General features: G+C 44.0%; 2 protein-coding genes and 1 long non-coding RNA gene across 6 annotated transcripts; 2 read left to right on the top strand and 1 right to left on the bottom strand.

Moving 5' to 3' along the window:
• The first annotated feature begins 7,460 nt into the window (after positions 1 to 7,460).
• Positions 7,461 to 82,352, top strand: RFX4 (regulatory factor X4). Its single transcript, XM_028150164.2, has 15 exons — positions 7,461 to 7,668; positions 21,745 to 21,806; positions 25,653 to 25,866; positions 27,291 to 27,368; positions 31,019 to 31,182; positions 40,921 to 41,021; positions 43,011 to 43,069; positions 46,563 to 46,707; positions 48,636 to 48,730; positions 49,048 to 49,165; positions 58,504 to 58,623; positions 58,961 to 59,122; positions 71,422 to 71,584; positions 73,531 to 73,669; positions 82,080 to 82,352. Exons 1-15 carry the CDS (start codon positions 7,603 to 7,605, stop codon positions 82,350 to 82,352), a joined length of 1,959 nt encoding a protein of 652 aa, XP_028005965.1. The 5' UTR covers positions 7,461 to 7,602.
• A 12,022-nt stretch (positions 82,353 to 94,374) lies between these two features.
• RIC8B (RIC8 guanine nucleotide exchange factor B) lies at positions 94,375 to 209,760 on the top strand. Of its 3 annotated transcripts, XM_054719447.1 has the most exons (10): positions 94,375 to 94,561; positions 103,173 to 103,220; positions 128,377 to 128,985; positions 139,224 to 139,318; positions 156,896 to 157,121; positions 157,873 to 157,968; positions 165,806 to 165,950; positions 180,891 to 181,035; positions 192,612 to 192,731; positions 206,498 to 209,760. In XM_054719447.1, the coding sequence occupies exons 1-10, from the start codon at positions 94,478 to 94,480 to the stop codon at positions 206,607 to 206,609; spliced, it is 1,680 nt and encodes a 559-aa protein (XP_054575422.1). In that variant the 5' UTR covers positions 94,375 to 94,477; the 3' UTR covers positions 206,610 to 209,760. The 3 variants fall into 3 exon arrangements, with proteins under 3 accessions (XP_054575422.1, XP_054575424.1, XP_054575423.1); XM_054719449.1 differs by lacking the exon at positions 192,612 to 192,731; XM_054719448.1 differs by lacking the exon at positions 157,873 to 157,968.
• On the bottom strand, positions 193,366 to 213,146 carry LOC129149844 (uncharacterized). Of its 2 annotated transcripts, none has more exons than XR_008556666.1 (3): positions 212,911 to 213,146; positions 206,072 to 206,166; positions 193,366 to 193,532 (listed from the first exon to the last, which is right to left on the bottom strand). It is a non-coding gene; the product is annotated as an uncharacterized LOC129149844 (long non-coding RNA). The 2 variants fall into 2 exon arrangements; XR_008556667.1 differs by lacking the exon at positions 193,366 to 193,532 and adding an exon at positions 204,382 to 204,481.
• Positions 213,147 to 226,731: the final 13,585 nt, after the last annotated feature.

The following is a 226,731-nucleotide window of genomic DNA, read 5'->3' on the forward strand; positions in this document are numbered from 1 at the left end:
TCGATGGCTTTGCCATTTTATATCTTCACTCGCAGAATAAAGTGCTTTTTGTGAAAACGGGAACCAGGCTCCACAGCGTGGCCTCTCATTCTCTGAGGCGTTTACATACTTCATGGCGTCCCCTCTCTCCAGTGGCCTTGGGCAGCCCGGCGGGATGCTAAGGAAACAGAGGCCTCACTGCCCAGGTGGCTGCCACCTACCCGATAGTGCCACACTTTCCCGGGACGCTTGGCTTGTTTTTGGAATTGGATGGGAGCTATTTGCCTCACCACCTTCCCCCTATCTTGTCATGAGCCTCTTCCCATCTCCCTAGACACCACCCCCGCTCTGTGAACAAATAACCCAGCAGCCAAGCAGCCTGGAATCCTCGAGGCCACGTGATCGGGGAGGCAGCTCCCAGCAGAAAACAGACAAATATTGTCCAGTGCCTCCTGCCACACACTTCCCAGCATCCTCGGTCACGAGGGTTAGTAAAGCCTAGCTCGCTGGGGAGGCGAGCCCTACTGGAGTCCTGGCCGCACAATAACCTCTATTCACAGGAGGATTTGGGAAGGGAAAGCCGCCTGTCCCACCTCCTGGCCTCCTGGCTGCCAGCACGGGTCCTCTCCTGGCCCCGCCCTCTCACACCTCCCCGTTGGGGGTCTCGGGGTCACTCCCAGCTCCTTGTCACTCTCTGGTGGACCCACTTTCCCTTCGGGAATTTTCAGAGGAAGTCAGGCCCTTCTCCTAAGAAGAAGGACACAAGACCAAATTGTCACGCCCTTGGGGGTGGGGGTGGGGGCGGGGGCATTTTCCTTTCTTTTGAAAAAATAAAAGTGAAGCCTTGGGTGGTTGATGGGCTTTCAGTATTCAAACTAATATGAAACGAAGTAAATTCGTGTTTCTCTTTCAAATGTTTCTGGAGGCCCGAGATAGAGGATCAGGCCGGATACTGTTCCAAAGAAGCTCGGTGAAGTTTTAGACTGGCCAAGCTCCTAGGCCAGACTCATTCATTGGCTGTGACCAATGCCTGATGTTTTGCACCCATTTCTGACCTGAGTCTTTATTCAACGGTGACATCACATCATTTACTTTCATAATGCGAGTTTCAGAAAGGAAAGCTGAACATTTCTAGCTCTGAAAGCAGCCAGAGGTGCTAGATAAGACGAAGGTGTGGGTGTGTCCTGTTAGAAGCCATAGCTACAGGTGGAGAAAGGATGGTTAAGCAGATCAACACGAAGGGTGGAAATGTCTCGGAGAATGAGATGCTATGTTGTGGGGCTCAGTTCCTATTTTTTAAAAAGGGGCTTTTTGTGCTGTTGTCAAGGTATAAGATAATTAAACTATTATTTTTAGTTTTTATTGATTTTAGAGAGAGAGAGGAAGGGGGCAGGAGAGAGAAATATCGATTTGTTCTACTTACGCATTAATTGGTTGATTCTTTTTTAAAATATATTTTTTATTGTTGATAGTATTATAGATATCTCCCATTCCCCCCATTTCTCTAAGTCCCTACCCACTCCCCCAGGTCTTCACTACCCTATTGCTCATGTCCATGGGCTCTGCATATCTATAATAATAAAAGTGTTATATGCTAATTAGACCAGATAGCCGAACAGCATTCCGGATGTCCTTCCGGACAACCTTCTGGACAAAGCTGTGGCGGCGGGGGCAAGGCAGAGGCTGCTGCCACGTGGGCGGGGGCCAAGGCAGAGGTGGTTAGGGGCGGTCAGGCAGGCAGATGAGCAGTTAGGGGCGATCAGGTAGACAGGCAGAGTGGTTAGGGGCAATCAGGCAATCAGGCGAGTGGTTGGGGCAATCAGGCAAGCAGGAAGAGATGGTTAGGGGCGATCAGGCAGGCATTCAAGTAGTTAGGGGTGATCAGGCAGGCAGAGGGGTTTGGGGCAATGAGGCAGGTAGGCAGAGTGGTTGGGGCAATCAGGCAGGCAGGCAGGTGAGTGGTTAGGAGGCAGCAGTCCCAGATTGCAAGAGGGATGCCTGACTGCCGGTTTAGGTCCTGCGGGATCGGGCCTGTGGGATCGGGCCTAAACTGGTAGTCGGACATCCCCCGAGGGGTCCCAGATTGTGAGAGGGTGCAATCTAGGCTGAGGCCCCCTCCTTCCGTGCACAAATTTCGTGCACCGGGCCTCTAGTAAGTATATAAGTTCTTTGGTTTATCTCTTCTCATCCTCCTAACCCCAGTGGAAGGGAGGGGGAGAGACAGTGAGAGAAACATCGATGTGAGAGAGACACATGATTGGTTGCCTCCCACACGCACCCAGACCAGGGCAAACCAGGTATGCGCCCTTGACCAGAATCAAACCTGGGACCCTTCAGTCCAAGGACTAATGCTCTACCCATTGAGCAAAACTGGCTAGGGCTTCGTTGGTTGATTCTTGTACGTGCCCTGAGGGGATCAAACCCTCAACGTTGGTGTATATCAGGATGATGCTCTAACCAACTGAGCTACCCATGAAGATGTCCTTAGGGCCCTGTTTGTAATGTACAGACAGGGGATAGATGGAAAGGGATGGTTTATGACCGTGAATAGTGTCTCTGACAACCTCAATTATAAGCTATGACATTTAGCAATTTTTTTTTAAATCCTATTGTCGTTTCTTTTGGTTAAATACAGGAAAAAATTATGTTTTAGATATGTGTGCAAGGACGGGAGAAGTGGAGCCTTTGAGCTGAAAGCCCATGTGCACATGTAAGAAAACAGGTTTAAAATGAGAACCGAGGGGACAAGTATGCCAGGTGCTCTTTGCTCTTCATTAGCAAGTACTAATGCAAAGCTTCCCCCATGTGCCCTCGGACGCCACATGCTGAAACCTTGCAAGGAGGTCTTTTAAAAATGTACACCGCGGTTAATGACTCATGCTGGCTAGTAGATGGAGTTCATTATCTCCATAATAGGATCGACTCAATTCAAATATGACCAAGTCATTGAATAGAAGATCAGAAAATGGAAGACGTGGGAAATTGTTTTGTGATCATTAAAAATACCCAGGTATAATGGAGTATTGTTCACCAGGTCAGACTAATGATGTCCTCTAGAAGTGATGGGGAAAGCGGGAAATTTCATCAGATAAGAAGAGAAATAATGAACTGCCTTTCTTTCTGTCATGCCTTGGCCGGGAAGCGGGCATTCCAGTTAGCGACGTCAGCACCCCCCCGGGCCCTCTGGACTCTGTGAGGAGGTTTGGGGTAAGGTGTCATGATGATATTCCTGGTAGCAGCAACTCATCAGATATCAACGCTGCCCTTAATGCCAATTACATCTGTGTCTTCATAGAGCTTATTAAAATGCTTCACCCCGATACCTGGAGGCGGAGAAGCTCTGTGAGAGGAATGAAACAGGTAGAAATGTAGTTATTTAGAAGGTGCTGGCCTTGGGCAGGTAACTGCTTAATTAACTCAGCCTGTGATCTCTGACTTACATCTGACTCAAATAGTTGGTTGCTGCTATGGGTTCATTTAATGAGATGTGTTTTAATCTTGATCTTATATTTTACCCCTGATCTCTTGGCCAGATCTAATGAGCAAACAGGCCACAAGAACAACCAGACACTGAGCACAGGGGCCTTAGGTAAAGTAATGAATGGGGGGCCGCGAATGTACCGGGAGCCTGTGCTAACACCGCGTATGGGAGCACCATTCCCCCTAACTCAGCACTCCTGCACGTTTTAATCTTGGGGAGTGAAGCCCCCATTCATCCATTCAGCCCAGTTAGGAGCTGAAGAACCTGCCCTGGTTGCTCCCACCCTTCACACATCTGACGACAGGAGACACACACCCTAAATGTTCTCTCTGCCCCCGAGACCACTCCTTTAGTTCATGTTCCATCGTTTCTTGCCTGGACTGTTGTAATAGCTCCCAGTTGGTCTCAGTTGTTCGTCCGTTCATTCATTCAACAAATACTAAGTAGTCAGCCACTCTGTGGACTAGGCCTCACTAGTCCACCTCGTTCACCCACCATAGAGGTGCCAGAGTGAACTTTCCAAAACAAATTTGATTGTGCTACTCCCATGCTTAAAAATCTTAACTGCTCCCCCCGCCCCCATCATTTTAAAGGCTCAGATGCTTTTTTATAATATGAATTCTGAGTAGTTTGAAATGCATGTTTGTTGAATGTGCCTATGGAATTTTCTGGCCAAAATTAATTTTAGGAACTCATTAGCAAAAACAAGCAAAAATGGGATACTTCTCCCCTCCCCGCAGCTGCTTGTGCACAAAGTTCTTGATGCCCAGTTCGTGTGTGTGCTTTCAACCAGAAAATGCCCCACTGCCGTCTGAAGAGCTGAAGTCAATGCTTTTCAAAGGGAAGAAACCTATGACATGGATTTTGTTTACATTTTTCTATATTCAAGACATTGCTGGCAAAAAGAATATACTGAGCTTTAAATTAATGTTAGTTACTGTTGTTATTGATGACATTATTATTATTCCTACAGCGTCCCGGAAACTCTCAGGTCTTCCTGCCTCTGAGTCTTTATTGTTTTGATTTTCTGGGTATCCCTTCATTGCCTTCTGAAAATAATACTTTCATAGCAGCTCTTCAACTCCAGGGTTGCTAACTCTTTAAGCCAGGCCATATTCTTTTGTGGGCATTGAAAGTTTCTCCACACCCCCTCTGCCATGGTTCTCTCCCTTTAGATACTCCTTCACGAGCCGCCTTCTCCACTCAGACCAGTAGCTCTATCACCCAAAGCACATGCCATGTTTGTCTTGCATCCTTGCTGGTTCTCTTGCCTTCGACCCCCTCCCTCTACCTTGGCGAATACCGCAGTGGTATAGAGTGAGACAAACTCTCCCATTTACTAGCTAGCTGCATGATCCTGGGCAAATGAGTTCCACTCTTACAACCTCAGTTTCCTCATCTAAAACATAGGTATCATAATACCTACTAGACAGGGTTATTGTGAGGATCAAATGAGATCCTGATACTCAGAGCCCCCGCCTAATAAGAGTGAACCAGATGCTGGCTGCTGCTGTTACAAAATTGCAATCCCAATTCATCCATGAAACCTTTATTAGCTGCTCTCATCTAACACTAATCTGTTTTCCCACCTTCCACTGCACCTGTGGTCAGCAGGTTGTAGTACTTAAATATTCTTAGTTCTGTGCATTATTCTCCCAGTTAAACTGCACCGTGAACTAGGGCATAGGTCCTGTCTTACGTCAACACCGGAGCCAACAGAAGCCAGACCAGGCACAGAAAATAGAGTGGGTGTAAGAAAAACAGGAGTGAGGCCTCTGGCCAGTCTGAGGGCACATGTAACTCGGGCCCATTGTTGTCATGCGGGAATATGGGCCCAGTGTTGCCAGACCTCAGCCTTTTCAAGAGAAGCCAGAAATCCAGATTCCAGTGTGAAACGTCCTGCGTTTTCAAAGTTGGGCCAACACTGTTCAGGCCAAACAAAGCGTGTCTGTGAGACCCCAGCTTGTGAGCGCTGTCTTACTTAGATGGCCCCTGCGAGTTTGTGCGTACGCTTGTTATTTAGACCTCTGACCTCCCTTTTACAGAGAAGCAGCACTGTGAGTGGCATTTGGGGTCCAAACTAAGCTAGAGGGCTGACTCCCTTCCCTAGCAGACCTGGAGCTCAGGTAGTCCTAAGGAACCTAATCTCTGCATGAAACCACTTTCCCACAAAAAAACACATTTAGGGTTTCGAGTTACGGTGCTGGGGACACATATACTAGAATGGAACCCTCTCGGGACAGGGCCTTTGTTTTATTCACTGCCATTTCCTTAATGTTTAGGATGCTTCCCGCATTCAGTAAATATTGTTAAAGGTTACCTGTGTCTCTGTCCATCTGCCCACCATCAACCTGTTCTCTGTGTGCAAACAAGGACCATGTTGCTCACCGTGGTGTCCCCAGCACCTGCCGGGTGATAGGAGACCGACCGGTATTTGTTGAATGACTATATGACTGACACCGTCTATTCATCAGACACTTACTGAGCACCTGCTTGGTGCCAAGGAATATGCTGGGCTTCAAGGATGCAGAAGTGACTCAGTCTCAAGGAATTGGTTGCCCAGAAAGGAATACATAAAGTATTTCCTGAAACATTTTAAAAACTGTCAGGAGTTACTCAATGTCCCCTTCCCAGAAAAGGAGGCTGGATGGATGAGGTGACCAGGGACCCTTCAGCACCGGCTTCCTCATTTATCTGAGCATCCTAGGGCTGTGTGCACCCATGGGGTTTGACTACGAAAGACTGATCTTCTTTCAACACGTCAGAGTGAGCCAATGAGCGCTGCCTTTCAAGTGGGCACCTCGGGAGGCCGTGCCCTCATTCCACTCCGGTTACGACAGTGCCGGACCACTTCTGGGCAAGTGCCTCAGGGAAAGTTAGGAGCCAGTTGAGGACGTTTGTGTCATTGCTTTAGAATTATGCTGTATTTTCGACCCCCCGCCCCTCAAAAAGTGTTTTGTTCCTCAAACTTAATTCCAAATGACTTTGGGTTGTTTCCTAAAATCCAACTCGTGATCCGAGGAGGACTGTTTTCTGTTGGTGAGTTTGTTGAACCTGTGTGCCCGGGCTCTGAAGGTGGCAGGGCCTGTGCCCCGGCAGCTCTGCTGGGAGAAGTGGTTAACCTTCCCGTGTGTGCGTGGGAAAGGAGGCAGGAGTCGTCTGATGCCTGCATTCTGGTGTGTGGGTTAAAGAGGAAAGAGTCTAGTTTGTTTTCATGTTCCCAATATCTAGCACACTTCCTTGACCTAGAGGAGCCCACAGAGGTTTTACGAAGAGAAAAGTGGATGGTGATGATGAGGTCCAACATCTAAGTACATACCGGGTGCCAGGCAGCATGCTGGTACATGACACAAATTACCTGGTCGTCACAACAACCTGGTGAGGTGGTTATCACATCACCTCCCAAAGGAAACTGAGGCCCGAGGCTGAGTAACTTGCCCAAGGTCACCAAGCCCACAGGTGACAAGGCTGGAATTTGACCCAAGTTGAAAGTCCCTGACCTGTGCTCATGAAGAAGGTAACGGGATAGAATCATAGACTAGTGATCCTAGCACAGCCCAGAAGGCGATCCTAGCGGACCAGGCGGTGCAGCTCCCTGCCGTAGCGGTCAGTGACTGTCCAGCTGCCCAGTCTCTCCCGGGCGCTTGTTTCCCAGGCCGTCCCCACCCACTGCTACGTGTCAGCCAAACACACTCTGATTGTGACACCATTAGAAATGCTGTACAGTAAGTGTGTGGTTCAAAGCTGGCTGAATGGGGCACCTGCAAGACCCTATATCATTTCTGGAATTTCGGGGAACTCAGTCCACCCAGAATGTAGCCACGCCAAAGATAGTACCGAGGAGAAGGACTGGGAATTTGGTTTGAAAACGTGACCAGCAGGCATTCCCACAGGGGCCAGGAGTCCGCTAACCTCCTCACTCCATCTTGACCGTGGGCAGGTTGCTTTGTCCTCCTGGGCCTCGGTTTCCCCATCTGTAGGAAGTTAGTTATTTCTGAGGTCTGCCCAGCTCTGGAGGAGGACTAGAAAGACCATCCCTGTCTGGCTTGGGGTTTGCTCACGGGGCGTGTGTTCATCTCCCCAGGCTGGAGGAGAACTATGAGATTGCAGAAGGGGTCTGCATTCCTCGCAGCGCCCTCTACATGCACTACCTGGACTTCTGCGAGAAGAACGACACCCAGCCGGTCAACGCTGCCAGCTTTGGAAAGGTGAGTCCTGCCTTTTCAGTGATTTGTGCGTAGTTCTTCATCCTGTGACTTGGATCTTCGTAAGTTACCAAACTTTGGTAACTTCGCTGTAATACTTCACTGCAAAAAGTTTAAACACCTGTTGAATACAAAACCACATACCCAAACCAAGTAATTCCAAAGTATTAAAAACTTCAAATAATTCAGGCAGGTTATAAAGGAAAAAGTGGACATCTAACTTGAATGTCCTCTGTCTTTAATTGGCAGAAAGTAGCTTCTTTCCTCTGCGAGGCTAATACTGAATTCCCAAGCATGTTGTACGTGGGTCAGTGAGCCTGGGATGGGCAAACTGCTTGGCTTTGTAATGGGAATGCCCTGGAGACCCTGGGAAATGGCCTTGTCTCATTAACTTGGATGTCTGGGAGGCGTCCGCTGGGGGGAGGGGGGTGGTGTTTGTCATGTCACTGCAGGTCGAGCTGTTCTCTATCCATCTTATGATAAAAATATAATCCACACTTACTGCTGTGTCTACAAAAAAAAAAAAAAAAAGTTATCCCTGGTCATTCATATTTACCAAGGAAAGCTGTTGGAGCAATTGATGACTGATTGTGTGATAGATCTACATTTTTACCCTTCCAAAATACCCAATATAGCTTGAGTCAATACATCCAAATTCTTTCTTCTTTTATTAGCGTCTTTTCTCTATGTCTGGTTTTTACTGCATCCTTACCAGTTTTCTGAGCGCAGGCATAGCCAGGACTGGAATGGAGAAAGAGGTCAGTGTGTAAGTGTCAGGAGTTCCCTCCACAGCTCCCCAACAGACAAATCCAATAGGAGAGGAAAAAAGAGAGGTGTCAGACCTCAGCCAGCTTCCCTGGAGAATCCACAACGGAGTGGCTGAGAACTGGCTCCACTCAATAAATGGGAAGATGCTCTGGTGACTTAAGGAGGGGAAATATTTTTATGATGCTCTGATGCTATTTCTCCAAAGTGAAAAGAATTTTTTTAAAAGTCAGTGGAGAAACCACCTTTGCCATTTCATTCACTCATTTCTCTAGTCCCTCGGTATTAGCGGAGATGGGCGGTGTGGCAGGCACTGTTAGACCACAGAGGCCCAGCCGCGAACCTGCGTGGGGCCTCACGTGGAGGGGCTCACAGACCGGAGGGAGACCTCGGCAGGTGGGAGAAGGAAAAGCACACCAGGAATGCGTGGGACCCTGGAGCTTGGTCACGTGTCTGTGGTCCTGAAAACATTCATTTGCATCCGCACAGTCCCAAGCAGTGTCCACAATAGAAAGTCCAGCTCAGGCCTCTTAGATGGAGGGGCAGGTTGGGAGAAATGAAAGACCAAGAATCGTGCCTCTCCTGGACTTACCTGAACCTCTCTGAGCCGCAGCCCTCTAGGCTGTGCGTGGGAATGTTGTTAGATTTGAGTGAGAGGGTGTCAGTGGATGATTCAAGGCACTGTCAGCCATCGAGGGGCTCAGATATTTGCTAACACCTACCATGTACCATTACAACTGTTGTTTTTTTGTGTGAATTCTCCAGATGGTTGTGTGCAAAAAAATAGCCATTCGTTAGCTTAGATTCTGGAACAAAAACAAGCAAAAAACAAACAAATAACAAAAAAAAACCCTCCCCATTTCTAGAAACTCTAATTTGCCTGTGTGAGGACCTTCTATTGCTTTTTCTCAAATAATTTTGTCACTCTGTTGTCAGCTTAGGGTTTCTTTGACCTCATGAATGGTCCAGATAAAATTGATTTAATTCTGCCCCTCCTCCCAGAACCCCAGTTCCATTCCTATTTTAAGTCTCAAGCCTGCCACCAAGATTTCAGCAAATCCTGGAGCACTTGAGTTGGGCAAAAACTGAGTTGGGACTCTTCCTTCTACCTATTCCTCCTCTCTACACCTGTGCTGCTCAGTACGGTAGCCACTCGCCATGTACGGCTGGTAACTTACAGTGAAATACAATCAAGTTCTTCGGTCACACGAGCCATATTTCAAGTGCTCAGTGGCCACGTGTAACTCGAGGCTGCCATATTGGGTCCACAGATAGGCCTTCCCATCATCACAGGACGTTCGCTTACACAGCCTTGCTCTGAACATCGTGAGCCAGGAGTGAATTCAGGGCCCTCTGCACTGTGCACAAGACAGCCCTAGTGATCCTAGTAGACGGGAGTTTGTAGGGGGCTTTACACCCCAGACTGTCGTATGGAACAGACGTCACCATCTCAAAACAGTTACCCGCTGCCCCCCACACAGGAGGCTCGCTGGTCCTCCACCTGCCAGTTCCCCTCTCGCTCAGCCCTCTCTATTCTGCTGTCTCCTCCTTCCTCCTCTGCCTCCTCCTCCTGCTCCCCTCTCTCCTCCTTCCATCAGGTTCCCTCTGTTCCCTGATCTTTGGTTTCTGCTGATATCCATGCCCACAAGTCTCATTTACCCAAAACGGCTACTCAAATATTGTTTCCTCCCAAGAATATAAGTGCAGTGCCAGCCACTTCCAAAATAGTAATTAAAATAAATACCCAACCATCCAGATAAACATCTGCCTTCCTTTCAGTCCAAAAGCAAGGACCTGCTCTAATGGATCAACAGCGCCAATGCAAAGGTTCTGCAGCTGTTTGCCATCGATTGCAAATGCCCTGGGACCTGGGACTTCCTTGCAGGTGGACACGGCAGGTGCCTGCTGAGGGCCGGCTCCACGTGAGCTTCTTGAATTGAAATCCCAGACAGCTGCCCTTCCTGAGGCTCCCAGCACGCCACAGCTGCCACCTCCTTGCAACCTTGGAGTGTCACTTTGAACGGGTCCCTCCGAACTTAGGATTCATCTATGAACTTTTAACTCAGAGCAAGTGAGGTTCAACCTTTTAAATTAGTTTAGAGGGAAAGATTAGATTGGTGGTGGTCTCCCCACTCAGCTTGCACTGGGGCTGAAGTGAAATAGACATCAGGGCTGAACACCCCACCCCCACCCGTGTCCTCCCGCTGGGGTACTGCCTTGACAGAGTGGGCAGAAGCAATTGTTCTGCTGCAAGTAAGAGCTGAAGCAGAGTTCCTCTTCCCAGCCTTGGCCAAGCTCCGTCAGCACCGGCTTCCAGTAATGGTTATTGACTTTAGGTCACGGAATTAGCGTAGGGTCCACAGAGCATTCTGAGGCTCCTAGCCCAACGGGCTTTGCCCGCTCCTCCTGCCGGCTCAGGTCAGGGAAGGTCCCCCGACTGGACTCACTTAACTTTTCTGAGCGCCCGTTTCCTTATCTTTAGACCAGAATAATCCCTCACCAAATTACTCTAGGGAGAAAATGGGACAGAGCTTAGGAGAGCATTTTTAAAAATGCAAAGCGCTCTATCAACGGAAGAAATCACTATTATCTAGAATTGGCCCCACTCCATCCTAGCTCCTCTATTTCCTCACCATGCTTTATGTCTCTTTACAGCACTTATCACTGTCTGAAGATATATATATATATAATCACTAATATATAGTATATATAATTATCTATATTATATCATATATTGAAGTGATATATATGATATAATTAATATATAGTATATATAGCTACCTATATTATATAATACTAGAGGCCCGGTGCATGCATTCGTGCATGGGTGGGGTCCCTCGGCCTGGCCAGGGATTGGGACCGTCTTGCCCAGTCCTGATCAGGGCTGATCAGGCTGGCCGGCCTGGGGGAGGGACCACGAGAGGTTGGCTGGCCACAGGAGGTTAGCTGTGGGAGCGCACTGACCACCAGGAGGCAGTTCCTACATTGAGCGTCTGTCCCCTGGTGGTTAATATGCATCATAGCGACCGGTCATTTACTTGTTCAGTCGCTTAGGCTTTTATATACATAGATAACCTATATATATATAGGTATGTGTGTGTGTGTGTGTGTGTGTGTGTGTATAGATAGATAGATAGATAGAGAGAGAGAGAGATAATATGCAAATTAGGCCGGGACTCCATAATGGGTCACAACCAGACAGGAGGAGGTTGCGCGTGCAGGTGAGGCCCGGAGTGGAGGAGACAGAGACAGAGGCAGGGGGCCTGCCTGAGCCAGTGCAACGGCTCGGGAGGCCCCGGAGCAGACACAGGCAGGGGATCCAGGGGACGCTGCGAGTCAGGAGTGGGTCCTGGCCCCCTGTGCCGCCGGTCCGGCCTCCCGTGGCGCCAGTCTGGCCTGATTCCTGCGGCGGCCAGTGCTGCATGAGTCAGGCGTGGGTCCCGGCCCCCCGTGGGGTGCCTCCTCACACGGTGGGAGGCGGGGCGCCTCCTCGTGTGATTTCAATTGCTCGCTGGGCCTCTAGTATATTATAATGTATTATACTATATTATATATCTATATATTATATATTATTATATATATTGCATATATTACAATTATCTGTAACTATCATATATATGACTAACATATATTATATATTATATATATACTAGTTAATGTGTTTTGTCTGCCTCCTTCTATAGAACGGGAGCTGCATGAGGACTGTTTTATTCACAATGAGTACCTCGCTCCCAGAATAGTGCCTGGCACATAACAGACCCTCAGATATTTGTTAAAAGTTGAATGACTTTTATTAGTAGTATTTGCCAGGGGCCACATGAATCATTTGAACATGTGAATTTGTTTACCTCATACCGTAACGATATGAAGTTGGCATTGTGCCCATTTTCCATGAGCCCGTTTGCTGAGTAGGGGTGAACTTGTTAATGTACCAGTGGCAACTGGCTGTATTTTTACTTACTTTGAAGAGCCCACCTTCAAAGTCCCGTGTCCGACCTTCCTGCCCTGACTTCTGACGACAACGCAGGGAAATCCCACAGCATCCGACCATGCTCAGCCATCACACCAGTCTCAGTTACATAATTTAGAGTCACTCTCAGCTATGAAAAAGTCCAGTTTGGTCCAAATTAAAACTTCCATCTCACATCAAAGTCAGAGCCCTCCCATCCGGGTGGCTCAGAATTTGCTTTGTGAAAGGTGGGGCTGACTCTTTCTCTCTCCTCTTCTGGCTCCTCACTCCCTGACCGAGAGTCACATGCACACCATGGAAGCCACAGTAGAGGACAAAGGAGCATCTTTAGGCTCCTTCGGGGATGGTCTTTTTCCAGTTTTCAAGGAAAAAAATTAGTACATGGAATGTACTTATAGCATTCTTGTATATGTTATTTAAACATTTTAAATTGATTTTTAGAGAGAGAAGGAGAGGGAGTGAGAGAGAGAGAAACATTGATCAGCTGCCTCCTGCATGCTTCCTAGCAGGGATTGAGCCCAAAACCCAGGCACGTGCGCTGACCAGAAAAAGAATTGGCAGCCTTTTGGTGCACAGGATGATGCCCAACCAACTGAGCCACACTGACCAGGCCTGTGTATGGCTTGCATATGTTATCCTTAACCTTCAGTATCTACTGTGGAGTGTCCTTGTGAGGATGTCTGATTTCACACTGGACTCCACATTTTGTTATTTCAGGTGCCCTTAGTGCCATGCACTGTAAAAACTAAAACTCTGATATCAAATTGTTCGGGTTTGACTCGCCTCTCCACTACTTACCAGCCATGTGAGTTTAGGTGATATAATAGCTCTGGGCCTCAGTTTCCTCATCTGTAAAATGGGAAAATGATAGCAACCACATGAAGAATTGAGATAAGAACTGTTAAAAGGACGTCCTTAGCACAGTACCTGGTAAATATAAACACTCAGTGCACGTTAGCTGTAATTACGCCTTCAGTTTATCATAGCAACATTTCCTGACTTTAAAACCTGATGCTTTTAATATATCATCACTAACATCAATTTTCAACTCTTCTAGCTGCTCTTTCTTCTGAACAATTGTGAGAACAATTGTTCTAAAAATGTCCTACATCACACACACGTTGCCATCACCACCATCACCCTCTCTTATTACCATCTTCAGAATTATTCCATTTTTGACTTAACCTGTATCTTATGTAACTCACCTCATTCTAGCTAAATCGGTGAGTGATAACTGTCTTTTCTCAGACTCGTACATGTGACCATCATCCAGTCACCTTAAGGACAATCCTAGGCTCACATACGGGCTTTAGGACTTCGTGGAATTGTCATCCGTGGTACCCTTCAAGGGACAGCAGATTAACCGTTACCTTCCTAGCCAGCGGGTTTTCATCCTTTACCAATCCATGTGCATGATTTGAAATCCATTTCTGTCTCAATGCACTAGATACAGATTTCTTGTAAATTTTGGAGATTTCTCTTGGGGAATTTCCTATGGAACCTGCAGCATTTTACCCTGTGGACCACGAGTGCCTGGCACCCAGTGGGTGCTATCGAGAAAAGAGATTATCTATTGGCCCTGGCCAGGTGACTCAGTTGGTTGGAGTATCATCCCGTACACAAAAGGGTTGCAGGTTTGATCCCCAGTGAGGGAGCATATGGGAGGCAACCAATCAATCTTTTTTGCTCTCTCTCAAAAAAAAAATCAATAAATATATCGAGTGAGGGTACAAAAACATTATCCAATGGATAGAGTTACATCAGCATATTAAGATTATTTTTGCAAATACCTATCTCAGGATGGTAGCAGCAAGGTGTTTTTAAAATCCTTATTCATACCACAGGCTTCATTATTTTTTCTTCTCTGGAAAAGGGGCTGTAGGTCTGTTGTCAACAAAAAAAGAGAGAATGCCACATTCAGACTGAAAGTTGTGACCGTTAGAATCCCTTTAACCAACCTCTCTCCCTAATAATTTCTCTCTCTTGTTCTGAAAATTTTGTGTTTTTCAAGAGCAGGCACAAGACTTCTGCAGTCATTGTTGCAAAACAGTAACTTGTCATTGTACAAGTTTCTTGCTGTTTGAAAAGCCCATCTTCTTTCCCGCCACCTGAATGGCCTGGGAAATAATGGCCGCAGCTCTCCTGTTTAAACTGGGAGAAGCAGAGGTGGCTTCTCATCTATACCGGCGTTTGTCTCCTTCGAAGGATGGGGGAGCTGCACTTACCCTGTTTCTTTGGAACTCCTTTGGGATCAGTTCTTGTTGGTGACAAATCTTTGCCTGCTGAGGTTGGGTTGAATTTTTGGAAGTAGCCAAAAGCCTTTGTTCAGAGCCGTTCTGATGACTACGTTTACAGACCAAGCTGGACCAAGATCATACGATTTGGGTCCAAATTAAAACAAGGCCTGTCTGTAGAGTCATGAGACTGAGTGGCTTTCCTGTGTGGCTCTGAAGGTGTCTCTAGAGGCGACACCTGGAGAGGACACCCAGGGTTTCATGCACAGGTAGTGGGCACGTCGCTGGCTCCCCTGGGTGTGGGCTACAGTGAAGAGCGGGGAGAGAGTGGAACAGAGTCCCGCTTCTCCCGCCGGCCGGCCGGAGTCTGTGACTGAGCAGCCTCGAATCAGTCACTGGATCCCATCCTATTCCCTCTCCTCCAGGCTTGTTAGGATAAAGCACCTGGTTAGCGCCCAGTGGTGCCCAGTGGGCGTCCGTTCCTCCTCTCCCTCGTTCCCTTTCTTATCTTAAAAGAAGATGGTGGTTCGAATATGCTGTTTCAGGAATGTTTACCTAAAACTCACTCGTGTTTTCTGAAAACTGAATCCCCAAATTATGTCAGGAAAGCCGGCGTGCTGAGTCTCCTTCAGCCTGGAGCAGTGGACTGGGGAGATGGCTACGTGACCACCACCACCTGGAAAAGAATCCCCACAGCTCCAGAGAGCAGTTCTCCTGGGATTCCCCAGCTCCCACCCCGGCCTGGAGCCCCCAGCCCCGCTGCCCGGCCGGCTGAAAGGGAGAAGGGTGGAATTCCCGAGTAATTAAGGGGAATTTGGAAGGCTGGGTGTTGCGGAATGTTAGATCACTAGCGAGAACAGCATGTGGCGTTCTTTAGGCAGGCTTCATTGAATCCACACAAAAAGAGAAAGAGGGGCTGCCTGCCGTCTGCTCATTTATCAAACAGTGAAGCTCGGCTCTCACCGCTCCACAAAAGTGTCGGGCTGTTTGCTGAGTCTTGCTCCAGAAATTAAAAGCCGAACAGCCTTCTCGGGGCTGGACCGACCCTGCATTTTGCAACTGAAACGAAATGGTGCTGGGCTTTCAGATTCGGGGACCAGTTGATTATTTGGTGAAAGGAGAGGAGAATAATTTGTGATGTGCGGCCCATCAGAAACAGTTAGAAAGGAAAAAAAAAAAAAAAGGCAGCCCCCTTCCCACTGGGTTTTGTTGGGGCGGGAAGGAGGAGGCCTGGTGCAGCGGCCTTTCTTTGCTCGAGTGGGAAAAGTCCTGACCTCCATTTGGGCAGAATGGGATATGGTTCAGCAGAGCCTCCCTTCCCCCACCCCCAGCCCTTCCCACAATTCCTCTCCTCTGAGCCCTTCATGCGAAATCACCTTTTCTCTTTTGCGGGCAGGAGGGGAGGAGTTAGCCATCCTATATGTTCAGATCAAAACATTTTCACAAGCGGAACTGAGTATTGCAGCCGCACACATATATTGCTCAGGACACCAGGCTCTACCGCAACGGCCTGAGAACTGGTTTGCATGAGGATCCTCTGAAAGTCCATCAAAGGACTGAAGTACCGAGCGCTGGGTCTGTCGGTGGGAGGCGGGGCTAGAAAAGGATGGTGACTAGTGGAAGGCTTAGTGAGGGAGGCAGAGAGGTGTTAACAGACGTGGACCCCTTGCTCCAGCCCCTCCCTGGCAGCTGGCCACCCTCCCCACCCCCACATCCAGGGACAAGCCAAAGAAAGCCCCACTGAGGCGGAACTTCTCCCCGCCACCCTTCTCCTACGTCCACTAATAAAGCCCAGGAGACAAACCAGGGTCTACTCCCTACTCCCTTGACCCTGCTACAAGCCTATAAGCTGAGCGAGTGTTATCCCTGTTTTATACATCAAGAAACCTGATGTTCAAATGGAAGAGAAAAGGATCTTTTTTGATGTGTTGTGGGGGGCACTTTTCAGTTTAGCACACTTTCAGAATTGATAATACCCATCTACACGTCATAGAAAGCAATTGACAGTATGTTTTAGGAACCTTGACAGGTTTCTTTCCTTTAATTAAGCTCCTACCCCAGGGCCTTTGCACTGCTGTTGTCCCTGCTTGCAGTTTTCTTCCCCGAGATATCCACTAGTTTTATTCCCTCACTGCCTTCAGCTCACCACTCAAATGCCACATTTGATCACTGAGTCCTTATCATCCTAAATAAAAACACCCCCACCTCCACATTCCCTACTCCCCCCACCCTGCTCTTTTCGTTCTTTTCTGTAGCACCTGTCTGATAGAAGACATGTTGACTTTTTGTTTATTTTTGGTCTTTTCCCACTAGAATGTTAGCTTCCTAAACAAAGGCTGTTTCTGTTTTGCTCAGTGTTTGATTCCTCAGTGCCTGGCAAAATGTCTGGCATATAGTAGAGTTCAATAAATATTTGCTATTGATGAATCCAGGCTGTGTCCCATTAGGCAACCCATGTGGTTACTTGAAGCTGCTGCTTCTCAAACATAGGGAAGAGCCGTAGAAAATGAGGCTGGAGATCCAGTTCCTGTAGAGCAAGAGTGCCCACCCCTGGTGTAGAGTCTCGTAGGCCTAGGCAAGGACTTTCTAGGGCTGAGTAGACTACTGACTGGTTATAAGGGTAGTACGGACTACATTACTATCTCTGGACATGTAAACAAGTGGCCCAGGGAAGATTTTTGGAAAGAAAATAAGGTACGAGCTAAGACTTTAAGGATGAATAGACATTATGCAGACAAAGGGCATGGAGCAAGGGTTGCAGAAAATGAGAACAGCCTGTGGGAAAGGCCAGGGGGAGTTAGAACACAAATTTGAAAGACATTCCACGTGGCTGGAGCATGGAGACTGGGAGAGGAGGACTGGGAGAGGTGAGCTGGAATGAAGGCAGGACCGATCCAGCAGCTTCAGGTGGGTTTGAACTTTGTCTAGAGGCTTCATGGAGAACTGATTGTGTTGGGGCATGACTGGACCAGAGGCAGTGAGGAGACCCTTGTAGCAACCCAGGTGCGAGAGCATGACCCTGGGACTGGCGGAGATGGGAGTGTGGGTAGAGTTAGGATACATCCAACATAGAGGGAGGGTGGAACTTGGTCACAGACGGGAAGTAGCAGGTGCCATCGTGGTTTAGAGCAGGAAGAGCTCTTGCCTGGTCAGGGAATCAGGAAGGCTATTCATGGAGAAGTGGTACATGCTGGGTGGCTGGGGTGATGTCACAGTCCAGCTTGAAGGCACAAGTGATGAGGAGGTGGAGATGGTAGTAGGAGGCAGAGAGAGTTGGCGGGTAGAAGGTGCAGAGCGTGGAGCCTGACTGGGATCGAACTCACAACTGACGTATGTGTCCTTGCCTGGGAGTCAAACCTGAGATCCTTCAGTCTGAGGGCTGATGCTCTAACCAGTGAATCAAAACAGCCAGGCTTATGGCATATTTTTGGTGCTTCTTTCAAAATTAGCTTGAACAGCCTTTGCCAATTAGGAATATTTGTAATAAGAAAATCCTTTCTGTTTGCTAAAAAGTTGATTTCTTGCACAAATGTTATACAAAAACCTTTTTGTTCTATCCTAACAAACATCTAGTTTTATTTTTCCATATTCCCTTTCCATTCCTATATTTGTACAAACATAAATTATGTAACAACAGCATAAATTTAGTTTGAGTTCTGCCCTTTCATTTAACATGATATCATAAGCATTTTCTGTGTTGTGACAGTTGTTACCATCATTTTTAATGCCTTTATATTTTATTGAGTACATATCTAATCATTTAGCCAGTTATCACTGGACATTTGTTTTGTTTGCTGTTTTTCTTTCGCACTATGCATAGCTTTTTCTTACTTTAGGTTATTTTCTTGGAATTCATAGGTCAAAAAGTATGAATATTTTTAATTATAAAAATGCTCTGGGGCCCTAACTGGTTTGGCTCAGTGGATAGAGTGTCGGCCTGCAGACTCAAGGGTCCCAGGTTCAATTCTGGTCAGGGGCATGTGCCTTGGTTGCGGGCACATACCCATTAGGGAGTGTACAGGAGGCAGCTGATCGATGTCTCTCTCTCATCGATGTTTCTAACTCTCTATCCTTCTCCCTTTCTCTCTGTAAAAAATTAATAAAATATATATTTTTAAAAATGCTCTGGGGAAGGGACGTACTAATAACGTTATCAGCCACATGTAAGCTTTTCAGATCTCCTACGCCTAGACAGCACTCAATATTATCATTTTCAAACTGTCAGCTAGTATCAGAGCATTGAACGCGGTGCCTTGTTGTCCCCATTTGCATAGGAGAAATTTCCCAGACTGAACTACAGGAAAGTCTCTGCTTTTCCTCAGCAACTGGTATGCATCTATCTTATAGATACATGGACTCTTGTAACTTTATTGTATTCTCTTCCTTGCTTGGATTAGGAGGAGACTTAGAACCCAAATCATAACCCACTTTTAACCAACGAGAAGAATGCCCTGGCCCCCTGTTTATATGTTTCCAGTATTTACCCTCTGTCTCTGTTGGCATTTCTCTATCTGTCCATCATTATAGCTTTGTGAACAGCTGCAAATCTCAGCTCTGGAACCAGTCATGTGATGCGAGTCTGGAGGGCGTACTTGGCCAGAGGTTCATAGTGACCCTCGGTGCTGCGGCCACGAGATCCTGTGGCCTTAGACTGCCTAACGCAAGCATGTCAAACTCAAAGGCTAACACGGGCCAAATAAACAAGGTTTAGGTTTATGTGGGCCGCAAAAAACAAAAGCTTCAATTTTCATAGAAACGTAGGTTTATTTCGATAGAGACATGCTGAATACAAAGGGCTGAAATAAATGAGTCATCGTTAACATAAAATAATAGAACATTTTTATAAAAATTAATCTTTTTTCTTGAACATTAACTTACCAGACACCAAATAGCTGCACAAATTAATAAGCGTAACACAAATAAACCTATTTTTCTTGTTCTTTGAAAGTGAAATATTTCCTGTTGCGCACACCAAACAAGTCAGTCCAAGACTAATGACGTGGCAATAGGCTGCTAAAATATTCGCTGCTAGTATTAGTGGAGAGAAATGGTGCGCCTGCGTGTGAGGTGCAAAAGGGAAATGAATGCAACACGATCACAGTAATCAGTCATTAGCTAACATTGTAATTTGTTATTAATAATTACGTATAACAGGATATTGTAAAAATTAAGTTACAGAATTTTTATTAAAACATTTCTTACATACCGTTATATTGACTGGGCTGCAATAATATTCGTTGTGGGTTGCATGTGGCCTGCGCGTGAGTTTGACATGCTTGGCCTAACGGGATGGAGTGCCGGAGAGCCCTGCCACTGGCTCCGGTCAGACCCTGTTCTCAATACACTGCACTTTCCTCAGGTCCCAGCAATGAGAGGGGCATAGACAACGTGAGAAGCCCAGGTCCTTAGCTTACAGAGGTTAGGGTTGAAGAAGCTTGCCTACAAAACTGACACCATTAAAAAATTCAGAGAACCATCGCATCATTTTCTTAGTATCCTCACTGTGAGATAACAGTTTTGAACCCCTTTTTACCTTCAAAAGTGGTCGATGTGATCTTATTAGATTCACTAACCCAATGGTCGGCAAACTCATTAGTCAACAGAGTGGTAAACTGCGGCTCGCGAGCCACATGTGGCTCGCGAACCGCAGTTTGCCGACCACTGCACTAACCTTTCCTATGGGGAATGCAGATTTTTTCACCCATTATTGAGACATTCTTAAGTTCTAGGTACTGTTGCAAATTATTATTATTATTTATTTTTAAATATATTTTATTGATTTTTTTTACAGAGAGAGGAAGGGAGAGAGATAGAGAGCTAGAACCACCGATGAGAGAGAAACATCGATCAGCTGCCTCCTGCACACCGCCTACTGGGGATGTGCCCGCAACCCAGGTACATGCCCTTGACCGGAATCGAACCTGGGACCCTTCAGTCCGCAGGCCGACACTCTATCCACTGAGCCACGCCGGCTAGGGCTGTTACAAATTATTTACATACATTTATTTATTCAGTTTTCACAAAAATTCTCTAAGATTGGGGTTATTATTCCCATTTTACAAACGAGGAAACTGAGCCATTTGCGTATTAAATAACTTGCCCCAGGGGCGTCCTGCTAACAAAAGGCTGAGCTGGGATCTGATCCAGGTGGCCCAGCCCAGCACCCTCTCTCAGGACCTGCACCATCCTGCCTGCCCACAGACACCGGGGCTGGGAACCCAAAGGAGGCCAAGGCCCTTATGGGTGTTTTCACCTTGCCCAACGGCCCCTCCTCCCAGGCTTCTGGCAGATCTGTGTGGCTGTCCTGGCAGCAGCAGTTCCCTTCCTCCACTCTGCAGATGACAAATGACGTCCTCCAGCAGCAAATAAGAACCGAGCTCTTTGCATGTGCTAAGCCCTGCACCAGGTCCCTACTCTCATGGAGCTACTGAGGATAGGGTGGGTGAGAGAACAAAGCAGGGCTGTGTGACGGCCAGGGGCTGCTGGGCCACTCTGCATGGCTGGTGGGAGAAGGCCACTGGGCCGAGGGCCCTCACCCAGAGGCCGGCGTAGTATAAGAGAAGGAGCCCATCTGAGATGGACAATTGCGAGAGATAACAATGTGGGCACGGGGAACTGTGGTGCCAAGGCCCCCTGTGGGGGGCAAGCCAAGTTGTGTTTCGGGAATAGGGGGCAAAAAAGCCAGTGTGGCTGGGCCCTGGTGACTCAGGGTGAGAGTGGGAGGAACAAGGGCCAGGAGGTGAGCAGGGACCAGGTTACAGAGGCCGGGGTGGGCTTTAGTTCCAGGTGGATGGAAGCCATTGGGGTGCTTTAAGCAGGGGAGTGACAAGTTCTGGGTCCACGGTTCTCTCCCTACATTGTGAGTAGGAGGGGTGAAGCACGGGGTGCCAAGTGAGACCCTCCAGAGCCAGAGCCCCACCATCATTCAAGTGCTCCCCCCTCCCCGACCCTGGTCGCCTTCTCGGGACCCAGGGGGCTCCTCATAAGTCACTGCAGCCAGCGGTACCTGCGATGCCTGTTTTCCTCCCTTCCTGAGATTGCCGATTGTGAAACCCAGTCCCTGTGCTCCCAGCTCTTCCCACGGTAACTGATTCTTGTGTTGACTTACAGATCATAAGGCAGCAGTTTCCCCAGTTAACCACCAGAAGACTCGGGACCCGCGGACAGTCCAAGTAAGCACCGGAGACCCCCACCCCAGGCTGAGCGAGCTCTGTCTGCAGGCCTGGCGGGAAGCCTATGTCTGGCCGTGGCACAGGGCAAGGGCAGGGGGTGGGGGGTGTTTAAGACAGCAGGACCCTCTCTCCCAGCACCCCTGAGAGAGGCTGTCCAAAGCCCAGGACCATCTGGGCCTCCTAAGGAATCCATCTTTTTGCCACCCTCCCTGTAGGCCTTTGTGTAAGATCGTCTGGAGCGTTATTTACAGGAGCACCTTGTAGCTTCTTGGTCAACCTCCAGGTTTACCTAGGTCCTAGATGTTTCACTGAGCGAACTCTCTGCTCTCATAGCATCCAGCCGGCCAGAGGAGCAGCCTGCCCCAATAAAACTGAGGGGGAGAAGGGGGACAGGTGCACCCACACTGTAGTGCACAGGGCATACGGCTTCCCGTTCAACAGTCTGTCAGCCAACCAGCCTGTTTGCTTCTCACTTCCTGTGTCAGATAGAGGGCGCTGCGCGCCGGGAGCACATGAGCAGACAGGCACTGCCTTTATGGAGCACATGTTCCCGTAGGGGAGACAGACAGGAAAAAGACAATTTGGTGGCAAAAACAGGGTTGTCATAGCGAATAACAACGGGGGAGTGGCCCAGGACAGCCTTTCTAGGGAGATGCCCTGAGGAGTGAGAGGGATGGGTGGACACCTGCCTACCAGCTGTGAGCCAATGGGAAGGGAATCTCTACCTATACTGCGCAGGCTTCACGAAAGTCTGCATTTATAAAACTTGCCTCAAAGGGTGTTCAAAAATTGCTGCACTTCGATAACTGGTCCACGTAAAGGGTGTGACGGCCATGTAAGTTTGGTAAGCGCTGAGTTTTGAACAGATTCCTCGAGGCAGGACTTCGCAGAACCTTTATTACGCTAATGCGCAAGGTGACTCCACTAGAGGGTGCTTATTATGCAACATTTCTCAACATTTTGACATGTTAAGTAGCAGGTCAGCACACAGTGACTTACAAAATACTGAAATTTTTTTCCATAAAAACCACCACGGAAGACTCATAAGACTTGTGACCAAGGGTGATCCAAAAGCAGCGTGTCCAGTACTGCCCCCCTCCCCACTCCCGCCAATCCCAGCAGCAGGTTCCCATCCTCCCTGTGTGGGCTTAGCTTCGGGGCCAAGTTAAAGAAAGTGGATGGTCAAACTGGGAAAACCCGTTTTTGGCTAAAGTCCTGAAAATACTGAGACTGATTTATTTGTGGGGCTCAGAAGCTCTGGGGGTGATGTCCAAGGAGATGTACAGAACAGTTTTTAGCCAGGGACATTTTGGAATAAATTGCGCATAATCTTCCATGGTGACTACTCTGGAGAACAAAACTTGCTTATAGTGAGAAATTCCAGGGTCTGTTTTAGAAGAAGCCTTCAGCCTTGGTAAGGGTATAGAGTACAAGAGCCACATTCTCCCTTCCTTGTTTGTCGGGCGGCACCCAAAGGGCAGTGCCCAGCGTTGGTTGAACAGATAGACAGTGGATGGGTGGAAGGCAGCTGTGGGTGGAAATGATTCTTTTTCTTCTGCTCCTGGTCTGTAGCCACTGGCTCCAATACACTGTTGCCCATTTCTAAGAGAAGAAGTGGACAGTGAAGCTAGAACAGAAAGGTTTCCCGTCTACATACACTTGGAGGAAGTTCCCTCTGTCTACCTGTGAGAGCCTGGGTGTTTTTTATTTGTTTGTTTGTTTTTCTTTAACCTCAAGGTTGGCAAATTGGGCAACACTTCTTTTAAAATTCCACGTGATTTATTTCATGGTTTCCCCTCCATAAGGATCCTCCAAGGTTGGTCACACTTCCAACCATTTGAAAGGTAATAAGAAGCTCTAGTCTCCAACCTGCTGCTTAGTCTTATTAAAACAAACAAACAAACAAGCAGAATCCCTCAGTAAATGTACCTGGGCAGAATAAAGGGGCTGGGGCTGCGGTGGGGATGGCCAGTGGAGGGTTTTAGACCTGCCCTACAAAACTGAAATATATAGGAAAATTTAGAAGCGATCAGAGCAATAACTTCCTGTAGTTGTGGCTTTTAGCAGTACACACTCTGAAAAAGCAAGAAATGGTCTGATCCGAATTGTTGCTGCTCTCTCGGTCTTAAGACGTTATGGAGAGGAGCTTTGTAGCCTTGGGGAGGCTGGTCATAACTGCCTTCCCCCTGAAGGGTGTGTCCAGGGCACTCGGAATGGAACGGCCCCTCCCCCTCCCGCTGGGGGGGGGGGGGTGTGGGGAGCAGGAAGGGCAGTTATGACAGTTGGGAAGTAGAAGGCGCAGGAGGCAGATCGGCTCCACACAGAGAGAGCTTTCTGGGAACTATCCGGACCTAAAATGAACTGGGCTCCCTTGGGAGGGCCTGGGTACCTCATCCCAGGAGGCATTCAGATAGAGGCGAGATGCCCGCTAAGCAGAAATATGACAGAATGGTACCTAGAGGAGCGGGGGTTTGGGGGCGGGGGCGGGGGAGAGGTTACGTGTGCTTGTCTCCTCCCTGTGACGCCTGGGCCATAACTCAGAATGCTTTCTCGTTTGTGTTGTGTTGTGGGTGGAAAAGAATGGTTACTGTGTGGCCGTGTTTCTGAAAGCTAGATGGGCATTGCTGTGTGATTGTGAAAATCTCCTCTGACCTACTCAGAGTCTTTGGGGTGGGGCCCAGGAGTCTGTACTTTAATATGTTGTGTCGGGGATTCTTGCTGTCAGTGAAGTTAGAGAACCGCTGGCGTGGTGGTTAAAAGCCCTTTGGAGGTTCAAATCCTGCCTCTCATGCTTACTCACGGGGTGATCTTGGTGTGTTATTTAAATTCTCTGGACCTCTGGTCCCTCGTCTGTATAGTGGGATGGTCATTAGTTCCAGCCTCACGGGGTTTTGTGAGGTTAAAAGGGTTACCTGTGACGCTTGTGTCAGTGCTGGCCGTGGGCCCCATCCCATGCTTCGAATCCGTCGGTCTGGGAAGGGGCCCAGGACGCTGTACTTGGATTACGCTCCATGAATGGCTCTGACAAACATCCAGGTTTATAATACCCCGCGCAGTGGGCCTAGCGAGGGCTTCGTGGTGGGACAGACCTGTGTGCAAGACCCGGTTACAGCTGTGTAACCTTGAGTAGATTAAGCTTTCTTGCCTCCATTTTCCCATCTGTAAAAAGAATGTAATAATCCCCACTTTAAGTATTGTTTTTACAAATTAAGTACAGAGAGCACTTACCAACGTGCCTAGCACAGAGCAAGTGCTCAACAGGTTGTAGCTAAAATCTGAAAAGCTTCCCTCCATTAGGCTTAATGGGAAAGGTTGCTGTCAGTAAACCCATTTTTAGTTAATAAAAAGTTCTGGTCTTTGCTTTACATTCAGTGTCAACAGAAGCACTGAATTTATCTGTTTAAAGATAGAGTTCTTTATGACCACCATCTATTAAGGAAAACGGGCCCAGTGAGTTTCTGTTGGTGGTTTGCAGCCATAAAGCCACCTTCTTCGTGGGTCTTCATAGAGGGGGAGACCCAGATGCCCTGTCCCTGGGTCACACTCGGCTCGATAGGAGCGGTTAAGTACAAATGGAAATATTTTTCACCCCCCTCTCTGCTTTGCAAAGTATTTGACTTAACATTTTCTGTGGGAGGCAATTTTGGTTATTTTTACCTGCGTGATTGATGGCTGGCAACATGGAACTCTGGTTTAATTCCAGACTTCAGAGATGTCAAGCCTCAGCAGAGAGTTAGCGCTTCTCGCCCAGGGAGGACGGGCCCAGTCGCCCGTGGCCTTGGGCAGCCCTGCTCAGGAAACGCCACCCGATAACGTGCCTGGGCTTTCTCTCTCCCTGTGGCCCAGGTACCATTACTACGGCATTGCTGTGAAGGAGAGCTCCCAATATTATGATGTGATGTATTCCAAGAAAGGAGCCGCCTGGGTGAGCGAGACGGGCAAGAAAGAAGTGAGCAAGCAGACGGTGGCATATTCACCCCGGTCCAAACTTGGGACGTTGCTGCCGGAGTTTCCAAATGTCAAAGATCTCAATCTGCCAGCCAGTCTGCCCGAGGAGAAGGTGACCATGTCCGAAGGGTTGGGGGGAGGGTGGTTTATCTCTCTCTCTTTCACACAAAACTCTCTCTCTCTCTCTCTCTCTCTCTCTCTCTCTCTCTCTCTCTCTCACTCTCTCACTCTCACTCTCTCTCTTACTCTCTCTCTCTCTCTCTCTCTCTCTAACTGCAAAATGGTGAGTTTAAAAATACAAAGCTAGAAATCTGAATCAAGCATGGACTTTCATTAATAGTAATGTATCAGTCTATTAGTTAGGACAAATGTCCCATACTAATGTGAGATGTTAACAATAGAGATAATTGGGTGTGGGGTTATATGGGAACTCCCTGCACTATCTTCAAAACTTTACTACGGATCTATTATGATTCTAAAATAAAAAGTTTAACTACCTACAACCAACCTACCCACCCACCTGTGAGTTTCACTGCCTCCTGTCACACAGGAAGGGCCCCTCTCCTCTGATGGCTTTGTTATAAAGCTTATTTTCCTGTGTGCTGCCCAGGATAAGGGGAAATCATAGTCCCGTAGGTAAGATTTTCTCGGTATAGCAGTTCAATTTGGGCCATAGGGTACCTGGAGGAAATTAGTGGAAACACCAATCTGGGGACTTCCCCGGGTCGTCACGTGTCTCACACACCTGTCCTGGTGCAACCACTGCGCCGATAGGTGTGGAGCTCCTCCCGTCCCCACGTGACGCTGTGAGCTGGGGGGGTGGTGGAGGAGGCAGGAGGCCTGCTCACAGTCGAGCAGGGAGCCAGATGGTTGCAAAGCAAGCTACGTTTATATTAAGCACATGTCTGCAACAAAAAAGAATGCAAAGAGTACTTTCAATCTAAGAACTAGATGAATCCTTGTTGTTTCTCAGATGTGCTTTTTTTCTCCACAGACTTCTTACACCATAGCTTTGAAATTTTTGGATAAGAGGAGATGGGAGAGAACATTCTTTTGCTAAGCAGATCCAGAGGATTGCCAATGTCTCTCTGATTGTGGCAAAAGCACCTCTTATACACACTGGGTTTTAACTTTTCACTATCTCAACCGATGAGGAGAGTTTAATTCATAAGCCCTGCTGAGCTCTACTATGTGCCAGGCGCTGTGCTAAATGCTGGATTAAAAAGCACAAATAATGTGCCATTTCATTCTCCCGGAGCCCACAGTTTCATGGGGTGGAGAATGGGGACAGAGAGTGCACCCTGTGTTTCCATACCAAAAGTCAGTATTCTGATAGAGAAACACTCTCAGGGGCTGCGTGAGGGTCAGCGAGCATCACCCAAGGAAAGCGAGTCTCAGTGGGGTCTTCAGGATGAGGAAGAGTTAGGTGAATGTCATCCCCTCAACAGGGAATAAATGAGTTGAAAATTGAAATTCCAAGGGCAGCAGTAACATGTACTAATGCATCCCTTTCTTATTGATCCCTCACCTCCACAGGTTTCTACCTTTATTATGATGTACAGAACACACTGTCAGAGAATACTGGACACTGTAATAAGAGCCAACTTTGATGAGGTAGGTCAACAAGCGCCTGTGTTAAAATATAATAAAACGACTCCTGTCTCATGAGCTGCTACTCGGTGCCTGACCTGGAAGCCCCGATGCACATTGTTAGCTCACTTAATCCTCACAGTGATCCTAGGAACCGGGCACCGTTGCTGTCCTCACTTCATAGACCTTCTGTGTGGCTAGCAGGTGGCGTGGCCTTTCCCCAGTCTAACCAGTGAGCTGCATCCTGCCTGATTGGCCTGCGAGGAAGACAGTTTTGTCAGGGTAGCATTACATCCAGAATTACAGACTCAGGAAAGCATTTCTGTATTTGGGATTTAATTTCTCCTCAGGCTCGTCCACTGTGGTGCATTTGGAGCTGGCTACCGGTCCCCTCCATTCTCAATATGGTCCATATATGTATCAAAGCCCGCCAGTAAGGGACTGAAAGGGTTAATTCAGGAAACTAACTTTATAGATTTTTTAAAATATACTTTTATTGATTTCAGAGAGGAAGGGAGAGGAGAGAGAGAGAGAGAAACATCCATGATGAGAGAGAACCATCGATCAGCTGCCTCCTGCACGCCCCCCACTGGGGATTGAGCCGGCAACCTGGGCATGTGCCCTTGATCGGAATCAAACCTGAGACCCCTCAGCCCGCAGGCTGATGCTCTATCCACTGAGCCAAACCAGATAGGGCAGGAAACTAAATAACCACTTTCAATTATTTGCCTCTGATTACTTCACCTCTTATGCTTGCAAAGAGTCAGAACTTCTTCCTTCTGTCTAATAATAAGTTTCCACTTGTTAAATGCCTACATGATCCAGGCATTTTATAGAAGGGATGTGATTTCATCCTAACAATAGGTAGACACTATTATCTCCATTTTATAAAAGCTGGTAACTCTCATCTCATATACTCAGTCCTGAGCTCCAGATTCAATTGACATCTAAGTTAACGGCCAAACCAGAGTACTAATTTTCTGCCCCAAATCTGCTTTCCAAGTCTTAGCTTACCACCACCATCCAATCATTCAGGCCACAAACCTCGATTCTTCTCTTTCCCTCACTCTTCATGTCCAGTCTGTCGGGAAGTCCTGTCGGCTCTACCTCCAGATACAAACACTGTCTGTCCATTTCACATCCAACTTCCACGTATCAGCTCCTAAGCTTTGCACTGTTCCCTCTCCCTCCTTTTTCCTCTCATTCCGAGGAACCGGTACCTTTGGACATTAAATGGTCTAACGTGCACAGAGAGGAAGGGAGGTCTGGGTAAAACACCCCCTACAAAGGCGGCTCCAGAGAAGGCGTGCTGCTCAGGGCTCCCGTGCCTCTCGAACAGATGCCGGTACAGACATTGGTTTCCCACAGATTGGTTTGACACACACAGCCACTGGTCTTTCCAGGATTTCCGCTGGAAATGGACTGCTCATAGACTAAAAGAGTAGGGCTGCATGCAAGGAACACGTGGAAAGGCAAATGAATTCAGAATGTACCAGATCTTAGGAATCAACTGGGCAGAGCTTCCTCCTTGGAGTTGGAAGGGCAGGCAGAGGCTCAGGACCCAGCCTGAGACCAGTGCCCAGGGATCAGGGGACAGCAGGGGGTACTCTGGAGGGCGAGCACCTTTGTGCATGCAATGTGGCCATCTCTCAGGCCCAGCCAGACCAACCACCAGCCGCCAGGTGTCCCAATGACAGGTGAGCAGAGCCACAGTGAGGATTCTGGCTGGCTGACATTCAGATTTAGGCAAGGGTGTGCCAAATGCTTAGGATGGAACACTGATTTCTTGGGCTTATTAGTGCCTCCATGATATAACAGTAATAGCTAACCTTTATTAAGCATCTACGACATGCCAAGCATTATAATAAGTACTTGTAAGGAATCATTACCAAAACCTATGCGGTAAATACTACTTCTGTTCCCATTTTCCATGTGAGGAAACTGAGGTGTAGAGATATCACACCCCTGGGTGGTAGTGGTGCTAGGATTGGAACCCCGACAGGCAATCTTCCCTCATCTGGATTGTCGTAGTTTTAATGTTCAGTCTGGATGAAAACTGCCGTATTTTCACTGTCATGGAATTAACAGAACTGTGACTTGAGTTTCACAATTTACAAAGCTGACTGCATCCACCACTTGGATCATGTTTTTGGCAACTACCATTTTCCCTTTAGGAAGTCAGGGACCTGCTTTTCTTCCCATTCCTCGCCTCCGAAGCCTCCCACACAGTGTCGACACTGGGAAGTCCAGGCAGGCCAGGGAGGTCGAAGAAGTGAGAGCAGGTCGCCAGGCTGGGGTCGGGGGAGCGTGGTGAAGGGAAAGCAAGACCTACTCCTCGGAGGGGCCTGAAGGACACTGCAGGTCGCCAGGGCAGGGGCAGGAAGCGGGGAAGCGGGCAGTCTCAGGAATGGGGTAGAAGCCCAGTTACCATGTGAAGAACAAGGCAGCCACAGGGGACAGGCAGACAGGGCTCTATGTCACCATTGCCTGGCTTGCTGTCTGGCTTTGGACAAGTAGGCGAATGTCTCTGCAAAATGGGTGATGAGTCTCGCTGGAATAGTATTAGGAGTATTAAATGAGAGAACCTATGCAGAGTATCTGGCATATCGTAGGCACTCAATAAAGCTAACGCCAGTAAGAGTACCACCTCCAAAGTATTGGGCTGGGGCACTGACTTTTCCCCTGCATTGGCTCAGGACGGATAGGGGAGCCAGGGATGTGGATAATGCCGTGGGTGGGAGAGCGCCACCTGTGGAGGAAGGAAGGATACAATAGTCCAGGAGCCAAGTGGAACCCATGAGATCACAAAAGTTCAGTTATTCCCCAACTTCAAGATGAGCCATTCCCCAATGTTGGCTAAAGTCTATACATTTTTACATGTTAATATATGTACAGGTTAACCATCTTCTATCACTTTCCTTCACTTCCCTTATCTTGTTCCACCCCTCTTCCCCCTACCCTGCTCTCCCCCTGACCTCCAAGACACACTCTAAAAGACAGGTGTCAGGGCCATTGGGGGTTCTCTGCTTTGGAACTTCATTCAGCCATTTGTTACCAGCAATTCAGCTTGTGTTCCTGCTGTCATATTAATAATACCCCCACATTTGAGTGCTTACTATATTCCTGATCTGTGCAATGCAGCTTACTGCCAGATATCAGCATCTAGGATCCTATAATGGCACCACCCGGCAGGGCTCTTGGGGAAAAGGGAGGCATTTGGATATGAAGAAAGCCTTGCACTTTACCTAGTTTGGGGCACACAGGTTTGAATCAGGAGATTTTTGTTTGTAGCACCTATTCCCTTCCCTTCCAGACTTATTCCTCTTACTAGCCACTCATGACCCCGGGGTACAAATAAGTCCCTAGAATAGTAAATTCTAATAATCTGAGCTTTTAAAAAACAATACCCTCCTTCCCTTCCTTAAATTCTCCCCAGACCACAGTAAGCACGAAGAAGGTGAGGGGTTACGGTGCTAATCCTCTCCCTGGGCAGAACAGACCCAGGCTGCCAGGCCACATGGTTCTCCAGCAGTGGGCATGCCACACACGGGGCACGGAGGACCTTCCAGGCCTCCTGAGCCACACCAGGCTGGGGTGGCCTTGGCTGAGTCCCAGGCCTCTGTTGGGAGGGCCCCGTGTGACCTCATGGTTCTTCTCTCTGTGGGTCGATACAGGTTCAAAGTTTCCTTCTGCACTTTTGGCAAGGGATGCCGCCCCACATGCTGCCCGTGCTGGGCTCCTCCACGGTGGTGAACATCGTCGGCGTGTGTGACTCCATCCTCTACAAAGCGATCTCGGGAGTGCTGATGCCCACCGTGCTGCAGGCATTACCCGACAGGTGGGCACACTTCTCATCTCCCCTCAGGGCTGGTCCCCAGCATTTACTGCTCCTGCTTCTCTCTATGGGTTCTAATCATGCACTGTCTGGGGCCTCCCTTGTTTAGAAAGTCTCTAACAAAGCAATAAAAGGAAAAACCCAATGGTAATGGTAAGCACCATTAACATTGGTTTGTCTTTTTTAATTAAAATTTAAAAATGGTTAAAAATTCAAAATGTATAATAGTGGTGTACAGTGAAGAGCCCCTCTCCCCTCCCCACTCCTCTTTTTCTCCAGACACCAGGTCCCCTGCCCAGAGCATCATTATTTTCTTTCATGTGTTGCAGGATTTATTTGTTAATGTTTTATTTAGGTTTTCTGCATCAAAAGTCATAAATAAGATTGGTCTGCATTTTCTTTTTGTGTTTTTTTTTTAAATATATTTTATTGATTTTTTACAGAGAGGAAGAGAGAGGGATAGAGAGTTAGAAACATCGATGAGAGAGAAACATCAATCAGCTGCCTCTTGCACACCCCCTACTGGGGATGTGCCCGCAACCAAGGTACATGCCCTTGACCGGAATCGAACCTGGGACCCTTGAGTCCGCAGGCCGACGCTCTATCCACTGAGCCAAACCGGTTTCGGCTCTTTTTGTGTTTAATCTTTGTCAGTTGTTGGTATCATTGTTTTTTGGTTTTTTGTTTTGTTTTGTTTTGTTTTTTCATTTTTGTTTTTGCTTCATAAATGGAGTCTGGAAGCTCCCTGCCCTTTTTTTCCTAAGGTCTAAACCAGTTTTAATTGTATTGAAATTACTTGCTCTTGAAGATTGCATGGAATTAGTTCCCTTTTGAAGCCATCCGGGCCTGGTGTTTTATGGGGGTAAATCTTCAAAAACTTTTTTTCTTTTTTTCATATAATAAGTGCTCAGTTAGATTTTCTATTTTCTCTGAGGAAAGTTTTGGTAAATTATATTGTCCTAGAAAATGATCCATTTCTTCCAGATCTTTAAATTAATTTGCTTAGGGTTGAGCAAAGTGGGTTTGTGCACTCACTGAATTTCCTCCATGTCTGGTTATTTCTGCTTTATTATATTTTAGTTTGTGTGGTTGTGCTTTCTGCCATTTCTTTGTAGTTAGCTTACCTAATTTTTATATTTTCAAGAAAAAGCCTTTTGGATATACTTACTGGTGCTATTATTTTTTCTAATATATTAATATCTGCTTTTACTAACTCGTTCCTTTTCTTAAGTTTACTGTTACTCTTACTCAACAAATACTTATTGAGTGCTTCCTATGTGCCTGTTCCAATTCTAGGAGCTTCAGTTATATCAGTCACACACACACCCAAAAATAACCAAAAAATAGATGCCTGATTTATTTACACTTTTTACCCTTGTTTTATAGCATAAGTATTTCAGGCTTAAATTTTTCTTTGAGCACTGTTTTAACTGTATGCCATAGGTTTTGATATGTAATATTTTAATAATTGTTCTTTTTCTAAATATATTGGTTTGGAGTTCTTCTGTGTCCTAAGAATTTAAAAAGAGCATTTAAAATGTTCCAATTGTTAGGAGCTAGTGTTTTCTGGTTATGTTATTTTCCCTTTTACTGCTTTGTGATTAGAGACTTTCTAAACTACAGTATTTCTTTGAGACTTAATTTAGGTTTCCCCTGTTGTCTAACATACGGTCATTTTGTTACACTTGGAAAGAAGGAGCACTGTGTCTTCAATGTGCCACTTCCACATTTATGAATTTGGACCAAGTTTGTTGTAGTTTAGTTCTGAGACGTCTTCCCACTTAGAAGTTGAATAAAAGTGGCAACAGTGGGCACCCTTGCCTTCTTTCTGATCTTAGAGGAAAAGCTTTCAGCTTTTCACCATTGAGTGTGATGTTTGCTGTGGGTTTGTTATAAATGTCCTTTATTATGGTGAGATATGTTCCCTCTATATCCACTTTGTTGAGAGTTCTTAGGGATATTGAGTTTTTTCAAATGCTTTTTCTCCATCTCTTCAAATGATCATGTGATTTTTATCCCTCGTTTTGTTGATGTGGTATATCATGTTGATTGATATGGAGGTATTGAGCCCCATCCTTGCATCCCTGGCACTTGATCATGGTATATGATTCTTTTAGTGTACTGTTGAATTCGGTGGGCTAATACTTTGTTGAGAAATTTTGCATCATGCTCATCAGGAATATTGGCCTATAATTTTCCTTTTTTGCAGTGTCTTTGTCTATTTTAGGTATCAGAGTAATGTTGGCCTTGTAGAATGAGTTTGGAAGCATTCCTTTGTTTTCAGTTTTTTGGAATAATTAGAAAAGGATAAGTATTAATTTTCCTTTAAATGTTTGGTAGGATTTGCCTGTGAAGCCATCTGGTTCTGGGGCTTTTGTTTTATTTAGTTCCTTCCTTCTACTAACTTTGGGCTTTATTTGTTCTTTTTTGTATTTCTTTAGGCACAATCATGGTTATTTTAAATTCCCTGTTTGATAGTCTGGTTCCATAGATTGCTTTATCTCTTGGGAGTGCGTTCTTCTTAGTTTTTTGTGTATCTTACAATTTTATATTGACTGCCAAACAGTATGTGGAGCAGTAAAAACTGAGGTAAGTAGTATTTATGCCTGGAAATGAGCATGCCTTTTCTTCTCCTAGGCTCTTAATGTGAGGAAGTGAGCCAGGTTATTCAGGAGTTCATTGGGGTTGGGTTTTACTGTTGCTATGGTTACCTTTCGTATCCCAGCAGATTTAAATTCTTTTGGAGTGCCTGTGCTTAGGTTGGAAGTTTGTTTGTTGAGGGGGTTTTTCAGTGTTACTGCTACATCCTCAGCATTAGGTCTCCTGTGTACCACTACTACACTTGTTAGCCTGTTTGGGGATGGGGTGAGGGCGGGGTTCTCTCTTATCCTGACTCAGTCTTAAGTAAGCCTGTGGTTTTGGCAGTCAGTGTTGGGCATTTTCAGTGATCATATCCCACTTCAGAGATAAATCTCTAGTAGTTTGAGCCCATGATGGTTTCTGCCAAGGTTAGAAAGCTTTTCCTTTTCACCCTCCCCTCCCCTGGCCACCTGCAATGAGTCTCACCCCGCGCCCAGGCCAACAGTATTTCCCACCCTTCCCCTAGCCACTAGAGGCTTTTGTTCATAGGGAGGATGGTCTGAGTAGGACCGCATGCTTCTCTATAGCAGTGGCTGCTCCCCTCCTCCGAGGTGCTCCTCAGAGGTGGGCTTTCTCCTTCTCCTCTCCTGCCCCAGTCCTTTTCGTGAGCATATGGCTGGGCCCATGGAGAAGACCTTGTGAATAGATGCGAATGTCCTCTGCCTCTGTGGCTCCCAGAGCTCCATGTACTTACGCTACTTCACACTCGGCCTTTACCAATTTAAGCTGAATTCTTCCTTGGCTGTGGGATGTCCCGCTTTCCTCCCTCTAACACAGATGAGCCAGCTCCCAAGTCCTGTCTTTCCACAAATTCCAGGCTAGGTGCTTGTGACCTCAGCTCTTTGATGGGTTAACAAAAAATATGATTTTATAGATTATCTGTTTTTTTCTTATTATGGTGGGAGTGATGCTCTTTCCCATTTTCCACATTCTTGGTAGAACAGAAACACACCTAATTAGGCCAATAAAGGTTGCCTCCAGATGGGATTGTGGTCCAATTTCAGTGTCGCGCTTTTATGCATTTTTCAAGTGTTCTACCTTAAGACTGAATTATTTTTATAATCATATGTCTAAGCGTATGCATGTACCAAATTATATGTGTGTGTGTGTGAATGAATGAATGAATGAATGAATGAATGAATATTTGAGTCTTGTGTGCATGTACGCACGCGCACACACGGACCCCTTTAGATTCTGAGTTATTAAGTTCTTGTACATTGATCAAGTGAATGAGATAATAACTAAATCTCTATCTCCATTTTACTAAGAAGGGACCTCCTGTAGGATCAATACAAGTATACACATCTTTATAAGAGAGCTTCACATGCTGCTAATATTGCTTCTTAGGTGCTACACACACAAGGCATTATAGTTTATTATAAAGCAGTGCATGGGGTACAAACAAAATACTAACCCCTGCCGCCTCCTCTGTAATTGTCTTGTTTTTATAGAAGTGAAAGTTGAAGCTTAAGAGCTGAAATCACTTGTCCATCTTCATCTGCAAATAAATGAAACAGCCAGAACTCAATATTTATTCATTCATTAAACAAATGTGTATTGATTACTATACTGTGCTAGGTCCTGGAATGCAGCATTAAAGAAGATAAACGTGCACCCTGCCCTCACTGAGCTTACAGTCTGCCAGAGGAGACAGTTCTTTAAAATTACATAGTTAATTACCAAAATGACCTTTGGCTTATAAATCCAGTGCCTTTTCCATTAAATCAGGAAAAGACCAGCTGACTTTTCAGTTGTTTATATTCATTTGTCCCTCACTTCTTTGCATGCCTTCTGTGTGCCCGGCCCTGTGCCAGGCCAGAGGTGGAATGAGAATCGGGTCTAGCAGTTCTCACAGCCCTCCTGGCCCAGGCTGGGGCGCGGCTGCCAGACCACCCGCCCCTTCCTTCCCTGCTCTGCAAAGCATATTGAAATATGCTTTCTGGTGAATAAGTGACAACATAATAGAGAGAACCATGAATCATGCACTCTTATTTGCAAGATAGATAGATCATTCTCAAACTTGGGCTGTTCACCTCTGTGACCTTTCAAGGGGTGCTGGCACAGCGGTTGTTAATAACCATTGGTCTAGCAGATATAAGGAAACATGTTTGGGTGTAGGGGGTTGGGGATGGATGGGCAAGAAGGATAAGGTATTAGTGAAGCGAAGAGAAGACTGAAGTTCTAAGCAATAGCCAGGCCTGTGGCCGAAAAGCAGCAGGAGGCCCTGGTCTGGACGGGAGGAATCCCGCATCTCAGGTGTGTGAGCAGTGTGGGTGTTTCCATCACCTAGCCTGCAGCCATGCCACACTGGGCTTAAATCTTGGCTCTTGCACTTATTGCTGCATCTCCTTGGCAAATAAAGTAACTTCTCTGAGCCTCAGTTTCTCACCTCCCTGCTGGGAATAACAATAGCACCTACTTGTTGGTGAGGGATAAGTAAGAAAATATGTGTGAAGTGTTTAGTGCTTGTCACCTTGCACTCATTAAAAAGTGGCTGCTATTATCACCGCTTTGCTGTTGTACCAGCATCACTGCTGGAGGTCATTCTGGCAGTTTCAAGTGTGGAGCTCAGATGCAGGGGAAGGGCAGAAGGTGTGGGAGCATCTGCAGGAAAGGGAGGGGAAGGAAAGGGATTATGCACCCCCGTGCCTGTGCCTAGCAGAGTGCCTGATTCAGAGGAAGTGCTGAAGAAATGTTGAAGACTGAGTGAACCCAAAGCCCTGCAGGTGCAGGGCGGGCCCTGGGAGAGCCAGCCTGGGGAGAGGGAAAGGGGAGGGAGAGCCCAGGAGGGAGGCAGGATAAGTCAGCAGAGGAAAAAGTCAGGCTGCAGCGAGTGTACTGTGGGAGGAGATATGTCGAGAAGGGGTGTGGTCCCCATCCCCTGATGCTACAGGAAGGAGGAGTGGGCATGGAGGCATCTCTCAGACCAGGTGATAAGGGGAGGCCAGCTCCTTGGACCCCTGAGCAGGGCAGCCTGAATATTGAGGTTACTCAAAGTCCCGCAGCCCCATGTCTGCGTCCCAAAATAGAATCTTTTCCAGGCAGAACCCCCCTTGCCTTTCTTCAGCTTAAGCCAACCAATTGCACCAAGTGAAAGGCCTCATCAGCAATCCTGCTGCTTGCTTGCTGCTCCCAGACAAAGGCCAGCTCCCCACTCCAGCCACGAGTAATCCTCCTGGATGTGTGTCATGGACGGAGAATGGCAAGGCCCTGTCCCCGTCGGTCCAGAGGCCGCAGGAGGGTCACACTGGACACTTCTCTAGATTCTGACCTCTGTTAAGAGCAGCAAATGTTTTTGAGATTTAACCTCAGAAGTCAGATCCAATGTGCTACTAACTGATACTGGTTTAGAAGCTTTGCTTTGTTACAGGTGCAGGGCTTTGGGTCCACTCAGTCTTCAACATTGATTGAGCACTTCCTCAGTGCCAGGCACTCTGCTAGGCACAGGCACAGGCGTGCATACTCCCTTTCCTTTCAGGAAGACACACTTGACTTCCTTCTTCCCTCACACACCCAGATCCACTCACCGGAAATCCTGTTGGCTCTGCCTTCAAAATATTTTAATCTGTCCATATCGCATTATTTCCACTGGTACCACCCTCGTCCTCCCTCTTGCCGGGACTCTTGCAGTAACTCTGCACAGATCTCCCTGTTCTGTCCTCACCCACCTACACTTGATTTTCATCACAGAAGCCAAAAGAGTCTTTAAAACATATGGCAGGATTGAGAGTGTTGAGATAGTGGGGAGAGCTGGGAAGCTGGGAAGGAAGGGAGCCAGGCTGTTATCTGGGGCAGCAGCTTTCCAGGCAGAGGGAGAGGGAGCAGCAAGTGCAAAGGGCCTGGTGAGGCTGGCAGGGGCTTGGAGACACAGAAAGGGGGCTTGTGCCCGTGGGAATCAGGTGAGCTGGGGGGAGGGGCTGAAATCAGAGAGATAAAGGGGAGCATTTGGGTAGGTCCTCGTGGGGAATACATCTGAACTTGGTGCACCGGGGGTTGGGAACCATTAATCCATTTGTTTCACTGAACAAACATTTCTTACGTGCCTACTAGGTGCCTGGCACTCTGTCAGGTGCTGAGGCTACATGGTGCACACAGTCTAGTGGGAAGATGGACGTTAATCAGATAATCGCACAAGTTAGTGCATGATGACCAACTGTCACAGCTGCAGGGCCCGTCCAGAGGAATCCTTGGGGGCTCAGGGAAGGCTTTCCTGTGGAAGTAACGCCTGGTCTGAGATCGGATGGAGGAGAGGGAGTCGAATGGGTAAAGAAGGGTGGGATGAAAGGTTGCCAAAGGCACAGGCCCTGAGGTGGCAAAGACTGGGCAGAGGCCAATGGGGCTGAAATGTGGATGAGGCTGGAGAGGGAAACAAGGCTAGAGTGTGAGCTTTGGGGGTCCGGGTGAGGAGGTTGGTTTTCAACCAGAGGTGAAACAGGTCAGGATTGCAAGTGCTTTGGCAAAATCCCTCTGACCCTGAAAGATGGGGTGGAAGTGGGAAGGTGAGCAGGGCAGGGAGGCTCCACGGAAGCTGTTACAGGGGCCCTGGTGAAGGATGAGGACAGCTTGAAGTGGGAGAAAACTGGAGGGGGCTGAGAGGTAACGAAGATAAAATCTGTAATGCCTGCAGTGGGAAGAGAGACTATTTGAGTCTCACACTAGTTGCACTAAAAGAGGAACAACCAGATAATATAAGCTTCATAATGTGATGCGATGGGCAGCCACCTATAAAACTTTTTATGCCTAAAAGAAAAAAAAATCATAACTGAACTTAAGTCTTTAGACCTAATTGCCACTTTATAGAAAGCACACAGGATAGGTGAACAGTTTAAATGCACCACGAGGAAGAAATCAGAATGTGGGGCATTCCAGGGAATAAATAAAAAATGGCATGAAATAAACTTTTAAAGAGATTTAAGAAATAGAACAAGGCAATATATGTTTTATCCAATGTGTGGACTTTGTTTGGATCCAGATACTAACAAAATAGAAGATTTCTTTAAGAGAAATTTGAGTACAGACTGGACTTTAGATAATATTAAAGAATTACTGTTCATTCTGTTTAGGTATTCTAATAGCATGGTGATAAATTAAAATGGCAAACTGTTTGCTAATTATTGAAGCTAGGTGATAGATATTTGGAGGTTTATTATGCTATTCTCTTTATCCCGGGGTATATTTGAAATTTTTGATAATAAATAACGTTAAAAACAAAAGTTCATGGAAAGTAGAATCTCCGCGAAGTAGGGAATACAAGAAAAGAACTAGCTCTGACAGGGAAATGATGAGTTCAGTTTGCACACGTTGAGTTTGATGTGCCTTTGGGACTTGCAAATGGAGGGGTCCTGAGTCCTGCAGACCTCTGCTCTGGAGATATCACAGTGAGTGTAGATGGTGACATGCAGTGGGCATGGAGAAACTACCCAGCGCAGGAATCCAGAGGGATGAGAGAGGGCCCAGGTCTAGTCCTGAAAGAACTGGAAGACATAATGGCCGGGTAGAGGGGGCTGAGCTTTGTGACTGAGGAGCAGGAGCCAGAAGACAGACGGTCACAAATGTCAAGGTAAGCAAATGTTTCCAATAGGAGGAAGGGCTGACAGAGCCGAATGCTGCTAAGATGTCAAGCAAGATGAGAACCAAAATGAGTCCACTGGGTTTGTGTCAGGGATGGAGGCTGCTTTCTGGGTTAGGGACCGGAGTGAACAGGAGGTGAAAAGAGGGAGACAAGAGTCTAGATAACTTAGAAGAAATATGTCTGTGAAGAAGAAAGAGGGTCGTAGCTTGAGGAGTGAAGAAATGAGAGGGTTTTTTGTTTTGAAGACGAGTCAATGTTGGAGCACTAAAATGTAGAGAAGAATGACCCAGGACCGTGGTCGGCAAACTGCGGCTCATGAGCCACATGCGGCTCTTTGGCCCCTTGGGTGTGGCTCTTCCATAAAATACCACGTGTGGGCGCGCATGTACAGTGTGATTGAAACTTCGTGGCCCATGCACAGAAGTCAGTTTTCAGCCAGGGTGAGTTTATTTTGAAGAAGTGGTTCTAACGCCAAGCCATACTCAAGGGGCCAAAGAGCCGCATGTGGCTCTCAAGCCGCGGTTTGCCGACCACTGAGATAGGAGATTGGCTCTTTGATTCTATCCGGAAATAGGAGGGGATGAGACCTGCTGGTAGAGAGAGAGAAGTAGGCGGATTGGAGGTGTGAGAGTCTTGGGAGAAGGTAGGACTTGGTCATGGAAAAGGAAAGAATGTATGAGCAGAAAAACATGGTAGGACTGCCCAGTAGTGGGGAGGAGGTTGGTGATCATGGTGAGACAGGAGAGGCGATGGGAGACTGAACAGGGTAGTGTTGGTGGAAGGCAAGGATGGTTGGATGTCAGTGTGGGGAGAGCCCTGTGGCCCGAATGACTAAGGAGGACTACATGGAGGACACTGGAGTTGGGGCTATGAGCAGGTGGGATCCTGAAAATGGTGCTCAATGTCTTTTCAACTCCAAATTTCCATCTCACATTGTAATCGACTGCCACCCCCCCCACCTTTCACCCCTCCAGCCCCCTCCTACCTCCTGCTCCAAAATAGTCCTTGACTTTCCAAATCTGATATGAGTTCAAGGTCCATGTCAGGGTTGTTTGCAAGTTAAAAATACGCTGTTGCTTCCCAGTCCTTTCCAAGCAGCAAGCAGTTCGGTAAGCCTGGGCCCACGCCTTTGGCAGGCATGGCCATATGCTGCCAGGGTTCCTGTCCGACTAGGGGGCTGGGACAAGTTGGGCAGCATGAGGAGGAGGGGCTAATTGCAAATGGGCGCTTAGAGGCCCACTGTCTTCACCCCTTATACCAGGCTCTACAGAAACACGGAGGATGTTTTGCTCACAGTAAGTTCTGATGGCTGCCCAGCCTTGCACTGTGCCTGCCGGGTCTCCCCGCCCACCAGCACTGGCACAGAGCACATTCTGCTCGTGCCCTTCTCAGACCCACCAGTTCTGCGGAGCTGGGGCTGCCAGCCTCGCCTCTCGAGTTACTGCTATGAGTGGCACCTATTGGTTGCCGTCTGGTGGAAGGCCTGGGCCACACACGAGGCACTTAAAATGTCTCCTTTCTCTTCCTAGCTTAACTCAGGTGATCCGGAAGTTTGCCAAGCAGCTGGATGAGTGGCTAAAAGTGGCTCTTCATGACCTCCCAGAGAACCTGCGAAACATCAAGTTTGAACGTAAGTGCTGAGTTTGGGAGTGGAGGGGTAGAGGGAAAACAGTTTTGTGCCCAACATCTTACATAAAATAATAACAACAATAGCTACCATTTACTGCGTGTTACTACAAAGCACCAAGTATTATGCTTAGCACTTTCCATACATTAACTTGTTTAATCCTCACAAAATGTTAATTACTGGTGGTACACCTGCTTTCATAGAAAAGGGAACAGGCTTAGGGAGGTAGTAAGTAGCAGAGGCAGGATTGCTCCCAGATCTGCCTCCCAGAGCAGAAACGCCAGAGTTTCTGCTCATCACCTCCATGTTCCTTCTCTCACCTATCCTTATGCCACCACTGTGGTGTAGGACACAGTGTTGCTGTTCACAGATGGGGCTCCAAGACGCAGTGAAAGGTCCCCAAAGCCACATAGCCAGTCACTAGGGGCCCGGAGTCCAACTCCCGTCTGTCCAACCCCCAGACTCAGAGATTCCCCTGAGCTCCTGCCCACAAATGGAACTGGTCGCAGGAGACAGAAAACAGCGTGGGTCTCACATATTTAATGCCCTGCCTAATGAGCAAGCCAAATTAATATTTCTCATAAGGGGTTGGGACTGCGAATCTTCTCTCTGCTGAGCGGCACCCTCACTCCCCAGCGTTGTTTTTGCCTGAGGAAACTGGTCCAATTCCTGTCTCGATGTGTCTGTACTAGTGGGAAGACTCACTATTAAACAAAGACAAAATGATTTCAAGCAAATCCAAGTTATATGTTTCTTAAAACCCCATTTGAATACAGCCTGCCTTTCTTGCCCTAAATCGGTGCCCCCAGTAAAATGAAGGAGATCAAATTACCTCTCTCCGCAGGCGGAGGGGCCCTTTCAGCGGCTCTGAGGCCGCCTGCGGTGCCCATCACCTACTGATAAAGCCCACTTTATTTCACGGCTCTCAGTTCTTTTCTTTCCCCCAGCACTAAATTCCACATCACAAAGTTAAAGAAAAAGTAATTAAGGAGAAGGATTAACGATTGATCAGCCTGGAAAATTAGAAGTTCTTCTGTCCCCTTCCCCCTGCCCCCATTCCTCCACCCCATGCCTTATTTTTCAAACCAAGCTGGCTCCAAGTCCAAATTACAATAATCCCAGGACCACTTCTGATTGTTTCTTGACCAGTTCAGAAATTAATGAGAAGAATGCCCGTGCCGTTTTAATTATGCTGACAAAACAAACCTGTTGAAAGTTGGCAGCGAGGAGCTTTTGGGACCTTCTACCTGTGGGTGCCTGGGGACACCCATTCTTCCCAGGGAGACTTGGGGTGCACCTGGAAAATGGGCAAGGAGTGGAAACACACACCACTCCAAATGATTGTAAGAATGAAGACCCCAGGCAGGCACAAGCCTTGTCTGCTTCAGGATTCACGGACCAACCAGGACCACTTCACATCATCAGCCCACTGTGTCACCATAGGAAACAGAGCCATCAGAACACGCAGTGGGTCATGGAGCTCATTCGCTAAAAGGGACAGATGACGAATGCAAAGCCATGTTCAAGGAGCAGCTCGGGGTTCCATCGTGGAGCCCCCCCTAGCAGCTCACACCCCTGAGGCTCATTCAGGGCTTCCTATTAGACAGACTGCATTGTAAAGGACCTTCTTCAAAGCTCCCACTTGATTCTTGCAATTATTTATGGGGAGTAGGGATTGAGCCTGCAATTAGCTAAATGAAAGACAAGTAAATAATTGCTTTTACTCATGGTTGGTTGACACCACGATTTCTCACACCTGCTAGTGTGACTTTGAAACATATGCCCCAGATATCAACATTTTAGGAAATAGTTGTCCAAATGGGAAAACAAAAACTCAAATCCTGGGTTTTGCCAGTGGGCTTCTAAAATGAGTTGGACAGTGAGACAACTTTAGGTAAATAAGAAAATTACTTTTTGAAATCTGCCCCTGGAAAATCTGAAGCAGGACCATAAATCCTGCAAATATTTCAAACTACCTTATTCTTCTTTCAGTGTCCAGAAGGTTTTCCCAAATTCTGAGACGGCAAACATCACTAAATCATCTCTGCCAGGTATGTGTCCTGCGCTGTGTTCTAACTACTGCTAAGTCATTACAAATAAGGGCAGATCCACAGACCAGCTGCCCATGGGATGTCGGGTGTAGCTGTTACCTTGAATTTCTACAGATAAGGAACAAAAACATTAGCCGATCACTAAATAGCTTCAACTAACAAAATAATTTCTGACAATAGTTGCCCCTTCACCTGTTCTAGGCTATCAAGTTTGTTTCCCTTCTGTAAATTGGGGTTTCTCTGACACTGTTGACATTTTCAGCTGGATAATTCTTTGCTGTGAGAAGTTGTTTTGTGCATTGTAGGTATTTAGTAGCACCCCTGCCTTCTACCCACCTGATGCCAGTCAGTAGCACCCCTTCCCCAGCCCCAAGTCCCACCTGGATGTGACAATCAATCAGGAATGTCCCCCGACCCTGCAGTGTAGCCTGGGCAGGGTATGCCTGGTGGTGAGCCACTGAAATGAGTGATTCAAACAGATATGGAGGATGACTTATTTGTTGTTTTTGTGTCACCCAAAAGAGTTCAAAGCCATGAGGCATGTTAAATATTTAGCCAATTTTATTTATTCTTCTAGATTTCTGTTCTTTGGAGCATAAAAGTGACATATGCTTACCATTTACTAAGTTCAAAACTAGCAAAAGTGTAGCACAGTAAAAAGTGGAAGATTCTACTGTAACTCCATACTTATAACTGGATGGCATAAAGCTTTGCATTTCTATTAATCCTGCACCTTAAGGAAGGGACTGTGAGTCGGCCTGTTACCATTCATTAGCACATTAATGATCTAAAAGCAGAGGGAGCAAGCTGGTGGCTGCAGGTCAAATCAGCCCTCAGATGTGTGGGGTTATTTTTGTTTGATTTGCATGTATTCAAAGACATTTTATCACTCAGCCACCAATAACGGAAACTTGTAGATGACAGCTGAACACCCAAATTTTTTGTAGAAAAATGTTAAGAGGTGGCACCCTCAGTGCTACACCAACCCAGGGCAGTGATCAGCTGGGTGGGCTGAGTGCCTCTCCAGCGGCACTGTCCTCGTCTCCCCATCTCCCCACCTTCTCGTACACTGGCCCCTCACTCATGTGTCACCTGCCTGCCTGCTTTCTGTGTTTGTGTTTGCAGCCCCTCCCTTATAGTGTTGGTTCTGGGTTGGTGCCAGCTATTGAAGGTCAAGGTGGGAGGGAGGGCTTTCTAGTTAGAGTGCCTGAGGCAGGCTCCAGGCTGGGAACCAGAACGTGTAAAACTGCACCCACACACCTCACTTTTCCTGCTCTGCCCCTGGCATAAACAGCACAGGGCGGGATTTGGAGACCGGAGGGAAACCCTTCCACGTTCCTGTAGGCAGGTACAGAGGCCTGACAGATGAATGGGATTCAGTGCAGAAAATAATATTGGCACACTGCCACGTTTCCCAGGAATCATGCCTCGGGTCATATCAGGGGACTAGACATGGTCTTGGTGCATACCTCGGGGTTCAAAAAGTTTAGGAAAGCCTTTGGCCCTTTCTACTGCTCAGGTAGGTAAAAGCATCTACAGATATGTGTAAGGGTGCGTGTTTGTGCGCGCGCCCACACACACGTGCACTCACACACTTCCTCTCTACTTTCCACGCTGACATATGTAATTTAATCAGCAAATGCTACCTTTCCATCTCACTGGACAGCTGTCAAACACGTTCCTGGATCAGCCAGAGGACTGGGGTTGGTGCTAAGAACATTTCGTGGAACGTCTTAGTATCCAACGAGCTTTCCTAAACACACGGCAAGTCAGACTACACAGCACCCGACCAAGAACACCCCCGCCCCCCGAGTACTTACACCTGAGATCTAAACATCCAGACCCTTCTGGATACACTAAGCAAGCCAATTGGCATTCATATCTCAGCTGTTCACTCCACAAAATCTTTGAGTGCCTACTGTGTGCCAGGCATTATGTATGCTCAGTGGTATTTGCCCTCAGCAGAAAAAAAAGTAAATGAAAGAATAATCCAAAGTGGTTAAGTGCATGAAGGAAACCTCACAGAAAGAGAGAATGATGGGTCATTGAGGTTCTCCTTAGATAAAGTGATTAGAGAAAGCCTCTTCATGGAGTGACATCTAAGTTGGAGTGTACGCAATGGAAGGGTTGCTGGGACGGGCAGGGTGAGAGAAGAAAGTTCCAGACGTAACACAGACCCTGTGCAAAGGCCCTGAGGTGTCATGGCAATCAAGAGAACCTGAATAACAGTCGCCTCTTTCACTGAGCTCTTACTCCTTAAGCTATATCCTCTTCAAACATAACCTTAATAAATCCTTGACAGCATTCCTCCATGCGAGGCAGGCCCTATGACACATCCAGTTTATAGACCAGGAAACTGAGGCTGTTCCACATACCTGCCCCAAGTCCCTCAGCTGGTCAGCAGCGAGGCCAGGATTTGAACTAAGAATATTTGAATGCGGAATCCCAGACCTTCACATTAGGTTGTTTTCATTACCATTAGAGACTGACCCAGTTCACATACTCATATATTCAGGCCTCTGTGATCTTCAAAGTTCACGATGATCTAAGCTAGGTTTTACTTGAGTTCAGACAGTCCGGGTGTAAAGGTTATTGTCAGTATTTACCTTTGCCTGGAAATTCACAAGCATAAGGAGACATATAATGTCCATGTGTATTTGAAATCTTTTTTTTTTTCCATTTTACTAAAGACTTCTTTGAAAACATGCAAGTAAAGGAAATTATTCTGGAAATGTTTTTCTTTGCGTTTATCAATATTGTTCCGACTTCATGGTTCCAAGTATTAGTGATCCAAGTGTTGTTGCAACTTGCAGATTTAAGTTCTACCAATGAGGGTTTGCTGAGACGGCTACAACTTGCGCGCGCGCGCGCGCGCGCACACACACACACACACACACACACACACACCCAAGTCTTAAGGTCTAATTTCCCTTTTACTCCATCTTAAGTATATTTGTTTTAATCATTACAGTTACATGAAAAACAGAAAGCTAGACTGCCAACTGCGTCAGAATGCACTCACATGTAGACTACACGCTGAAAGGTTCCTGGGTCAAGGCTGTGGTGGGCCCGGGCAGCAGGACCGTTCCTGGTCTGGGACTGGCACTTCTTGGGCGCAGGAGACATAGAGGTCATTCAGCGCAGAGCTCCTGCCCCGCAGGCTTGCATCAGAGAGCTGGCCGGTCTCTGGGCCCCGTCCCATTGTTCCACGGGGTCAAGACCAAGGGGCTGGGAACAGCATGGTTGGGTCTGGCCTAGGCCACCATGAGGTCGTTTTTTAGCGAGAAAGGGAGATCGAGAGAGCCTCAGAGAAAAAGGGTATGGATCTTGAGTTATAGACTCACCTACTTATTTGTTAAAACTATTTTCCTGAATTTCAAAGTAGTTTGCAAAATACCCTTGGCAGATTCATTTAAAAGGCTTAAAGGAAATAAAGTGAAGGGGTTCTCCCCTGACAACCCTGAGCTAAGGAGCTGGCTGGATTGGATTACAGGCCTCTCGAACGGTGATCCACAGCACGGACATCACATTCCAGATGCTGGAAGACTGGAGGAACGTGGACCTCAACAGCATCACCAAGCAAACCCTGTACACCATGGAGGACTCCCACGAGGAGCACCGCAAACTCATCATCCAGCGTAAGACGGGCTACCAGGGTTATGCCATTTTGTTTTTTGTGTGTGTTTTTTAAAGAGAAAGTATCTTGGGAGAAAATATCTTGGGAGATAGTCATGCCTGGGAACGCTCTGCTTACTTTAAATTAAAAAGTACACGCTGGGACTTGAGTGTGCTGGTGGGAATGAGTAAGTGCTGCTCTGGTAAGAGCATGGGCTTGGGGTGCCCAACAGACTTTGATTCAACCCCTGGCTCTCGTGCACGGTGACTGGCTTCCGAATCTGTAAAATGGGGGTAATGCAGAGGGATTAAATGGGACAATGTGTGCCCTGTGCCTGGTGCACAATGTAGTGCTGGTAGATGAGGTGGTTAGAGAGCAAGCACTCGAGTCAGGCCGTGTTTTAAACTTGCCTCTGCCATTCATTATCTCTGAAACCTTGGGAAAGTTACGTATTCCATAGTGCCTCAGTCTCCTCATTGTAAAGTAGGATAATCAGTACCTAACTCCTTGGGCTGCTCATTCATTCGTATTCAACAAACACTTGAGCACAAAAGGCACTTGAGCAATTGCTACGTACCATGTACTGTTCTAGGCTCTGACATTCACATTCTAGGGATGGTCTAAGGTTAAACGTGTCCGCGTACAGCACTTAGAGGAGTGCCTGGCACGTGGCAAGCACTGGATAACCATTAGCAGTTAGCACTCACTGCCACCACCAGTCGCTCAGATGCACAGAGAGTGGGACAAAGGGCAAAACACCACAACCAACGAGAAGCTCAGAGACTTGGTTCCAGTCGCTGCTCTGTCCCTAACTTGCCCTCTGACTTCCAGTGGATCATGTCACCTCATTAAGACCTAGCTTCCTCATCTGTAAAAAGAGGCGGGTCAACCAAAAGGACTTTTAAAGCCCCTTCTCATTCTGCAATGCTAGGACCTTCCGGTAATCCTGGAAGCTGACCTCAGTGGTGGCTATCAACTAAGTAAAGTGGGACAACCAGCCATTCCAGAGAAATGGGGAACTAAAACCGCACAGACGAGTGAAAACTACAGACGTGTGTGGATCTTGAATTGTGGTTTGATTTACACACACACACACACACACACACACACAAGTCATGATGTTTCAGATCAGAGACCACTGCAGAGATGGTTCTGTTTTCTCAGTGCTCCTCTGCTTGCAGAGTACTTCCCGACCCATGATCTGACTTGGAGCTGAAGCCAGGGGGGAAGTGGTACGATTATCCAACTTTTCCTAATGCAGAACTGAGGGCACAGCAATTGCTTCCTTCAATCCAAAAATATTTATCAAGCATCTACTATTTAGGTAGCAGAAGCTGATCAGGCTACTGCCCAGTACAGTTGTGGTTTAAAAACATTTGAATGATCAAATGTGCCCTATCATGGGGCATAGAGCAAGAGAGCAACAGCGCTGCTGTCCACTCAGGCCAGCCAGCACCCACGGGTAACAGCTGCATCACAGGTCATGCCCCAGCTAACGAAGACAGCGGACAAAAATGCACGCATGCACACACACACTCACCGCATCACAGGATTATGAGTGATATACTGAAGGCAAAATACAGAAAGTAAAATGCTATGAATGTATAGAAGGACATGGTCAGTGCTGGTAAGGGGCACAGAGTGGGTAGAAAGGATTTCAAGGAGGGACATGTCCCCTGGGCCATTAGGAACCAAGCAGTGCAAGTAGAGGGAAGTGCCTGAGAAAAGCAGGACTTGGGGGAATGGCGAGGATGACGGGGTGGCTGGGTAAAGCACTCACAGGCATGGGGATGAGCCGGGAAGGGTAAGTTGGGGCGTATTTTCCAAAGCCTTGAATGCCCTGCTAAGACTGGGGATTTCATTTCTTCAGTTGTATGCCTTTGTTCTTCTTAAGATGCGTCTCTGCTTAAACCCAGTGTGGTGATGTGTGGGCTCTCCTCTGTTTGACAGTGTATCAGGAGTTCGACCACCTGCTGGAGGAGCAGTCGCCCATCGAGTCGTACATCGAGTGGCTGGACACCATGGTGGACCGCTGTGTTGTGAAGGTTGGTGGACGGGAGTGGGAGGTGCAGCCCTGGGCCCTGCAGCCCTGCAGCGAGCCACCTGGAGGTTCCTCAGCGGCCACGGGGCCCCGGTCTCCCTCCTCTGCTTCAGCCAGGCCAGCACCTGTTATGCACGTTGGGCCTTGATGAGAGAGCTCATTTTTTCACAAGTATTTTTGCTGATAGAAACAAAAAGTTGAAAATCATTGCTCCATACTTTGAACTTGGAGACCTTACATAAGCCTTCCCTGTCAATTTCTAAAGACAGTGCTAAATGAAGGGTCAAGTCCAGCATGTTAAAGTCATTCGCTCTCTCGTAGGTGGCCGCCAAGAGACAAGGGTCCCTGAGGAAAGTGGCCCAGCAGTTCCTCCTGATGTGGTCCTGCTTCGGCACCAGGGTGATCCGGGACATGACCTTGCACAGTGCCCCCAGCTTTGGTAAGGCCCCAGCACTGCCCGCCGCCAAACACTGCTTTCTCTGGGCCCTGCGCCGCCCCCTCCAGGTCACCTCTTGGAGTCAGCCACGGTGTTACTGGCTGTCTCTGAGGCCACAGGACATTGCCCTGAAATGTACCTGTTCTGGGGGACACCATTTTCTTAGAGCTTTCAGGGAGAAAGGCGAATTGTGAGTAGTCAAGGTGAAGAGTGCAAATCTGAAAGTGGGAGGTTGGCCCAGACAGTATCTGAGTTTAGAGAGGAATGGATGGCAGTGGCTGGGCTCCCAGTTTGCCAGATGTGCCGAGATTGTGCTTCCGCGGGGCGACGTTGCCGGGTTCCACCGTGTGCACTTCCCAAGCCGGCCCGTGAGGAAGCCCCGGAGATTGAGCATTTTCAGGGGCTTGATTGGCACTCCAGCGATGGGTAGACTGTCTAATCCCTAGAAGAGGACTTCCCATTCATTTCCTTTTGTCTTACCGACCCTTCGGGTTCTCCTTACTTCAGGAGACATCCCTACTCCCAGTCCTCAGCTACTGTTTTCCTGGGAGGGGGGCTGGTGGCGGGGAGCTTGAAATCTGCCCTGGGGTGTTTATAACAGCCTCTTCGGGCAGAAGCCCAACCGCCGCTGGGGGTGGGTGCTGTGCTCCCTTGTGGGACCCCGTTTTCTGTTTTCCCTCGGAAAGAATGGAATATACATTGAGTCCAGGTCATCATTAGCAAAGTGAGGTGCGACTTTAAGGCATTATCAGACATTGGAAATCTCAAAACATTTTGGCCTCAATTTTCTAGGCATTTCAGCAAAGGGCTGTTGGTAAATTTTCTGGGTAATTGCTTCAGCTCTCTATTTTACTTTGCAAGTAGCAATGTGGTTTCGTTTCTCATTATCTCCAATTAAGCCAATCAGCTCTGGGCTTTGCTCGGGGTTTAATTTGACAAGTTTCCATCCAGCTTTTTATGGTCTTGTCACCGTTTTCCAGTTGTGCTATACAACCAAGTGACTATGTGGTGAAACAAAGAAGGCGCTATTTTTTCTGAACAGCTCCGTCCATGAAAGACTGTGTTTACCCAATTGGAGAGGCGTTTGTGGTGGATTTCTTTCATCTCCGCCTCGGGAGGGTCTCCGGCCCTGCCTGCACCCATTCGTTCTGGGCTGTGTGTGCAGGGGCAATGGTGGCGGCGACCTGGGCAGGGCCATCAGGCGTGGCGTTTGATGGCTTCCAGTTCAGCGCAGTTAGTGTTAGCACATGTTACCTCTGGCTCTGGGAAAATCACCCGTGGAGAACTGCTTTCAGTTAAGCGGGTGGTTGGAAAATACTTGAGATTTTTTAAATTGTTTCAAAATCAAAGAATCAACAATATCACACACATATACACATCCACAAAGCATGCCTCTTTTCCTTTATCTTTTATTCTTCAATTTGCTGCTGCTTAAACTGACTATGTATCTTATCAAGTACCCTTCTTTAGACAGGGAAAGTAATTCACTTTACACTATTCTTTGAAATTCATTTGTTTTTACTAAGTTCACAGTCAATGTGATAAAGGCAGTTTGGACAGTAGAACAATTAGGGTTTATGAATGAGTTGAATTTATGGCTAAGAAATATTGTTCCTTAAAATGTGTTTATTTCTTTTTGAAGCACACACAATTTTAGGATATATTGGCAACTCGGGCAAATGGCAAAAACGGTCACAAATCTTTTAGAAAATGAAAGAAAGAGATAGTAACCCAATATCACTTTTGCAGTATCTTTCGACCCTAAACAAGATTGAAATACCTGCTTCCAAGGCCATTTCGCAAACTATCTGAAACGGTCCCGCTCCTCGGACTCATTGTGGAGTTTTGCGCTTGGGGTGACATGCAAGTTGAAAGAATTTGTGGCCGACAAAAGCCCAGCTCCCCCTTTCTCCTGTCTATGTCAAAGACACAGTTGGTGGTTGTATTTGGGTCATGTGTCCCCTGTATAAAAACAGCTAATTAGGAAAAAGAGCCCTCTGTTCCCTGGCCCCACCCCCAGCCCAGGGGCCAGCTCCATCTATCTGATAGCCTCACACACTCCTGTCGCTGTGAATGTGCGAGGCTGTGTGTCAGGTAGCAGGCTGCCCAGCACAGGGATCGTGTGGAATCTGACAGTGATCCCACGGGGGACTCGATCACCTCTTCCCAGAACAGCCTCTTTCAAAGGTGGTTGACTCCTTTCTTCTCCTTAATTCCTTCTCACTCTTTTCTCCCTAATTCCTTTTCATTGAGAAAGCCTATGAACTAAAGTAGCTGTGAACTAAAGTGCCAGACTTTCTTTCTTGCAGCAAGCAGCGGTTTCTAACCAAGTTAGTTGCACAGGTAGGCTAGCAGGCAATGAGCTTTGAGCCGTTGCAGAGCTGAGGAAATGAGAGTTTTTATTTAAAAAACCAACCAACCATGTTTTCAGGTGCCTGCCCTGACTTCAGTTCTTAGGATACCTGGGTCTCGGTCGGCACAGGTGCCTTTGCCCGTTCACTCTGGGCTTTCACCAGCTGCCCCTGATCTCACGGGAACATCAGGAAGGCCACACGAGTTCCAGAAGTACTCGGCACAACACGGCTTGAAATCAGCCTGGGTTTGATGGCTAAGGGAGCAGCATCGCATATCATCCCCCAGGTTTTCGCGTTTTTACACACTTGTTTTCTGCTCGCTTCAAAGTTCACTCACTTGGCGGGCAGGGCCGGGAGGCCACATGGGAGTGGTTCTGTCAGGGATGGGCCGCCAGACCAGCAGCCACGCCGAGCCTTCCAAATGGCTGCGCTGTGCGTGAAAGTCCTGGCCTGGCTCTCTTCCCCAGAACCTGCTAAACTATAGAATCTTGATGTTGGAGGTGTCACCCGGGCCTCCACCGAGCACTAGGAGGCAGGAATCACTTCCCCGTATGCAGGAGAAGGAAACAGGGATCCAGAGATGAGAGGGAACTTGCCCACGGGCACACAGCAAGTTGAGTGGAGCTCCCCCTGGCATCTCTTGCTATGATGGATCTTGTGTTCTCTCTGCTAAGCCACACTGCCACTTGCCTCTTCGAACTTTCTCCAGTGATATACTACTAATAAAAACAAAGTAACATTTGTTGAGGGCCTCGTATATATGACCCCTGATATTGGGTGCTTTCTGACTTAATTCTCACAGCCACCTGAGAGGTCCCTTATTCGTGCCCTCGATGTGACAGATGAGGAACCTGAAGTAGACATGCAGCAAAGGCAGGACAATGATAATCATGGTAACAAATGCGTAGGAAGCACATACTGCCCTTGATGCTCATGTTAACTCCGCAGGGCAGATAATAACAGGTACCTTTTCCCAGAGGGGGAAGAGAGCTTGCAGGCTTTCTTGCCCAAGATTAATGTGGTGGGGCTCTGTTTCACAGTCAAACCTGCCCGACCACAAATCCCATGCTTTTCCAATGACCACAGTTAAGACAAATACCCTGGGCTCAGATGCATGTACAAAAAGACTAAACAAATTTATTTAATCCTTATGGTTTTTTAAAGCTATGAGAGAAAAGAACAATAATTAGACTATCATGAGTCTTAAGAGGTACCAGAAGACAATGGAATAATATCTTTAAATACTGAGAACAAGAACTGTCAACCATTATTCAAGACTGAAGGCAAAGTAGAGACATATTCAGTTATACCAAGACTGAGAGACTTTGCCACCTATAGAACATCACTTAAAAAAAAACACAAAAAACATGATGAAAGGATGCTTTTCAGCAAGAAGAAAAACAAAGCCATGGTGAAGGTCTGGAGTACAACAAATAACAATGTTCCAGTTATTTTTGCTGTATAACAAATTACCCCAAAGCTTAAGTGGCTTAAAGCAATCATTTTATTATTCTTATGAGTTCTGTGGGTCAGGAATCTGGGCAGGACACAGCAGGGATGGCTCTTCTCTGCTTTGAGATGTCTGGGACCTTAAATGGGAAGGCCCAAAGCTAGTGGTGAGTCGACAGCTTGAGGCATCTTCCCTCATGTGTCTGGTGCCTGGGCTGGGATGACTTTCGGACCAGGACTGCAGACCAAGATGCCTGCAGGTGGCCCTTCTATGTGGCTTGGTTTCCTCACAGCATGGTAGCTTCTGAACAGTTCGGCTTCTCACATGGTGAGCTCGGGGCTCCAGGTGCGAGCGTTCTAAGGAGCAAGGCACATTGCCTTTTATGACCCAATCTCACCAGTTAAACAGAGTCACTTCCTCCACACCTTGTTATCCAAAACAGTCACAAGCCTACTGAGACTGAAGGGGTGTGTAGACCCCAAATTCTCCCTGAAAGAAATGTCAAAGAATTTGAGGGCCCCATTTTAAGGTGAGAGAAAATTTAAAATATATAAGTTCAACTAGCTATTGCTTCTAATTTGAAAATGAATTTTTGTATGTTTATAAAAGGTAAAACCAAATTCTAGGAAATAATAGATCATGGGGTGGTGGTAAGAGAAGCTTCAAGGAATAGTTAAAGCATGCTAAGGTCTTGGACTACTAAATACAGCCAGGTGGTGAGTATACCAGTGGGTTTTTTGTGGGGGTTTTTAAAGTATTTTGTATTGATATTTAAGAGAGAGAGGAAGGGAGAGAGAGATAGAAACATCGATGAAAGAGAAACATCAATTGGCTGCCTTATGCACGCCCCCCCCCCCCCCCCAGGGACCTAGCCCGCCACCTGGGCATGTGCCCTGACTGGGAATTGAACTGGTGACCTCTTGGTTCCTGGGTCAACGCTCAGTCACGGAGCCACTCCAGCCAGGCTACCAGTGTTCATGTTTATTTTTTGATAGTATTTATTGCTTTTGAGAGAGAGAGGAAGGGAGAGGGGGAGAAAGAGAGAAAAACATTGATGTGAGAGAGAAACATTGATCTGCTGCCTCCAGGATGTACCCTGACTGGGGATCGAGCCCAGAACCTGAGCATGTGCCCTGACAGGGATTCAAACCGGTGACCTTTCAGTGCACAAGACCACACTCAAGCAACCGTGCCACACTGGTCATGGCCCAATAATCTTAATGAATGATTTCTGCTTACTGAGGACACTGTAGCTTTTGTGGAGTCAGGGACTATTGAGCTTTAAGTTTCCGTTCCACTTGGAGCACTTAGCACAATAGTAGACAGGTAGCAGTAGCTCCACAAACTCGTATTGTTTGAAAGATGATAGAAAATTATCAAACTGTCTGGGTAACAACTTAGAGCCATTAAAGAAGAGAGCTTGAAGCCCCAAATGAACACTTCCCCTGGAAAAGCTGATGACCAAGTCCAGCTCTGATGTTTTCTAGCGGTGTGGTCGTAGGCAAATTTCTTCTCCTCAGATCTTTGTCTCCTTGTCTTATAAAATAGGAAGGTTGTTTCTTTCCATCCTGTTGACTTAGAGCAACAACTCAGCAAATATTTCTTCATTTTGGAGATAGTTTCCTTTTAAGCATTTGATGCTACCTTTTGACTTCTTTTACTCTGTGAACAAGAGAGTTATAGGATCTTAGAATATTAGAAACAAAAGGGACCTTAGTGATAATAACAATAGTTAGCATTTATTAAGCATCTAGTGCAGTGGTTCTCAACCTTTCTAATGCCGCGACCCTTTAATACAGTTCCTATGGTTTCCGATGGTTATAGGTGACCCTGCTAGCCAAAGTTCCCTCTCCTATGACCATCGGAAAACACAGATATTTACATTACGATTCATAACAGTAGCAAAACTACAGTTATGAAGTAGCAACGAAAATAATTTTATGGTTGGGGGTCACCACAACACGAGGAACTGTATTAAAGGGTCGCGGCATTAGAAAGGTTGAGAACCACTGATCTAGTGTGTACTTGTCCTCATTATGGTACTTCGGTAACATAGGTTTACTGTTCCCCCCTTTTAGAGGGCCATGTTGCAGGATGATTGAATCAGACAGTCATGGGTTCAATTCCCAGGTCTGCCACTTAATAACTGTGTGACATTGGACAACTACTTTACTACTCTAACATTCTAAGCTTCAGTTTCCTCCTTTAGAGAAGTAGAGTAACACTCATCTCATACAGTTGTGATGAGGATTAATTGCAACAATAAATCTACAGTGGTTAAACATAGTGGTTGCCATGAGCAAGGGCTCAGTGAATGACTTAATTTGTTTTCAACATTTACAAAGTTTAACTCATCTAAGATTCCAGTTACTAAATGGCAGAGCTGGATCTCACCTGGGCAGTTTGATCCAGTGCCCATGCAATTACCCTCCCCAGTGGTTCACAAGACCCATTTTGGGGAAGTGGATGGAAAGTTTAGTCTTGGAGACTGCATCTCACAGTAACTCGGTAAAACCTGAATCTTGCTGATTTCCAAGTGGGGTCAAAAAACAGACACAGCCCCCTGGGTTGGAGGAGGAATGTGGAGAAAGTACAGGATGGGAGACTTTGGCCTGGAGCCTTGTGGGCACAAGGATGGGAGGCTGTGGCAGGCTCCCTAGAGAAGGGCTAAAGGAGTAGATGTGCATGACCTGCTGGGCACCCACTTGGTCTCAGAGTTCAGGCAGAGATTTTCCTCTATAGCTTTCCTAAGCCAAAATAATTTATCTGAGATGAATGGGGTGGGGTGGGGGGTGGGATATGCAGAAGCCAGGTACCACTAAGGGGAAAATTGATAAATTCCACCAAAGAGGAGTTACCCCAAAGCCCCCAACTGGCCCCATCACTTTCTTCTGAGATTTGAAAGGGCGTATAGCTCACAACTCAAATGGCCCTTCCAGAGACCCAGTCCTTTATGCCACCTGGGTCTTACAGCTATGAGGAGATGGACTAGGTCAGTGGTCGGCAAACTCATTAGTCAACAGAGCCAAATATCAACAGTATAAGGATTGAAATTTCTTTTGAGAGCCAATTTTTTTAAACTTCTTCTAACGCCACTTCTTCAAAATAGACTCGCCCAGGCCATGGCATTTTGTGGAAGAGCCACACTCAAGGGGCCAAAAAGCCGCATGTGGCTCGCGAGCCACAGTTTGCCAACCACGGGACTAGGTGATCTATAGGGGAATTGGAGCAGATTTCAGAGCCAGTCCAAACAGGCGAATCCCTACTGGATTACTGATGGGAGACTCATTTCCTCACCTGTAACAGAGGATAATACCACCCATCTCACAGTTTGTTGTAAGGCTGAGACCTGTGTTAATTACTCAGCATAGTCTCGGCAGAGTAAGCACTCAATATAAGGTAAGTGAAGATGATTATGACAGCAGTGATGACAATGATAATGGTGGTGGTGACGATAACAGAATCACAAGAAAAATAAAGCCAGAGAGTCTCAGAAGGCCTCTAAATAAGTAAACTAGATCTTCTGGATGGTCTAATAATCGAATTGACATGAGACAGATTAAGAGGAGAAAATAACAAAATGCAATTATGTATGTACAAACAGGGTTCCATATGAATATGAGACACAAGGACAAATCAGGAGAAGGGAGGCTGTGGTTTGGAACTTCAAAGGGCTGGAAGGCAATCATATGGAGTTGAAAAAGCAAATGTTTGGGAAAGAAGTGTTTGCTGAGCCATCTTTAACAAGGGGTTCCAGACTTATTTCATTTTGCATAATACCCTCCAGGTCCATCCATGTGTTGCAAATAGTTAGATTTCATTTTTTTATGGTTGAATATACATAACACAATTTTTTAATCCACTGGTCTATTGGTGTGGAATCTAAATAACAAAATACATGAACAAACAAAACAGAAACAAACTCATACATACAGAGAACAGATTGATGGTTGCCAGAGGGAAGGGGGTTTGGGGGGAGTGAGTAAAAAGGTGAAGGGATTAAGGAATACAAATTGGTAGTTAAAAAATAGTCATGGGGATGTAAAGATCAGCCTAGGGAATATAGTCAATAATATTGTAATAACTATGTATGGTGCCAGGTGGTACTTGAATTATCAGAAGGATCACTTTGTAAATTATATATGACTAGAAGCACAGTGCACAAAATTCGTGCACTTGGGGGGCGTCCCTCAGCCTGGATTGTGAGAGGGCGCAGGCCAGGCCAAGGGACCCTACTGGTTCGGGGCCCGGGAGGGATGCAGGAGATTGGCCAGCCTGGGAAGGACCGCAGGAGGGCTCTAAGGCGTGTCCGGCCTGTCTCGCTTAGTCCTGACCCCAGCAGCAAGCTAACCTGGTGGTCAGTGCACATCATAGCGACTGGTCAACAGGTTGACTGTCTGCCCCCTAGTGGTCAGTGCATGTCATAGGGAGCGGTTGAGCAGCCTTAGCATATCATTAGCATATTATGCTTTGATTGGTTGAATGGCCGACCAGACACTTAGCATCAGGCTTTTATTATATAGGATTGTCCAGCCATTATGCTGTACACCTGAAACTAATATAAAATAATATTAAATGTCAACTGTAATTGGAAAATAAAATTTTAGCCCTAGCTGGTTTGGCTCAGTGGATAGAGTGTTGGCCTGCGGATCAAAAGGTCCCGGGTCCGTTTCTGGTCAAGGGCACGTACCTTGGTTGCAGGCTCCTCAGGCCCTGGCCCTGGCCGGAGGCAACCAATCAATGTGTTTCTCTCACATCGATGTTTCCCTTTGTCTTTCCCTCTCTCTTCCACTCACCCTAAAAATCAATGGAAAAATATCCTTGGATGAGGATTAACAACAACAAAAAAATAATAATAAAAAAATAAAATACATTTGTTTTAAATTGGGGGGAAAAAAACCACCACCAACAATGGGACACAGAAAGGACTTTGATCAAATGGGCCTTGCCAGGTTCCTTTTTGTCTATCACAAACTAGTTCATTTTAAACTATAGTTGTTTATGATGATCTCTCCCTTCCTGGAGGTCCTCTATCTAAGTTCTTTTAGGCAGTTGGAAGAACGTCAAAGATTCTTAGATTGAGCAAGGAAAAGATTGCATTGCCACAAAGTGTAAATGCCACTCACCTATGCTGAGCAGGAGATTAGGCTGAGGATACAGCAAATAAGAGCAACCTCTGAGCCCTGGCTGGTTTGGCTCAGGGGATAGAGCATCAGCCTGTGGACTGAAGGGTCCTGGTTTGATTATGGTCAAGGGCACATGCCCGGGTTGCAGGCTTGATCCTCAATAGGGGGTATGCAGGAGGCAGCCGATCAGTAATTCTCATCATCGATGTTTCTATCTTTCCCTCTCCCTTCCTCTCTGAAATCAAAAAATATAAAGAAGAGCAACCTCTGACATGAGGAGATCATCACTGAGTGGGGACTGAGAGTCAGAACAGATCTTCCGAGCACAGTGTAACCTGTGCTGTTGACCAGGCCGAGGGGCAGCTGTGTGCTGACACGACTCACCCTTCTGTCTGGGTCTTCTCTCACCAGGGTCTTTTCACCTAATTCACTTGATGTTTGATGACTACGTGCTCTACCTGTTAGAATCCCTGCACTGTCAGGAGCGGGCCAATGAGCTCATGCGGGCCATGAAGGGAGAAGGAAGCACTGGTAAGCCAGCACTGCCCTGGACATTGCCCTACATGGCAGTTTGATTTGTGTCCTTACTTCTGTGCTCTGTGGTTCTTTATTTAGCTCTGTACCCCTGAGAATGTAGCTATGGCGAGCAGGTCATGTGGCATGAAACCGGTCATGTCTTCTTCTTTAGAATGGGCATGTGGTATATGGGCATTGCCTTGGGTGCCATGATGGTGATGGGAAACCAGAGAAGGGCTTTAAGCAGAGGAGTGACAATGCAGAGTAGAAAGACTGTCATTTTTTAAAGCCCCTTAAAGACAACTCACCTTGACCTTTGGCTATAAGAACCCACCCTTTTCTCTACTCATAGCAGAAGTCCAAGAAGAGATTATCTTGACAGATGCTGCCCCACCCACCCCTTCACCAGTGCCGTCGTTTTCTCCAGCAAAATCGGCCACGTCCGTGGAAGTGCCACCTCCATCCTCCCCTGTCAGCAACCCATCCCCTGAGTACACTGGCCTCAGCACCACAGGTAATAAAAGGTCCCCCAAGGCTCTGAGTGGGGAGTTGACGTTTAAAGCAAGAACTTTCTGGATAAATATTCATCTCTCTAGCCCCACTCCCCAACATGGCCAAAAACCTGAGTATTTTCATGGATTTTTAGATGACTTGCAGTTATTCATTTGTACATATTCTTTAGGCTTCTGTTTTCAAGTTGGCAGATTAAGTACATGATAAAATTTCCATCCTTCCAAAATCTAAGCCACTAAACTGATTAAAATTATATAAAACATAAATTAATAGACATTCTTGAAAACAAGAACCACAAACAGAGGCAGCTGTGGAAAGGGGTCAGACAGAAAGCCATCTCCTAAGCATGACAACCATATTCAACACATGGGAACGACAAGGTGCACACTGGTGTGTGGGGTCCCTAGGGAAGGGGAGATTCTGGTCAGAGGTATCAAGGAAAACCTCACAAAGGAGGAGGATTTGGCCGGGAACTTGACTTTGACAAAGGTCTGCAAAAGGGCTTTCTGTGCAGAGGCCAGTGTGAGAACACACACAGGGGTAGGGAAGTGTGGGCCTTTTCAGAGACTGGTAAGCTCTGGCTGAAGTGTCATAGGTCCCTGCAGGAGTCACATACGGCTGGGAAGGTAAGCTGGAGACACATCCTGGAGGATCTCCTGCCAAGACAAGGTTTGGAAATGGAAAAGTGATGTTACAGGGATAATAGTAGCTACTCGCTATTGTCCAAATGTTGCTTTACAACATACAAAGGACCTTTGCATAACTATCTCACTTGATATTCACAATAACACTGCAAGATAGCTATTGTTCCATTTTTTGGAGGAAGACTAGAGGGTGAGGAAGGTTACATTCCTTGTCCTGGGTACCATAGTCAGTAGTAGACATCAATGAATTCATTCAAATTCATTCACTCAATTAAACAAATGTTCGCTAATATCCTATACTAGAGGCCCAGTGCATGACATTTGTGCACTGGGGCAGGGGGAGTCCCTCAGCGCAGACTGCACCCTCTTGCAGTCCGGGACCCCTCGGGCAGTCAGACATTCCCTGAGGGCTCCCAAAAGGGTCCAGGCCAGGCTGAGGTACGCCCCCCCCCTCCCCGACTCCACGAATGTCGTGTACTGGGACTCTACTATAATAATAATGACGAGACAATGTGTGTATGTGTGCCTCCACATTATTCCATGTGGTCGCAATCAGATGAGGTAAAAAAGGCCCAAGTGCATTGTTAACAGCGACGTGCTATTCAGATAGAAGGGATTGCTCTTATTAAGGCCTATAAGATGAGGGCTACCGCTGAGAATGCTGCAGGAGTTTAGAGGGAGAAGCCATCAGTTTCTTTCCCATCTGAACGCTGGCAGACAGGGAGAGAGGTGAGACTCAAAGGCAGCCTTGGAAGATACGAAGGGCTCAGCTAAGAAAAGAGAACTGGGTTCACAGGAACAGACGCAGGGACGATCCTCCACTAGATGAGCCCTGGATGGACAGACCAGTCTTTGTGGAGTGGAGGACTCACTATGACTGTGATAATTAATTCATTATCTTTCCATCCCAACATGCTCTACTATTCCCCCAATTACCCAAGTCATCTTCAAGTCTCTCCTCTCCCTAAACTCCTGTATTAGGATCGGCTAAGCCACTGTAACAAACAGATCCAGACATGGATGGAGCTAACACAGTAGACATCTGGTTCATGCTTGCAAACAGTGCTGGCAGGGTGTTTAGGTTGGAGAGGAGGCACATGCTCCTTCAATATTTGCCTCCACCATAGCCCCGGACAGTGGTTCTCAAAGTGTGGTCCGTGGACCAGCAATATCAGCATCTCCTGGGAACTTGTTAGAAATGCTCACTAATAGACCCCATTGCACCTACTGAATTAGAAACACTAGGGGTGGGACCCAGCGATTTGCTCAACAGCCTCCAAGTGATTCTGATGCTCACTGTTTTGAGGACCTCTGCCTTAGGGCTTTGTCAAGCCCTGACCTGAAGGTGGCACGTGGCACTTCCACTTATATTCCGTCACCCAGGACCTAGACACACGGCCTCATGTAACTGCAAAGAGAGGCTGGGAAATGTGTGTCCCCAGGTAGGGAAGGGGGATTCATAGAGGAGACACTGGCATTCATCACCACACCTCCCAAGTCCAGTTGTCTCAGTACTGACCTGGACCGACCCATTCCTCCGGAGTCTAGTCTGTCTGCTTCCACACTGCCTGCCGGGCTTATTTTCCTGAAGCTAAGCCTCCTCAAAGTGCTGGGGCCCCAAGATCACTGCCTCACACCAAACCCTAAAGCTGTCATTCTCCATATCACTTTTCACACCTTCACCTCCAGAACCATCCTTCCGTCCTGTGGGAGAAAACCCTACTCAGCCTTGATGTTTCCATCACCCTCTGGGTCAGAATCTTCCTCCAGATCCTCATAGCATGGGCCTAGTTATATCCTAGTGCCTGCTTAGAGTAGAATTGCTTTCAGAATAGGCTAGGAACCCAATGCTATTTTTTGAAAACTAAATAGGGTAACAGTGCCCTATTTAGGATGTTGTTTTTACCCATTCATTTACTCACATATCTATCCATTTATCCAATAAATATTTCTCTAGTGGCTTCTGTATACTAAACAGTTCAGAGAGCTGGCTATGCAAACAAGAGAATGTGTAGAGGTTAGGGCTCTGATGAGTTACAATGCAAAGTGATGATGCTAAGTTGGGAGAAGGGTCAAGGTATTAGGGGAGCATAGAAGGGGGCCTACAACCTGTATTTGGAGGGCCTGGGAAGGCTGAACAATGAGAGAGAAGGTGTTGCAGGCAGAGGAAGTAAGTAGTACAAAGGCCTGGAGGCAAGGGAGCATGCCATTTCAGGGAACTAGGTATGTATGCCGGCCGTCTTTTGATTAATTCCTTCCCCAAAGTTTCCTGTCTCCAGAACTGGAGCTACTCAGAGAGGAAGCGAGCAGATGCTGAGGAGCCGTAAGGTGCTGCCTCCTCTGCACTCTGCCAGGGGCAGAAACTCGCCAACAAACTCAGTGGCCCTTTGTCAGGACCTGCTGAGGAGCCTGGATTCTTCAGAGTATGGAACAGTAGGGCTGTCAGTAACTGGCATGAGGTGGAGCTCTGATTTCACTTTGGGTACACAGCCAGAGAGGGCTCTCCTCTTCTGTGGAAAGTTGGATTTTCTTTACACCTCAAATCATGTTTTGTTTCCTACTTTAAAGAGAAAGAACATGAGCGCCCCCCCCCCCCCCCCTTCTCTCCATAGTGAGTTGTTGCGGTTCCTGCTTAGAGGGCTCAGGAAGAGGAATTAATTATAGCGAACAACTTTGTTCACTGAAAATAAACAAGGGACGGGAACTGAAGCACTGATCACAGCTCTTCAGCTGCTGGGGGCCGCGGGGGGGGGGGGGGTGGAGGGAGGGCGGGCATCTTCCCAGACTAGAGTTAGGGGGCAGCCACCCACGTCCCGGCCTCACTAGGAGAGGAACCAGGCCAATAAGAACAGCCAGGAGCCAGTGACCTGAGTCATCCTGCCTCAGACCCTGCCCCCACCCGGGGAGACACACATGCAAGTCAGTCAGTGATAACATCCTTACTAAGAAAATAAACAGGGAAATTATGCAAATAAAACAGTTCTGCATTATGAAGCAGAAACAATTTGAGTGCTACCTGTCTTGCGTGTAGCAACATAACAAACAGCGTCTATGGAAACGGGGTGCAGGCGTGTGGAGAGGGGCTTCTGGGAGGGAGGCTCTTCCAAACTCCCATCCAGCCAGAGTCGGCCTGGCTTTTTTCCCAGCAATTTGGAGGTCGCGAGTAGGCAGGTGTGATAGTCAGAGCCACAGCAATACCATAAACGTGTTCAGAGGTTTCTGGGCAATGTGTTCAAGAGTCATAAAAGTAGCTTCTTAGAAATACAAATGTGAACCAGGTTCTCTTCAGATGACTGTAACCTTTGAAGATTTTGGCACATTCCAGCTTTGTTCTCAGATATCTCCAGGGGGCATTAAAAATGTCATCCTACATAAAACCAGGTATAATATTTTTGTCGAGTACCACTTTTGAAATACTCCATCCATAAATTAGACTGGCTCTTGGCATGTATTTGTGGTTCATGGTTTTGGAGGAAACATAAATATAATTTCCTAACAACATGTATGGTTTTATAGATATTGCATTATAAAGCACAAATTATTTAGTGATGATATATACCAAAATAGTAGGAAATGTATTATGGTAGGCTTCCTAAATTGGGGGATTTGTGTAATTTTTCATTAGGCAACACTGTAAATTGGGAAGCAATTATGCATCTTATAAAATGCATTTGCCATGTTTCTTTTTTAAAACATTAACTCAGCATATAGTTTCCATGCCCAGTTAATTTTTATTTCCATCTTAAAATTATTGCTTATTTATATACCATTGCTTTCCAAAAAGGATCTGAAGTGTTAACAGAAAAAATGAAGCAAAACCAATTTTTTAAAAAGGGTCCAAACCAAAAAGCAAGAAATAAAGAAGTGGGTAAAACAGAATAAAACCCTTGGCTAAAACAGTTTATTAATGCCTTAGGTGAGATTTTTATGTGATCTCATGATTTAGTTGGGTGTCTAGCCCACTCTGAATGACAGTGCTCGGATGATGGACATATGAAGTCTGACTTATTGAGAGTCAAGGCCAGTCAGGTGTCTGTGATTCTTCCACAAATCAGTGTCTCACTTTTGACAGACACTTCATTTCTCAGCTATGAGGAAGAGAACTGAATTATGTCTGCTTGGTTTAGCACAAAGAGAAAATCAATTCATTGCACAAAACCCTTTGGTATCTTTTTTAATTCCTCACCCGAGGATATGTTTTTATTTATTTATTTATTTATTTTAGAGAGAAGGGCAGGGGAAGAGAGGGGGGAGGGAGAGAAGTGTGAGAAATATCCACCAATTATCGGATCGACCCCACAACCTAGGTATGTGCCCTGACAGGGAATCAAACCCGCAGCCTTTTGGTGCATGGGATGACTCTCCAACCAAAGAAGCCACCCGGCCAGGGCTCCATTGTATCTTTTTGATACAAGGATTAGTGAATACAAAGCAGTAGAGATAAGGAGTTATGAATCACTATGAATACAGCCACTCTGCTTCTCTATATCTAGGTCTGTGTCCACACCTGTATACATGTATTTCTAAGTGTGTTTTCTTAAGACTATATATAGTAATTGCTTTTAAAAGGGAGAAAAATGAAAGGGAAAGGAAAGGAATATCAGGCACCAAAAACTGAACCTGAGGCATGGCCAATTTCAATTGTGCATGTTCAAGTCTATGACAATGCCATGGTAAAGATGGTTCAATGTTCCACTTCAGCAGATTTCCACAAGCGGATATCTATGATTCTCACACATCCTTTTTTTCCTCCTAACCTTGTGAGCTTGCCACCGCCCTCATGTCTCAGCAAAGTTCAGAAACCATAACTTTCTTTAAGGAAAACTGGTCTCTTCCTCCTCGGGAGTGTGGCAGGTGATACCAAATTGCCCTGTCCGCTTAACATGGCATTGGGCTGCAATCTTTAATGTCACTTAAAGCAAAATGTGAAGCTCCCACTCTGCCCTGGTCAGGCCACCAAAGGGTTCTAAGACCTTGTTTATGATGTCATTTTAAGTATTCCCTCCTTCAACAATGACAATAAAAGTTAACTATTAAACTCGTGTTTTCTCCTTCCCACCATGGGTTCCCTACAACACAAAACCAGCAAATTAAATCACTGAGATGCTAGGATGCGTAAAGAAATAAAGCAAGTTCCTCATAAATGGCCCTAACTGTAGAACATCTGGCCTGCCCAGCTGCGTTTTCTCTACTTCAGTGGCGGGTATAACAAAGATAACTGGCCCCTAGTCTTTCCAAATAACAAAAGCTCAGTTATTCTGAGGGCAGCTACACTGAGTGGGGTATGCCGGACACTGTGGCCCTGCCTCTCAGCCCTCGATGACTCATCACAGAACTTCCTCCTCCTCCATCCCTGCTGCCTCCTTTTCTTTAAATGAATGAAATAAGGAAATGTAAGCTGGGATTAAAAATAGGTGGTTAATCTGTTCTTGACTTCATACCATCAGGGTCTTGGCTTGGTGTTGGGACCTTTGGGTTTGCTCATCCATTCATTTGTTCATTCCCTGTATTTCGTGTCTAATCTGTGCCATGACCTGGGGGTCCGGAAGTGAGGAAAACAGGCATGGTCCCTGTTATCATGATACTTATATTCTAGTGCAGGGCTAGGGAACATCTGGCTGCAGGTTGTAGAAGGCCTGCAAAATCATTTGGTCTGGCCCTGCCAAGGCAACTGCAAGCGGGACTCGAAATTCAATAAATCTAGGAGTTGTGGTGTTTTTTTTATAGCAACATAAATGTATATTAAGTGAATTATATTAAAGTGAACAATGTTATAAATATCTAAATGGCCCTTGGCAGGAAAAAGGTTCCCCACCCCTATTCTAGTGGGTAAAATAATCAATGCAGAAATAAACCACCAGGTAGATATATAACTTCAAATGTCATAATGAAAATAATAGTATACTATGAAATGGTATAAAATGGGGACCCACCTTAGCTGTTTGTCAGAGAAGGCCTCCCTGAAGAGGTAACAAGGAGTTAGGCAGGTTGGGGGAGGAAAAGAATGTTTGGGGTAGTAGGAACAGCTTGTGCCCAGGTCCGAGGCAGACGAGCCTGGCAGGTGGGACTGACTAGTGTCTGGGAAGAGTGGAGAGTGGCAGGAGAGGAGCTGCAGAGGCAGGCGGGGCCAGACCAGGAATCAGCATCTCTCTGGGAATGGATTGTTTTGCTGCCCCTGCTCAGTTCTGTCAATTAGAGTTTGGCCATGGAACTATTGATCAAGTTTAACTTGGATGAGTTTTTCCACTTCAGCAAGAATTCTCCTTAAGTACGATTACATTGAGGAGAACTGATAGCCAATGGGATTTATATGTATATATCTATGTATATAAAAGCCTAAGTGACTGTTACAACTGGTGGATGGGTCGCTATGACGTGCACTGACCATCAGGGGGCAGACGCTCAATGCAGGAGCTTCTCCCTGGTGGTCAGTGCACTCCCACAGTCAACCTCCCATGCTGGCCAACCTCCCAGGGTCCCTCCCCCCAGCCAGCTGGCCATGATTGGCCCGATCACCAGGCCAAGGGACCCCACCTGTGCACGAATTTGTGCACTGGGCCTCTAGTAAATATATAAAATATTTTCTTTCCCTGTCTCCATCTTGAAGATTACATGAAATGCTTGTTTAATATCAAATATTGTCAAGCACACTGTTCAAATGGAACTTCTTGTGATGATAGAAACATTTTTAATCTGAGCTGTCTAAAACAGTAGACACTAACAACATGTGGCTACTGAGCACTTGAAATGTGGCTTGAGCAACTAAAAAAACCTGGATATTTAATTGCATTTAAATTTAAATACCCACCGATGGTTAGTGGCTACTGTTTTAGGGCAGAGCAGCTCTAGAGTCTGGACATACTTAAAGGGGCTTATTTCCCAGGAAGGTACTAACAAAAGGCTTAGGTTAGCTCAAAACCTGAGCAACATCTGGGATGGTTCATAGAATCCTAGTGGGAAAAAGGTTCAAACAGTTTAGCCCAAGATCTGAAGGAAGTGCATGGCCAGAGAGCCTGGAAAATAGTCTAAATTTTCACCAGTATGCACCAGCCTCACAACTTCTGACTTTTAATGGCCCTCAACATGCAGGGTGCATGGCAGGAGGCAGTGTGTTGCGGAGCCTTGCCACTCAGTGTGGTCCATGGACCAGCAACATTGTCATGATTGGGAAGCTTGTTAAAAATGCAGACTCCCGACCTCCCGAATCAGAATCTGCATTATAACAAGAATGCCAGGGATTCAAATGCACATTCAACTGTTAGAAGTGGTTGTTGTGGAAAGGCGTTGGAGCTGGGCAGGTCTGGGTTCAAATCCCAATTCTGCCACTTACCTGAGCAAGTCTTGGGTCTCAATGTTCTCACCTAAAAAGGAAGGTAATACTTACTGAAAAGATTATTGTGAACGTTCAATGAGTTGATGTATAAAAAGAAACTAGCATGAGGTCTGGTTTATGTTGGATGATCAATCAATCATTCATTCAACAATCATTACTGACTGTGCATTATATTCCAAGCACCCTTTCTGTCCTGTGTTTAAAATCCCTTCCAGAAAAATAATATTGGGGGAATAAAATGTTTTGTTGAGAATGGAAAGAAAATATTCCTCTCTAGCAATTTCAATACTATAACATGGACAACTTTTCTTTATAGGATTCTCAAAAACCAGGGGCTCCCAGCGCTGTCCTCAGACTTTCAAATGGGAGTAGAGGAATGGGGAGGGGGAAGGAAGAGAAAGCGAGGGACTTAGACAACTAGAAAAGGTTTGTTATGGTTTTACCAGCAAATGAAAAGCAATTAGAGCTGTCTTAAAAATGAAGTACAAACTGTTAACGGCACAGGTTTTCTTTCATTAGTTTCCTAAAGAAAGAAGCAGCAGCAATTCTCACTGGAGGTCCCACGGGTAGGAAGGGGAGTGCGAGGGGTGTTCTTTTCTGCTACCCTGGCAAAAAGGGTTTCTCACCCAAGCCAGTAGGTGTTAATCTGCTTAAGCCTGCCTGAGTGGGTCTGTTAGGTTGCTGGCACATGGCCATTTAGGGGTTTTGTTTCCCAGACCACAGGAGCCCATTTTTCCAAGAGTTCCACTAGCTTTTTGTTTGATAACGTCTGTTTCTAGAAGCTTTTACTCCTTCAACAACAAATTCAATAGAACAGAAATTTACTGAACACCTACTATTAGGCAGAGCCCTCTGTTGGGGATACAGAGATGAATATGGAACATTTGCTGTGCTCTAGGAGCTCACGAAAAAGTAACTTCTGCTGCTTTGTCTAGGTGACGGCTGTTATCACGCCTCTTCCTACTGCTGGGGGCGGGGAGGGCAGATGGGGGAGGGGAGGAGGAGAGGAGAGAAAATCCTCTGGCCCCCTTCGTTGCCCCCTATCAAGCCCCACTGACCTCGCTGTGCTCTCCTGAGGTCCCAGGGGCTTCAAGGGTTAATTACTTGCTGGATGTGGCTGGTTCATTGTTCTAGCAAACTTCTACCTCCCTCCAGTTCCATTCCCAATTGTATGTAAAATTTGCTTAACATAGTTTAATATTTTTCTTCTCACAGAGGCAATACACATTCATTATAGAAAAAAACATAAGCAAAATGAAGAAAAAATTTAAAGCCACCCTCAATCCTACCACTTGAAGATAATATGTTTTAATAAAAATTATAACAGTAATTTCGTAGGCAGTTCAAAATATAGAGGAGAGTTATCACACAAAATTCAATCACCGGGGACATGATCGGGCTGGGGGTTTTCCTCCCAGTCTTCTTGCAGGTATTATAAATGATGCCTAACACACAGTCTGCTGAAGTGTTCTTCTGGAGGAAAAATACCGCGTAGATGTGCAAAGTGGGAAGGGGTACTTTTAGCCACACTGGCAGTAAGGCTCCAGGCATTTTACAGAAAACGCTGGTAGAAGTTTGCTGTCATTAGCTGAATTATTGCTGCTGTTCAAATATTTCATCCCTGGTGACAGAATCTGACCCAAGAAACTTGTCTTTCTTCCTTGCAACCTGAAATGGGAAATAAAGAGATTTCTACTTTAAGCAAGTCTGACATAAGAATGCCTGAATTCATGAAGAGTGCTTGCCTATCATTAAAAGCCTACCCTGTGCCAGGCTCTGACATGTTATCTCAGTTAATCCTCACAATAGTCCTTCAAGATAGACATTATTATCCCTATTTTGCAGATAATGAAAGAAGGGCTCATAAAGTGTAAGAGCTTACACACAGTCCCTAGGACCCAGAGTACAGAGACATTATGGTAGAGTTAGTGGGAAGTGTAGGGCGACCAGGTTCAGAGCCCCGCTGGGCCGTCCACTCACTGTGGGGCCTTGGGCACGTTTAACATGCTACATTCCCCTGAACTGGACTTTTGTGTGACGTCAGTAGCCTGCAAGTAGTGTTGGCATAAGGAACCATCCTAAGAACCCAAGACGTGGAGTCCATTGTAAGGACGTGTGAAAGAAATTCCTGTGTGTTCTGAGTTCCAAGGACAGTATTCTCCTGAGTGATTTGTTTCTAATCCTGTGGCTTCTAACCTGTCAGCTCCCCCTTTATAGCATTTCCCCTGGAAAACTCCGAGCCAAGTTTAAGGCCCACCTAGAAAGAATCTGGACCTTCAGGGTACGCATGTTTCATCTCATTCCTGATTGCACTTTTTGCTCCAGTTTTGTTTTAACTTCTTCTTTCACCACCTGGGGATGTTATTTCTTTTGAGGGTGTCTGTAATGCACGTAGCACAGTGCCTGGCCTCTATTAGATGCTCAATAAATGGTGTCTTTTTTCATGCTCGTGGGTTGCATCTGTGTCACTTCATAAAAAAAGAAAGACATTATTTGCATTCCAAAAGATTCTCTAATTTACAGGAGGGTTCCATAGACACTTCTTTTAATAATAAACACGTGAATTTAGAATAGGGTGCTATTTTCACAGACCTTTAGGGGTACTCCTTACTGGGTCTCTCTCATGTAACTGGCGCAGTGCTGACCTTCCGGCTCTTCCCTTCCCCCTGCCGTGTCAGGGCAGCTGCTCTCCTGTGCTATTTACAAAGTGTTTGGAATGGAATGGATGGCATTTTTTAAATGAAAACCTTTTCTTTATCTTTCCAGAGAAATTTTAAGATAGAAGTGATCTGTTGCAGAACATACAGAATTAGTGAATCAAGTTTTCTATTTTCTTTTTTAAAAAAATATTTTGTCACTTTATTTACTTTTTATTTATTTATTTATCTTTAGAGAGAGAGGAAGGCAGAGAGAGAGAGAGAGAGAAACATTGATATGGGAACAAAACATCGTTTGGCTGCCTCTTGCACGCCCGTAGCAGAAATCGAGCCCACAATCCAGGCTGGGAATCAGATTGTGGCCTTTCAGTGTACAGGATGAAACCCAACCAACTGAGCTACAACCAGCCAGGGCTTCTCTTCTACTTCTTAAAACTGGCCTCCTAATTATTTAGTTTTTCATGTGTCTACACAGAGGAGTTGAATCCTATTCCCTCCACCTTCTAAAATAGGCTTGATTATTTTCACTATGTCAGCATTCTAGACTTTATCAGAAATTAATTTGATGAGTTTATTGTCCAGTTATTATAAGTTCATTAAATAACATAAGCTTATTTATTATTAGTTATTTCTTAAATTACCATTTTTAAATTCTAAACATCTCATAAAATTCTTAAGCATCTTGAGTGTTTTTAATTTTGTCAATTTCTTTTCTCAGTCCCTAGCACTTCCAAGGTATCCAATTAAAAAATAAATTAGTGGAATTAACAATATGTATGGAATAGGTCATGGTAAGGGTCACTGTCTAATAATCTTCAAAAAGACCTGGGCAAGCAGAGCTCAATAATCTACTTATGTTTGCTTAAAGCAATTTGTTGGATCCTTAACACCTGTTGAGTTGAACGTTGAGAATTTATTTTGCTAGGCCTGTCTGAGCTACATTGCCCCAAGATTTCTTTTGTTCTCTCTCCTTCCCTCCCTCCCTTTCTTCCTATCTTTCCTTTCCCATTTCTTCCTTTTAAAAACTTTATTGAAAGTCTTTTGGCCTCCAGGCTCTATGCTAAACACTGGGGGAGCCAATGGTGGGCAAAATAGAGAAGGCCCCTACCCTCATGGAGTTTATAGTCTGGGGTTGAGGAGTGGAGAGGATAGGCATTAATCAAATCACATTCATTGACGGATGTAGGATTACAAATTGTGGTAGGCACCATCAAGGACTGTAGTGCAGTATGGGGTCTGACCCAGTCTGGGGTTAGGAAACAGCTTCTCTATATTGAGATATCAAGGAAGGAAACGTGAGGGCTCTGGGTTGCAGAAAAGAGCATGTGCAAAGGCCCTGTGGTGCTGGGAATCGTGGTACTCTGGGAAAAAAGGAAAGAAAGATATTATGGCTAGATCAGATAGAACAAAAGCAGGGGGTAGGGGATGCTTCTGGTGAGGTCAGGGGACCAGAGAGACATACGCTTTGTAAATATTTTGGTTTTCAGGTCAAGAAAGCCAAATGAAGAAAAAATGTAAAGCCACCCTCAATCCTACCACTTGAAGATAACCTGTTTTAATAAAAATTAAAAATTTTAAAAGAATTTAAGCCCCTGAAGTGCTCTAAGGAAGAGCTGGCAGTGCGAGAGCTGTACTAGGACTGATGCGTCTTAATTTGTCTCTGCAGGACCGATGCAGTCATACACGTGGTCTCTAACCTACACGGTGACGACAGCGGCGGGGTCCCCCGCTGAAAACTCCCAGCAGCTCCCCTGTATGAGGAGCACTCATGTGCCTTCTTCCTCGGTCACACACAGGATACCAGTCTATCCTCACCGAGAGGAGCACGGGTAGGCGACCTTCCTGGGTTGTTGCCTCACTTTTAAATTTGACTTTAAAGAGCAGGGCTTACTTGGCAGTTGTTTTCTCAAAGGGCAGGAGGAGCGCCACCCAGTGTTTAGTTCTTCCTGTGCCCAGCAGTCCCCACCACGACCAGGTGAGGCGACCCCACTTTATAGATGAGGACGTTCAGACTTGGTTAGTGAAGTTCAGTTCCTCTGAGTCACACGGCTGGTAACCATGGGGTCCACACTGAGCAGCTGTGTTCTTCCCTCTGTACTCCGTTAAAGTCTCAGCTGCACACGCCATTCAGCCATCCCTCGGTGGCTCTTTGTGCGCTCTGCAGCCTTAGAAAGCTTCCTGGCAGGTCCCAGTCTTTCATGTCTGCTCAGAGGAGGGCTTCCCCACCTGAGAGCTGGAGGTCCCTGGAGGGTGGGAATTATGAATGGGGTTCAGGGAATCCCTGTGGGTTCCAATGATGCTTTGGACCCTGAATAATTCAATCATTCATTTTGCCTATATTGTGCAGTGATGTTGCTGTGAGAAATAAACTACAGATCCATTTAAAAGTGTGACCTGAATCACAGTAGCTTTTTGCCATTATGCACTGTCTTTATCAAAAGACACTAATCTTACAATGTCCAATGTGCAGTGATCTGAAAAACACTTACGGTGTTAAAAGGGCCCTTATCCTCAAGAGTGAGGCTCTGCTTTGTGGGTGCAGTGAGCTCCCGAGCCAGGTACCAACAGACCAGCTGTGGGGGATACGGGAGGGGAAGAGGAAGGGGAGGGGAGGAGGAGGAGGACCTCTCAGGTCCCTTCCTCAGGGTGGCCCAGCATAATGCAGCAAGGTGGCGACCCTGAGGATAGGCGCAGGCCTGGCTATTAGTGTACTTGAGCTATTTCCATTGGTTCAGGTGCCCCAGACCGATCTGTAGTGTAGCCATTATTTTTCAGGGGGCTCCTAGGGTATTTCCTCACACATTTAGAATAGATACTGAAAATTATTTCAGAGAGCTTTTTTTTTTTTATTGATTTCAGAGATGAAGCGAGAAGGGAGAGAGAGAAACATCGATGATGAGAGAGAATCATCAATCGGCTGCCTCCTGCACACCTCCTACTGGGGACGAAGCCCGCAACCCCAGGCATGTGCCCTTGATCAGAATTGAACCCGGGACCCTTCAGTCCTCAGGCTGACACCTTATCCACTGAGCCACACCAGCAAGGGCTCAGAGCTTTTTGATTCTGCAGGAAAGGTCGGATAGACACCCACGTGGTCATGGCAGCATCTTTGCTGTAAAGTTGTTCTTAAGAACTGATTAGAATATCCCATGTGCACACAGGATTGTCTTTTTTATGGAGTGTCTTCACACATGTGACCCTCCAAATAAGCATGTGCAGCATGTTCACAGATAGGAGAAACGAGGCTCCGAGGAGCCCGAGAGCCCAAGGTCCCTGAGCTGGAAGGTGGTGGGGCCGGGCTCCCTGAGGCCTGGTTGACAGGCCATGGTGTTTTCTCCCAGGAGAGAGCGCCTGGAAGGTACCACACCCTTCCGCATCATGAGGATGCAGAGGCCTGAACAACACAAAAACATAAATCCCAAAGTAACCTCTTATTTTCCTATTTGACTTCAGGATATCATATGGGGCCTTTTAAGACAACAGGAGTAGAGGTTTCTATCACTAATTACGTTTTGCTCAGGGCGAGCTTTTGTTCCCTGAGCGCTTGCTGGGTGGTAAGGGAGATGTACCCAAGGGAGAAGGAAAATCAACCTGGGAGTTTAACCTTACCACAACAGAGCTACAGAGTGGACATGGTAAGACACGGGGGAAAATGGAAGAAAGAAAGGAAAACAAAAAGGGGGAAAAAACAGATGAGGTTGGTTTTTGAAGACGTCAGACTGATCTGTTCTTCCTGCTATTACTCACAATAGTCAATGTGTTTCATGCATTTTAGATACACAGGAAGCTATAACTATGGGAGCTATGGCAACCAGCATCCTCCGCCAATGCAGAGCCAGTACCCGGCCCTCCCTCCCGAGGCAGCCATCTCTGGACCACTTCACTACGCCCCTTACCACAGGAGCTCTGCACAGGTGAGTCGGTGGTCCTGCTTGCTTGTCCTGGCCAGGTCTACTCATGTAACACAGTGCATAAGCACCTTCTGTATACTGTGTGTGCAGCTGTGTGTCACAGGAAAGGATGGTCTTTTCCTCAGTGTCACTTCGGCCCTCCAGTGGCTGCCCATAGTGGGAGACAACCACGTTCACGCTCCACTTTCTCTCACCCATGCACGTGGGGGCGAACAGTTGTCTTTAGTTCCGCCCGCTCTCACCTCTCTGATCCCAGGATCCAGTTGGCTGCCATGCCTGTTGCCCCTTTTCAGGCAGCCCCGCTCCGATTGGACCTCTCCTTCCCATCAGCATTCTCCTGGGGCAGACCCTCAGCGAGTCATGCAGGACTGTCATCTCAGCCTCGTTCTCACTGGCGTCTTGGTCTCCCACGTGTGCTCCTTTCAGTCCCACCCCCACACAGTCTCACCAGGAGAATCCTCCTCAGGTGGACCCTTATCACATATTCTCAGGCCACACCTTTCTTTTGGCTCTTACTGTCTAACCAGCCAAATTGACCCGCTGTGACCTGTGGGAGTGGAACTGTGGTTGCACCTGTAACATCAGTGTTGGGCACTCGACTTGTCTTAGACACTTTCCTGTGCACTGGCCCCAGACACACCTGGTTGCCAGTTCCACTCAATTCCACATTCTGTGTGTCTGCACCCCCAGGGTCGTTGCCTCAACTCAGGTCTTCATCTACGCGAGATGATGGCAAAAGCCTTCCCATTGGTCTCCATGTGGCTAAACTTGTCCCATCTCTGGTCTCTCCCCTACATTGCAGCTTAAAGGAATCTTTGGGAAAAAAACCCAGTCGGTCATAATACTCTCTTTTGCGTGTCATCGCTTTCAGAGTCAAGTTCAATGCCTTAGCCTGTCTCTCAGATTCATTACCATCTGGCCTCTGCCTGCCTTTCTGGCCTACAAACGGCACCACCCCCATCCTTGCTTCAGGCAGGCCAGCCTGTATGCAGTCCCCAGGCCTGCGCTGAGGTGGCTTCCTCTGGCTCAGTCTCTGCCCAGCCTCTTCACTGTTGTTCCTGACAAGCATCTCATGGTCTTTGTGGCACTTCCTGACACTCCCCCCTTCCTTCCTCCAGGACTTCATAGGCCCACTCCTCTGTATGTGCATGGCACCCTGGGCTTTCCTCTGTTGGTAACACTTCCCACACTGTGATCATTGCTGACTTTCCTGACTCCCACAGGAGACCCCAAAGCTCCTTGAAGGCAAAAATTAAGTCTAGCATCCCCGGGTCACAGGGCTTGCGTCTATCAGAAGGAACAGCTTGCTTTTACTGAACATGGGCCGAGCCCTTTGCACACCCTCACGGTAACCCTTGCAGGAAAGAAAGGGAGAGTCACTTGCCCGAGGATCTGAACCCAGGCAGTGTGGTCCAGCTGTTCAAGCTCTTAGGCATCACCCTCTGTTGCCTCTCAAATGTCGGCATTCTCTGAGCGTTTATGGAACAGATGAGCAACAGGAGGAGGGGTCGGCATAAACAACAGTGTGGTGTGCCAAGGACACTCACTGGTTGTGCAGGTGTGGGGGCCGTGGTAGGTTTGGGAGCCCGGGAGTGGCAAGGTGAGAGCTGTGCTTAAGAAAGAGCTCTCGCAGCACTCACAGCAAGAACCAGAAGGGGGGCTGGTGGAGGCAGGGAGCTCTGCTCCCAAGCGCTTGCAGGGGTGGAGAAGTGAGATGGCAGGACGTGAGCCAGGGTGGAGGCCGCAATTGCATCAGCTGTCAGGACAGCGTTTGCCGTCATCCGGGGGAGGGCCCGAGGAGAATGTAGCCACAAACTCGGCACTCGGGGCACACAGGCGTCTGTTTTGACTTCCATCCGAGGTACCAAGGGGAGCCCTGGTATAATCCCCAGACAAACCAACAAGTGGATTCCACTAAATCACCACCTGGGCACTCATCACAGGTCTCCAGCGACGTCACACAGAGACGCCAGCTCCTCAGGGGCTGCTTCTCTCGGGAGCAGGGTCTGTGCTCCTCTCTGTGACACAGCTGCTGTTACAGGCTGCGTCACCCCGGACACAGCATCAGCAGCTCATTCACTCGTTCGTTCGTTCATTCATCCATCCATTCATTCATTCCTCAAATGACTGTCATGTGTCTACTATGTACCAAGCACTGCCCTAGCCTTGAGAATACAGTGGAGAATGGGACGGAAACGTGCCTGCTTTGGGAGAACTGACGCTCCAGCAGGAGACACTGGTGTAAGCCACAGTGGCAAGATCAAGCTTACATTCTAAGCCACAGCTCCCGGCATTATCTTCCCTCTTACTTCACCCCCTCATCCCTCGTGCCTCCTTATGAAATTTCTGCAGCTGGTTTTCTGGGTTGATATTTTTACAGCCATTGCTATAAAAAACAAAACAACAACAACAAAAACACCAGGGTCTCTTAAAGGCCCATGTGGTCCCTGGCGATCAAAGATAAGCCTGCAGCATCCGCTCTAGAAGCCACACATTCCCCGACTGGAGCACTGCCATTACTAGTGGGCCCCAGCGAAGGGCCCAGGACTACATGAACGCCCAGGGTGGAGCCCTTTGGACCCAGACTAGACATCCTGTGAGAGGTGGCAGGTCCTTGGCCAGCCTCTTCACCACCGTGCCCTGTGGCCTTTAGACAAAGTCTGTGACAGCCTCTGACCCCACCGCACAGCACACTGTGCACTCTATGGGTTAGGCCTCAGTCTCCATTTAGAAAGTGGGGTGGGGAGAAGTTAATGTATCACATCTCTGGCAGGCTGCTTCTATGGAAGGTACTCTCTGACGACAAAGAACCCTTTGTTTTGTTTTTCATTAACATTTATGCAACAAGCACTGTTTTAGGCACTTTCAAATACACTTAATTATCATAGCAGCCTTTTCTCCAGTTTTTAAGGATGAGGAAACAGCTTCAGAAGGTAGTTTGCCTCAGGTCAGGCATCCAGGAAGTGACAAAGCAGACCCCAATGCAAGTTCTCCAACTCTCAAGCCCCCAGAGCCGAACACTGTGTGTCTTGGAGGGTGGGAGGTAAATTCGAGGCTACTGCAACTATTCTCAGTAAGTTTCAAGTTTCCAAAGAGAAAAATCACACACCCAAGATACCTTATGTCTTTCCTTTCCTGATTCTTTGGGTTAAGGTTGAGCATATGGAGGAAACCCAGTGCAGGGCTAATTAGTTTTATGTTTTTTAAAAAATATATGCTTTTATTGATTTTAGGAAAACAGAGAGAGAGAGAGAGAGAGAGAGAGAGAGAGAGAGAGAGAGAGAGAAACATCAATGTGAGAGAGAAACATTGATTGGCTATCTCCCATATGCACCCTGGCCAGGGATAGAATCCACAACCTGAGTACGTGCCCTGACTGGGAATCGAACCTGCGACCTTTTGGTACGTGGAACAACACTCAACCAAGGAGCCACCCGGCCAGGGCTAATTAGTTTTAGCTTCCCAGAGCAGAGGTCCAACTGTTCCAACTCTGAGTACTGAAAATCACACTTGAGTATATCAGACTCACTGGAGAAAAGATCTGAGTTGAAGAATGATGGAATATGGTTACAGAATGCCATTGTCGTCAGCTCAAGAGTAACTGGAAATGACTCCTGCCAGGTTTGCCTGAAAGAGCCATTTCAGTACACCTGTGACGTGCAATAATCGTATACATCCCAGCATTTACATGCTCAAAGCAATCTGTAGTCATTTGTTTTTTGAAATAGAGTATATGTGTGCCCTTGCTCATTCTGCTGTTTTGCACAACATATGCTTGCTTTCTGGGTAATAGGAAGGTAAACCTCCAGCCCTACTTGAAGTCTCATAATTTCTAAAGGAGGGAGTCCAGGTGAATGAGGCCTCACAGTGTAAGGTTTAAATTATTTCAGAAAAACACCCTGTTGCAAGGATGCTGTCCTTGTTCACATCAGAATAAGTGAACAAGGGATCTTGTCAGCTGTACCTTCCTAGGTCCCCATTCTCATGCCCGGCCCAAAAGAGAGAACAAACCAGACTCGGTACACAGCTACAAAATATTTCTGAGCCTCACTCCACTCACCTGCATGGACCCTCTACCCTCCCCGCAGCCATGAATGGAGACTGGGAATGTAAACTTGAGCTCAAAAGCCATGTGATCAACCACAAGCGGTGTGACACAAATACACTTCGAGTGGCCCTGAGAGCCGTCCGTTACTTCCCATCTGGATGGCCAAGGCCCAGCCCTGCCCACCAGTCACAGCTCCCACAGAACCTTCATCTCAACCCAGGTCAGCCCAGGGCCTGTGGGTGCTCAATCTCAGAGGCCCACTGACTGCCACAGAGTTTGCTTAGGGTGCTCTGCTTTGGGATAACAGCCTGGGCCAAAGGGAGTACAGATCAGTCAGCCAACGGGGCGGGGCGTAAGATCCTGACTGCAGAGCCAGGCTTCCTGGGTTCACACCCCAGTTCTGCCTCCGATGAGCTCTCTGCACAAGTGCCTCATGTGAAAACTAGAGATCATTGTAGTACCTATTTCATAGGGTTGTTGTGAGCGTTAAGTGAGTTAATAAAGGTAGAACAGGGCCTGGTTCAGAGTTAGCACTATTTGTGTATATTATTATGATCCTTTGCTACTTTTTTGTAATTATAGAATTAACATCTGCCTCTCTCACTACACTAGCTCTGTGAAGGCAGGGCCAGGTCCATCTTTTCTGACCATTGTATTCCCAGACCCCAGCACGGGCTTGCCCCTTAGTGAGAGTTCAGTAATGAACGAACCAATGACTGGATCCTTACTTGCGTACTAAGTTGCTGCGTGACCTCAAGCCGGTCATTTCCCCTCTCTTTGACCTCACTTCCCTCATCTGAAAATGAGGGGAGTAGGACCAGATGGTCAGTGCCCGAGGCTCTCCCTGTCATTAATAGACCATGATGTTATGATTCGAGGAAGAATATTAATAATAGTGAACGCATTCTGAACACTCACTACATGGGTGTACTAAGTGTTTCACGTGTATTAACTCAATCCTGACCCTAAAAGCTCAGCAGATACGACTGTCTGGCAGAGATCTGGGGGGAGCTGTGCCTCCTCCAGAGGAGACTGAGAGGAAGTCAGGGCGGGCCCCTGGCAGCGTCTCGTGCGGTGAGAGCCGCCTTTCATGGGAAAACAGTTTGTGCTCCTGACTGGGCCACCTTTCACCCTTGGCTCAAGTAACAGCCCACTTGGTAAGGGTCAGGGATAAAGGGCTCATTCTTCCCTCTCCATGTGCAGGAAAGTCAGCCCTTGGTGTGGGGAGTCGTTTCTCAAAATAGAACGTCCTAATATGGTTCCAAGGAGGCCCAGAGGCAGGCACAGCTGAGGCCGACGTAGGCCTCGGCCCTGTGACCAAACCTTTGACTGCTTATGTACACACGCACTCACACACACACACACACACACACACACACACACACGTGCCCACAGCCACACCTCACACACCTCTCACCGGGGAGGAACTGGGGCCTTAGCTCCATTTTAACATCAAGGACAGTAGCCTGTGATCTGACCCAGAAAATAGTAACTTCCTGTTATGGGCCCTCAACAAAAAGCGCCTTTATTCTGGGCCGAGCTCTCAGGACCCAGGGTTTGTGCCCAGCCTGCTGGAGGACCCGGCATGAAACCGGATGTGAAGTGTGAAAGGTGAGGCGGGTGCCACGGGCCGACTGCATAAGAAGCCTCATTGGTGGCGCTGGTGACCGGGCGGCAGCAGCGGGCTGCAGCCTCTCCCCGTCAATGGGCTCTTCACCGCGGGAAAGCGAGTCACTGACTCATTTGCAATTAGCTGACCTAACGGGACAGAATTTTCCAAGCCGGATTCTGTGGTAACAGGATTTTATTGTCACATTGGAGATATTTTGAGCCAGCCTCATTTCCAGGCAATTACTCTTTTGAGTCTGTGACACAACCCCTGGGCACAGCTGCATCGAGGGTCCTTGATCAGGCACAAAAGCCACACTCTCTTGGGTTCTGTGGGAAGGAGACTCCAAGTCCGCACACAAGCCAAGGCAGCAGAGATGGTCGGAACCAGCGAGCGGAGGCTTGGTCAGAACTGCGGGACCCTGTGGTCTGCAGGGGAGAGGTCAAGGTCAATGGGCTGCTTGTCCACGAAGGAGTGCTCTTCCTCTCTGTGGGCCAGGCGGACAGACGGGGGTGGGGGGGGGGGTTATGGGATCCCTAAGATTCTATCTAGTGGTGACATCCCACCAATTAATACATTACTCAGCAGATAATTAGCTAGCACCTGCTAGGTGCCAGGCATGATTCTAGATGTGGGGAATATGGTGGCGGGCATGAGAAGGCCCTACGGGAGCTTATGGGTGACTGTAAGCCAGTAGAAAGAGACAGCTGCTGAGAATGACAACATTCCGACCAGAGCGGCGGAGGGTGGAGCGTTGAGCTTCTTGAGATAGGATGTCCAGAAAAGTCGCTCTGAGGAGGTGACATTTGAGCTGAGATCTGAAGAATGATCACAAGGCAGACGAAAGGAGCCTGAGGGCAGGGAGGGGTGGTGGAGCACGTCCTGGGCAGAGGAGACGGGTAGGAGAAAATTCTCTGGAATGGGCACGAGCCGGGCATGCCACAGGGAGGAGCAAGGAGGGCATCGTGAAGGCAGACTATCACGAGGAACAAGCAACCTTTTTGAAAAAAACAAAAGCCTATTTTGTAACATTTCCTAATCTGAGCTATTTAACACCTGGGACCCTGTTTTTCTGAGCAGGGCCCAGGCTTCCGGTGGCCTCTCTGGGCTTTAGAGTGGGTCCTGGCCTGGAATTCCACTGCCACACAGACAGCACCATGTGGCTGCTGCACGGGGACCAGGGTGCACTTGAGCATTATGAAAGCCTTGGTATGCTGTCAGTAGTCACCTTGGCAACAGCCCTGGTGCCGTCTCCTGTGAGTTCCCAGACACCACTATACCCTTCTCCCTCTTTCCTACCTGCTCTTTTTACTGTGGAGTGGCTTCACTTTGCTCTGTAGGGCGTGCTGTCCTGGGTACAACAGACCCTCTCTACTAGATGTGGGATCCCTCCTCCTTGATGGATGAATTGCTGGTCCTCTTTGCATGCCTGGGGCCTATCAGCCTCCCCCTGCTCCCCTCAGGCTCCCACTCAAAGAGGCAGAGCGGTCCCTTTGGCCCCCGAGACTACCAGCAGCAGCCATTGTTGTCATGCCCCCTTCTCCCGGCTGTCTAGGCTTCAGCCTGTCTGTCTCCCTCACAGGAGGCAGCCTCCCACCTAATCCCTCAGGGCTCCACTCTCCAACTGTCAGGGAAGACAGATGGGGAGCAGAAGAATTCACACACTCTCTCCCCTACTTGCAGTCCTTGCCATCCTTGTTGACTGGCTCCTGTCCCTCTTGGGGTGGCCCTTAGCACAGCAAGGAAATCTTTGTGGTGACTGGCCCACAAACCGGGCGCCTCCCCTCTGATCGTACCGAAGGGCTTATTTGCATAGCTGTCTTGGGAACTGGAAAAAAGGTAAAGAAGAAGCACTTCAGAGACATTTCTCTTATTTCTAATTCTTTCTAGAACTGCTTCCCCTCTTCTTACAGCCACGAGCACCTGTTTTTCTGACCTGCACAAGAGCACACCTCCCCTCCCTCTCAGTTGGCTCATCTTGGCTCCTTCCACATTCACACACACCGAGCCCAATTATTGCCACTTCCTGCTTGAGTCTCTTCCAGGATTCCAGTGACTGGAGACCAAAAAGATGTTCTCCAAATGATAGGCACTAATAATAACCTTTGAAGCTGTTAGCTTGCTTGCTTCCTCTTCAAAAGCCTGCTTTTAGGCTGCAGTTCATAATTGAATTCAACTGTAAAGTGCTATTTTTAATAATGTCACATTGTATTTCACTTGGCAGTACTGTTCTCTTGGGTTGATTGAGTGGGACCTATCACATCTCCATAACTAGTGATAAAACTCACAGCCATCCATCCACATCTACTTGGACATGCTATTACTCATGTTAGTTCTCTCTCTCTCTCTCTCTCTCTCTCTCTCTCTCTCTCTCTCTCTCTCTCTCTCTCTCTCTCTCTCTCTCTCTCTCTCTCTCTCTCTCTCTCCTCCCCCTGCCCCACTTTGTATCACTCCTATATTCCCAGTAGGGCTATTCCTTCTTTGGGGTTTGACTTCCCAAAACATTCCAGATTGAGCACAAAGTCTGTATTACTGGTTGAGTGAACACCAGTCCAATACTGGCTAAGAAATCCTTTGCTTTCCCCTGTTGGAGACCTAGACCACAGTTCAATCTTTCAGAAGTTCACTGATTCCATCCCATCGACTTTCACTAATAGCTTCTTAAGAAATTTAACAAACTGTGAACATGACTGATATTGTGTCTGTGTAACTTCAAGCTAATTTTAACTTTGTGGAATTTCTTTCCCCTCAACAAGTACCCTTTTAATAGCCCCACTTCCCGGATGGAGCCTTGTTTGATGAGCACTACTCCCAGACTGCATCCTACTGCAGTCACCCCCCGATGGCCAGAGGTGCCCACAGCCAACACGTGCTACACAAGCCCGCCTGTGCATTCCACGAGGTATGGAAACTCTAGTGACATGTACACACCCCTGACCACCCGCAGGAATTCTGAGTATGAGCACATGCAACACTTTCCTGGCTTTGCTTACATCAATGGAGAGGCCTCCACAGGATGGGCTAAATGACTGCTCTCATAGGAATCCATATTTAATATTAATAAGTATTAATAATAATAATAAACCCCCCCTCTCCCCCTCCCACCCCCCCGCAGAAGACTTTATCTCTATACATTATAACTTGTAAACCATTCCTAGGCATCCATTTTCCTAATGAACGTGAGGCTGGGATTCAGTATGGGATGAATACACTTTAGTTCAGAAACAGGACCCACTAAAAGTCAGTGAGATTGGGTTCCTGTAGCCAAGCCAGACTTCACTTTCTGTAGAGCACTATCTCAGACAGGCCAATCTGTGCCTTTTCCCCTTGTTCCATGACTTTGCTTTGTGTTGCCAACCACTCCCTATAAGTTACTTATTTTTCTGTTGACAAAAGCTCTTTAGTCTTGAAGGATGGATACTGGAGGCAGAATCTGGTTTGTGTTCTTGGATGGGCACATAATTTACCAAGAGCACTCACCTTGCTATCTGTCTGACATCTTACTGTACAGTGAACAGCCCTCAGATATGTTCAGCGCATTCCTTCTGCCTGGTGGTGCTCCCCGGAGCATCAGGGCTAAATGCAGGTATCTGGCAACTCGTGCCTGTCACAGTACCTGCATTAGAACGTAAGCACTGTCTAGAGGAAAGGAAGAGGTCTGTTCTGTATGCCTTAAGTTGACTGACATTCGTAGGGGACCAATTCTTCTATGTACAAATATTTGTCCTAAGTTTGCACAATGGCTAGTGTCAGCGAAAGGCAGGGAGGGGCTTCTAAAGTTCTGTGCGATGCGGATGTCGAGCGTTGAGTATCACATTCTGCTGTATTAATGTTGTGAAACTGGATGGACCAACATTAGCTTACTGAGCACCAAGTGTGCAAGTGACTTCCACGGTTCCTTCATAAGACGAAATAATTTCCGACACTTTGATAGAAAAAAAATTTCAAAGCTGTGCCTTTGAGCCTATACTATACTGTGTATGTGTGGAAATAAAAATGTATTGTACTTTTGGAAAATTTTTTCGTAGGCATTCTTCTGTCAGATTTGTAGCAATTTGTGCAGTTTGTTAGAGCTTAACATAGGTTTTCTTTCTGTATTATAAAAAGCACCAAGCAATTATGGTGGACCTATTACCCTATGGGTAAGAAATAAATAGAAATATGACATCGGATGTTTTAGCAATTGTTCTGTAAATAAAATCTTTGATCACACCCACTCTGTGTGATAATCATGTCTACAGCTAAAATGGAAATAGTTTTATCTGTACAGTTGTGCAAGATATGAATGGTTTCACACTCAAATAAAAAGTATTGAAATGACCTCCTTTCATTTTGCATTTGCTATGACCTGTGTGTTTGTGGGTGAGAGCGTGCGCACGCGCGTGTGTGTAAATAAATACCATTCTGAATACTAGGGTGAAAGCAGGCAAAACAAAACTAAGTGGTCCTGAATGGTCATGGTTATCCAGTTCATCATCATCTCCTCATAAAACAATCATTAAAATTTGGATAGGCCTGGCATGCAGTCCTTCGGCAATAATTTAGTGACTGCAGCCTGATTGAGGTTTGTAGGGGACCAATTCTACATACAAGGACTTAAGTTTGCATGATGACTGACGTCAGCAAAGGGCAGGGGCCTTTCAGCCCTTAAAGGGAATATTGTTCTTCAACATCAACATCATTAAGACTTGGTCCCCTGGCACTTAGTTCATTGTGCGTTAATGATCTCTGGGTGTAAAGATACGTCAAGTGCAGTGCTTTAGATGCAATAAACTTCTGGGACAGATACAACATTACTGAGTACTCAGTAAGCATCAACAAATTCTCCCCAGTGCTGCATTTGGATTCTAGGGCCGAGGACTGAGGATAGGCAGGCAAAATGATGAAATGTTTTGCCCAAACTTTAAGAGGGTCTATGAGAGAGTCAGAGCCAAAGATTTCCAGAAATGGCAGCAGTGATGTGTTAACTAAAAGGCATGAGAATTTGACAACTCGATTTGCATTTTGAAAGATTTATTTTTAAAGCCAGGCTTTTACTTGCTATTACATAACATATTTGTACCTGAAAATGATTTTAAGATGAAAATTATATATTTTACATAGCATCCCCTTTAGAAACTTAGCTCTGTTGATCTGCCAAAAGAAAAGTAGGTGCTAGATTTCACTCCCTGAAGGTAATTTGATCTTTGGCCACAATCCATTAGTGGGCTTTATATGAGGAAAGGAAGGAGGAAGAATGAAATTTCAGATTCAGTCACTGTATGAAACAAACCTGAAGATACCCAGACCGTCGTGCTCTGACAGCCCAGAGCTAGTGCTCCAGAAATCAAAGGGTGGAGTAGGTTTGACTTTTGACCTGCTAATCATAAAAATAAATAAATAAAGCAATCGCCAAATTCTCTAGCCAGGTAGCAGCAGCACATAATAAACGACACCCATATACAAGTCACAGCCACAAGCTCATCAAATGCACGGAACTTGAGGCAAAAAATAGTCACAATCCCAGAGAACAAAGTGGTCACTCCAAGAACTTGGCAAGGGAGACGCTGTGTGCCTCCTCCTCACAGCACAGCCAAGCGCTGGGAGCCCTGGGCGTTCTCTCCAGACCACAGGGTACCCGTCTCTTGGGAGGTGAGCATACTGCCTATGTTCCCAATTCTTCTCAACCTTCAATTTCAGAACTGACAAGGATCTGATTAGGAAAAGACAACAGCTGCTGTGAGCTCGACTCAAATGCACCTTCTCTCCCTCTCCGATGGTTCTTACCCCGTCACCAGAATGGGAATGGGCAAGGTTGGTGGCTGGGAGTGGGGCCAGTCACTTGTCAGAGGAAGAACAGAGGAGTCTTGGCAATAAAGGGACACTCCCCTCTTTAGGACTCTTTCTGAAAAGGACTCTGCCAGCTTGAAACTGGCTGGAGTCGTGAACAGCAGCCAGGATGGCTCACCCACGTTGCAGGCCTGTGGCGTCCGAGGCATCCAGCCTGCTGTGTCCTTTGTCAGGCCTCTGATATACCCCAGGTCCGGAAAGAAAGGGAATCTGGCCCCTCTGAGCCTGCAACCCAGTCACAGGCCAATCAAAACCGTGCCAGTGAGTAAGCCCAACCTCAATGGGGAGAGGGACTGACATCGTGGAAGGAACTGAAAGGAAGCCTTGGCTTCACCACCATGTGACCTTGGAGGGGTCACCTCCCCACTCTGGACCTCAAGCCAGCATGTTGTATGACTATGACATCCCAATTACAGTCCGTGCGCTGATGGCCCCGGGCCGGCAGATCTGGGTGAGGAGGGTGGACAGCTTAAGGAAAACAAAGAACGGACTGGCAGCTGGGCAGTGGCTCAGGAAGCCAGCCACAGGAGCGGAGGCAATGGCAGCTGGTGCTCAAAAACAGCCTGGGGTTCATGCCCATCAGCTCAGCCCCTTTACCTGCACCACCACCACGGAGCAACTCTCCACCCCTTCCTCAGGCCCAGCCCCACCCTCCCCTGCACAGATCTGGGTAGTAGTCTTCTGCCATTTTACCATCCTCCCAGATTCGTCCTTAATATTTGCTTTAAAGTGACATCAGTCAAAATGACCCAAGTGAATCTGGACAAGAGCACAAACAGGCTATTTTGCCCAACTTCTTGCATCTCTTAAAGGCAGAATAAAAAAAAAATTTAAATCCTGGAAATGGTATAAATACTCCTCTTATTATGTGGGGAAGGGTTACTGTAGGTCTCCTGAAGCATAGAGTTCAGATGTATTCAAGAGCCTACAGGATGCAAATCACCACTGAGGGGTTTAAAGGAAAAGGGGATATACTTAGTGCCTGTACAGTGAGGTAGAACTGCGATTAATTCCCAGGTCTACCAAAGATGTTGTAGGAGGCGCACTCCAGCTCCAAGTAGGATTGGAGTTAAGTGGTTCTCAACCCTGGCGGCCTGTTAGATTTACCCTGTCAACTTTGATGTGTAAGGCCCCACGGACAGTAAATAATTGACCTGGAAGTGACCCCAGGGCACCAGTAGCTTTCTAAGGCTCCCAGGGCGATTCTTACACGCAGCCAAAGTTGAGAAACACGACTTACACCTTGAAGTATTAAGATCCAGAGATGGCTATTCCCTGACCGTGCACCCAGTTTTCTCTCTCACAGGGTTCCAGTCTGCAGAGTAGAGAAGAGGGGCAATCCCCAGTAACGAACCCCAGCAATTCCCAACTGGTGTGCTGCAAGTTTTTAAGACATGCAATACCTGTTTAGCCAGGGGCACTGACCTCTTTTCCCTTCGATTGGCAAAAAAAAAATGACAATAGGCGTCCAGTACAAATGAATCAAAATTCTACCTTTTTGTGTGTGTGTCAGATTGGCAAAAAAAAAAAAATTTTTTTTTTGGTGTGCCCCAGGATTTTAGTAATTTGTGTGCCATGAGATGAAAAAGGTTGAAAATCGCCGGCCTGCACAGTTGACAGTTCCCCGCAGCTGCCAAGCCTCTCCCTGACTGCACTGTTTTGTGGGCCCTTCAGGCCAGCCCACCTCCCTACCCCTTTCCAACCTGGCCCTTCTCTGCTTCAGTTCCTTGGCAGCCTCCCAGACTAAGCCAGCTCGGACACGGCCCTGCTGGTTTCCTCTTCGTGCGAGGAGGTCAGAACCTTTTGTGTTTCATCAGCCTCCTCCCTGAAGCACTCTCCCCATTCCTCCTGCACCTCAGTCCGCCCCAGCCTTCTCACCCCCATACTTTGCTGCTGCTGGTGTAGGTGGGACGGAAGACGTGGGCCCCAAGAGTTGAGCAAAGAGCTGTTGCTAGGAAAGGGGTGTGGGTGAAGAGAGGTGGTGGGCGGGAGAAATAGGGCTCCCCGGTTTGATCCCTCCCTTTGTCATCATAAATGCCTCAAGAGCTAAAACCAGCTGTTTGAGAACTATTATGGAAAATAATGAGGTCTGACCGTGACAGCAGGGGTGAGAGAAGCAACCGCAGAACCAGCTGCAGTGCCGATCCTTGGCATTTAGTCTCCCCATAGACCATAGACGGGAAAGCCACTGGGTTTAGAAGAGTGAATTCTCCAGGAACCGCCAAACTGCGCCCCCACCAGGAATGGTATCCAAAATGTCCCGGCCAGTGCTACACCTCTCAGAAAGGATGAGAGGCAAAACACAGCCGAATTCGAAGACAGTCTTTAAATGAGGAGAACGTGACACGCTCTCTTCACCTCACTCGCAGTGACGTGAGGCACCTTTCTGAAATAGATCTGCCTGAATCCACAGAGGCTCCTCCTCTTGGGGTCTGCTGTGTGGCAGGCACCTCGTCTCCACTTCTGACCACCTCCCGGCTATGTCCATGGTATAATCACATCTGTTTACAGGTGAAGAAACGTAGGCTCTGAGCAGTTTAGTGCTTTGCCCAAAGTCACACAGTAAGTGGGAGAGCTGGGGTTTGAAAACAAAACTACCCTATTCCGGAGTCTGTGCTCCTTCCTCCAGCACACTGCCTTCTTCCTCCTTCCTACTTCTGTTCCCACCCCACCCCACCCCACCCCCAATCCTCTCTCCTAAGCAGCTTTGCAGTTTTTAAATCAACCTTGACCATGGTCATAGAACCTATTGGGGTTGGAGAGTTTCACGGGTCCTGGGAAATTTTGGTGTGCTGAATGAAGGCAGTTCCCCACGCCCAGACTAGCTTTCCCTCTAGCATTTCCCAGGGAACATGCAAACCAATACATTATCAAGGACCAAGATTTGGTCATTCTATAGAGAAACAGGAACAAAAGAAAATCAATAATAATGTAAAAAAAAGACAGGTCACAGGAGGATTTTTATTACCAGGTCGAAAGAAAAAGCTCTGCAGGGGAGGTGCAATGAGCCAAGTATTCATTAGAATGAAGTCATTTGAGGGGGTCGGGGAATAGTGGCTACCTCTTGCTGTTCAGGTCACTATCCTTTGACAGCGGTGGCCTCTGACCTCCACAGCCCTACAATTCTGTTTTGACTGACCCCGAAACCCATGAAATTCAGATGTAGACACTGCCCGAAAGTTGAGATAAAGCTGAGTAATATGGGAAAAGCTCCCGGTATGTGCCCCCAGCTGAAAGGAGCTGGCAGGTCTTTGGCCGTAGATGCAATTTATTCTGTCCTCCTCCTTTCAGGGAAATGCTAATCCTTCATAGGCGACTCAAGGGGAAGACTAAGATGTGTTGATGATGAATGGCAATAATCTTTTGTCCACTGCCACCTCCTCCTAGGGTTGAACCTTAAAAGTTTAATCAAATGTCGGTAAGTAAATCAATGCTTTACTGCATAAGGAGTTAAAAAGGAAGTGGTGGGAAGAAGGTGTGTGAGAATCTAATTCCTCTGACGTGCATCTCAAAAGCTTAATTGCAAAGACATTGATTGTGTGTGTGTGTGTGTGTGTGTGTGTGTATTTACACACACACACACACACACACACACACACACACACACAGTCACTATACCAAAACTGTCTTATGTCAAAGCATGTCACTGTTAAAGACATTAACTCCAAGGTTCTAAAACCAAAGCAGTGTGTTGGAATTACTCTTTTGTTAAAAACACCACCACCAACCCTGAATCTTATGCATATTTACAGCAATAGGAATAACATGACTTTTTATCCCCAAATCTTCACAACATCATTGTGAGGGAGACTGCATTTTTCATTCCAGTTCAGCTAACATTTGAGTGGCCACTCCATGCCAGGTCTGCTGTGCTGGCCGCCGTGACAGCCAGCTCTTTTCCCCCTTACAGCATCCTGCAAAGAAGGTATTACTATGCTCACTCCAGTTGAAAAACATCAGTGCTCAAAGAGGGCAAGTGACTTACTCCTGAACACGCAGGGACAGAGTTAAAATGTAAACTAGAATCTTTTGGCTTGCAAGTACTCCAGTTAGATTTTTTTTTTTTTTACAAAACTGGTTGCCAGAGGGGTTTTAAGAAATTTGACAAATGACTGGCTTCTGAGATACACAGTGAGTCACGACTAAAAACCAGGTTTTCCAATTCCCAGTCCAGGTTCTTTCACCACATTACAGCACCGCCACCCAAAGCGCTGGGTTTTCCCAAGAGGTGTTTGGATGGGATTCCAAGCCAGCAAGATGCAAATAGGTCTGACCCACATTCCAGCTCTTGGATAAATAAAATCTCCTAAAGGGCAGTGCCCATTCTGTGTGCTTAGTTTGAGAGTCCCACTGTGGATAGTCAATCAATATTGAACAACTGTAGGTACATTTGCCAAGGACTAACAGCATGGGCTCAATCTTAGCAGTTAGAATACTGGAAATGTTACTGCGGAACCTCATAAAGGTGCTGAAAAGCTGGATCGATTAGTCATAAATTTTTAATTTTTTAAAAAAAATTCTGAAGTGATTTAATCCAATTCTAATTTTATAAATAAGATCCCGAGAAATTAAAACAGTGTACACAAGGATCTGACACCCTCTGGCAACAGACCCTCGGCTGTTTCCCAGTTCCATTTAACTTTGTCATATGGCATTGTGAGATAGTGTTTTCAGGAATGTAACATGTTGAAGTTGGATTGGCTGGTCTTAGAGTCATCACTGATTATGAAATGTCCCTCAGATTTAACTTTTCCTTATTCCACTGACCAATTGACCTCTTAGGAAATCTCCATTGCTTACTTTCAAGTTCAACCAAGTTGGTATCATTTCTCAATAAGCGTCTGGTTAATTTTGGCCTCCTGAATTTTTCTCATGGCATTTCCCCCTATTTACTAAGCCCTCGTTTTTCCACTACTCTGTCTTTACAGTTCACCTTCTCCAAGAAGGCTTCCCTGATTACTCTTCTTCCCATCAATGTTTTTCTTGCTTTGATTTGCATAAGACATGTTCAATTAGAAAAGACTTGCTGATTGCCTGGATATTTCTTTAAGCCCCAAAGAACAGGGTCAATTGTTTCTATTTCTTTTTTTAATGGTGCTTAAGATAATTCTGTGCTCCAATGATCACCACATGTATGGTGGGGCAAAAGTAGGTTTACAGTTGTTTGTATAAAAAATGATACAATAATATCAGAACAGAGTCTGTGTTTCCTGTACTCACAACTGTAAATGAACTTTTGCCCAACCCTGTATTTCTTAAAGGATCAAACCATGATAATTAACGTTGTTATAAAAAGGAGACTTCATTCTTGGTAGAAAATGAAATTAAAATAATTTTCATCTTGCTGGGCCGGTCTCATTTCTCAAAGACTAATGAGTCACGTGCACTTGATTTTGGTAGTCTATCAAAAAACTAGTTCAGTGGTTGATATTCTATCAAAATATTGGTCCACTGTTTCTCAATCCTGGCTGCTCACTCAGATCAACAGAGAGGCTTTTAAAACTACCAGTACCCAGGCCTCACCACAGATCAACTGAATCAGAATCTTTGGAGGTAGGCCCAGGAAATGATTTGCATATATCATATTGATATTTAATTTGCACATATTGATTTGTACAACCTCACTCTTAATAGATTTTTCTAAAGAACTAGCATGCTCAAATATACTTTTGTGGTTCTTAGGATCACAAAATGTTAGAACTGAGAGAGAACTAAAATAATATCTGACTCAATTCGTTTATTTTTACAGCTGAGGACACTGTGGCTTAAGAAAGACTGAGTGACAGGTCCTATCTTGAATTGGTGGAATTCTCTGAATTCCAATTCTGGAGCTGTAGTGACTAGACCAAGCCGTTTAGTTTTTAAATGTCTGCTTTCTTCTTAAAGAAAAGGTGTGAAAATAACTGCATGTGGAAGATTGGGATTTTAAAAGCTGTTGGCAGCAAGTACTCCTTAAAAACCTTCAATTTGGCACATTCCAACTTACCCATTGTCATGGCAGAGGAAGTGCCACAGCAGGGTATATCAAAGTCCAGAATAAATGACTAGTATCTATTTGCTTGTTCATTGGCCCTGACCTATAAGTCTATAACATTTTATTCTATCAGAACCTAGAGCACTTCTAGCCCTTAACTATACCACTTATTAGCCAACTTATTGCTTATGAGCAAGCTAATCAACACCATGAACTTCCCTTTTCTCTGTAAAAAGGAAGATAGTGCCTGTCCTATTGACCTTGCATTTTTTTCAGCTCTTATAATGATTAAATCAGATGATCTGCATGGAGATATTTTGAGACTAGTTAAGCACTGTTGATATATATGTATATAAGTATATAAGTCACCATCTTTCAGAACCATGACTTGTGACTGAGTATTTGCTGCTTTGATTACCCAGTCTCTAACTCCTTCGTACCAGACCATCCAAGAATCAACAGGAACTAGAGTTGGTGTTGGACTAGAGGTTCTAGTCACTGAAAGTATCACATAACTAAATATTCAGGGAGGTAAAGTGACGTGGTGACCCAGGATTCAGCTAGTCTAGGCTTTAGTCCCAGAGTCTGCTTTTAACTATTGACTTTGGACAAGTCACTTAATTTTTCTGGGACCAGAGTCTCGTCAGTGGTCAAAGGATGACTTGAATTGGAGTCAAAGATCCTTTTAATTTATAAAATCAGAATATTAGTGCTTAATTAAAATTACTAAAGTGCAATTTCCCAAACCGTTAATTTCTGTGGTTTCACATTTTTAAAATCTCTTTTTAGAAATACAGGTGTGCCTAAAAACATAAGCCTAATTCTGTTAGACATTTCAAACACATGTGTAAGACTCTCTTTGAAAGACACAGCTCTACTCAGATACTTTATGCTTGTTAGTATCCTGTCCAGGAGCCCTTGCTCCAAAAATAAATATATGGTTACCCAAAAAGCACAAAATACAGTACTGGACATAGAGGAGGCACCCAAATACTGTTATGTTACAGCTCTCAGTCTGAGTCCCAGTTTGTGTTACTTAACCCATCTGAGCCTGTTTTCTTATCTATAAATGGGAAAAAATACCTTCCTCAAGGATTCACTGAGATAGAGTATATTAAAATGGTTTGTAAACTGTTCAAAACAATTGCAAGATGTTACTATTACCTAAGGAATGTAGCTTACTATAGCATGACCTTTCTATACAGTGTGCTCTTTCAAGAGATAGATTAAAATCTTTGTCATTTAGTTTATTACGGACACAGCACCTACCCCAATGCCTGGCTCAACAAATATGCTCAATACATTTTTGCTGCATGAAAAGTATAAACCACAGAAAGACCTAAACCTCCATGAGCTCAGAGTCCATATTTGGTTTTCTCTCCATATTCCCAAAGCCTAGCACAATGTCTGACCCATAGAAGAAACTCAGTAATTATTAGATGAATATTCTTGTCTCTAGTTCCTCTCTTCAGCACAGCTCAAGAGGTAGAGGTGGGCAGGGGAGGCATTAAAGACTATTTCTGGCAAAGGCTGCTTGGAATGGAAAACTGGAAATTACTTGGAAACGTCACCCACTCTCTAACAAATAGCTTGGGAGGACGAAAAGAACAACTTCAGTTTCCAAATTCTGCAATCTTGGTAGATGAATCTATTAGTCCCTCCGAGACTCAGTTTCCTCATCTGAACATGAGAACAGGACCCCCCCTCATAGGGTAAGCACTAGAACTGAAGCTCCGTCAGGGCAGGCACTCATTTGGGGCTCACCGTCTTCACACCACACAGCGCTGGACAGTGCCCCGCACAGCATCGGTTCGCAAATATTTGCTGACTGGATCTGTGGCAAATTGACCGTGGCACTCCAGCTGAAGTAACAGGTGCCTGCGCGCAGTAAATGCTTAGCAAAGGTGGGCCTGCATATAGCTTCCCAGACAAGACAAAGCTAAAGGAGTTCATCGCCACCAAACCAGGATTACATGAAATGTTCCAGGGTCCAGCCTAAGAAGAAGAAAAAATATGACCAACAACATGGCAATCAATACGTATCTGTCAACAATTGACTCTAAAACAAACAAACAAGCAGAACAGAAACAGACTCTTAGGTTCTGACAACATGTTGACGGCTGCCAGGTGGGAGGGGGGCTGCGAGGATGGATAAAAGGTGACGGGGTGAAGAAGTACAAATTGGTAGTTACAGAATAGCCCTGGGCACCCAAAGTGCCGCACAGGGAGTACAGTCAGTAACATCCCAATAACTGTGTATGGTGTCAGGTGGGTACGAGATATATCGGGATGATCACTTAGTGAAGTTATGTAATGTCTAATCACTGGGGTGTACACCTGAAACTAATACAATATTGTATGTCAACTGTAATTGAAAGATTAAAGAAGGATATTTTTAAAAACGGTATTAAAAAATCGCTGGTCCCCTTTTATCAAGATAACTACCTGCAATTTCCCACATCACTGTAGCTGAATACATTACAAGACCGCAAACAAGGGAGGAAGGAAAGAATCTGACAGAGACCGAAACCGCTAAACGAGAAAAGTGGGAATTAAGCCGGTGCTTCACAGTTCCCACCAAAGGGTGCCAGCTTCCGCGAATGGCAACCAGTCCAACCAGCCAGGGCTCCGGCAGGACAGCCAGCTCCGAAAGGAACAAAAAGGAGGCCGGGCCCACGCTCAGACCCACCCCCTAACGGTTTCTTGGCCGCTGGCCTCCGGGCCCGTGGGACTCTTGTTTCCGGCCTTCGCAGGACCACAGTTCCCAGCATGCCTTAGGAGGGAAGTCTTTCCCGCTGGATGACTACTCATCCCGGCATGCCCTTCGGCACTCCAGTATATTACATGGGATCGTGGGATGACCCCATTGCACGCAGGGAGTTGTAGTCCACTTAGCTGCTGTCTCTTAGAGGGGCGGGGAAGAGCCGGGTCGTTCTCGTCAGCTGAGAAGAATGATTCATAGAGGAGGGTCAGGTGGGAACAGTTCTGTCCGAGAAAGCCCACTTAAAAGGCTGGCTTCTTCGAGGGAGGGAGAGGCAGAAAAGCAAGCAGGACCTCGGGCCTGACCCCTCTCAGGCCGCTCGGCAGGCCTCGGTCGAGTCCTGGGCCTGGTCAGGGGCGGCCGCGGGACGCTGGTTGCTGGGGGACCGGTGACGTCGCGGGGTGAAAGTTGAGGGGCGGTGACGTCGGGCCTGCCCGGGCGGAGGCTGGCGGGTTGGAGGCAGGAGGGAGGGAGGGAAGGAGGGAAGGAAGGAAGCTGGGAAGGAGCGAGCGAGCGGGGGCGCGAGGCGTTTACCTGGAGGCAGCGGCTCGGGCGCGCAGAGCGGCCGCGGCTCCCCCGCACCTGCGGCCATGGATGAGGAGCGCGCCCTGTACATCGTCCGGGCCGGCGAGGCGGGGGCTATCGAGCGGGTCCTGAGGGATTACAGCGATAAGGTAAAGAGCCCTGGCCCCAGGCTTGCGGTGTAGCACCCCCGGCCGCCCTCCGGGCTTGCACGCGCATCCCTCCCCACCCCCTCATTCCGGGGATGCGCATGGCTCTCCCCCGAAAATGTTTCCGGCTTGGACATGCGTGTTTTGTGCCCCCAGCCTTTCCCATCCGTGCATCCTGCACCCCCGCTGCCCCCACGCTGGCGCCCACTCCTCTGATTCCGGCCCAGCAGCCAGTCCTGCGGTCGTCCTCCCAAGCGCGCAAGTCACACCCCCGGAATCCGTGGATGTGCGTCTGTGCCCTGTGCCCCACTCTTGGATGCATAAATGCACGCGAGGCTTCTTCACCTGTAGAGCATAAAAATATTTGCTTAAACACGGACCTTGACATGCATAAAACGTTATCAGCCACGATAGTAGTTCTTTATGTACCTGTATAGCACTGTACCGTTTCCAAGGTGTGATGTCTCGTTTGTGGTCTAACTTGATTCTCAGAGTGTTTATAGGGTAGATGGTATTATCCTCCCCATTTTATAGATGAGAAAACCGAGGCGCAAAGAACTGAAATCATGCCAAGGTCATGGACATACTATGTTGTAAGTGAAGGTAGAATCTAACTCCTAATGATACCTATTATTTGTATCGCATTAACAGTTTTCCCATCCCTTATCTCATTTAATCTTGACAGCAGTCCTGTGAGGTTTTATCTGCGTTTTGCAACTGAGATTCTTGATTGGTTAAGTAACTTGTCCAAGGTCATGGTTGTGAGCTGGGATTCCAGCCTTGGTCTTCAGACCATTCATTGTTCTTTCCACTGTACAACTCTGCGGCAAAAAGGTATCTTGTTATAAATCCCAGCCACTTCTCTGAATCTCTCTCGTAAAACCGTTAGCTTTCCGTTGCTTATCCTTCCAGGAATTTCACATGCTCACTTCAAAAGGTAGCATACCACACCGTTATTCTTCCATTAAGAAGACTACTTTATAAGAAATGACTGACTACTCCCTCTGTGAAAACACACCCAACACCAAGTCACACCCTAGATAGAACATATTTCTTCCTTTTTATTTGCTTCCATTCATAATTTCCTCTTCTGTGTTTGCTGTTGTGCCCACCACTGCACTTTCATACACTTTGTATGCCATTTCTGCCCTGGGTGGAGATCCAGAAATAATACACCTTCATTCCCGAGTAATCTTCCCAGCAACACTTTGAGGAGAGTGGTGGTATTCCCATTTCACAAATGATAAAATTTAGGATAAAGTTGCCCCAAATCCACACAGCCATTGAGAGGTGGGGCAGAGATTTGAATTTAGATCGTCTGACTACTGTTTCTACAGGACTATCCTGATTCCTTTGAGATGGTGCAAGGATTCATTTCTCTTCATATCTTAGCTCCTTCACTTTTGGATACACTTGACTGTTGCCTATTTACCTAATTTAGGAGGAATTCATTTAATGCATAGATGTACATATTGTGGAGATTATATTCATTTTACTTGATTTATAACTGCTCTCCAAAAAAATATTTGAAGCACTGCCAAGTGATTTTCAAAAGAAATACAACAGAAACCTTGCCATTGTGTTGAATCAGTTCGCATTTACTTAGCACTTACTATATGACACATATCTAGCAATAAAGAAAAACTTTCTCCCATAGGAAAGGAGGAAAACCCTCTAACGGGATCTTATCACACTTTTAATATTCTTTCTCCCCTTCATGTCTAAACTAATTAGAACTCCAGATTTGCTTCCTCCAAATTATCTCTCCCTCTCCTTGATCTCCTCCAGGTTGGTTACCACTTGTGATCAGTGCTATCAACTTAAGTTCTGAACATCTCCAGCTCCCCTTTCACACTGGGGATGTCTTTAAAGTAGTAATGTTAAATATGTGTGTTTTTTTAATCCTCACCCAAGGATATGTTTGTAATTTTTTAGAGCGAGAGAGAGAGAGAGAGAAACATCGGTTGCCTCTAGTACACACCCTGACCAGGGATCGAATCCACAACTTAGGTATGTGCTCTGGCCTGGAATCGAACATCAACCTTTTTTGGTTTATGGAACGACGCTCCAGTCAACTGAGCCACCTGGCCAGGGCCGAATATGTGTTTTTTAAAGGGGACATTACTGAAGTGTTTGGGAGGCTTGAACTTTTTGGGTCATGCCTGAAAATGCTCTGACTTGGTCCAAACTGAGTCAGTTAGCTTCAGAAAAGAGTTCTCATGTTTAATGCTGATTATAGTAGGGCCAGAGTGCAGAGAAAATAGCTGAATTTCACGTTGGCAGTGGGACTTTGCCCCTCAAGGAGAAAGACATTGAGGCAGATGAATAGGAAGGGGAAGTATGATTGCTGTGGTCCGGCAATAAGAATGGGGAGATGGAATTAAATTGTCCAGCTGGATAGGATATGGAATCTGAAACTCTGAAAAAGTAGCTGGATACCGTGTGCTTCATTTTCCCTACCTGGAAAATTTTATTTAAAAAATGGTTAGAATAAGAGGTGGTTATGAGGGGTTGAGGAGTCTAACCAAGAAGAGAAATGAATGATATATAGAGAGAATGTAGTTCATCATTTGGGCGATGTTCTTTATGTTACCTTATTTCTCTAATAAAGCCAGTCCTCAAAGGGAGGCAGTCAAATACAGTTGAAAGAAGGTGGAATTTGGAGTCAGATAAAGCTTGTTTCAGATCTGCCATTATTAGCTTCATAACTATGAATAAGGACCTGAGTCTCAGTGTCCTTATCTGTAAAACAGGAAAAATATCACCTAAGTTATTCTGAGGCTTAACTTAAATGAAGTATAATGCCGAACACTGAGCACAATGCCCCTGGAGGCATTCGCTCAGGGTGATACAGTTCCAGTGATCAAGGTACTCAAGAAGTCCTGTGACCCAAGCATAGGCTCTTGAGCCAGACTCTCAGCCTGAACTCTTGATTCTCAATTTACCATCCCTGTGCCCTAGGGCAAGTTACTTAACTTTCCTTGCCTCAGTTTATTCTTCTGCCAAACAGGGATAATAATAGTACCTACAAGTTGTCAGGCTTAAATGAGTTATATGTGTAAAGCACTTAGAGTAGTGCCTGTCTCTAAGAACCCATAACTGTTAGTTTTTTTAACAAAAAAAGGTAGGAATTAAATATGTGCCACTGAGTTGACCTAGTTGACATAAGAAAAATTGGGGAGTATACTCCAATCTTTCTCTTTTTCCTTGACCCTTGCATTTTCTGATGGGTAGCAAAATACCATGTACCATATTTAGAGCAACAGTTACCTGTCTGGCTCTAATTTCTACTGTGTTACAGAGACGCTTAATTTCCAAGCCTTCTTGCTTTTTCCACTGATCCTGGTTATCATGGGGAGAGGGAAGATCTCTTTATCCCAGAAAACAAAACAAAACATGATACTTGTCTGTTTCTCAAGGGCATAATGCAGGTTGACTCCGTATAGGAAAGTATTTTAAAAAGTATTAAAAATATAGGAAGGGTGGCTGTTCTTTTTCCACTCTTCTCAATTCACCTGTTAACATTTATTGAGTGCCTGTTATCCTAAGCACGTTCACATGTCACCACATATAATCCTCTTACATTAAAACTTAGGAGGGAGATGGAAGCATTCCCTTTTGGGAGAATAGGAAAATGAGGTTCAGAAAGACCAAGTGACTCTCTACGGTAGGGGTGGGGAATATCCAGCCCGCAGGCCATATAAGGCCCTCAAAACCATTTGGTCTGGCCGTGCCAAGACAGTAGGGGTGAGTTAATTAAGTGTTTGACCAAATTAGCAGGCTAATTTTTAAGTTGATAATTTTGTATGGCCCCCAGATGATGTTATAAATATTATAAGGCATTCATTTAATGTTATACTCAAATGGCCCTTGAGGCACATGGCTAGATGTGGCAGACCTAGTCTTCAGATTTCATTTCCACGGCTCTTTTTGCAAGGCCATGTTGGCTTTTCCATGTCTGTTCTGTGTTTTTGAGCACAGAAGAGAAAGGTTTTCCAGTGCCAGTGCGACTGTTGCACCCTCATCACCTCCACTCCAGTTACAGAATGAGCTATTATGGGAAATACGTATTGTGCTAGTCTAAGCTGTCCAATCTTGTTCTCCTCTTTCAGGGCCTATTCTGATAAAGACTTAATAGAGAAATTGGTTGCCATCATTATGATTATCAACAAAAATAGTGGTCCAGGACCCCAAGGTACACAGTAGGATCATAGTTCTTGAATCACAGGATATTTAGACTAGAAGGAGTCTCAAAGATAACTGCGTCCAACCCAACCCGCTCAGTTAGTAGGTGAAGAAACTGAAGCCTAGAGTCATCAACAGTAATGATAACCAGAGAGATGGTCTGGTGGCCATAGAAGATACCTGGCAAATGTTATCCCATAGAGAGCTCCAACATGATTCTACCTTCGAAGTATGGCATGTTTATAGCCAAATGAAAGGTAAAAGTTACGTAAGATTCAGGCAGGTAGGTCTCCAAGAGTAGTCCTCATAAGAGAGGAAAACCACACTGATAGCAGTGAGGTCTTCATTTATGTGCTAGAAGAACCTGATTAATAGGGACCTAATATTGGGACAGTTCTAGAAATACAGCCTCCACATTTATTTTTTTTTTAATATATTTTATTGATTTTTTACAGAGAGGAAGGGAGAGGGATAGAGAGTTAGAAACATCGATGAGAGAGAAACATCGATCAGCTGCCTCTTGCACACTCCCTACTGGGGATGTGCCCGCAACCAAGGTACATGCCCTTGACCAGAATCGAACCTGGGACCCTTCAGTCCGCAGGCCGACGCTCTATCCACTGAGCCATACCGATTAGGGCCAGCCTCCACATTTGAATAGGGCATATAAATATCCTGTACCATGTAAGAGGAGTTGCTTTCCACCTTGAGGTTGAGTTCTGACTCAGTTCATTCCACAGATTTTTACAGAGGAGCATTTTAGTGGGCTGTTCCTTTGTTATACCTTAGTCTTATTTCCAGATGGGTTGTATAATTGAAGTTACTGGCATTTAGTTCTAGAAGTACTCTCTATTTATGAAACACAGCAACACACACACCCTACCCCAGTTAGAGTAATTCCCTTTTATTGGTACCGTTGAAGTGTATCTTTAGAAATCTATGAAATAACTGTAGTTCCCTTACCATAAATAGTTCAGTATTTGGGCACATCATAGGCCATGCAGTGACAACAATAGTGGCCACTTATTGAACACCTGCTACGTGCAAGGTGCTATACATAAAAGAAGGAAATTCTGACTGGTAGAAAAGTTTAGTAACTTGCTAATGAGTCCGGTGTGTCACTGAGCTGTTGTGCCTTACTAGATCTCTAAATTGAACAATGGTTTTACTCTTTAGTTTATTTTTGACTTGTTGCTCCTGCTTGTCTGGAAATTACGTGTATAAAGGTGAGGTGGCTAGCAGTTCTAGAAAGGCTTTGATAGCCAGAAATGTAGTTCCCCTTCCCCTTCCTTTCAGCTGTATAAAGCGGGGAGAATAAAGGTTTGAGTTACTGAATAGGGTAGGGATGATCTAAGTTGGATAAAAGAACTCAGCCTTAAATATCTTTGGATCCAAACAAGCTTAGAAGGCTGTGTTTCTGAATAGATTGGCACATTCAGAATTCAATTTTATTGCCTCACATACCAATATACCTTCTAATTAAATTAAACCTTTATGCAATTTAGACAGGGTTCTTGAAAGCTTTTCTTCTTCTTTTTTTTTTTTTTAAGTTATAGTTTTATGACAGGGTCAGCCTTGTATTTAAAAAGCAACAGAAAAATTAGTCCTTGGTACCATTCTAAATTATTACCTTAAAAATTAAATCTACGTAGAAACTATTAAAAATATATTTTTATAACTTAATGGGGTTTTTTCCCCAAAAGATTTCTTTTTTTATTCCCTTATCGTAAATGCTGAAAAATATTTACAAGAACCATTATATTGGCAACTAGGTACTTTTATTTCAGATAATTTATGGAATTCACATATAATGGCAAAGAATAAGCTTTCTTGGTTTGTAAGTACAAGTTATTTTCATTTGTATTGGATATTTACTAAGCTTCAGTTTACAAGCTTAGCCTGATGTCTGGTGCTTCTTTATCTTTTATCTAATGTTGGTTTTTACTAAAACTCGTGTCTATAAATTCCTAAGTTATAGCCTTCAGATTTACAACTTCTTTCTTCCTTCCTTTTCTTCTTGTTCATTCCTTCATTTTTAATTTTATTTTTAATCCTCACCTGAGAATATACTTATTGGTTTTTATCTCTTTTTGTTTTTTTAAGAGAGAGAGGAGAACGGGGGGGGGGGGCGGGGGGGAGAGGTAGAGGGGTAGAGGTAGAGAGGTAAGAGGGAAACCTCGATTGGAGGCCTCCTGTACATGTCCCCAACCGGGGATTGAACCCTTAACCTAGGTATGTGCCCTGACTGGGCATCAAAACCTGCAATCTAGGTCTGTGCCCTGATCGGGAATCAAATCTACAATCTTTTGGTGTATAGGAGGATGCTCCAACCAACTGAGCAACACCAGCCAGGGCTCATCTCTTATTTTTAAAATTTCCCTTTTAATTATAAAAATAATATACCAAAAGTGAGTTTTGTAAAAAAAAAAAATCACCAGAAATTTCACCACCCCTGTACTTCTATATTTGCATTGTTCGAATGCATCCATATATTTATGTAGATACTTTCATCATAGACACAGAACTATGATTTGATAGTTTCTACTTAATGCCATCATACGTTATTTGCCATGTTGTTTCAGAGCTTTTTAGCTATCTTTTTAAAATTGCAATATAATATTCCATCAGGTGGATGCACAGCAGTTTATTTAATTAATCTCATGTTATTAGATATTCAAGGCTGTCTCTTTTCTTCTATAATAACACTACAGTGAATATGTTTACATATATAATTTTTCTCTCATTCTGGGTGATTTCATTAGGGTAAGTTCTTGGGAGTAGAAGTTCTGGGTCAAAGGGAATGAATATTTTTATGGTTTCCAATATGTGTTGCCAAATCACTTTCTCTTTTAAAGTTTGTGTCAGTTTACACTGCTGCCAGCAATATCATGCTTGGATTATTGATGACCATTTCCCAGAGATCTTTGTGTCTTCAGTCTTGCTCTCCTTTGATCTGGTCTGTAAGCTACTGCCCAAACTATTCCAGCATGCTGTACTGTTCACATTTTTTTCAGAGTCTTCTGCTGGATGCCTGCTACCTATCTTACAGTTTAGGTGTAAATTTTAAAATCCAGCCCCTACCACCTGACATAATTCGTTTTAATTTATGGTATGGTTTGCATACCATATAAGAAGCAGTCTCTTTTACCTCTAAGTCTTCCCTCTGACCATTTCTTATATTCAGAACTTCTGCTCTGTCAACATTTCTTCTCCATCTCATAAATTTAATTTAAAAAATTTCTTTTTCTACAAAGCTGTCAATACTGAACCCCTCTGTAATGATGATATCTTCAGTACTCCGTGTACTTAATTCCAGGTGGATTGCCAGTAAATGTTTGTTAGTATGGCCAGTGAAGGAATACAAAGGAAAGGCAGAGAGATGTTCACTGGAGACTTTTTTAAAGGAAAGCTTAGGATTCATAAAAGCACTTGGTTCTTCTGACTAAAACTTGAGAGGAGAATGAGGAATTTTGTGCTCTAGTTTTTGGGTACCATCACTCTTTCTGTGACAGTAGATAAGTCAGCTTACTCCATCATCTATTTTAGCTACAGAGTGGAAAATACAGTGTTCCCGCCAGTCATTTTAGGAGTCATGACACTCTCTTCTCTTTCGGTTATTTTTCCCTCAATATCATTGGCATCACCATCATTATAACCCTGTTTACTGTTTAGTATGTGCCAGTCATTGAGATGGTGAGTTATATGCCATAGCTGTTTTAACCCTCATAGCAGCTCTGTGAACTAGATACCCCCTCTTTTCACATGAGAAATTCAGTTATGGAGAGTTTGTTTCTTACTGAACTAACCAGTAAGTGATGGAGCCATAATATTAAACCCTCCTTCTTATAGAATATTTGTCTGAATATTCTCTTCCCTGTCTATAATTATCCGATGATTACTTATTACATATGATAAAGAAAGTACAAACTCCTCAGCAACATTGGAAGGACCTTCAAATCTCTCTCCAGTCTACTTTTCCATTCTCATCTTTCTTTACTCCTCCCACCCCCTAACATTTGTGCTTTCACTCTGACAGAGCTGCTATTTCACAAATATATCATACTGTTTCACACATCTGAGCCTTTGTTTCTATTCCTGCAATGCTTTCCATTTCCTCCTGGCAAACTTCTATTCATACCCCAAGGTCCAGTTCAAATCCTCTATCCTGCATGCAGAGCATTCCAGATTTCCCTGGGCAGAGTTAGAGGCTTGGCACTCTGTGCTCCTGGGTATATATTTCTGCTATAGTCTTTTTATACTTCTTAAGATTATTTGCTTACATGCCTATCTCTCTTACTTTAATAAGAAAAGTGAGATATGATATGGGGAAGGCAAAATTTTTCAGAGACATTATATATTTTTAAACATAGCCAAATTGAAAACTCTTTGTATTTAAATGACATTGTTTTCCTTTTTTTCCCTCCCTCAGCATAGGGCTACTTTCAAATTTGAACCAACAGATGAAGATAAAAGAAAGGTAAGCCTTAGTGTTACTGTGTGTGTGTGTGTGTGTGTGTGTGTGTGTGTATGTTTCATTCATGGACTTTCTAAACAGTGGACTTGTTTTCATCTGATGGTTATTTAGTTTTCAGTTTCCCTCCAATCTTTTTTTTAGGAACTCTGAGAAGAAAGCAAGTGCCAGGTTTAGTACATGCAACTCTCTCCTGCTCCATCCCCACAGGACCATTATACTTGGATAAATTAGAGCAATGGGAAGGGTTCGTTTAATGGCAGGACAGCAGGCTGCCCAAAATGTTTTGCTAATATTGTAAAGCTTGGTTTTGGGTTTAGCTTTGGGAAAACAGCTATTCATACTGCTGCCCCTTAGCCACATATTGTTCCCTGTCTGACATTTATTTATGTTGCAGCAATTGTCTAAGTCACTTCAGGGGCGTAGATGAAAGTGAAATCAAGAGACTCACCAATAGAGGAATCATAAGAGAAGGTGCATCAGAGATATGACCATGTAATGTGTGTTTCCCTGTTGGGTTGCTTATACTTGCTTTACTTAGTTGATGAGAGCATGATGCATCATTCTGTGTGTTTTGCTGGTCTGCGTACATCTATCCTTGGTCTCATACATGCAAAGACCAGATAAGAGAGCATGACTTGAATCAGTGCAAACCTATCACTGCTACTGGAAAAATAGCTTAAATCTCTTGCTTTCTTTGTCATGGTTTGATAATACCTTGAAATCAAACTTCCATTCACCTCCACCTCCAAAATACAATGTCTATATGTCCTGCTCATTTTACCTCTTATGATTTCTTTAGTCCATTCTGTCCTTTAACCCCTGCCCTAATTCCAGCTTTCATCTGGATTACTGCACCAGTTTCCTGCTCTTTCTTTTTCCAGTTATGTGCCCTTCCAGTCCATTGTCCATAAATCTAGAACAACAATCTGATCGTGTTACTCCCAGCCTTTAAAACCCTTGAGTGACTTTTTTTTGCCTATAAAAGTTCAAGCTTCTAAACATGACATCCCAGATGCTTAGTGACCTGATCTCTGCCTACTTTTGCAGCTTCCTTCTCTCCCTTATATTTTGTGCTCTAACAATATGAAATATTTCCAGTTACATACCACCCTTTCTGTTTCTTATTTTCTACCTTTGCATATGTTGTTTTCTATCTGGTTAATCCCATGGAGCTCCAGGGCACATCCTTCAGGAAGCCTACTCTGGCATTCCTGTTAAAGTGAAGTATCCCTTTTCAGTATTTCAGTAAAATTCTATGTAAATCTCTAACACTATGCTTATACATTGTCTCAAATATGTATCATTATTAGACCCTGATGACAGCTACTATTATTTATCCTTATGTCTTTGACACCTACATTGTCCAGCATATCGTAGGCATTCAAAAACTAGTATTGAATGAGTGATATGGAATATAAACTTTGGAAGTTAAAGATTGAACTCTGATTTTCTTGTGGATCTGAACAGTGTAAATAAGATGAGAATACATTTTAGAACTGGGGTTCTCAACCAGGAATGTGCTATTTGGGGAACTTTTTGATGATAGGCCTGCTCAGGTCTGACCCTCTATCTACTGAGTCAGAATTTGAGGGGTGGAATCCAGGCATGTGTATTTTTATGGATAGTCTTCAGGAAACAAGTACTTGCACATTTGGTGGGAATACAAAATGGCACAATTCCTGTGGAACAGAAACTGGCAGTATCTACCAAAATTATAGATGCAGTTTGCCCTTTGACCAGACAGTGCCACTTTTAGAAATCTGTTTTGTAGATAGGTTGAACTCAAGTAAACTAAGTTATTCAATGAAGCATTGTACCTGGTAGTAAAAGATTGGAAACAACCAAGTGTCCAGCAATTAGGGAATATTTGAAGAAACGAGGGTATATCTACATAATGGAATACTATGATATGATGGGAGTGGGGAGGGTGAGAGACAGACCATTATGTGCTAATCAGAGAGAGGGTTAAGTGAAAGAAAAGAAGCATGTTGTTAACAAGACATACTCATAATAGGTATTCAGATTAGGAAGACAAGTGCTATTCAATTAATTTAGTTGGGAGAATCCATAATACATCTAGATTTGTGGTTCCTTGGGAATCTGGTGCTAGAATTTTTGATAGTGCTTTTTACTGGCCAAAGTAAATATGCCCTAGCTGGTTTTGCTCAGTGGTTGGAGTGTCGTCCCATGGACTTAAGGGTATTGGGTTCGATTCCCAGTCAAGGGCACGTACCTTGGTTGCAGGCTCAATCCCGGCCCAAGTCAGGCCAAATACGGGAGGCAGCCAGTTGATGTGTCTCTCACACATTGATATCTCTCTCTCTCTCCACCCTCCTCACGCCCTTCCATTCTCTCTAAAAATCAATGGAAAAATATCCTTGGATGAGGATTAAAAATAAAAATAAAAGTAAATACATTAAGACAGAGATCCCTTACTTCATATAAGTTTCAGTTGAGGGGGAAAAATTCCCACACAGTTATTAATAAAGCATGTTTATTTCCTATATTATAGTAGCAAAACCTAACATTTTCAAAGTATTGTGTTTACTGCCTTTTAGATCATTGGAGATGGTAACTACTGTACTGGTGTTATTTTTAGTTCTAGTGTGCAGATTTCTGCTTCCTGGGAGTTCTGATATAAACAACTGTCATTAGGGACCTAGCTAGGTAATCTTTATTAACGGAAAAACATTGACAAACAAAAACACTTCAGTCTCCAGTGGTTAAAACCATTAGTGACTGTTTCATGCCTAAGGCTCTAGAAAGAGTTTGAAATCATAACTGTTGGACTGCTTCTAAAGGATCTACATCCTAACAGTTTTTTAAGTTCTCAATGCCGAAAGACACAGAATAGTAGGCAAATCTCCACATTAAACCCAGACTGAAAATAAGAGGAATTCAAATTACCATTCAATTTGCTTTGCTACCCCAGTTCTCTTTTTCTCTTTCTTAAACATGTCTCTGGAGTCTTCATACAGTAGCTCCTTGGTAACTGCAGCACCCCTTTTGATAAACTACAGGTGCTGTCTCTAAAAAACACACCTTTCTTATGTAAAACCTTTGTGACAACTTAGAAGTAAATGTAAGGGAACAGAGCCTTTCAAAAAATAAAAATTATACTGAGATTTTTAGGAAATAGCTATAGACCCAATTTCTAACACTCATGTAGTGTTTGCATGTTTACAAAGATTTGCTTTGTAATAGTAATGCACTAATGCTGTAAGTATGGCAAGAATGTCAACATCCCTATTTTATTGATATGAAAACTGAGGATCACATTAATAAGCTTGCTAAAACTCACGTAACTAGTAAGTGGTGGAGCCTCAGTTAGAGAACAGATTTTCTGACTATTGTTGCAGCTCTTTCACTGCTCAGTGCTCCCACTCATTATCACTTGAGGTGTATTTCATAAGGTTTGAAATTATGGCTCAAAACCTTGTTTTATCTCTCATTTCATATCTTGAGACACCATTTAAGCAACTAGACTTAAATTGGAAGATAACAAAGGAAATTACCAACTAGGAGTACTTAAATTTTTCCTAATAAAGTAAAGTCAGTTACCACTGCTAATGCTTGTGCATATATGCAAATAGTTTCAGGTACCTGTGGATTATTATACATTTGGATGTAAGCACCTGTGCTTACTGGAGCATTTGTTTTACATTTGCTATCTAAATTGGTAGACTATGATTTTCTTCCAGCACATAAACAAATATATCATGCAAATATGTAGGATGGGAATGTATGAATAATCTGAAAATTTACATCTTGAAGGAATGAAAGCTCTTATATTGGTTTCTGAAACACACTGATCTCAAGACCAATAGAGTACTACATAATTTCAATAAATGTTGAAAAATACGTGTCACAAAATGAGCAAAATAATTATAGCTCTTTCACCTGTAAGATGAGAATATAACTAGATAAAATGTGGAAAACTTCAGTTGTTTTTAAGATAAATCTTTGTGTATATTAATTTTCCTCAAAATAATAAAGTTAAAAATAGCCATATTGTAAGCATTTCTTTTATTACCTTCAAACTCACATAGGTAAGCCAAATTTCTGAGAAGGCAGAGAGTAATTGCTGAGCTGAGAATTCTTTGAGGATAAGCATGCATTTGCTTATTTTGTATTTTTATCCCCCAGCACTGCATGTGGCACAAAATACGCATCTACAGTATAAATACCTGTTAAATAAATGAAGGGAACTTGGAAATTGAGTGGAGACCAGAATTCTTATGACATGTACATATTGTTTGGTGTTGAGTTTGATATTCTCTTAACTATACAGCAGGATCTCAAGCACATCTCATAATGTTGTTTACTGAAAAAGCAGGATACAAGAGTATTTATACAGTGATCACAATGTAAGACTAATAAAAGCTATACAAAGAAAAATGATTACAAGAAAATTCACTGAATGGTGACTATTTGAATATTATTACTATGGATGATATTTTTCTTTCCTGGTCTGTAATTTAAACTTTTCTATTATAGGAGATTATACTGTTATAAAAATATCTAATCTAATAATAGACAAATATGCAAATTGACCATACCTCCGACACACCCACAAGCCACGCCCACAAGTCACGCCCACCATCCAATCAGAGCGAGTATGCAAATTAACCCAAACCAAGATGGCTACAGCCACAGAGAACAAGGTTTCCTAGGTAACAGAGGAAGCCAAGCTTTCTGCCAGCCGTTGCAGGCCTAAGCCTCCACTCAAGCTACAAAGTTTCAATTATAGAAGGTAAACAAATTCAAACAAATGGCGGCAGAATGGAGCTTGAGAGAGCAGGCCAGTGTTGCCGCCGGCAACAGGGGAAGCAAAGCTTTCCACACACCCTGGCCGGGCCCACCCGCTTAAGGCAACAAAGTTTCAATTATAACCCCAACACAAATGGCTTCGGGCCTCGGAGGGAGCCCCAGGCTTGGCTCTGCTCCAGGCTACAAAGTTTCAATTGTAGAAGGAAAATAAATTCCAGATACCAAGGCCTCTGCTTGCATTGCCAGGGGGCATGGCCCGCCTGCAAACCACCACAGGCCCCTCGCTCAGGCCGCCCCATGCCCCAAGGGAACCCCACCCTGATCAGGGACACCCTTCAGGGCAAACCAGCTGGCCCCCACCCCTGTACCAGGCCTCTATCCTATCTAATAAAAGAGTACTATGCAGATTGATCATCACTGCAACACACAATATAGCTGCCCCTATATGGTTAAAGATCCTGCCCCCATGTGGACACAAGATGGCCACCACAAGATGGCCAGCAGGACAGGGCAGTTGGGAGGCACCCGGCCTGCAAGGGAGGGCAGTTGGAGGTGATCGACCCTGCAGGAGAGGGCAGTTAGGGGTAACCAGGCCGGCAGAGGAGGGAAGTTGGGGGCAAACAGGCTGGCAGCAGAGTGGTTAGGGGGTGATCAGGCTGGCAGGCAGAAGCGGTTAGGGGCAATCAGGAAGGCAGGCAGGCAAGCAGTTGGGAGCCAGCAGTCCTGGATTGTGAGGGGGATGTCCGACTGCCCACTGGGATCGGGCCAAACGGGCAGTCGGACATCCCTTGAGGGGTCCCAGATTGGAGAGGGTACAGGCTGGGCTGAGGGACAACCCCCCTCCATGCACGAATTTCGTGCACCGGGCCTCTAGTGATAATATAATATGTAACATAATATATTATGTTACATATTATATTCTTTTATATAGCGTGATTGGAGGCATAAGCAAAGACCGATACTTTTTAATATATTTTTATTGATTTCAGAGACGAAGGGAGAGGGAGAGAGAGATAGAAACATCCATGATGAGAGAGAATCATGGATCGGCTGCCTCCTGCAAGTCCCCAACTGGGGATTGAGCCCACAACTTGGGCATGTGCCCTTGACCGGAATCGAACCTGGGAACTTTCAGTTCGCAGGCCGACGCTCTATCCACTGAGCCAAACTGGCTAGGGCGAGACCAATACATTTTTAAAAAATATTTATTTTCTCTAAAATTGAGCCTTCTTGATTATCTTACACATTCCTTTTAGAGGAACATAAACATGCCACATTTAGAGATAGTATCACCTATAGAATCAGTTTATGGAGTGAAATAAATTTATATGAACACAGAGTTCCATGCTACCATTTGAAATATTTATTTTCTTTTAACTTTCCTACCAGACGTGCCATATTAGTGGAGACATCTGTAGTCCACAAGTCTTTTTTCAGCAATTTCTATATTCCAGGTCCTGTGTTAGGCTTTGGTTCGTAAGTTGCTTATGGTGTTGGTTTGGCACTTTCTTAGCTATAGGTACATATGGAGGATTACCACTGTGAATTACAGAAAATGAATTGATAAATTTTCATATTAGATCACCCCATGGAAAATGTGCCAACATAGAAACATTAATCCTATAGTGTGGATCCATGCTTAGGAATAACTTGAGGCATGGATGTTGGATATGAAAGCCTTTTACACTTATTTTAGTCATTTGAAGTTCTTGTTCAACTCTTCATTTTCGCTAAAACAAATGAGCTTTGTAAGCCTTGCAAATTTGACTCAAATTTTATTTGGCATCTTTAACTTAGGGAATATTTTGATACATGATGCAATTACAGTTCTCATTTAGAAACTAGTACTTTAAAAATAATCATTAAAAAACAAAAACCTGGCCAGAGTGGCTTAATTGGTTGAGCATCATCCTGTACACCAAGAGATTGCTGATTCAATTCCCAGTCAGGACACATACCTGGGTTGCAGGTTTGGTCCCCAGTTGGGGCACATGTGGAAGGCAACTGATCAATATTTCTCACATCGATGTTTCTCCCCCCTCCCCCCTCCCCTCTCTCTCTCTAATTTTGACATTGAAAAGTGCAATAAAGTACAATAACTGAAGTAGAATTCACTAAAAGGGCTGAGCATTAGATTCACATTGGTGGAAGAAAGAATAAGCAAACTTGAAGATAGATCAATAGTGAGTATACAAGGTAAAGAACAGAGAAAAAATATTTGAAGAAATAATGGCTAAAAACTTGCCAAAATTGAAATGTTTTCCCTCTGTGGAACTCAGCAGTGCCTTTTCTTCCCCCACCCCACCCCCCTTTTCCCATCAGGCTGTTACCTTTGCCTTTCTCATAAGCTCCAAGGGCCCTTTCACTTGTGTAATTGTTCCCTGAGCCTACACAGTGCAGCTGGCTCACTTTTACTACCTCTATAACTTTGTAAATAAACTTTCTCTATAATTTGAAAAAAAAAAAAAAAACCACAACAGCTTCACAAATTTATTGGAAAACAACATCCAAGAAGCTCAATAATGTCTGATTAGGATATACTCAAATCTAAAACAGATACATCATAATAAAAATGCTGAAAATCAAAGACAAGGAGAAAATCCTGAAAGCAGCAAAAGAAAAATGACTTGCCACTTACAATAGTACCTCAGTAAGATACACAGCTGATTTCTCATCAGAAATGTGGACTAGAGGCAGTGGGATAACATATTTCAGGAGTTCAAAGGAAAAAACCTCAACCAAGAAACCTATATCCAGCAGAGTGCTCTTTTGACAATAAAAACACCAGATAAATGAAAAAAAAAGTGAAATAATTTGTTCAAGACCACCTTATATGAAGTACTAAAAGTTTTTCAGACTGAAAGTGACTACAAACAGCAATTTGAACCCACACAAAGAGCACTGGTAGAGGTCATTGTAAAATGTAATTATAAAAGACAATTTAAATGCATATTTCTTTTCCTTTCTTAACTGATTTTAAAAGCGTTTGTATAAAACAATATGTATATAATTTATTGAGCCAGTAACATATAGAAATGTCTTATATATGCTAAAATTAGCACAAAGGTAACTGAGACCAAACCTATTAAATGAAGGATGTGACTCCAGATAAGAACTCGAATCCTCAAGAATACACGAGAACCAGAAATGATTAATAATATAACAAAAGCTATCAGTGTATATAGTTGCTCTCCTTTCTCCAAAGTCTTTGAAAGATAAAATTATATAAAGTAATAATTAAAATGTATTGTTGGACTCTAAACAGTTTATAGATATATATAACAATAATGCCACAGAAAGGAAAGGAATAGCATCCTATAGCAGTAACAACATTTATATATCTCACTGGAATTAAGTTAATATAAACCTGAAGCTGATTCTGTTAAGATGTATACGCTAAGTAAGCCCCAGAGCAACAACTAAGGAAATAATGTAGAGAACTATAAAACATTTGTTGAAAGAAATTAAAGAGCTAAATAAATGGAAAAACATCCATGTTCATGGATTGTTAGACTTAACTATGGCTAAGATGTCTGTGCTTTCCACATTGATCTACAGATTCAGTGCATCACCTTTTAGAATCCTGGGTAGCTTCTTTTTTTTTTCCCCCTTACCCGAGAATATTTTTCCATTGATTTTTAGAGAGTGGAAGAGAGAGGGGAAGACAGAAATATAGATGTGAGAGAAACACATCGATTGGTTGCCTCTTGTACACGCCCCGACCAGGGCCGGGGCCGGGGAGGAGCCTGCAACCGAACCTGGTCCTTCAGTCCACAGGCCAACGCTCTCTATCCACTGAGCCAAACCAGCTAGGGCCTGGGTAGCTTCTTTGTAGAAATTGACAAGCCAATTCTGAGATTCATATGGAATTGCATCGAATGCAGAATAGCCAAAATAGCCTTGAAAAGAACAAACTTGGAGAACTCAGGATTTCCTTACTATAAAGCAACAATAATCAAGACAGTGTGGTATTTTCATGAGGATAGATAAAGATAAATTATATATACATATCAAAGGAATAGTATTAAGAGTCCAGAAATGAACTTGTGTCTATGATCAACTAATTTTTGACAAGAGTGACAAGACCATTCAATAGGGGGAAAGAGTCGTCTTTTAACAAATGGTGTCGGGACAACTATACTAGTATAGCCGCATATAAAAGAATGTAGTTGAACCTTTACTTCACATAAAAAGTTAACTCAAAAGGGATCAGACCCAAATGTAGAGCTAAAGCCCTAAAACTCAGAAGAAAACATAGGGATACATTTTCATGGCAGTGGATTCTTAGATAAGACAACAAAAGCACAAGCAGTGAAAGAAGAAATAGATAAACTGGACTTCATTAAAGTTGATTTTTGTGCTTCAGGGGCCCTTATCAAGAAAGTGAAAAGAAAGCCCACAGAGTGAGAGACAGTATTTGCAAATCATATATCTAACAAGAGACTTGTATCTAGATTCTAGAATATATAAAGAACTTGATAATAAAAAGACAACCCATTTTAAAAATGGGCAAAGGATTTGAATAGACATTTTTCCAGAGAAGATACACAAATGTCCAATAAATATATGAAAAGATACTCAACATCATTGATTATCAGGGAAATGCAAATCAAAACCACAATGAAATACTATTTGCACTTACTGGTTTAGCTAGAATAAAAAAGTCAGAAAATAAGTTGACAAGGATGTGGGGAAATTAGAACCCTCATGTTATTGGTGGGAATGTAAAGTATGCAGCCACTTTGAAAAATAGTCTGGCAGTTTCTAGAGTGACCATATGACCCAGCAATTGCACTCTTTAAGTATCTACCCCAAAGAAATGAAGATATGTGTCCACACAAAAATATACACAGCAGCATTATTTATAATAGCCAAAGGATGGAAACAACCCATATAACCATCAACTTGTGAATGGATTAAAAAATGTGTCATATCCACATAATGGAATATTATCTAGCCATAAAAGGATAGTAACTGATAAGTGCTACAGTGTGTATGAGCCTTGGAAAAATGCTAAGTGAAAGAAGCCAGACAAAAGGCCACATAATGTATAATTTCATTCATATAAATGTCTAAAATAGGAGATCTGTAGTGACTGGAAGTAGGTTAGTGGTTGCCCAGGGGCTCTGGGGAAAAGGGAATTGGGGAGTTACCGCTAATGGCCATTGGATTTCTTTTTGGGATGATGAGAATGTTCTAAAATCAGGTGGTTGCAAAATGTGAATGTGTACTAAAAACCAATGATTTGTATACTTTAACTGAACTTTATGATATGTGAATTATATCAATACAGTTGTTATTAAATATTAGCAGGTAACATACACTACATGCCCATCATCACTCCAAGCACTGTATGAATATTAACACATTTAATCCTCACAACAAGGCTATAAAGTAGGTACTATTATTTTTATAGATGAGGAAACTAAGGCACACAGAAATTACAGTAAGTCCTACTTAACATCACCTACAGAGTCTGTGACTTGAAGTAAAAAGATGTATAACAGTCAATTTTACCATAGGTTAATTGTTATAAGTAATATTTAAGTTCCTATGGCATCTCATCAACATTCTAATAAAATGACATAATTCAAGGAGCTGCTGTACTTGCCTAAACTAGTGTGGTGGGAGGCCATGATTCAAGCCTACACAGTCTGGCTCTACATCCAATGTGCTACACCATACTGCCATTCATTAAAAATTGAATTAACTTGTTGTATAACATGTGAATCAATTCTATTCATTTTCTGATTTTAGGCATACAAAATTTGATACTTGATGTGTGGCATAAAGAGCTTTGACGTTGAACTAATTATCAGCATTAACAGGAAACAGAAGAGCATACTTTGCAGTGTAAGTGACTGGATAGGATAACTAGTGAGGATATCTAGTGTCAGCTCTCCCCCTAAGCAGGATAGTACTTGACATACAGGAGTCAGACATGCTGAAGATTTCTGGTTTTTTTCTTTTTACGTTCCTCAGATTATATTTTGACCAAAAATGTGAAGTTTCTTTTTCTGAGCAGTTAGCTCTTTTCTTCCTTACAAAGTTTGATCACATACTAAGGAAAGTGGAGAATTTGTACATCTTTACTTAAAAACTCTTAGGGACCTGAGAGAGTTCTTGGCTGACCAGACATTCCCATTGTTCCAAACATCCCCATTTATAAACGAAGAGCAGAGAGGCTGACTACCCAAGGTCACAATTAGTGAGTGGAAGAGGTGGGATTCAAATCAGGTCCTCTGTCTCCTTTTCTGCCTTCAGTCATCATCTTTGCAGGGTTCTTCCTCGGGGAACTCAGAGGACCCAGAATATCTTACAGCACAGTGGTTCTTCCTAAGGTATCTCACACTCTGACTGAAGAATTCAGTACGGGAAGCTCACAACTTGTTAGAATGCTTGTACTTTATATGAACTCTAAATCTGTTTTGGTTGATCATCCCACTTTGCCCATATCCCTCTCTGCCTCTGCCTTTTTCCACCATTTGACTTGTCTTCCTACTTCCTTTCTGCCACACTCTCTCTGTCATTTACCCCGCGGCCCCCCGCCCCCACTTACTGCCCTACACTCAACATTTATCAAGAAGCTTTTTCTGGCTAAATTCCCTATAATTAATTTCTTCAGTATTTTAATACACAGTTTAAATTGCTATACATATACATTACTTATTCATTTAACATATGTTCAATCTCTAATATTATAAATAATTTGAGTCATGTGCTCTTAACCCAATAGACTTCTTGTCACTTGGTTAGAATTTATTTCTCTTGAATAATTTGCATGTACTTGAATTTTAAACTGGGAGTTTTGTACATATCCTCTGTATTGGCTATGTGCATATGGGTATGGCCAGGCCTTATCATCATCCCAGAGAAAGACAGGTCCTGCAAACCTCCAAATATCATGCCATCTCTTCTACAGTCCCCATAATAATGATAATTGTGTTTGTTGAACACTAATGAGTCAGATGCTGAGCCAGATTTTATATAAGTATATCATTTAATCCTCATAGAGTCTTGTAAGATAGGTGCTGTGTACACAAGTGCTCAATAATGGACATTCTAGATTCTAAATGGACACTATAGAATCCATAAAATGAATATAAAATTACAGTGTTATATTCATAACATCAGTTCTTTCCCTTCTCAAGTGGCTTTGCCTTTAAAAGGCAAATACAGATAAAAACTTCCTAACCATATTAACCCTGTATAGAATATGTCTATTAATATTTCTTGATTTGTTTGTCCATCTGGCCATCGTTATAATATAACTAGAGACCTAATGCATGAAATTTGTGCATGGGTAGGGTCCCTAGGCCTGCCAGGCGATCAGGGCCAATCTGTGGGGTGACTGGCGGGACGATCGGGGGATGGGGGGAGGCCCTGCTGGCACCTGCCTTGGCCAGCCTGGTTCCACTCAGTGCTGACCCCACCCCCTGATCATGCTGCCGGACCAGCAGGATGATCGGGTTGTGGGGGGGCACTGGCACCCGCCTTGGCTGGCCTGGGGCCTGTGAGCCGGGGGCAGCTCCTGCGTTGAGTGTCTGCCCCCTGGTGGTCAGTGCACGTCATAGCAACTGGCCATTCAGTCGATTTGTATATTAGGCTTTTATTATATAGGATGTGCATTAGCCTCTCTTCTATGCCAAAGCACTATGCTGGAGAGTTTTTAATATATCATCTCATTTAATATTTGTAAGCTTTAGATCTTACCCCTGTTTTTAGAGGTAAGGAACTGAGGCACAAGTGTTTTAAAGAAATGCCCAAGATCATATAGCCATAAGGGGCAAAGCTAGTGTTTAAACCCAGCTGCTTTCTTTACTTCAATTGTGCTGTTTCCCAATAAGTAACATATAGATGCCTAATGCCCTACAATATATGTTCTCTCAGATGCTATCTGTATTAAGTAATTATAGTAACACTGTGAAATGATATATTTCTGTCTTACACATGAGAAATTTTAGCTTCAGATTAAGTAAATCAGTTCAGAAAATAGAACTAGGGACTAGAAAGAACCCAAATAATCTGTTTTTCTGCTTTTTATGCTATGCCTTTGAAAAACCTCTAAAATCTTAGAACTGTCTCGTTGAAACAACTTACCTCCCCTCTTGTTTCTGTTCCTGGCTATCTTAGTCTGCTCAGGCTGTAATAACAAAATACCATAGACTGGGTAGCTTAAACAACAGAAATTTATTTTTCACAATATTAGAGACTAGGAAGTCCAAAATCAAGGTTTTGGCAAGGTTCATTCTGAGGCCTCTTCTCTTAGGGTGGCTGTCATTTCACTCTGTGATTACATGACTTATTTGTGCAGAGAGGGGAGAGGGGAGGGTGTGAGCGAGCCAGCCCTCTGGTGCCTCTTCTTATAAGTGCACTAATTCCATCGGACAAGGGCCCCACCATCATGATCTCATCTAACACTAATTACCTTCCAAAAGCCCCATCTCCAAATACTATCACATTAGAGGTTAGGGCTTAAAAATATGAATTTAGGGGGGACACAGACATTCAGTCCATAACAACAGTTTACAATCAGTTATTACATGCCTAGAATACTAAAGCTGAGAACACGGGATTATGAGATAGAGTAACTAGTTCATAGTGAGTAAGTGTTGGGGGGGTAGATGGCATTGGAGACAAAGTAAGGAAATTCCAAAGAGACTGTATATAGAAAGTCTTCGATACATTGAAAAAGAAATAAAGGCAAAGGGCTGTAGAAGGCAGTGAGACCAGGATCTATATCAGCCACCAAGATATGAAGTATATGTTGTGACAGAGCATCCATCTTCCAGCCTTGTTAATATACTACATAACCAAACTATAGCTTGTGCTAAGAATTCACTAAAGATTAAATGAGATAATGTTTTATTATTTGGTAAATTCTAATATGCAACAAATGATGGTGCTTCTGTATTTGTCCATATATTATCTTAAAATACTTAAATATGTTTTGCATAGGTGGTGGGAAGAAGGGCTTTCTGAAAAATAAAGACTTCTGCTTAAGCAATAAGAGAAGTGGAGTTGGCTGGTACTATAGTTGAAGAGAAATAAAAAGTTTTGGCATGCCCATTTCTGCTTTCAGTGAAGAAAGAAAGGGCAGCCGAAACCGGTTTGGCTCAGTGGATAGAGCGTCGACCTGCGGACTCAAGGGTCCCGGGTTTGATTCCGGTCAAGGGTATGTGCCTTGGTTGCGGGCACATCCCCAGTGGGGGGTGTGCAAGAGGCAGCTGATCGATGTTTCTCTCTCATCGAAGTTTCTAACTCTATCCCTCTCTCTTCCTCTCTGTAAAAAATCAATAAAATATATTTTTTTAAAAAGAAAGAAAGAAAGGGCAAATGATTGGTTTTGTAAGCTTTCATTTATACCTAAGCTGTTTCCCCCCCTTTTTTCTGGGGAGGGGGGGGCGGGCAGGGAGAGAGAGGGAGAAACATTGATTTATTGTTCCACTTATTTATGCATTCATTGGTTGCTTCTTGAATGTGTCCTGACCGGGATTGAACCTGCAATCTTGGCATATCAGGATGATGCTCTAACCAATAGACATACCTGGCCAGGACCTTTATTCCCATCTATTAATGAAGTCTTGATGATGCAACATGTATTTCTCAGGATTACTAATTAGCAAAGAAACTTGAGTGAAACATATAATTGTTGTTACTCTGGACTGGCTTTTCAGTCTTTACCAAGATCACCATGATATAGAACAGGGGTGGGGAATGTCCAGCCCACGGGCCACATAAGGCCCACAAAATCATTTGGTCTGGCTCTGCCAAGACATTAGGGGTGAGTTAATTAAGTATTTGAACAAATACAGTAGGCTAATTTTTAAGTTGATAATTTTGAATGGCCCTTGAATGATGTTATAAATATCTAAATGCCCTTGACAGAGAAAAGGTCCCCCACCCCTGATATAGAGCATAGCTTTGAGGACTGTGTTACTGAAAGATGTACGTGTGCAAGAAGGGAAGCCAGAGATGACATTTAGGAAGTGACCTTAAGCCTTTCACAAGGACAGTATCCATTAAATAAAAAGTGAGAATTACCTGAAGTGTAAGGAATAATATTAAGCTATATATAACTGGACCCAGCTGCATGAGTATTCATTTAGAAAAATCTCATCTTTAGCTTTTTATAAAGGAACTCCAATTTTGACCTCTAGAATTCTCTAACTTTTCTTCAAAGTACATTTTAGATTTCTGGCAGTAAGTCATTAACTAATATTTTTGTAAAATACAATTTTTAAAATAGGTCTGTCTTGTGGGACTGACAACATTGTTCCAATTGTTAATTATAGTAAGCTTATTTTAGAATTTAATACCTCTCTTTGTTGTGTGTGCACACACACACTCTCACACACTCACATGTGCAGTACACAGAGGGCAAAAGTTTAGAACTATCAGATTTAGGTGGCTGACCTTCAGCTTCAGTTAAGAACTAAAATTAGATTCCTGTGGGATATATATCCAATGACATCCATCAGAGGACAGTGTAGGCATAACCTTGAGAATCCAGGGAGGCATCATCCAAGGGATCCTGCTTTAATTACAAAATTCCTTAGATACCTGATTTTTTATCTTAAAATTTTGTGTGACTTTTTGTATTGTGATTTGTAATACATTTGTTTATTTTCATGTAGAAACTCTTCCCCACTTCTACCCCCAATAAATCTTTTAATAAAATAGAGGTTAAAGAGGATGCACCCGGATTGTCTTGTGACTTTAAGTATTCCTGGATCTCTGCCACATCTCCCAGTTGAATATGCACTGTCTATTTTAAGATCGGGGTCCTATCCCATCACTATATGAGTACTGTTAATGGAGTAAGAGCATAAATCAAGATGTGCCTAACATTGTAGACATATTGGGCCAAAAAAGGAAAGTCATAGTCCATTCTTAATAAAGAAAAAGTGGCAACTGTAAGGATAGGTATTTCATACCACTATAATAGAAGAACAGAAACATTAAGAACAAACAAACAAAAAACCCTCAATAAGTAGAACCATGTTTAATGACTTAGTCTATTTAAGGAGAAAAAAAAATACCAGTTTTAAATAATGCCTTTCACAGGCCTTGCTTAACCCAGAATTGCTTTTAATATTAGAACATCCATTTTGCTTTGCTTCTTATAAATCATCAGATACCAGTAGAATGAAGAGAGTCAAATAATTTGAGTCCCCTTTCCCATTGTAGCTTTCTGTGCTACCTTAAGCAAATCACTTAACCACTCTGGGAATCAGTTTTCATATCTGTAAAATAAAAGAAATATCCCATAGTCCTGAGTATGTTTTCAGGTATCTTTTTTTTCCCATGGTACATCTAAGAATCTTTAATGTTTTAATAAACCTTATATGTTTCCCAGACTTAGTCTTCCATAAAACCCATTTTTTAATAGTGTCTTTTGCCCTGCTAGTACTCATTAATATTAAGTTGTCACTATAGTCCCATCTAACTCTTAACATTCTGATTCTGGAAATTATACTCACTTTGTTTGGCTCCGAAGTTCTTTTCTGGCATGTAGTTTTCGTAGGATTACTGCCGAATTGAACTCAGTGCTTGTGCTGTGTGTATACCCTGTCCCTCTCTCCAGCTTGAACTGGAAAGTTCTTACATTTTCCTGTTTCTTAAAATTAAAACAGACATTAGTCCTTGTCTTTTGCAATATTCTCTTTCTCTATTCACTGTTGTTTCACTTGATTGCTCAGTTAATGGCCCATTTTTATTCTAAATTAATCTGTGAACCTTAACCTGAATTATACCAACTAATAGTAAATACTTGAAAATCTCAACTTATTAAATTGTTTTTGATAAACACCGATGTTGGAGAGAAAACTAGATGTCAAATCTACCTGTAGGCTTATTATTTCAATCAGAAAGACAGCCTCCTTCAAAAATAGTGTTATTGGCTGAGATCTTTAATTATAGGTCTTGTTCTTGAAAATGTATTATTTTAGCTATTACTGTGTACCATTATCTCATTTAATAAAACAACACTGTAATACAGAGGGTATTATACATGTACATTTTACATATAATGAAACTAAAGCTCAGAAAAACCAAATACCTTGCCTGGATCTCACAGGTGAAAAATAGCAAAATGAAGTCTGTCTGACTGCAACTCATATACTCTTATACCATGTAGCCTCTTATTGAAGTATATAATAATACTACATATGGCACATACATTGTAGTTATAATATTTTAAAACATTTATTTATATTCTAGGGCAGTGGTCGGCAAACTGCGGCTCTGTTGACTAATGAGTTTGCCAACCACTGTCATATACTACCCTTTACCTCTTTGCACACAATATGCCACAATTGCCTAATCCTCACAGCTTCCAACTACAAGGTAACATTTAGTCTAGCAGTGGTCAGCAAACTCATTAGTCAACAGAGCGGCAAACTGCAGCTCGCGAGCCACAGTTTACCGACCACTGTTCTAGGGCAACACGTACACATTATCTCATTTAATTCCCCAACAACCCTGTGAAGTAGGTGCTATCATTTTATAGATTAGGAAATTAAAGAAGTAGACTGATTTGTTCAAAGTCTCACAACTAAATAAGTAGGACCTGGGAATTAAACTCAACTTTAATGATCTAGTGAATGTCAGGACAAAATACTCCTAGCATGCAGTGCTTCAAAGATGTCACACTTGGTATGTACGTGTGTAAGTATTTATTCAGCATATTTGATTGCATCTTTGTACCTGTGGAAGAAAAAGAAATATATCAGACAAATCCTGCCCCTGCCAAAGCAGGTGAGACACATAAGAAGTCTCATAAATACAATTCCAGGTCAGAGTTATTAAGTGCTATGAAAGTAGTAGAGATTACTCTGGATTTAGAGATGGAAGAGGTTACTTCCTGCTGGGAGATGGCAAAGAAGATAACATTTGCTTTGAAGATAGAAATGATTTGAGAAGGTTAGGGTTTGAGAAGACATTGCAAGTACAGGAAGTAATATGCGAAAGGCACATAGGTTCACACAGGTAGTAGAGAGAGGATTTTCTGCCTGCATCAAGGATATTGTGACACAAGTAGTTGAGTGAGTTTTGGAAATGTGAGTTATGGAAGAATTTGACTACTTCCTAGTTAATGAGTTTAGATGTGTTTTATTTGAGGTGTTCACTGTGGGACAGTTAAAAAAAAATGTCTGCCAGACAATAATGTTTTCTTTTTGCTCTTGACTTTAGGAAATGAGTCCCCTCTCATGAGTGAGTGAATTATATCATCAACCAAGTTGTTCAAGTTAGAAACTTAAGAGACTCCTTACCTCCTCTTTCTTCTCTACCCTAGACATCTAGTCATTCCACCAATCATTCAGTCAATTCCACTTCCTTAAAATCTCTTAGCTTTCCACTTTTCTGCCTTATTTTAGACCTCTTATAATTTTTCACTTTCTTAACACTTTCTGTCCCCTTTCTTGTCCATTCTTCCTGTTACTATCAGTGATACTCCCAAAGCACAAGTGTAATGTCATTCCCCTGCTTAATACTTTGAAATAAGTTCAGTATTTCCCTCTGGATTAATTCCAAACTTTTCATTCCCTTCATCATACAATATGGACTAGTATATCTTCTCTTTAAAAAGAAAAACCTCTCTTGACCTTATTCTCTTGTTACCATCCCATTTCTCTGCTTCCACTACAGCCATATGTCTTGAAAAATATGTACTTTTCTTTCCACTTTGTCACTTCCCAAGTAAATACTCTCAGGAAACTGTTTTTATCAAGGTCATTGGTGATCTAGCATTACCAAATCCTTATGCTACTTGACCTTTTGAAAGAATTGATTAGTCCGTCTTATAAAATGCATTCCTTTTTTATTTATTTTTGTTTTTCTTTATTGATTAAGGTATTACATATGTGTCCTTATCCTCCCATTGCCCCCCATTCACCCCACTCATGCCCTCACCCCCCTGGTGTCTGTCCATTGGTTAGGCTTATATGCATGCATACAAGTCCTTTGGTTGATCTCTCCCCCTTACCCCCACCCTCCCCTACCTTCCCTCTGAGGTTTGATGGTCTGATCGATGCCTCTCTGTCTCTGGATCTGTTTTTGTTCATCAGTTTATATTGTTCATTATATTCCACAAATGAGTGAGATCATGTGATATTTATCTTTTTCTGACTGGCTTATTTTGCTTAGCACAATGCTCTCCAGTTCCATCCATGCTGTTGCAAATGGTAAGAATTCCTTCTTTTTTTACTGCAGCATAGTATTCCATTGGGTAGATATACCACAGGTTTTTTTTTTATCCACTCATCTGCTGATGGGCACTTAGACTGTTTCCAAATCGTAGCTATGGTAAATTGTGCTGCTACGAACATAGGCGTGCATATATCCTTTCTGATTGGTGTTTCTAGTTTTTTGGTATATAATCCTAGAAGTGGGATCACTGGGTCAAATGGGAGTTCCATTTTTAGTTTTTTGATGAAACTCCATACTGTTTTCCACAGTGGCTGCACCAGTCTGCATTCCCACCAGCAGTGTACGAGGGTTCCCTTTTCTCCACATCCTCACCAGTACTTGTCATTTGTTGATTTGTTGATGATAGCCATTCTGACAGGTGTGAGATGGTACCTCATTGTCGTTTTGATTTGCATCTCTCGGATGATTAGTGACTTTGAGCATGTTTTCATATGTCTCTTAGCTTTCCTTATGTCCTCTTTCGAAAAGTATCTATTTAGATCTGTTGCCCATTTTTTGATTGGGTTGTTTATCTTCCTTTTGTTAAGTTGTATGAGTTCCCTGTACATGCTAGAGATTAAACCCTTATCAGAGATAACATTGGCAAATATGTTCTCCCATGCAGTGGGCTTTCTTGTTGTTTTGCTGATGGTTTCTTTTGCTGTGCAGAAGCTTTTTATTTTGATGTAGTCCCATTTGTTTATTTTCTCTTTAGTTTCCATTGCCTTAGGAGCTGTATCGGTGAAGATATTGCTTTGGCATATGTCTGAGATTTTGCTGTCTGTGGATTCCTCTAAGATTTTTATGGTTTCCTGTCTTATGTTTAAATCCTTTATCCATTTTGAGTTTATTTTTATGTATGGTGTAAGTTGGTGGTCTAGTTTCATCTGTCTAATTTTCTCAACACCATTTATTGAAAAAACTGTCTTGACTCCATTGTATGCTCTTGCCTCCTTTGTCAAATATTAATTGAGCATGGTGGTTTGGGTTGATTTCTGGGTTCTCTATTCTATTCCATTGGTCTGTATGTCTGTTCTTGTGCCAGTACCAGGCAATTTTGAGAACAGTGGCTTTGTAATACAGCTTAATATCTGGTATTGAGATCCCTCCTACTTTGTTCTTCTTTCTCAGGATTGCTGCAGCTATTCAGGGTCTTTTTTTTATTCCAGATGAATTTTTGGAGAGTTCTTTCTAGGTCTGTGAAATATGCCGTTTGTTTTTTAATGGGGAGTGTATTGAATCTATAGATTGCTTTGGGCAGTGTGGACATTTTAATGATGTTGATTCTGCCAATCTATGAACATGGTATACTCTTCCATTTGTTTATGTCTTCCTCTCTCTCTTTTTCAGTGTCCTGTGGTTTTCCGAGTACAGGTCTTTTACCTCCTTAGTTAAGTTTATTCCTAGGAATCTTAATTTTTTTGGTGCGATGGTAAATGGGATTGTTTTTTTTAATCTCTATTTCTGTAAGTTCACTATTGTTGTATAAAAATGTCATCTATTTCTTGGCATTAATTTTGTATCCTGCTACATTGTCTTATCTTCCAAAACATCACACTCCTAGATTTCCTCTTGCTTCTCTAGCTGATACCTCTTAATCTCCTTTACCAGCTCCTCTTCCCCAAGCCTCTAAGTGTTGGCATTTTTCTGGGCTCTTAGTCCTCCTTTTTTTCTGTATATTTTTCTCTAGGTAATCTCATCCATCCTTATAGCTCAAAATGCCTATACCCATATATATCATCAGGCATAGCACTGATGGTTGCTTAGGGCTCTTGCTACATACATTTTGCTTCCTACTTGACATCTCTCTAGGCATCACAAATGTAATGTATTCATACAGAATTTTCCCCAAAATCTGTTCTTCCTCCAGTCATCATCCCCTTCTCAATAAATGGCACTACACTGCTTAAGCCAGAAACCTCCCTCTCCCCAACATATAGCAAGTACTTTTCATTTTTCCTCAGAACTACGTATCAAATCCGTCCACCTCCTTCCCTCTCCACCTCCATAAATTTTTTTTATTCAGTGGCCCAGTTTCTTCCCAAATTGTCAAGTCATACTTTACCATCTGAGCATTGTCCTAACCTATATTGGGCTGCCATTTCCAAGTTCTGGGCTATAATAGGGGACAAGAAAGTGGAGATGTATCCACTGTCTTGAAAACCCAAACCTGAAAATGGCATACAATGTGTCCACACACACATTATTGGCAAGAACTCAGTCATCGCCATGGAGAACAGCTGAGGAATGTGGTGTAGCTAGGCAGTCAAGGGCCTTGCCATAGTTCTCTTACTATGTAAGAAGAGAATGGATTTTGGTGGACAACTACCAGTTTTCATCACAATGCCTAACAAATAAACTAAGTCTTAGATAAGTATATTTATGTGACTTTACATTATTTTCTCATTATTCTGAGATCTGAGTTAGTTTTACTACTTTGGTTATATAGTTGAAGAAAATTTATACAGAATAAAATACATTCTCTAGTGCTTCTCAAACTATTTGTGACAAAGGACCACATTTTTGTTTCTTTTTTGTTGTTTATTTACTTATTTTCCCCTAATGGTTTCTAAATGCACACTCTAAATTTGTTATACTGGTCTCAACTCATGTACCTGTTTCTATGTGGTCTAGTAGCAAACCTTTATAGTAACAATTTTGCTGTCATATCCAAGGATGTGATTATTTATTTTAATGATTCACTTTTATTGTATTTTACGAAAGTACTGTTCTACTGCAAATTATGGGAAAGTAAACAACAAAAAAGGAACAAAAATGTGATCCTTTATCACAAATAGTTTGAGAAGCACTGTTCTAGAGAATGCATTTTATCCTGTATGTTTTCTTCAACTATATAACCAAAGTAGTAAAACTAACTCAGATTTCAGAGTAATGAGAAAATAATATAAAGCCTCCTAAATATATTTATCTAAGACTTAGTTTAATTAGTAGGCATTGTGATAAAAACTGATAGTTGTCCACCAACAATTTGTTACCTTACTCTTGAGTCTAGGCTGCTGGGTCTTGCACTCTAACTTTATAGAAATAGCCATGGCTTACTAAGTTAATGAACATATTTAAATGGCCTTTTCTCAGACTCTTTGACTTTCATTAATTATACTTTGTAAGCATACCTAACCTTTGATTTATGACTTTAGTTCATTCCTGAAAAACTGACCTCTAAGTGAAAAGTTATTAATATCAGAAAATATTTTTATTGATTTTAATGGAAAATAGTATGTGTTTCATGATTATCTGCAATACCAAAGTAATTTTTAAATTAAAAAATATATCAGTTGAACAATGAAAACAAATTTAGAAATGAATACTTTGAAAGTAAATAAAAATATTTTTACCTAAAATATGATGGTCTGCTGTACTTGCAAACAAAGGAAGATTTGATAGTGAGTGGTGGCTGGTGAAGGAGGAATACAAAGAAGTCATTCTTTGGAAAGTGCTGGAGAGGCAGGTGGTAGACTTCAAGGCAGGTAACTTTGGGAGTTTGTGGTTTTCTTGCACTTAAAAATAGTTTTAGCACACCTGGACCAGCCACTGGGATACGTCGAAACAGAGCCTCTGTTCTCAAGGGGTCTGGAGAAGGAGTAAGATGCCCCAACAGTTCATTCTAAAAAAAGGCAAAAACTAAGTGCTGTTGCAGGCACAAACAGAAAGAAAGCAGAGGAGGAAGTGGCTGGGGAGGCTTATAGACCTATCAGAACTTGAACCAAGCCTTAGAAAAAGAGTGGAGTTCTGAATGGCAGACATGGTGGCAAGGCATGCCATGCTGAAGGAACGGCAGGGGAAATGGCTCAGGACATATGGTTAGGGTCCTGGAAGTCAGTTTGGAGCACTTGGAAAAGAAAAGGAAGGGGTTTGTGACAGACATCAGTAGGAAAGAGGATGCTGGGTTCATTACAGCTAAATTCTGTGGGCGACAATGAGCTATAGAAAGTTTTTGAAGAGAGCAAGGCATGTTTTAAGGAGAGTAAAATAAATGGGGGAAAAGTAATCATAGCACAGAAAAATTCTGTTAGGGCAAAATACAAGAACACCTTTTTAAAAAAGCAATGTGCACACTCAACAGATGGAGAAATTATAAAAAACTAGTAGCCCTGCACACTAATCTGTGTACCAGTAGCTCACTGCCGCACTCCTGTAGCTCTCCGCCCGCCTAAATGGGCAGTCGGACATCCCTCAAGGGGTCCCAGATTGGAGAGGATACAGGCTGGGCTAAGGGACACACACACACACACACACACACACACACACACACACGAATTTCGTGCACTGGGCCTCTAGTTTTTAATAATGGGCACATTATACTTTACCCTATCCCAAAACTGCATTCATTTTCAAAACTGATTTAACAATGATACTAAAACATTTAATGAAAGACCCTGCTAGTTAGTGATCAGGTATGGCAGGGATAGATAGAGTTGATATTGTTACAAACTTTTTTTTTTTTTAGCTTGTCAGGCTAATTTCCTTCCTCCTCTAGTTACAGAACTCTAGTACATTTTGATCAGGCGCGTTCAGGGTGGTATGGCCATAGACTCTAGTACATTTTGAATTGGCTTATTTCCATAGCTGAGCTGTATGACTAGGATCTACTGAGAAAGTACACATAGCCTGGAATTCCTACCAAAATCACAATGCTTGACCTGTAGAGAGCCCTTTTTATTTAAAGAGTTAAAGTCTGATGATAAGCTAATAAAAACTTTGTAAAATCTTATATTGATTATAGTTGTTATTGCTATTGTTTTTATAAAATGTAATGGGTACTGCCCTAGCTGGTTTGGCTCAGTGGATAGAACGTCAGCCTGCAGACTGAAGGGTTGTGGGTCTGATTCCAGTCAAGGGCATGTACCTGAGTTGCAGGCCCTTTCTCCACACTGCTCGGGGCATGCAGGAGGCAACCAATCAATGTGTCTCTCTCACATTGATATTTCTCTCTCTCTGTCTCCCTCCCTCCCTTCCACTCTCTCTAAAAACCAATGGAAAAATATCAGGTGAGGATTAACAAAATATATGTCTATATATAACAGGTACAGAAATAGTTAGGAAAGAAACGGTTATACCTGTGAGACCCAGACCTGCACTTTATGGAGAAGAAAGCTGGATATTGAATTTTGAGAGAATGATCACGGGTTCTTATATTTGCCAATGATAGAAATAATAGTTTTTTAAAAAATTCGAGAGTGGGTATGTTCTGGGTTCATCTTAAAAGAATTGTTTCTGACAGTAGTGGCAAGGTTTGGAACCAGGACTACTACATATATGTGTGTAATCTGTGCTCTGCACTGAGAGAACAAAGGAGAACTAAGATCTTCCCACACTCTGAGCTTCCCAAGCCATGTGTGCTGCACAGGGCTACCAGAGGAAGAGGGCTTTTTAAAGTTTTATCCATCCAGTAGGGACACTCTTTTGCAGTTATCTGGCCCGGAGAGAGGTGCCTTTTTGTGTTTGGCTCAAAGGCATCATATATATTAGCTAAGACCTCTTTGGAACCAACCAAACTTAGAATAATTTTAGCAGTTTTGCCTGCAGAAGATCTTTGTGGTGTCACTCAGTGATTAAATGTTATTACATGTTAGCTAAAGAGAGTCCTAAGGTTTATAAAACATGGGACTACTGACAGAATTCTAAATTTAGAAGAAATATCACAGCTAACATTTGGCAGAAAAAAAGATTTTTTTTTAAGTCTTTTACGAGAACCTGTACTTGTGAGCAATTGTGAACCAAATCTCGAGGCATTAATCTTTACTTTTGGAAAGGGAACAGCTATGATTCAGACTGATTGCCTTATATTCTGATATTACCTATATGTAGTCTGAAATTAAAACTCCATTGAGAACAAAGCTATTTGAGAAATTTAAAACTAGTCAACTTAAAAGAGAATAGTGATTTTATAGAAAGAATATTGGCTGGAAGTTAAGAAATCCATACGCTAGCTCTTACTACCCCACTAATTCACTCTGGTTCAGTACAAGCAACGTAACCTCTCTAGTCCTCAATTTCCTTATCTGTAAAATGAAAGAAGTATACCAAATATAAGGTCTCTTTCAGTTCTAACATTTTTAATTTAAAAATAATAAAAGCCTTTCTAGTCAGATCTTGAACTGCTATTAAGTACATTGGTAGAGAAGCAGTCTGTTTTAAGCCAAATAATGATTTTTGCATTCTCAATCTTGTTTTCCAGAAACTCTGCGAAGGGATATTTAAAGTCCTTGTAAAGGACGTCCCAACAACATGTCAAGTGTCCTGCCTGGAAGTTCTCCGCATTCTCTCCAGAGACAAAAAGATTTTAGTTCCTGTAACAACCAAGGAAAATATGCAGATACTGCTGCGACTAGCGAAGCTGAATGAGTTGGATGATTCTTTGGAGAAGGTGTCAGAGTTCCCAGTTATTGTGGAGTCATTAAAATGTCTGTGTAACATAGTGTTCAACAGTCAGATGGCACAGCAGCTCAGCCTGGAACTTAACCTTGCTGCAAAGCTCTGTAACCTCCTGAGAAAGTGCAAGGACCGAAAGTTTATCAATGACATTAAGTGCTTTGACTTGCGCTTGCTCTTCGTCCTGTCACTTTTGCACACTGACATCAGGTCACAATTGCGCTATGAGCTCCAGGGACTACCGCTGCTAACCCAGATCTTGGAAAGTGCCTTTAGCATCAAGTGGACCGATGAGTATGAATCGGCCATAGATCATAATGGACCTCCTCTCTCACCTCAGGAGACAGACTGTGCCATTGAGGCCCTCAAAGCTCTCTTCAATGTGACGGTAGACAGTTGGAAGGTGCATAAAGAGGTAAGGTTAAGAAGGGTTTTATTTACTGTGGGATTTAATTCGTCTGGGGCATCCTTAGAGCTGCCTGCAAGGGAGGAATACTAAGTTGGGAAATGGAAAAAATTTTGAGTTCCCCGGTTGTATGACTCAGGATTAATTTCTTAGCCATTTTAAGTCTTACTCTTTCCATTTGTGTAACTTATCAGAAGAATAAGGGTGAAGATGGACCACTATTTTTAAGAAGCCAAATATAGTTCCTTTTCTGAGATGTACTATCATGTGTCTTTTTTTTAAGAATGCCTCTTTCAGGAACAAGGTTTAAATTATAAGATTTTAAGGGAAACAAAACAATGTTGTTTAAAAAGGTATAGGCATTTTCAGTGGCTGCTGTTTTAAAAATTAAGACAAATCAAGCCAGTTGAAATTGGTCAATCAGAATTAATGTCTGCTCAAAAGAGTAAAAGAGGCTGTATCACATATCATCCCAGTCTCCTAGAGTGTTACTTTATAGTGTTAGATAACAATCAGAAGTAGAGGACTACAACTAGATATCCGTGCTTGTACAGTCCTAGGAAACAAGCATAACTACATGAGAGTATGGGAACGGTTATTTTAAACCACTTGACTTATTTCTAGACTAAGATCCTTTTCTGTGGCTTGGACTGTCCAGCAACCCAAAGTAAGGCAGATTTGATAGTTTATATTTGAGTATCCACAAGAACAATATGTTAAATAAGAAACTTAGTTTAAGGAAGTCAACAATTTTAAGTGAAGCGGATATAAACGTTATTATTATTATTTTTTTTTGCTTCTAGAATTTTAACGTTTCGCATTTACCCTCTCACCTTAACCTTAAATAACTGGTGAAATTAAGCCTCTGTCTTTAAAAAAGAAGAAAGAAAAGAAAAGCATTTTGGTGCCAGAACAAATGTTTTTTTCTGACAATTGACTTTAGGACTTAGGTTTAACATTTTGCTATGACCATTTGAAGCATTTCTTACCATGAATAAAGATCTCTTTTTGCCAGCAACGTTCTTTGAAAGTATTATCTCAGTGCAGTGCTATAGTGGTAGTGTGCAGGCATCTGAGTTTTAAAGTGCAAATAGGTCTATATTTTGAAACCAAATATTTGAAGATCAGTCCTAACAGCTATTTTAGATGATCATAGTATGGTCAGTTTTTCCTGGGACTTGGCAGAAAATAATGTGGAAAGCCCACATGCTCCATTTATGCTTTGAAACCAAATATTTGGAAGTATTTAAAATGTTAGGTCTCTATGCTTATTTGGTACCTTCTATAGTTATTTTTCTTACACTGTTTGTTTTGGTGTTTTTAAATTTTCCATTTAGTTGCAAGAGCTCTTCTGAAGCTGTTGGTTTGCCATTGTTGGATTCCCTGTTATTTAAATTGTGCCCAAAATAGTAGCTCACACTGTTCAGATTCCTGATAAAAAGGGTTTATAATTCAGTGGCTGCACGTCAGTATACTAGTATGTATGGGATGACACGTAATAAATATCAGTAAATTGAGATTAGCACTCATGAGTAAGGCTGGAAGAAGTTTTAGAAAATGTTGAAGTGGCAAATACACATTCTGCGTTATAGAATGTTTATTCTCCAAATGGTATGTGAGAGAGGATCAGTAGTCCTGCAGCAGACATCTCGGCAGACCTAGTGCCTCTTGAGTTGTGGATCAGATGATACAGCCATTATAAAATGTACCCCATTAATGTGACTTTGGCTTATTATATAGTATCAGAAATTTAGACTGTATTAAAAATAGCAGCTTGCCAATCCATCTAGGCAAGAGTGTGAGAAAAGCGATTTTAAGCCACTTGAGTCCCCAGATTCAAATTTTAGCAAACATTTAGTCAATCAGTCCATCAACAAATATTTATGGACAATTGCTAGGTGTTATGCTAGGTGTTGTGTAATATATTGACAATAATAGGTGTCTCTGCCTTCGTGAAATTCCAGTTTTGGTGAAACAGGTAACAAATAAGTGAACAAATATATAATTTAAATTGTGTTAAATGCTAGGAGAGAAACAGTAAAATGATTGAGAGTACTCAGTACAGTCACAGACCTCTGAAAATCTTTCCTGAGATCTGAAGACAGAATGATTCAGCCATCTGAAGAATAGGGGATGAACATTTCCCAGAAATTGAACAGCATGTGAAATGATGCAGAAATCAGCATAAAGTATTTTTAGTGATATACCTACAGTCTACCATAAAGAAAATTGATAAAATAAAATAAAAAGGAAGAAAATCTATAATAAGGGTGCAGAGAAACTTGCCAGTAAAAGTCCATTTACTTGGGTTTTAATATCTCCTTGATTGTAAAATGAAAAACATCTTTCTCCAGTTGAGCATATACTGAAAGAATTGTTAATGCTTTAAAATGCCAGTTGAAATAAAGGGATATGGAAAATGTATTATACAGAAAAAAATCCAACTTTAAAATTTAACTTTAAAAATAATATTTTTCTTTTTACAAAAATAATACATGCTAATTATAGAAAATCCATGGGGAAAAGAGCATACAAGCAATAAGCAAATACAAATTATCTACCACTCAAAGATAAGCACTAGTTGCATTTTTATGTATATCTTTCTAACCATTCTCCATTGTATAATATCCTATATAATAAAGCAGTAATATGCAAATTGATTGTCACACCCTCACAAGATGGCTGCCTATGATCAGGCCGGCAGGGGGTTAGTGAGGGACGACCAAACGACTGAACAAACAGGCTGCGTGGGGCAACCAGGCTGGTGGGGGCCCGTGAGGGGTGACTAGGCTGGCGGAGGGGGGTGGGCAGTTAGGGGCGACCAGGCAGGCAAGTGGTTAGGAGCCAGCAGTCCAGGAGTATGAGAGGGATGTCCCAGTTTGGAGAGGGTGCAGGCTGGGCTGAGGGGCACCCCCCTCGGCCCCCTCGCCGCCCGTGCACAAATTTCATGCACCGGGCCTCTAGTGTAAATAGAAACACGTATACATTTTTTTACAAAAATTGAGTCATTTAAAATCTTGATTTATTTTCACAACAAATGTTCTTATATAGTAGTGGTTTCCAAAATGTGTTCCTTGAAGCCATAAAGTTCCTAGGAGTAGCCCCTGTGGATGAGTGGGCAGTGCTTCCATGTTCCCCAGCCTCACTTAAAAAGAACACATTTGATTGTTGCTATTCCTGTTTCTTTTTAAATTTAGGTTGTAACTAGATTTTATATCGTGGATAAAAAGTTCTGTAACAGAAGAGTTTAGTTCCATGATTATTTTAGAGGCTTTGAAAGAAATGTAAGAAAAAGGACATGATATTAAGTAAAAATAAACCTTCAAGCTGTGTCATATTTTTTTGCAGAATCATTTTTTCAACAAACATTTATTGCCCCGTATGTGCCAAGTTCTGTGTTAGGCACACAAGATGCAAGACAAAGTATCAGTGACTTCAAAGAATTAACAGTCTAATAGGAAAATCAGACATATAAACATAGGTGGATATACAACTGTTTGTTACATTATTTACTGTTCTCTGTATTTTCTTACTTGAAAGTAAAAAAGAATCACCTCAGAAATGTACAGTTGCTTCAAATGCTATATGTTTTAGATCTTTGGGGGTATTATGTCTGACCTCATTAGCATAGCCTTTCCACTAAGCAACATACCTAGCACAAAGTAGGTGTTCAGTAAATATTTTCTTAATGAAAAATAAAATGTGATATAGTTTGAAGATCTGTATAGAAGAAATCACTTGAAGTTGACAGGAAGAAAGGAAAGTTTATATTTATGAAAGTTTATGAATTTTCAAAGCTAGTAAAACATTTTCTAGAAGCCTAAAAAATTTATTGACATTGTTTAGATGAGCAGATTTCTAGCCTTTTTGGGATTACAGCACTCTGTTTTGTAAACATTTCCTTTTGTCAGTTAATTCAAAAAAGTGTTTATTACTTAATGCCCACCACCATGATAGATATAAAATAAGGAGAAAGATTTTTGAACGTATGCAATTTAAAAGTACAAATAGCTATGGTAGAGGTAAGCAAAAGGGCCAGAGTAAAGCATAGGATGAAAAGCTACCTGAAATATTTCCAAGTAAGCATGCTTAATGCATTTGTGCACACCTGTCTGTGTTTGTATGTGTTTCACTTTTTCTAGAATTGAAATTGAATTTATATAGGACAAGTTTCCTAAATTTTATCGAAATAAATTAGAACTACACTGAGATAATAAAACCAGATTAGGACTCATTAGTGTGAAGTATTCTCCCTTTAGACTTTCTTTCAGCCATTGATTAGATCGGTTAAAGCTCTGAATGAAAAGGTGTGAAGAAATTGGTACCTCTACCAAACAAAAGTGAAATCTTCTACAGTTTGCACATGAGAAAAAAAGCTACAGTACACCAGAATCTACATTAAGAAATACAGGCTGTATAAAGAAATCCCAAAGAATTTCCTGAGTTTTGTCATCTCATTTTCATTTTCACAACAAACCTACTTGGCTTTCTCTCTCTTTTTCCTCCTTTTGTCCTTAGAGACTTCTTTTCCTTCACAACCTTTGGAGATAGTATGATATCAGAGGAAAGAATATTGATTCCCTAAAGATATCAAAACTAAGATCATGAAGCAAGCAAATGACAGTTATATAAACTTGGTTTGTATAATGTTTTATAAAGAGTAACTAGAGGCCCAGTGCACGAAATTTGTGCACGGGGGGGGGGGGGGGGTTGTCCCTCAGCCTGGCCTGCACCCTCTCCAATATGGGACCGCTTAGGGGATGTCCGACTATTGGTTTAGTCCCGATCCCACTAAACCAGCAGTCGGACATTCCTCTCACAATCCGGGACTGCTGGCTCCTAACTGCTCGCCTGCCTGCCTGCCTGATTGCCCCTAGCCACTTCTGCGTGCCAGCCTAATCGCCCCCTAACTGCTCCCCTGCAGGTCTGATCTCTCCCAACTGCCCTCCCTGCTGGCCCGATCGCCCCCAACTGCCCTCCCCTGCCAGCCTGATCACCCACAACTGTCCTCCCCTGCCGCGACCCACCTCCTCCGCTGGGACCTGCCTTTGTTGTGCGCGTGGCCATCTTGTGGTGGCCATCTTTGTGGTGGCCATCTTGTGGAGGCCATCTTGTGACGACATCGTGCATGAGGGCGCAATGACCACCTAGGCTTTTATTAGTATAGATTATTTTCAAACCTTCTATCATCCTTCTGAGATAGGAACATTAACCCCATTTGAGAAATGAGGACACTAAATAAAGATCAGAGAGTTTAAATTGTTTATGGAAAAATCACACAGCAAAATAAGCAACAATACCGGTAGGGCTCTAGCTGGTTTGGCTCAGTGAATAGAGTGTCGATCTGCAGAATGAAGGGTCCTGGGTTCAATCTGGTCAAGGGCACATACCTCAGTTGCTGGCTCTTCCCTGGCCCAGACCCTGGTCCAGGCACATGCAGGAGGCAACCAATTGATGTGTTTCTCTAGCAACGATGTTTCTATCTTTCCCTCTCTTTTCCACTCTCTCTAAAAATCAATGGAAAAACATCCTTGGGTGAGGATTAAAAAAAAAAAAAAAAACTAAGAAGGAAATAGTGTTCACTCTAACCTTTGTTATATAATACTTCTTAAATGATAGCACTCATTCAACAAATATTGTTGAGTGAGACCTAGACTGTGGAGTCGAATAAAAAGTCTAGAAACAAACCTACACATGTGCAGTCAACTGATTTATGATATAGGTAACATTGAAGTACAGTGGAAGGAAGGTGAGCTTTTTAATAAATTGCAATTGTGTGGCTGTATGGAAAAAACAAATGTGAATCTCTACCTTGTACCAGACACAAATAATTGTTTCAATGTGGATAAGGGAACTAAATATAAAAGGCAAAATAATGAAGCTCTTAGAAGAAAACAGAAGATTATCTTCATGACTTTATCTTAAACAAGTCAAACATTTCTTAAATAGGCAAAGATTTCTAAAACAGGACAAAATAAAGATCAAACCATAGAGTAGAAGTTGACAATTGAGTCCATCAAGAGAAGAAAGTAAAAAGGTAAGCCACCAAGTGGAAGAAGATATTTGCAACACATATACGCAGTAAAGGACTTTATCCAGAATACATTAAAAACACCTACAAATCCATGTAAATAAAGTTAGTCAACCCAATAGAAAAATAGGCAAAAGGCTTGAACAGGCCCTTTACTAAAGAGCTGTTCAGATGACCAAAAGACATATGAAAAGGTGTTCATCAGGAAAATGCACAATAAAACCATGAGACACTGCGCACAAGAATGACTAAATTAAATAGGTTAACAATACCAACTGTTGGCATAGCTGTAGGAAACTGGTGAGAGTATAAATTGGTTTAAACACTTTGAAATACTGTTTGGCAGTCAGTATCTTCTAAAGCTTCACATATGTATATGCCCTGTGACCCAGCATACCAAATGACATGTAAAGAAGTATGTTCATAACAGCACTCTTCAATATAACCCCAGCCTGGAAATAATCTAAATGTTCACCAAGGGTAGTATGGATAAGTAAATTGTAATGTATTCATTGTATGCAGCAGTGTTTTCTTAACCTAACTGTGGTAAAGGACCAGATTTCCCCCCTAGCTGTCAGAATGAAACTCTTACATAATATATTGCACACAATGTCAAACTGCTCAGAAATTTCTGAATGCTCACATGCACCTTCTGTACTCATGGCATTGCAGATCAGTGGCAAACAGGGTAGACAAGCAGTGGTTCACAAACTGCACTGCAAATAGCACTGCTCTCAGGCAGTGAACTGAACAAATTATACCTACACGCAACAGCATGGATGAATTTCACAAACAGATACAAAGGAGTCTATACTTTATTATTCCATTCATATAAGGTTTAGTGACAACAAAACTACAAACCTGTGATGTGAGACATTAGGATTAACATTGAGTAGTGGAGGAATATCATTGGAAGGAGCCAAGAGGGAATTCTGGGTTTCCTAACCTTAGCATTGCATCATTTTTGTGTTAATTATATGAATGTTCTCATTTTGTGAAAATTGATCTAGATGTACACTTATAACTTGGGCACATTTTGTGTTTTTTTTTTACCATTTATATTAAAAATAATTGAGCCCTGGCCGAATAGCTCAGTTGGTTAGAACATCAACCCAATACGCCAAGGTTGTGGGTTTGATCCCCGGTCAGGGCACATACAAGAATGCATAAATGAATACATAAATAAGTGGAACAACAAATGATGTTTCTCTCTCTCTCTTTCTTCCTCTCTCTCAAAATCACTAAATTTTAAAAATTGATTGAACACCTATTATATACATACCCTCTAAACTTGTGAAGGTAATAGGTTAGTGGAGAAGACCATATATATGCAAGTATATAATCATGTGGAATTACAAATTATGATTTCATGAAAAAAATTCTAACAAGATGTAGTGATAGAAAATAATGAAGGAAAGAATCTACTTTAGATAAGGTGGTCAAAGAAGGGGCTTCTCTAAGAAGATTTCAGTTGAGACCTAGAGTCTCAAAAGGAATCCGATGCCAAGAGTGGAGGCAACAATGAGGGACTTCAGTAGTTGTTTTGAGTAGATAAATAGGATTTAGTGGATTTATTATAAAAGAGGGTATGGCAAATATAGGGTACAACTTGGGAATTGGTGTTATGAAAATTGGGACAGGAGGAAATGGGATAGAAGGAGTAGGATCTGGGGTTTACAGTTGCAAATAATGGAAAAACCAAAAAGGATAGTTTTGCAAAAGGTCTATGATATCTAGAATAAAGGAAAATTAGTTTAAAAGGAAGTGAATTCCCAGCTAGTTTTCAAACCAAGGAAAATGTGATTAAATTAAGTAATAGATGAGTTTTGCATGCATTTCATTGTGCTTGGTGTAATTTGGGGTAAATAAAAGTATCTATACTAATAAAAGGTAATATGCTAATTAGACCGGGTGACCGGACATCTTCCGGACGTCCGACTTCCTTCCAGACAAAGCCACAGTGGTGGGGGCTGAGGCAGAGGCGGTTAGGGGGGATCAGGCTGGCAGGGGAGGGCAGTTGGGGGCCATCAGGCCGGCAAGCGGGGGGCAGTTGGGAGCTATCAGGCTGGCAGGGGAAGGCCGTTGGGAACTATCAGGCCGGCAGGGGAGGGCAGTTGGGAGCTATCAGGCTGGCAGGGGAGGGCAGTTGGGGGCCATCAGGCCGGCAGGGGAGTGGTTAGGTGGCGATCAGGCCGGCAGGCAGGCAAGCATTTAGGAGCCAGCAGTCCCGGATTGTGAGAGGGATGTCCAACTGCTGGTTTAGGCCTGATTCCCAGGATCGGGCCTAAACCGGTAGTCGGACATACCCCAAGGGGTCCCGGATTGGAAAGGGTGCAGGCCAGGCTAAGGAACCCCCTCCCCATGCACGAATTTTGTGCACTGGGCCTCTAGTATTTACATATTAGAGAATTTTGATTCAAGCATTTGAAGGTGGATGGCAAAAGGGACAGCATTCATTCCAACCCTGCCAGCCTTCATGTCTTTGGCATTCCACTGGTCCCTTTTCTCCTTTATTCTTCCCTGTTCCACCACCACACAGTTATTTCAATATCCCTCATTTCAGCTCTATCAATCTCACTTTTTGTTGTTTCCTTTCTCCCTCATTCTTGCTCCTCACCTTCAAATGTTTCATTGAAAGTATTGAGCACCTTCAGTTGGTTGAGCATCATCCCATACACCAAGAGGTCACCGTTTCGATTCCCATTCAGGGCACATGCCCGGGTTGCAGGCTGGATTCCCAGTAGGAGCATGCAGGAGGTAGCTGATCATTGTTTCTGTCTCATTGATGTTTCCCTCCCTCTCCCTTCCTCTCTCTCTAAAATCAATAAAAGCATATTTAAAAAAAAAAAGAAAATACTGAGCACTTTCATGTATTTTATCTTCTTTAATTTTTTCATAACCCTAACAACCTCATGTTTTTGGAGATGCATGTGGGGAGGCTTTGACTCAAAGAAGCTATATGATTTGTCTTAAGGTCACAACCTAAACACCTGACACCAAGTGCAGTGCTTTTTCTATTATGCCACTGCATCTACCCACGATGGTGTTATGTTTAAAATATTGTCATCTGCATTATGAGTAATGAAAGTGTGCCCTACTGCTTGTTAAATTTTATAAGAGACATTCTTCCTAGAAGGGCTGAGTTATATATCTGAATATAGGGTATATGTGTATAATATGTGAGCATATTCCACTTCATCTGTAATCGCTATCATAATTCTCATTAATTTTATGTCTTCTTAATTACTAAAATTCTGGAAGAAGATAGACAGGATCTTGATGTAGGTAATTATAGAAATTGTAGTGACCCAAGATCTTACTAAAAATAAGGTAGTAAACCAAGTGATTATTCTGAGCTTAGCTTATTTCCTACTGTCTTTAACACCACTACCAATGAGTAAACATTGGAAAAATAGATTAAACTCAGGTCACCTGTTTTTCATCACTTTCTGGTAACTCTGGGGAAACTTAGCAGCAAGATTTGGAGGAACTAGGAGATTAAGATGATTCATTAAAATAAAGTCAATAGATTATAGATTTTAATCCATTACTTTAGAAAGTTAAGAGGAGATATTTTTATTAAGGATGTACAACCCGTTCCTAAAATATCTGATAGCATTACATCTGTATGAATTTTTTCAATGACTAGTAATCTGGAACAATATACTATCAAACAAAATAATCTAGGCTTTTCTAGAAATGCAAAAGATCCCTAGTTGAATTGGTCTTAAGGTGAAACAGTGAGTGGGTAATGCATGGATGCTGATCCTCTCTCTCTTTGCCTGACACGTTCTAAGGCAGGAGTGGGGAACATCCAGCCCTTAGGCAGTATAATGCCCTCAAAATCATTTGGTCTGGCCCTGTCCAGGCATAGGGGTGAGTTAATTAAATGTTTGATCAAATATAGCAGGCTAATTTTTAATTTGGTAATTTTGTATGGCCCTTGAATGGTGTTATAAATATCCAAATAGCTGTTGGCAGAAAAAAGGTTCCCCACCCCTGCAAGGGAGCGGCTAGAGCAACAACTACTGGTTTCAGCTATTTCTGGAGGTGGCTGTAGCAGTTGATGTGAGAATGACTATGCCCTCTTTATGTATGGGATAAGAATGACTGTTTTGAAGGGCAGATAGGCCATAATAAATTCCCAGGGATGTAGTGATGTACCACTAAGGCATTCAATCTCTAATTTTTCCCCCCTCTGTTTTATGTGCCATAGAGTGATTCTCATCAGTTCCGTGTCATGGCAGCTGTCCTTCGCCATTGTTTACTAATTGTAGGTCCAACTGAAGACAAAACAGAAGAGTTGCACAGGTAGGTAATCTCCAGTTCTTTTTGTTTTTATGCATCTAATTTTAATTGTTATAAGCACAAGAAAGTAAAAATATCATAATAAATCAGGTAACTGGTAGGTTAGAAATCATTACTATGCTCTAATGAGCTGTTTTCATTGTCCCCTTTGACTTATAAACTGAGCCCCAACAAGAGAAGAGAATTTGGCATTTGTTGGATTCAACAAGAAAACCCAGAACAGCTATAATAATAGCACACAGTTATTGAATAATGTGTATGGCATTATGTTAAGTTCTTTATAAAGATTAACTGCTTTTAATCATCACACTAGCCTTATGAGATAGGTACTACTATTTTTTCTTCTCAATAGATGATGAAACTGAGGCATAGAAAGATAAGCAATTTCTCCAAGATCATATATAACCTTAACTAGAGGCCCGATGCACAATATTCATGCAAAAGTAGGTCTTTCTCCCCTCAGCTGCCAGCACCGGCTTCCCTCTGGCACTCGGGACCCAGGCTTCCATCACAGCCCCTGCTCCTTCCAGAAGCACGTCTGGTGTAATTAGCATATTACACTTTTATTATTATAGACTAGTGGCCCAGTGCATGAAATTCGTGCACGGGGGGAGGGGGGCGGGGGGCGGTTCCCTCAGCCAAGCTTGCACCCTCTCCAATTGGGGACCCCTTGGGGGATGTCTGGCAGTCAGACATCCCTCTCACAATCTGGGACCGCTGGTTCCTAACTGCTCACCTGCCTGCCTGCTTGATTTCCCCTAACTGCCTCTGCCTGCCTGATCGCCCATAACTACCCTCCTCTGCTGGCCTGATCTCGCCCCCAACTGCCCTCCCCTGCCGGCCTGGTTACCCCCAACGGCCCTCCCCAACGGCCTGACCTTGCCCTAACTGCTCTCCCCTGCCAGCATGATCTTGCCCCCAACTGCCCTTCCCTGCCGACCTGGTTGCCCCCAACTTCCCTCCCCTGCCAGCCTGATCTCGCCCCCAATGGCCCTCCCCTGCCAGCCTGATCTCGCCCCAACTGCCCTCTCTGCCTTGGCCCCCACCACCATGGATTTGTCTAGAAGGAAGTCGGGAGTCCGGATGATGGCCGGTCGACCCAGTCTAGTTAGCATATTACCCTTTTATTAGTATAGATAGATTATATAAGATAGGATTGCAGAAATGGTGGGGGGGGGGGGCTTTTTCAGCAGGAGGAGATGCTCTTGGCAGACAAAAATACATAATCCCTATATCTGGACTGATAGACAGCCATATGCACTATACTGCCAAACTGGTCATTAAAAAATTGAACCACTTTCTTACACCTTACACCAAACAACTGTTGCCCTTAAAACCCCTCCTCAGTACTCACCTTAGGTTCTGCCTTCGAAGTTCACCCAGATTAGGTTCTGATTGGTCGGTTTCTATGCCAATCAGTGTCAAAAGCTCCGCCTCCTAGGCAGCCATTCACTCCTCGCACTTCACCCAGATTTGGTTCTGATTGGTTGGTTTCTATGCCAGTCAGCTTCTCTGGGCCTGATCAGAGAGGTGGGGCTGATCAGCAGCCCCCACGGAGGCCCAGAGAGAAAGAGAGGTGCGGCTGCTGGCCAGGCCCAGAGAGAGAGAGGCAAAGGCTGATCATGGCAACCCAGCCACAGCAACCCAGCACTGACTGCAGGACTGACTTCTGGTCGATGGAGCCTTCGGTTGTTAGAGACCCTGGGTTGTATATATTAGGATAAATGAAAGAGCTTGAATTTGAACCCTGCTTTTAATTACTACACTTAAACTAATATGCTCACTAATTTTATTGTACTTACCAAAAAATATAAAGCAATATAAATTATATTTTATAAACTATAAGAATTGGATCTTGCCCGGCCGGCCGGCCGGCCGGCGTGGCTCAGTGGTTGAGTGTCAACCTATGAACCAGGAGGTCACAGTTCGATTCTTGGTCAGGGCACATGCATGCCCAGATTGTGGGCTCAATCCTTAGTGTGGGGCATGCAGGAGGCAACCGATCAGTGACACTCATCATTGATGTTTCTATCTCTCTCTCCCTTTCCTTTCCTCTCTGAAATCAATAAAATATATCCTATCTAATAAAAGGGTAATATGCAAATTAACTGTCACTCCATCACAAATATGGCGGCGCCCATAGCCACAAGATGGCAGCGCCCAGTCCTCTCAGCCCCGCCAGAGTCCCCCAGTCCCAGGGGGTGGCCGCTGAGAGCGGGCAGTGTGAGTGGCCTGGTGGAATGCTTGCCTCGTCGCCATGGGCGCGGAGGGCCTCTGGGGAGTGGGCACTGAGCGGGCGGGGAGGGGGGGTGAGGAATGCTTGCATCGTCACCCCGGCGATGAGGCAAGTGTTCCGCGCCTGGCTGCGGATGGGCCCCTGGCCGGGCTGGGGCACAGATGGGCCTCTGGGCCACAGAGAGCCTCTGGGCAGCGGGCGTGGAGCGGCCAGGCCCCACAGAGAGCTATTGGCGCACGGAGATAGAGAGAATTGAATCTGTCTCAAGTAATAATATATAAAAAATAGTTAATATAAAGTTTTATAACTTCCCTGTTAGAGTATTAATGGACTACTGTTGAAATTTATCATTCTCTGAGAACAACTGAATAAGTATTAATGCATTTTTCTAGTGCTCTTTCTGTTCAAGATCAGATTTGCAGTAACAAGACTTCTGACTTTAACATGAAACCGCTCATGGTGCTTAATAAGAATGCAAGTGGCATTTTAAACAATTTAAATCTGCAAAAAAGTAACTTTGGCATTACCTCTGCTTTACAAATAAATTTAAAAGTTGGGTTGTTTATAGTAGAAATTGCCTTTGAACATTTATAGTATTGTTTTCCAAAATATGGCTTAAATAAAATGAAACATATTCTTGTTATTTTTTCATGCAAATCCACTTTATTTTGTTACAATTGGCAATTTATTATTTGATATTGTAATGAGTTTATTGGTAGGTTATCTTTATGTACTTTATCCTGCAAGTATGCAAAAGATTGTGATTTTGTTACAATTGAAAAGCGTAATTTTTTATGCAGCTACAGATCAAAAGATCCTTGAATTTTCTTGAGATTGTGCCTTTAAAAAATAATCAGATAACTGCAATAAATCATAGTCTCTAAAAAGATTTCATTGAGCATTTTTCTTACCATAATTTTTTTTTATAATCAAGAGGCATTAGAAACGTAGATACTAAAACTAAAAGAAAATGGGGTTTATAAGCCCAGGAGTAAATTGATTTTTTTTAAAATCAGATATCATGAGTTAAAGAACATTCATACAAAGATGTGAGACCATTCAATACAAAGTGTATTAAAAGTCATTGTTGCCGAAACCGGTTTGGCTCAGTGGATAGAACGTCGGCCTGCGGACTGAGGGGTCCCAGGTTCGATTCCGGTCAAGGGCATGTACCTTGGTTGCGGGCACATCCCCAGTAGGGGTTGTGCAGGAGGCAGCTGATCGATGTTTCTCTATCATCTATGTTTCTAACTCTCTATCCCTCTCTCTTCCTCTCTGTAAAAAATCAATAAAATATATATTTTTTAAAAAGTCATTGTTACACTAGTCACAAAAATACTGCTAAGGATTTCTCTGAAGAATGAATTTAATATTTTAATATAGTACCTGGTATCCATCAAAATAGAGCAAAACTATAGAGGGTTTTTTTTAATCAGATTTTTTTATAAAAAGTAATCGGATTTCTTTATTTTCCTTCCTAAGAGTTGCTTTAAATATTATTTTTCTTAAATTAATTTAAAATATATTTTTTATCAAATTTGCTTTTATCTTAAAAGTTGCTTTGATAAACTATTTATTAGCTACACTGTAAATGAAAAGGGCTTTCCCTAAAGCAGGGAAGGGGGAACTTTTTATCTGCCAAGGGCCATTTGGATATTTATAACATCATTCGAGGGCCATACAACATTATCAACTTAAAAATTAGCCTGCTATATTTAGTCAAACATTTAACTGACCCCTAATGCCTTGGCAGGGCCAGACGAGATGATTTTGAGGACCTTAAACTGCCTAAGAGCCTGATGTTCCCCATCCCTACCCTAGAGCCAGTATAGAATTTACCAGTATAGAGTTCTCAGAGGCTTTCCTGGAAGATTGAGGTTGCTGCTGACTTGGCAGTTTGTCTGGAGTGGCCCTGCATATCCCTTAATCAGAATTTAAAGTGATTATTCTAGCAGTAATGAATCTAAGCTAATTCACTTAATACAGAAAAACTGCATCAACCTCAAAGGGCTATTTTAGGAGGCTTACTAGAATTGTAATGTCTACTAAATTCTGCTCATTTGTAGTCATCCTGAAAACGTTTTGTGTGTGTATATAAGACATAAGTTTAAGGGGAAAAAAAGACTGTTTCAAAATAACATCTCACTCCATTTTTAAAGTTACTTTCTAAGGGTGTGTTGTTTTTTTGACACTGATTTGTTTTAAGGTAAAATGTAATGAAATAGGTAAACCTGGACAGTATAGTATGTGGTTATGTATTATTATCAAATTCAAAGGGTTACAATAATGATTAAATGAGAAATAAATAAAAAACTCCATCCCTGGCACTGAGTAAGCTCTTAGTAACTAGGGGAGCTGCTGCACCCATCACCATGATAGTGCTAATTCTGGTCTATACTAATAAAAGGCCTGTGGCCATGATGCCGGGGGGCACAAGCTACTAGCTGTGGAGAGCTATGAGCAGTGGAGGGCAGGACGTGAGCTACTCGTGGCAGAGGGCGAGGTGGCCAGCTGAGGCAAGCGGAAGTGAGCTATTTGCGCACAATTTCGTGCACGCTGGGCCTCAAGTCCTATCTAATAAAAGAGCAATATGCAAATTGACCATGCCTCCGCTACACCCACAAACCACACCCACCAGCCAATCAGGAGTGAGTATGCAAATTAACCCACCCAAGATGGCTGCGGCCACGGAGAGAGCAGGAGGCTTTGGTTTCCCCAGCAATGGAGGAAGCCAAGCTCTCCGCCTGCCCTGGCCTGCCTTGGCCTCCACTTAAGGCTACAAAGTTTCAATTATAGAAATAAATCCCCAAAATGGCGGCAGCCACAGAGCTGGAGAGGGCAGGAGGCTTGAGTTGTCCACGGCGATGGAGGAAGCCAAGCTTCTGCAGCCCTGGCCTGCCTTGGCCTCCACTTAAGGCTACAATGTTTCAATTATAGAAGATAAATAAATCCCAACAAAAATGGCTGCGGCCACGGAGCAAGCAGGAGGCTTGGCTCCGCTCAAGGCTACAAAGTTTCAGTTATAGAAGATAAATAAATCCCAGATACCAGGGCCTCCGCTTGGGTCGCCGGGGGGCGTGGCCAGCCTGCAAACCACCACAGGCCCCTCACCCAGGCCACTCCATGCCCCAAGGGAACCCCCACCCTGATCCAGGACACCCTTCAGGGCAAACCAGCCGGCCCCCACGCCTGCACCAGGCCTCTATCCTATCTAATCCTATCTAATAAAAGAATAATGTGCAAATTTACCATCACTCCAACACACAAGATGGCTGCCCCATGTGCTCAAAGATGACTGCGCCCATGTGGACACAAGATGGCCACCACAAGATGGCCAGCAGGGGAGGGCAGTTGGGAGGGACCAGGTCTGCAAGGGAGGGCAGTTGTGGGCGATCAGGCCAACAGGGGAGGGCCTTTGGGAGGGACCAGGACTGCAAGGGAGGGCAGTTGGGGGCGATCAAGCCTGCAGGGGAGGCAGTTAGGGGTGACCAGGCCAGCAGAGGAGGGAAGTTTGGGGCGACCGGGCCTGCAGGGAAGGGCAGTTGGGGGGGACCCAGGCCTGCAGGGGAGAGCAGTTGGGGGGTACCAGGTCTGCAGGCTAGGACAGTTACGGGTGACCAGGCCTGCAGGGGAGGCAGTTAGGGGTGACCAGGCCTGCAGGGGAGGGTAGTTAGAGGCAAGCAGGCTGGCAGGGGAGCAGTTAAGCATCAATCAGGCCGGCAGGGGAGTGATTAGGGAGTGATCAGGCTGGCAGGCAGAAGCGGTTAGGGGCAATCAGGAAGGCAGGCAGGCAGGCAAGCAGTTGAGAGCCAGCAGTCCTGGATTGTGAGAGGGATGTCCCAGATTGGAGAGGGTGCAGGCTGGGCTGAGGGACACCCCCCCCATGCACTAATTTCGTGCACCGGGCCTCTAGTACTATTATAATAAACACATTGGCTTTTAGAGCCAATATTTAGTTCCAAATCTCTTTAAAAAGTGTTTCTTGATTTTGATATTTTGTTTTGAAACTTATTTCTGTGTTTATTCTGTAATTATGTAGAGAAATGTTTTCTGTTAATCTAAGTTTTTCTCAAGCCATGTATGTTTTATGAAACATGCATATCAGAAGCCTATTAAGGTGCTCTAGGAGATGAGTAAGTTAGAAGATGGCTTGGCAGCAACTTTTTCTGATATCTCTGTAAGACAGTACTCCCCCCAAACCCCCAAGAAATCAAGGGGACATGAACATAGAGATAAAATGAGTTGCCTTACAATAACAGCTGACTTGACCTTTATTTCCACTAATCAGCATCTTAGTTATTAAAATCTGTATTATATTTCATTTCCTTTTGTTTATACTTACGGTAACAAGTTGGTATAATCCACCTTCTTTGCTACATTAAAGGACAGCCTAGTTCTGTTATCTCTGCATGAAAGTATTTTTAGCCCTCTTGTCCATAATCAATAAGCTTATGCATTAACACTTTGCCAAAAAAAAGTTGCATATGGATGTGGTTGTGGTTGTGGTTGTGGGTTTATTTTAGAGTGAAGGGGAAGATAAGATGGCCCATGCACTGGAGAGGAGAAAAACAGAAGGGAAAAGGGCCAGATCTGATTTAATATCATTTAGCCTCTCAATCTTATTTCTTTCACTCAACACATTGGCATCTATAATGCTTTTTCTGTTGTTTCTTTTAGACCAATTCATTTTATTTCATATAGTAGAGACCCGGTGCACAAATTCGTGCACTTGGCGGGTTTCCTCGGCCTGGCCTGCAGGGATCAGGCCAAAACTGGCTCTCCAACATCCCCCAAAGGGACCCGGATTGTGAGGGCACAGGCCAGGCCGGGGAGGGACCACGGGAGGGCTCCAGGGCATGTCCAGCCTGTCTTGCCCAGTCCTGATTGGGGCTGGGGAGGGACTGTGGGAGGGCTCCAGGGCCTGTCTCGCCCAGGTCCGATCGGCCTGACCCCAGCAGCAAGCTAACCTACCAGTCGGAGCATCTGCCCCCTGGTGATCAGTGTGCATCATAGTGACTGGTTGAATGGTTGAAAGAACTGTCCAACACTTAGCATATTAGGCTTTTATTATATAGAATTGCAGGGGACAACTTAATACCTAGTGACATCTCATTACAATGCTAAGCATAATGTCTTTTTCCCCCCAGCTTTATCTATATGTATAAAAGCCTAAGCAACCATTTGACTGGTAGCTATGACGTGCACTGACCACCAGTGGGCAGACGCTCAACGCATAGGCATGGAAACATGGAACAGACTGATGAATCTCAGAGGGAAAGGGGGAGGAGGGAGGGTGAGAAGAGATTAACCAAATATCTTATATGCATACTAGAGGCCCGGTGCACCCTGCGGGGATCGGGCCAAAACAGGCAGTCCAGTATCCCCCAAGGGGTCCCAGATTGCAAGAGGGTGCAGGCCAGGCTGAGGGAACCTACCAGTGCACAAATCCATGCACCGGGCCTCTAGTCTACATATATAAAAAGCCAGCAACTGGAACACCGTAACTACCAGAACGACCGGTCACTATGACGCACACTGTGGTCAGTGAACCAGCCCAATCGGGGGCGGGGGGGGGGGTGGCCGGCCAGCCAACTTCCCTCAGCCCCTCCCCTCAGCCAGCCCCACCCCTGATCGGCCTCTCCCACCCCAATAAGGGGCAGGGCCGGCTGGCCAGCCTCCTGCAGCCCCTGCCCCGGGTGGGCTCGCACCACCCCGATTGGCCCGCAGCCCCTCCCCCAGCCAGCTCCGCCCCCAATTGGCCCCCCCCGACTCTGATCAGGGGCAGGGCTGGTTGGCCAACCACCCATGGCCCCTTTCCCAGGCTGCTGGCCCACGATCAGCCCCTGCCACCCCATTCGGGAGCGGGGCCAGCCAGCCCACCACCCATAGCTGCTCCCCATGGCCGGCCCCACCCTCGATCAGCCCCTACCACCCCAACTGGGGGTGAGGCCCGCCGGCCAACCTCCCGCTGTCTTCTCCTCCTGATAGGCCCGGCCCCGATCCACCTATTGGGGCCGGGCTGGCCAGACCCCACCCATGCACGAATTTGTGCACTGGGCCTCTAGTTAATATATAATTGTCCCTAGCTGGTTTGGCTTAGTGGATAGAGTGTAGGCCTACAGACTGAAGGGTCCCAGGTTCGATTCCAATCAAGGGCATGTGCCAGGTTGCAGGCTTGATTTCTTGTAGAGGGCATGCAGGAGGCAGCCAATCAATGATTCTCTTTCATCATTGATTTTTCTATCTCTCCCTCTCCCTTCCTCTCTGAAATGAATAAAAATATTTTTAAAAGATACAATTGATATGTAACATTTTTGTAAGTTTAAGGTGTATGATGTATTGATTTGATATTCTTATATATTGCAAAATGATTACCACTGTAACGTTAGCGAAGCATAATTTACACATGACAGACTTAATACATGTTTGAAAATTGGATGATTTCATTTTGGCTTATATTTATTAACTGAGTACTTACTATGTGTTAGGCACTATGTTGAGCTCTAGGGCAACAAAGATGAATATAGTATAATCTGTGTTCTCTAGGGCTCCCCAGCTAGGGGATAAAACAGACTCATAAGTAAATAAGTGCATGCTCTGGCCAGTGTGGCTCAGTTGGTTGAGCGCTGTCCTGTATACCAGAAGATGGTGGGGTCGATTCCCAGTCAGGGTACGTACCCAGGTTGCAGATTTGATCCCCGGTTGGAGTGAGTGTGGGAAGCAATCGATTGGTTTCTCTCTCTCTAACTTTCTCTCTCTCTCTCTCTCAAAAAAAAAAGGGGGGGGGGCAATTGTTTTTTTATTATTATTGTGTCACGCTTGAACAAAAAAGGAGAGTTTACTTTGGAAAGATCAGGGAAAGAGGGTTTATTTTTGTTGTTGATAGCATTAAAATTCTTAGTTATTTCACCTGATTTTCACTTTGAATAACAGTTACCTAGGTGAACAGGTATTTTCTGAACCACATAGCTGATCCTTGAAGGACTTGACTCCACATTGCATATCTGAAGGAAAATAGAGTCTAAATGGGGAGACAAGACATAAATATTATGAAAAATTAAATAACAGTTCAAGACAAGAATAGAAGAGATATCATAAGATAGTTTTGAGTAGCCTCTCAGTAAATTAATTATCCCAATAGTAATTGCTAATAGAATTCAAAGGAGAAATTCACTATGGTCTAGTGTGATGAGGGAACTCTTCCTCATTCATACTGTACCTGTTCTCCATCCTCATCCAGGCCTCTGGTTCCCTGGTGATTCCTTTTTCTCCTGTATCCCCTGTATAGGTTTACTTTCTTCCCTCTCTATTCTAAAACATTGGTTCATCATTTCAATCTGCTACGCTTCAAGCCCAGACCCGTCAGACCACCTTCTTTCTCCACTTCTAAACTCAGGCTGCTAAGTCCTGTGGGAAAGTTTTACCTAACCAGTCAGCGTGGTTCATCCTCTTCACTGCACACAGAGTTGTTTTTCAAAAAGCAAATCTCTGCTTAGAATATTCTCATGGCCCACCTCTGTCTTTACAATTAAACAAACAAAAAGAGCAAATTTCTTTTGTCACTATGCACTTATTAATGATCTGCAGTTGCATCGACTCCTTTGCCAGCACAATTCTGATATAAGGTAATCAGTAACCCATATCTCATCTTAGCAGTCCCCTTGATAATCTCCCCACCCCACTTCACACATACACTTTTCTGCTCTTGCTTTCTACTAAGGCCCCTCATTTAAGGCCTTGTCCTTTGCCTTAGACATAGGGACCTGTTTTCTGTTTCCCACAAATACCATATATTCTCTTTCTTCTAGATGTTGCTGTTCCCTCCTATAGTGCAATATCTCTACTATTCAAAAGCTCCTTAATAGATGCCATTTACTATGTTCTAAGCAGAGTGCTTTACATGCCTTTCTTCATTTACTCCTCACATCAACCTAGTGGAATAAATTTATTTCCCTTTACGTTAGAGATACGGACACCAAGGCCTAGAAGAGGTCGTGTGATTTGTGCAAGGCACACTTTTACTAAGAGCAACCTAGAATTCAGCCCATTGCTCTACAAATTGTTATGCTGCCTTCTCTTAGGAAAATGAGTATATTTTATTTATTTTTCTATATTTAGCACCTAGCAAAAGGCATAGAAAATATTTGTTGAGGATGAAGTGAGGTTTGAGCTAGTCTTAAGGAATGAGAATGTTCTCGGCTGGAGAAATCATAGACAAATAAAGAAATAGAGGAGAAACCAAGATGGCGGCATAGGTAAACACCTGAAATTGCTGCCTCGCACAACCACTTTAAAACTACAACTAAAAGACAAAACAGACATCATCCAGAACCACAGGAAGGCTGGCTAAGTGAAAATTCTAAAACTAGAAGGGAAGAGAAAAGCACACGGAGACTCAGAGGAGATGCAGAAGTAAAGTGCAGAGGTATGGAGGCACACGCGCAGAAAGGGCTGGCAACTGAGGACACAGTTGTCTTTTTCAATCAGGAGGGAGACACAAGCTCCCGACTGCTCTGAACTCCAGTTCCAGATGAGACTCTGGGGACCCAGACTCATATGGGGAGAAACGACTGTCTCGCTTTGGGTGGAACTCGTGGGCAGCTTTCTCTTAGAGGTGCTTGCAGCGATTACCATGGGACACTGAGACCCAGGGGCCTCTTAGGGCAGGGCTGAGGATCAGCCATAGCTGTTTGCTCCACCCTGTTGATTCCCTGAGACCCCGCCCCACCCAAGCTGTGTGCAGAGGCTCTTGCATATGAATGGCCTGGCCCATTGCAATCTAAAATTACCTAACAAACTGCATCTGGGTCAGAGAGCCCCAGAACTTCCAAAAGAAGGCCCAAGGCCCCACAGCAGCTTGCATTGCTTCACAGCTGGGCCTCATCTGGGCACCTCCAAACCCAAACAAATAAGAGGAATCTGCAGATCTCTCCTCAGCTCCTGCTGGGTGGCCTCAGGCAGAGGCTAAATTTGCACCTCTTTGTCCAAGAGCCAGTGTACCCAGTGGTCAGAGTGGGACCATCCAGATTACAACTCCTCAGATCCATAAGGGACACACTCAAGGGGTAGATTCAGTGAGCACCAAAGCCCCACTGAAGCAAGTCTTGCCCCATAAGGGTGTCTCCAGCACAGAAGTTCTCCCATCGTAGACACAGCTGACCCTCACAGCCAATTGGCCTGGAGGTCAATTCCTCCCAGGATACCAACAACAATCAAGGCTTAACTACAACAAGACTGTGCACACAGCCCACAAAGGGGTGCACTAAGAGGGTCCATCTCAGGTGATTGGGGAGGCTGAGCCACTGGGCCCTATAGGACACCTAGCACACAAAACCACTCTATCAACTCAGGGAAACAGCCAAAATGCGGAGACAAAGAAGCAGGTCACAAATGACAGAAATGGAGGAAAGCAAACTACTGGATATAGAGTTCAAAACCACAGTTAAAAGGTTTTTCAAGAATCATCTAGAAACCGCTGATAAATTTAGTGAGACCCTCGAAGATATGAAAAAGGATCAACTAGAAATTAAAAATACACTGACTGAAATAAAGAATAATATACAGAGATCCAACAGCAGACTAGAGGATCGCAAGAATCAAGTCAAAGATTTGAAATACGAAGAAGCAAAAAACACCCAACTGGAAAAGCAAAAAGAAAAAAGAATCCAAAAATATGAAGATAGTGTAAGGAGCTTCTGGGACAACTTCAAGCGTACCAACATCTGAATTATGGGGGTGCCAGAAGAAGAGAGAGAGCAAGATATTTTTTTAAATTAATTTCTTTATTGATTAAGGTATCACATATTTGTCCGAGAGCAAGATATTGAAAACCTATTTGAAGAAATAATGACAGAAAACTTCCCCCACCTGGTGAAAGAAATAGACTTACAAGTCCAGGAAGCACAGAGAACCCCAAACAAAAGGAATCTAAAGAGGACCACACCAAGACACATCATAATTAAAATGCCAAGAGCAAAAGACAAAGAATATTAAAAGCAGCAAGAGAAAAAGAGTTACCTACAAGGGAGTACCCATACGATTGTCAGCTGATTTCTCAACAGAAACTATGCAGGCCAGAAGGGAGTGGCAAGAGATATTCAAAGTGATGAATAGCAAGAACCTACAACCAAGATTACCCAGCAAAGCTATCATTCAGAATTGAAGGTCAGATAAAGAGCTTCACAGATAAGAAAAAGCTAAAGGAGTTCATCACTGCCAAACCAGTATTATATGAAATGCTGAAGCGTATTCTTTAAGAAGAGGAAGAAGAAGGAAAAGGTAAAGATAAAAATTATGAACAACAAATACATATATATCAAGTGAATCTAAAAATCAAGTGAATAAAAAATCTGATGAACAGAATAAACTGGTGAATATAATAGAATCAGGGGCATAGAAAGGGAGTGGACTGACAATTCTCAGGGGGGCGGGGAAACGGTGTGAGGGGTGCAGGAAGAGACTGGACAAAAATCGTACACCTATGGATGAGGACATTGGGGAGAGGGGGGGTAAGGGCAGAGGGTGGGGTGGGAACTAGGTGGAGTGGAGCTATGGGGGGAAAAAAGAAGAACACCTGTAATAATCTGAACAATAAAGATTTATTTAGAAGATGAAAAAAAAAATTAAAAATAAAAAAAGAAATAGAGAATAATGACCAGGTTACTGTGGGTTTAAAAGGTACGCTTTGCTGAGAGCAGTATTCAGGGGTTTTTCTAGCCATAATTATCCAAGTTTTCTTGAGCCTTCTCTATCTGTGCCTGCTCCAGTCTTCTCTTGACCTTTGCAAAAAATTCCTCCAGGTACCAGTTGAATCTTCTGTTATCATCTCTTGAATCCAATCTGCTCAGACTTTAGTTCCACTATTGCACCAGAATGGCTATTACTGAGGTCACTGGTGACTTCTTTATTGCTAAATCCAGTAGACATTTCTCAGTTATCTTCTTACTGTCCATCATTTGTCTCAGGTGACTCCAGTCTTATATACTTTTTTCCAGGATGCCATACTATCTTGGTTTTCCTCCTACCTCACTAGTTGTAATTTCTTCCTCTGCTACTCAGCCTCTGGATGATAGAGTGCCCCAGGCTCAGTCCTCATAAGGTTTTGTTGTTTTTATTTGTGTGTGTTTTTCTTTCAATCTACACTCCCTTACTGATCCAATCCAATCTTTTTTTTGTAAATACCATCTACATCAAGCATGTCAAACTCAAAGGCTAACACGGGCCAAATAAACAAGGTTTAAAAGTTTATGTGGGCCACAAAAAAAAACAAAAGTTTACATTTTCATAGAAACGGAGGTTTATTTCGATAGAGATATGCTGAATACAAAGGGCTGAAATAAATGAGTTATTTATTGTTAACATAAAATAATAGAACACTTTATTAAAAATTAATATTTTTCTTGAACATTAACTTACCAGACACTGAATAACTGCACAAATTAATAAGCGTAACGCAAATAAGCCTATTTTTCTTGTTCTCCGAAAGCGAATTATTTCCTATTGCGCACACCAAAACAAGTCAGTCCAAGACTAATGATGTGGCAATTGGCTGCTAAAATATTTGCTGCTAGTATTAGTGAAGAGAAATGGTGTGCCTGCACGTAAGGTGCGTAAGGGAATTGAATGCAACACGATTATAGTAATCAGTCATTAACGAACTTTGTAGTTCATTATTAAAAATTATATATAACAGGATATTGTAAAAATTAAATCATAAAATTTTTATTAAAACATTTCTTACATACCGTTATATTGTCTGGGCTGCAAAAATACTTGTTGTGGGCCGCGAGTTTGACATGCTTGATCTACATGCTAATGACTCCTCAGTTTATATCTCTAATCCAGATCTCTCTCCCTGACCTTGACTCTTATAATTAACTTCCTACTAATATCCACTAGGAAGTCTAGTAGACATCCCAAACTTAACATATTCAAAATTAAACTCTTAACCTTCCCCTAAAAAGCTGCTTCTCCTATGGTGTTTCCCATTTCAATTTATGGTAACTCCAGCTTTCCACTTGCTAAAGTAGAACCTTGGATTCTTATACTCTGCATTAGCTTATCAGGAATTTATTCAAAATGTATCCCAATCTGACCACTTCACTGTTATCCCCCTGTGCACTCACCTGACTTACTATGTAACACCCTAACTGGTCCTCCTCAGCTTTGATGACCTACCTCCTGTTCTCAATGCAGGAGCCAGAGTGGCCCTTTGAACATAAGTTAGAGTATATCACAGTGCAAACCCTGCAGTGGCTCCCCACTACACTCAGAATAAAAACTAAAGTTATAAAAGCCTGCAAGACCAGTCTGACCCCCTGTTATCTGTATGATCTTCTGTCCTACTCCTCCGCTTCTGTGCCTGGTGGTTCAACCACACCAACTTCTTTGCAATTCAGACATGCCACTGCTCCTGTCCTGGGGCCTTTGCTCTTGCTCTTTCTTCTTCCTGGAAAGCTCTTTCCCAGAGGGCTCATGGCTGACTCCCTAACTTCCTTTAAATCTTTCCATCTCTGTGAAGTCTGCCCTAACCGTTATAACCCTTTATCCTGGGCTATCTTACCCTCCTGGGTTTTCCCTCCCAGACCACTTAATCGCCTTCTGTTCAGTTAACTTACCTGTTTTGTTTACTTGACTGTTCTCTCCATGCTGAAAAATAAGCTCCAATAGGAGCAGGGATTTGTCTCTGTTTTCTTCATAATGCCTGCCTGAAGCAATGCCTAGCACAAGTAATTAATAAATAATTACTGAATTGAGTTAGATTAAAGTAAACTTAGATATTTACACCTGAAAATCTTTGGGAGATCTTAAGGTTCACTTGAGTAGATTTTCCAGCCATGATAAAGATATGTGAGCCCCAAACATAAAGAACACACATTTGACCAGGAAGATTTAACAGCTGTAGGTCTACATGTACTGTTATCATACTCCTTAATGTCATTTGGTATTAAATTTATGTTTAGTCCAGTGATTTATACAGGACTGGATTTTAGATTGCCTTCCCTCTCATACATACAACTAACAAGGCTTTAATCAGGGCATTAAGGATCTCTGAATAGTCCTTGCTTTTAAATCTGCATATCAGGAGGGGGCTGGGAGCATGAGTGGGAGGATGTCATGTCCCAGTGATTAATGATCTCTAGGAAGCTGAAAAGGGGAGAGTAATATACACAGTATTTCTACCCCCTGGAGTAGGAATGCAAACACCATTGTGTGGAACTGTGCATAGTCACTGACTTCCTGGTAGCTGGAGAATTTCATACACTCTTCTACCACAAATAAAACCGTCAGAGAAGTGACAGAGCTCAAAAAGCTGGCCTTCCTTACTTAAAAAGAATAGCTCAAACACAGTGAGCCAGAAAATTAATTTTGTAGTTGTTTGGGAACCCAGTTGTTTAATAAGAAATGAGAAAATGGGGACTTTTCTTGAAAAGCCTAAAACCTCCAAATATTTGTTGAATCAAATTCTACATTTGGTTTCTTAAACTTACCGAATTCCTGGAACCTGCTTATTTTAAATGAATTTAAAGGGAAACATTCCTTTGTAAGGAAATGCATTGTCTTAAACTTCAGTGTGGTCTCTATGGAAGATTCAGAGAATTATACTATCGATGGACTCTGGAGCCAAGTGCCCTAATGTGTTTTTTAAAAAACAAACCTAACATTTCAGAATGGTTTGTACAGTTTTAGAAAGTAATTCTAAAGTAGAGTTCTTTTGTTTATTTTAATCCTAGTGAATGTATGATATTTAATAACAGTTCCCAAATGTTTAAGTCAGAAGCAAAACATTTTTAACTATAGATAAGGAACTCCAGATGTTTGCAAAATATTTTTAAAGGAAGTTTGTGAGGAAAGCATTTTATTTACAAATAACCAAAATTAGGTGATTTGTTTAATAGTAATGGTAATAGCAAAGCAGCAGCAGCAGTTATAGTCGATTTTTAGTGGGGACAGTGAAATAACTTGTATTTTACCAGGAACCATTCATTCATAGGAATAATTGTTAAATTATTTTTGTTCTTGACTCAGAAATTTTTTATATCTTTACATTACCACTCATTGTTCTGCATTGTCTAATTTTTAAACTTTAATTTCTTAGGAATTTTTCCATATTATAAAAAGAAAGAAAAGAAATACTCATTTTGTGGGAAATGGAGCCACACTTCAGGGTAAAGGAGAGGGAAAAAATCCTTGTATTTTATTTCTGTTTTGATGTTTATTTTGTTTTATTCTTGAGAGTGTCACTATAGTCTAAATTAAAAGGAACTACTGTGGTCTAAATTAAGACAGCATCAGATAGATTAAGCTCTGAATTTGGTTTCCAAGTGGTTAGACTTTTAAATTGCATTTGCAAGAGTTTATTTTTAGTCAGGATGTGGCTATTTTTAGATCTGCTTCTCTGTCACTAGGAAATGTAATGCCTGTCTTTCCATTGTTGTTTATCAGGAAGTTCTGAGACACAGGTTTATAAGATCCAGTTAGCACAGAACACTGCTTCTCCTTTTAGATGAAAGAATATTAAATCGTGCGTGAAGGAAAAAATATGTTAATTGAGATCATGTCTAATTTTTTAATTTTTAGTGTCATTTTAATCTCTTGTACACTGAGCAGCAGTGCCAGATTTTTAGGGAATACCAAAAAATACAAGGTTTGAGTTCCCCCTGCTGGTGTGCGTTCCAGGCTTGTGCGTTCATTAACATGTAGCAGAAAGGCCTAGGCGATATAGAAAATCGCTGTGTTGGCCTTTTTTTAAAAAGACCTGTGATGAGAGTTCAAGAAAAAGCACCATTACCCATTTTATGCAATTGTTTTACCAAAAAAATAAAAGGGATGATCTAAAAATTGTATTTTCTACATCTAGAAAGAACAAAACTTAATCTTATAATATTTGATTTTAATGTTGTTGCCTCCATGATAAACTGCTTATATACAGTGCTTTTCAAATGCTTTATGTTGTAATCTAAGGAATAATAAAACACCAGTGTATCCACAAAAGGATTTAAAACCCCAAGGAAATAATGCAAAGCCAGCATTGGTCATAATAAAATGGAAGACTGGCATTAAAGCTCACTAATTCCTATTTTAGCATTTCAGAAAGTGACATGACATCATGTGATTGTGTGTGTCCATTTAACATCTGTTCTTTCTAATTTGTCTAATGTGTATTTGAAATAGTTCTCTTTATTTTCTATCTCTTAATAAACTCAGGTAATATTAAAGGTTCATTTTGAAAAAGAAAAATTTTAATTGACTCCTAAAAGTCACTTCTGAACTTCTTATTGTGTTTGCATTTTAAAGGACTATTCAATCAAATTAAAATATTGTATTTTTAAATTGCTTTTCAGCAATGCAGTCAACCTTTTAAGCAATGTTCCGGTCTCTTGTTTGGATGTTCTCATTTGTCCATTAACACATGAAGAAACCCACGAGGCAACGACTCTAGATGAACTGCCCAGTGACAAAACAGCTGAGAAAGAAACAGTTTTGAAAAACAAGACCATGGTATACAATGGTATGAATATGGAGGCCATTCACGTTTTACTCAATTTTATGGAGAAGAGAATAGACAAGGTAAGGCTGATAAAATGGAAGCCTTGGGAAAATGCTTATAAAGAATGTAAATGTGCCATATATACCAACATCGCAGGACATGATTTTTAAATCTAAGCTTTTTAAAATAGCTGACGCCTTGCATAATTATTTGTACTCTGGAAAGCACTCTGTTCCAATATATGATAAATCGCTGAAACTGAGTGAATTTATTTCTTTAAAGCTGAAAATTGTGTTGCTGCAACACCAAAATTTTGACTAGTGCCTGAAAACAAAGGAAAAATTGCTTTTCTATATAGGTGTTTTGTAAATCCTAGAAATAAAAATTATCACCTCCCAAAAAAACTTAATGATAAATGCATTCTATACTATCTAAAAGACATCCTTAAAAGAAAAATCACCACCTTTCCATTTGTTGTGAGTTGCTTATTTTCTCTCATCTATCACTTGCTTTGTCAGGTAACTATATTGAAAGGCAGCAAGGTAGTTTGCGTGGGTCATCAAAGCCTTTGCCTCACTTAAGCTCATTGATTAAGCCAGTGAGGATCCTACAAAAAGTAGCAAAATTCAGGAAGGATAGAAGTAATCCTTAGTAAACATAAAGCCAACTGATGAAATGGAAATATCGTTAAGAAAATAATTTTTTTAAAGATTCGGTAGCATAAAATGTTCCCCCCTCAAAAAGGAGTATTATAACATGCTCAGTTATATGGAGGAAAGTAACACTATTAGTAAGTACACTAATGTAGCATGTATGGCTTTTTTTTTCTAGGGAAGCAGCTATAGAGAGGGCCTAACTCCAGTTCTCAGCTTATTAACAGAATGCTCCCGAGCCCATCGAAACATCAGAAAGTATCTCAAAGATCAGGTAACTGCTTAATGCACATAACAACTTAAAGTTAATTTTCTGTGAGTGTTTTTTTAAACATAGAATTAATGAGTTGAATTCTCTCATAATTTTTTTTCACAAGGTCAGAAACTCAGAAAAGTTTGTATTAATCTTTGAAATCTTCCTAATACTGAAATAAGTGATCCTGTGTATTTTTTATCATTTATTCAACAAATATTCATTGAAATCTATTATATGCTGTGCTCTAAGCATTGTTCTAAGCATTGAAATACAAATAAGGTCTTTGACATGTGGGGTTTACCTTATAGTGGGGGGACAAAAAGTAAACAAATAAATATATAATATAATGGCAAGTAGTGATAAGTGTTCTGAAAATAGGTACAGCAGGGGAAGGGAAGACTTAGGGGAATGAGGGAAGGCCTCCCCGAGGAAATAAAATTTGAGCAGAAACTTGATAAGTAAGAAAAGGATCTCTGAAAATATTCTGGAAGAAGAATGTACCAGAGAGAACAAATTCAAAGTCCCTAAGAGGAGATGATGCTTTGGAATGCTTAAGGAAAAGCAAGAAAACTAGATAAGTGTGCAAGGGGAAAGGGGAAGAGTAATGGACAAAGTAAAAGAGGTAAACAAGAACTAAATAACATAAGAGTGTATAGGACCTTTCATTCTCTTGAAGTGAAATGGGAAAGCATTGGACTATTTGGAGTAAGGGAATGATGTGACCTCATTTATATTTAAAGATAACACTGGCTACTGTATGTAGGATAGACTAGAAGAGTGTGAGTAGATGTGAGGATACTGGCCCAAAGAGAACTGATGATGAAGGTTTGAAGTAGGATGTTAGGAGTTAGAGATCATAGTAAGAAATCATCTTTTTACCTGGCAGGTGTGGCTCAGAGGTTGAGTGTCGACCTATGAACCAGGAAGTCATGGTTCAGTTCCCAGTCAGGGCATATGTCCTGGTTGCGGGCTCGATCCCCAGTAAAGGGCATGCAGGAGGCAGCTGATCAATGATTCTCCCTCATTATTGCTGTTTCGATCTCTCTCCCCCTCTCCATTCTTCTCTAAAACCAATAAAAATAATATTTTTAAAAAAGAAATCTTTCCATCACTTCATCTGTACCACTGTATCTTTTGTCTTCCCCTCTGTCACATGGTTGAATTGTCCCTGCTTTCTTCTGTGGCCAGCCTCTGCACTTTTATCCTGGATCTCTTTCCCTCTCACCTTTTCACCTTCTTTGATCCTGCATGTAGTTCCTCTCTTTCTTCTTACATTAATATTTTTTAATGTACTCAATCATTTCTGTCTGCATACAAATACATCTTCTATTATAACAGCAAAAGAAACCCTCCCTTAATCCCACTTCTCAAGCTGCCTCCCCATTTCTCTGCTCTTTATGCAGTGTTCCTCAGAAGAGTTTTCTATACTGTGTCTTTTCTTTTTACTCATCTTTGATCTCATTCAGCAGTCATGATTTTGAAAATCATCTAAATACTGATGACTCCCAAATTGCTATCTCCAGCCCTGACCTATCCCCTAAGCTCTAGACTTAAATAACAAACTGCCTACTCATCTCCTCCCATTGGAAGTACAGTAAATATCTTAAGTTTAACATATCCCAAACTAATCTCCTGATTTTCCATCCTGTTTCTTCTCTTTCTTTACACATTCTAGTACATGGTACCACCAGTCACTTACTTGTTCATTTATTGCCATATAGGATTTCTCCTAATAAATATACCATGTTGATTTCCTCCCTCTATGTTTATCGTAAAGATTTAGTAAGCACTTTTACTATGTATAGAGTACATTAATAGTTATTGCTGATGAGGAGAGATCAGAAAGTAGAGAGTCTATCTTTGAGGGATTTGCAGTGTATTGGAGTAAGGGAGAGGTATCATGAAAGCATGAATAATCACTTAAGCAAAATAAACTAGTTAACTAATGGATTAAGGTCATTTCCAACTTGGACTATGGTAAGACATTCTACCATGACTTGATGAAGAAGGATAAATGAAAATTATTTCACTTCCATACATTTCAGCTTTTTCACATAGGAGATCCAGTTATGACTAAGCTATTTAGATTTTGCTATCTATAACCAAGACAGCCCAAAAAACCTATTTGTTAAACAGCTTCTTTATATGAAGGCCTTGGGTCACACATGTATATTCAAAAGATTATGAGGCCCACCTCTTGTTCTCAAAGAAACAGCACAGTGTAGATAAAGAGATGAGACATGACAGTAAAAGATAACTAAAGACACAAGGCACAATGCAAAAATCCACTTTTCCTTCTAAGGAGGATGGACTATAGTCTATGATGTTCAAGAAAGGTATAACTTAAAGGAACAGATGATTAACTTTGACAATATTGTAAATGGGACCAGGCCTAATTAATTATTATGCCCTACAGTTACTACCTGATTAAATCCCACTCATGCATACCCAAAGGAAATTGGTCTTGAGTATTCTGTATTTGGGCAGGTAGAAAGAGAACAGTTACAGATGGTAGAAAATTACTGATCCAGGTTGGGTTTGTCTGGAGAGGCATATAGAAGAGATGAGGCTGCTGTGGGTTTGAAAGAGAAGCTGGACAAGATTTGTAAAAAAAAAAAAAAAAAGAAAAGAAAGAAAGAAAAGAAAAAGTATTGGAGGGTAGTATTTGGGAGATAATAGAAAGGGTCCATACCAATGGAGTTTGTCTGCGAGCCCTATATAAACAATAAAAACAACAAAATTTCACTTAAACTTGTTTTAAGAAGCCCAAAATATAGCTAACAAATTTTTTGTGTGATAATTTTTATTAATAGACTAGAGGCCCAGTGCACAAAATTCGTGCACAGGAGGAGGCGTCCCCTCAGCGCAGCCTGCACCCTCTCCAATCCAGGACCCCTTGGGGGATGTCCGACTGCCGGTTTAGGCCCAATCCCAGGGATTGGGCCTAAATCCCAGGGATCGAGCCTAAACTGGCAGTCAGACATCTTTCTCACAATCCTGGACCACTGACTCCTAATCACTCACCTGCCTGCCAGCCAGGTCACCCCCAACTGCCCCCTCCCTGCTGGCCAGGTCGCTCCTAAATGCCCCCCGCTGCCGGCCTGGTCACCCTTACTGCACCCCCCCCCCCCCCCGCTAGCCTGGTCACCCCCAGATGCCACCCTCTGCCGGCCTGGTCATCCCTAACTGCCCCCCCCACACTGGCCTGGTTGCCCCACACAGCCTGCTGTTCAGTCATTTGGTTGTTCCTCACTAACCCCCGTGTCTACCTGGTCGCCCCACACATCCTGCTGTTTGGTTGTTTGGTTGTCCCTCACTAACCGCCCTGCCGGCCTGGTCGACCCACACAGCCTGCTGTTCGGTCATTTGGTCATCCCTCACTAACCCCCCTGCCGACCTCGTTGTAGTCAACCATCTTGTGAGGGCATGAGGGTTAATTTGCATATTACCTCTTTATTATATAGGATTCTGTACTCTGGAACTATAGGCACATATTACAAGAAATCACTTGTTACATTTCTCAGTCTTCTACAAATAGGAGGTAAACTTAGTATGGTTGGCTGAATCAAATGAGAATTTATTGTGCAATTACTTTGTGGCTATAGTGCACAAAGAGCCTTGTGCTCTACTCTTCCAGAGATATTAAAATATGCATTCTGTAAACCTTTTGGGTAGACTACTTAATTTTCTGAAACTTAATTTCCACTTTTATTTACTGTTGTATCTCCAATGCCTCTGGTACCTCTTGATACATGGTAGGCATTTAATATAGAGAGTGAGGGAAGGAAGGAAATAAGTTGAATGGACTAAATAAAATAATATACACATAAAGGGTCTGGCACAGTAAATTAGTATTTGACTTTGTATCTATCCTCATTTGTTAGCATAGTGCCTAATTTATAGAAGACAGACAGTAAAGAAATCCTACCTAATAATAGACAAATATGCAAATTGACCATACCTCCAACACACCCACAAGCCACACCCACCATCCAATCAGAGTGAGTATGCAAATTAACCCAATCAAGATGGCTACAGCCACAGAGAGCAAGGTTTCCTAGGTAACAGAGGAAGCCAAGCTTTCTGCCTGCCCTTGCCAGGCCTAAGCCTCCACTCAAGCTACAAAGCTTCAATTATAGAAGGTAAACAAATTCAAACAGAAATGACGTCAGAATGGAGCTTGAGAGAGCAGGCCAGGGTTGCTCCCGGCAACAGGGGAAGCAAAGCTTTCCGCACACCCTTGCCGGGCCCACCCGCTTAAGGCAACAAAGTTTCAATTATAACCCCAACACAAATGGCTGCCGGCCACGGAGGGAGCCCCAGGCTTGGCTCCACTCCAGGCTACAAAGTTTCAATTGTAGAAGGAAAATAAATTCCAGATATCAGGGCCTCCACTTGGGTTGCCAGGGGGCGTGGCCGGCCTGCAAACCACCACAGGCCTCTCACTCAGGCCGCCCCACGCTCCAAGGGAACTCCACCCTGATCAGGGACACCCTTCAGGGCAAACCAGCTGGCCCCCACCCCTGTACCAGGCCTCTATCCTATCTAATAAAAGAGTACTATGCAGATTGATCATCACTGCAACACACAATATAGCTGCCCCCATGTGGTCAAAGATCCTGTCCCCCATGTGGACACAAGATGGCTACCACAAGATGGCCAGCAGGAGAGGGCAGTTGGGAGGCACCCGGCCTGCAAGGGAGGGCAGTTGAGAAGGACCAGGCCTGCAAGGGAGGGCAGTTGGAGGTGATCAACCCTGCAGGAGAGGGCAGTTAGGAGTGACCAGGCCAGCAGAGGAGGGAAGTTGGGGGCAAACAGGCTGGCAGCGGAGTGGTTAGGGGGTGATCAGGCTGGCAGGCAGAAGCGGTTAGGGGCAATCAGGAAGGCAGGTAGGCAAGCAGTTGGGAGCCAGCAGTCCTGGATTGTGAGAGGGATGTCTGACTGCCCTCGAGGGGTCCCAGATTGGAGAGGGTACAGGCTGGGCTGAGGGACAACCCCCCTCCATGCACGAATTTCGTGCACCAGGCCTCTAGTAGAGATATAAAATGTCAGGTGGTGATAAATGCTATGAGGAAAATTAAAGTTGGGGGTGGTAAAAAAGAGAAGGCTAAAGGCTAATTATGTAGATGGTCAAGAAATGTCTTCATATAACTGACAATTTAACAGAGACCTGAAGAAGTGAGGGAATAAGCCATGTAGGTTTCTAGAAAAAGAGTTTCTGGGCAGAGAGAGCAGCAAATGCAAAGACTATGAAGCAGGAAAGTGCTTGGTGTGTTTAAGGAGTTCCATGGAGGTTTGTGTGGCTGTAGCAGTGTAAGAAAGTAATAGCAAACAAGTCAGGAAAGTAACGGGAAGCTGGAATATGTGAAGCCTAAAGGAGTTGTAAGAACCCTGTCTTATACGAAGAGTGAGATGAGAAGCCATGAGAACTGGAGGACTTTGAGAAGAGGAGTGACATGATCTGACTTTCAAAGAATCATCCTTGTTTCTATGTAGAGAATAAATCGTAGAAGAACCAGGGTAGAAGCCGGGACCACTTAGAAAGCTGTGGCAGTAGTCCAGATGAGAAGTATTGATAGCTTGGATTTGGTAATACTGGACAAGGGAGTGAGAAGTGGTTGGATTGTAGATATATTTGAAGGTAGGGTAGAAATAATTTGCTGATGGATTTGATGTGGGTGTGAAAGAGAAGAGTCAGGATATTTCCAAGGTTTTTGTACCAAACAGAAGAATGGCTTGCCATTCACTACAATAGAAACCTTTAGAAGAAATGGCTTTGCTGGGAGCATTAAGAGTTCTGTTTAGGACATGCTCAATTTGAGAGGCCTATAAAAGTCTGGAGGCCTGGGAAGGAATCAAGATGGAGACGTAATTTAGGGAGTTATCAGGATGTAGAGACCATCTATACTAATAAAAGGGTAATATGCTAATTAGACTGGATGTCTTCCGGACGTCCTTCCAGACAAAGCCGCGGCAGCTGCAAGGCCGCAGTGGCAGCAGCAGCGGGGTAATGGGGGCGGTGCACCTTCCCCTGACTGACCCGATCACCTCCTGCAGAGGGAGGCCAGAGGCAGCAGCAGTGGTGGGGTGATGGGGGTGGCACCTTCCCCTGATTAGCCCAGTCGCCTCCCGTAGAGGGCCTAAGCCGTCAGTAGGCCATTCCCTGAAGGCTTCCAGACTGTGAGAGTGGGCAGGCCAGGCTGAGCGACCCCCCCAGTGCATGAATTTTCGTGCACCGGGCCTCTAGTATCTATAATAGACTGGATGTCCTACCAGACGACCTCCCAGACGAAGCCGAGGCTGCAAGGGAAGCCCGGGTCCCAGGTGCTTGAAGGAAGCCTGGGTCCTGGGTGCCAGAGGGAAGCCGGTGTCGGCAGCCAGGGGAAGGAAGGCCTACTCTTGCATGAATTTCGTGCATCGGGCCTCTAATAATGCCATAAAACTGGGTGAGATCATTAATAGAATGATCTATTGTGAAAATAGTGAAGAAATGTTGCCCAAGAACTCAATCTTTGAATATTACAACACTCAGAAAACAGAAGAGAAGAGAATCAATAGAAGGACTGAGATAAAGCAACCAGTGAGATAAGAGATGAACCAGAAGAGGAGGAGTCTGGATAGGTGGATGGATGACAGAATGAGCAAATGAACAGACAAACCAAGCAAGTTATGTAAGCCTTCTGAGGCTCAGTCTATAAAATAGGGTTCATGGTGAGGATTGATTATAGAGAATATCCTATCTAATAAAGAAGGAATATGCAAATTGACCATCACACCATCATAAAGATGGTGGCGCCCACAGCCAATAAGAAGGGAATATGCTAATTGACTACCATGCCCTCAAAGATGGAGGTGCCCACAGCCAATAAGGAGGGAATATGCTAATTGATTACCACGCCCTCAAAGATTGTGGTGCCCACAGCCACAAGATGGCGGTGCCCAGTCCCCTCAGCCCCCCTGGGGCAGCAGGTATGCAGCACAGCCAAGTCCAACCCCAGGCGGGTCTGGCCACTCCATGTGCCTGCCCCCGGAGATCCCCAGTCCCCTCAGCCCAGCCGCCCAGGGCCGGCCCAAGGTGCAGGCAAGCCTCATATGGCAGCTGCCCAGCCGCCTAGGGCTGCCCAAGGCTCAGGTACCAGGGCCAGCCGAGGCTTGTGCTGCCGGCAGTGGCAGCAGCAGACGTGTGATGCGGGCATTCCTTCCCCTGATCGCTGGGTTGCCTCTCGCCCCTGAGGGCTCCCAGACTGTGAGAGGGGGCAGGCCAGGCTGAGGGACCCCCCTCTCCAATACATGAATTTTCATGTACCGGGTCTCTAGTATATGTATCATCAATTTCAGCAACTAGCATATAAGAAGTAATAATTAGTAGCCTTTTGCTATAAAATAAAACAATTAAAAGCATAAGTACAGATTTTTTTTCTAGTGAACAGAAAATGCTGCAGGAATTAAAAGAAAGGAAAAATCTATATGAGTCAGGGTAATAAGGAAGCCTCATGGAAGAAAGAGAAACTTGACCCAGACTTTAAAATGGATTTTGATACAGGCAAGCAGAAGCGTCCCAGGTGCTGTGATGAATAAAGCTCAGAAATAGATTTGAGTATATCATGCTGGTACAGTGAAGAGATGTTTCTCTTCAAACAAAATTTCAGTACAGGCATGAACTTATTTGAGGCTTGTTATTATTGCTGCTTAGTTTTATTTTATTTGGAAACAAACCTATTTATTTTTTAAATGCTTTTTTCATGCTTACAAAACTGGGTTCAGTAGTCAGTACAAGACTGACCAGTTTCATGGTGTCATCCTTTCTTGCTCTAGTACCCACGATTGATGATGGTTTTTGAATTTGTGCCATCAGGTTTTACCACCGCTGCGGGATGTGACAAATCGACCTGAAGTTGGCTCAACTGTGAGAAATAAGCTGGTGCGCCTCATGACACATGTTGACCTTGGAGTCAAACAAATTGCTGCTGAATTCCTTTTCGTCCTTTGCAAGGAGAGAGGTAGGTTAAATTCTCTTTGCCCTCTACTTGGTTATTTTTCTGAGGGAGTTTGCAAAATTATTCTGATAATACTGGCCATATCATTCCACTCTTCAGAGGTTACCTCTCCATCTGTTCTATTAGAGGCCTAAGGAGATATTAAATGTAATAATTTTAAAACATTTTCTATATGCTTCTGAATTCATTGAGACGTGCAGATACACTTCCAAGCACACTCACATTTACACTCTGCCTTCTGTATCCTTAATCCAGACTTCTTAATCTTGATGAGCCAGGCATGACCTGGATCCATTATGAAAAAATCTGCTTAACTAATTTAGGTGCTGCAATTTTGATACCAGACAAAGGCCTGAATTAGTTTCTCTTTTTAATTTTCTTTGGAACTGAAATTATATACTTCTTCACTAACTTTTTAGTCAATAAATTGTTCTAGAATGTAAGCTACATAATAGACTAAATCAGTGATTTTCAACCAATGTGCCATGGCACACAAGAATTTTTAAAACATGCAATACCTGACTATTTAGTCAGGGGCACTGACTTCTTTTCCCTTAGATTGTCCATTAACCTTTTGCACTCAGATGTCGAGTGTGACTCGACATGGTTCGCATTAGAATAAAGGAATCGAGAAAAAAGCAAGCGAGTGCAAAGGGTTAAAATAATTACAACAGCCAGCACAACAATAGCCATCTGCTGTGAATGAATCTGTCATATCGTCAAAAAATAGATTTTTTGGTGTGCTATAGAATTTTAGTAATTATGTGTGCCATGAGATGAAAAAGGTTGAAAATTGCTGTAGTATATAGAAGTACAAAAGGGCATAAGGTACAACCTTTAGCCTTGAAACAGGGTAAGATAGAAGTAGAGAGAAATCCTGTATAATAAAAGCCTAATATGCTAAGTTTGCAACTGCTTGACTGTTCGACCAGTCACTATGACATGCACTGACCACCAGTGGGCAGAAGCTCCAACCGGTAAGTTAGCTTGCTGCTGGAGTCCGACCGATCGGGACTGGGCGAGACGGGCCAGACAGGACACACCCTGGAGCCCTTCCGCAGTCCCTCCCTGGCTGACCAACCTCCCATGGTCCCTCCCAGCCAGCCTCCCCAATCGGGACTGGGTGAGATGGGCTGGACACGCCCTGGATGAATCTGTGCACCAGGCCTCTAGTTTTAAAATAACTACACTACAATGTAATAATTACTATTTTATAAGTATATATAAAGTGATTGTCTTTTGAGATACATCTAAAAGGTGTTTCCTAAAATTGTATGGGTTGTTTGCTCTGCAAAAGGCAAGTTCTCCAAATAAGGTACTTTGACTATTATTCTGATATTCTTGTTTCTTCATCTCCTGGTTTATAAATGTACTAGTGAAAAAGTCCCATCTAAGCAGATTTTATTTTCCACTCTTTTATAGTACCTCAGTTTTTTGAGATAGATAATTTGGAGGTAGCAAACTTCACTCCTCTCAAAATCTTAAGTCAGTTGAATTCTTTTTTTTCTTTATTCTAGCTTTATCAAGGTATAATTAACAGATAAAATTATATATATTTGAAGTACACAGCACAATGATTTGATATACATGTTCATTGTGAAATGACTACTACAGTCAGTTTAATACACCTACTACCTCACATAGTTACCGTGTGTGTGTGTGTGTGTGTGTGTGTGTGTGTGTGTGTGGTGAGGACCTTAAAATTTACTCTCTTAGCACATTTCAAGTGTACAATAACTATTAATTATGGTCACCATACTGTACATTAGGTCCCCAGAACTTACTCATGCTATAACTAGAGGCTTATGCTCTTTGACCAGCATTTCCCTATTTCCCTTAACCTCTACCCAACCCCCTGGTAAGCACCATTGTACTCTGGCTCTATGTGTTGTTTGTTTATGTGCATGTTTTGTTTTTGTTTTTTAAATATATTTGCTCTTTATTTATTTTTTATTGAGTTTAGAGAGGGAGGTAGGTGGAGAGACAGACAGACATAGATCAGTTGCCTCCTGCATGTTCCCCCACCTGGACCGAACCCAAAACCTAGGTATGTGCCCTGGCTGGGAAGTGAACCCAAGACCTTGCAGTGCACGGGACAATGCTCCAACCAACTGAGCCACACTGGCCAGGGCTGTTGGTTTGTTTTTTAAGATTTCAGATATAAATGAGATCATACAGTATGTGGTTTATTCACTTCACATAAAGTTCTCTAGGTTTACTCATGTTATCACAAATAGCAGGATTTCCTCTGTTGTCAAGGCTAAATAATATTACATTTTATATACATACTAGAGGCCCAGTGCATGATTGAATCATGCACATGTAGGGTCCCCTACACGCTTTCGCTTTTCACGGTGGAGCTGGGTGCCTGTCCGCTGGTGCACCAGGCCTTTCAGAAGCCTCCGGCTCGGCGGAGGCTTCTGAAAGGCCTGGTGCCAGAGCAGACAGGCACCCAGCTCCCCCACTTTTGATGGTCCACGGCCGCTGAGGGGGGCTACCCTGCTGTTGAGAGGCGCAGGGGGCAGGACTCCTGCCCCCTGCGCCTCTCAACGGCCGCTGAGGGGGACTGCCGCGGACACCTGGCTACCCTGCCGTTGAGAGGCGCAGCTGGGTGTCCATGGCAGGCCCCCTCAGAGGCCGCGGATCTGGTTGTTGAGAGGCACAGGGGGCGGGAGACCCGCCCCCTGCACCTCTCAACAGCGGGGTAGCCCCACTCAGTGGCAGCGGATCCGTGCCTCTCAATGGCCGGATAGGCCACCCGAGTCCCGCCCCCCAGCCTCCCGCCGCCCAATCGTGGGCGTAGCGGAGTGATGGTAATTTACATATTACTCTATTATTAGATAGGACTAGGAGCCCAGCATGTGAAATTGTGTAGCCCTGGTCACCCACCCACCACCCTGCCTTGACACCCAAACCTCTCCACACAGAGCTCTAGCGCACCTGGTCCAGCCCCCGACCCATCTGGCCTTCTTTGGCCGCTTTAAGCTCCACCTGAGTCGCCTTGGGCTGGTCCCGCCTTCTCCGGGCGCCTCCCCGCTTCTGCCCCATCTCCAGAGCAACGGGGCGGCTCTGCCCCGTCATGGTACCAGAGGAGAGCATGGAAGCCTCTTGCTTGCTATGCTGTGCTCCTTCCCCTGGCAGGAGGGCAGTGGGGCGCTCTGAGTGCGAGTGGTGGGTGGTAAAAGACTGGTGAGGGAGGCGCTTCAAGCTCTCACCCCAGCCCTCCCTGACACGGGATGGTCCTGCCTTCTCCTGGCGCCTCCCCACTTCTGCCCCATCTCTGGAGCAATACCCCACGGTGCATGCAGGCAGCCTCCTGCTTATAGGAGCTAATATGCTAATGGTCCAGTCATTACGCATTACAGTGTCCCGACCATTAGCATATTAGCTCTTTATTAGTAAAGATATATATTTACCACATCTCCTTTATCCATTCAGCTATCGATAGACACTTAACTCATTTCCATATCTTGGTTGTCTATATATATATAAAACCCTAATATGCAAATAGACTGAATGGCAGAACAACCGGTTGCTATGACGTACACTGATCACCAGGGGGTGCGCACAGAACTTGGCGGGCATTGGCCGTGGTCGGATGGTGGAGTAGATTAGCAGGGGTGCCAGACCAAAGCGGGGCACCAGTCATTATCATCAGGGCAAGCCTCTGGTAGTTACTGAAAATTCTTTGGTTCCACGCACCATAGTCCTGCCTAGCCCTCACACATGCTATCAGCGTCAGGGCCCCAATCACTCAGTGCCATCAACAGGTGCGAGCAGGGGCTGCTGGCCCTGATCGCCCCTCAGGGCTTCTCCATCTCCCCTTGCTCCTAAGGGGCGATCAGGGCAGCAGCCCCTGCTCGCACCTGCTGATGGCGCCGGCCCCGCTTGCACCCGCTGCTGGTGCTGGCCCCAGTCGCTCCACACCATCAGCGGGTGTGAACAGGGCCAGCGCCATCAGCACATGGGTGAGGCTATGGCAGGAGCAGCGGCAGCAGGAGGGGCCAGGCGGGGGTGCAGAGGATGGGCCGAGACCTGTCCCTGTGCCCACTTCAGTCTCGCGACCCACAGTTCCTTTCAAGGTGCACGAATTCACACACTGGGCCACTAGTTGTATATAATGCTGCAACAAACATGGAAATGCACATATCTCTCAGGGATACTGATTTCATTCCTTTGGAAATATACCCAGTAGTATTGTTAGATCCTATAGTAGTTCTATTTTTAATTTTTTGAGAAACCTTTATACTGTCTTCCATAGTGGCTGCACCAGCTTACATTTACACCAACAGTGTACAAGGAATCCCTTTTCACCACATCCTTGCAACACTTATCATTTCTTGTCCTATCTAATAAAAGAGTAATATGCAAATTGACCGTGCCTCCGCTACACCCACAAGCCACGCCCACCAGCTAATCAGGAGTGAGTATGCAAATTAACCCAACCAAGATGGCTGCAGCCACGTAGCGAGCAGGAGGCTTGGGTTTCCCCGGCAATGGAGGAAGCCAAGCTTCCCGCACATCCTGGCCAGCCGTGGACTCCACTCAAGGCTACAAAGTTTCAATTATAGAAGATAAATAAATCCCAACAAAAATGGCTGTGGCCACAGAGTAAGCAGGAGGCTTCGGTTTCCCCGGCAATGGAGGAAGCCAAACTTCCTGGCCTGCCTGGCCTCCACTCAGGGCTACAAAGTTTCAATTATAGAAGATAAATAAATCCCAGATACCAGGGCCTCTGCTTGGGTCGCCGGGGGTGGCGTGGCCAGCCTGCAAACCACCACAGGCCCCTCACCAGGCCACCCCACACCCCAAGGCAACCCCCACCCTGATCCAGGACACCCTTCAGGGCAAACCAGCTGGCCCCCCGCCCATGCACCAGGCCTCTATCCTATCTAATAAAAGAGTAATATGCAAATTGACCGTCACTGCAACACAAAAGCTGGCTGCCCCTATGTGGTCAAAGATCCTGTCCCCATGTGGACACAAGATGGCCACCACAAGACGGCAAGCAGGGGAGGGACCAGGTCTTCAAGGGAGGGCAGTTGTGGACAATCAGGCCAGCAGGGGAGGGCAGTTGGGAGGGACCAGGCCTGCAAGGGAAGGCAGTTGGGGGCGATCAAGCCTGCAGGGGAGGGAAGTTAGGGGTGACCAGGCCTGCAGGGGAGAGCAGTTGGGGGGGTCCAGGGCTGCAGGGGAGGGCAGTTGGGGGGGACCAGGCCTGCAGGGGAGGGCAGTTAGGGGTGAGCAGGCCTGCAGGGGAGGGCAATTAGGGGCAATCGGGCTGTCAGGGGAACAGTCAGGCATCAATCAGGCTGGCAGGGGAGTGGTTAGGGTGTGATCAGGCTGGCAGGCAGAAGTAGTTAGGGGCAATCAGGCAGGCAGGCAGGCGAGCAGTTGGGAGTCAGTGGTCCTGGATTGTGAGAGGTATGTCTCAGATTGGAGAGGGTGCAGTCTGGGCTGAGGGACACACTCTCCACCCTCCGTGCACGGATTTCATGCATCAGTCCTCTATCTTTTTTATAAAAGCCATTCTAACAGGTGTGAGGTGATCTGTCATTGTGGTTTTGATATGTATTTCCCTGATAATTAGGGATGTTGTGCACCTTTTCATGTGCTGCTGTCTTCCTTGAGACAATGCTTATTCAGGTCCTTTGCCCACTTATAATTGAACTACAGTTAACCCGTGAACAACAAGAAGGTTTAGGGATGCCGATCCCACACACAGTTGAAAACTTTGACTCCCCAAAAACTTAACTACTAATAACTTACTGTTGACAGAAACATAAACAGTCAATTAACATATACTTTATAAAGTAAGCTAAAGGAAAAAAGGTAAAGTAATAAGGAAGAAAAAATATATTTATAGTGTTGTACATAATTATTGAAAAAAATCCACATACAAATGGACACACACACACAGTTCAAACCTATATTGTTCAATGGTCAACTGTATTTGTTTTTTTTCTATTGAGTTGTATCCATTGAATTCTTAAACTTCATTTCTGACTGATTGATCCAACCACTTCAGTTCCTATTAAGATGGTATATTACCAACATAATCTGATCAATATCATAACAATGACAATAGCAACTGTGTTGAGGTATCTTGTGCCGAATGTCCTATGCCATACTCCCATAATTCTCGTAAGGCCCCTCTAAGATAAATATTATTATTATTTCAATGTCATAAAGGAGGCATCCTTGCATTTGAGAGCCTTTCAATAACTTATTGAAGGTTACCTAGTTGCCTTCAACTGAAGCCCAAATTTGAGTATTATCATTCCATATTTTCTCGCATAATAATTATCTTCAACTATTGTCATAGACTAGTTATTTAACATCAGCTCTTTTAAACAATTCAGTTCTTTCAGACTTTGAAAAAATTAATATAGCATTTTGGAATTAAGTGACAGGTGTAGTGCCTTGCACATAATTTTCAAATACTGGCTGAATTGAATAAATTTTTCTGAAACCAGAAATTTGTTGTTTTTTAAAGTATAATTATACACACACACACTCACACACACACACACACACACGTATCTATTCATTAAAAAAGGTGTATCAAAATATACACCAAAATATCCATTGTTATCTCTCAGTAGTAGGATGACTGTTAACTTGCTTTTTAGTTCTCTGCTTTGTAATTTTTTTCCTAAAATGAGCATGCATTTCTTTTGTTACTTCTAAAAAAGTTATTAAATGAGGGAAAATAAAGTTTATTTCTTCTATAATTACATATCTAAGAACATAAATTACATATCTAAATATAGTCACCTTATTTCTGACTTAGTGACTGTCATAGCGAATAATAGTATATGCATTTATAAAGGGATTTTTTCATTGTTTTTCATTTGAAATGGTTCACTTCATTCCCCCTTGGACCCAACATTTGTGTTTCATAGTCCTAACTTTGGGACCCAAACCAATCCATATTAGGAAAATTGTATCTTTTTCATTTGACCTCTAACAATCCATATATTTTCCTCTGCTTTTCCTTCTAATTTGATTTTAAGTTTAGTAGATTTATTCTTCTGGAATAAAAATTTATTTAACAAATATTTTTTGAGCTAGACCTTGAGAATACAGAGGTATGTATACAAGATAAATAAGGTCTCTGCCCTCTTCATATTATTTACTTTCTTATCAAGGGTTATAACACAAATGCCTATAAGTGCCAGGCTGGTAATAAAAGTAAGTCAAATGGAGTGGACTCAAGATGATAAACGAAAACTGACACTTAGCTCATTGTTGGGGAGATAGTGCATTGGGACTGAGGACAAAGGGGTGAGCAGGGGGCAATTAGAAAGAGGACATTGCTGCTGTTTAGCTCCCACTGATTATTACCATGGAGGAAAATGTAGTCAGTATTATCGAACCTTATAGATTTTCCAAGAGAGGCCAGGACTCTGAATTTTACATAAAATCTCTCAGTTTTTTAAATTTGTCAACTAATTCCAATTTTAAAATCCTGGTGCAAAAAAAAAGTTTGTAGTCCACATTCAACTTATAAAAGTCATCAGATTTTGGAATTTGGGTTGTGTTTGGAGACAGACTATATCGAAATGAAATAAATGTTAAATAATTTATCACAGTGGCTGACCTCCCTCTTTAAGGATATTCAAAGCTGCTTGAAAGTGAAGGTACTGTGATCCAGGCTCAAAAGTCAGACCACTAAGTAGAGACTACAGGCAGCTGTCAAACTGCGTTATAAACACAGAGACTGGATTAAGAAAGAAAACTGAAATAGGATGAAATACAAAGGGCAACATTTTATGGAAGACTTGGCACGGAAAGAACAATCCAAGTATCTTCAATACCCATCTGTGCCAGCTAACCTGAATCTCCAGCTGAGAGTGGCCCGCCAGTTAACCTGTGCTCATGCTACGCACTTGTTTTGTGGAGCCCTGACAAAACTAAACTTTTATTACCTGCTCTGCAAATTATATGCTTTCTGAAGGGGCCTAAAGTTAGACCTAACATGGTTTAATAAGAGAAAATATTTTTTTAAAACTCCCTGCCTTGGTGAGGTTTTCCCCCTTTTAACATACTCATTACTTCCCAGTATGTGCTAGGCATTGTGGTAGGGGCTGAATTGCAGAGATAAATAAGGCTTGAAATCCCTCACCTTTACTAGTATAAACTTACTTTTGTCTCCTTCCTCTCTCAGAGGAATAGGTGTCTCTTTATCTCAGAGCCAAGCAGTCCTCCTTTCCTATTGGTCTTTTCTTTTCCTGTCTTCTCAGAAGGCTTGCTCCGTCCGTTCTTACCCTCTATTCTTTTGTTTGTTTTTAACTCTCCCTGTATTTTCCTCAACCTATATTCATCTTCACGTCTCAGCATCTTGAAAAATTCACCTGCTTTTCTTTTCAGTACCTTACTGCCCACTCAGGCTTCGCCTTGCTGCCAGTCAGGCTTCCCCTGCCATTCCTCCCCAGAGTCCATTGAAAATGCTCAGTCAGGTCACAAGTTAACTAACAAATTACACAGCAGGTATTTTTTGGTCTTTATCTTTGTTGCCTCTCTCATTAACAGTTGACACTATTGACCACTCTGTTTCTGTGCTACCACACACTCCTGGATTTCTGTCTCTTCTTTTCAGTCTCATTTGCTAACTCCTATCTTTGTCCACATTTTATTGCCACTGTTCTTTAGAGTTCTCTTCTGGCCCCTGAAGTGATCACTCCCTTGACTTCTGCTTCAGCCTATTTGCTGGGCATTCCCAAATCTAAGTATCACTTAATAAACTATTAAAGTAGTCATCTCTATCTGGTCAGATTTTCTTCTATTTGTCTTCCACATGGCTAACAGAGGGGTTGTTTTAAAAATACAAGTATAATTGTATCATTCCTCCTTGTAAAAGTTTTAATGATTCCTTGTCATCATGGTAAAATCCAAAATTTCCCTCCATGCCTACATTCGTAGTGTATTCTTAATTGTACGAAGTTCTTCATTCTTTCCTGATTATACTCACCATTTCTTGGCATATCTGCATGACTTGGCAGATGCTGTTCCTTTTGCATAGAATACCTTTCCCTGTCTTTGTTAGCATAGTGAACTTTGTTTATCCTTGAAGTGTGTTAAGCATTATCTCTGTAAAGACATTTCTGATCATTCAAGGCAGATTCAATCATTCTCTGCCTTGTATAATTTTTACTTTTCTCTGTTTTTAATACTTTCCACGTTTGCTATGTTGTAACTTTTTTATGTGTTGAACTTTCATTCTGGACATTAGTTTCTTTAGGTCAAAGATCATGTCTTTTTCATCTTTGGATCCCTAGTATTAACAATGTACCTTACAGATAGTAGGTGCCCCAGGGTTTAACGAAAGAACAAACATTTGTGCTCTCTATGAATTTACTGTGGTGGGCAAAAGTAGGTTTATAGTTGTGAATACACAAAACAGTTTATTCTTGTATTAAACTGTTATTTTCCATATGAACAACTGTAAACCTACTGTTGCACCCCCTGTACCTTGTCCTGTGGATTTCTACATTAAAAGGAATAATTTCAATGCACTATGGTAAGCACCAGAAGAGGGGAATGTGTCAGGTTCTGTGACCTGGAAGAGAGAATGGTTGGGTGGTGTGGAGAAAGTCAGAAAGTCTTTACAGAAGAGGACAGAGAAAGGGGCACTGCCTTGGTATACACAGAAAAGAAACTAGTTCAAGGTGCAGTGATTGACGATGTGTACAGTTAGAAGAGATGAGTTTGAAAAAGAAAGCAAAGGCCTGAAAACGAAGAACCTGTTTGGCCCTGTTGTAGAACTTGAGCTTCAGCCTTTAGGGGAGAAATTAGGAGTTTCATCCAGGAAGGCAGTACTGTCACACTTTTGCTTTACGAAGGTATAGCAGGTATTGTATGGAGGGATGTGAGACTAGTAATAGGGAGAGTAGTTAGAGGAAGCTAGTATAGGATCTTTTCTGTGTAACAGAGAAGGGGGAAGGGCCTCTGGGTAGAATGTGCCTCTGCCATTCTTTTTCCTTGATAAAAGGGCTAAACCTCATTTTCATTTTCATGGTAGAGTGTGATAAACCCCTGTTTGTGGAAGCAGTGATACCATGACTGCCAGTGCTGCTCTGACTTGGCAGCGTGCTGCTGTTTGCTTTCCTCTGTTCATAGTGCCCTCTAGCATCTTGATAACATAATGGTGAAATAGTTCTTGCAACTTTCTGACTGAGTGCTATTTGTTTCATTTTTGCAGCAGTTTCATCTAACTGTATGGGTGGTTACCATGAAAAGAACACATACTTGTGTGTTTCTTTTTCTTTTAAAGACCACCAGAATATCTTTGCCTTTATCAGCTCACCTTACCATCCAAGTTCAGTCCATTTTCCTGCTTTCCCAATATCAAATAGGATGTTATACAATGTATTTCAAAATAGACTAAAAAGTAGCTAGAAACACTCCATCAAATATAGTTGACCCTTCAGCAGGGTGGGGCTTAGGAGCGCCAACCATTGGTGCAGTTGAAAATCAGTGTATTACTTAAGCCCTTCACATATGCAAATTCCCGACCAAGGACTGAAAATATATAACATCAGTCAGAACTTCACAAGGAAAATGCTTCTTACTATGAGAATTATGTAGTCCATTTGCCTTCCCACCCCAACCCCCATTTTAAGTATTTTATGCTATTAACAAAAGTTCATTTTATTTTAAAACTTTTGGCTATAGCCTCATCTGCTTTGAAGACAAGGTGGGTCTTAAATTGTCTCTGTAACTGAAGCTGTCAGAGAGTTGGCATATGTTTGTTCCAGTGAATGAGCAGTAAGCATTATTTTCATGAAAGTGCTAGGAACTTTTTCTATTGCCTGGCTTCCAGGAAGACAATCTGCATAAGAAAGCAAGTTTTTTAGTGTTCTGTTTATTTCTTTTTAATCTATTTTAGACTTTGATAAACTCTGAATTCTTAAACTGCTTTCATCTTTAGCTATTGTAGGTAGTTACATTTTGTGTCTTTTTATTGTTATTGTTTTTGGGTATATTCATTTAAACTATTTATTCATATCTCAATTTAGACTTCCACAATTTCAGTGAATATTTCTTTTCTGGACCACTGAACATTGTTATTTGTTAAAAACAAGAATAATAATAAACCCTATCAAAAATGCATACAGCAAGAGTATACCATGTGGGTTCAGATCTATGATCCTTTGACCTCAGTGATGTGTCATTAAGGTCATGTCTGACTCCATGAATATTAAGAATACCTGTATATACTGGATATTCACTTTTCCTAATAACTCATTAAGAATTCTTTAATTTCTCTAAACCACTGCATCTTGCAGAGGTACTAAATGCAAGAGAGAGCAGATCAGGTGTATTCTGAGGGCTTTCAAGTTACACCACCATGACCTCTCATTAAATTGTAATATGATTTTATTGAGCACCCACTGAGAATTATTGCCAAAGAAACCATAGTTATCAATAGGTTTTAAGGTAGCAAATGGTTGAAACTTAGAGTGTAAACTGCATTTAATCTACTTATATTATTAATACATGTTTCTTTTTGCATAAATTTCACCAGTTTGCTATATTCTTTGAAAGTAAGACTTCCTTTTATTTTTACTGTCAAGGGAGGTACCCTGTAGTTCAAGTATTTGAAAATTTAATAACCAACTCTCTCCTGGTTGGTCTATTCATTCTATTCACACCATAATTTCATACTCTTACCACAGTTATCCTCTGTCCTTACCCACCTATTTCCCTATCCATTGCCCCTTTCTAGTTCCCAGAGTCATTTTAATAGCTCTCCTCTGAATCTTTTTTTAAAATATATTTTTATTGATTTCAGAGAGGGATGGAGAGGGACAGAGAGATAGAAACATCAATGATGAGAGAGAATCATTGATTGGTTGCCTCTTGCACATCCCCCTACTTGGGATCAAACCTGCAACCTGGGCATGTGCCCTTGACTAGAATCAAACCCGTGACCCTTCAGTCCACAGGCCAATGCTCTGTCCACTGAGCCAAACCAGCCAGGGCTCTTCTCTGAATCTTCTCCAGATTTATTTTATCTTTTTGAGGTAAGTGATCTGAATTATAGTGTATTTCAGATGTAGATTTTACTGAGGCCTTAGACATGGATAGGATAATGTTGTTTTGCTTCCTATAGTTGTCTTTAGTTGCCATTTTATTGAAAGCCTTAATTAAGTTTTGCCAGTTTTTATCTTTTGATTGAATATTTTAGTGTTCACCTTCAAATTGTCTGAAGAAAAGAAAGTGCTTCTATATAAAGCTGCTAGTGATTGCTCAGTATCTTCCTTAAAGGTGCTTAGAAATCATACACACAAAGTAAAACTCCTACAGTTCAAGGTTTCCTTGAAAAAGTGTTACATGTTTGCTTCTCTTCGAGATAATCACCTTACACTGGTGACAAGCAACGTACTACTTAGATGGATCTGTGCCAAATGCTTCGTTGGAGCTTGTTTGTTTGGGTTGACTAAGATTAAGTCAGAAGATGATCAGTGATCATTTTACCTATATGACTAGGAAAATACTTTGTGCCGACACTTTTTTAAGCACTTTGCATGTGTTGACCTGTGAGGTAGATATTATTCCAATTCTCCAGATTAGAAAATGTGGGTACAGAGCTGCAAAGTAATGCACCCAGGGTCAACCAGCTAGTACATGTTCATTATTGAAATCCAGCCAGTCTAACTCCCGAGCCTCCCTTCTCAGTGGATTCTGTGTGGTTTCATATATATGACTAGTGGCCCGGTGCACGAATTTGTGCACATTGAAAGGAAATTAATTAGGAGAAATATTTTAATATCGCTATTCGTCCTTTCTCTATAATAGAAGTGTCAACCAAACTCACGATTGACAATGACAGATTGAAACACACACCTGCGATTGGTGCCAGTGAGAGCTTTATATGTATTGCGCATGCGTGAGTCAACTTAGCCTTTTAAGTATATACTTGAGGCCCAGTGCATGAAATTCATGCACTCGGAGGGAGGTCCCTCAGCCTGGCCTGCGCCCTCATGCAATCTGGGAGCCCTCGGGGGATGTCCGACTGACGGCTTAGGAGCGGACCTAAGCCATCAGTCAGACATCCTTAGCGCTGCCGCGGAGGTGGGAGAAGCTCCTGCCACTGCCACTGCACTCGCCAGCTGTGAGCCTGGCTTCTGGCTGAGTGGAGCTCCCCCTGTTGGAGCACACTGACCACCAGGGGACAGCTCCGGCATTGAGCATCTGCCCTCTAGTGGTCAGTGCGTGTCATAGCGACCGGTCGTTCCGCTGTCAGGCCGAAATCAGCTCTCCAACATTCCCCGAGGGGTCCCAGATTGCGAGAGGGCACAGGCCAAGGAACCCCACCGATGCACGATCAGGGCCAGGGAGGGACATGGGAGGTTGGCCAGCCAGGGAAAGACCACAGGAGGGCTCCAGGGCATGTCCAGTCCGTCTTGCTCAGTCCCGATTGGCCAGATTCCAGCAGCAAGCTAACCTACTGGTTGGAGCATCTGACCCCTGGTGGTCGGTGCATGTCATAGCAATTGGCTGAATGTCTGCCCCCTGGTGGTCAGTGCACATCATAGCAAGTGGTTGAGCGGCCGTAGCATATCATTAGCATATTGCACTTTGATTGGTTGAATGGACGACCGGACACTTAGCATATTAGGCTTTTGTTATATAGAATAGGATAAGATAAACTTGCTTAATTAGACCTGCTTTCTGATCTAGCTAAACTTTTTCCAGCCCAGTGAAGCACCCCAACTTCTCTTTCAGGTAATTATCAGCAACACAGCAATAAATATCAACACAAAGCAGATTATTATTGTAGATCATGCAGGGAGAACAAAGGGTAAAATATTTAACTGCAGCAGTGTTTGACTATATTCTGCGCAGTGAGAAAACCTAAAGTCATTTTCAAGGTCCATCATTTCTTACTTCTTTCAGTCAGGTTAAGTTTCTAAGCATTCTAAATCTCCATTTTATGGCTAATGAAAAAAGAATAGGATTCCACTGAGTTTCTGTGAGTTTCCAATTAGATGAGGCACGGGAAAATGCTTCACAGACATTTGGTTAAAGTGTGAAATGTTTCCACCTGGCTATAAAGCAAGTCATGTTCCTGGGCTGAAGAAACTGCAGGGAAACTAGTTGTCACTAGGGAGAGGAAGCCAGGCGTTGCTATGTGACATCATTACCCAGCACCCACAGTGACCGTTTCCAGGCTGGACTGGCTTGTGGGCCGCATTTTGTGCCATGAAGGTCTTGCAAGCGTTGGCTGCAATTTGGTGGGGTGTCATTCCTGGGTGGTGACGGGGCCTGTGTCCCACTTGGAGGAAGCTGAGTGTTGGTTTATGGGCGCCAGGTCCGTGGTGCCAGCCAGTGCACATCATGGCAGCTCCTGTGTTGAGCATCTGCTCCCTGGTGGTCAGTGTGCGTCATACCAACCGGTCGGACGGTCAGATACTTAGCATATTAACCTTTTATGTATATAGATTGCTTTTTTAAAAAAGCAGTAACTTAGCCCATTCTATTTGCTAATATCCTTAAGTTTTCTTATTTTCTTTCCCTCCAGTTCCTACAAAGGGTGTAAGAAAAATTTTACATGATGTGTGATATTGGTAAAATGCCAGTAACTCATTTCTAATCATCATTTCTCTAAAACTGGATAAAGAAATAAGATTGATGAACAAAAACTTAAAACAGCACCCTTACCAGTGTCCTGGTGGTCAGAGAGGCCCCACTTCTGCAACAAAGTATATTCAAATCAGCTGTTTGAATTTCAGAACCCTGAAAAAAGATTGGTCCTCAGAGCACATAGGAGAGTATGTGCTCAGTGTAACCACTACCAACCACACTTTGAAAAATTCTCCATTTTAAGCTTTACCATCGTAGCCTTTATCTCCAACGTCCCTGTGTTGGTGAGTAGTCAGTGATGCTAGTGCACACCCAAGGATTCCTGTCTAAAAACCTGTTCTGTTTTTGCAGTGGATAGCCTGCTGAAATACACTGGCTATGGGAATGCTGCAGGACTGTTGGCGGCCAGGGGCCTCTTGACTGGAGGAAGAGGAGATAATTGGTACTCAGAGGACGAGGACACAGACACTGAAGAATACAAAAATGCAAAACCAAAGTATAGTATCAAGTTTCTTTTCACCTAATTCTGTGCCTTTGAGTGGGTTATTTGGCTTTCACTTCCTTTGTCTCTCATTTTCCAAGTGTTTTTTTTCTTTTGTGGATTTGGGAACTTTCCATTTAATAGTGTTTTCAGAGGCAGTGTCATTGCTCATGCCTTAGAGCAGCGGTCGCCAACCTTTCAGACCTCACGGACCACCAGTGGTCCACAGACCACCGGTTGGTGACTGCTGCCTTAGAGGGTATCTTCAGGTGATTGAGGAAGGATAATAATTGCAAGGAATGTTCTGCTCCATGATTATTTTCAACATGCTCATTACCCTGTCCCAAGAAATAAGAGAGATGGTGCTTTTATGTATCTACCATCATATATTTAAAAGTATTATTGCTTCCTTTTAGCTTCCTTTCCATAGGTTGAGATTTTAGAAGGTATAACCAAGACTGAGTATTTAAGTTGGTTATTTGATACTTCATTCTTTCTCAGAAAGCTAAATGTAGGTTCCATATATTCTGATCTTCCCTCTTGCATAAAAGCCTTTATGAGTCAATAAAGCAACAAGGCACATTACTAGCAAAGGTAAAGAACTTTGGCTCCACAGTAAATTTTACTCAAACATTGAGGGAATTACCTCTGAGCAGATGCATTAGTGCTCTGAATAGGCAAACAGAGACTCCTCAAGTCCTCCCTGAGTCAGTGCTTACAAATCAGACACTAATTCTGTCCCGAACAAACCACCTCTACTTCCTTGCCTTCCCTCGCCATCCTTTTCATCTTCCTCTCATTCCCCATCCCAGGTAGGTTCCTTAGTTTCCACTTACTAGGAGTTGTTTGAGCTCAGTTTCCTGGTTTTTATTACTGAATTTTAAAAGGGTAACTGCTTTTTGGCATCATTGATGTTGACATGCTATGTTTTCTACTGATAGTCTTCTAGAGTGTGATGTGGGTCATGTTGTATTTGGTCAAAGATAGAAAATCATTATCTGCAAAATTAGCCCCCCCCCCCTTTTTTAGTTCAGATTATATCCTGTTGACATGAAAGTAATGGATTGTAAGAAGGTAAAAGATTATGCCCTAATTAGGAATTTTATTGCCCATATTCTCAGCAAATTGGTCTGAGCAGGTAACATCACTTTTAGCAACCCAGTGCTATCAGCCTCAGCAGGGTCTTATAGAGTATATCCCCTCCCCCACAAAAAAAAGGCTTTGGGGGGAAATGCTAGCAGTAAGTTCTTAAGACTGCCACCATTTAGATGTTATAAATTGGGTATCTCTATCAAGTATTTGAAGACAAGATAGAGAAATCATACTTTAATCTTTCCCTAATTATATATATTTTAATTATAAAGTAGTCTTGCTCACTCTTGTTTTTTCCATTCCATAAATTATATTTCCATAACAGTTTAATGTTTTATATTTCTCCATTTGAAACATTAAAATATACCAGTGGAGAAGTCTCATATTAAAGGAAGATAGAAATTACATTAGGCATTCTTTCTGCCCCAGGGATGTGGACACCGTCAACTTAGACAACTCTTGGGTACTTGTGGATGGTCAGTATTGTTGCAACTCAATGTGTACTGTTGCTTTTGTTTGGTAGATGATTTCTGTAATGGTAATGGCCATGTATCTAGCAGGCACCAGAATGCTACTGTAACAAGAAAGAGCTCAGAGAAAATACAAGAACACTGGGTCTCTTCCTGTGGTATGGGAAATAGACATGCTAGATTTCAGAAGAACACTGTTTGTTTAAATCAAAGACCATGAGGTTTGATATTGTTATTGTCTTCGCTTTCTGTCATAGGAGATTCTGTACTAGTACTTGGGCCTTACATCCCTAATCTTTAGCCTTTGGACCTGGCCTACGTTGTTCATAGGAATGGTGTCTTATAGTCAGAATAGTCACCATTGTGAAATTTTGTGTTTCTTAAACATTACTCATTACAAGTATAGATATGGATTTCCCATCTGTTTTTGTTTTTTCTTATATCTTTCCTACTTTTAGGTGAAACAGGGTAGTGGGATGTTTAATTTGTTAAAATACTTATCTAGATGGTCTTTGTGGAAGTAGTGGTGAATAAAGTACTTTCCAAGTGAGATAGTCCTTTGTGCTCTAGGCAGTGATCCACAGAGCCTGAAGAACTTTTTCCCTAAAAGTTGTTATGAAAACTTTTATCAATCTAGTGGAACTTATAAAATCTGACAGGATTGCTTACTCCCCTACCCTCTGATTATCCTTCACCAGTCAGTGTTCCCGGGATCAGAGTCTAGGTTTCTTATGATACATTTATTCACAAGAGTTGCTAGTATTGGCAAAAGCAGAGAAATTACCCCTCATCCAGTTGGCCCTTATCCCATTGTAAAAAATTGTAAGTGGATTCTGATTAATGCACCAAGGTAACCTGTAATCCTTTAGTGGAATCTGAAACCAAGAATTGTATGAAGCTTACATTCAGGCTGTGGGAGACAGTTATTATCACAACAGTCCTTTTTGTGTCAAAATAAATGTATTTAATGGACTGGAAATGGCTTTCTGTAATTAGCACACTTAGACAGGATACACTCATTGAATCAAGTTACATGCCACACAGGTTTTTGATGTATGTTTAGCCATGTTTGTTAAAAGGCTTCATATAAACTTTGGTATTGTATCAAAGAGAAACCAAATCTCTAAATTCTAATTTTATACCTGTTTCTTTTATGCCTCTGAGCATGGAGGCTCCTAAATTGTCTATGTAATATAACTGACTGATATGGTGTATACATAATTGCAAACATCAATCAAAAGATGTGTATCTAATGACATTTGGCTCATTGTAGACCAGTGACTTTCAGGGTGGGTTAGGAGCCTAGGGGCCCACATAAGTGTCTTTAAAGAACTTCTGTACAGAGGGGCAGAAGGAGGGGAGGGGAAGGCCAGAGTGGGCAGAACTTTAAGATCCCTCCTTACACTCTTAATATCCCCACTAACTCAGATCACATTCAGAAGTTTAAAATCATTATACTAACCTACTTAGGTATTGCCTTCTTGACTATATTTCTCTCAGCCGTAGCTTTGTCAGCATCTGTATTGACAGTTTTTTAGCAAAAAGAATTTTATTCTTTTATTTGTCAAGGTTTATTATGCTACTTGAAGTCAGGGCTATACATGAAAGATCTTTGTTTTTAATATTTATTGAATTAAATGAGCCAGAAATCAGGACTTGAAGATTTTCCCTTTTGCCTAGTTTTGGCTGTGATGGTATATTTAGATAAGATAGGATTTAACTACCATTTCTAGGAAGTAGAATTTATTTACTGTAAGCCGTCATGAAATACAATCTAAATTCAGATCTCTAGAACAGCGGTCGCCAACCAGTAGTCCGTGGACCATTGGTGCTCCGTGAGGTCCTAAAGGTTGGCGACTGCTGCTCTAGAAGGTCAGAATTGAGAATAAAGTCATTGCCGCTTCTGCATTACACTGGGTTCTGTAAGTTTACCAGCTTTTGAGATATTTGCAACCCCACCAGTTTTCTACTTTCATAACTGAATTCTCTATTTTTTATTCTATTTTTGTGTTATAATTTGGGTAAATGGCCAACAAGAGGTCAGTTGTGTTAGATGACTACAGTGTTGCTCCACATTTCATTTCCTATAGGTTTACAACCATAGTTTCTATATCCTTTATAATAAAGGATATCAGTCTTTTTTTCTCTTTCTTTTTTTTTTTTTTAATTAAATTTCTTTATTGATTAAGGTGTCACATATTTGTCCTCATCCCCCCATTCCCATCCCACCCCTCTCCCCACGCATGCCCCAATCCCCTGTTGAACTTAACCGTTGGATAGGCTTATATGCATGCATACAGGTCCTTTGGTTGAACTCTCCCCCTCCCCCCACCCTCCCCCTACCCTCCCCTATCCTCCCTCTGAGGCCCGATAGTCCGATCGATGCCTCCTTGCTTCTGGTTCTGTTCTTGTTCCTCAGTCTATGTTGTTCATCATTTCCCCTAGATGAGCGAGATCATATGTCACTAGATATATACTAATAAGAACTGAATGTGAGACGAGCAATAATAGTTATGCTGACAGGCAAATGAATCAATCTGTAGCGAGCTTCCCCCTGGACCAACAGTTCTTTTGAGACCCAATTTCAATGTCCAGTAGTTCCTTATGTGTACATGTCAGCACTGACCCCTCAGCTCTGGATGGTGGACAAATGGTGGTAATGGAGGTCCGACTCCCTCTGGTTTGGTCTCGGCCGAACCCAGGGGCACGGCGTCACCCGGACTAAGGGGCACGTGGCCTCACCCATACCCAAGGGGCGCGTGGTCTCACCCGGGCCTGGGACCCAGCCTCACCCGGATGGATCCAGGGGCGCACGGCCTCACCCGGACCCAGGATCTGGCTTCACCCATACCCAGGGACGCTTGGCCTCTCCCAGACCCAGGGGCACGTGGCCTCACCCGGGCTTAGTTGCACAAGGCCTCACCTGGATCCAGGGACACATGGTCTCTCCCGGACCCAGGGACACTTGGCCTCTCCCAGACCCAGGGCCACTTGGGCTCACCCGGGCCTAGGTGAATAAAGGATATCAGTCTTAATCCAAAACACTCAACATAGGAAACACAAAGAAAGCACTATAATTTAAATAGACATTTTGGAGTGTTTTTTTAATTGCCTAGATGCAGTATGGTATCTCTATATATACATATATGTATTCAGTATGTTTATTTGTATGGTTGCTACATGATAGACACTTAGTAAATATTTGGTAAACAGTGAAAGAGTGACAACACACACCCTAGTTCTTTGCACTGCTAATGGACTGCAAAAACTTGGATTAAGATGTTTCATAATTTACCATCTTGTTTATTGTAGAGTCACTGTTCTATTTTTATGGTAATTCTCAAACTACTTGAGACATTTTCAGCCATTAACTATGTCTCTATCTGAATATATCTATAGGAAATTGCTCCAAATACATAATTGTTGCATGGCTTCCTTAGTTAATGAAGATTGCACAGGCCCCTCTTGGGTGATGATTTAACTGAATAGAGTAAGCTTACTACATCATCCAAGGCCTTTTGGCTTGCTTATTTCTTAGCAAGTGGCTTACTTATGCTTTTAATAATAGCTGTTATTTATTGAGTGTCTAATATGTGCAGGTACTGTTCTAAGAACTTTCCTGATATTATCTCATTTAACTTTCATAGTAACCCTTTGGGATAGAGTTCTCCCCAGTTTATAGAAGAGGACACTAAAGCTCAATGATGTCAAGTACTTGTGTAGAGCACATAGTTCATGATTTATCAGGTGGCCTGACTTCAGAGCTTATGGTGTTTGTTTTTTCTTTTGGGGGGGGGGGGGGGCGGGGGCGCGGGTGTGGTTGAGGTAGGCAAAGCAAGTTTTATTGTGCTCTTCACTTTGCCTTCTTATTTGAGGGGTAAAATATACATGCTATAAAATTCACCATTTTAGGAACCATATATAGGTGAAATCATATACAATATTTATCCTTTTTTGACTGGCTAATTTCACTTAGAATAATGTCTTTAAGATTCATCCATATTGTAGCATGTGTCAAAATTTCCATCCTTCTTAAGGCTGAATGACATTCCATTTGTATGTACCACATTTTATTTAACCATTCTTCTGTCAGTGAAGACTTAAATTGTGTCCACCTTTTGGCTATCCTATCTAATAAAGAGGGAATATGCTAATTGACCATCACGCCCTCACAAAGATGGCAGCGCCCACAGCCAATAAGGAGGGAAGATGCTAATTGACTGTCACGCCTTCAAAGATGGCGGCATCCACAGACACAAGATGGTGGTGCCAGTCCCTTCAGCCCCACCAGGGCTGCAGGCATGCGGCACATCCGGGCCCGCCACTAGGTGGGTCTGGCCGCGCCACGTGCCTGCCTCCGGAGTCCCCCAGTCCCCTCAGTCCCCCAGCCACCCAGGGCCAGCCCGAGGCGCAGGCAAGCCTTGGATGTCAGCTGCCCAGCCGCTCAGGGCCACCCGAGGCTCAGGTAACCAGGGCTGGCCGAGGCTTGCGATGCCAGTAGTGGCAGCAGCAGAGGTGTGATGGGGGTGTCGCCTTCCCCTGATCACCAGGTCTCCTCCCGCCCCTGAGGGCTCCTGGACTGTGAGAGGGGGTAGGCTGGGCTGAGGGACATCCCCCCTCCAGTGCATGAATTTTCATGCACCGGGCCTCTAGTTGTGAATAATGCTGCTGTGAAATGGGTGTACACATATCTGTTCAAGTCCCAGCTTTCACTTCATATATATATATAATTGATCAGCTGCCTCCTGCACGCCCCGCTACTGTGGATCGAGCCCACAACCTGGGCATGTGTCCTTGACCAGAATCGAACCCAGGACTCTTCAGTCTGAAGGCTGATGCTCTGTCCACTGAGCCAAACCTGCAAGGACCCAGCTTTCACTTCTTTTGGGTATATACCCAGAAGCAGAATTGCTGGATCAGTGTTTATGTAGTTCTATGTTTCAATTTTTGAGGAACCGCCATATCATTGACATATCTTACTGTCTCACCTTTTCCAAGTCTTTACTCAGATATCATCTTAGTGAAGCCCGTTCTGTACACTTAATAAAACCTACTGTCACACTTCCTTACATGGCTCTTGTTTTCATAGCACTTCTAACATTCCACACAGTTTACTTAAGACGTCGGTTTTCCCCATTGGAAGGTAAGCTCCAGGAGAGAAGAGACTTTTTTGTGTCTGTTTTTGCCCATTGAGATGTCACCAGAATAGTGCCTGGCACACAGTAGGCACTCAGTGGGTTTTGTTGAATAAATTCGTTGTTTAATTTGTTGAATAAATCTTTTGAGTCAGTCAGCCTCTCTCAGCATTGGGATGCCAAATGATTGAGGTGGCTGTCCTCATCAAGCCCAACTTGCAATTGGGGAGTGGGAGCCAGGGAATGGAATTCAAGAACATCGGGATATGGTAAAGTTCCACTCTGCTCTTTTGTTGTTTTGTGGGGACAAATATTCTGGGGAGTTTTTCCTGGGAAGACATTTGTAGCTTCATTGGCAGATAATGTCTCCTTTCCCACCCCACCTATCCTCTTTCTTTTTAGTCTGGGTTCACAAATGCCTTTTCCTAAAACCCTGGTTCTTTCCCAGAGATTGCAAATTGTAAGCTCATAGGTTAGATTTAGATCACAGGTAGGTTCTGCTTGACTTCCCCATGTTGCGTTGGTAATTTGGGTTTTGTGTTTTTATTTTTTTTTAACTTTACATAGTACTGCTTAAAATTATTATTTGCCAGAATGTAGAATTCAGATATTTCATGTGAAAATTTGGATTTTCAGCTCCTTTTTAAAAAGTGGAAGTTTCTAATAACATTCTTGCATGGCAATGGAGTTGGTGTGGTTCCCTTCATACCAGGGATAAGTTCCCTTTGACAGCAATTCCTTTCTGTTCATCTTACCTGCCTGGCTCTGTAGGGGTTGAGCTTTATAGCCCATTCTTCAGCCAGAATGCTTTGAGTAAAATTTAATCCACGCTTTTTAGAGACTGAAGTTAACTTTCATGTAGCTCAGGGAATTTTTAATGAGTCTTTTTTGCTAAGTGACCTAGTGCTATTGATGACCAAATGTAACAACAATTTTAAGAAAAAGCAAAAGACTTGAAATATATTTCAACTTTTATGCATATGTTTATTATTTGCTCATACTTTTTAGTATGTATTAATAATTTCATCTCCCGGCCCATATAGCTGTGGTCAGTTCATATAAGGGCCTAATATAATACAAAATTCTCAATGAAATACCACAGATAAGAGTTGAGATACTTCTTGTCATCTAACTAGAAGATAAACAATCATAGGATTAGAGTGCTGGAAGAGGAGGGAAAGAAGCAGAAAAAACGTGGGGAAAATCATGGTAAATATAAAATTACCCAATAAAATATCCACCACAATTAGTGTACTTAAAGTATCTTAAGACTCAGCGTATTGGAACAAAATAAAACGAACCCCAGAATTTCATATGGTTAAGATCCTGAAACTGAAAGCTAAGTCGCATACTCTACTGTTTGAGGTTATAAGGTGGCAAATGTTTACTCAACTGAAAATAACCTATTTTATGGAAACTGACATCATTGTTGTGGTGACTATTTGTTTTCTATTCTTCTCTGGGTAAGGAAACTGCATGCCACTAGTGTGAAGTGGGGAGCAAGAGAGGAGACAGTGTCCCAGTCTGCCTTCTGCCCCCAGCACCCTGCCATTTTTCCCTTAAGAGGGTGGCATAGCTCCTGTTGTTTTCTGTGGTATTGTTTACATTGTTCTGAGTACAGGGCCGGGGTGGGGTGTTTTTGTAAAGGAAAAAATGAAACCTGAATCCCTGGAGTGACTTTGGGGGGACTGGAATGTTTTACTCCATGGGTAAAGGATGGTAAGTTCCTACTCCATAAAAATGAATTTCTAGCTACTACTTTTATGTTCAGTGAGCAAAGGATTTTGTGACTTTAATACCTAATTTCAGAGCAAGCCATTAAATCATTTTAGCAGCAGAGAACTTGAGGTCAGCTTACGGAAAACAGACATCATTTCCATTAAGCCCTTGAAAGAACCAAGAAAAGAATCAAATGTGCTCTGACCCAGGAATGCATGTGACCTTTGTGTGCTGTGGTGTCCACCATACCACAGAGCTCACCAGTGTGTCCTCTGACACACCTCTCCCTGAGGCACACAATGGCTTGTATAATGTCATCATATTCTAAAACAGTCTGTGGGCCTGGTTTTTAAAATCACCTCTCCATAGACCTTTATGAGAGAAGCCTTCACTCAGGAGACAAGATGAGCAGATATAGTTAATATATCTACTACCTTCCCTTATACTTTGTTCTAAGAACTGATTTCCTTTGTTTGCTTGGGAAGTGGTATGTGCCTACAATAAGTACTTTTTACTTATCATTTATAAGACTAGTTGTTTTTCTGAGTTAGCAGGCGGCAGTAGAGAAACCAGTAAAAACATGTCTCGTTATATGCCTAAGCAAATAATAGATGGGTGATGGAATTACATTTTCATTGTGGCATCTGGATACTTCTTAAGAATTCTGTAGTTCTCAGAATCCTTGTCTGGGTCCTCTTTGTTCTCGATTTTTGGGAAAAGTGATGATCCCATTCAGTGTTTTTGTTAATGGCCACTTAACTAGAGGACTTTTTCTCTTCTTTTATGAGCACCTGAAAAAAAAAAAAAAGGAGAGGCAGTAATAGTGCATTACGAGTGTCTGAAGTAGGCACTCTAACCCAGTGGTTCCTAACTCATTGTGTATCAGAATTATCTGGAAAACTTAAAAACATCCTATATAATAAAGAGGTAATATGCAAATTGACCATCACCCCAACACACAAGATGGCTGCCCCCATGTTGTCAAAGATGGCCGCCACAAGATGGCCAGCAGGGGAGGGCAGTTGTGGGTGATCAGGCCTGCAAGGGAGGGCATTTGGGAAGGATCAGGCCTGCAAAGGAGGGCAGTTGGGGGCGATCAGGCCTGCAGGGGAGGGCAGTTGGGGGGGACCAGGCCTGCAGGAGAGGGCAATTGGGAGTGACCAGGCCTGCAGTAGAGGGCAGTTGGGGTGACCAGGCCTGCAGGGGAAGGCAGTTAGGAGCGACCAGGCCTGCAGGGGAGGACAATTAGGAGCGACCAGGCCGGCAGGGGAGGGCAGTTAGGGGCAATCGGGCTGGCAGGGGAGCAGTTGGGCGTCAATCAGGCTGGCAGGGGAGTGGTTAGGGGGTGATCAGGCTGGCAGGCAGGTGAGCGGTTGGGAGCCAGCAGCCCTGTATTGTGAGAGAGATGTCTGACTGCCCGTTAAGGCCTGATCCCTCAAGGGGTCCCAGATTGGAGAGGGTGCAGGCTCGGCTGAGGGACACACACACACACACACACCCTGTGCACGAATTTCTCTAGTATATACATGTACACACACACACACACACACACACACACACACACACACATTTAGTTCTCTTTAAAGTTTCCCAAGTGATTTTAATGTACAGCCAAGGCTAAAAATCACTGGCAAGCCTGTGGGTTTCAGACTGTTTACCCTGAGCATCAGAGTTCCTGAAGGTGTCTTAGGGAATACCTTAAGAGTGCAGACAAATAGAGGGGGCTCTTGGCCATCCCTATCTCTACTGCCTGAGCAGTTCCAACTTTTGTCTACTTTACATAGTGGCCCTCTACCTAGGGTTTCATTTGTTAAATACGAAGCAGGGGATGGTTTCCACTGCTTTGAAGGAAAAAAGATTTTTTAACCACAGCTCTAGACATCGGTCTTATGCAAGAATGGCAAAACAGATGTTTTAGATCCAGTTTTTGAGGATGGTGAGCACTGAATTATTTCATAAGAATCTGCAGGTCATGTAGCCTCTCAGGAATTCAGCAAAAGAAAAGGAAATCTGGTAATATATAATAGTACCTGTGGCCTAACCCTTACTCCAAATGAGAAAGCCCAGGTCAGTAAAGTTAACTTGCCCAAGTAGAAGCTCGCCACAGAGAACCTAACTGATCACAGTGTCTTTGTTTCGGCCCATGTGATTTTTTTCTGTTGAGACTCGCATTCTAACCTCTAGTTTACTCCAGTCCCAGCACTCCACATTGATTATACTCAACCAGTTCACTCACTGGTTTATCCTGAAGGCCGGTCCCTCAACGCATTTGTGTTTGGAGACCCTACAAAGCAATTTATTAGCAGTTTGCTGTTTGCAGGGATATTTCATTTGATCATTAAAAGCAAACCATCTGTACTTGGCTAGACAAAATGCTATAATTGCCTGTCCTTTTCTCCAGAAACATATTTAACTTACAGATATTTAGCAGCCATTGGAAGAATTACCTTTTATTTCACTTTCTTAAAAAAATAATGTCTTTTATCTAAGAGGATAGCTTGTTTGGTATTAGAACTTCGTACATAGTTTATGAAACGTATTCATTCTAACTACTTTATTAAATCTATTTCCAGAAAGCCAGATGGGGTATACCTGTCTCTTGGTAGGCTACATTTCATTCTTTTTTTATCTAGGTCAGATCAAATCTAATTAAAATTGTTCTTCTGCTTTATCTTTTATTATTTAAACACTCATTGCCTTCTGTGGTCTCACTAATGGACTAATTTCCTGAGATTATAAATTGGCATGCTTTCATTTTCAGATTCCAGCCTATCATCATTTTTCCAAATTTTTTTGATATATTTGTTTTATGCTGTATCACAAAATGAATTTCTCACTCTCTTAAATCATTTTCCCCCTTATAATCAATGAAGAAGGTGTGCATCCAAGGATATTTACCCTAAATACCCAATAAAATTTCATATTTTTAAAAAGCAGCCGGGCCTTATTTTTTTTAAGTTGGCAAGTTAGTTTTACTTTTTGAAAAACAATAGTTAATACTAGGAAAGTAATTTAAAAAAAAAATTCCTAGAGCAGTTCTATACCATAAAATTCTATTATTGCCAATTTTTTGGCAACTATACTCTTTCTTATTATAACTTACAACTTGGACCAGCAAAGTATAGAAAGAGCATAATTTTAAAACATACAGCATAACTTTTTTTTCTTTTTGTAGCATTAATCTTATCACTGGTCATTTAGAGGAACCAATGCCAAACCTTATAGATGAAATGACAGAAGAACAAAAAGAATATGAAGCCATGAAACTTGTCAACATGCTTGATAAACTTTCCAGGTATTGTATTCCCATCCATTTTTTGCTTGGTTTCTACAAATGTTCTATTTCTTTGTCTCTCTCGCTGAGAGTTACCATAGAGCAGCAGCTCTGGAAATCCATGCTGATTGGCACAGGGTGGCCCTGGCAGCAGCAGTTAGTGCTCTTGGCTCCCACGTTCCCTGCCTGTGCCTCTGGATATGCACTCTCAGACAGTCACACTCTCCACGGTGGGACAGTAACTGCTAGGTCACTGTGACATTTAACCAACTAACCTCCCTGTCTTCAAAAAGATGCTGAGTTAGGTTCAGTGATTTTGCCGCTTCTTGTATTTTTTGTTTTGGTCTGTTTTGGTTTTTTGTTTCAAATCATGATGCTTTTTTTCTTTTTTGATGAAACCAAGAATTCTAAATTGTCATGCACCCAACAGGGAAAAGTGAAAAGGAATAGCTCAAATGAAGGCTTTTCTGAAAGCAGGCGCTTGCATTAATTAGGGGCTCTAAAAACAGTCTCCCCTTCCCTTCTGGCTCCACATCTCCTTCTCCTCCAAAAATAGTCAGTTTGGAAAATAATTAAATCAAATATATACTAATCAGCAACTAGTTATCTTGGAGGAGTTATTAGAAAATATTAATTCCTTTCACACTTGCCTGAATTGCTTATTTTCCAGCCATGCATTGAGTCACTTTCTCCTTTAAGCCATCTTGAGTGAGTGCTTCTGTGTGTCAGTGGCAGCTGTCACTTAAAGGTGAATTTCTTCTGTTCGTCTCCTTTTTCACAGCTATGTGAAGAACAGTATCCCTCAGCCAAGAGAAGCAGCAACTGGAATAGGGAAGCCAGCCATTAAAGGAAAAGGTGTAAGAGGGCAGAGGCTTAGAGCACAGCAGGAGGCTGAGTAGAAATGTTTGGAAACATGGAGAGTGTGACAAGAGTGGGTGGGTATTTAGACCCTCTGCCGAGTCTGAGCTTCTTTCAGATGATGCTGGCAGTGTGGTACCAGTTATTTAGAAGAAAGTAGCTTCATCACCTGCAAACCTAGTAGAACTTCTAGCTAGTCTTTTTCCGCTCTCATCTTTTCCCAGTGTTAGAATTTACAGTCAACTGACAATGCTCACAGTCTTCCAAAGACATTGTCATCTGTTTGCAGATGACATTCTCCATACTTTTGATAGAACAGTCAAAAATATAAGATACGATATGGCAAACCTATAGCAGGCAGAATAACAAGTTTGGAATGAATATATAAAAATAGGATTTGTGCTTAGCTGTTTCCAAAAGCACCGATGAAACACAGTGGTCTAACAGTCCTCTGGTAGGAGTAGAAGTGTTAACAGGACCCGAGTGGAGCACATTAGTATGTTAGGACGTACTAATAGTAAACCGGTCAGTTACATAAAGATCCTGTTCATAAACTATTTTAATAATATGAGTTCTTAAAAGATAACAAAGATGCTAGTCAACTGGCCCATATATCCAGGATGAGTAAGCTCCAAGCTAGGAAAGTGGGAGATGGGGGACAGAACTACCTAAGACAATACAGTGTGATTCAGGTACTTACTGAGAGACAAGAGGCATCCCTAATATAAATTCACCTTTATAGGTGTTCCCACAACAGCAACAAAAACAGTGCCAGGTCCTTCTTGTAATTTCAGGGAAATTCACATAGTTTAGAGGCTGCCAACAAATAAATGCACAAACGTCAAGTCTGAAATAACCAAGCTTCCACCTGATTTAAACTATGCCTCAAAGAAGGTATGTACTCACCCAGCAATACCCAGCAGATAATGCCCAACTCAACCTGAAGGTGACACTGATTTTTGCACTTACAAAGCAGAGCAAATAGGTCTTGTTGGCACCGATTTTGCTATTGAAAAATTGGAGCTAAAGGCAACTTTGAGAGTAGTCCTACATGACAGACTTTGCATGACGTGTGTGGGTTTTTTTACATTGTTTGCCTTTCTGTGCTTTCTAACATTTGCTCTCACTAATAACAGTCAATGACAAAGCTGTGTGGAGATCAGCAGTGGGCATTCCAAAGCAGGAATGCAAAGAATGAAGCCATTCTTTATGCATCTTACATGTTTGTCTTAAGTTTCTTCTCTCTTTTCACTGTTATTGGTTTTGGTTTTGGTTTTTTTTAGGTAAACAAGAAGCCGTAAGCCAAAGTAGACTAAATGCAGTACAAGTCAAGGAACATTTATTAATGTTAGCAAGGCGTTGTGCTAGGAAATGAGGGAGATTGGTGAACATGACAAGCTCTGCCTCTGGAAAGCTCACGTTCTAGTGAAGGAAATCTATTCTAGAAGAAAATAAAATCAGGTCTGTGTTGAACTGTAAGCACCAGGAAAAGGAGCAGTTGGTTCTGTCTGGATTGTTTCACAGGAGAGGTAGCATTTGTGCTGATCCTTAAAGTGTAAGAGGCATGTAATAGACAGGTGGAGAAATGACCAGTCATTCCGGGTGGAGGGAAACTTACTCTTGTTAAGATAAACCTTTGGTATTCACATACTACATCTTTCTTCTAAAGAGCTCAAGTTGTTTTATCATTACTTGATTAATATATTATCAAATTTATCATTGGGGGAAGCAAGTCCCAAAGAATTTCCCCAAACATTTCCAAACTAATATCTGGTGATAATCCATTTCCTTTAACAGTTTACAAAACATTTCACATACATTCTCTTTCTAGCTTCATAATAAAGTGAGACTAGGAACTTCATTTTCCAGAACTCAAGACTTTTGCTTTGTCTGCTGTGCTACTGTGTCTGTCTGTGAGAGTCAGTGTTGGCCAGAATACTTCCTGGTCATTTTCTTCAGCATTGTGCTGCTGGTCAGCTCCCTCAACCGTCCTCCAAGGATGTCCTGCATCCCACCAAGTCTTTATTGCACTAAAAGTATACTGTAGCTTCGTCTGATTAACTTTCCTTCTCAGAAATGGAATCATTCTCTCCTGGGCCTGAATTGAAAGGCACGTGAGTCAAGGATAGGGTTGGAGGTGATGTGGCCAATGAATGGACACTAGACACTTCCTTTTTTTCCATCCATAGGAGAGCAGATGTGAAGGACCTGCACCAGGATGGTGGTTAGCAACAGTGGCCCGTGCCAAAGCATTTACCAAAGTGCTGACTAAGGTTGGTCATGCCAAATACTGTTACTGAGCCTGGTGTAGGGTATAGATGATATACACTACCAAAACTGTAAAACCACCAATGCAAAAATTAAAATTACATTTCCATTTTGCCTCCACGCTGGACATAACTACTGCCTCCAGGAGCTCACCATCCTAGCAGCTTTATCTTACCTGGATTTCCAAGGACACTGGAGAGACTAGTGCTCAAACATTTTCTTCCCATTGAATACCAACTGACTTAGAAGTATTCCAAGTGCTTGGTTTGTTTTTAAGTAAAAGGACTGTGTTTGGAACAGATGTGGATAAGGGGGTTGGCAGTGGACCTGGGGGGTCTTAAGAGTTTGAGAATAATCTGAGCTCTATTAATCCCATCATGTCTAGCTAGTACAGTGCCTTGTATCCTGTGGTTTCCCCAGTGTGTGAGAAAATAACACAGCTGATCCCCAAATCGAAGGTCAGTTTCCTGTTCTATAAAATAGCCTATATGGTTTACGACTTTAAAGCATACTTTTGGCAGTTCCGTTTCTTGGCCAAATGTCATAAAATTCAGGACTAAAAAAGAATTCTATAAAGGTTCTTTGGTCCATGACTAGCTAATTTAAATATCAGTCTTCATAATTTATTTTATATAGAAATAAAATTTAATATTTATCAAACATAAACATTCAGGCTTGAGGCATGAGATTATTATAGAAAGCTTCATTTGACAGTTTTAATGTGAGAGCAGAGGTGGAAAGGGGGATGAAACTTGCCTGCCTCTACACCTCCTCTTTCTCTCTCTGAATTGGAAAAAGAATAAGCCCCTGCAATTTAAGCAGGAGATTAGAATGGGGATTGTGTGTGGTTAAGCAAGTCCAGTGTAGCTAATACAATTGCATTCACCTTAGCTACAGCACACAACTCGTATATAGTAATGCAGCCTCCTCCAAAAAGGAGGGAGAGGATTGATTGGCTTAAGCTTAAACTAACCAAGGGAAATAATATTTCACGTTTGTTTTGACCTTTCTAATCCCCTCTAGTTCCTTAGTTGGAACCAGGACTGATTAATCTTATACCCCACCCTTACCCCATTACTTTTTAACAAGGTCCATAGCCTTTTCGCTTAGATATTCTATCAACATCCTCTAAAGTTTACATGTATATAAATAAATAATAATTGTTTTCCCATTTCTTCCTTGTCTTATCTAATAATTTTTATTTATTCATTCATTTTTTTTATTGCCAGTCATTGTGCAGTATTTGGGACATGGCTTTCTTAGTAAGTGCAGGTACCAAATGTGGAATAGTTCCTTTTAATCCAGAGATTATTTTTAAACTTACTAAAGTTGGGACAAGTGCTTTATGACTGAAAAGTAATAAATATGTAATTTTTTTCCTGTAAATAAGTTACTTTTCTCTGCTCACAAAAGTAACAACTATGATTATACCCACCTTTTTGATGAATTAGTCAAGGAAATGCTTTTCAGGTATATTTCAGAAATGTGGTCCAATCTTTAAAGCATTGTGAGATCTATTGTAGGAACTAAAGTATAAAGATTTAATTGTTTACATCAGAAAATCCGTTAGCTCTCCTCTGTCCAGTGTGGTAACCACCAGCCATAAATGACTGTTAAGCACTTGAAATGTGGTTAGTCTGAATTGGGATGTCCTGTAAGTTTTAAATTCTCAGACTTTCAAAGACTCAGTATAAAAAGAATTAAGATATCTCATTTGTTTAATACAGATTTTACATGGAAATTTTATGCTATACTAAAAGTAATTTATCTATCTTTCCTTACTTTTTCAGTGTATCTACCAGAGCATAGATTACATATTTGGCTTACATTTTGTAGCTTACGTTATATTTTCCTTGGACAGCACTGTTTCACATCATTAACATACACCCTGAGGTTGCTTGGAAGTCCAATTAAGGGATCTGGGATCCAGTTAAATTAATGTACCTTTGAAGTGGCAGGTGAGGATTAATTTGAGAAACTGGATATTGTATGTTGCTAGGGTATAGAGGGCCCTTCCTTGCTAGACAACTCCGAAGGAGGATGTCATGCTGCCTTTGTCTTGCCTGTTGGCAGTCATTGTCCTTTAACTCTAGTAGGAATGACTACTTTGAGCTCTTGGGTTAAGCACTAGCTGAAATGGCTTTTGACTTTCTGCTCTTTGTTACCCTCCTTGTTTAACTTTTAAGTCTTTCTATTTGGGAAGAACACATAACTTCTATTTCTACTGCTTTATTCAATAGTGTCAGTTGGCATACTGACCTCTTATTATTTATTTTGCTAATTTGGACAATAGGATAGAAAAATTCTGTAAAGAAATTACCAAGATATAATAAAGAATATCTTTATTTAAGAGGGAAAAAATGGATTTTATTTTCTGGCACTATCCCTAACCTCATTCTCTGTATTTTAACCATGCTGTTTAATGTGAGGTGGGCAGCAAATTTTTAGAAGCTTTGCATGTGGTCTTCTAACAGAATTGAGAACAATAATAATAGACTAATATTTATATAGTGCTTTAAAGTTTTTTAAAAAATGCTTCAATATATATTATCTCCTTTGATCATTGAAACAGCCCTGTGACTTAGGTAGGGAAAGGTGTTTTACTGAAGAGTAAGTGGGACCAGTGTTTATATGACTGACCCAAGGCCTGGCATCTGGATAATGACATAGCCGGGCTCAATTCCTAGTCTTCAGACTCCAGATCATGTTATCTTGAAAATTACCAACACCTCTCAAAAATATGTCAGTCTGATTATTTTTAATGAAACATTCTAAAGTTTAAACAAGCACACAGCATAAAGACAGGTAGTAAGCATATTTTCCTGAGAAGATCATTTAGGTTTGGATGGCATATATTCCTACTCTTTCACTCCATAATTGATTTGAGCTCTTTTCAAATACCAGGTTAGGAGCTAAATAAATAGCCTATGCTTTAAAAAACACAATAAAAAACACACAGCTTTATATAGAGGAAACCAGTCAAACTGCTGTGATTCCATAGTAATATAAGGTGTCTTTTTTTAAAAATAAGGTCTCAGTTTTGAAAAGAGAATGATTTTAGATATTGTAACAAATTCTTATACTTAGTATGATCACATTAAGCAAACTTAACTTTTAAAAGGCTTCCCTTTGCGACTGTTTAGGCAACTCCCAATTGCCTTCACAAAATGGAAGGATGTGGTATGGACAATATGCCATATCCATTTGTCTTGGGAGTGATATTTTTATGCTACATGTTTAACCTTCCCAATTGTACTCATTCCCAAAGTATGATAGTGAGGGCTGAAGGAAGGGCCTCGGAATCGTTTCTGAAAGATGCAGCCTGAATACCTAGAATTTGCTGTGGAAAAGCCTCCATATACCTCCTACCTACTGGGTCAGTGGCTTAGTGAAAAACCAGTATAACCAGGCAGCCCTGGGAAGCCATTAGATGAAAAATATAAGGAGAGATGAAGGATCAGGGTCCAATGGACACTTCCATAGTATGTAACTGAACATGTTAACCAGGGCCAGAGGTTGTAATGTTATTTCTGTGAGGGGAAAAGGTTAAAATCACTTACAAGAATATCCCAGGTTACTGGGAAATCCATTGTACTTCAGTGAATTAGGGACTATTGTAGTGATGCTGAAATCTTGAAACAAGATGCACTCTCAGACTTGGAATTGTAGCAAAGATTACAGAGCTTCTTTCTCCAGGCCATCACAGGCTCCATTCTTGCAAGGCATTTTTGGAAAAGCTCTGTGTTAATTAAAAGACTTTATTTATATACCAGTTTCTCAACCTATCTCTCAAATGTGAAAAGGAATTAAATATGAAATGGCTAATTTAAAATGTCAGGGTTCTTTTTTCCAAGCCAACCTTGCATTAAGAGCAGGAATCCCTGGGCCAAAGAAATGGTTCCCAATTATCCCATCCTGGGTTTTGTTAGACATTGTACAGAAGTCAACAAAACAAGTATGTAACAGAACCTGCCTAAATAACAGCCACCCTCATTAAAAACAGAGAATTAATCAGGGGATGATTGAAGGAAGCAATGCCTCATAGGTTCCCGAACCCCTTTTCTTCCTTTCTAATCATAGAACAAAATATGTTACATAAAAGGATAGAAACTATTATGCAGTACTCAATTAGAGGGAGGTGAATAGGTCTCTAACATGCTGTTTTATCAAAAGAGCAGACCGGTGTTTGCATGACTGTTGTTTCATTACAGACCCTGTCATTAATTCCATGTGTCAATACTGCCCTGTAGTACACAGAGCAGACAAGAAAGAAGAGCCCTTGAAAACAAGGGAATGATTTTTGAGTCGTTATCAAGCTAAGTGGCAAGCGGGAAGCTGAAACTCGTATAGGTAAATTCGAAGGGACTCGGGAGATCTGCAAGTGGGAAACAAGAATGCATTTTACCAACTGCTTAATTATGTCCTGTTTTCAGCAAGTGCCCTTGAATTGAATGCTTTGTTTGTATTGCACAAAACATGTGCTGTGGGCAAGAGTATTCTCTTGCTTCCAGGTCAAGTAAGGTGTTTTATACACATACACATCTGGCCTCTTCTATAATGTGCGATTGGGTATGTTAGCATCTGATCCCCAATATTGCACTGTCATTTCTGGGGGAAAGAGTTACATAGGAACCAGAAGCCCTAAAAAGTGGAATCTTATCTAAGGTTCTGAGAAGTTTATATAAGCCCAGGCATCCCAGAGGACCATTTTTACAGGGAAATAGTGGAGCAGATATATGTTAAAGTATATCTGAAGAAAGAGAAACATACCAGAAAGTTTTAAATATGGTATAAGTTCCAGAATCTCCCACCCCTAACTCTTTAAGAAAGCATTTTTTGGTTTCCATGAGCAGTCCCAAGGGTTAGGCTGGGGCAAAGTAGGGTTTCCTTTCTTGGACGTGCTTTGTCTGTGTCCTCGTGCCTGGCCAAACCCTTATAGATTATGGTTCCTTATCGTTTAGTAAGATCAAATTTCTAAATGATGTTTCGTTCCAGTTGAACATTCTTGGAGGCTTATCTCTTCCCTGGCCAGATGCCTGATCAGATGAGAAGCCCGCCATGATACTGTCACAGTGCCTAGAATGGGCTCTTTATCCAGTAGACATCACTGTACTTTTTGATGATAACGAGGGCAGTCTTAACTTGTGTTAAGGCCTGTGTATAGCATTGAAGGTAAGTATGAAGGAGTTGTTGCTATGTGACTATCTTAATCCTGATGCACATTTCAATATACAGTATCTCTGTTTAACCACAATGTACATATATCTGACACCCTTAGATGGGACCTTCATAATTTAGGACCAATGATTCTTCATGAAATAGCCTGTTTATTGAGGGCCATGATTGAGTTTAGATCCTTCCTTGTAACTGTTGCCATTGCTTTGACTTACTTTGTAATCATTCTAATCATCCGCTGATAGTTTTGCAGAAAGGATTTCTGGTCTCGGTGTATGTCAGTGACAACTAGGTAGGATGCTGTGTTTGACTCTTAGGCTTAGAATATATTAAAAACAAAGGCTTAGCAGTATTGAGTTTTAGTGTCTTAAAAACCTAGCAGTTTTTTTAAAATAGATCAAAATTTTAATTAGTAGCCTAATATTTAGATACTTAGCATAGAATCTGGAGGATCATCTTGTCCAACCCCTTCATTTTATAGATGAGGAGACTCAAGCCCAGAGAAGGAAATGACTTGCCCAAGGACACCCAGCAAGTTAGTGAAAGATCTGCGATTAGAATCTAGACCTCCTGGTGCTCCATATGTTAGAAGCTGAATCTACACCATTTAGTGGTTGGGAGCTCCAGGCTGTACGGTGCAAAGGGGGCCTGACTTCTGCTGGATGTCATGATGCCTCATCAGGGAAATAATTAATTACAGTTAATTACACTTAAAATAGTGTGAGAATGATTCCTGACAGATGGTTCTCTGTCATTCTCCATTGGTGCTGTGACCCATGTATTCTTTCAGTAAGCATTGAGCACCTGCTGCGTGCTCCATCCTATACTAGGTGTGCAGATCACAGCCAGGTAAGACATGGACTCTGCCCTCAAGTTGCTCACAGTCTACTAGAGAAACCCCTGGAAGGAATTTCCTGTAGAATGCTCATAATACCCTTCCTGGCTCTGTGGATCTTGATGATGAAAGTGAATCTTCTACCCAGAGATGTAGCTTTTCTCTTGGTTGTGGTTTACTCAGGAGGCCCATAGAACACCTTTCCTTTCTGTGAAAGTGCAAGATGATATCAGCTGCAACTGAATTTAGTTCATACATGCTTATTGAGGACCTGCTATCTGCAAGGCACTGTGCTGGACACAGAGGGATATGAAAATGAAAGCATGCAACTTTTTTTATATGCCAGTGATACTATTTCATAGCTTTCCAGCTTTGTAAGGAGAATTTTTTAAATGTAAGGCCCTTGAAATAGAAGACAAAAATACCTCTGTACTCTAATCCAGACTTGTCAGCCTAGGATTTCATAGTCTCCTTTGAGATTCTCTTTCATACCCTGTATCTGTTTTGAGCTTTTTAAAAATTTACCTCAGCCAACCCAGCCTGTTTGCCAGTCCCTGCGCACAACTAACTCTTGTCTCCGTGCCTTTGCTTGACTAATTCTTCTGCTTGTGGGATGCCTTCCTCCCCATGATCCGTATTCATCACGGCCATCACAGTCTGGCCCTGCGTCTGTCGCCTGCAAGGAGCCTGTGACCAGCCTCCCCATCTCCTGTGTCCCTCCCACGTGTACATATGATTGGTGGAGCAACATGTCTGTGGTACTCATTAATGCCTCCCATTCTCTGTTCATATCTTGCTGATCTAGATACAACAGAGCTGATAAAATGAAACAGTCTAGTATAACCAGGTCATTTATCAGACCTTTTAGGAGTGAGTCCCTGGATCAAAGATTTCATTTTGCTATTTGTGGGCTGTTGTATGACAGAGAGGAAGAATATTAGAAACGTTAAGATGGAGAAAAAACAGTCACATATCTATCTGTAAGGGACCGTCTCTCTTTGTCCTTTGAACAGATTTGAGTTGCAATAGGGTGTGTCGTGAATCAAGCACCAGGCGAGGGAAAGGGCTCTGCCTGTTAATCTCTCGAGCTTGTGGATCTGCTGTTCTGTAATTCTTTTACTATCGTTTAATGTGCGTGTGTGTTATCTTCTGAACTGGCTGAAAGCTTCTTGAGGACAGGGACCATGTCTTTTATTTGCTTCTGCATATTCTTCTCCCACTTAATTCCCCGAGTGCCCTAATGAGTGTGGGGAAACTTTCCGTAAGCACGTGACAGGAAATGCCACTGTGGGTTCCAACGACAGTCCAGCCATTGCACCTCGCACTTTATGTGTATAATGACCTTTTGCCCTCATGACAATTAAGTGAGGTGGGTATTCCTATCCCAATTCTACAGACAAGGAAGTGGAAGTTCAGAGAGTTCAAGGTCATATTGCTAGTGAGCAGGGGATCCAGGATTAGAACCTTGGGCTGTCTGACTATAAACCTCTATGTGCCTTTCATTATACCACAGTAACACGAATATTTAGGACTCTTACAGTTCATGGAAGTCTTTCATTTGAACTGTAGTTAGTACTCCTACCACTATTTGTACTATTAATGCTACTACTCACATCTTCACTAGGAAGTAGTTAGAGCTAGCATCATCATCATTCCCATTCCACAGAGAGGGAAACAGACTCAGAGACTTGCCCATCGTCACACAACTGGTAAGTGGAAGAGTTGGCACTTCAAACAGACCTCCTGGCTCCAGATCTTTTTTGCTCCACTCTATCACGTTGCTGCCTTAATTCATTTGCATGAATACATGATTACGTGGCCAGTGACCACGGACGCTTCTCCCAAAGAAGTGTTAAGTCCAAGCGTCACATGAAGCCATGTGGAAAAGAAAATACTCATACCCTCGGGAGCTCCCACGGTAGTGGAGGTTGAGACAGCGGGCCCAAAAAATAAGTGCTTGGGAAGAATAGGTCACCAGTGGGAATTAAAATATGGGGCCTTTTATTCTGTAGATGAATGACTGGCCATAAAACTATTGAATGGTTCTTAACTATTTCATTGTAAAAGTGGACTGAGGAGTAGGGATGAAACTGATGGCCTTGATTTGAACATACTCCTCCCAGGCTTGAACAAGAAAGCTGCTCCCCTGTACCCTTGGTAGCTAGCCCAGCATCATCCATGGCACGCAGGAGAGTGAGTGTGAGGGGTGATCTATGTCCACCAGCAATCCCTCACTATCTTGGTAGAATTTTTCCCGTCTCATCTACTTCCACCTACCCCCGCCTTTACCCCCACCCTTAATGTACCCTCAAGTTCACCAACTCCTCAGACCTTTGAGCTTTCTTATGCCTTAATGTTTCATTCCCAGCAAAGTGTCCCCCTTTTCCTTTTGTATCAGTTATTAGTATATAGCGTCCAATGTCAGAGTCCTCCAGCCATCGTTAGGAAACTGTGTGATAAAAATGGAGATGTGCATAGTGTGCATCAGTGCTGGAGAGAAGTTTTAATGGAAGCAGATCATTTCGAGCTCTCCACTAAACACTTCCACCGGTTGTCATGCAAGGACCGCACGCTCTTCACGTCCTGAAGATGTCAGCATCTCCCCAGCAGACCTGCTCCATCTGCTGTGTCCTTGCTGCGGGCATGATGTGGCCGTCACGTGGTCAGTGAGTGGGAAGCACAGGGACTCTATTCACCAGCCAGCCCCTGCCCTCCCAGTGGATCACAGGTCTACCTCAGAGACGTAGCCTTGACTTCCCACATCACGGCCATAGTCCAGCTTCCTGTGTCCTCTCACACATGGTGATAGTGCCCCTACCAGTGTGCCCGCCGCACACACACAGCCGCCAGAGACAGCTCCCCCGAGACAGCCTGCCTGGGCATTTAGGACACTTGGCTACTAGATCCCAAGCTACCCTGCAGCCTTGCCTCCTTCCACTCATTCACGGACCCTCGCCACTCCCCAAACACAGGCCTGTCACAGCTTCAGAGACAGCAAAGCTCTACAGAGTCACACAAGTAAATGGGACCATACGGAGCCCTTTACACGCCTCCCTGGCGTGCCGTCCCGGCTCCCCCGGCAGTGTGGGCAGTGCTCCTCAGGAGCCGCCAGCATTTACCCCGTTAGGTATGAGTTACTTTTCATGTGTACATTTCACCTGCTCGAGGGGGCAGCTGAGCCGTCTCCCTGTCTCCCCGTATGTGACGTAGTTCCTGGCACGCAGTGTTGAGCAGACACTGACCAGCTGAAGGAGTGTGCTCCCAGGGCAGTTAGAGCAGGTCGCCTAGTTGTGTGTGCCGCAGAGCGCATGGCCGGGATCCAGGGCCCCTATGTCCCAGGTCTAACTTGGCCACTAGATATGGGACCTTGGGTAAGTCACTCAGTCTCTTAAAGGAGGGGTTGGACTAAATGATCTCTAAGGCCCCTTCAACTTCAGGTTCTGTGATTTTGACCCCATTGCTTGGATCAGGAAACATGTTTTCTATTTTATAATTTTCAGGCGCCTCAGCTTAGCCTGTCAGCTGTCCACATTACCGATTCTTCAAACTGACCAGGCTGCTGTCGGCTTACCAGTGGCCACTGAGCCGCTCTCACGCCCCAGGATGTCTCACTGGGCTTAGCACCATCACCTGGCGTGTGGCTGGGCACTCCCCAGAGGGGACGGCAGCAAGGGGGCAGCAGGGGAGGTTTATTATTTCCTTCACTCCAAGTCCCACCAACATTACAGCCGCTGCCATGTGGGTTCTTGGTTGTAGACAAGTTTTCAGGGGGCGATGCCAGTTTCCATAACAAGTTTAAGCAGCTCATGTGCCCATTCCAGCCTCCCCTACAGCACTGCTGACCTTCGGGCCAGTCAGCAACGCAACAGGTCCATTTGCCATAATCTCCATGTAATAAAATAGGAACCCCTGAAAAGATTAAATAAATCTTTCCTAATGCTTTTTGATTGGCTTAATCAATAATTAATCATCTTTAGATGAGGCTGTAACTTGTGGAGTAGATATAATTGGATTAGCTGGAAAGGGGCAGTTGGGGAGCTTTGAAGAGATTAAAATGGCTGTCAGAACCGTAATTAAACTGCTACAAACAAAAGCAATGGTGTTTTACAAAAGGAGAGAGAGGGAGAAGGAAAGAAAAGGGAGGGAGAAAGTTGGGGAAGGCCAACTGGTTTGAAATGAATCGAGTACCCATGTATCACTAGAGATTGGAGAGGCAAAATCAGACCTTATTCCGTGGGGTGAAGTCCACATGTCAAATCAGCCCTTTAACCGGGTGCCTGACCCACTGCGACAGGTGAGGTTTCGGCAGCTTCAGCTTCACTAAAACAAAACGAATCCACAAAAGGAAAAAAAGTGAATTATTAAAAACAGAAGAGACCTGCTCCTTGTCCTGAGCCATTTAGACCTTGACTTTTCATACCTCTAATTGGCTTAGTAGGTTTGGCCTGTGTGAATGAACCTTTTATCTCCCTCTTTTTCTCTCCATGCCCCTTTCATCTTTCCTGTTACAAACACACAGAGAGCTTGAGGAAAAATACTTTGTTTTTTAAAGACTTTCCTTTTTAAAAGGATGTGGATTGGGCGGGAGGGAGGGGTGTGTGTGTGATGCTGGTGAATACTTTTTTTTTCTTTCTTTTATCTCTTTTTCCAGAGAGGAGTTGCTTAAACCAATGGGACTAAAACCTGATGGGACAATAACGCCTTTGGAGGAAGCACTCAGCCAGTACTCTGTCATCGAAGAGACCAGCTCGGACACAGACTAAAGCCATCACCTGCTCAATTCAGTCTTGCTTTTATCAGCATCTTTTCTCTGTAGCTCCAGGGGAATCTTTTCTCTCAAACATTTATGCCCTTGCTTTGGCTAGAAACACATTAACTGGTTTACTCATTGAGAATCCAGCATATTTAAGAGGTGATCCTGTGTTTTTGCGATCCTGAGGCATTCATGCAGAGCTGCAGTTAGATGGAGTTGCAGGGGCTAGCAGCAGAAGAACGCCATTTCATCGGGACGGAACCGAAGGACTTCGCTGTAACACAGCCCTGGTTGAATCTGGCAGGTCATTTGCCAAGATTCTTAGCAGAAGATTTAGCTGCATCCTTCCTCTCACTTGTGTGAGCTGCCCCTCCTGAATCTCTCCAGCAGACGGAGGCACGCGGGAACCAGAAAGAACTGCTAAATAAGGGCTGAGGCAAGTGACTTGTTAGATCAGGACTGACTACATGGAAGCCAAGCAGCTGCTCCATAAACCTAGCTCCATTCTTCATTTCAGTTTTGTATAAAATATAGAAACGCGCGCACACACACACACACACACACACACACAGCCCCGGACTTGCAAACTGACTGCACTGAAAGTTTGTATGTCACTTACCTAGAACTTCAGAATACATATCTCCCTATGAAATGACGGTTAAGTTCGGAGGCAGCTACAATGCCTATTTATTCCCTCACATACCTGAACACTATACCAGAGAACTGAGCCCCCATCTGCATCGTTGCATGGGGAGCATGCATTCTGAGGTTAACTCGGGGTGCCAGGAACACGTGTCCCAGCAGAAGGAATGGGGACTCCTGAGTCCTGGGAGCTCTTTGTGGCCTCTGCTGGGGCAGGGGGTCAGCAGCACCCTTTTGTACATATAGGTCATTCATACGTCACATGTTTTAAGTGGGGGCTGTGTGTGTGCTGATGTGTGTGTGTTCTACCTTTCTACCATATGATCAGTTTAGCGGTAACCTTATTTATTAAAAAAAAAAGAAAGAAACACAAATAGTTACTGTTAAACTGATCAAGGCTGTTTATTTTTACTTTAAAAATTGGTCATATAAAGAAGTAGAAAATGAATCGGTGAGCCTGGTTAATCAGTGGCTAAAGTTGAAAAGGGGTTGGTTTCCTTTTATATATGTATGTATGTTTGTATACATACATATATACACACATAGATAATGTGCTTAACCACTGCCTTTTAAAACTTTAAATTAAATAAAACATTGGGGTTGATTCAATTTAGCCATCTGTGTGTGTTTCTTTACAGATACATGGGGTAAACTATTTCCCAGTTCATGCTTTTTTAAAGTACTTGTACATCTCACTTAAAATAGCCTCCTTAAGATAGGCACCTGGGGTGTAAGTGAAAATGTCAGTTATCCAGAAACCGATTCTCTGGCAAAACAAAACAGGAATTGAGTTTTTAAATGCCTGTGAGCCACCAAGAGAGATGTCAAAAACTTCCTGCAGTTTGACTCATCGGAGAGAGCCTCAAGAATCTCTACTAAAATTTGCATACATTTCTAAAATGTTTAGTTATCTGGCTTTTAGGCCCACAGAATGGTCGCACAGAAGGAGTGCTGGACGGAAGGCAGCGACGGCCCGCAGCCGGGCAGGAAGCGGGCAGTGCGAAAGCTCCTCGAGGTGTCACAAATCTGGGAGAGTCTGTTTCCCAATGACACGTATCACAATCTGGCCCATAGACTGATTCTCAAGAATGACCCTGTTTCTTTAAAAAAAAAATCCAGAACACTCGATAAAAAATCTAGGGGGAATACATTACATTTTAGGATTGTCATCCAAAACAGTTGGGAGTAGAAGTTCTTGGTGACTAGTTTTAACAACAGTTAAATGAAATTTGGCAATTCATAATTTTAGATTAAGTGAAAAAAGCTTAGAAAAGAAGAATTTAAGTATTTTTGTTACTTCATTGTACAAATGCATTTTGAAATATTTTTATAATTTCTACAATCTGATAGCTGTGGCATGCGTGTGGGCCTCCCTAAATGAAGACGTGCAACGGGGCAGTGTCCGCCGGCCTTGCGCGGGGTGGGTTTGAGCAGCCTAACCTGAGTTGCGTTGCCTCTCAGTTCCCTCTCAGTCCCCTGCACTGGGCACTAAGTCTTGGTTGTGAAGAAAGAACTTGCAGGGGGCGAGGTTGAGTGACCACATCCTGCACGTGGACAGAGAACTGACACCTGCTGTGTGCTCACCACACACGGGTTTTCTATGTATGTTGCGTCATGTAACCTCATCACATCCATCTCATACTAGAGATCATCTCCAAAGAGCCTGTTCCCCAGCTCCCCTGGCCCGACCCCTAGCCCTGCTCCTTCCCCTTCAACACACTGCCCACCTGGGTCCACGTTGTGCCTCCTATGACTCTGGAATGCTGGGAGAGTGGTAATTCTCAGGCCATTTTAAGCAATAACTATTTCAGCAGAACCAGAGTCAAGAACTTTCTATGTGAAGAGGTGACTTGGTTGAAGTGAGTGGGGAGTTTGCTCGATGCATCGCCAGCAAGGACCTGGAGTCCTTAGGCTGGAGCAGGGCTGTAGGCTTTCAGACCCCTGCCTGCACGCTGGCCTGCGGTGGGGGTGGCAGAACACGCAACACACGGCCTGTGGCCACATCCCTCCTGACCTTTGACACCACATGGAGGAATGTGTCCTAAAATAAGGCACTTGAGCTGCTGCTTTGGAGTAACAATCAACAGACACTTGAGACCCTTTTACGTGCCCAGTGGTCCCGGGAGGTGGGCAGGACAGACGTTATCCCTTTATAAACAAGGATGCTGGCTGACAAGTACAAGTACTAAGTATCTCCTGAATTCCAGTCAGTCTTGCCACCTCCCAGCACTGGGTGTCACCTGTATCGACTTCCTCCCTGCCCCCATTGTAAAAAGTAATATATGTTCATTGTGCAAAGTTTGAAAAATGCCGAAAATAATTTAAAAAATAATTCACCCCAAATCCCACCACCCTGAGATAAATCACTGTTGATGTTTTAGTGTATTTCTGTCCTGTGTTTTTTCTATGCATATATAATTTATTTTACTACAAGATTGGGATCATGCTGTATTTACAGATTTGTATCCTGCTTCTTTAACATTGTGAGCATTTTCCCATGTCAATAAATATTCTTCAAAAATTAATGGCTATATGATATTCCGTTATATGAACTGCGGTAAACACTGCTAATTGCCTACCCATGTTATTTTTCCTTACTAACCGAAGACATCGTGACATAACCCCTACCCCAAAAAAAGAAAGGCGCCTGCTATCCTCCTGGGGGCCAGGAATAGGAGTGGCACCAGGAAGAGCAGATGGCTTTGCAATAGGGCCCTGACCTGCAGGAGCCTCGGTAGCACAGATCACGACAGTTAGGTGGTTTTGGTCAAAGAGAGGCACTTGGAAATACCACAGCGAGAGAGGCAGGTGACTTTACAAAGTCTGCATGTGAAAAAACAGACGAGGTGTCCATCGTGTTGATGCTGTGTGGTCCTGGGCAGCAACTTGCTTCACTGTAATTCCCGAGGTGGAGGGGGTGCATGAGGATGGGGAGAGGCAGGCTACCCTTTCAAGAACAGCAAAGTGACACCGGTCAGAACAGGTGGGTAAGTGGCGAGCACAACCTGGAGATGGGACCAGGAGCAGACCGTGGGCGCAGGAGGGAGAGGTTTTAAGAGAAGATTCAAGGAAAGGGAGAGGCCTCCAGAGAGGACTTAGGGGGTGTGGCTTTGATGTACTAAGCTGAGCCCTGCACAGAGTCTTCAGGAAGCAGCAGAGCAGCCTTCCTCAAAGGGAGGGGGCGTTAAGCCTCAGTGTCCCAAGCCCTGCATTGTATGCAGTGAATCCACTTCCCTGAGCTCCAGAACGGTGTTCGGTGTTCGTCATGGAGCACCGGGAAGAGGAAATTGTCGCCCCAGTCATGCTGCGCTCTGGTTCAGATGAGAAGGTGGAGAAGGCTGCCCTGAAGAGAAGCAGAACTCTCCTCCCGGCTCCTGCAGTCAGATGTGCGTTGCCTTTTCGTTGCAGCTCAGCGCAGACCCTGGGCCAAGGCGCAGGGACCGCTGCCTTTTCTGCGTGGAAGGGAGCGGTTACAGCTGTGCATATTGTGCGAGTCCTGTGCCAGGCACTGTACTGAGCACTTTCCGTGCACTCTCTAATTTTATCTTTGTAATAACTCACACTTTTCGGATGAGAAAACAAAGGCATGACAAGGTTAAGCATTATGTGCAAGGCACGTAGCCGGTAAGTAGCAAAATTTGAACTCAAACCTGTTTAAAAATACTATGTTATGTGTTGCCTTTGCAATCAAAGAAAAGTGTAATGAAGTCTTCATTTATTCGGGAGAAAAATGTTCAGACAAGATGGAAATGGGAAAAACAGAATTGGGGAAAGAATTACAACCCACTTCCCACCCCCACCCCCATTTCCATCACTCAGCAATACCGAGAATCCCACTTGAGCTAGCCGCAGAGAGGCCCACACGCACAAGCACTCCGATCCCCAGGAATTTGCATCTATGAACCAGGCACTGTTCGAGATGTCTGGAGACACAAACAGGACTAGAAGTCCCTGTCCCCATGTGCCCACGGCGGGGAGTCCACACCGAAGCCTGTTACAGCACAACCTGCAGCGGACGCCAGGAGGACAGGGGCTTCAAGAACGAGGTTTCAGAAGTGACGCCTGCGCTGAGCATGGGCTTGCCACGTGGGAGAGAGCCCGCTTGCCAGAGCCGGCTCAAACAAGAGCTCGGGGCCAGGGTTCTTTATTTTTTTAATCTTCACCTGAGGATATGGGTTTTTTTAAGGTTGTTTGTTTTTATTGATTTGAGAGAGAAACTTCGATGTGGGAGAGAAACATTGATCACTGCCTCTAGTATGTATAGATTCATACTATTCATACTATACATTCATGTTTGACTGCGAATCAAACCTGCAACCTTTCTGATGCATGGGAGTAACCAACCAAGCCCCGCAGCCGGGGCAGGGGCAAAGGGTCCTGACGTGTTTACAGAACCCAAGCAGTTGAGTGTGACTGAAACAAGGGCTCCTGTGTCTCATGATGACGCGAGTGACAGCATGTCAGGCAAGGAAAGGACTCAACCAGAAAGACCCCTCTGGCTGCAGCATGGAGAACGAACGGAAGGGACAGAGAAGAGCCCAGGTAGGAGGCTGTATTAGTACACCTGGGGCCGTGGTCGGCAGACTGCGGCTCTCGAGCCACATGCGGCTCTTGGGCCCCTTGAGTGTGGCTCTTCCACAAAATGCCACGGCCTGGGCGAGTCTATTTTGAAGAAGTGGTGTTAGAAGAAGTTTAAGTTTAAAAAATTTGGCTCTCAAAAGAAATTTCAATCGTTGTACTGTTGATATTTGGCTCTGTTGACTGAGTTTGCCGACCACTGCCCTGGGGGAAGCGGGTGGACTGGACCAGTGGCAGGAGGTAGAAAGCAGCTCACAGAACTGAGAAAACATTGTATTTACTTTACTCACTCGTTTGTTAGAAAAGGACACAACTCAGGAACAGCCAGACGCAGGTGCACAGGGCAGGGTGTGGGGCTGGCCAGAGCTCAGTGCCCTCTCCGGGCGGGCGGGCGGGCGGGCGGGCACCGTCCCCCAGCACCTCCACGTGCTCACCCACAGGAAGCTCTCTGAGCCTGTCCTTGGGGGGTTTGCATAGACTTTACAGCACAAGCATAATTGGTGATTGATTCAACCTGACCCTCCACCCTGGAGGTCAAGGGGTTGGACTCAAAGTTCCCACCCTCGAATCACCTGGTTGGTTCTCCCAGCAACCAGCCCCCTCCCCTGGGTGCTTTCCAAAGTCACCTCAGTAACAAAACAAAAGACACCTTCATCACTGTGGTCACTTAGGAAATTCCAAGGGTTTGGGGGCCCTGTGCAAAAAATGGGGACAAAGGTCGAATATACACATCTATAATAATAAAAGCGTAATATGCTAATTACACTGGCATGAATTTCATGCATCGGGCCTCTACTTTATTATAAAGAGCAATTTCACAGCTGGCTCTTGTCATCCTCATCAAGCAAAGTGGTAACAGCAGGAACCACCTTAAGGTGAAACTCAGGACAGCGTTGCAAGTGCCTCGGTCTTAACCCTCTCCCCGGACCATCTTCCCCACAGACCCTCCTGTATGTTTGTTCAGGAAGGCTGGCTCCCTTCTCCTCACCTTCGCCTATGCCCCTGCCCACTGTGCTACCTCCAGGACAACACACAGGCCAGGACAGAAGGTGGATGTGAATTCCACACTGGCTGGCTCAGTTGATACTCACATGGAAACGGGAGGATTCTTACACCTGTTAACTGACGGGAGCACTGAGACTCAGGAAGATGAGGTAACCTGTCCACAGGCACAAAGCTGGGACTGACAGACCAGGAACGTCCCTGAAGTATGGTAGCAACCATACTTAGGTAAAAACTGCTGTTTGAATTTTAACCCTGCTATTCTGGCTTCTGCACGCACTTGCTTGCTTGGACAATAGGGTGGTTACCTCAGCTTCCAGACTGAGACCTGGAGACTCACAAGGTAATTTTCCTGTGCCTGTGGACCAGGACTGCAGGAGATTGATTCCCACTGACTCAGTAGCTCCAGGAGTAGAAACTGTAGATAACCTTTAGAGATTACTGACTCTGCTTGGGTCTGCTTCTGTAAAAACCTGCTTTCCCAAGATAGGGCCACATTCCAATAATGTCCAGCAGGGGCTGGGAACCCCCCTGCAGGCTGTTCCCAGCCTTTAGAATTTAGAATTTAGAACAAAGGAAAATTTTTGTGGTTTGGACCTTTAAAAGGGCTGCCTTCACCTGGGACAGCGCGGTCGTGAGGGTGGCCACCTGCGTGTGGTGCCCTCGCGGCCGACCTGGCCAGTTCAATAAACCCTTGCCTGCTTTTTAATCAATCAGCAGCCTCCGGTGGTCTTATTTTTGACTCCAGGGTTCGACCCCACAACAGTCCCAAAGTCACACCTACGTCCCCACACTAACGAACTGATTTACAGCTGATTCTTAAGAAACCTGTGCTAAGCCCTTGCTCTCTCCCAGGTGCCTGGCAAGCAGGCAAGAAGGAGGGAGGAAGGAAGGGAGGAGGGAAGGAAAGCCCTCATCAACCAGCCTCCCTCCTCACCTCCAAGTCCTCAGAGTAATAGGAATAATTAAATGTAATCACTATGACACTAAGGGCTTAGTGTGATTAGCCTCACGTCAGTCCTCCCAACCACCTGAAGGCACAGCCACTGTTACTATTCCTGATTGGCAGGTGGGCAAAGGAGGCCCCAGGGCTAGGTCACCTTGTTAGCAGTCCAGCTGGTCTCAGGCACAGGGCAGGCCCTCTGCCATGCCCTCCGCCCTCAAAGGGAGCAGTGCGGGGCCCAGCAGCCTGACCCCGATGCCTTGCTTTTTTGCCTCTCATCTCCGGGGCCTGTGGAAGCATCCCTCGGTATCATTTCAGTTTCAATATCTCGGCCAACTGTCTGGCCACCCATGTGGCGCAGACATCCTGTCCTGGCTCCACTCCCTGATTCAGATTCCTCAGACACTCACTGACCACGGGGGCCTGCTCGTTTGCAGCTCCCAGCAACGCTGCCGTGGGAATTTTCCCAGCATCACCCTCAGGTCACAGACAGGCCCTGGCCCTCCAAGCGGGTGTTTACCCAGCTAGAATTTGGCAAAACCAGGACGTGAGAGCTCAGTCCTCACCTGCTCCCTCCCCAGAGCACAACCAGGTTCTGATCACAAGAGGAGGTGGGCAGGAGGGGACATTGTATCTTGGGGCCAACTTCCCTGAACACGTACGTGCGTTTCACTCTCTACTCTCAGCACCACCGTAACCATCATCACGTCAATATCCCACCTTTAAGATGGCAGAGAGGGCACCACTCCCCACCTCCACTCACCCCTGCCGAGAGGGCACCACTCCCCACCTCCACTCACCCCTGCAGAGAGGGCACCACTCCCCACCTCCACTCACCCCTGCCGCCCTCCGCACTTGCCCCTGGCATCTGGTCAGCCCAGCCCTCCAGGCACACAGGGAGCCTGCGGGCAGCCCTCGCCGCTGGCATACGGGACCAGTTTCCTCTCCACCAGGGCTGAGAAGATCCCCCAGACCCCAGCCTCCTGGTCTCAGTGCTTCTGAGACAGAAGCAGAAGGAAGAAGACCTGCCGGCCCGCAGGCCGCCATTCCTGCCTGGCCTACTGCACAGGCTCCTCACCGGGAGGAGAGGAGGGAGGTGGGCTGGCGGGGGGCAGGGTAGGAGAGGCCGCTCCCTGTTTTCCTGGGTGTCAATCAGCATAATTTAACAGACAAAGCGGGGCCGGATATCTGTGTGACTGCTCGCTTTGAACTTCTCGGTCCTTTGGGGCTGATGATGGCCAAGTGACCCATATTTAAAAAGCACTTACAATAAAATGATGCGCTTTCTTTTGTGCCATCAGCTTCTCCCATGAAAAGAAAACATGTTTTAAAATTGTCCCTTTTTGTCAGCGGTAATGGCTGTGCGGCATTTCAGCTCGTCCCCGTGGGCACAGAAAGGGGAGGGCAGAAAGGGCACAGCTGTGGACACTTTATGGCTTGCTGGGGGGGAGGGCAGCGGGGGAGGCAAGAAGCAGATTGACTGCCTGTCAACAAATGCAGCTGGGAAGAGAGAACGCTCTTAAAGACCCCCGCAACTTCAAGTCCAAGATGAATGATGTTCCTATTGGGAAAGGGAGAGAAATGGAGGTGGAATTCAATAACGGCTGAAAAGAGGAGGCTTCCAAAGGCCTTTCTTTCTCGGCAGCTAGGCAGCTCCCGAGAGAAATGAGCCCAAGTGGCCCTCGGAGAGGGGGTGTGCAGCCCAGAGACACAACAAAGCCACATCCTGGCCAGCGTGCCCTCCAGGCCAGGCCTGGCAGAGCTGGGCCAGAGGGAGCCCAGCAGGTGGGGGGGGGGGGGGGGGGCGGTCTGGTGGGGAGAGCTGCCCCGGGAACTCAGACACACTGCTGCCCTGGGCCACAGGCCGTGTTTGGGGAAAAGGCAGAAGAGCCTCGGATGACCCGTCAGGTGTGAGGCTGTGCCCTGTTAGGCAGAGAAAACACTGTGGGGCCGCCCGGGGCCCCGATGGAGCCCAGCCCTGGCCCTGAGCAGCTCTCACAGCGGCCACACTGCGCCCCTCGGCTGCTTATGAAAACTTCCCCTTCCGTCATCTCATCTGAATCTCACCGACACCCTGGGAGGCAAGCTGGGGTGCTAGGCCCCCACATTACACAGGTGAGACCAAAGGTTCTGGAGGTGAATGAGGAGGCGGGATTCACCCCCAGGAGCGGCTGTCTCCTCCTTACAGCCATCGACGCGGCTCCGAGGCCGCTTGCCTGCTGAGTGGACAGACAGCTCTCCTTCAAGGAGACCCACGGAGCCTCACAGGGGAGTAGCCGAGTTTTCTGGTGCACGCACTCCCTGAAGACGTTGGTGGGCAACAGCTTTTTAAAAATTACATATATAACTTCAGAGAGGAAGGGAGAGGGAGAGAGAGAAATAGAAACATCAATAATGAGAGAGGGTCATGGATCGGCTGCCTCCTGCATGCCCCACACTGGCGATCGAGCCTGCAACCTGGGCATGTGCCCTGACCGGGAATCACACCGTGACCTCCTGGTTCTTAGGTTGACACTCAACCACTGAGACACAACGGCCGGGCAGTGGGCACCAACTTTAAAGCAAGTTTTAGCCATGAGTTTGCCAGGAACAGAAACCTCCACTCAATGGGCCTCAAGAGAAGGAAATACATTATCTCATGAAAAGCAGAAGCCCGAGGGGGTGACTCAGTGACTCTACAACAAAAGGGACAAACCTGTAGCCGTATTGCATTTCTAGGAAGTACAAGACAGGCAGCCAGTCTGCGCAGGCAGAAGGTGGGGTAGAAACGGCCCTCGGGGGTTAGTCCAGAAGGAAGCATGAGAAGGGCTGGGGCGGGGGGCGACACCCACATTTAGGAGATGTGCACTGGCCTGTATGTAGGTTCTCTCTCCCTGTTTTAAAAATAGAGACTCTGGAGTCATACAAGCTTGGTTTTGACTCCTTGATGTATCAATGACTTTGGGCAACTGACTTCTTCCATCATCCTCAGAGTTCTGCTGGACAGTTCTGTGCTAAACGTTATACCAAAATAGAATGTTTAAAGCAGCGGTCGCCAACCGGTGGTCCGTGGGCCACTGGCGGTCCGTGAGGTCTGAAAGGTTGGTGACGGCTGGTTTAAAGGGTAAGATAAAAATGAGAATAGAAATTCCAGTATTTTCTTCCCAAGCCTTAGTACATACCTGGCAGACATGCAAACCACCACCTTCTTTAGAGACCACTGCTTTAGACGTCTGATGCTCATGGTGAATTAAAAAACAAAACACTGCCCAGCCACATGGCTCAGTGGTTGAGCATCGACTCACAAACCAGGAGGTCAAGGTTCGATTCCCAGTCAGGGCATATGCCTGGGTTGCAGGCTCTATCCCCAGTGTGTGTGTGTGTGTGTGGTGTGGGGGGGGGGGGGGGAGGGGAGAGAGAGGAGGCAGGGCAGGGTGTGTGTGCAGGAGGCAGCTGATCAATGATTCTCATCATTGATGTTTCTATCTCTCCCTCTCCCTTCCTCTCTGAAATCAATAAAAATATATTTGAGGAAAAAAACCCACTGACGAACAAAATGGAACCAGAAGCTTGAATACGTGGAAGAGACTGACATGTACCTAAGGAGGGTGGCGTGGGGGTGACTGGATAGAGAAGGTGAAGGAATTAGCTAAAGAATATATATGCATACCCCATGGACAAGAACAATAATTTGGTAAAGGCCAAGGAAGTGGTAGGCAGGGGAAGGTAGAGGTGGGCAAAGGGAGAGGGGAGGGGAACTTCTGCAATAATATCAACACTAAAGATTTTTTAAATAAAAAAATTAAGAGAACATAAAAACAAAACAAAACAAAAATCCTTTTTAACAAGTATGCCTAAAGTTATTCAGATCCAAATAAGTGTTGTTCCAGTCCTAATATTTCTCTACCCGTGTCCTCAACCCCTGCACCCACTATCCAGCCACACTCACCTACTTAATCACCTTTCCCTGATGCTCCTTTATACCTGCCCAAGTTACTCTGGAAGAATGAATCCCCACTTCTCCACCTGGTGAACTCAGCTTTCAAAATCCACCTCAGCCCTAGCTGGTTTGGCTCAGTGCATAGAGAGTCGGCCTGCAGACTGAAGGGTCCTGGGTTCGATTCCCGGTCAGGGCACATGCCTGGGTTTGGGGCTTGATCCCCAGTAGGGGGTGTGCAGGAGGCAGCCAATCAGTGATTATCTCATCATTGATGTTTCTATCTCTCTCTCTCCCTCTCCCTTCTCTCTGAAATCAATAAAAATATATATATTTTAAAAATCCACCTCAAAGTCACCTCCCCTGTGAAGCTTTCCAAGAGATATCAGAAAAAGAAATCAGTGCCTTTCTTCTTCCACTGTGCTTATTTAGTTATTCACTCAACCCTTAATTGAGTTGCTACAATGAGCCAGAGTGTGAAGACCGAATGAATGGATACATGTCAGGGGTTAGAACAGTGCAGCGCACACTGAGAGCCCTGCCTAAGGGTTCGATGATGGTGGTGACGATGCCGACGTTGTAGGTCAGAGAGAGATGACTGATTAGCAAAATACAGACTGACTCATAGAGAGCAGGCTGACTGCCGGGGAGCGGGGAGAGGACTGGGCTAAGAGATTGAGCAGAAAAGTGAGAAAAAAAATCATAGACACGCACAACAACGTGGTGAATGCCAGGGGGAGAGGGTTTGGGGCGAGTGGAGCAGAGTATAGGGGTGATAAATGGTGATGGATGGAGACTTGACTTGGTTGGGGTGGTGAACACACAGTACGATGTACAGATGATGTGTTGTGGAATTGTACACCTGTATAATTTTGCTAACCAGTGTTACCCCAATAAATTCAATAAAAAGGAAAAAATAAAAGAGAGATGATTCAAACACAATCCATGATTCACGAAGCCTAGAGCTGCTGAGAAGGGCCCATGAGAAACTGCAAGGCAGTGCAATGTGTACTTTGTAATGAAGCACGGGGCGCTGTGGGGTCACTTAGCCAGGATTTCATCCAATTTAGGTTCTGGACAAGGTCAGAGAAGTTCCTCCAAGGAGAGTGTCTTAGTCAGCTCAGGCTGCTGTAACAAAATACCACAGGCTGGGTGGGTGCTGCCCTCATGATCTAATCACCTCCCAAAGGCCCTACCTCAGAATACAATCACGTTGGGCATTAGAATTTCAACATGAGTTTGGGGCAACACAAAGATTCAGGCCAACGCAGAGGGGGCAGAGAAGGAGGTGTGTGAATAAACATAAAGACTTATTCCAAGCAGCTGCCCAGGGTCCCACCTGCCCGCACGGCCCTTTAGAAGTCCTGAAGGGCCAGTTCACACGAGGCTGGGGCAAGCCCATTTTTGACCCCAGAGTTCATGACCCAGCTTGACCACCCATCTCGCTCAGGGCACCCAGCTCGTAAGTGGCGGTGCCAGGATTCTGGTCTATATCCGACTCGGAAGCTTCCGGAGGGAAGTCTACCCGGGAGGCTCGCAGAGTCCCCTGTTTGTTCCTTTCACAACACGCTCACAACTTGTAATTACATGATTATAGATTTGGAGTACGTGTTTACTGTCTGTCTCCCGCACTGGCTGTCAGCATTCTGCTCACCACGGAATTCTCAGGACCAGGGAGCAGAAACTTGGTCCAAGTTTGGCTCAACATTTTCCTGGGGCCCACACGCCCTGCCCCGGGCCCCGCCCACTCCACGTGAGCCTCACCCGCCCATCACAAGGCCCCGCCCCATCCACAAGCCCCGCCCAACCGCCGCAGGCCCCGCCCTCCTGCAGCCTGCCTGTGGGGAGACGTGGGCGCCGGCGGCGGGATCACTCGGCGGTGCCCGTGCCCAAGCTAAGGCCGGGCGGCTCGGCCAGGCTGCCCCGGGCGGACTCTCCCGCCATCCGCGCCCCGGGCCAGGCCCCCTCGGCCACCCTGGGGCCGCGGAAGGCCCCGGCTGGGTGCGTGTAGTCTGGGAAGAGCGGGAGGTCCCACGAACGAACCCTCTGACCCCAGGCGGCTCCCCGAGTTCAGCCCGGCAGAGCGGAGTGACCACAGGCGACAGCCAGTCGCACGGCCGGTTCCCTGGCAAAAGGGCCCGAAGGACAGCAGGGGCAGGAGGACAGCTGTTGTCCGCCCTTGGACGGCGGAGCTTACAGGCTTCCTCACGACCCGGTCTCTGCTTTCCATCCGTCCGCCACTGTTGGTGGGCGTGGCCTAGCGAGGAGCTTCCGGGCGGCTGAGAACTGAGGGCGTGGGCGGGGCCGGAGTAAGAGGGCGGGGCTCTGCGAGAGGGCGGGGCCTATGAGGCGGGGGCGTGAGCAGGCATCTCCTCTGGGGGCTCTGCCCAGGCATTGATGAAATTGCCTGGAACTAAACATATTGGAGTGAGAGCTGTAGAAGTTCAGTGAATTGTATCAGTATAAATTTCCTGATCGTGATATTGGGTTATAGTTATGTAAGACGTTTCATTTCTAACAACTACATGTGAAACTACAATTGCCTTAAAGTCGTTTTTTGAAAAAGCAACTCAGGTTGGATACGTAACAGAAAATAGTGTCTAATAAGCTATTTTAAAGTACATTTTTATGTGTACCTTGTGTCCCCTGAAAGGTCCTTGAAGGCAAAAAAAAAACAAAAAACAGTTCCGATTAATGTTTGTAAGAGTAATAGTAGCTTGTAATTAGGCCAGGGCTTTGTTCAGAGTATAAATGACTTTTCAATGAATTCCCAGGCCACAGTACAGTGTTAGGCTTTGGGGAGGCAAAGGCCCTTGACTTCAGGGAACTGGCAAGAGGACACAGAGAAGTAAACCCACAAATACAATACCATGTGTTCAGTGAAATGAGAGAGGGTGACAATGGGTTCATTAAGAGCATTCAGAGAGGGCTTCCTGGAGGAGGTGAAGATGTAGTTGATACCTGACAGAGGTGAGCTTACCTTGAATTCAATGAAGATTAAGCTTCTGGGGCCCTTTAAGGTCCTGTTGTTCCTAGAGACCTACCTAGCAAAGAGTCACAGGAACATACATCTTTATAAAATTAGAAAAATTAAGATATATATTTTTTATAAAAATAGGCGAGAGGTTTTCATAAGCCCTTCGCAAAAGAGGATATCCAAATAGCCAACAAACTGGAGGTGGTGTGGAGAGGATCCGGTCTCAGGCAGCTGCAGAATGCCTGCAAGGCTGCCCTGCTGGTCCAAGTTCCAGCCCCTTCCCAGAGCCCAGGTCTTGGGCTTTGCTCTGAAGACTGTGGGGAAGTTCGCTGAGGACCACTTCCAAGCACAGTGACGAATGACTATCTCCACGACGCAAGAAAACACTTCTGAAGCCAAATGACCTTTAGGTATTTCAGACCTTTCCTATGGCCTGGTCCTATAGCCAAAATTCTACAGAAATCGATGAGTCAATTCAAATGAGAAAACTCAGGAAAGGGGTAAACTTTTAAATAGTGATGACCTGGATGTTTTTGGTGAAATGCTTAAGACAAACAGCAACCTTATCACCAAGTACAGTAAAACACATCTCTTTCATAAGTGATTATTGGTGTTTCTATACCTGGAATATCATGAATATTTTATTTACTGGCTGTTTACATTTTAGGAAGAAAAACACTTATTTTTTAAAAAAGTGAATACTGGTGCCCTGGCCAGGTGGCAAGCCACCAATCAATATTTCTCTCTCTTGCCCCCCCCCCTCCTTTTCTCTCTCTCGCCCTCTCCCTTTCTCTCTCTAAAATCAATAAACATATCCTTGGTGAGGCTTAAAAAAAGTGAATACTCGTCATTTGTTGTTCCTAAGATTTGTATACTATAACAAAATTTGTTCTTTTCTCATGAATTTCTAAATGAAGACAAGCAAGTACAGCCCTGGCTGAGTACCCCAGATGGTTAGAGCATCATCCTAATACACTAAAGCTGTGAGTTCGCTCTCTGGGCACAGATGAGTCAATGAATGCATCAAGGAGTGAAACAATAAATCAATGTTTCTCTCTCTTCTTCTCTAAAATCAATAAAAAGACAAGTTGCGCCAAAACCGGTTTGGCTCAGTGGATAGAGCGTCGGCCTGTGGACTGAAAGGTCCCAGGTTCGATTCCGGTCAAGGGCATGTACCTTGGTTGCGGGCACATCCCCAAAAGGGGGCGTGCAGGAGGCAGCTGATCGATGTTTCTCTCTCATTGATGTTTCTAACTCTCTATCCCGCTCCCTTCCTCTCTGTAAAAAAAAAATCAATAAAATATATATTTTTTAAAAAGACAAGCAAGTACAAAAATGGGGAACAGGCTTTACTAATCAAATAATGTCTTTGTTTCTATAAATGAGAAGATTGTTTTATTTTTAACACTAAACATGGGAGCAAACTTGGTTGGGAACATGAATGCTCTGTTGTATATTAGACTGCCCCATCTGGTATGTGAAGAGGAATTGATCATTATCTTCTTAAACTCCTCTACTGTATAGCTTTGTGGTTGTACTTTTTAAAAATACAACATTACTTTGTACCTTTTAAATTGTTTAAAATGTGACCTTTAGAACATTGCAAATGGTTTTTAAAAAATGTGAAAATATTACAAACTAAAAGAATTATTCCTGCCGCAAGTGTCTTAATGACAGGCCTGTGATTTAATGTGGAACACTTTTAAAAGGATACTTTATATGTGTAATAATCTTTGAAGAGCTTGGAAATAAAATTTCTGCTTCATACATCTAAAAAAGTGATCCCTATTCCTTTGATTTGAATGTCGGATTTTCAAGGACAGTCCTTGTCTCAGTATTCTCTCCTGTTGTTCCTGTAAAGCGAGAGATTGTCCTGGATATGCTGATACTTTGGTATCCAATCTCCATGTCCTGGAGGAATCCATCGTCTTTGCACTTGAGACCTGGCTCCAGGACGGAGTGGCAGGTGGCAGAGGCAGCTCGCTGGTCCCTAACGGATCGGATCGTCATCCCTTCCAGGCTTGAGAATCCCGCTCCGTGGCGACAACTCCGTGCAGGCGGGGCATTGTCCCTGCTGCCCACAGAGCTGCAATTCAGGACCTCTGCTCAGCCCTGCCAAGCTCCCGGAGAGCTCTGGATCCTGCCCGAGTGGTCATCAGCTCCCAGTGCCAGCCGTGTGAAAAGAGGCCACTTTACATTTGATACAAAGCGTCAGCCGGTCTCATTCACGGCGCCCAGAACATGCTAAGCTCCGGACGCAGGGCTGGAAAGTGGCACTTGAACACAAACGCCCTTTCCTGCCTCCCCAGCAAGGCTTTCACAGGCTGAGATGTCAAGAGGTGTTGTTCCGGGGAACAGCTCAAGAAAAGCCCTATTCTCCTCGCTCCTCCTCACCTGCCAAGAAGCCCGGGGCCGCAGGTGCCCCGCGGGGCCGAGGAGACGCCCGGAAACGCCAGCACATTCACGCTGCCAAGCCCCATCCTGGGCCGCCCCTCATGGGGCCTGGTTCTCGGGAGCAGCACCTGTCTGCCCAGGCTTCAAACCCCAGCTCCCGCCGGCCACTCCGCACAGATGCAGGTGACCCCGTGACCCTCGGAGCCCTGTCCTCCTCTGACAAAGCCCTGCTTGTCTCAGGAAGGTCTGCAGTCCCAGAAATGAGAGAAGCCAGGAGACTGACTATATTGCCCGAAGCGCTCTTTTCACAGATGGGAAAATTCAGGTGGAGGTGGGAGAGGAACCCTACGGGGTATCATCAGGGAGTCTCAACCCTGGCTGCCGTTAGGATCGCCTGGAGGACATTTAAAACATGAGACCCTGATTTAACTGGTCTGGTGTGGGGGATGGAAGGCAAGACCCCTCATTGGAGCCCGTGTTGAAAATCCCTGGTTTGTTCCAACCCACTTACTTTACAGACAAGAAAAACTGATGTTGTGACAGAAGGGGCTGTTAGATTGTCAATCTTGTTCATCCACCGGTTCACAGATGGGAAACTGAGGCCCAGAGAGATTAAGTAGGATCACTCAAGGCTCCATAGCTAGTAAGGAATATCTCTGAGTATGTGGGGCAGTTTGACCTTGGTCTCAAAATGGTGCTACTTCCATCATGTCTATTTTTATGACCATAAAGCTCTGCTTTAAAGCCATCAAGGTTCCCTACTGCTTAGGAAATCAGGTCTACCTCCTTTTTCCATAACATGGGCTCCAGGGCCCCATCGCAGCCTGGCTTCACCTAGCTTCCCAAAGTACCACCTCTCTACCCAGGAAGGGGCGCCTATGCCCTGTCCCCTCACCTTAGAAGGCCCCACATGGCTGTCACACCTCCTGGGACAGAGTCACAGGGTCAAGGAGACATGCTCACCTGGGTACTCTCAGCCTTGGAATGTTTCATGTTCACCTAGAGGGCCTGTGCAGGCCTCTTCTTTAGGTCTGTCTAAAAAAAAATAAAATGAGGGTTGGGAGTATGTTTGGAGCTTGGCATGCAGGTTGGGTTCCTCACACGTGCATGCAGGTCTCCTCCTGGTGCGGGCTGCTGGGAAGGGCAGCGGACAGGCTCCAGCTGGGAGCTGGCTCCTCTATGCCCCAGGGCAGTGGTCGGCAAACTCATTAGTTAACAGAGCCAAATATCAACAGGACAACGATGGAAATTTCTTTTGAGAGCCGAATTTTTAAAACTTAAACTTCTTCTAACGCCACTTCTTCAAAATAGACTCGCCCAGGCCGTGGTATTTTGTGCAAGAGCCACACTCAAGGGGCCAAAGAGCCGCATGTGGCTCGCGAGCCGCAGTTTGCTGACCACGGCTCCAGGGAATCCAAGAATGCTAAGTTCTGAGGCTGCCTTCCAGGTTGTCAAGAAGGTATGCTTGTCAAGATGGAAAGATAGAGCATATTTAACTGTTTGATGTATAAGTTTTAAATATTTAGATGTGGTATTAGGCCTCCATTTGTACCCTTGCCCGGGCCCTACATGCTGGGGAGGTGGGCTGACTTCTGAGGGACGCAGGGAAGGAGGGGTGGCCGTCAGCCTTGCTGTGGGCGGGTAGGAGGCCCAGCCGCCCAGTGTGTGTGAGCTCGGCACTGGCGGCTCCGGAGGGACTGCAGGCTGTGCTCCGGGTGGAAAGAGCACACACAGTGCTGATGGGACATGGACCCAGGACGTTGGTGAGCAGTTCTTACAAAGCCCTATTTTTAAATTCCTAGGTCTTCTTTTCAAAATAGGATTTCCATGGACTATATGAATCCTAGGAACAGCACTGCTAGGTCATCAGGTATCTCAGATATCCGATTTGCCTACGTAATTTCAGGTGTGTTTTTCAGAAGAGCTGCACCCATCCACCGTCACACCCACTGCACCCATCCACCGTCACACCCACTGCACCCATCCACCGTCACACCCACTGCACCCATCCACCGTCACACCCGCTGTGCATGAGGGCTCCGCTGCCTGTTTCCCTGCCAACACTTGACATTGTTCAGCTTTCTAATTTTTGCCAGATCACTGGTCGAAGTTATATCTCACTGTTGCTCTAACTTGCACATGTTAAACATTACTGTCTTCGTCTGTTTGGGCTGCTGCAACAAAATACTATAGACCAGGTGGCACCGTTCCCCCAGCCGGGAATGCACTTCTCTTACCTCCTGCTCATTTTCCAAATGCCAGCACCAGCAGCCTCTGACCTCCCGGCTTGGGCAAATGTCTCCGCCCGTTACAGCCTTGTTCTCCACCTCGTAGCTCTTGGTGACCTAGGAACCCCACTAAGCTGCAGGTCGCCTGACCTTGTTTTTGCTTTCTAGAAAGTCAAGATGCCTACCATTTCCAGCAGCAGCAGGAACGCCTCGCTGTTCTGGAGGCGGGCCGTCTGAGCTCAGGGTGCCAGCATGGGGGGTTCTGGGGAGGGTCTTCTTCTGGGTTGCAGAGGGCTGTTTTCTCCTTGTGTCCTCGAATGATAGAGGCACAAGCAAGCTCCCTGGGGTCCCTTTTATAAGGGTGCTAAGCCCTTTCAAGAGGGCTCTACCCTCCTCAACTAATGACCTCCCATAGGACCTACCTCCTAAGATCACATTGGGGGCTAGAATTTCAACATGTGAATTTGGGGGGGGGACGCCCCATGCAGTTCATAATTACTAGTGATTTTCAGCAGCTCATCATATGTCTGTTGGCTTCAATCAGCTCCAGATCCTCATGCTGACCCATCAGCCAGCCAGCCCCTCTTCACTGGGACACTGAATAGTGGAGATACCCGTGATAATGCAGCATTTGCCCTTCCTGTTTGTTCTCATTGCTTGGGGACTCCGTCTCCTACCTCCTTGTCCCCCCTAGAGCCCCGTTCTCTGGCTGCACTGATGAACATCCAAAGCCATTCCTCTCTCAGAGACTTCGGCTCCCACTGTTCCCTCTGCCTGGACCACTAACGTTTTCAAGGCCTGTTCCCTCCCTCCTCTGAGTTTCTGTTCAAATGTCATTTCCTCAGTGACTTCTTCTCTTTGCTTTGTATCTAAAGTAGCTCTTTGACTCTATTCTCCTCTTAATTTTCCCTCTTAGCACCTTCCATCGTCTGGCATTCCCATTCCCGCTGCCTGTCACGGCATCTGCTGGCCTGTCATTCGGTGTCTGTTTCTGAGGTGCCGCAATAGCGAGAACTGTGCCCTTGCACCCGGAAGGGGGCCTGGCACATAGGAAGCACTCGGTAATCACTTGCTGAATAAACCGTTATCAGTTCTTCCTCCCCAGACATATTGTCACTTAACTGCAAACATTTGGATATTTATCCGTTTTCTCAGGGTGCTTTTTACATCGTTCATGGGTTAATGTGGGAAGAAGCATTGCAAAATGACAAAACTAAATCATGGACTAAGTGGGAGATGAAATGAGCTCCCCTAGGATCTCTGGGGCATTCCTCAAACTGACCGGGTCTATGCATTTCCAGATCTGGCTTTGGGGGGGGGGGGGGAGGGAAGGAAGCTTCTTCTAAATGTGAGATTATTTCCCACATTTCATATAGCACAATGGTTGTCTTGTATTGCTTCTACTGTCTTTAGTCCCAAATGTTTTCTTATTTGCCAAAAATATCTTTCCAT

This window comes from Eptesicus fuscus, chromosome 7 (assembly GCF_027574615.1).
Source record: "Eptesicus fuscus isolate TK198812 chromosome 7, DD_ASM_mEF_20220401, whole genome shotgun sequence".
NCBI classification, from domain to species: domain Eukaryota; kingdom Metazoa; phylum Chordata; class Mammalia; order Chiroptera; family Vespertilionidae; genus Eptesicus; species Eptesicus fuscus.

Coding starts and splice junctions, on each gene's coding strand:
- RFX4 (XM_028150164.2), top strand. CDS start 7,603: ATGCACTACCTGGACTTCTGCGAGAAGAACGACACCCAGCCGGTCAAC. Junction 46,708..48,635: donor CCGCAAACTCATCATCCAGC/GTAAGACGGGCT, acceptor TCTGTTTGACAG/TGTATCAGGAGTTCGACCAC. Junction 49,166..58,503: donor GCACAGTGCCCCCAGCTTTG/GTAAGGCCCCAG, acceptor TTCTCTCACCAG/GGTCTTTTCACCTAATTCAC.
- RIC8B (XM_054719447.1), top strand. CDS start 94,478: ATGGATGAGGAGCGCGCCCTGTACATCGTCCGGGCCGGCGAGGCGGGG. Junction 94,562..103,172: donor TGAGGGATTACAGCGATAAG/GTAAAGAGCCCT, acceptor TCCCTCCCTCAG/CATAGGGCTACTTTCAAATT. Junction 181,036..192,611: donor TACAAAAATGCAAAACCAAA/GTATAGTATCAA, acceptor TTCTTTTTGTAG/CATTAATCTTATCACTGGTC.